Raw genomic sequence first — 288,358 nt, forward strand, 5'->3', positions numbered from 1 at the left:
AATTTTAAAGAGATTCTATCTTAAAGATTTCTCGATTTTAAAGATGTCTAGTTTCACTGATTCCTTTCGATTTATTCTGAGAGATTCACTTATTTTCTTTCTTTATTTCCCGAGCATACTTAATTATTCGCAGTAAAATGTATTATTTGCTATCATTCTTACGCACGTTTTCTTTACTTTTAAGAAGTACCTGCGCTGCATATTTTATCTATTCTATTCTACAGTCGTATCACTTAATCGTCGATGATTTAAGACGTTATACATACATATACACATGGTTGCTATCTTACCGGCGTATAACGATGTAGCATCCACGCTTCTGACAAAAAGTTCCTTCATAACGCCTCGAATTTTCATTTTCCTTATGAGAAGCGCGTCATTTGTGTGACACCGCATACCTTTGTACATATATATGAATCATATGTTTTGATCGTATATACTTAAGATTTTCGCGATGTGATTGTACGATTATACATCGCATCATTCGCGGGATAGTATCATGATTTCGCGAGCGCGAAAAGGACTCCGTCAAAAGTAATAATTTATCAGCAGCAATGTTGTGATTAATATATGTACATTAGAAAATGTGCATTAGAAATCGGCAAATAACATTTGTGTTTGTATTCCTTATTCCTTGTTCACGCAGTATTAGGCAGTAATTGCGAGATGCGAACGCAAGTTTTCAACTTTCTCATATTCACAATTATTTGTGGTAGGATATTTGTAAAAAAAAAGGATAAGAAAGCATCTAAACTTTTTTGTAAAAAAAAGAAGAAAAAAAGAAAACAAATATTCTGCAACATATTCTGCAAAAGGCGAAACTGTATTTAAATCCAAAGAATTCATTGTTCACGCAATGAGAATTAAATTAGCCATATGCACTGTAATTTTATTTATTGTTAGTCATGTGTTTCTACAAGAGTGAGAAAAATAATAGATTTAAGTACGAATTTAACTGATATATAATACATATAAGCATTTTATTATAATGCATTTAGCGTGTATGTTCGTCGGTGAATACTACGTTCTGATTCGAACATTCCGCGGAAATGTTTCCGACATTTGACATAAGAAAAAGAAAAACGAAAGTCATTTTATGTATATTAGTAAAAGTACATATATAAGTTAAAGAACCTCGTTCGTTCATTCAAGGATCGCGATACCTCGGATCTATATATTGTATCGATTCTTTTTTTTTTCAATGGAAAACGAGCGAGAAACGCAATTTTCACAGAGATAAACGAGACGTGGAAATGTGCAAAGCAATATAGCAAAGTTTGTCACTATATTAAATCATTTAAATATTCGCGTTCGATTAATTCTAAGGATCTTAATGTATATAAATAGTTCGATTATCCCTTCGCGGATACAATTATACCAAATTATTAATTTCATTATTGGCGTAGATAGATAGTTGGATTATATAATATTAGAGCGATCGGGATGAGTAGATGGCGGATTTGACTAGGCCAAAGGAAAACGATTTGTATTTCCTCCTTCTTCACCTTTTATCTTCATCCACTCTACTTTGTCATTCCTTTATGCTTTTACACGATCTTATTCCCCTCCTGTTTCTACTTACATCACATTTCTTTGATTAAACCTCTGTTCCTCTTCCTCCATCATATTCTTAAACATGTATTGTTTTATAGTAAAGACAATTATACACATGGTTATAATGCGGTTTTAGCCAGGTTCAAAATCGAGATTGAGAATAATTGTCTATCAACATCGTTCTTGATCTCGTCTTGCGACGCATTGTCTTTACGACGTCTCTGTCGCAGGATGTTTGCAAGTTCAATCCTTACATTAAAGAAATTCAGCCTTTTGATAAAACACTGTCTTTTTTATAGTGTTTATAAAAAAAGCTAATTTTTTTATATACATATAAAAGGACTAAATTTAGAAATATCCTGCGATAAACACATCAAGCGCGTCGATATATTAACTAAGATCCTAGGTATGCTGTAGGCGAACGAAGGAAAGCTATATTTATCGAAGCGGACGAATCAATTTTGAATCTTTTTGAGTGTAACTTTCCTTGACTATTAAAAAAAAAGCTCTAAGATATCAAGTAATCATTGTAGTGCACGTGTACATGGATAAGTTGTATTCTCTAATTTAAACGTAGAATAATAATAAACAGCATGCAATTAAACGATATGCGTAATTATTATTTATTTTTATCTGATCTGTTATTTGCCTTACATATATTAAAAAATTAGATAATTCATAGTTCGTCTAGTATAATCTAGAGACAAATATTTCTTTCTTGGTACGTAAAAACTCGGAATAAACATTTTGTAACTGAATTTATAGTTTAGCTATAAAGCAATTTAATTGAATTCTAAAAAAAATTATATTGTCCTAAATTATATTATTCTAAAAAAGAATTAATAACGTAATTTATATTAGACAATATATTTTCTAGATTTTTTTAGAAAACTTAATTATGTGTAAAATTTTCAATTATTTTCCAAAGAAATATCACGTCGGCAAAAATGGAAATAGAATTACTCAATCTAATGTCTAATAATAGATATTTAATTTATGATATCGTATATTTATATGGAAATAGTGTTACTAAATCTAATCTCTAGTAATAATAGATATTTAATTCATGATATCGTTTATTTAATCAATAGCATTTGGAAAACCAAATCATGACATTAAAAATAAAATTAATATTAGATACAGATAATGAATAAATATGATATCATAAATATCATTCTTATTTTATCCTATAGATAATCTTTTATCGTAGTACAAAAGAATTAAAAATCTTAAATTATCTTAAATAAAATAAATCTCTTTCTCGAATACAAAAAATAAAAGAAATTTTATATCGTATATTCGCTAAAAGAAATATAAAAGTTTACGAAGAAAGAAGTACAAAATTTTTTTTTATGTTAACGATAATTTTGAGAAAGAAGTGAATCGTCAATAAAAAAGGTGTTTGACTTTTTTTGAGTTAACAGCATATCTTCCATCTTCTTCAGATGCTTCTTTATGTATTCTTCGGTGAGATATGGCGCACTGTCTTTCTCGAGAATGAGAAACCAGTCCGTTACGTTCTTAAACAGATCGTTGTAGAAGATCTGTGGCGTATTGAACACCTTGCCCATATCTTTGACGATAAATTCCTCCAATTCGGGTTCAGAGGGTTGGCCCACTGCGAATACCAATTTGCCCAAGAAGCTCCACATATGTGTTTCGTCGGGTCGCGATATCATTCGCAGGCGTCCTATTATCAAATTCGGTGCTTTTCGCAGTGCGTCTAAATCGAAGCGATATCGTTTGCCCTTTTCTTCGAAGCCAAAAATTTCATCCCTGTTTACAGGTACTAAAAATTCCAGCGAAGTATTAATGTCTCTGTTTGTGAAAACCGTCATGTCCACGATTTGCTCCGGCGTTATCTTCTCAAATCTGTTGATCATATGCATATAAGATTTGAACAAGTAGATAAGACTGTACTGACAATACTCCTTGTCCACGGACAATAGTTGGGGAATGGAGATCTTGAGGCCCCCAGTCAAACGCGTCATGTGCTTGATTTGCACGAAACGATACATGCACTTTTTATCGGACGTTTTTCCATCTTCGTCTACTGCATTATTAACATATCTCAAAACTAGATCGTGAAATCCTCGGGCATCAACCACTTCCGTACCCAACCACCATTTACTTGCGTCTTTCTTGGACAACATCTTCCATGCGACCCATGTTAATACTTTTAATTGATATGTAATACCCCGTATTATCCCGTTTTTTAAGAATCCGGCTGTATATTGGTCTTTGTGCTCCGATTCTGCAATGTTAATATTATTTATAGTATCAGTAAAATAGAATATAACAATAAGAGAAAATAACACAAAAAATTTTATAACGATAAAGAAAGATTATAATCAATATAAATTTTAATCGTCATTTTCCAATCTTAAAAAAAAATTTTGTAATGTGTGTGTTCTATAAAGGATTCTCTAACACAATACTCATCAAATTATTTAATAATACATATATATTAATCATTGAAAAAGATGATGTAATTTTTGCTAAAGAGAGAGAATATCAACATTTTATAAAAGTTTTTTCCAGAGAAATACTATTTTATATTACGGCTAGAGAAGAAAAGAGAGAGACAAAAAATATAGAAAGAAGAAAAAAAAATATATATATATATATATAAAATGGAAAAAAGCCGAACAAACTTCAAGATTTATATCATTACGTATCTAAAATCAAATAAATTAAACATTAATATAATATTGCTTATTATATGTATGTGTTTATTGTGCACTGATATGCCAGCAAAAATCTTAACATCTAAGAGAAAATCGATAGACTTAGAGAGGTATATATGACAAATATGCCACAAAATGATCAATATGAGACCAAGCTATAAAAAATCTATACTATATCAGTAAAAACATTTTAAAAAAATTGATAGATATAACAAATAGGTGCTGACTACAAGGAGATTAATACAAGATCGAGCAAAAACCAAGTCTACAGAAAATAAATCTGATACCACATACGAAGAAGAAATGCGAGCTAGTTGTAAAATGATATATATATATATATATATATATATATATATATATATATATATGATTCTTAGAGATTAGATTAAGCTGTGTGAGCGGAACATATCCATAGTCAATTCGATTCACTCAGATGCTGTGCGTGTGTACTGTTTACATTATATATAAATAGGGATAAGATAAAAATAATTAAATTAATATTTATTGTATTAAAAAAAAAAAAAAAAAATAGATTACGTTAAATATATCGCTATTGAATATAGACGATTTGGTTTCTTTGAATCGTCAAAGTTGCGATCAGCAAGAAATAATGTAACTCTATCATATGATAACGCACTGAGTTCCAAGTACAAAATTTAACTCAATTCTCAAAATTATCCCCCCTCTCTCTCCCCCCCCCACAATCTTGTATAAAGCAATTATGATTTCTAGTTACTAATTATAATTTATGAGCAATAATTGACACATTATTAATTCGAAATAAATGTAACAAGCGCGTTTATGCATAAATTTTATCCGCAATGACGAATTTGCCTAACTACATTCTCTTACAGGAATCAAGGTGAAATGAAAAATCAATCGCATATATAAAATATAAAAGGTTTATCACAAATGCGCAAATGAATAATTCGCGATAACTGGAGACGCATGGGAAACGCAGTGTACGTTTGACGTGCCGGTCAGCGTTATCGTCAACATCATTTGATGTTTGGCCGACACACGCTAAAAATCTTTCAATTCCGCAGTAAAAGAAATATTACCATATCATCGTCGATTGCGAGGCTCGATGTAAAGCGAAGCTACTCCATTGCAACATTAATTTAGGAAAATATTCGTGGATGCGAAACTGAATCGATATAAGAATAATAAACTATAAAATTTTTTCTGCAGAATTGACAGAAAGAGAGAATGCGTCTTCCGAAAAATAAATTTTCGATTCTCCATTTCGCATGTCATAAAAGAGAATCATTTTACTTCACATCCCATTTCGATAAAATGTTTTCGATAAAGCAGATAAGAATTAAAATCTTCTTCTTTAGTGACACTTGATGAACGATATATATATATATGTCTATATCTATAATAATCCCTAATATCGAACGTACGCGATGAAAAAAATCAATTTGTTTTCACGTATAGTGCAAGAAAAAAAGCAGTTCACTTCCCATTGACGATGCCACAAAGATCATGATTTAACATACAAGACATCTGATGTATATTAAATTAGGTAATATTTTCTAAATAAATCTTTCACATACATACACATACAAAGTTTCTGACACATATGTACAAAGACAAAAAAAAAAAAAAAAAAACACTGAAATTTCTTGATACATTAAAACCACTGATCCCACGATTTGTACCAAATACAATGCACAACAAATACGAAGATACATATATATATTTATGATTAAAATTAATAAGCACGTTATTCATACGATATATGTGCAACATTATTAGATACCTTTTGCGACACTGCTGCTTTTATTCTCCATGCTAGATTCTCTGTATCGTGTATCCTCTCTCGATGCTTTTAATCTCCGAGAGTTATATACGCTTTTATGAAAATCGATTTATTGAGACAATAAAACGCCAATTTAACTGGATCCAACACGCTGGATGCGCGCACTATCTCTACAGCCGGCAGAAGGCAACGAGAGCTTACTCATACGTAGATATGCAACGATTGCCTCTTCACTACTACTACAAAGGGAGAGTCCCGAGGAGTACAAAGGAGCTTTCAGGCGTTTATAGCACGGCTGGGAGAGGGCAGGGATACTTCTCAAGAGAGTGATCATATGTTTTGTTTATCGGAAAAAAATATTTTTAGGAATGAAAGAGAGATAAAGAATTACGAAGGGCCTCCGAGACATATTAATTACGTTTCTTTCAACGATTTATTCTCTAACATCTTGTAGAAAAGATATATATAACTATTCGCTATATATGGTCACGATTTTAAAATTAAAATTGAAAATTAAGTAAAACGTAAACGTATAATGAGAGTTTTATGTTTAAATGACGATTATTTCATAAAATTATAATTAATATATTGTATAATCATATATATATATATTGTAATTAATGAGAAAATATTAATATCTATAATAAAGAAAAAAAAATATATATTTTAAATTTAAATGATTATATAATTATAATTATGTGAATTAGAAACTAAAATAATTATTTATTTTTGTATGGCAAATTAGCATTTTCTTGCAATGAAGACAATAAATCCAAATTTTTCCTGGAAAAGATAAGTAGAAAGTATCGATAGATGCCTTGCTAGAAAAGATAATCAATATTTATCAATTTGTTATCGGGATATTGCTATATTATCACCGTCAGTCACACACATATGACTATAATAAACTTTAGAATTATATGCATACAATTCATTTTCGAATCTAGAGACATTTTTAATTAAATACTAGGGAATTGTTAATTTTTATATAATTGGTACGCTCGCGTAATATTCTCATGTAGCATAAATATGAGTCTTCTTTTATTGTATATTACAAAAAAAAGTATAAATTATTATTCATCTTTTGGTATTAAATATCTTATGACATAATTTAATCATTTTTATATAATTTTTTTCATGTCATGTCGAAAAATGTGAAAAATTATATATTTGATTTTTATGGATGAATGCAGAGGGAGATTATATAGGGAATATATAATTGGACAATATATTGTGGGATATACATTACACAATCTTTTTCATAGATATGCTTTTTATTTCGAATATTATATCTGGCGAGTAATAATGATTACTTAAATAAAGTCATGTATTACGATGAGAATGAAGCAAACATCACTATGTACAATATAAATATTACACGATTCACTATGTTGCATTCTATCACGGAATGCATTCTATATACGTTGCAGCTTATATCATCTACACGCGAAAATCGTTTAGCGTACTAACTTGCGAGATATCGTTAAAACTTTTACTTTCAACATTCCCTTCAACACTGTATGGAAAAAGGCGCACTCTGTTAAAAATTCACCATTTGAATTTACCAGTTAATCTAACATCAGCTTGTAGCAATATAGTGCTATATTTTTTACCTTACTCACATAAACACGCGCGTTATAACACAATATGACGCGCATTCGTAAATCGGTCTCGTGTGCGTTGTCAATTTCTGTAAGGCGAACATATCTGAATATTAAGGACGATTAAACGCACACGGAGCACGAAATAATATATCTGTGTGTATTCATACAAGCAATATTTAGGAAAATTACACGGAGTGTATCGCCAGCAGAAACAAAATTTCATTATGATCTAATCACTTATGCATAATGCCAATTTATTACATTCTTATTTTAACGGATTTATTTTTTTTCAGCCACTTAAAACGTTCAAAATGATTTTGATGAAGATATATATTGTTATATATATATATATATCGTGATCGCTGAAAATTACTGTAATTAATGAAAAAAAAATCTAAGAGGGTATAAAAAGAGATTATATCTGAAGATTCCTAGTTTTTCAGCAAATAATGTAAAAATATAGTTAAAACACACACACACACATTATTTTTGATGATTAATGAGCATAAATTATTCACTTATTAAGCAGTTCATATATATCTGAAATATTTTCATTATTACATTTGGCAACTACTTCGAATACCTATTCTTAATAAAAAAAAAAGCTCACGGAAGTTCTTACTGACAAAATGTTATATAGGAAGATCTCTTTTATCCAATTATCTTATTAGTAATCTATAGTGGAAAAAGTATCATATTATGCACGAGAAATCTGGAACACGTTGCTCGTCGAGAGATCTAACTAATTCACGTTGAATCTCTCGCCGTAATGCATATCTAATATGCATCAATATGTAGGCGAGTTTTAAAAAGCAGATGCAGTACAAACGCAGCACTTTATGGATACTAATAAGAGTATATACAGTTATTGGAATATTTTCGATTTATCATAAATGACATGTTCTCTGTAAACAAAATTATGAACTTATATTCTCATTGCATATTTAACATTAAATGAATGTATTACATTTACGATCAGAATGCACTTGCAAAATTACACAAATTAGAATATTATTTTTGATACATAGATTTTTTTTGTTATTACTTCTTGAATACAAGTTTTAATATTGTGCAGATATAATTTTATTTTGAATATTGTCTATGAATAAATCTGTTTTTTATATATGTCTATATAAATAAAATTTTAAAGAAATCAAGAGAAAAGAAAAAGAAAGAAGATAGAGAGCGATAAAAAGAAAGAAGAATAAGAGAAAATTATATTAAATATATATATTATATTTAATGTTAAATATGCAACAAATATATTTCAAACGTCTATTGAATGTTGGCAAACCTATTCCATTTTTGGATATTTCTCACATACAATGAATGATTCGATATGCACTCATAAATAACTGTAGCGTACACTGAGAATAATTGAAACATTAGAATGGAAAATTATCACTCCATTACAACTTGCTACACTGTTTGGTTCATTTCCAGATCAGTGTTGTGTTCTGTTATGTCTTTCATCGAATATCCATATGTTTCAACGTCTTCTACGTTCTCTTCTATTTTAATAGGATTTTTAACCACGTGATCATTCTCGGTTTTGCATACTTCATTCGATGTACTTATTTTATCTTCTGATTTGATTTCTTGCTTAACTGCGAATGCTTGCTTTCTGACTTTAGTCTCCCTTATAGTATCTGTTCTTTCCCTCTCGTACATAAAAGTTTTCCGTTTTCTTCGCATCGGCTTGCACACTTTTTTATACAGCACATTCATTTCTTTTACTCTGCTAGTCGGAATTGTCCAGTCCATTTCTTTAGCCGTTGTGTCGGAATTTCGTGTCGGATCCATACTGCTTTCATGTTCTGGAATTTCCAATCCCAACTTTTTCATGACTGCGACCATTATTTCATCAACATTACCATTTATAATTAAGTCAGCCTTCTTATCCTGTAATCATGATTTATTTGAATTGTGTTTTCACAAAATTGCACAAAATATAGATATTTTTATAAGTTTAATGCCATATAATAATCTTACATGCTTTGTTGGTTGCAAATTGCATATAACAAGACGACCTCCATATTTTTTTGTGTACAAAGGTAGATTACCGCTTGGAATAATTTGTAAAGTTGTTCCCAAGCATATGCTTAGATCAGCAACACTAAAAGAATGCGAGCTTTTTAATATTATATATGTGATATTGATAAATAATACAATATTAGAGATAAGCATTGTGTGTGGCTAGAATTTTTATTACACAAAAAACCAAAGATATTCTATAAAAGTTAGGTAATTATATAATATTAATTAGATAATTATATAATATTAACTAACTGCTATTTATAATTTTTGATTACATATATATATAAATATAAATTTTTATTATTTTTTTATATATATACATGTATAATAAAAATAATATTAATAATATTTTTTTTGTGTAATAATTTCAAATATTCAACTATTTGTTGAATGTTGAATGATGTATGCAGAATATTATTATCACTTACCTGGAATGTAAATCAGACAATGTCAAATCGCTGTCTGGTAAATTATGCTCCCAATCGAGAATAGTATCATGCATTCGGCCGCGGCACGGACGACCGCCTATCTGCTCTGATCTGCATACGGTATCTAAAGATTTTTTTCCAACACTTTTGGTCGCAAAATTACGAATAAATTGCCTGTAAAATAATTTAAGAATTCTCAGTATTCTTATTGTAATAGAATATTTTATCATTTTAATTAAACCGCTTTCTATTTTTTATATTTACTAGTTTATATATTTCTCCTACATGCAAAATTAAGGAAGCATGTAATTACATATGTATATTCTTTTTTAATCATATATTTATATACAAACCTGCCACATTTATCACATTGTTCTGTAAACATATTTCCATGCAGTTCTGCTAGATATTGCCTCGATATTCCCGATCGTAAATGTAATCCATCTATATTCTGACTTATGATGAATTTTATTTTTTCTAAAAAACAAAAAAAAATTGTAACAAAGAAATATTAAGTAAAAAGAATTTTGAAACTCTTAAAGTTTTTATAGCTCTTTTCATTCACCAACACTTACTGACTTCTATCAATTTTTTCAATGCCATATGTGTTTTTGTAGGAATTGCTTCATCAAAGGAAATGTTCATCGAAGGTTTTAAGCCTTTCTGTTCCAATGTCCACACACCATTTGTACCCCTAATGTAAGAGAAGATATCGTTCAAAATAGGCAAACACTATACACTTTTATACTATATTCTAATTATTGAATTTTCTCTCAATCTACTGTCGCTGAATGTATAAATAATTTTATTAAGTTTTCCCGTGTTTAGATTTCTCATATTTATTTCTTCTAATTTCAATGTAAGAGCTACTAAAATTATCTGTAGTTTAGAGAAACTTTAAAAACATATGTATAAACATTTTAAAAATATATTACAATAGCGCGAAAAGATTGCGTTTCATAAAAATGCATTATTACAAGTCAATAGCTTAGCATTGTTATATGTTTTCATCTCATACTTGATCTTCATGCTTCAAGATTCTTCGTGTATCGCATCTGTTATACAATGTCAAATGCTATCCTCAGTAGAAGGGGGTGAATTCAGATGGAGAGAGAGGGGAAGAGGGCAAGGGACAGGGACTATCAAAAATTTTTGACAGTTCGACAGAAATCGGCAGGCGATAGTCACCGAAAATCGGGGATACCCGCGGCGGTGCTGATACCGGCGCCGGTGTGGACCACGACGTGACGGGCGCCCTGTATCCATTCGGCCAGGAGGCCGCATTTCAGCCGAAGAGTCTCGACGCTGTCGTATCTCTGTAAGCGAGGAGAATAAGAGAGTAAGAGGAAAAGAGAAGTAAAAAAAAAAAATAAATAAATAAATAAAAAAGAGCATCGCATTCGAAGCATTCAAAATCAAACGTCGTAGTCTCAAAAAGACGAAAAGAAAGAAAGAAAGAAAAAAAAAAAGATTTCATCCCGCCGAATATTTTTTCTTCCTTTTTTTCCCTCACCTCCTCCAGTCCCAACACTCCTTTGTTTTCGTACGGCGATAACCCGTCCGCGTAGCTAGATGACATTTTTACGCGGTCACTCGGTCTCGGGCGAGAGATCTCGTCGGATATTCTAGACGACGCCTGGGGGACGCCACGAACGGATATCCGGGCCCGTCTCTTACGATCGCCGTGGATGGATGAAGCTGACGCGATTTTAGCCGCGCTCCGGCCGCGCTCCCATGTGTCAGAACGGATACGTAAACACAATATGAATCGAGCTAATGACCGCGTGCTGTTATGTTTATACGCTACGAATGACGATAAGTGATAGGAAACTCGAGACCCGCGGGGAACGCATTCTGTTTTATAGACTGCACTGCATGCAACGAAATGGCACTTGAACAGAAAGAAGATAATAAACCGTCCGGGGCATGCGCCTTGCGGTTCGCGCGTCCCGTAGGAGCGGCGGTCCGGGACGCCATGGACGCTCGAGTTAGCCCGAGTTCCTCTCGCGTGCATTCAATTCATGCACGAGTCGCGCGACCGAGCCGCGCGTTTCGCGGCAATTTCGAATTCGATCTGTCATCGAGAATCGATTGTTCTTCCATTCTGAAAAAAATACCCTACAAGATCATTTTCTAACATTTTCGGAAATACATTTCACATTTTAATAAATAAATATATTCGCGTTTAAGATTATTAAAATATAGACGAGATAAAAATGAATCTCTCACACGTGTGTCAATTGTTTGCTTTTTTTTCTTTTTTAATTACAAAATTGAGCAATTATAATATAATTTAAAAAACACAATCGCGTAGCGTGTTATAATTTTCCGATCGAGCACAAGTACCAGTTTATTTGTTTTTTATTTCTTCCAACTTTATTTGTTTTTATTCATCGTCGATTCATTCATTGTCATCGTGAAAGGGACGGGGAACGGGGAACACGTGCTCGTTTAGTACACGTGCATGGTCTACAATATGAAGAAATTAATTTCCCAGAAAAATATCGCGCGCGCAAGAATATAATTTTAACGTATTTGAAGCGCGAGGCAACTTATCGGAGGAGCGTCTTGTATCGATAGATAATTAAAAAACCATGAAGATTGCTAGAAGGTTCCGCAAAATGGCGATGGACTTGGGTGGCGTTTCGCGCTTTCATCTCACAGTCATTTTTCCCTCCTTCTCGCGATTTCGCTACCGGTTCTCTTTCATCTTTCATCTCGCGATTACTTTGCTATAGCTATAGCGGACCTCTATTCGCGCATGCCGGGTGGAGTGACGTCCGCTACGGTCGCGTCAACTCGAGTGACACGGTCGCGACTAAGAAGGAACGCGCGCCGCATCGAGGAAGGAAGATGAAGGGTGTCAGGAAAAAAAAGAAAACGCACTTCTGAGTACGTATAGGTTTCTTTTTTCCCTTCTTCTTTCTTTTCCGGTCGCTTTTGCATATATATATATATATATAATAACCGACGCGTATTCACATACACGCACACATATATGCGAGAGCGCGCGCGCGCATGACAATGACAAGTGCCGCGTGGTTTTTTTCCCTCACGTTCGTCGATGTGCGTGCGCGACCAGGTGATTCCGCAAGAAAATACTCCCTCTCTGTCTCTCTCTCTCTCTCTCTCTTTTTTCCTCCCCAATCCCCTCACGCTCGCTTTCTCTCCCACTCTCCTCCCTCTCGTTCGGTTCAGAAACTCACACCCTCTCTGGTATATAACCTCAAACCGTCGGCGAGCTAGTATCGCGTCGCTCGAGTGTTTTCCGCGGCTAAACCGGGATTCCGAATGTGCGTGGCGCGATTTCTGCAGTCGCAGCGGGTGTTAGCGAGCTCCGGGGGTTTCTCACCACATGCGACTTGTAAGTACGGTATTTAGTTTTGCCTCTTTTCCAAATTGCCGCATATGGTGTAACGCGGTCGTACACCGCGTCCACAATTTTTTCCCGATCTGGCGCGTCCTCGATTGCCGGACGCGCGAAAATCGCCGTGATTCGTTCGCGTAGATACATATATCGAGAGAAGTTCGTAATCATCGAGATTGCTTGCGTTTTCTCTCTGTCGTTTCTCCGGTTTTTTTTCTCCACCCTCCCTTTTTTTTTTTTTTTTTTTGAGGGTTGTAGGAATTCGGAGATATTTTCGGGAAGCGACATCTCTCTCTCTCTCTCTCCTTTCGCGTGCGTGTATTTTCTCTTTGAATGTATTCTTAGATTTTATATATATATGCAAAGCGTTCAAATAAACAACGCAAAATTACAGACGCTCCTGTTTCGAAATCGAAGCGGCGATTAGCTTGGAGCGAACTCAAAAACAGTTTTGGGTGTTTCCGGCAGGAAACTTTTGACTAAAGTAAAAACGCTTTTTCATAATTTCTCGATTAAACGAAAATGCTCTATTTTTTATAATTTCGCTTAAATAAAAAATTGAGACCAATGTATATATCATTAATATCTGAAATATTCTGATAATACGGATATATAATATTATTACTCTTTATTTGGACAGATGGAAGAAAAGGTAAGATTAGGAATGATGAATTACATAGTCGGAAGTTTTATTGTGTCTGTAAACATATTTATCAGTTGAATTTATCATCAATTAAGTTAAGTGTTGAATTAATCAAAATCTTTGCAAGATAGGAAATCTCAATTAGATCTCAATTAATTTCCAATAATATATATATATATATATATTCTAAAAAACATTTATAAATATGTCATTATTTTATATATTAAAAAGCGCTTTTATGTTTTTTAAGAAAATCTACAAATATGATAATAATATCTCTATTTTAAATCTAAGTTTTATTATATATATATATATATATTTTTTTTTTTGAAACTAATTTATATATATATATATATATAAATGAGATTTAAAAAATTTTTATATTTTATATATATTCAAAAACGCGCTTCTGTTTCATATATATATATATATATATATATATATATATATGTGTGTGTGTAACTTAGGTATTTAAATACCCACCTCAGCATTTGCCCGAAACAGAAGCGCGTGTTTGAATAAAAATGAAATACAGAAATTTAAAAAATCTCAGTTTTCAAATTTCTTGTATCAATTTCATGCGAAGACGATCTTCTCAAATAAAAGCTCACTAAATAAATAAATAAATAATTAGGTCGGCGTCCGCGTTTAGTGCTAAAACACTACGCTAAATGGAGACGAGAATGAGGACCCTTGTGCACTTAATGAGAAAATACGTAACTTAATATCTGTATGTTACGCAAGATCGCAAACTACTTTGCACAAATTGCAAGATAGTTATTAAAGATGATAGTTATTAGATAACTCGGAGATCAATAATCGTACACGCCCGGCGTCCCCCCTCAATTGTTCGACCAAGAATTGTATATTCGAAACGTTGGAGACTCGCTCATCTTGTTACGGCACTGGCTCTGCCCTTTTCTCTTGAGATGTCGTAACAAGCAAACACACAGAAAGTTTATTTTATATATAGTATTATAGAGAGAGAGAGAGAGAGAGAGAGAGAGAGAGAGAGAGAGAACCACGCGTACAAATGTTGTTTCGGGACATACATTCTAATGAATTCGGCGCCAGCTTTTCTCGCTCTTTATAAAAGGAATCTCTTACAAATATATATATATATATATATATATATATATATATATATATATATATATAAATATTCAGATATTTACTCATTATTTTTTGGCATATTTTTTTCAGAGATTGTTAAACATAGTACATATTTAGGGATCGCAATATTTCGTTTGCTGCTCAGCAATTGCATGGGATGATAAAATTCTTCTCTTCGGAGCACGATTAAAAGATAATTATAAAGAGAGAATAAAATCTTATAACATTAAGTTTGAATTACCTTTGTCTTGAAAGTATTTCACTATTAATAATACTTCACAGAAAATTTAAAAAATTGATGAAAAATAAAGAGTTAAGTTATATCGTGATATAATTTGTGATTGCAACAATATTTTCTTCGATATATTGAATGTTGTAATAAAAATGGAATAAAACGTAAAAACAAATCTTGAATCGCGTTTGTAAAATAACTATAATTTTATAAAATGTACGAAGAATTTCGAAATTCCAAAAACACACGTTCTTATTGCTAGACGTGTTGAGGAAAAAGTCACGCATCGGTTCGACTCCTTTCATGTGTCAGCTGATTCGTCAGCGGGAGAATACATTCAGTGGACTTTCATAATGCACAACACGAAAACTTTGTACGCGATGAATAAATCATGGGTGCGGTCAGATGATTCTTGTTTCGAACTTTCCGATCAAAAATTCAGTTTTTCGAAGATCATCGTCGGGTGAAAATTTTATTTAATTTTGCGCATCCTAAATAACCGTCCTTTGAGGAATATGCTTTTATAAACCGCGCCTTGTCGTAAATGTACTCAAAGCCCTTTTACATGTAACACAAAATGAAATATTGACGGGGGAGTATTCTCGCGTGATATTGAAGCTTTTGTTACACGACTGGTCGAAGAATAAATCATTCTAATTATTTTGGTATAGGTAAATAATAACTGATATCTGTCAATGTTTTTATCAATGGTTTGATCATATAGAAAAGTTGAAAAAAAAAATTAGAATTAAAAAGAAAAGAATATATATTATATATATATATATATTCTGCGATAATTATTAATTATTATATTCTGTGGAGATAAATAAAATTTTAGCAAGGAGTGCGTTTGTTTTAAAATTTTTTCTTTTGACATTTGTGATTATTCTAAATCGTACAATATCCTTTTTGTCAATTTTTTAGCATACAGATATTTTTGTCAGCGATTTGCGTCTTGTTATTATACATTCTATATGTTTCTTCGAGACCTTCTTTATTTATGGTACAGCCAAGGACGTATTTATATAGAAACTAATAAAATTTATCGTCTACAGGTCTTTAATTATTCGCAAGAGAATCCGCGGCATTATTTCATTTAGAGGAAATAATGATCAATCTTTCAACGTTCTCTTATATTTAAAAAAAAAAAACAAAAAAAAACACGTGTCTCTTTTGAGACAACAAAATTACATAACTCAAAACTTTCTTTTCGATTGTATATCGAAATAAATAATATTCCTCCGGAAAGACAAACAAAATTTATTCGCATGAATTATGCATTTTTATAGGGTGGAGGAAAAATTATTCTTTCATAGCCAGCTTAGGTAACATAAGACCTTTCCGGATACTTTCCTCCAGAACCGCCACTGACGAACGCCGGTCTGGTATCATATTGTTTGGCGACGTGTGTTGGACCTAAGAGATGAAGGGTTTGCGTCATCACCCAGTTTCAGTCGTTCAGAGTGTGGCAAGCTCGTCGTCAGTCGATTTCCTCTTTTTTTCTTTTCTCGCGCGTGCGTGGAACATCCCGTAACAATTCTTCTCGACTCGATGTAGCGTACTACTGAGGGTCGGCAACCTAAGGGCGCGTGTTAAAGGGTGCCGCGAATAATCGCGCGTACGTGGATTCCGTCTTTTATACGCGCCATTTACGCGCGCAAATGCTTCTCTCCTCCTTCTGCCTATTCTTCGTGAATATTTTATACAACTCGAGCATGTACAATGAGAAATAGAGATAAAATTATTTGCAATATATATTGCACATATATAAATGCAAAGTAATAATATATAAAATAAATTAAAAGAGAAATTAAGTTTCTCCGAGATTTAGTTTAGATAACTCATCAATGTCATTTGTATTGTAAAATTTTTTAATCTCGTCAATATTTCATTTTGTCATCGTCTATGATAACATCAATTTAGTGCAAGTTAATTTTTCTCACGTGTTGCTTACGATCAAAAATTTTAATTTTTATTCTGATCTCTCTGAAAGTATTATATAATCAGAAAAAATAAGATAAAATCACACAAAAAGAAGATACGTTTCGTCGAGAAAATTATTTGTTAAAGTACTTTGGATACAAAATATTATTTCTGGACGTTAATCGATTAGCGATCTCGTTAACTAAAATTTAGAGTTAATATACAGTTTATAAGATGCACAAAAAAAAAGTATCCGGGCAAGTGTTTTTGTTTTTATGAATTAATGATTCTTAGGCTTGGGTACTTTTATAGAATACTGTTTTACATTTTTTAATTTTACCCCATGAAATTTCATAACAGTTCCTCAGTTCGATTTTCAAGTGTTAATATTGGTCTAACATGCGTTACAGTGCACGATGAAGTCTCCGGATCGATAATGTCAATCTTGAAAACCGATGATTCAAGGGTCAAAGCAATCGACCCTTGTATGCACAGTATTCCGTGCACTATGACGATGCGAATAGTTGTGTTACAGTAAAATCCTTTGGCGATTGTAACACTGTACACTCGATTCTCAGTTCCTGATTAATTTTTAAACCCGCGAAAATTGCTGCGACTCTTGATTACGATACGTTCACACAATTGTAGCAATAATGGGGCACGAAAATTAGCACTTGTTTCTCCGATCGTTTCGCATTGAAACCTTCGAATTACGCGAACTCGCTTCTTCTAATAAAATATTAAAAAAACGAATTGATTGTATTGATCCGAATAACGCGGTACTTTCGAATTAATTAAGAGAGTGCTTAATTATTCGTTGACATTTGTAAATCATATCGAGGTAGGAAGATGAAATTATTTCGAAATCACGTTATTGCAATCACGATTGATTACGATTGGTATTTTTGTAATTTAACACTTTCTGACAATGAATATACAGGGTGTTAAATAAAAATATTCAGTATTTATATGATAGATGGGACACATCATACTGAATAAAAGAACCTTAGTAAACAGTAGATCGAAAGCTCAATCATTTCTGAGATATAAACATTTTTGTATGTTAGTATCATGATTGACTACTGATTTCCTTCGTGTCGCATGCGATGTTTACATCAGTGTTAGAATTTCTATCCGTCCGATTTTGACCCGGACAATCAAGTTTTCAAGAGTCTTGTCCGGTATCCGGTTGATAAGTCAAACCGGACGTCATATGTCCGGTTTTTAGGTACACATAAATAATAAAATGAAATTTAAATGATAGATCTCTAAAAGATCAATTATCGACAATTGTTATGGCTCCTGTACACAGAATATGGCTTGGTGGAAATTGATGCGATAACCAATCAAATTTTCTGCTGCGCGGAATTTATTTTTCTTGCTGAAATACTTTTATTATTTTTCTTATTTTTGTTCAAAAAAATATATTTTATATTTTAATAAATGTTAAACGTTTTTATTTTAACGTGTTAAACGTGTCAAATGTTTTAACAAATGATAATTAGTATGTGTAAAATTTCAAATATTTAATTATATTCAATTTTAATTTTTCAAAAATAAAATGTCTTATATTAAATAATAGTAGCTTATTTTTTATTTTATAATTGTTTAGAAAACAATATCGTAAGTAATTTCTGATAAAATTTTGTATTTAATCTAGTTTTATGATTACTGTTCTTGTTCGGTTAGATTTTGTTTCCAAAGACGAGATGTCCAGTAATTTAGATTTCTGAATTTGACAATCCTACTCAGTGTTCATAAACCACGTTCTGAATGTCCTCATTCAATTTCCATACATAATTGATAACAGAAGATTTCACGGGCAATCAGTCAGTTGTCATCAACTAGTGATTGCGGATCTATTTGGTGATTACACAGTTACAAAGTATCGTGCTGAAAATGTCAGCGTATTACTCTAATGAAGCGGAACATTTTCTGTAAATATCGAGATAAAGATTTAGACAGATTATCTTCGTCGAATGCGACACGTGGAAGCCAGTATCAATCAATCATGACGCTAACATATAAAAATGTTTATATCTCAGAGACTGTTGAGCTTTCGATCTATGTTTACTAAGGTTTTTTTACTTAGTATGGTATGTTCTGTTTACCACACAATGGTTTTTTTTTTTTTTTTACACCCTGTATACCATTGGTAATGAAAATTTTCGTGAGAAACAAATTGTGAAAAAAATATCTGAAAGAGATTGACGTATCAGTCTATATGATTTTATTGATTTAAACAGAATCAGTAGAACAGAATCAATAGATAATAAAAAAACAAGATAATTATTTAATTTATTTGTTAGTATTTTACATACGTTCCATCTTAATATTCGACTTTAGCTTCGCATATGTGAGAAGACGGAGAGTGTTAGAAATATGTATACAGATATTTTAGTGTATATGGTATATTCCTACAATTCATTGATTGTGGCACAAATGACACGTGTTTATTAATCTGAAATTAATGTACCAAGGTAAGACTGTTCGATCGTTTAACGTAAATAAAATAGCTTTTTAATGATACGCCACTAATGTTATAGACATCAATCTAGAGCCAATATTAAAGAATGAATTCATCACGTGCTAACCAACCATCGCTATTCGTTCGTGAACTTCTCACGACCTTGACGTATGACTGAAAAATATATAGTACAAGTTGCTTGCCCCTCCCTCTCTCCCATCTTGCGTTCTTGGTAATTATAGTGGCAGCATAAAGTACGTTACTTGTCACAACTCACGGTTGCGCGTTTATCGTCAAGCTATTATACAAAAATAATTATAATCTTTCAACTCATATAATATATTCATATCATTTTCGTTGACTCTTAAAGTACTGTATTTAAAGCCGTTTTATAATATACACTCCTGTCAGTGAAAGTGATTCTTTTGTTGTTGAGAAAATCAGCAAATCATCAACAACGTGATATAAAAATTAGTGCGCATAAATTCTTTGATGCGATCGAATAAAATTATGAAAACTTTTTCCGATTTAAATTTTTAATTTGAAAATTATCATATGTGTGATATGTATTTCCATGAATAATGTTTAAAGCGATAATACTATCTGTCGCTACTTTAAATTCCGAATAATAATGCTACCTTGAATTCTCCAAACAATTTAGACATTGTTATGTTGAATACATTAAAAAAAAAAAAAAAACTTTTCGTTGGTTTTCGTATAAAATTATCTGTATGCGGCAGTTAAATATTATAATCGCAAAAATATTTCTAGACGTTATATGTAAATGTTGTAATTTTTATAAATATTTGAATTTTTCATTCGACTCGCGTAATATAATTTAGCGAAATATTTTACCATTTTGAACGTGAAAATTAATAAAAATATTTTATTATCACAGAGACAGAAAATATTTTCTCTTAATATTTACTCAATTAATTTTAATTCTTTTGTAAATAAAATGTAAATTAAATTGTTTTTGATGATCATAAATAGTTTTTGTTGTAGCTAAAGTTTTGCAAGTGTATCTGCAGACTATGTATATCAATAGAGGCATTTCATATCGTTATCTATCATAAGTAGCATGTAAATAGTGATTAGTAATCTCATTATCTATTACGTATACGAATGCTGATTTTATGTAATTGTTAGCTTTTTGATCGATGCTCATTTACTGCGCAGTAAAAAAATATCCGTTTTTTTTTTTTTTTTTTTTTACCGATGGAATCGTAGAATCAGACAGAATCATTATCAGCCTAGAGTTTTATCTTGATGTCGAAAGTTTGTCATATATCATATCTGGTAGGCGCGGTTGACCTCATTGATTTGTATGAGAAATTTCTTGCAAACGGCATCGCTTAATACTTTCAACTTCATTCGAGTTATAAAGCGAGCGAGATTATTATTGTTTATGAAACTTTTACAACTCGCTTTCTCCTTGAACATGCACGCGAGAAATTAATGTACGCAATATTTCCTCGTGCGTTGTTGCAAAAACGATTTCTGAGTTAACCTTTTCTTTCTTCGATGCTTGATATTTTTTATCGGTTTGAATTATGAATAAATAAATTGTGTATATATATATATATATATATATATATATATATATATATATATATATATGTATATAATTATATATAATTATATATAATTTAATATATAAGATATATTATATGTTTACGTTTACGTTTATATTTATATCGAGTTTTTGATTTTGATTCGAATTTTAATTTAACGGCTAATAATGCAAAGAGCAATGAGCAAAGAATTTAGAAATAAGAATCGAATGTAAACTGGAAGCCATCCTAATCCGAAAGGAAAGGATTAATAAATACATATAACATATATTATATAATTAAATATAGATATATAGAAAAAATTATTGTATTATTTATTATAATTAATTAATTTATATTGTTTAGAAAATACGTATATCTTTAATTCGTAATCAGCATTTTTATAACACGTCATGATAACACTGTGCGATAGTACACGGTATGAGTGGATAGAACACCGATTTTATATCTAGGATCAGTAAGCATGTGAACATTATCCGCGTGACTTGGTCTATAGATTGGCGATCGTTTAAACATAGCTTACAATTGACCAGCTTTATAAAGTACAATAAAAAGCTATCACTCGCTTCTTGGATAATTTTTCGACACAGTTTTTCGTAAGCTTTGACAAACTATGCACATAGTATCTACAGATGTTTTATAAAATCAAATTTTTTTTTTCGTCTAAAGTCAGATATAAATTTATAAAATTTTGATTATTTATATGTGACACAAAGTGTATTTTATAAGATTAATGGAGTTCACAGTCTCAGTAATAAAGTAGTCGTACGCGAGGCGTCTTCCGGAATACGCGAGATCGCGATAATCTACGAATTCTGAGATCCACGACTAATCCGAATCCATTTTTTTGTCTACTTTTTTCAGCAAGAATCCGACGTGTATGATGAAAGGGGCTTATTAGTATGCTGGATAAGCGACGGCTCCATGCCTCCGGTACGTCGCCATGCACCCTCATCTTCGTGGTCGTTCTGGCACTAACTGGATGCTTCTCGTTCTGGATTCACATCGATGGTTCAGGATCACCGATCCCTTACTCCAGCGGCGGTGCGGCCGCGCCAGGATATATCCTTATATTTCCCGGAAACGTTACGCCCTCCGTGCAGCCCTACTCGATAAACGAACTTCCGTCCGATGATAAATCCACGCTGATCAACATCACGGACTTCAGATTCACCATGAACCACAATCCCTGCAATCGCACGCAACCTTTGCTGCTAATGTTAGTTCACTCGGCGCCGGGAAATTTCCTGAAGAGACACGTCGTGCGAGAGACTTGGGGTCAACAAGCGCCGGACGTGACTTTATTGTTTCTCGTGGGATACTCGGAGGAATATCAATCTAAACTCGAAGAGGAGAACAAGAAATATCAAGATTTAATACAGGGAAACTTTCTTGATGCCTATAGAAACATGACCTACAAGCACGTTATGGGATTAAAGTGGGCTACCTATTATTGTCCAAGTAAGATGATATTGAAATTTTCTCATCTTAATTATATAGCCCGGTTATATTTTATTTGTCACACGTGTTTCAGTTATATCTTATATCTCGGATATTTATCGATTTATCTTAAATATATTTGTGTATTAAGATAAAATAACTCAAGAACGAGATAATTAAATATCGACATGATTACACACACTTTCTTACATTCCTCTAAAAAAAAAATACATAATAATTCTTTAAATATAACATCTTGTTCCTCTAATTTTCATTCATACGTGTGATATTCGATCATCGATTATTCTAATACATACGATATATTACGAATATATTATGCATACATAACTTTGACACATATTGTTTCAGGTGCCAAATATATTCTTAAATTAGACGATGACGTTTTTGTTCATTTACCGGCCATGGTGGACTTTTTAACGCGTGGCCTCTCGCCGTGGGGTGCAAGACGTCTGATTCTCTGTGATCTTCTGTCGGCTTCCACAGTGAAGAGATCCTGGCGCTCAAAGTGGCGCGTCTCTCCTCAGGAGTATCCCGGTAGACTTTATCCCGCGTACTGTGCCGGTTGGGCAATCTTATACTCCCCCGATAGTGTATTTATATTGTATCGCGAAGCCCAGAAGGAGCCGTACTTCTGGATCGATGACGTGCACATTACCGGGACACTGGCTAGGAAAGTAAATTTAACGCAAACCTCATTACACTCTTGGGTGCTTACGACCGAGAGTATGCGGGACCTGTTGTCGAACCCGAGTACTCGACGAGATTTTTTGTTTGGGCCTCCAGATTTAACGGAGAGCAGGATACGAGCCTTACATAGTCTGGTTACTAAACCACGGCCTAGTAGCGAAAGCCTATTGAATTAAATATGTCTAATAGAACAATTTCGGTTATATTTCGGGCGCGGTGTAACGTGAGGAAGAGAGGAGAGAGAAGAAATACGAGCAGTGAGTGTTCTTATACTTTCCACGTATCTTAATTCTATATACATGCGTATATCTGTACAATAGTCCAGTAAGTGTTCGATTATTTGCACAAACGCCATATTATGCATAATGCATATGTAATAGTGCGTTACATATATGTGCATATGTGTGTAACATATTGTTACATGGTGTGTAATATTATACATGTGTAACAGAATATTATGGAACTTACAATTGTCTTATTTAAGCAAGGATTGAAACCAGTATAATTTCATTGAATTCAGTTTTTTGCACTAAAATGCAATGTTACACCAATTGTCACATTTCTAGTGTCACAAATAACATAGGGATCAAACTTTGCTGATTTGTCGAGAATTAAAGTTCAAACTCAAACAGTTGAATAAAATACTGATTTCAATCCCTATACTCAAATATTTATACATTATAGAACAATACTCAGTGATGAACAGAAAATCATCTTACTTTTAAAGTTTAAGAAAAAGAACTCGTCTTTTTCTCTTCTAGACTGCTAATTTGTAATCAGGGCTTGTAATTGAACGTTGTTTCACGTCAAAAATAATTTTCAGGATATTATGTTCTTGATTGTATACATGCTTCAGATTTTTTAAAATTTCTGAATTATTTAAGTCATTATCGCATAAGATAAATAACAGTATCTAATAATTTGCAGCACAATTGCAATTGAAACCTGATTTTTTATGTATAGATTGTAGTATTTCAACCGTCTCTGGCTACTATATAGGACGTACGCACATCTGCACGCACATACATATATAGATCTCTATGTTAAACGAGGGAGAAAATCGACAAGAACGTTTTTCGTTATTCAAAACAAATTTAATAACATTTCTGTTTGCGAAATCTGTCACGCGAGATAGAAAATTCTTCGATTATATTGTATATTGAAATGAGAATCAATTAATTTTTAACAAATCTTTACGAGCCCTGATTATTGCACACACATATATTGAATTAAGTTGAATCTGGTATGAGAAATCACACAAATATTCTAATTTAAAGAAATGAAACACAGCACATATTTTTTTATTTATATTTATAAAAATGCCAACACATTATATGGGGAGAGTAATATTAATATATTTAAAGAGTTTTACGTATCTCGTGATGGAAGACATTCTCCTCTCGCAGTGATAGAAATTTGCGAGATACGAGTGTGTTATACTTTATTGTAAATTTATTAATCGGCGTCAAGAGATGAGGGAGTTCGTACATGGAGCCACACTTGTGAATGTACTTAAATGTAATGTAATTAACGAACAAATTTAAGATATTATATTGTTATGCAATTAACGAATCGAATTAATATTGTTATGTAGCAACAAGTACAACCCCAAAACAAGGGTCCACTCACAATTAGATACAGAGATCACAGGTATCTGTCTGTTTTTGAATGTCTATAAATTTTTTATGTGAATCCGTTTTCTTTTCTTTTCTTCTTTTGATCACGATTATATTCGGTACTATGAAAAGTACGTGTCTGCAAATTGTAATCTGTCAAGAAACGTAAAATTGTCCATTTGGCTTTTAGTTATGTTTAGTGATTTCTGTAGGATATCGATGATCGATGTGACAATTCAGATATTACTTCGCACTTTGCATTGTATTATCTCTCTTTCAATCTGAAAATACAACGAATATGTCTATGGAATAAAACACGCAGAATTCCATTTGCTTTATAATCGAAGCCGAATTTTTTCTTATGATATAACGGAAAGATGATTCGAGCTCTACCGTCAACTCAAGTATTTTCAAATTCCGAAACTAGGCAGCATATTCGTATCTCACAGTATAGGATAAAAAGATCTGATGATTATATTAATTATTTAAAGGTTTCATGCATCATATTCTTCTCGACGTGGATATTCTCAGACGTTTTTACTGATGTATCAAGTTTTTTCTCATATATCATCTTATTTATATATTGTTTTCGGAAAGAGCAAGTAATCTCTCTATCGCGATAATGTCAAGTCGCATAGTATAATTCTTGTGATGGAATAAATACTTATAATTTCAATAAATAATGGATTACTTAAAATACAGTGTATTTCTCCTTTTTATTCGCATTGACTTTATGTAACTTTTAATCAAGTCATCTTTGTGTATATGTATGTAAGTTATCAATCAAATATGATTTAATATGTAAAGAAACGTATACAAATAATTTCTCAGCAGCAGAAGTAATGTTTGAAATATATATTAATTTAAATACTACATTAAACATTAAATATACTGCATTATTGCTATGTAAAAAACTTGTATTTTAACTGTTAATTAATAATTACTCTGTCTAAATATTTAAATATACATAATAACATTACATCTGTGATAATATAAAAGATTTGGATATTATAGTTGCCAAAAAGGGCAACAGAGAACGGGAATAATCGTAACACATACAATCGGATATATATTTTATTGGTCCAGCTGTGTTTAACTACGTACAACTATTTATAAAACTTTACAAAATGTTCAACATGGGTAGGACAATAAGGGAACCTTGCTTAGGTATATTTACAAGGCAACGGGGTTACGCGATTTCTAAGAATCGATTGACGACAAGCATAACATTATATAACATTAAATATAATTATCGCAGAGATTCCTCCAATGTGTGAGGATTACGATATTCCGAATTGAGATATTTTCTTTATAAACGCAATTTCGTGATTGTGCGAATACCTTCAAGCTCGGATTTCGGTCTAATTAGAAAGATTCGTTAAGAGTATTTAATATTATTATTAAATAATTTGAGTATAATATTTAAAAGAATTTTAAATGCCATACAACATTGCGAGGCACGCGTTTAATCCTTTGTACATTTATATTTTACATAGATACAAACATAACTAACTTTCACAAATTACATACTGGAAATTTATAATATTTAATAACAACACAGAAATGATAAAATTTATCAATAACTAAAGTGAGATAAATATCAATCAGATTCCAGTCTACGTATGTCATTGGTTGCACGTAACGCAGTATGAATGGAAACAATAAAAAAAACAAATATTTTGAATAACGCGTGCAAATCTATTATGAGAGTCTTATAACGATGAATAATTAAATTCGTAATTTCTTGATATTATATCCAAATTACTATTACGATTTTATTAATTTTGATAATTCAAAAATGTATCTTTTTATTTTAAATTTCTTGAATGTAATCTATTAATCCTTGTTTTTAATTCTTTATATGTGTGCATTCTGTTACATAAAAATATATATTTACACATGTAAAGATCGAAAAAAATCGACCGTCCATCTTGCGTTTGTAAAATCTATTATCAATCAAGATGACGTACGTTTCATTAACTACAGCAGAAATAAGGAAATAAAATTAATATAAAAACGAGAACTGTACATAATTGCAAAGTCATATATGAACAGTAAACGAATCCATAGTTTCTATCGAGATTGTTTACAGTCCGAGATTAGCTAATCGTCTAATATAAATTCGTTAACAATCCCGATTTTCTGTGATTGAGAAAAATTCTCTAATTGGGAGAAAATATTTTATTATTTATAAAATATTATTAGTATATAGTCTCAACATGAAACATTAATCTCGTCTTTGATGGATTGGTAAAAGTACTCATGTAAATTCTTCATTGTGTGCATTGAACCATTGAAAATCGAATATTCGATTATATCCTATAAAAATTGGCAGTATACAAACAATTCATCACATCAAAAGTCAATATATATATATACAATATATATATTAAAAAAGTCTTCATAACGAACGTTAAGATTGGTGATGTTTATATGTTTGATCCTTATATATGTTGATTGAAAGAAATGTTTTTTATACGCGACTAAGAGAGTCTCTGCAACATTATAAACTACAACTTTTACAATCTAACAAATTCGCCGTCCGATGCTTGCCGATTAATTACATGTAATTTATATAAAAACAGTATTTTTCGCTTCAACGCAGGAGCACACGAAATTCTAACAAACTCTACGGAGCCAATGAAGGAGCCTGTACGAAATATATATAACGTCTTTATTCGCGCAATATTATTTTTAGATTATTTTAGATTGGATAAAGATCACACATATATATATAGTAATACAAATCTATAGCTATTTAGATGTGAAATGGTCGAAAGAGATTTTATTTCTCATTCATTTAATTGGAAAACGATTGCGCAAATTGTGACTGGATTCAGCTAATTTATAAAAAAAAATCACAATTTTTTTACATGAATGTACAGCTGAGAAGAAAATGCTGAAGGACATATTCTGATTGACTTTCTGATATTTTTCGAGCAAGACATGTGATACCGAAGATGTTGAAAATTGCTCATCTTATGAATCGAAGATTGTTCCACTTTTCAGAGATTGAATCAATACGGCGCCGCCGTATTAATTTAATTAAATTGTATAAGAAATTTCATATGTAGAATTCCTTAGCAATAATCCACTCTAATTCTCTCTATATATAAAATTCAATTGTCGTTGCGATATTTCCGATATTACACCGTATCGGAGAACGTGACAAATTCAACTACGGAGATCTCTAAATAATCTGCCTACATTTTACTTACTACTTTCTTTTAATCTCCGCAAACACCGTTGCGATACTTTCTACGTTTTATCGATTTTCATCAAATAAGGAAATGGTATGATTTGCATCGTGCATAATGTTTAGTTTCGATACGACGTTCAGTGTAGTGGTAGCAAAGTATGTCACACGAGAAAATAGAAATAATTAAATAACGAAGTGAGTGACATCACTCACTGTATATAGGTACCTAGAGCACTTAATATTCAGGTACTAATTACGTTATCGTGATTAATGTGATTCGAGATTATAATTAGTCTTACAGGCTGATAGGAATAGAGCCGATACTTCGTGATAATACATAGAATAAGAAGCACGACTGTTCGAAATGGCATCTCTTAATCCCGAATAAGGCGATAGAAACGTCTAGACAGGAATATAAATGAATCTAGCGCGATTGCAAATTCAATTGTCTAATTGAAGGAAATAAAAAAATTGACAACTTTACGAGATAGATATCCATCGATCCTTTCTCACGGATTTTTCGCATAGGTTTGATCTTAGGACTGTTCGCGTTCGAAACGTCCGTGTGCCTATGTATGTGTATATGTATGAGACGTGTATTATTATCCTTATTAATATATAACGATCTCTACGGCGATGCTTCCGGAGACCAGCTCCGCGCGCTATATATATATATATTTTCATCTATAAGGAAATTTAACGATGAGTGTGTGCTTTTGATCGGTTAATTTATATTTACATATACATATATACACACATATATATATATATATATATATATATATGTGTGTGTGTGTGTGTGTAAATACGCTATTTCTCGCACGAAACTCTGTATAGGGAAGATATCGGTCCGTCGATAATACTCGCGCTAATTATTATTCGCATCAGCTAATCGGATCAACGACAAAGTGGACGCTAATAGAAGCAGAATTTATCACGATTTTAGATCAAGCTCAGTATAGTATATTTATAAATGAAAGGAGGCCGTTTTTTTTATTCTCTCCCGACCCTATTTTCTTCGCAAGCTCTCTGTAATTATCATTTATTTTCCTGCGTTCAATTTATTTTAAGAAGAAACAGAAATAATATATTTCATCGAAGACTTTTTAAAGAGTAACTTTTTTTTTTAAAATTGAAAACCGTAATTTCCCTTTGCAATCCGCCCTGCCGTTCTGTATCCTGATGCTGTTGAACATACGTTTTAGTCTCGGCGGACAGAATTACTTCCCTGGCAGTAATATTTCAAAGTAGCGTATCAACACTAATGAGTATCTTCCTAATGCGCGTAATACAATAAATTTGATCTATTTATGATATATCAACTAATACAAACTTTATTTATATGCTAATTCAATTTAATAATCGATCTTATCTCAGCAATTAGTAGGAAAAAACAATAGAGATGCATCTCTAGAAAGAGAACTTCGACTCCTTCAGAGAGCTTCGCTTCATTCTTCCTTGATTCCACGATCGCATAAATATCTGATGTGCGCGAATACAATTATTTATTTATTTTTTTTACTTATAGCCACTATTTTACTTTCCGCTCATGCTTGTATCTGGGAACCAGCTTTTACCACTAATGATCCACAATCTTTTTTTTTTTTTTTTTTTTTCTCAAGAGCAACCCCAAATTGTCCGATAAGTTACATTTATGCGACGTAATGTAAAGGAACAATAGCGCAACATGAAAGCGATGTAAATTATGGAAAATGCGATATTGTTCTTTCTTTCAATTTATTTAGATTTCAATAAAAAGAACGCGATACCCGCTATCATAATGACATAATAAACTCCAAAGAGCGTATTTCTCGAATTATAAAAAAAAAAAAAAAAAAAAAAAAAAAAATCGTCGGGAGCCTAATAGTAATTTCGCGCGCGCGGTGGTCGATCGCACGCACTTCGCTCTTACACGCTGGTGGTGATCTGCTCTATGACGGTGATGTCGCGATGACGTCGCGGTCGGATTCGATACGGATCCTGATGGCCGAGTCCCTCCGGCACGCTCTTGCTGGGCCGCAACGGCGCGTGGAATTGCGGATGACAGTAGTGGTCGGTGGCCTCGTGCATCCGCTCGACGTAGTCCCGCTCGCGCATGCCGTCCTCGACGACGTCCAGCGGCACGTGGAGGGACTGCGACTTGGGCAGCCGGGGTCGCGGCGGTGGCGGGCACGCGCACGGCGGCGGCGGCGGAACGACCCCAAAGCCGAGGCTCGAGAGTCGCGGCCCCGGCAGGAGCGGTGACGCCGGCTGCCGTCCCCAGCCGACCAGGAAGAGCAACGCTGCGCCGCACAAGGAACTCAACGTGCACGCGTAGTAGCCCACCCGCGGGCTGTTCGCGTTCATGTAACCTGCGGGGGCGGTGGCGGGAGCGGGGTAGAGGGGAAGACGGCAGAAAACCGGGGTGCGATTAAATTCGTCGTAATTTATTTTCGCGCTTGGAAACGGCGAGATGATCAGGGATGCTGACAGTGAGAGAATCGCTCTTATATACGAGGGATATTTTCCGAAAGCTTGGACTTTTTTTTTTTTTTTTTTTATACTGAACCAGTATCAAAAAAAAGTACCAACTAGAGGAAAAAGAAGGCTCGCGATAATTGTGTATAATCCTGAAGGGAATTGATGCGAAGTGCGATTGTGATCTGTCGATTCAACAGTCCTCGCTTTTTTACATACAATAATGATTGAATTTTGAGGATTATCGTGCTATATAATGTTACTTTTCGTAAATAATCTATTCTTGCAAATAAAAGCTTTAGATGTGATGAGATTCCACATAATTTTTAAGTTATCCGTTTAAATATGAAACTTTGAAAAAATTTTTGAAATTAAAAATCTCTTGACAAATTATAGATTTATCACTCTGAATTTTATCTCTCTGAATTCTTCAAATCGATAAAGAATAATTAATATCCTTGATTAGTAAGTAAGGCCAATTAATCGTTATCATAATTGTTGAATATCGCACATAAGCTGTAATAAAATAATGCATTGACGGAAAAGCTTGTCATACATTTCAAATAACTTATAATAGATTATAAAGTTTCCTTCTCTCAGACATAAATTTAATTTTGCCATTTAATTTTTTATTTTTTTAGATCTTACATATTTCAGAGGATTTCAAAATATCCTGCAATATAGCAAAAGCAATGTACGAGTCGGTGATATTCCAGCAACTACATTAAACTGTTCAAAGTATCCAAAATTTGTAGTTGTAATAGCTCTTGAATATGCGTGACAGTTGCCATGTTTCCTTGAATATTCTCTCAGCGACACGGGTAGACGAAGCAGTATTTTCCAACATTACATTCCCCGTACATTATTATTAAAGATGTCGGCATTAAATTCATGCACAAGAACCACAAGAACTGTAAGACTATTAGTATAGGGATGGATTTAGCGAGAAAGCGGAGCGGATTTCGCCCACCTTGGTGCTTTAAAGCTCTAATACTATTGCGGGTCTTTGAAGAATTTGCGTTTAAAGAAAAAAATATCCGTACACGTTTTTAAAATAAACGGGGGGGATGCGGCGAGAATCTTTATGGAGAAATGCTACGGTAAGCAACGTGTAATGCGCCTTCTTACATCGTACAATATTCGTCATCACTTAAATGGAAAAATCGTATATACAAAAAGTAATATAAAAGTATATATAATCTTCTTTTTAAATATTTATTTCGCGATTTTTTAAATACACACATAAGAGAGACTGATGGAAAGATGGAAAGGAGCTTCTCGAAGCGTTTCTCGAAGAGAGATCCTAGTTGACGATTTCTACGCAAAGTGTCGTAGGGATTTTCAAATAAATAAGAAAAATTGAAAGATCGCTTCTTCGGCAACTGGCTCTCATAATTTTTGCGTACCTGTGAGAGGAACTCCGAGAAGGATCGGCAGAGCTTCCGCCGCCTGCACCAGGGCCCACGATCTGGCGAAATGTCTCGCCCGCAGCCTCTCGAGGGCCAACATCTTGAGGGAGTAGAGCGCGCCGCCGAGCGAGGCTCCGTAAAGCCCGGAGGCCAGTACGAGTCCATGATAACCTTGTACGCTGCCAAGAGCCACTTGAGCTACAGCTTTAAGCAAAGAGGAAATGTAATTCGGATCGATAACCCTTGAAACGGAGGGAAGGGAAGTCGAAGTTTCTTGAATCTACAAGCACCGCATTTTTCGATCTTTTCTTATCAATGAAAGCGCGAACGATGCTTTAAAAAAATTTATTTCAAGAGAAGCTTAAGATCTCATAACAAAGATATCTATTTAAACACGCGAATAATTTTAGAAACTTTTTTTCTTTCCGAAATTTTATTCAGAAAAAAAAAAAATTAAAGTAAAACATATTTAGTTAACGCTCAGGCATGAAGAAGCTAGAGAGTACGATATACGGAAGAAGGATAATCATTCCATTCCAAATTAAAAAAAAAAAAAAAAAAAAAAAAAAAAAAAAAAAAAAAAAAATGCCTTCTAGAAGCTTATGATAGATCTACAATGGCGATGATCGGTCGCCTTGTTTCCTAGTTAAACCCGTTGGCGTGTAAACGAAAATGATTACGGAGACTAGTTTACTGACCGACCCCGATGAGCGCCGCTTGGCAGAGATATTGCCTGGACACTAGGCACTGAGCGGATGGCCTGGCGGTGACCACCCCCCAGGCCGCGCATCCAAGTGCCGCCGCCAACCCAAGACAGGTCTGCAACAGTACCAGGGCGCTGGCCTCCAACCCGTCCTCCAATCCTTGCAGAGCCTGTAAGCGATGTTTCTCGTTAAAGGCTCGCGTCGAGAAGACGCGCTATATCGAATCGCCCCGATAACGCCGGTACAATACCGCCGGTAATGAGGCGCGTCTAATATCGATTATCGAAATTGGCTCGTCCAACTCTCCGAGATTAGCTTCGGGGGAGAGATCGCGAGATTAGGAAACTCAACGCTCTCGTTCGATTCGCATAAAATACCTCCTCGATGGACAATCGTTACTCTCTCTAGCAATTATCCTCTTCAAAATAACAGGCGCGATGTTGAGGAAAATCTATGTCGTTAATCCTTTGGTAAAGATATCGCATTAATAATTTCTTTCCATATCGAATCTAATAGATTTCGCGTGAATATATATACAATATATATCTTTTTTTACTTTAAACCTTGAAGAGAAGATGAATAAATTACGCGAGGAAAATTTTCGTAGCTTTTTATACTACATCAGATTTCTACGTGATTTTACGTGATGATCGTCGGTATTCTCAATGGAGAGAACGGATTGTCTCTCGATCGCACTTTAGATAGAATGCACTTACGATGTAGAAGGCGGGGGTGTAAAGACCGAAACCGGCGGCGCCGGCGGCCAGCATGAGCATCCTCACAGGACGCGATCCGAGAGGGCTCAGATCGACCAGCGGCTGCTTCGGCACCTTGTTCGCGGATTTCTTCTCCTTGAGCTTGCCGCGCTGACTCTTAAGATGTAATATGGCCCGACGTTGCGGATGGTAGAGCGAGGCGCTCCGGTATATCAGACCCAGAAAGAAGGCCAACGAGAGAACGCCCGTTACCGATTGAAGCCCCAGCCGCCAGCCAAGCTTCCTGGGAAGAAAGGAGACGCGATTATGACTATCCGCGCTATCCGGAGATCGTGTTGAATCACGCAGCTGAGCAGGCGCTTCTTACGTGCAACATCCGGAGTTCGCGCCCTCCGTACATCCCCTAGTTACGTTTCATATCGCGCGGCTAAAGCCACTGCATTTGCATTTCTAAGAGAAAATTTTCCCTCGCTTCCCGGCACGTTCCTTCGTCGCAGTTAGCTGTATTTATCCTCATTCGCGAATTTTTTCGAAAAATATTTAAAAAAAAGGTATTTGAAGATTTATTCAATATATTAATATAAAAACAGCAATTATGCGCATGTATCGTTAATATCGTTAAAAATTAATAATCTTTTTTTTTTTTTTTAATTATAGTAACGATAATGAATCACATTTTGATACGTTTATTATGAGTATTTAGTGTATAACGTAAAAATATTTAATGCTATAAAAGAATAGTTAAAGTTATAATAGATTACATCATAAAATGTAAGAGCGGGTGCTTAATTCGTTATATTGTTATAAAAGTGAAGAATTCTCGCGTCTAGAAGAGACAATCTTATCAAAGAATAACTTCGCAAAAATTTCTGTAACTAATTCGAAGAATATAATAAGAACGATGAAGTTTGACACGATTACGTAGATTTTTTTAAAGCTCGAATACAATATTATGCATTATTATTCGCGCGCGCGCATAACTTCCGCAATTTGTAATAAAAGTTGTATAATGGAATGGCTTTCGTTTGACGCTCTGATACAGCGATACCATTTTATGAAACGCAATGTTTCCGCATTTACGTTTTGTACAAGCAGCTATGCGAAATTCACGTGTATATATACAAATGCATCGTCAAGCGATGTTACGTTTAATTTGAGTGAAAAATTTATTCTTACCGTGTTTCTCTTTCGTTTTCGTGAAACTCTTAACAAGAAAATATTAGGCTTGTTTAAGGTTTAAGCTTCACAAACGATCTTTAATATTTTCACATCGTAATCTAAACATTCCGTGAGAGAATCTCATTTTCGTTTCAATATTTAGTCAAATAAAGTAAAAAGCGTGATACAGCTGAGATGAAAACTTAAGCAAAACGACTGTTTCAAAACATTATCCGAGCGTAGAGACGAACAATAGAACATGAATCTTTGACTAGCAAATTGTAAAGTCGAGCTCAAGAAATACCATAAATAGGAAAATTTAAAAAAGGAAATTTAACCCAAAGAATATTAATCTGCTAGAAAACAAAAATATAATAATTAAATTTTCATATAATTATAGTATCTCATTCTCGCGTAGTCTAGTTATTACAAAATGGAACGAATGCATATTTTTCAACAAGCACCACCACATCTCATATCTTCTGGATACTCCAAACAAACAAACAAACAAAAAAAAAAAGGTGAGAGATGTAACAATTTTTTAAGTCCCCTCATTTGCGCGCAAGGAGAGAATCTTGGCGAATACGCGCGTATAAAGAAATAAAAATCTCAAGTTTTCCTCGGAATGTATTCGACGTATCAGCAGGGAGCAAAAGTTGCGCTTTAATCCCTCGGCGTGAGGATAATGAGACCCGGCTCATGACTATTCATAGTACACATCCCGTACGTTCTTATCACGGACACGATCGTGTTATCTCCGCGAGCGGTTGAATCTATTTTCCCCGATCTGTGCGAGACGTACACCTTTTCTCATTCGCTCCCTATCGAATCCCTATGGAACGCGCGTTAAATGTTTATCGCGTATGCGCCCGGGTCAGAGATGAGATGATGGTTCGATAACGCATAGCGCGTGTATCAAACCGCCCCGTTGGTCGGCATACGTTTGTGAAAGAGAGAGAGAGAGACAGATAGACAGACAGACAAAGAGAGAGAGAGAGAGAGAAACGGAAAATTATCCGACAAAAAGCCCGCTCGTGGCACATACGCACAATTGGAGGGCGCGTTTTCACGCCCACGGGTTTCTCGTTACCACAGAATTATATCTATATCCACGATATCGTTTTTTTTTTGTTTCTTTTTTTGCGTGCGCGTGAAACGCACATTGGGCCGAATCGCGCATCGTGCGTGTGTACGCCGTATAATGGGGAAGAATAAAAAATTTACCACCCTTCGTTCCCTGTCTGATAGCGTAAATTGTAGTGCAAAAATATGACGCCCCTGAAATTTTTACATTAATGTTATATGATAGATATAGTAGATAGTATTTCGAGGATAAGATACTTTTATTTCGCGGCAATAAATTTTACGTAATGGTAAACGAAATATGGATGTATTTGAACATGTATATCAAATTAATTTATCTCTTTTCTTCTCCGTTTCTCTCTCTCTCTCTCTCTCTCTCTCTCCCTCTCTCTACAGGATTATCATATTATTTAAATAATTATTATTATATTCATTTATATAGTTTATATGTGAACATTATAAATTACATAAATTATAATGCTAAATAAAATATGGATAAATAATATGAAATATATTCCACGTTTTATTAATAATATTTGCACCAGGTATTAATATTCTCGTTATATCGATTTAATTCGATAGATTTAGTCAATGAAATAGCAAACGAGGACTGATCGTTAGAAGAATAATCTTTCTTAATGTACTTTAATGGGTATTTTCTTTGCAATTGCACTTTTCAAGTTCGAAAAAAAAGTGCCGTTTACTTCTTTGTAAAGAGAGATAAAGAAAAAGAAGAACGCGGGAATGTAGGAGAGACGCCGCTTAAAAGAACAAATCTGATATCACCGCCATAATCATAGAAGAAATTCGTAACATCTGGTAAACTGTATCCGCATTGCGGTGATTCTCACGCAAGATGAAACACGGGGATTGTTCGTGACTAACGATACAATAACGTTAATCCATTAACAAACGAGCAGTTTATCAAAAGCAAAAAGTTTTCACTTAAAGGATAATTGCAAAAGCACAGATTATACAAATCCATTGACATTTTAGATATGTATTTTATCGCCCTTTCGGGGAGAAACTTTTTAATTGATTTTCAAAATCGATATAATTGAATGGCGATTAAAAAATTCGATACAATTTTTTGAATCTAATGCATTGCGTGAATAAAAAAGGTATGACGTGAAATCATGGAAGAAAATATGATTTAAAAAGTTTTTTTTTTTTCCATCAACTTTTTGTGAGAGTTTTATATTGAGTGGCCATTTTATTGTTTCCTTTTTTAATTTTTCTTACAGCTCTATACCCGGCATATAGCTCTGATTATTTGGAAACTATCGTAAATTCTTATACTGCAACACGTAATCTGGTACGGTGGATATCGTTGACTCTCTACCGGAGAAACTTACCCGGGTTATTGAGTAAGCTGTATCGACTTAACGGGTTACTCCGCTAACCCAACGATATTATGCTCGTCGGTCCAGAAGAGGTCCGATCTCTAATTGGATCATGCCTTTGTACCTAACAGAAATTGCCGCATAGCAACGGCAATTAAGCGCACGTTTAATAACCCGCATATGCAACGATCTGACGTTTATCTACATGCAGGTTTGCATATGCAAAGATTAAAACACAGTACGATTTGCCTTGTTAATAAAAGATTCAAACAACGCATCTCAATATTATTAAATTCCCATAATACTCCTATAAAATAAACATTATTCTTTTGTGTTTTCTGAACGATAATAAATGCGTATAATCACCCGCATTTTGTATAAAACGTTACAAAACCGTTTGATGTTTATTTAATTATACAAACATTGGAGAAAATAAATTAAGAAAAAAACGAACGTTGTTTTAATATCAAGGCATTTCTCTTCCGTTTTTCTCTTTTTCTGTCTCTCAACTATTTAATATAAAATATTAAAAGTTTCAAGAATAATATTAGAAGCGCTCTTTTGGAAACTAGGTTGGAACAAGAAAAACCTTCAATTAATTTAAAAAATTGTCTTAAATAAAATTCTAATATAAACCATATATTAAGCTAAGATTTAAAGAAATTAAATACAAATAATAACTTTCCATACGTTTTATTAAAAATATTGTATAATTTATATTATAGAGTTCGTGGCAAATTTGAAAATAAAGATACATATACAAAATTATAGAAGTTTGTCAAACACAATTGAACTGCGAGCGAACGAATCAACGATACTAACAAACGTTCGTAACAAACATCAAACAAATTGTTCTGACGTCGGTGAAAGGTATAAATAAAAAAAAAGGGCGAGACGAAAAGGGAAAATAGAGAATTGAATCCGAATAGAATGTTCAATTATTTCACGTCGAATCTGCTCGCTGTTTTTGTCCGCGGAAACTGTCGCACCGCGTACCGTATACGGACATTGCGGTGCTACGGGGACACGCAGTCGCGCGAAAATCTACGATAAAAGGGTGGTACGCGTTGAAAACAGTTCGTCCTGCCTATATGTTGTACGCGGCCGTCCGATTTCACGGCTTGCCCGATTTGTTTCGGGAATCATTGTTATTCGGCGAGTAAATATCGTTATCACCATCAGCGAAATTCTCTTCAAAGATCATTTTTGACTACACGTTTCCACACAAGAAAAAAAAAAAAATGGCAGTGTATTTGTATATGTGACCGGTTTAGCTTAGAGAAATCCTAGAATTATTCATCTCAGCCGTAAACTATCGTATGCTATATCTTTTGTAAATATTTTAATATTTAATATATTGATAATTTTACATGTAAATTAAATTTTTTAATAAAAATATATTTGTAAAATTTCTCAGAACGTTTCATTGATATTATTTTATTTCTCAGCAGTAGAATTTTTTTATTAAAATTAAATAATACAATGTGCATAATTTTTATCTTGTCTTAACTCTAATAAAGTTATAAAAATTGTACACATACTCGTTGTATTATTTAATTTTAATACACATAATATGCAGTAAATATACATAAATTTAAAAACTTTTTACAATTGTAATATATATATATATATATATATATATATATGTAATAAAAAAAGTATCTGGAAGATAATTTTTCGATTAGAGTATCAAACTTTAAAACTATCAACTATGAAGATAAAAATTAAACACGTTATATTATTTAAGTTTGATCAAAAATTGAATTGCTGAGAGATATAAATACATAATCAAATATTATTTCAATAACAATATATATAATTTATTTTATCTCACATTACGTTTTTTTCGTAAAATACATATTTAACGGTGTGCATTGAAGATGATTGTGTGCAATGACTGCGACTAGTTTGCGATAGTTGCGCTAATAAAACGCGAATAATGCCGGAGACTTTGTAATTTTTTGCGTGGCATTGTTAATTAACGATATTCAAAGTGCATCACGTGCGTGAAGAAATAACGCGATTGAAGGTCGATCGGACCTTTCCCGCTCAGCTTGAGAGCAGAATGTCGGATGCGCGCGATATCCCTGGGATATTTAATGTACGATATACAGGGTTGGGAATGTTACTCTATAAAAGTAACGCGTTACCGTTACTTTTTGTAAAAAGCAACTCGTTACACCGTTACTCGTTACTGATTTTAAAAAGTAACGCGTTACCGTTACCGTTACTTGGAAAAAGTAACGATTCGTTACTTTTTCGTTACGTTTTTGTTTTTTGTTATGCTAAAATAAGCTATTAGATTATAAAATTATTACATTTAATAATCAATATTAAACGTAATAATCTATGTTACAATCAAAACTCTAAATTAGTCTCTATATAGCACAAGCGTTTTTTTATATTAAACTTATTTAATGATACTAATTTTTTTATGTTAATATCTTTATTTTTTAATACACTTATCTTTATACGAATTTAAATAGTAATTTACAAATTCCAATTCTGTGGAAAATTTTTATCAAACATTGTTTTTAAATATTGATAATATTATTAAGAGTGTATTCCAATATTCACTGCCAGTAAAATCTATAATTTACATTACTATAGTTTTTCAGTACTGGCGATGACTATCAGAATGCAGCCTATGATAGGAGAATACAAAATATTTTTCAAAAAATACACCTATCCGTTGAATAGATATAAGATAACGAAGAACCAAAAAGTAACGATAAAAGTAACGGCTAATTCGTTACCGTTACAGAAAAAAAAAAAAACAGAAAAAAGTAACGATCGTTACCGAAAAAAAGTAACTGTAACGACGTTGCAAGTAACGCGTTACCTCCCAATACCCTGACAATATATTCCCGCATGTTAAAGCCATGATAACATGTAACAACTCACCCGACGGCTTCCTTGTAAAAGACGCTGAAAAGTGCTATTCCCACGCCGGTGCCAGCTTGCACCACCATCTCGACGAACTCCCGCCGTTTTCTGAAGTAATTGCCCAATACCAGACCGGCGGTTTCCCTCACGAGACCGGCACCCGCACCCAGCACCAGCCCGTAACTGTTGCATTTTGTAAAAGTAAATCGTATGACTTTATATATACGCACACACACACACATACACACACACATCCGTCGAGTCTGCGCGAGAGGATAAGTTGTATGGGACGATTTTTATTGGAAAGAGCACAGCTATATCAGCGATGCTGACGTTTCGAAGAAACTTGGAAAAAGCTTGGTTTTTTTTCTTTTATGTTTAATTAACCTGATTTTTCTGAATGAAAAATAGGACGCTGTTAATTGTTAACATGTTGAAAGCTGTTCTTTGAAAGCAAAACTGAGTAAGTAATCATTACAGAGATGTAGCTTTGTGTATCGCTCTACATATGTAGAATGACATTTCTCATTCACGGTTAATATGTCGATAAAAATTTTTGCTGTGTAATAATATAGGTTTTGTAGAGTACAATATTCCTTTCTTTTCCCACAAACTGGCGATAGAATTCATGAATTCCGAAAAAATTTAAAACATGAGAAAGATTACGCGATTACACGTTCTCGCTGTAAAAATATAGCTTCATCGATACATGAATTTCGCTGTTATATTTTATATTTCGACGAAAAATGTGTGCGTAAAAATACAGATTTTGCCCAAAATACATCATTCCTTTTTTTTCCCCCAAACTAATAATAGAATTCATGACCGAAAAATTAAAAAAAGAACGTAATCATTCGTTTTCATCGTAACGATAGATTTTAACGAAATACACACATATATACACACGCGCGAATTATAATTATATGCAGAGTTGGGAACGTTACTCTATAAAAGTAACGCGTTATCGTTACCGTTATTTTTTATAAAAAGTAACTCGTTACCGTTACTCGTTACTAATTTTAAAAAGTAACGCGTTACCGTTACCGTTACTTGAAAAGTAACGACTCGTTACTTTTTCGTTATGTTTTCGTTTTTTGTTATGCTAAAATAAGCTATTAGATTATACACTTATTTAATAATCAATATTAAATGTAATAATCTATGTTACAATTAAAAACTCTAAAATTAGTCTCTATATAGCGAGCGTTTTTTTATATTAAACTTATTTAATGATTCTAATTTTTTATGTTAATATCTTTACTTTTCAATACGCTTATCTTTATAAGAATTTAAATTGTAATTTACAAATTTCAAATTTGTCGAAAATTTTTATGGAACATTGTTTTTAAATATTGATAAGAGAAATATTGATATTATTAAGAGTGTATTCCAATATTCACTATCGGTAATTGTAAAATCTATAATTTACGTTACTATAGATTTTCAGTAGACTGGCAGTGACTATCGGAATGCAGCCTATGATAGAAGGCTACAAAATATTTTTTAAAAAATACATCTATTGAATAGATATGAGATAATAAAGAATGAAAAAAATAACGATAAAAGTAACGACTAATCCGTTACCGTTACTGTAAAAATGTAACGACGTTACCGTTATCGTTACAAATAGAAAAAAGTAACGATCGTTACCGAAAAAAAGTAACTGTAACGGTAACGACGTTACAAGTAACGCGTTACTTCCCAACCCTGATTATATGTTATATCTATCTCTCGCGTATGTATTGTATATAAAATTAATGATAAGAAGATCGGCATTCTCTCTCGTATCTCTATCTATCGATAACTCTCAATATCGTTCGCCGTTACGCACCTAAGGAGCACTTGATGCATCTGGACGGCAAACGAGGTGAAGAGGGATGCCAGAGCCAGCACCAGGCCACCGATCACCGCCGTAAGCCTTGTATTGCCACGACGACACGCGCCGACGACCAGGGGTGCGGAACCGCGAGAAACCGCGGCGCTCAACGCCCCCGCCCACACTGAAACGTTTATCCGATAGTCACTTTGGACAATCATTAGAACGCGACTGTGACGAGGATCGAGGGAAGGCTCGAGAGGGGATGGGGGTGAAGGGGTGTCCGCGGTCCCCCAATTATACGCAGCTTCCGCAAAAGCGAGGGCTGTTTTATTCGGCTATCTCTCCCCCCCATCATATCACTTCCTCTCCCTCTCTCTCTTTTTCCTTTTCTCTTGCTCTGGACCAACAATGCTGGACCAGCGCAGTAGCGAGCTCGTTTGCTGATTGATTCGCGTCGTATTCGCTAACGAAAAATCCGTTCCTCTCTTGAATTTCGACGAAGCTCCGATGGCTCACTCTCTCTCTCTCTCTTTCTTTCTCTCAGAAATGAATGAGAATAATTTTTCATATGTTTTTTTTGTCTTTTTCCATTTCCGCCAATATTCGCATTTGTTTTTATTATACTCGAAACCACGTTGTATGCGGAACTCGAGTTCGTTTAATATTAAGAAAAACTTCGAAGACGCGAGTATTTTCGGAAAATGTTTTCTTTTTTCGTGCGGTTTAAAGAAACTGTAAAATTTTTGCAAGAATAATTTCTTTCATCTCTCGAGAAGATGAAAGTTTTGCCTCTCCTTACAAATAAGAGCTGATTGTCAGGAAAAATTTTCTCGCGATGAAAAGATCTTTCCCCCGGCATATATCTTTAAACTTCAAACAATTGGATAACTGCGACCTGCAACAATTCTTATTTAACTCTGATCATTTGTATCTTGTTATCGTGCAACAACGTGAATCACAAGAAGAGCGCACAAAGTTTCTCCTCTTTCTCCACGCTCTCTGGAGTACCATGTTTTCGACGAAGTCATCGCTGCACGGATTTATCGCGCGCGACTCTTCGTAATTACTCCCAAAGGAATGCTCAGATTTCGCAATCACGATGGAAATCTTCGTAACATGAGCCATGATGATTTTCTTTGATGAACGTTAAATTGCTGTTTATACATAAACATATGTAGCAACGATAATAGCGATACTAGCCCGAATTCCTTGTTTTAGAAAAAGAACAATAATAATAATAAATAAAAAAAGCTAATTTTCTATTTGTGAAAATGATATAAATCTCCAATAAAAAAATAAAAAAAAAACAACGAAATTAACTGCGTATATTAACATATACGCGTATATTTGTATATCTATACACATTTAAAAAGATAAGAAAATATAGCGAGGGAAGAGAGCACGGCAATTCGTAAGCTTCCTGAGATCGTAACTCGGAAACGCACGCATAGATTTATGTAATAATTTTACATCCTGTCGCAGCTGTGCGGATAAAAATGTTGACATCTGAAGATGTGCAACGCGCGTTGCAGACACGAGAAGACATCGCATCGCGAAATGTCAATATCGACCGAAATGGCAACGTGTCAAAGCGCACTATAGTTGATCTATCTTGTCTCTCTCTCTCTCTCTCTTTCTCTCTAGTAATGCTAAAATTGGACGGGACTACGTCAATCGTATCGACGTACGTCTCTTGTAATCCCGTAAAAGCATCACTTTTTACCCTTTTACTTGGCGAAACGCCTCTCTCTCTCTTTATAAATACACCGTGCCAACTTCGCAAACCATATAACAGAGCTCGCAAACGTCTCGCATAATCGCATCTTCGATCTCGAATGAGGTAGATATGAATGATCGAACATGAGATGCATTTATACGGAAGTTAAGCTCTCTTGTCTGTTCGTTCGATTCTGTCAACTTATCTCTCTGTCCGTCTATCTTGTCCATTTGCCTATCGATCTAGAAATTTTGAGCGTTTGGCAAATGTTTTGAGACGGACGTGAATAGTTCCAACGAGAAATTTCGGGGAAATGTATAGAAAAATATAATCCATTAAAGAATCGGTTTAATTTGTAAATTTGTTATTTACAAAAAATTCATATGACATTTATAAATAATGATATTTTAAATAGTAAATAAAATTAATATAGCAATTGAAATAATTAAAAAAAACAAGATTTTAATTATTAAAAATAATAATTTAAATTAAAAAACATTTTTTTTTTAAATTAATTATTAAACAATATTAGAATATTTTTAAATGTGTAGCTTTAAAAGTTTTTGCCATCGCGTTTACTTAAAAAATTGTAATTTTTTTAGTAGCTCAGCACGATTAAACAGCAATTAATAATAGGATTAAATAATTATTAAATTTATATATATATATATATATTAAAATAAAAATATTTATGTAGATTAAATGAGAAACAAATTTATTTGGATTGCACATTTACAAGTTTCAAACTTAAATCCGAATGTTTCAATTATAATGTAAAGTGGCTGACTAATTAAGCATAAAATTGAATTCTTAGAGAGAAAAAGGTCCGTATAATTAATTGAGGAACAAGATCCTGTCAGTTGTGCTTTCACTTCTTTCGACATTATGCGAGAGCCTTCGATGTGTATTTTCGATCTAACTGACTTAAATGTCAAACTAAATTTCTGTTTGCATAACAATCGAAATCTAGAAATAATATTCTACATTATTTTTGCATATGTAATTTTATGCATATTAAAAGTCCCCTTAAGATTTCTACGAGAAATTGTTACAGTCGAAAGTTACGAGAAAAAAAAAAAAAAAAAACAGGTTGTTGCAACTAAATACGTTCTCAGAGAGATACATTTGCAAATGAGCGCGTCAACTTTACTAAAGATATGTAAATGTATTCCTTGGTCGTATACTATATGTATATAGGAGAGGACTAGGAAAACGATGCAACAGAAAATATCACCCAAGGCGTGATATTACGTTCAAAACGAAAGAGCCAGGCAAACGTTACGTCACTACGTTCAGAAAGCCGTGTTACGAAAATTGTTACTTGTCACGCGGTGGATTCACACGTATAATTGTATGCATAACAAGAGGAGCACGCGATGTACGCTGCTTGGCTTGGTGTTTTATTTACGAATTTTTTTTTTTCGTGTCTCTTGTGAGAATCGCATGCACATCTCCGCATAAATCTAGGAACATTAACGTTCTGCATAACACGTGTCAAATAACGAGACAGAATATATGCGTATATTGCGGTGTCTCAGAGAGAACAGATTTTTTTTTCTTTTGCGCAGATAGACTTGTAATAATATTTTTCATCAGCGTCATTAAACGATTAATTTATATTGATTTATTAACCTTAAATTTATTATATATTTCTGGATTTAATGGGAATCATTCCAAGAGTAAGAGACATCGATTTTCCCCTTATATTTTTTCCCTTTATATTTTCATAGCGTGTGAAATTTATGCAATTTAGCTTTTAATCTTTGAGCAGAGTTTGTAATCTCGATATTAAAGATAAAACTGATAGATGGAGAAACGGAACGATGGATCCAAAATGAATATGCATCGTCCAGCTTCTCTGTGACTTAAAAAAAAAAAAAAAAAAAAAAAAACCTCGGAGAAACTTGGATATTGGTGCGCCGAAGCTTCAACAGGTAGCGACTTCGGCGACGTTCTCGTGCGAATAATTTATGAATCCTGGATGCTTTTAGCGCTATTTGTACAAGCGCAATCAAGTGGCGCGATAAACCCCCATATCAGAATTTGACGGGTTGAATTTCGCGATGCGTTTTCGAACTCATTGTCAGATTATATAAATTTATCCACGAGATTTGTTTTTTTTTTTTTTTTTTTTTTTTTCAAATATATACAATTGTTAATTTTATCTTCGTATATAAGCGGTATATATCATAATTTCCAAATTTCAACTAACTGAAAAGATATATGATACTATTGTATTATACTAGAAATAACACTAGAGTATAATATTTTCAATATTCCTTTTTTTTTTTTTTTTTTTTTTAAGGAAAAACATCTCTCTCTTTCTTTTTCAAAACATTTCTATTGTACGAGTACAAGTACCTGAAAGACAATATACGAGAGTTTATATTTTCTATTGCATCACCGTGATGATGTACGAGAACGCGACGCTAGACGAGGCGGAATAATTTTTCAAAGTATGACGAAAACACGCCGATGACATTACACTTTAAATACATTCTTGACGGATAAAAGACCCATTCATGGCGGTCTTAACATATAGTAGCGACAAAGAACTCGGGTGGACGATGGTGTACAAAGCCTTTGTTCATGCTTGTCTCTCGATGCTCGTTCGTCATTATTCCCTTGTAACGCTCAATGACATCTCTTTCTCTCTCTCTCTCTCTCTCTCTCTCTCTTTCTCTTCCTCTTTTCTTGCGAGAACGCGTCTTCTATATCCTCCACGTCGCTTTCATCCGAAGAATATTTTAGCGACGTTCTAGCTATGCCGAGTATAAGTTCCGCGATGTATTTTGACGTCGATAAAAGGCTGGTTTAACGCTACATAATTTCTCTCCGCACATTTCAAAGGATATTACGAATTACACTTTCCGCAATTGCTTCCGCTCGACTGCCAGCGGCGATTGTTGCTATTACAATGAGCAATTACCGTTATCTCTGTGTAAGTAATCGTCGGCACAATTCAGGAGGCAAGAAAAATATTTAGAAAGTTATTACCCGTAGAAGGATTTCTTCTCGTCTACGTCAAAGAATTTAGAATATCTTTCTTGTAATCTGTTGGAGATTAAAAAAGACAAAGCTTATATCGTAAAGTTATTTTAGTTTCTAATTAGAGTGCTTCGTTATAAATCAGTAAGATGTCGAAGGTTGCGGCGAACAATCGAATTTCCATTAACATAAAAAAAAAAAAAAAAAAAAAAAATTACTCGAGAAATTGCTCAATGAAAATTACTGCTGATTCAGAGTTTCATCTACGTTACGATCATTTAACGGGGGCTGATAAAAAATTGCTGCATTAAGAGTTTCACTACAAGTCGTGTTAGTACTTTTGTACCTCTGGGTAATGTCGTAAAGACATTGCGCCACAGTCGCTTTTTATCAAGTTTACGTTGCTTTTATGGCAAACTTCCTGTCCATATTTCAATTGTTCTCGCAAATCAATTTAAGTGTTCTCTACCAGAAAGAAAATATTAGAAAAGAAAGTTTCAAACAAAGAAACCACTATAGCGACATACCCCGAAATCATATACATATGTGAAATACGAGTATGTATGTGATCAGAACTGCTAGAACAATCGTGATGTAGAAATTGACGTTAGTTTTTTCTTAATGAAAATTTGATTTGACACATTTTCACGAAACTATATAACTTGCAACGATATATATCTCTCTCTTAATAATTGATTCTCTCGAATTAAAATCTTTATAAGAATAAGGAATTTGAATTTTACAGAAAATTATTGAAAATATGTTTTAATACAAGAGTATCAGTAAACTTTTAATTACAATATAAATTCTTTGTTTCGTTTCATTGGGTTTTATTTACCCTATCCAATTTGCATTTTAATTCAAAATAACGCAATTATAAATATTCAATCATGTCCCACTGGCTTATGTATTATAATCAATTGACGGTGTAATCCTTTATACAATAGTATAATAAAGAATATTGAGTGATTAGATAAAGATATTTATTTTTTAATGAAATATGAAATAAATATAATTTTATTTCATGTATTGTATAATTATGATATCGTGTATAGTTCATCACAATAATGACAGATACAACAAAGAATACAAAAGTATAACCAGATAAAAAATAATTATTTTATAAATTATAAATGAATGGGCGCGTCTGATTTACGGTAAATGAAAGATGCGGATATTTTTATTAAAGAAAACGGCGTGATAAATTTCACGCCCGCGATTCCGTAAAATAAGAAGTATGACGCCCCCGCCATCGATCATGCCATTCCCGCATATACACGTAATGCTACTTAATGCTAGTTAATCGAATCGGAAACTGCAGCGTTAAACTTTGAACGTAAATACAATTGTGGTACGTTATCTGACGTACATTTTCTCTCGTGGATCTAAAATATATCCGTCCAGTTACCGACGCATAATCATTTACGAAAGTTTTGAGAGAAAAAAATCTATTTCTCTCATTTAAACTTCATCGTATATTTCTCCATGACGTAATAAAATTCTAATTGAAAAGTAAAGCTAAGTCAAATTAACTACTTGATTTATTAACATTTAATTTTACCTCTGAAAATGCAATAAAAGGTAACTAATTAACTAATTAAAAAATAGGAGTTAAATTAAAAACAAAGCAGCGTACGATTTACAATTAAAGTCGTAATACGTGCGTGTGCAAAAGTTAGATTAAAACACAATCAATAATTCAAAGAATGGGAAAAACAAGTGTAGAGGAGTTACTGTGTAAGTTAAAAACCTATGATATTTTCACGATAAGTCAAGAAAAATTGAAATAGTTTTATCGAGGAAAATGAACACTCGTAGTATAATAATTTTGAAATTTTTAGTTCGAAAATATATACAGCGTGGTAACAGATGCTGTAAGAGCAAAAGAAAAAGGAGCAAGAAAAGTGGAAGAGTGGTTACCCAGTTTACTAACATATAAGTGGCTTTTCAATAGTCGATATTTATTTTCGATATATCGGTAATAACAATCTTGTAACACTTAAACATATACGTTAGAATTTATTGTCGGATAAAAGAAGATTTAAATCATTAAAATCATTCAATAAATGTAGAACAAAATGCCTCCCTATAGTTCGTCAGTTTTTAATCTTTTGTGAATATATCAACAGTTAAAAAATGATTTTTATTTCCTTATCAAAGTAATCAATATTTTTGTATTATAAATATTTAAAGCTAAGTTAATTGTGGCAAATTAATTTTTAACGATATTCTTTATCGGTGGAATTTTTTTATATCTATCAACAAGCTGCATTTAATCATCAAAAATTAAAAAATCGCGGTTTCAAAAATTGAAGTTGAGTCGAAAAATTCAATTAAAACATCATATGAAATAACTTTTCTAATTAATTTTAATTTAAAAACATGACCCGAATCGATTAATTCCTCGATATGATCTCAGAGCGAATCATTATTTGCAAATTTTCGCGTAGACAGGGTGAGTAGCTGTCATGCTCAGAAAGCTCTTCTCCCTAGACCAGCATTAAGCAGTAATATGAAGCTCTATCATGATAATTCGGCGTGAACTGAAGATATTGACAGCACATGCACGTCGTTCATATTTCGCCTTATGGCGGATATTATGGTTTGACGCTAATTACTGAAGTATTGTCAATACTTTGGCCGACAGTGCATCAATGATCCGAGATATTCTTGTTTACGACAAGCATCGTGCTTTCCGATACCAGGCATCAATTTGTAAGGACAAGGACAAAAAAACTGTATAACTTTTACGAAACTGGGTCTATCTCCCAAGGTAGGGACATATCCCAGGAGCAGGGCGGCTTTTCCTCTCTACGTGCATCAAGGCGACGCGATGCATCGCAATATATCACGCAAGAGGAAGAAATCCCCGAAGCTTCGGCCGCCTTTGCCAGCTTATATATCGACCTCGTTGCGTGTCCCAATCGGGAGGATGCTAAGAAGAACAGATCTCGACAACGGGAAAGCAACACGTCGCAAACTCTCATTCTCTATCTCTCTCTCTCTCGTCGTTTAGCCGAACGCATACGTTTTTCTCGACGGGAATATCCCGTACTTATTATCTCCTCCCCTCGGAGGATCGCTCGTTTGTATCGATCTCGACAACTAAGAGCGATTCTGTTCTAACGAAAACAATCGTAAAGTGGAAACAAGCTACCACCGCGTATTTTCATCGTATGTATATATATTTCTCGATATAATTGAAGATATGTATGTGGAAACATTTCTCTAACAAATAAAACTTTCTTTATATATTTTTCTTATTTAAAAATTATTTACGCATATAAGCTGTCTTAGAATAATAATAATTTTTTTTTTTCATCCGCCGATTATTAGTACAAATGAACGCTTGTCAATACACATACTATTACGATTTTAAGTTCCGTGCCATTATATTTTAAACATTGAAATGTTTGCCTCAGATTTTTTATAAATATCTTTCCAATTATGAATTTTATTGCTGTCTACAAGTTGTATGTTATGCAAAAAATTAGAAAGATCTCCTCTTCCTCATCATTCCTGAACAATAGATATTTGACAAAATCATAAAATAAGGATAGCTTTATTAAATCACCGCGGCGCAAAGAGAGCTTGAATTATTCACATTTATCACGAAACATCGCGTTAACAACCTTAAAGTGATAAAGTGCGTTATTAAATTGCATAATAAATTATATTCTCTATGGCACGATAAAATTGCCATGTGATCAAGATAAGATGAAATTTTCGATAGAGTAAACAGAATGGCAAATTTAAGCTTATATAAACAAGATACATGTATAAAAGGAATTTTTAATTCTTTACGGAATGTTATACAAGATTTATGAAGCTATCATCTTCCATTTTAGAGAGAAGACTTATTCAATATATGTACCACATGTGTATAAAATATAATTTCTTCATTATTCGCACGATAAATATATATATTTATTGTTATGACATATAGGATAAACTCATTATTATGCAGAGAATAAGATTAAAAAAAATATTTTTATATTTCAAAAAAAAAAAAAAAAAAAAAGTAAATCTATGCAGGATTAAATTAAAATAGCACTCTTTTTCTGACTCGTTCATCTGTTATGCGTTTATTGCGGCGATAATGAAGTAGTTTTTGCTAATAATTCAAAAATGTTTGTCTATTCCCATTTTCTCGCTTCTATCTTCGTATCTTCCCCCCCCCTCTCTCTCTCTTTTTATTCTCTCTATCTCATTCCGAGGCTCTCTCTCTAACTTGGCAACGATGTTGTTGGCGCAACTCGCTTCCAAACAGGAGATGAGCAATTTTCCACTCCTGAACGCGATGCTGTATCGCGCTTGTTCGGAGGAAGCTTGATATTGTCGTCTCAGAGAGTAGGTAAATCGACACAAAGTCCGATATCGTGACTCGTTAATCTCAAACTTGCGTGATACGTGATAACGGTACAGCAAAGAAACGAAACTTTGAACGATCCTCTGAATATCTCAAATTATTCATGTCAAATCTATCATATCGCAGTTAAAAATCTAAATACTTCCTACGTCGTTCTTATATATTTCCTATAAAATAAGATCTACATACCTAAAAACAGATATATTTATGATGTTATTTAATCTTTTTTCATTTTGAATATCTGCAAAAATTATTGTATTAGAGATATGATAATTTGTTCCCCTTACACAGTACATGATTAAAAATTAGAATATCAAGTAAATTAAAAATTTAACGCATACAATAGACAGAAAAGAATTATACAAGCAGCTAATCAAACTAGCTATGCGTTCTATTTTAATGAAAAACATAGTAAAAATCAACTTATATTTATTTGTCAAGTACGCAATAAAGCCTGGTTCTTTTACGTGCACCTTGCTTTAGTTGCTAGTAGTAAAGATAAGGAGAAAAGTGTGTTGGAGAAAGCAGAAAACATAGATGAAAAGAACAACGTTATTTTCGCGATAATGCGATTAGTAAGAGAGAAGTAACTTTATATGACAGATCTATAAAATAAAGATTATATAATGTGCCTCTCTCGTAAATTTCTTCTACTAGATTTTAAATTTCCAAATAAAGAAAAAAGAGAATTATTATCGAAATAATATTCTAATAAGAGATTAAAAATGAAGCTCTTGATAAACTGATCGATGGGCCACTTCATCAATTTTCTTAACATCCTTACGTTTGATTTACAATTCAACAATCATGAATGAACGTGGACAAGCTCAATCATCAGAAGCCATTAAAGACTTAACGGACGTCATTTGCTTGAAGGAAGATCGGTGAAACCAAGATCTCACTACGCTCGTAATATCCATTTTCCACGCCGGCTTACATAGATACAGTGCAAAGTCCATAATCCGAATTAATTAATGCAAGGATGTGTTCGGATTATCGAGACCTTCGGCATTTCCAGGATTCTAAGTAATCAACGTATGCATAAGAAATGTTCATTAAAGGGTAATAATTAATTGAGAAAACAAATTCGTGCAATGTCGAAGGAATTGTTTACTAATCTCTCCTCGTTATCGTTCAATTTCGTCATAGAATTGTTTCGTTAAACAGAGCGATTCTGCAATTCGGACGAGTACCTCGTCCTTATCATTTTTTCAACGTAATGCGATGTCCGTGAAAAATTGATCGGACTTTATGTTACATCCGTGCTTCTGTCAGACACAAGTTACGGGCGATAAATATACCTAAATCCAGCATCGGATATTTTCCAAGCAACTCCCTTCGACTCTTTTGTCTTATTTAGTCGGATCCACTCGAAAGGAAGCGCTTTTAGCGGGGCCGATCCGTCGAATGGCCTACTGTTTTATGTAAGTAACTGGAACGGGGAAGGACGAAATCACACACACAAACACACACACACACACAGACGATGCGACGACCGGCGCGTGCCACGGCACGTTAATCGTACTTTGGCGAAAAGCTCGAGGGACGTGGGACTCGCGGACAGCGGCCTGTATCCAGCGCAAGTTGAAATATACCACCGAGGATGTCTCCGGACGTACATAAGCTGGAGATTTCCTTTGCGGGGAGTACGCGAGGTCGATCGACAAATAACACGCCACGGTCGTATCGTACAAACATATACGGGAACGGATATGTTCGATCGTATATGCTCGAAGCTAGATTTAGTTAGGACTCTCCGTGTCTCTGAAAACATCACCTGAAGGAGCTCTAAAAGGAGCGATCAATACCCATTGTCATTATATACCCCGGCGATGTTATTGAACGTGGACAAATATCGAGGAATCGTCAATACGCAGAGAGAGAGAGAGAGAGAGAGAGAGAGAGAGAGGAGGGGGGGGGGAGGGTAAGGGAAAGAATATTTAATAAAACGACGTGTGATGCGAGGAAGAAAGGGAAGTGAGGTGTTAGAATATTTTTCATGTCGTCGGGCCATGTATCGGTTTATTGATGAGGCTTAAGCGAATTTCCCGAAACGACGTGTCACCTCGAATACCGAACACGGGATCCGGAAGATATTGACGATGGAATTCTTCATCGCCGAACTCTACTCACGCTTATATTGCATCTCGCATCGTAGTATAAGAGATTTTCCCGTTTCTCGAAAAATATGAAAGAATGAAATCCGGAATCGTGTTCTCCGGTTCTCTGAAAACGGGACGATCTTGTTCTCGCGATAGGAAACTTTCGCCTCTCGATGTCAACGAAATTGAGTGCTAAGTTTGACAAGTTTCGTTCCGCGATTTCGTCTTATATATAGCGTCACATAGTTCGATTCTTGCGCGCATTGTGTGGGAAATGTAAGCGATCGACGCGACTTCAGAGATAAGTAAAATTTTAAGTCTTTTTGCCAAACGTATTTTCTCTTTCGATATTTTCTCCTTTTCCAAGATACTCTTCAACGAAAAAACGTTATACGTGTCTCTCTTTAGCGGAAAGTTTCAAACTTTCACTTTCTCGAGAAATGTGATAAAAATAATGAGATATAATCACGGATATCCATTTCTTCACAGAAGGAATATTCAATATCTCTTTCTATATCACGAGCATTCCATGTTAATAGCATTTTATTATTAGCCCAAGATAAAGTGTATCTAATAACCGTACAATGTATCTATTTTTATATCAAAGATGTGACGATACTTGAAAGGGTTAATTTAAATATTGTGTGTGCTATTACGTCAATTTTCTTGATTGATTATTTTATACTTTACGTAATGACCTTTATTTGCTATTTTTATAATCCATACACTTTATCTTGTCTATATATTTTACCTTATTATTATAATATTTCAAATATATATATATATATATATGTATCTGTATGTAAAGTTTGTAAAAAATTAATCGAGACTAAATTAATAAAATACACGTGTATTTTACATTCATCTTTAATCGTAGCAATTGAATGTGTCTTCTCTTTAAGAGAGACAATATTATTTCTATAACCAATAACTAAGACAAAGATAACTTTGCGTAAACAATTAATAATACAACTGTGCGTTGTACATAGCACGTTCTTTCTTTATTTATATACTTCATAGAATTTATTCGTTTTGGAGCATAGACAGTCCCCTTTATTTTCAGCTTAAAAGGCAGGAAGAGGAAGCTCATCTCTTTAAGTACATTTTCGATCGATATATAAAACTCATCATTTTAATCACTTTAAGGTCGGGAAAATGTCATGTCAAGGGGAAAGACCTTTCACTTTTATCTTATATCTATGGTATATATACATATATATGTATATATAATATATACCATACCTCATCCCGTCAATCATGCCCGCGGTACAGTTTGCCGTTTAACCTTTAACCGAATAACGTAAAAATTAAGCGCTCCTTAACACTCCACTGGTTAGGAAAATAAGTCACAATAACAAGGTTGATCCTCCCGTTTTGCCTGCAGGGCTTCTTACTTGAGGCTGCGCGAAAACTCAATAAACAAGATCTATTTCTTCTATTTAGTTTTGGTACACGATACCTTGATTATTGCATAAAACGGAATATGATTATAAGTAAGAAAATGCATAATAGAGAATAAGAATAATCCAAGCAGAGCAAAAAGACTTTAACACAATTCTGTGTAGAATAAATTAGTGATAAATGGAAGAAATTATTTTAACATTTTGAGAGAGAGAGAGAGAGAGAGAGAGAGAGAGAGAGAGAGAAAGATTAATGTAAATTATAATTATAATATAATTACATTTTATCATATTATATGTATAATATCAAATTGTATTGTATTATATATAAAAATATTATTTATAAAAAAAAATAAAATTATTTTTCACTAATACAGTTTTTTATTCCGTTAGAACGACGTCAAAAAATATCTACGATATTTTGCTCTAAAATACATCATCCGATAAATTGGATGTAAACAGTAAACAAACTTAGTTATATATATTATACATTCAAGAGATAATGTATCTTTTTGAAAAATAAAAAAATTGATATAAAATTGATATGATGGTATTATATTGCGATACATTTTATATAATTTTCGAAGCAAATTTTTGTGAAGATGTATCTCTTTATCCACGTATAAATATTAATGCAGCAAATATGAATATCTTTACTAACTCTTCGTAAAAAAACCGATTATAATCAGAGAAGAGGTGTAAAATATCTGACGATTCATATTGAAATAATTTCTACTAATATTCCAATATGTTACACTCTAGAAATTTGTGTTTTTTTTTTTTTTGCTTAATAATAAATAGCGAATTGATAAGTTACTCAATTCTATTGAACTCCTTGATAAAATGAATTTTTATAATTTAACAGATAATTATTCATGAAAAAAGAGATTTTAAATTTTACATCACGGATTAATCCGCGATATCATTATCGGTACGATTTTTTATGATCGATAACGTGTCTATTAAATTATGATAGATAGTAGATTTTTTTAAAGGTAGATTTATATCGCGATAAATATATAAATTCACAAAAGCTCGAACGTTAGCACAGTGGAAATGCCGATATGATAAAGAGCAGTAATGCAATTCCTCCCGACGCAAATCGAAAAATGTAGAATAACTCAAAAAAGCATTATGAATAAAATAGGATTAAATTTCCGCCCAATGCACGCCGTGTCGCGTGCAGTGTATGACAACGTATGAATATAAATTGAAATGTATTGTTTCGTCGAAACACGCAAATTGTATCAACTTGCAATTAGGTAAATATTCATTTTCCGCAATAAATTGCTCTTTTCACGAATTGTTTTTGCAATTTCATTGCTTAATCGCCTTTATAACGGATATTATTAACGAAAGGTGCAAAAAGCGTAATCATGTTTAAAATAATTTTAATAAATGAAATGTCAAAAGTTACAAACACAAATGTGTAATAGGATTATTTAATTACCAATTAATCACTTGTAGTCCTCGGCTTAACAAAAGTTTCGTTTGAAATCCAATTTGTGACGTTGAAGACGGAAGACAAATGCTTCGAATTAACTTTTGTCCGGGAAATACGTCGACGTGAAATTACTCGAAAAGAGTGAAACATTACAAAGCTACGTCACGTCGTAATTTGTTGCTCTCACCTGCCGTAAAATGCGCGCTTCTAAGAAATAGAACTTTAATATACACGCTCAAGTTCGTTAAACTATTCGGAGGTATAACGTACATCCAGCAGAAAATATCAGGCGCATTTCGGGCGTGACGCGATATACGCGCGTATGTAAAGCAACTCGGCGAGAAGGTGGAATATTAATGAGTGCGAGAGCGGAATTGTCAACAGTACCGGAAAAACGTTAAGTTTTTCACGGAAGTATTTACATGGAAATGAAGTTGAATCCGCAGATTTAATCGTTTCGACAAACGACTTTCTTTTTTTTTTTTTTTTTTTTTTTTTTTACGAATACACGGAGAAATATTTACGAAGAACTTGTTGCCATTGTTGCTCACTGCGAGAATAATAGATACAGCGGCTTACGATATTTACATGGTTTATGATATATTTAGATATTTTTATTTATTTTTATTTAGATATCCTTATTTATTTTTTATATAGATATTTTCTCCTCGTTCTGACAACGAGTTAAAAATTATTTTAAAAAATATATATACCATCTTGATACGTTAGTTGGATAATATTATTTATCACATCAGATCCTACGCAAAGATTTATACTTATACGAGAAGATCTTATCAACAATTGATATTGCGGGCTTTATACAATACTTTTCAGAGACAAAAATACCACGTTCTATTTCATTTCTCGCGATTGTGAAAGAGATGATATTTTTCTTATAGCTAGCGACCCCCCACCATTGTAAAAGAATATATCAGCCATTCGTATTACTTTTATACGTGTTGAAAGAACAATATACATATATCGTGATCTATTAGTATAATTAAAATGCTTGACGTACCTATATCCATCTCGTAGACGTTACCAAGATGTCGCATGGCAGAAAGGTAGAGCATTCCGAAGGCGAGCTGCATCCCGGTAGTGAGCAACAGGGCGAGGAAACCGGCGGCGCAGACTAACCATCCCCAGCCGCCCTCCGGATAAAAATGCGTCCGCATACCGACGACGTCTATGCCTGAGATAGAAAAAATTATCCTCTTTATATAATTCGGAGATAAATCGCGTCCTCATCGATAATGGGATATTCGGAAACGGATTTGACACTTTGCGTGTATCTCTCGATATAGGAGAGTAAAAACGAATAAAAAACTTGGAGCAAGATAGATGAGTTTTATACCTTTCGATGTAAAAATCTTGGATCAGCAGTTAAATTTTGTATATCGTTTGCGTGTAATTTATCATCAGTAATATTAATAATCAGCATCTATTGTGTTGTTGATATAATTATTGTATATTATATATTAATATAATCATATTATATATTAATTATATTATATATAATTATATATTATATATTAATTTTAATTATATTACATTATATATATATATATATATATAGTTTTATTTAATAATCGTATTATTTAAATAATTTTTATTTATGTAACAATGCAAAAAGAATGTGCACAATAAAGAACAATATTGTAGATGATAATCATCTCTATTCGAAAATATGTATATAGTTATAAAAAAGGAAGAAGGAGATTATACCTGTACGACGAAGTGCGGGTACGCAGCGATGCAGACTGCGTAAATCGCCCAGAACCCAGTTTGTATTACCGCCCATGCTCTCGTCCCCGTCTACGTAGCGCAGACGAGTATCTGAAAGAAATCGTTAATTAGACGCGAAACAGAATTATTTAAGCAATTTTTTCGTGAGATTGATTAAGAGAAGGGCGACCCTCTGTAATAATTCTTGAAATACAATTTGCTCAAGGAAACCTCTCGGGTAGTCTTTATTAAATATTACCGCCGTCGCGCGAGCAGGGAGTTGAATTGAAACGTTTAATACTCGAGACAATACCTTTCTCATCGAATTTTTCTTCGCACAATGCGAGCGCTGTTAGACGCTCGTGGGGCGGCGACGACGGTCCCTGCGGTTGGCAACATCGTTTGCATGAGACAGGGCGCGAGATGGGTAAGAAACGAGTTGAAAGAAACTACGCGATGGTAGGAAGGATAGAGGCGAGGGTTACGTAAATGCACTTTTGAAAGGGCGAAGGTGGTGGGTTGAAAGGTAACGTCGAGCGCAAAGGGCAGGTAGCGAAAGGAAAGGAAGGGTTTGACGATCGCGACATAGAAAAGCGGCGTTTGCCTTGTTCCGTCTCGTAAAATAAAGATTACGGATTCGGTCGCTTTTTTTTTTTCATTTTTTTTGCAATAGGGGAAAAAATCTAACTGAATTATGGGCAACCCGTGTACCATATGTCGTCGTTGGTCGCGTCCCAGTTGGTATAAATTTTTCCATTAGCCGCGTTAAATGTAACGCCCATAGGTTTCATATTCCCACGCATCTTGGCGAAAATTAAATTTCAATCTATTTATATTGAATCATATTTAAATTTACGAGTTTGGTAATCGATCTTATCGAATAATTTTAATCGCTCTTTAATTAATGTTTTGGTCCATTTTAATTGAAAATATAAAGAAGAATTAATATTTTCTCCAGAGAGAGAAAGAGAGAGAGAGAGAGAGAGAGAATTTAAAATTAAAAAAATCGCCTTTTTTTCTTTGAATTTGTTTCTCAGCTATTCTCTATATACTAAACTTTTTTCATTTTATACTCTGTAAAATATACTTTGATACATGCGTATTATTAATTTTATCGCTTTGTTTCATCCACGCAATTACAAAACTGAATTTGCGAATGTATCTCATATATATTTAGTAGTTTTTCATTAATTCGCTTGTGTGGTTTGTTATATGACGGTTTGACATCAGTTGTAAATTATCGTGTCATTGTGTCAGCGATGTCACGCGAGTTAAATTGCAATGCAATTCAATCCCAATTATATCCATAAGTGGATAAGTTTCTACGCGAGCTCTGTTGCTTATTAACGTTCAACGCGTAAAACCATTTACGGGGGATTATTTGTACGGCGCTATATTATCATCGCTGATAACGAGAGGCGTCACGCGTCCGCTTTTAGAGAAGAAAATTAGCAATGAGAAGAAGAGATATTCTTCATTACCCGGTACATAATGAAAGTGAGGAACGAAAGGAAAGAGCACGCGTAATGCGAGGAACGCGCCTTTTAACGCGGCGAGAAGTGAAAAAGAATGGACGAGCGACACGAGGTATTTTGCTGAAAATGATGTGAGACACAGAAATTGTCGGGGATGGTCCCGGGTGCCGAGAGAGCAAAATTGCCGTGGGACGAGTTACGAGGATGCCCTCGTGATGCCGTAAAAGGTGCGGCACGTTCGCAAGAAATGCGAACGTGCCGCATCCTTAGTGGAATCACAGCCACACATTTTCGCAGTGTGCTCATTCAAACGAAATGTCTAAAATCCTGCGGCGAAGAGCCTGGAGAATGTGCGTTGATTGCAATAAATGTATAAATGTTCAAGAGGCTCGGATATAAAAGAATTCTCGAATGTGCGCGGATACGTATTGTATGTGAAGACAATAGTTTTAGCCTCGCGGATACTTTTCCAATTTTCTGTTATGGTATAAAAAAAAATTCCGTTTTTATTTGCGTACGAAATGTCGGTAAAACTGCATAAAAGATAATACACCTTCGATTTTATTGCCACTTAAATATGTTGTAGGGGAGGTTCTTCTGAGTAATACCCCGTAAGAAATTTGTGGGGAACGGCATTAGTTTAGGAGATAATAATAAATTAAAGTTTCATAATATTTCAATGCTTTTTATATTATAAAATGAGGAAAAATTAAGTTTGTTTACGTTGTATTATTAAAACCTATCTCTGATTTAAAACTAAAGTTTACTATTAACTTATTCCTATCTTCAACAAGACTTAGAAATTTGTATAGTCGCATGTTGATAGCTGTTAACGAACTGCGAGATATATAGGTGAAACACATTATTGACAAAATATTCATGATCGTGTGCCTATTTCGTAAATGTAAACAAACACTTTTTCGTCTGCTCTACAACAGATACAACGTGTACAAATTTCACTTTTCCTAATATTACTTTATAATACCTGAGAAAAAGCATTATAAAATTGTAAAACTTCAATTTGTTACATCTCCTAAATCTCCAATACCATCCCCCACTTATTTTTTGCGGGAAATTACTCAGAAAAATCTCCCCTTAAGTAGCGATTAAATCGGAGGTGCGTTACCTTTTGTGCAGTTTTACCGAAATGTCTCGCATTAAAATGATAATCAATGATGTTTTCGTTATTTCTTGTTACGTCATTTATATTACATCAAAATTGATGTAAAGTCGTATGCGCATCGATATTTTCTATATTCTTATATTAATCGATAAATAAAAAAATATTAAAATTTTTTCGCCTCTCGCAATAGGAATTGTTTATTCTTTCGAACAAAAGAAGTAAGGCAAAGTACGAGCGCACCACTCATTGTCAGATTCACCTCCGTCGGTCGAGATTGAAAACCAACGGTCGACCTACATTTTTGATAGACACTATTTTCGACGATACATCAAACTTGGCATTCCCAGGTATCGCTTTGGCACCGTTAAGTGGAATTGATTTTTATTTTACCGTATCTCTCATCGTACAACCTTTTCATCTTGTCCCATTTCTTTTGGCTTTTGCTTTTGTGTAGACACAAAAGAAATGATAACTGAACAATAGTTTTCGCTAACAGTTCTAAAGTTATCGATATGCTCTACGAGAAAATGACGTCCAATGTATACATGTGTATCTAGTACTTACAAAGTGCAGATATGAAAATATTCTATAAGAAAATTCTCTAAAAATTGTGCAATATATGATTTCTAGTGTCACCGTATCTTATATTTTTGCATACGCAACTACATACACAACTCGCGAAATTATTATAAACTCTTGGAGATATGTTGTATTAATTTAGATTAATTTAGATTTAGCATATTTACAATTAGAGAGTAAATTTCATTAATTATTTGAATATCAACGCGCGCAAGTTTGACAAACGAGATAATCTTGTTATACATTAAATTTAAATTTATAAATGTAATAATAATAATATAATATCCAAAATATATTTTAATATTAAATTATGTAAGCGCGCGCGCAAAAAAAAAAATAGACGGTAATATTGGAATCCTGTATAACAAAAACTCAGTATTTAAAGATGATCAATATTATTTGGAAAACCTTAATTATTAACTGAATAGTAAACTCACCGCCGTGATACGAACTTCCACGATGCGGCGTATACATGCCATTTTGACCCTCCATACAATGAGTCGGCGTATAATACTGCATAGGATGTTGCATGTAATTATTGGGGGTGCTGGGAACATGTACCGGATGACAATGTATGCATCTTCGCGGTGTCTCGGGCGGAGGCTGCAAGCAAGACCAATTTTCAAAGCGCTTGAGAAAGAGAGAGAGAGAGAGAGAGAGAGAGAGAGAGAAAACACGATGTCGAGAAATTCATATAGACATGCAATCATCCATGTTTATTATTATTATTATCACGAAATATTGCTCTGAGCGGATTAACGTTAAGATGAAACATAACACAAAGAGAAATTACTTATCACTACTAATTAAAAAATTAAAGAATTAATGTAATCTATCAGAATCGCGTTGAACTAAAAATTCATATATTATCCTCTCTGAAAAATGTTTGACATTTAAAAGTATCATATTATCTTTGATACTTTTCGATCAGATGAAAATAACAAGATTTATTTTTAATTAAAAATTTAATTAAATTACATCTATATACAAAGTAAAATCCTCCAAAAATTATAACATTCGCGTTTAATTAAATATTAGTTTAATTGAAAATGTTACAAATTCCCTATCTACAATTCTAATTTTATTTCCAAAAAATAAAATTGAAAAAAAAAAAGCTTTGACTGACTTCAACTAATAAATAATAATTGTAAGAAGATTAATTAGATTAATTAGAGATTGGACAATAGATTAATTAGAGATTAAAGAATATATTAATTAAAGATCTATCGCATTAATAATCGCGATAATAACGGACGGTGTCGGGTCCTTTATTCGCTCACCTGCATAGAATGTTGCGAGCGCAAAGATCTCATCGAGCCAGTCGGGTGCAAGGACGGCACGCTGCCGCCGAAGCTCATGGCTGAATTTCTGCATCCTGCCGGGGTGGACCATCCCCCGCGCACGCTAGCCGTAGTCCACCCCATCCCGTTTCCGCAGTCGTCCACCAGCATCTTCAGGGCGAATAGTCGCGCCGCGTTTTACGCTTCCGACATCGCTGTTGTCAACGATCGCTTCTATTCTCTTGCTCGATCTACCTTTATTCACGTCACGTTACCCCCGTTTCATCGAGGATCGGCGAAAGGTAAATTACATCCTTCTTGCTTACTGTCAAATTCGGCTCGAGTTCCTCCGGGCTAGACAACGGTTAGACGAGTCTCGGCGGATTATGGAGACAGTCATTTGATAGCATGCTCGAAATTAGGAAAATATTTTTCATCTCGGTCTGTAAGCAAAGAGGAGAAAACGTTTGTGCTGATTTGTAATTTTAATTATTTAATAATTATGTTATATAGGGTGGGGCATTTATATTGAGACACCTAAATATCTAAAAAATAAAGCAAGATAGAAAGAAATGTTTCAGACAAAAGTTGTTAGGTTCTAAGGGAGTCATAAGATGGTGCCATCAGTTTGACCTTTGGATGGAGGCGCTTCGGAGATTTCAATGTCAATCTTGGTTTATTTTCTTTACACCAATTGATGTCTCTCATTTTTTGAGCTTAAAATATTAAGATAACATCATTGCAAAATGAATAATTTTATGAGATATTTCATAGTTTATGTAAAATTATGTCGAAGTAAAGTAATAAAATAAAGTATAAAATATCTTGTAAACTATTAAACTTTTGGCCATCATACTCCTATAACTTTTTATGCAGAATATTGCAAGGAATCGATTTATGTAAAAAAATTGGGGTATTTCCATTTAAAGAAAACAAGATTGACATCGAAATCTCCGAAGCACCTTCACCCAAAGTCAAACTAATGGCACCATCTTACGACCGAACAACTTTTGTCTGAAACATTTCTTTTTATCTTGCTTTATTTTTTAGATATTTAGGTGTCTCAATATAAATGCCCCACCCTGTATACACGTTTACGCATAAATTCCTCTCGGATTTGTCTTCTATTCCAATCAGATGAGCATATAATTTCTCATTCGAAGAATAATTTTTTTTTAATTTTCCGAGTTCCAACAAAATTCCATGAGAATTCCCTGATTTTTCCAAGTACAAAGGAAATTCGTGAGAAATCCTATATTTCCAGAGAGTAGACACTCTGATTAAATATAAAATCAAATATATGTCAAATATATGCATTGCAGATGAAATTTATTGGGTTTATAGGGGAAGATTCATAGAATAAATGTTTTATCTACTCATCCAAGAAGAGAGTTGATGAGGATTAAATTGATACCGGATGCATATCGCACGGACACGTACGCGTAAGTTATGTTGCTTGAAGTTATTGCCATATACGCCGAAAACACATACCATTTCGCCGATCGAATTCAATTAATTTCCGATCGTTTCGCAATTTTAACTAACAATGAATCTTGCACTTTCAGTAAAAATCCTTTTGCGATTTATGAAAATCACGCGGCCTAAATTTAATATCTCATATATTATTTTCGAGAAAATACGCGACATAAATATCTCCCATCAAATATTTATTAATTAAAATTAATAAATAAAAAAATTATTGTAATTGAAAATTCGAGCTAAGACTCTAAGATAACTACAATAGTTGGATCGATAAAATATCCTGATATTTATATGTATGCTATACGATTCTGTTATTCCCCCTAAAAGTATATAATTCACGAAAAAGAATTTTTAATCAATTAATAAGATTAAAAGCATTCGTGTGTGTTCTTTCAATCGCATTGTACATCAAAATAATAGGTGCATTTTCATCAATCTAACTATATTAATATTTATGCATTACCGCATTACCACAAGTCTGTATCCCTTCTGGTTCTGAAATATTCATAGGATATATAGCCTATGATGATGACAATGATCTGGTTAATTATAAATTCTCTATAATCTCCCTTACGCATATGATCGTTATTATATTTAACAAACTTTTACAAATTTTTATACTCTATCTATGCCTTATGAATGAAAATTTTCAATATAAAATTTATTTACCCTTTGTTGCTCTCTGTCTTATTTATAGATATACATAGTAATGTAAAAATAAAAGAAAATTCAAGAAAATATAAAAATCTTTTATTAGTAATTTTTACTAATCACATTTGGATATATCGAAAAAAATATGATAAATAATAAATCGCGTTATTTTAATGTTTAGAATTAGACTACGTATCATTGGATCTTCTGCAATTTTTATCTCGCAAGATTTATGTCCACCATCGTGCACACCGTTGATTCTTCGCCTTGCTCTGTTGCAAGCTCGATATCATAACCGTATATATATATATATATATATATATATATAATGGTCTCTCACAAAAATAAGAATAATACAAATGTTAAAAACAAGCGGTAGATTTGTATTCGCCGCTCCAGCGTATATTTCAGCTCTCACGTCGACGACGAGCATCGTGCCGAGAAAGAGGAGAGTTTTCGCAACGGCCCCAAGAATACCGCGGTCATAAATCCTTTCACAAAGCGTTTTTTAATCGGCGCAGTTAAACGGATGAAAAAAGCTCCAGAAATACACGACATTGCGCCGACAACGCGTATGTTTCTCCCCTCCACCCTCCCCTAAAAAAAAAAAAAAAAAAAAAAACCATTCGCTTCGTTATTTCAAATATCCTTGAGAAATCTTTAATAAAAAAAATGTAATATTTATTGATGCAATATCAAAGTATTTTTTAATCCCGCATCATCCGGCGTAACTTTAATAAAAGGCCAAAAAGTAATACGAGAAAATAATTTTGATAAGTATTTAATCTTTCCTGAAAGGAATATTAATATAATATCTCTCGTCTTCCGGAGTTTTAAATACAAATCAAATTCAGTTGACGGGATAACTCGGTATTCATTTGAATAAATAACTTGAAATAGCTAGAATTCTATTATCGACCGGATATATACATCGTACTTAAGTATATCTTTAATGAGAGATGAATATATAGCATTTTATTTGCTCCTTTATTATTTTTATTACAAATATACCGCATATCGCTACATGTTTAATTATCCCTCGCAATTAAATTAAATTCACAGTGCAACATATGAGAAAGAATTGTATACGTGATCTAAAATTAAATTATATCTGGCAGATTAATATCACGTGCAGATTTTTATGCTAACAAAAAAAAAATGAAAAGATAAATAAATGGGTAGATATGCGTTGCGCATATATAACGAACTGAATATACAACAAATGAAAAGCGCATTTCATCATGCTCGACTCATTGTCAGTATAATTGCCGAGATACACTCGCATATAATAGGAGTTCTATTACAACTCCTTCGGAGAGTATAGGGAGGAGTATATCCTTGATAAATATGTTTTGGATTTGCTGGTGAACTAATGTCGAATAACATTGTAATTGGCGAGCATGCGCAAAAGCGTATCGTAAAACAAATCAGTATCCACGCAAAATAAAGCGACGCTATATAATTATCATTTATGCATGCGGGCACGAAATTAATTGGATACGCACAATCGCTTTATTGTATATGGTCTATGCTTACACATTGCTTTACTGCTTTTGCCAGGTTCTTCCATACGTGTAATGGACACAGTCGTGTATATTGATTGTACAAACATATAACCATACAATCTCTTTTTCAAACATTGTTAAAAGATATAATATGATTTCAAAGAGAAACATCAACATATATATAAAGATACTGCTTGAAAATTTTAAATTATCAATAAAATGGTATATGCAAATTAATCCATCAAATTTTTTAATTTTTTGCGTGTTAAAAAACAAGTAATTTTAAACAATATATTATTATAATAATTTAATATTATTGATATTACTGGTGGAAATTATTGTATTATCTTATATCTGTACAAATTGGCAAAAAAAAAAGACCAAATTAAAAAATATATTGTATAGTAAAAATAAAATATTAAAAATTCCAAAGAAATATATTAAACAGTTGAAGTATCCCAAAAATAGAATATTTAATATCGCTCTATTTCTCGAGCGAGATTATCGGCGCGCGAAGGATTAAGACACTCTGCGGCCGGGCTCGACGAAAAGATGCGTGTTGACACACGGGAAATTCCGGTCTGGCTCAGAAAACCAGACCGATAGAAGGGTACGTCGTTGCAGGCGGGGGAGGGGGAGGGGGGGGGGGTGGGGGCGGCGCGACAGCAGACGATAGAGGACGAGCCGTGGGTAATCCCACTAGATTGAATCCCATCCCCGAGCATCTCCGCGCGGCCACGGTAGATGATCGTGTAACCATCGTCATCTCTCGACGAGCCTCCTCCTCCCTTATCATCCCCCTCTAATTTTCTATGAAAATATCCCTCTCGCCCGAGGGGTGTGTTGGTGTGCGTGCAAAAGATACCGTCGACTCTCGAGCCTCTGTCGAGCAACTTGGAGCGCGAAATACCAGCCAGGCATTCTCGGATGACAGTTGACAGTTGAAACGGTGCCAAGAGCAATAGTTGTTTCGGAAACAAATGCGTTGCACGAATCATACAGGGATGCGCGATGACACCTGTCTTAATCATAGCAAAAGATCTCTCCCAACCGCGTGTATATAGCTCACTCTCATAAACATTAAGTTAAGATTAATCAAGAATTATGCGATTCTCTCAGATGCTCTCTAAAGACGAAATTAGTAGGAGGTAAAATCTGTGAAACCAGTTAACTTTAATTAATGTCTTACATAAATTAATTTATATAAGATAATGATTAAAGTAATATTTTATTACACGTTACTCATATTATAACGTATTATCCGTGCGATTTTGTATAATTAATATATTTTTAATTCGTTAAATAGAATCTTTCTCATAATTATATATATATATATAAATTTTATTTAATAAATATTATGTTTTTAAGCAGTATTATGTTGTATAAATTGGTTTAATAGAACATTATTAATTACTTCTATTATATTGATTTGATATAAAGCCATTAATTATTTCTATTAAATCAAACTAATTATCATTTTAGATTTGTACGAATTAATTATTATCACAGTGACAACCACATTGACTAAAAACTAAAGTAATAAAATATTTTTTAAGTGTTTTTTCATAATACGTGTTAATTAGAACGATAACAACCTATAATCTATGATAATAAATAAATCAAAATATTTTTTATTTATATCACTAGACTAATAATTCCAAGTCAGCCCCTCAAAAAAAAAAAAAAAAAAAAAAAAAAAAAACCCGCACATACACCCAAAAAAAAAACGCAAAAAAATTATTTGCCTCACATATGTAACAAAAACAAAATGTTTTATCAAGTATTCGAAATATGCACGTGACAAATTAAATAAATTTAAATCAATTTGTAGTCAAACTCAATGTTGAAAAAGTATCGTTTGAAATAAGATATCGTTGTGCTGTTAAACGAGATGCTTCCGTAATTGGGACAAAACGCTGGTCCGACGTGGCCGCAATGTGAAACTGACACCATGTCAGGTGAAACAGTTTAAATGCGAATACTGTTAACCGTAAAACATGCGGGAGTTCTTCCTGATTCAACCTACTCGCGGCGCATTAGATACAAGATATTTCGTAGTCGTAATCCTACTGTCACAGTTACGAAATATTTCGCAGCTACAAATCATAGGCTTTAGTTCAACAAAATACATCGGCTTAATCAACTCGTTTATTTTCCTAAATGATCCTTACTCAAATGAGCAAAGATATAATTAAGCTTTTCAGCAAATTCCTCTAATATTTTTTTCAGAATAGATTGAAAAATTGAAAATATCTCGATACGAAATTAAGGCAAAAGCCATTCTCGAAGGGCTCGGAAAAGTCCTTCAGATTTATGTTCGATCTAACAGGATGTGCGCTCGTGACGCGATACGAGAAAAATTCATGAGAAAAAAAGAAAGCCTGTAACCTGGATCATACTGTTTCGTTAAACGTCAAATACTTGAACAGACTATATTAGCGTCGTTTGATCGAATCGTTATCGTGGCTATTCCTATATGTTCGAAGAGATAACTGATGCCGAAATGTATCATTGACCGGTCAAAATAAAGTAGAGAGAGCTATTGTATCACGAGCTATCTATTTATCACAGATCACCGCACGATTCGACACATTTGTCGCTGATCGTTGCATTATGAATATCCTGTCGCTCGTGATTAAATATATGTCACTTGCGATTAAATATATACGCGAGCGATCGTACGTTTTCCGATTGATTGCTCACAATTTTGTAGATTAATTATTTGCTTGACGATCAATCTGTCGATTTAGCGAATAAATAGAAAGAGTAAAATTCAAAAAATAATGAATATTTGATACAAAGGCTGTGCGCTTGCAATCATATATCACATGTCACTAATCTAATAAAATACGGAAATTTCAATTTTTATAAATATATATTTATAAATTCAAAAATAAATAATTTTTAATTAATGTATATTTATTATGATTCAAGATGTACTTGTGAAAAATAGATTTGTAGTTTAGTACCAACGCGCATCTGTAAATAATAAATCTGTAATAAATAAATTACATAAAAATATTCGTATATTTCTTGAAAACAAAAAACAAACCTATAGAAATATTATAATATATGTACACGTACTAATATGAAATATATTTTTTCGTTAATCTATGAGAATAAACTAACATTTGCATCTCTGCGATATATATTAATATATTGTACAATTTACATCCCCTCACATGCGTGATCGATAGTTTATGATTTTAATAATTGCGTCTACTTTCGCGCATAATATAATGACGCAAAATTAATAAATCATCTTCTTAATTGATTATTAATTCATGGGAAATAATCCTCGTGTCGAGATTTGTTTAAGCTGCCGATATCGTTTTTCCTACTTCCTACACGCAAAAAAAAAAAAGCGTTTAAACAAAGGTAAAATGTGTATACCCGCGAAATTGATATTCAAACAGGGGAACGTGTCGTGTTCTCGATACTCATCTTTTTCAGAGGCGCTCCAATCGATAAAGTTCAATGACCCATATCTATTGCAAATGCTTTCTCTCTCTCTCTCTCTCTTTCTTGATATGGTTAAGACATAGATTTTAATTGTCGATACGCGCGCGCGTTCTATTCATCTTCATCGGATTGGTAGAGTGCGATTCATGAGTTCGGGAATAAATCGCGAGTGACGACGAACTGCAGCAACCGATATCGACTTGCAAATTCCACGCGAAGCCTCCTCTTCTCTCATTCCGAGTTACAGTTACTCGTGGAAAAGAAACCGACATGTACTTGGCAACTATTAAAAATTGCGGCGAGCTTTGCGCGGAAATTGAAAGAAGAATATCTGCGCTGCCGCTGATCTGCATGAATAAATACTTATCCTCATGTAAAACAGTTTCTCCGTATAATGTGACACGCGCATGAAATACAGCAAGTACAAAAGTATACGGTTAACAGTAAACTGCGATAAAATACAGAGATATTCAAAGTTCGCAGCGATTGCAAAAACTACAAATAAAAAATCATCCTCAGTCATCAAATTACTATACTCTTTAATTATTCTTTTTCTTTTCTACGCGAATTTAAATGTCCAAGTAAATATGCGTATGAAATATGAAAAAAGAGAAAAGTGTACGATTAATAAAAAAACTGCAATAATTTAGATTTAATAGTAGCAATTATGAGAGAGAGAGAGAGAGAACAATATATTATATAAATACCATCCTCAATAATCAAGTTATTTTTTATTTGATTATACGATTAAATATTAAAAGTAAATATGATACGAATCAATAAAAAAACGATTAATAAAAGTTTAGAACGTTTAAAATTGCAATAAAAAAACATAGATTTGATCGTAGTAATTGCGAACTACTGATAAACATTATCTTATAATCGCGAGCTATTATTTTTTAATTATTTCTTCATGCGACCGAACGATATCGAACTCGATATCTGCCGTTTTATTAATTTACCATTTTTAACATAACGGTCGTTAATCGTATTACTGGAGAATATTGCAATGACAAATTTATTTACCATCGTCCTAATTATTTCCCCACCGCTCCTAACGATTCATATAATCGATAACGGAATAACAAACAACCATATAAAGATCCCTACTCGATATTTCGCTCGCTCGAGAGAGAGAGAGAGAGAGAAATGAGGTATCTTCGATTTTATGATGCTACTGGCGAACTGATACCTGCCTCAAGAAAACTGATACTATGTTGGAGCGCGTATTGCATCGGACGGGAATGGCTCGCGGAAGATTGATGTACGCGCTCCTCAAGTATTCGTGTATCCCCCGGGCAAGGGTATCATTGCTAATTACACATCAGGCGCTTCTTCGAGATTGAAAGTGTTCCCGAAACACAGGTAATTAAGATGTTAAACGAGACGCGCGATACCGATCCCGGGGTACGTTCACCGTACGACCGTAAGGACATCGACGGCGGCTTTGAATGGAGGCGTATTATTGATTTCATCCCGCGAAACCCTCTACTCTCCCACGCTCCTTTCCGTACAGGATGTCCCAAAAGTCGCAAAAAACACCCACGCCGACCCAGGCCGTGATATCGATGCGGGTTAGGTCGGCTTACGTTTTACACGGCGAATGTAAACGCGAAGATATATTTGGGGATCTCGGATAATATACGAGAAGCGTGTAACAAACAGCTGTTAGATGGATATACGCGTGTACATCGAATACATGTGTAGCGGGGAACAAAAGCGTGAAACGATCGGCGATCTCTACGGAATTTATACCTTTCAAAATTGCCAATTTTTCAAATTTAATTAAATTGAGATTGCACTTCTTACAAACATAACGCGATCTCGCTTCTCCGTTGGATCATTTCAAATCTCCGTTATACGTTTCAAAACAATCCGCGAGACATTTCGATGTGAATATAAGGGCGGTGAGCTCATCGGTGGATATATATCACGGAAAAATTGATAAAGTTCTCGACACGGCGCGATTCAAATAGATACGAGGATGACGGAAAGGATGAAATGCGCGTGTTGATCCTGATGTTATTATGGCTGGCTTATCGCTTTTCTGCATGCTTCTTGGAAAAAAATCGCTTTTCTTTCCGTATGATTTAGAATTACCTTACGTATCGAACAAAGTTTTACGCACAAATATTTTTGATAGAACTTTTGTTTCTTTTTAAAAAATGAGTATATGTATTGGGTGGAACGGAAAGTTCGTGCCGTTTTTTGCTAACGGATGAAGACCGAAAAAATGATACGAACTTTCCGTTTAACCCATTATAATTACATAATATTCACATTTAATTTACTACAAGGTTTTCTCTCTTCATCTTTTTTTCTATGTTAATAGATTAAAATACTTGCAATGTTACGTATATACGAATATTGCTAAGATATTAAGATTAAAAACTTTATTCTGCAAGATTATAAATTTAAATTGCTGAGAGGACTTTAGTTTCTTCAGACTTCAAATATTTTTGATATTAAATTCAATTTGTTTTATAATAATCTCGAAAAATTTTCGACTATATTAAAAATGGATCTATCGAGATTGAATAGTAAATAAAATATTGCAGTTTAATAATAATAGAAAGCTATTCTTGCAAACATTAAAAGTGATTTAATAAAGATAACTGAAATAAAATCTTTTTTATTTTTGTTTGTTTCGGATTAGCAAAGAGAGAGAGAGAGAGAGAGAGAGAGAGCGAGAGAGAGACAGATTTACATAATTTTATAACAGGACAATAATAATTTAATGAGTTTTGTAATATGGCACGACTTTAGACATAAAAAAAAAAACAAATAATACATACGGTAGAAAGTTGTGATAGAAAGCAGCAAAATAAAAGATCTTAATTTAAATACGGAAACATTTATTCTCACACTTATTCTCTACAATTTCAAAATTAACGAGTTTCACAACTTTACAAATGCATGCAGCGACAACATGTAATTAATTGTCACTCTAATTGGACCAGTTAATTCGAATCATTTCTGTATTTCGTACAATGTTGGTAACAATGTAGCATACGAACATGTTTCTCGCGAAATAATTTAAGATAAATTATAAATTTCGACATATTCTATTTATATATATATATATATATAGATAAAACATCTATCTCTCTTTATCAAAAATTGTCTCTTCTTCTAAAGCTCTAATTGCATACGTCCTTTGTAAAAAACGTAATGTCACGCTTACATATTCTTCCTCATTTAAAATGAAGATTATTTTTGGAAAATTCTAGAAAATAAAAAATTAAAAGGATAACAAAAATAATTAATTTTATTAATTATTTCTGCAAATGCTCATATAATTTAAAATCGTTTATATGTAACTTCGTCTTTGAATATTTTTGATAATGGACAATTTTTCTTCTTCTTCTTCATGTATATGTGTATGAAAATGACATATAAAACAAGGCGTTACAAAAATATTTTTCATTTGACAAATACCGACTTTCATAAATATTTTTCAACTGATATTACATGCAATTCGATACATGCACAGACGGATTGTTGGAGACATTTATTCGAAACGTACGAAATTAGTTAAAAGTTAGACCATTGACTGAAGATTTCTCGCATACATAGTGAACAAGTCGCTATTTGTCTTCGGTCGTCGTTTGTGCTATTCGTTATCCTGTCTATTCGTGGCCACGGAAAACGAAAGAAAAAGTAGAGTAGGCGATCGACCACTCGGAATTAATCCGATTGCCCTTCAATCTTCGCGCGCAACTGAATGCGGCCGAATTATCGAGAGAATTCGGTCGAAAAAAAGCAGTCCTTTGTTGACACGAATGCAAAGTTCGCTAGTAGGAAAAAGCTAGAATTCTATTTTCATGCAATTTCAACGAGATACGAACAGAGTTTGAAAATAGTTCTCCTTTAAAACTCGTTTATGTATAAGAGAGATTATATCACGCGATGAGCTGCGCGTTTTCAAATTTAATTATATATAAATTTTAAATAAATATTCCTATAATAAATAGGCTGAGGCAAAATGTTCATACCTGTGAAAAGAGATTTAAAATTTTGCTCTTTTGCTCGTTTCATCTAAAATTTAATTAAATATTTAAAATCGGTTCTACATCATGATATAAAATTTGCAAATATAATATTATTTTTGGTTTATATCGATTTCAAACGATACATCATAAGAGATCGCTGGATATTTTTCTTAATTTAGAAAAGCTGAAATAAAGAGAAAGTCGAATCGAATTAGGTCAAATAAATCGGTAGATGTTATTAATCTTTAATGACAAGATCGAGTATGCTCTGTTCGTTTAGGTCTGAATTTCATTAACAAATCCTTAAAGCAATCGTAAACGGAAATCAGTTTTCAAAAGGCAATGCACACAAAGTTGAGCGAGAGCAGCAGATCGAATCGAATTCACTAACACATACACGCGCACATTAAGGCACTCTCACAAATTTCCCATTCCCTTTTTTTAATTCGATTTCCATTCCATCGTTGCCAACTTCCGTCTTATCCAACAGATAGATCGGAAAAGTAAGGAAACTTCGAACACCAAAGGCACCAAAGAGACTAGCAGGCCGAATTAATCCGATAATAGGTCGTTCGTCGCACATTACAGTTCGATCTTACGATCTATCGGTGCATCCGAGTTCTCTTGAACTTAATAAGCACCGATGTAAGGAGGTAACTAACTCCCCTATGTTTTTCGAAAAACTAACGAGACATTTTATCCCTTCGAGATATTATTCTTTTTCCAACGTGTATGTATTTTATGCAGTTTTACGTAAGCTTTTTGGACGCGGAGATCACACAATTTTTGTAACTAAATAATATTATGCAAACATGAGTTTAATTACAAAATAAAAAATAAAAAATGATATATGTATAAACGAGTTGGCAACCTAAAACTTTATCTCTTAAATTTTATTTATTCAAAACTGTTATATGCTTGGTTCGCTCATTTTCACATAATTTGCAATTGCTTTGCATATTCTAGCAGAAAAAGAGAAGAGTGTTTCAAGTATTAAATCATCTCATTACTGCGTGGTGCGTTCACCTAAGTATACATTATATTATACGCTGAAATATATTGTATTATATGATAATTACACACCAAAATATATTAAAGCGACATTTTGATCGGGAGCGATCTATCCAAATCAACCTCTACAACTGAATGTGAATGGCTAGTCTTTTAAATTAATAAGAACGAAAAATCGCAAGCGTCATTGAACATCGAAGGACTACGAAATGAGCTAATTGCAGCTATGCTAATGCACCAAGGGTCTCAATGCATGATTCGTGGACATGCTTGACGTATTCGCGTGTACAACGCGCGCGCTGAGTCGATTAATTAGGCTCGATCGATACTGGGACAAAGGGAATTTTTTTTTTTTTTTTTTTAAGACAAGCTCTGCATTTTTTTTCAGCTGCCTGTCAAAATCTTGGACACTCGGCTCTTTGCCCACATAGCAAAAAATAAGGTCGGTCGATTCCGTACTTCCATTTTTGCGCAAGTGCTATTTAATTCAATTATTATTGCGGGTGTTATGAAGTACCTGCGGTAATTGAGCAATTTAAGGGCTCTCCGCAAGAGAGTACGTAATATATATTCCAATCTAGTAATCTCCTAAATACAAGTGATGCGAATAAAAATGTAAATAATAAAAAAGAAAAGGAGACCATTTTACGCTTCTTTTATCGCTTTAATTCATAACTACGTTATAGAAAATTCACTTATTTTCGAATTCTCCTTTCCTAGACGGTAGGAATGTAATTAACAGACTCTTACTTTCCAGTTAGTTCCGCGCAGAATACACTCTGATAATTGATATAAAATTTAAACCCGCAAAGTTACATTAATATAAAAAAATATTAAAATAACACGCATGCAACAAAAAAACTTTTATTAGACATACGCGAGTTTGAGACTGAAATAAAGTACTATGGATTTGGAACACTTTGTACATAAATCTTTAGATAAGCTTTGAAATCTATCTCTTTCTCTTTCAGCGGGCATAATAAAGAGTTGTTTTATGCGATAAAAGCGTTCGGTGAGAGATAATCAATTCGTACCATAAATCATGATGGCTCGCAGACGCAAATAGAGATATGTATGAACGATGCGATACTTTACGCAGATTATACCTCCGTTAATACTCGTGCACGCTCGATTGCGAATTTCTGCTTGGGTACGGAGCATTCGATCGTTCATCGGCAAACAAGACGTAGATCGCATATCTGTTTCACGTTCGACGACATGGATGCTAATTGGTGCTTCTTGCTAATTATATCATTACAAAGGCGGAAACATGCAAATCCATGATAACAGCGATCCCAACAGAAGTGAGAGCACGCTCATGTTTTATTATATACATTAATCGATGAACACTCTCAATGACGCGATACGTTATTAGATTCAATATTAAAAAGTCCTCCAAGTTTAATTTTAATCGTACGATAATTTTTTTGCGTCGATTAAAAATAGTACTAAAATTTCACGATACTAAAATTTAATTTATTTTCAAGAGATTAATTTTATATAACGAGCGCCTAGGTGAGAAATTACCAGAATTAAAAATTGTCAATTTTTATGAGATAAAAATCGGCATATTTAATTATATTTAATTATAACCAAATGAAACTTTACGACGTGGTATACTGCTGCTACCGCACCAGTGCTATTTTTCTTTTAATCCAAAGGACCATGTGAGTTTTTTTTTCCTCGAAACTATGCGCACGATGCCATTTGTCTACCAGCATTATTGCAGCTCAAAGAATTAAGATAAAGATAGAGGACCATTAGTGGAGTGGCAACTAAACGGGGACACGCTGGAGACAGCACGAGAAGAAATGGACTGTCTGCCCTGTAACGCAGTATTTCTACTGCGATTTTAGAAGCACGATAGTTGGAGAGAATGTGTATAAAACAGTGTTGTGTTTTAGAACAAACATGCGCGCAATTATTTTCCCTCTATATTGAAATCAATTATTCAATTACGTAAAAGTAAAGTTTTATAAATTATTTTTTAAAAAATTTAACATGTCAACGATATTGTGTACTTTCAATTATCAATGCCGCCTAAATAATCCGGATTTATTTAAAAGTAATAAACTCACTCGCAGCTAAAAATATCGTTTGGAAAATTTATAACAAAAAATTGCCGGATTCGGCGAACCAGGTATATATCAGACGGACCGATCGCTGGCACTATTTTGCGGCTTTTGAACGCGGCTACACTAAAACGCAGTTATGCCAATCTCTGCGGCGTCGATCTGGCGTAAAAAATAGCTGTCGATACTTGTTGATGGACCATTAAAGGGGAGATGGTATCGCGATTTGCAAACTCAGCTTCGAGATAGGCGTATCTTTCGTCGCGCGCTTGCGTTCGTCATGCGTGTGTAAAACCCATTTTTCAGCCGTCATTACTGACAATGAGTCTCGCGCGCATACAGATACCGGGCGCACATTCGTGGGACTATAAAACACTGGATGAATCGTAAATAGTGCTGGAAAGAAGAGAACGATGTATTTCAGTATCAATCGCGCGTGCCCGTTTCATTTTTCGATCTCGCCCGCGTAATTCTGTTTCAGCTTGTATTTCAGAAGCTATAACAGGCATCGTAAATAAAGAAAAACGGCACGGCCTGGAGAAGGCACCGTCGATTCGTTAAGTACAAGACAATAAGAATCGCGTATCTAGAATGATGCCATTGTAAGCGCGCTCGAAAGCGCAGTTACATCGCGTCGCATTGTCAAACGGATAAATAGAAATTGTATCGTGAACAAGAAGCGACGAACACATCAGATTCTGATTTTAATTTCAATAAAAATCCGCGATTATTTGAGCGGATTATGTAATAGATTATATGTAATAATTATTAATTATATTGTATGAGAGGTGATTGCAAACGTTACTTCGATAATGCAAATAACCATTCGATATTTAAATTGAACAATAGCGATTAAATTAATTGCTAAGTAATATAATGTTGTAATTATGCGTATAATGACATTATTATTGTCGCAAAAAAGTTCTTATTCTTACGGATGTAAATCCTTTCTGCCCCTTTGGATATATATTTTAAAACAATAAAATAATAGAATTCATATCAATCGATCTGAAAAATACGATCTTTCTTATTAAGATTTTGGTACTTATTAATGCTTATGTAAACCCATCTATAACTTTCTCAATATGAAAAACAACGAAAAATTTGCACGATTGAAAAAAGTTCTGTTACACAAGAGAATGATATAGAAATAATATAATGAAAATATTCTTGGGGATTTTGATAGCATATTATACATATAATAATATAATATATTAGTATTATAAAATCTAATAAACAGGGTGTATCTAAAATGTTCATTTGCGGATCCATGTTCATAGGAAAAAAAAAGTCTTATTTTGACCTCTAGCTAGAATATGCTCCTAAAGTTCAGTGCGTCATTTCAGATACACCCTGTATATGTAAATAACATTTTACATATATCATATACTTTAATATAAAATAAAATAAAGTTTTTATCATAATGCTGTATTATTAATGTCATGCTTGAGAGAGTAAGAGAGAGAGAGAGAGAGAGAGGAAAAAAGGGGGAAAGAGCGAGTAATAATATGATTATATTAACGCTCAATCAATCTTTTCTCTATTTCTCATGCAATATTACCAAGATCACAGTTTCGGAAGCATGTTTAAGCTTTGCCTGTATATAAAACTTCTATCCATTCGACATCAGTGCTCAATTTGTCGACTAATTCGACAACTTCGAGGATAGACTTTGACCGTGAAGAGTCAGGTTAATTCGATCAAAAGATTAATCTGCATATCTAGGATCTCGAAATTAGAATGATGTACACATATATTGTATATGAACAAGTATTATTAAAGTAATAGAAATCTAATTATTGATTTTCAATCATCGCATATCAAGCCGCTTCTTATGAACTTGAAATGTAATATGTAAAATCAGCCTAAATGTCTACCTAATTATTGTTAAACAGAACTAAGCGCAAATAGTATACGAGTTCTTTCTTGTAAATACCTAGCGAAAGATAAACATTTCATTGTTCGAGATCATAAAAAAAAAAAAAAAAAAAATTTGTCTTTGATATTTATACAGATCTATATAATCCCATAATTAATTAAAAGTTCTTTAATAAAGCTCGCGCGTCGCCATTTGTAACGGATCAGTGAAACGCAACGTTTAAGTTCTTTGCGGCGGTGATAATTAAAGCAGCTCTTTCGTATCAAATCTCGATTATTAAACGAACGTGAGGAAAATATATTTGCCGTTTCATCGGATATTTTATTAGCGCGTCGCAATCCGAGTCTGAGCTTCATTCGAGATATATTTGCATATATATATATATATTCACTGCATATATCTATGCTCTTTTTTATTCTATTTTTTCCAGAATAAATTAATTAGGCGAATAGGAATGTGATATATACGCCACATTTTAAATTCAAACTAGATCGCGTATGAAGAAATAATTTTTCATCTCAATTGCAGGATCGTACGATTAAAAGATAGCGATCTCGCGCGTTAGAGTGAACAGGCCGAAACGTTTGGACGACATATATACATACTACGATTTAATCTCCGAGGAAACGCAACAAATGGGATTACTTGGAGTGCATTATATGCGACTGGTGCTAAATGCATCGACCGTGCAAGAGTGCCCGGTCGGAGAGAGTTACGGTGCACCGCGAGCACGCTCCCCGAATTCCCTCCCCTCCCCCCCCTCTCCGCAATCCTCTTCCACCCCCCCCCCCCTCTTTCTCTCTCTCTTGAAGCCGAAAGGGTTAATAGCAAATTGCGTCCATTGTCCAGCTACTCTGCTTAATGGCGAAAGACGACGCCCGTCGAGAAACGCGATGTCGCGCGCGGACAATACGGGGATTGAATTATGAGCGTGCACTGGAAGAGCTCTTTGTTCCCGCACGATTCAGAGGTCAGCCACGATGTTCGGGGCCTAAATCTTTTGTTTTAGGACAGTCAATTATTAATTACTTCCCTTGCGCGGGATAGCGATACGAAAAGTAACCGTGATATCCATGCAACCTGGATGCATAATTCTTCCCGAAAACGGAACGGCCGCGCGTCCGGGTCCTATCCATCTTCGAAGCGTTTTGAGACGGAGTCCCGTAGATTTTCTCTCGCTGTTGATTTATCTCGCTCTTGTGTATTAACAATTGTAAATTAAATATTCATAAAATAATCTTCTTGTTTCTTTCTCCTTCTCCTCGAAATTACCGTCATTTCCTTCATTCGCAGATTGTCTGGCGAAATTTGGCGTCGATTTTTCTCCTATATTATCGCATATTAATTTTATTATACAGCAAATATTCTTGGAATGCCAAAAATTCTGCTAAAAATACAAAACGTTCTCATTTATCTTTATACATCGAAGAACTTTGAAAATTTTCCATCTGCTTTTTTTCGATTGTTCACAAAAAAATAATTAATTTCTTATTCGCCGAATTATCTTTTGCAATATTTCTGCAATTCGTCACAATATGTCGCGGAAATAATTCTCTGCGCGAGAAAGAGTAACGCGTACTCTGCAATTCTTAGCGCGCGGGTGCGACTCGATGTCAAAGAGCTGCTATCTCATCGCCGCGGGTACCAAAATGGCGAAGGGACGTTATTCTCCCGGTGGATTAATTTCGAGGCAGGCTATGCCCCAGCTCCCGACGATTCTCGCCTAATTGTCCCGATCCCAAGTCACGGGAATGGGAGCGTCAGAATCCCGATGAAGGCGAAGCGAGAGGGGCCACCCAGATATGTATGTACGTTAAATAGGTGATACGTCAGGTACGTGCGCGCAAATTTCTTCGCCATTTCTCTCATTTAATTGGTTCATTGTTTTTTCTCCGCCATCTGATTCGAAAGCTACGCGTTTATTAATTCGCATCAAATTACAATTGCAGTATCAATTGTATTTCGATTCGCAGCTTCGATTCCGTCTCGCATGGTACGTATGTGCGTACGTACGTACACGTTAATCTCAATTTTGTTTAAACGCACAGTTGGCTCCGTTATCTCTAACTTGTTGCGCGCAATAAATAACCATGATGTCATCCAAACTGATTTTGTACGATTTTATTATTATCATCGCCGATCAGTTGGTCCCGTTGAATTCTACGAAACTCACTCTATGAAATATCTGTGTGATTATTTAAATGCACGCGTCCGTGACACGATCAAATATTTATCATTTGGCATATTTCTTTATAAATACAATAACTGGTATGAATATAGAATACAAATGTGATATATATTTGCAGAATGAACTATTGCTATGCGGCATAATATTAAAGAGTTCACAAATATTATTCCATCTACGATCTGTATATGTAATAATTATATATCTAGCTTTTAAAATTCTCTTTTGCACAATGCATAATTCTTTCGTTAAAATATATATTCGAAGGATATCCTTTTCAATTAAGAAAGAAAATTCAAACAACGGAGGAGTTCAACAAACGGTTAAAAGGCACGTTTTGAAAGAACAAGATGCCTTTTAAGCATTTTTACGATCTCTTCATCGAGATATTTTCGAGATATTTGCGCTGCTCACGGACCAAGTAATTCTCAATTTAAATCCGACAAACGACTAATGAGCGATCGGGGATGAATTATTCAAGCAACGGTTCTTTTTTTTATCGTTAAACATTTTTTTTACAGTACATCTAGACTCTTGTATAATATAAAATTGTCCATCGCATCGATTCGCGTGATAAAAAGATCTAGTTAGCGTGTTAGATAAAGCATCGTTAGATAAAATTATATGACGTTCGTTGTCTCGATTCCAGCCTTTCCTTCGTAATTGCCGCGATTCGCAGACATACTGTCATTGAAATCCATAGGGATTAAGAAGGAACGAAGAGATCTGGGCAAATTAAAGCATCTTGAGAAATACATTCACATTGATATCTAACATTGCGCGTTCAAGAACATGTGCGCCGATTTTTCAAGGGTCTTTACGTCTGAGGCTTGAGAACGCCGGTTAACCGATGCTTTCGCGATATTAAATCCCTTTTTACGCAACTTGAAGGCAAAACGATGGAAAAGAGGAGATACGAGAAATATAAAATACCCGCTCTTATAACGGTCCGCAAATCTATCGAGAAATAGACTGTTGATTGTATCAATTGTGCGATCAAAAACATGCCTTGTCTACTTGTAAATTTTGAATTTCGATCAAGTGACGGAAACAACGCAGTTTATATTGACTAAAATAACGCAATGTTCTATTTTTGTAAGAAAATATTTCATCTTTGAATTTTATTTAAAAAGCCTTTAAAATATTAAAAAAAAAAAAAATAAAAAAACGGTAGAGTATAAACAAGATTTAAGATATTATATGTGTTTTGCAAATTTCTAAGCTTGATGTTTCAAAAGATATTTTTTTTTTTTTTTTTTTTTTTTTTTAACGTCACGTTAATATCCGATTATATTATATTGTCATACCCTAAATAATTTTCAATTTGACACACGCTATTTATAATCTATATGAATAATTGCATAAATGTTCATTCAACGAATTGTCAATGAGCTCTCGCGCGCAGTCATCTTTTCTCCGTTCGTTAGAGATTCGTGCCGAAGGAAGAGAGAAAGGGATAGAAAGAGAGAGTACCTTTCCAGTCGATGGAGCAAAGATTTAGGTGAAGCGGAGTTGAAACCGTCAGTGTTGAAGATCTTTAAAAGCTTGCACTCACTCGGGAACTCCGCGAAAAAAAGCGTACGGAGTTAGCCTGAATTTATCCAGCATCCGTTAAGCTCCGCTTGAAAAATCATCCTCGCGTGTAATTTGCGAGAGAGGAAAATAATGCGATATTATCCATTTATCATGTAATTCTAAACTGTTCGAAGCTCATGTGACAAAAAGATGCTTTATATATCGCACACATACATATATATCTGTTCTTTCGAACATTTAACATGTAATACTTGAATGAAAACGGCGTACGCGCGCATTAAAAATGAGCGATGCATTGGGGGAAAAAAAAAATAGTAGAGCGAAAAGAATGTCGTGTAAATCATTAAAATACATACTTGAGATCCTGAAGATAATAATTAGATTGATTTAAAAATATATACATATATTTAATTTAGATAAAAACACAGATGTGCACTATTAATGTCTTAAAAATCGTCTAATCTCGAATAATTCCATTAACATCATAATTACGCGTCATCCCTTTAATTAAGATTATAGGATTCGAAATATAGACAGATAGGACCGCAATCATCTCATCGAGCTCGATCTCGGGTCACACGAAGTAAATGATATCGAATCAGTTCGTTCGCCGTGATGGGAACATGCGAATGACTATGCATTTGGAAAATTAATCTTTGGAGCCTTGTGTGTGTGTGTGTGTGAGAAAGTATTTCTTGTTTGTGCAGTAGTCGTTCTACTGAAGTATAAAAGCCGCTCTTTCCCGCCGCTGTTCCCTTTTCGCCGTTTTCAATCCCCTTTTTACATTGTTCCGCTCGATGAGATTCAATCGCGCTCGTGAACAAGAACTCGACCGTGATACCCGGGCCATTACGTTGAACTTGCATGCGACGACACGCCGGGAAATTGGTTGTTGCGATTCTAGTTTGACCTGAACGCCCCGTACTTCCGCGTAGGAAAAACATCGCTCGCAGAACGATACATATTTGTGTGTGTATGTATGTGTGTGTTATCAGTTTTAATATTATAGTGTACGCGCAATATGCGCGATGCAAAACATACGATAAATATTTAATTTTCCTTCGCATGTTGCTAGAAAAGTAACATCACTATGAATATATTATCCCTCTCCTAAAAGAAAAAATTCCTTAAAATTAATTAAAATTATTCTATACCACAGATATCTATCTTTTTACGTTAGCATGATTGCACACAAAGAGAATCATCTTTTTTAGAGAACCATTTGAAAAATAAGTCTAGAAAATATAGATAGGTTTTTATAAAAGAACGATTACACTTTTTCGAGATATTAAGCAGCGTAATGTCTTTTTATAAAGTAAATAACAAATGCTTCTTCTGTGTAACGTGGAACCGCTTCCTCTCTCTCTCTCTCTCTCTCTCTCTCTGTGTACTGCGAAGTAATGTCAAGTTTTTACCAGCAACAAAAAATAACGTTTCATATTTATACATATTTACTATGACATTTACCGCTAGGGATTTGAAATATGAGAGGAAAAATTACTTTAATCTTTTGTTATATAGCCCGCTTTGTTATATTCCCTTTTTATACGTGGATATCAATGGCCGAAAATTTATTTTATTTTATTTTATTTTTCACAAATATCCGAGAAAATCGCTCGTGGCTCGATTAAATTAATGAAGCTTCCGCATAAAATATAGAAAGAGTAAATCGATGCGCAGAGAGTCACGAGCCAAAATATTCATCGTGATATCGGGTAATCGGCAAATTTGAAAATAATCACGCTGGTTTTTCAAGGAGACACAAGGTATTAAGCAACACACGACAGATTTGTCCGACAACATGTATGCGAGATTACGCGTGCTGTTGCGACGAGATCGCGTTTGTTTTATCTCGCAGCGCAACATTTGTCGCCACCAGTTTTCTGGAAAAAAAAAAAAAAAAAAAAGCCCCGCTCCGCGATTTGCGAAGCAAATACGCCAGAAATATTTATCAAAATGCAGGACAATTTAAATTCGTCGGAGCAGGAGGAGGGGAGTGACGCGGGGTTTTGTGAAGTTTGTTGTGTGGAAAAACATTTGAACCGTTAGAAAAGTTGGTGGGCGGTCGCTCGGTGATTGTTTGAATAATGCAACTGTATCACGTATCTTGCGGAACGCGATTTTATAAAAATCAACGCGAAGCCAATCAATTCCGGTTTCGCAAATGAATGAATGAATGAATGAACGAATGAATGAACGAATGAATGAAAGGGAGAACGCCCGGGTGCGAATTACAATAAAGCTCAAGCGCTAATCCTAAAGAATTAATCTTTCTCTCCATAAGCCGCGATTGAGTAACATTTTCAAAATGTCACAAGTTTCAAAAATAAACTTCGCATTTTCTAAACGAGACGAAATAATAATAATTTTTACGGTCTTTTTTCTCATCGGAACTTTCTGAAAAGGATGAAATATGCCTGATCGAAGAGAAATTCGAGATTATAAAGTTTCGAACGTTAAATATTCCATGTATAACTAGAGATCTTTAACGGTTTACATCAATATTAAAATAAATAGTATATATATACTTAACTAACTTTTACCAAAGTCGTTATCTTAACAAGACTTTTATTAAATTGTAAAAAGAGAATATTCCATGTCAAAAACTTCGAGCGCACGATTTAAATTACATTTCTGTTAAAACGATATCCATCGCAACTTTGCGAATTATCTTTACACCAGTCACGCTTGTACTTCCCGTCCTGCATCGCCCTGTATATTACGTCCTGCATAACGTCGAGACGATGCGACGTCGCTCCGGTTGCCAATATCCCGAAAATTCGATAATTCGCTTCCATTTTCGGTGATTCCCGCGCCAACGGTACGCGCGCGTGTGTGTGTGTGTATGTTCGCGCAGAGCTGACGTTTGCATGTGAACCGAGATACCACCGAGACTTAACCACAGGTTACAAGCCTTAATCGTTCCCCGCTGCAAAACGCCTGTCCCGTCTCATTAATGAAATGTACGGCCGAATTCGGCTACCGCGAACGCGAATAACTCTTTGATACGACCATTTGTCCACAGCTTCAACATACGTTCCATATTATAACGATTGACTTTTCCTTAATTCGTCTCAAGCGAATAACGAATGAGCTAATAACGGAAAATATATAACAAGATGTTTGATGATTAATGTCAAAAAAAAATTTTTTTTTTTTTCAACAAATTAATAATTGATTCTTCCTTAGAATTTCTTTTATCTGATATTCATGCCATTAACACACGATGAAGCTATTTAAATTTTAGAATAAAAATATGCAGATATATATATATAAATAAATTAATGTAAAATTTTCTTTTGATAAAGAATCGATTTGAGAGATGCAAGGGTTAAATATATAATTGTGAGAAAATAATTTCGAAAATAGATGATTAAAATGCTCGTAACGGAACACAACGAATAATAGAATGAAAAGTCAGAGAAGCGTTATGTATATCTTGACGGTGAAAGATACACTGTACGCAAGTAATATGTTCTCATTTTTATTTCAGCGGGCGAGGCATTTTCACACGTTTTAATACTTTTCGACACCGCGTGTACGCGCATTCGTGCGAGAGATTCATGTGTATATAACTAACCGCGAACAAGTTTAGATTTATATGAACCCAGGGAACAATGGCTCGTATTTCCACCCTCAATATGGTCAGCGGAAAAATTCCGGTAATATACCTGTGCGCGCCGGTCGACATCGCGTATCTCCGGCGTTTCCTCCAGCCGGTCCATTAACGAGTGCTTCCGGTGTGACACTACCCCGAAATACTGACATGTCGATATCTCGGAAACGACCGTACACCCTGACAGGAGCAATCGTTAACTAATAATTTATTGATGCTAGCTATTTGGCTTGCATATATTTACGCTAAATTAATTAACGTTTTAGATAAGAGAATAGAGCTTTTAAATGCCACGTTTATCTTTGTTCTGTAAAATAAATATCAATTTGTATTAAATGAAATTTGTCATATACATATAAAGTACACTAATAATAATTGATGTATCTATGAGGAATAATAAATTAGATCAATAGGTATTATAAATTTTAAGCTTGAACAATAATCCAATACCGAAACCGTCTACATTATTTTAGACATTGATTTGTAAACACATATATTTGTTATAATAAAATATAATTTACACTGAATAATATGTAAGTTTGTTCATAAATCAATAAAAACATAATAATGTTATATACAATTCCAATACTAAAATTATTAATCAAGTTAATAATTCTCTCTCACGACGCACCAAAAAAAAAAAAAAAAGGCTGATTCTGTTCTTAAATATTGTTTCCTAATAGTCTCCATCTTTGTCCTTTTCTAGATCGCTGTCCTTTTTATAAGACGATTATTTGCGCGGACGATGTGATACCGGTCGCGTCTAACTAAAATCGATTGCAATGGCTCGCGGTGCATCGTTTCATTAACCCCATATCAGGAGTCAGGTCGACGATGAATAAAAAGGATCGGCTAGTGAAAACCCCGACGTCGGCTCGCGCTCGCTCGTAATGGTAATTTATGGCAGTAACTAATTGCCCTTACACACTCCCCGTCTCTCCCCATGAACATCTTCCCCGAGACGATATTTCAATGGCTAAGTTCCTAGTTTGCCACGAGCTTGGGCGCGTTTTTCCCGTATACGAGACGCGGACCCGCCCGCTCTTTTCCCCGGCCGACAAGAAGTCGACCTTTCTCCGTCACCGCCGGGTCCCAGAAATGAATCACCAGAGCGCGGCGGTGACGGAAATTTATTCGGTGGTGCACAGTGGAGCGCCGGATGTCGGAGACACGGATCCAGCTGCACGATGATAGCATGATCGAGTTTATATATTCGCGAGATGTGAGTAATAAATTAAAGTGATGAAAACAACGCCGAAAAATTTCAGCTTAATAATAAACTGAAATATTCGGCGAAATCATATTTATATTTTTATATAATGAGATTCTTTTTTTTTTTTGAGTCATCCGGTATGATTCGAAATTAAAATCTTTTTTTCAATTTTCTTACTTAGAATTATTTATAGATAATGGAAAATAATGTTCGATCTTAGGCTGTTCCTAAATAAAATTTTGATTCAATTGTGAAAGAGATTACGGCTAATTAATTTTCGATAAGAAAAATTATCACTGTATATTCCTTGTGGGTGAAGCACAGATATATTTCTCCGGTTACCCTCATATACGACAGTGGTATATATGATGAGAAGCGAAACCGCAAACAGGTCGCATATATCATTCAGATGTGACGTTGCTCATAAATGTTGTTGATCTTGCCTAACCGCGTTCATGAAGTTTAATGATTACATTTCCATTTGATCTTTTATGATTGATATGAGAGGGACTTTACAAATAATTCGTTTAATAATAAATAAGCTGATGATAGATGTTGCGAGAATTATATCACTCATAAGAATTTAAAAGATTTAAACGCACTAAGATTGCCCATCTCTCGTGATATGCATATTACAATGGCACCATTTATGATCATAATCTAGTAGACAAAGCGGTTCATATGCGGCAGCTATTACAACGTGCTAAGGCCTTGCCATTTGTATTTATTAACAAAGTGCCTGCGAACTTAATGTATGCCGCGAGTATCATTTGTATGAATTTATTCAGCATATATGGTGGCGTATGTTACTCGAAGAGTATAGCTTTTCCTTTTATAAAAGTAATCTTTTAATCACTTAAAAGGGAATTAATGACAAATTGGCAAGGGAGCTGTGAAAGACATTCATTGAATACGCCAAATGAGCAAAAATGCCTTCATCGTATCTTACGCTTGGCGTTTGCGCAAGAAAGGACACCCACAGAAAAGATTTCCGGATCTAACGCTATTACTCTTCAATCTATCATAAAATAGGATCGATATAGCGACAATCATATTTATTATTGAAAAAGGAATATTTTAATCTTAAATGGAAAATTCTTAAATCTAGAATAAAATGCCTAGTAACGCCACCGCATATCGTTTTCGCGCCGACTATTGTGGCGCTAACACCAAGTTATTCTAAATGCAAGAATATATAAGCTTGTATTTGTATATGTTACTCTTGTCTCAAGATAGTAAGACAATCTTATTTAATTCGAGAGAGAAGAAAAGGAATTATTGATTTAATTTTAAAATTGTTTTATTTTTATACCGCATAAGATTGCGATACGATTAAATATGTCAAGAATATTTTTTGTCTCGTTATCAGAAATCCTTTCTGAGAGTGTCGAGAGTCACAACGGCTAATAATTCATCGTATTCATTGCCATTCATGTATCATACATACATGCACAAAGATTAAAGGGTTGCTTGATGTGACGAAATATATTTCCGCTTTTGTGTAACGGTGATTGCAATTTCCAGAAATGTATTTATCTGCTTAATTAATTTTTGGTATATGTATAAATAGTAGTTATATTTAATTTTAATTAAAAAAAAAATATATATATATATATTTTTTTTTTTTTTTTTTTCGATTATAAAAGTATATTGAAAATGGAGAAGAAATTAACGCGGCAGATAATTATTATTAATTTATATCCCTAAAAAAAGAATCACAATTTTCGCACAAAGCTCCTTGTTAGCAAAATATTCAATATTAAAAATAAAAGAGACATAATAAAAATAATAACGTTTCATGTTTTAATTTGATCAATAAAAGAGTCTTTTCTTTCTCCACAAAGCATTGTTCATATAAAATATATGACGTTAATATAAAATATTACGTAAACGTTTGAACTGAATTTTATATTAGAAACTTGGATAAACGTGCAATCAGAATATAGGCCAATGCGAAATAATTTATCGCGTCTTTTAAAATAGCGAAATTTTCATTGTCGCGAACTGCGTTCCTGACGAAGCAGGGATATTGACGCGATTAATAAGAGAAGTCGTTTAACTAAAAATAACGCTCGACTTAGAATTGAAGATGCACGGAATCCAATGAAACGAAGTCTGCAAAATTCAAACATTTCGCTATTTTCGAGCAAAAGTCCGAAATTGGTTTTATGCTGTTTCCTTTTTGTCTTTTTATATAATATCGAAAATGTGTGTTTTTCTCTAACTTTCTTGCACAGTTATTGTCGCGAAGTATATACATTTATAACGCGTGTCCAATTGCATGGAACTTTAACATGCCGACTGTCCTTATTAAAATTTTCAAAAATGCAGAAGTGTTTATATAATTCGCATTTTTATAATTAAGGAAAGAAATTTTTTTCCCTTTGCGTCGTTTTAACGAGATGAGTAAAATCTAAAAATATTTAGCATCAATTATATATCACCTTGTATTGATTACATCATTATCACATACATTTAATGTGTGCGTTAAATATTGTTTTCTGCTACATTATAGGAGCAAGATATTATATAGGAGAAATAGTACACATGGTGTATACATGGTATGCACGAGATCTTTAGCTCGTATTCCTATCCTGAATTTAATATCAAACACGGTTACGTGGTATTCTGCCGAATGTAAACGAAGGTTTAGAGAATCGGGCAACCATATTTGGCGTTAAATATGTAAAGGAAACACAGAGATTATATATTTCATCGGCCTAAATGTGCTGTTCCTCGTGAAAATGGTAACGGGTTTAGGGGAAAATTTTGGCCAGAAAGTGCTTGTTTATTTATAGCACGATTACAGAGCGCGGAGAAGGTGCATTGTTTAAGCACAGTCGATTAAGCATAGCCCGTCGTCGGATTATCCCTTAATGAATCGATTCGGTGAACCGCAAGATTCTGCCCGCGGGTTTACAGTATTTATTGAGCGAACCAACGATACATTGCAACCATAAAATTGGTACATTCATGGAAATCAATGCGCGAAGATTGCTTTGATATGAGAATAAGATGCTCTCGTGTTAATTATCTCGATGGTCTTACTTGTTTTTTGTTTATGGAATCCTCTCGTAATTAGCGTAATGAACGTATTCCCTTGTTACACAATGAAATGAATACCATTCACGACCGAGAATATAATTTTCTTTTTAATAAGCATCTATTATATTTCGAAACGAGAGAGAATCGAAAATCATCTTCCTGCAACAATAACAGATTCCCTGTCTAGTTCATTCGATCCCGTTATTCATTATTTTACCTTTGATTATGTTCACGGAGAGTCTGTTGCTCGAATATAAAACTCGGTCAACCATTTAACAGTCGCGCGTGTGACACGAGAAAAATTACAGATAATAAAATATACGAGCCATAAAGCGCGCCGTGTCGCGAAAATTCTTGCGGACGATGTTACACGCGCGCATTTATCAGTGAGATATGTAACATAACGAAATCAGTAATTAAAATCGGTAATTCGTAGCGCGTACCTTCTGGAAAAAAAAGAAAAAAAAAAGATGTTGCTCCCTTTTATATTTTTGGAGAGTTAAAAAAAAGGGTTTCTCTCTTTCTCGAGTATAATTATTTATGACGGGGTACACTTTCGTAATATGCGCATTTTATTCGGTCGACATACTAATTATATTGTATGATACCGTTGTGCAGGTAATAATTTTAATGTAATTTCATAGTAGGCCCTTTTCTCCCTGTCTTTACCTCTCTTTCATCTCGATCTCTGAAAGATTAATAACGAGGATATTATCGTTTTTATTATAGTCCCATAATATAACGGTGTAAACTCTGTCGTTTCACGTTATGCTAATATTTTATGGAACGGTAAGTACAATATATTACCATCACGTAAAAATCGTATAATATCCATAATATCCAATATAAATATATAGCTGTTCTTTCTGATATATTTCAATTATAATAAATAATTTTTTTTTTGCGCACATATGCTTGTATTTGAATAAAATTTTTTTATATTTTGAGAGAGAGACAATATTGTTTTTTAAACATGTCTTTGTATTTGAGATAACTCAAAATAATTGATTAGCTTTTGTAAGGTAAAAGACAATAAATTCTTATTTTATAATATAACAAATTGCGATAATAGTAATAAATAACATAATACTGATTTTTAAATATTATATTATAAAATAAAAATATTCATATTGTACGTCTTTTAACTTATGAACGATAATCGAGTTACACTCTTATCACTTCAGATTTCTTAAAAATATTCTATATTTTTGTTTCAGATTCTAACAATATGTTTATAACAATATTGATTTTATTCTTAAATATCAAAGATATTTTATAATATTAGACAATTTATATGTTGCCAATATGAACACTGGTGGCCTTAAATCCGAATGAAGAAAAGAAATAGAGTTTCTGAGCGTATGCGGATGCAAGACGGTATAAATCTACTAATCCCGGCTCTGTGTAATATAATTGCGATAAATTTATTTTATCGGCCAAAACATGTATTATCAGTATTTGTAATCGAATATATACGTGTTTGCAGAAAACCCGCTACAAATCACATACATGAGACATCCACGAGAAAACGATTTTCCACCGTTTCTGATAGATAAATATAACAGACAAATACTCCGACGGTGAAATCGTACAAAATCTGAGTTTTCTCTCATAATATCGAGAAATTTATTTTTACAAAGATAACAATAGAAGATTTATTTTGTAAATAAATTTGTTTCAAAATGAGCTGTGAGAGGGAAAGAGAGCAAAAAGTTTCATCTTTCGAATTGATTAAAATTAATTTTTTTTTTTCTTTTCAGAAAGATGAAAATTTTTAAGGAAAATGCATCCCGTATGATTACATATTTATCGCGTTTTATTGAATTTAAATTGGAATATAAATTGAATCGTTTATCATTATTTAACATAAATTTAAATTAGTGTTACAATTAAAATTGATAAGAAATTTTAATAAAATCTCCAATTTTGTTTCATACAACGCTCAAATATTCAAAATCAAGTCCAATTAGATTGAAATGCATAATACGGATTTTCAAATGAAACGTTTCAATATCAGGCTGATTGAGTGATTTCGCGAACGGTAGGCAGGCTGAACGGGTTAAGGTTACGTTCAACTATGAACTATGAATTATGGTTGTCAGACAGCGAGGAAGGAATTTCGCTATCAGCCCGGCAAGATATGCGCATGGAGATGGAGACTGTGTTCGCTAATTCATGCAGCAGTAATCGTCGCTCCATATTTTCCATTCCATGAAAATGTATTTGTCTGTTTGGGCACATCTACTCGCGGCGCGGGTGCTTTGAGGCCGTTTCCCATACACGCGACAGAGTACGCAATGTAAGCACGCAACCGTACGCTTTGTACGCGTGGAGTAGGTAGGGTTGGTAGGTACACTTAGGTTGAGGTTTCGCCTACGCCGGCATTTGTGTGGGGCTTTTCAACTAGTTCTCCATCTACCTATCTACCGTGTACGCGATCAAACGTCGTACGCGCTTTATCGAGCTCTCGCCAATCCGTACGCGCAAATTGATCGTGCACACAAATCGCCGTGATAAACGCGCCAGATATTTTCTGACAAGAGAATTCCCGCCGCGATACGTTACGGATGTTACGATCCCTCATCGCCTCTCCCCTTTTTTTGCCTCTTGCACGAGATACGAGCGTTACGTTGATCCATTGCTTGGCTGGAGGAAAAAAGATCGTGCGCGCACGAAAGCAATTACTACGTACATATATAGGAACAATCTCAATGTTTTTGAGAGAAATTCAACATACGTATTTTTTAGAGAAACTTCTGCAAGAAATCTATTCGAAAATTGTGATCCGTGTGTATCTCCCGACATTTGCATATTTATTAAAACAATATTTTCATATATCGTATGAGTAATCCTGAACCATAAAACTTGATATTAACTGTCGAATGTTTGACAAAAGTATTGATTTGTGAGCTAACTTTCCGCTGTAATACCGTAAGTTATGAATTGGCGAATGGCTACAATAATATATATATATATATATCCTTCGTACACATCACTAATTAATAAATTGTAATAAAAAACATAGAAAAAGAAAAAATGCTTTAAAAATATAAGTAAATACAATTGTTTAATAATGATTAATTAAAAAGTGGAGAACTATATTGCTTTTTCTCTCTCTCTCTCTCTCAAAAAGTTTTTTTCTAAAAATAATGGAAAGAAAATGAGATTGTGTATTAAAATAAGTCCTTGGTATATTAATTACTTTATATTGGAATACGAGCTAAGCGAGAGACACGTGTTTGCTTTAAAAGACACACGTGTGATGGATCGACATTTTATGAGTCAATATTAACTATAGCGTTCTCGAAAAAAGAAACACTTTTCACAAAAATAATCGGTTCTCGCGCGAATCTCAATTAAAATTTCACAAATTGGGCACGTCAATCAGAAAGCCGTCAAATATTTACACTCGCTAATCGCAAAGCTGAGTGTGAATCGTAAATACGATTCCCTCATACTCTGTTCCGGGCAAATGATATTGATTATAACGTTGATAAGATTGACGGTAAAAAAGAATGATACAAATATTTCGCGATACAATTTTCTTGCCACGAAATAATCAATTATAAAAAAGCGCGAAATTATTACGATTAATAATTATTTCGCTTGTGCTATAAATAAATAAATAAATAAATAAATAAACAATCAATATGTGTTAATTGCAAGTCACAATTAAACAAAATTAGTCTGACAAAATTGTTCAAGACAGCGAGACAGCATATTTATTTCATAAAAATATTTTGATCAGATAATTTTTGACATTTTCTCCCTTCCGTATGTATCGCTTATAATCCGTTATACACTGTATCGGTTTTCAATGCTATTTATTATTATTATCGAGCAATTTAAATTTCCATGTACTACCGGGAAAGTATTCCGATATCATGTAAAATTTAAAGAATACGTCAAGACATAATTATCGTATAATGTATAGTATACAATTCAGTAATAATAATCTTGCGCGTATTAAACTGAAGTGCGCGATGAATCAACACGAGCGTATTGAACATAATATTATATATGTACGTATTGTATGTATACGTACATACAGATATATTAATTAGCGGCATCGAGATCAAAAACAGCTATATTCAATTCTTACCTTAATGTGAACTCGCATTAAGGATCAGCGCGCGCATTTACGGTTTTCTCAAACTTGATAATTTCGACTGACAATGAAACTAGACGCCGAATCGCCGCGTAACAAAAAACGGCATTTGTTAGGCAAATTGCCGCGGGAGAATTTCTCTCTCTCTCTCTCTCTCTCTCTCTCTCTCTCTCTCTCTCTCTCTCTCTCTCTCTCTCTCTCTCTCTCTCGTGCGAGATCCATGTTCCTGTTGCACGCAAATCAACACATTTCGCGGCAAACGAAGAGAAAGAAAAACACGAGAAACAAATCTTGGCGCGCGCGATTTTTTTTTCTCCAGTGTAACGTGCGCAGAAAATAATACCTCTTACCTTCATCGAGAAGATCCTCCCCTCGTATCCGCGATGATCCGCGTACTCGGCACAGGCCCGTCGAATTTCCAACGCCCTCGAGCTGTCGCGGGAAGGGAGTGCAAGAGGGAGAAAATAGTGGCTGCACTGATGGACGACCTTGACTCCGGAATTACTTCCCACGACGAGCTTACACGGCCGCGTTTTTCCGCGCGGAACGGCCGCGTCCCGAATGCTGCGAATGCGCGCGTTTACGAGACGCGCGCCATCCGTTCGCGATATGTACGCGCCCGCGTCACGCCGTCTATCGGTATCCGAAGGATGCGATAACGATGACGATTGCGACGACACGACACAGGTGGTTGGCGCGCGGGACGACCGTTTGATCTTCCTTGTACTCGAGAGAGAAAAAAAAAGACAGAGGAAGAGCGCGAGAACGGAGGCTAGGATTGAGGCCGCGGGAAAAAATTAGAGGCGGTAGAAGCGCCTCTCGTGTCACGGTTATTTCCCGCTACTACCACTGACGTAACCGATCAGCTGTATCGACTGGCCGGGGCGAAAGCCGTCGCGCGACTGAAACACCTCTCTCTGTACTCACTCGCAGCATCCCTATTCCGCGTTCTGCCTGCCCCCGCGGTACATCCGCACCCTCTGCCGTCCCCCGGCGCGAGACTCTCTTTCAGCCTCTCTTTCCACCCCTCTGTTCGTGCGGTGGCATCTCTTCCTCCTCATCCCCACCCCATCGCCGCATCCTCTTTCCATTGCTTCGCATCCTTCCACTTCCATATCCTCTTTCGCGCGTGTCACATGTTCTGCAATTTTAGTATGTACATGTAGATTGGCTATAATTTTCTCTCTCTCTCTCTCTGCCGCTCTCTCTCCCTCTTAGCACTTAGAAAACTTTAAGTATTCTAACATTATTGAGAAATAGGACATTCCTTTTTTTCATATTCATCGTTTCGATGGCATCTCAATAATGATTGATTATGTTATGTACTTGTGACATTATCTAGGTTTGATATTTCGAATATAAGATATATCGCATTCAAAATACCGTTATACCATAAAAATATATAAAAATATTTTCTTAATTTGAACTTCAGTTTTTTTTTTTTATCTGTATATTTTATATGAGGTACATAATACATTATGTACATACTGATATTGTGTCATTAATTCATTACCGCAAAAAATATTTTTTTATTATTTGAAATTATAATACGTATCACGAAGTACGGTATCGATTTTATTTAGGTACCGATATTATCATTGATTAAACAATTATTTAAATATCGATAGCACTTATCTCAGAGTTGAAACATGATGCACGCATAATCTACATCATACGTATATCTTCCCATTTATTAAATTATAAAGAGGATATATAGTTATAGTAAAGGCGGGGAAATTGGATTTGGAGGAGGAATTGGAGCAGGTTTGAAAACTCGCGTCTCAAAGGAAGTACGATTATTAGGTATAACACTAACTATTCCCCAGCGGGTTTGGGAGTTAAATCGAATAGCACACCAACAGTAAGGAATTAGTTCACAACGCGACTTAACAATTTCGCTATCCCTTTCTATAAACTGTGATTCTACCTATGATATAGACGAAGAAGGAAAACTGGATTAGGGATTATCGACGTTAGTTCAAGCGGTCCTTGTAAGTTGAGTGTAAGTCTGTGTGTGTGTGTGTGTGTGTGTGTGTGTGTGTGTGTGAGAGAGAGAGAGAGAGAGAGAGAGTTAGGAGACTTTTTAACTTAAAATAGGATTCATCTATTCCGCAATTCCATTCACCCCGCGTACCATCCGTCTTTCTATCTGTCTAATAATAACTAAATTACTTCATCAATTTATGCAAAACTATTTTTCTTCTAAATTGGAATTTGAAAATAAACCTTGTCCAAGTTTTATATTGACGAGCAGAATTTTTTCGGAATAATGATAAAATTTTGACGCTCACTTTCATTGTAACTGGTCCGGATTCTTTCTTCCGCTATCTCTAGTGCATTATAAAATTTAATTTCCATATTAACGAACCAAATATATAATCCATTAAAGTAGCACGAGTAGCTTTTACGAAACGATACTTTTCATTCGATTCTTTTTCTTGGTAAAAACTCAGAGAAACGCAAGTGCACTTTCTTGCGCTCTCACTCCACAGTGTCAATCCAGCTGCCGATTTATATTCTGCGATACGATAAATTTATGCTTCTCACGGAGATCTGTCTGCAAATAGCAATTTTGATACCGATATAGTATACGAAAGGTGAAGATTATATCATCCTTGTAGAAAAAGACCTGAAAGTGTAGACAGGTACTTTATTCGTCATATATATATATATATTTCGCGTAGTATAATTCTTCTATAAATTCCTTTTCTTTTTTCTTTTTGTGCAAAGAACTGATAAGTTAATTGCATTTATCTATTTGTCAATTTCTCTCAATACCTTTTTTTAATAGTTTTCTTAGTAGATTTTCTTATTTTATCGAGTCTACTGATAAAACTGTTGTACACTCAAGCAGCTACCAAACTTCTCGTATCTCGCTATATGTGACTAACATTCTTTTATCGGTAAAGTATTTACAACGTAACCACGCTCATAATACAAAACAACTTTTTTCGCCCCATGTGTACGTACTTTTACCTATATGCAATTCTATCTCGATCGTGTCAAAAGAGCGGAGACGCGATCAATTCTGCAGAATAATGCCACTCTTTTTCTTGCAACGCGATGCGTTATTTGATCATCGTGTATAACGTATTTCGTGTTTCGGTCCATAATATGTAAGAGTAGATACCAATATATTTCTACACATTATATCGTTTTACAAATATCACATTCTACTCTATTATATTTTTTATAATTAAAAAACTGTAATTACTTTTTTTTGGCATATAATCGACTTGATTAGAAGAAATAAATTCTAGTTAAAAAATATATACATATACAATATATAAAATCTTCTGCTCTTTATATATAGAAGAAATCCTCAATCTTACAGAAAATTGTTGTTCACTTCCTTTTATTTTGTTTTTAGAAAATTATTTAGAAAAGATTTTCTTATAATACACATGTATCAATTTTTAAAAAACCAACTTCATTTAATTACATTCTGGTAGATATGGATCTAAAGGAGATTTGTGTTACCTATGCTTTAAATTTTCCGAGGAAATCACGAACTATATATCGCTGTTTGCACTTTATCTCCGCTACAGAAGCGCGTGCTTCGCACAGTACATGCCGACATTATGTCGGTGAACTATTTTAATGGTAGACAGACGCGAGAAAAGAAGTAAAGTCCTTCCCGCTGTATAGAATTTTAATTTTCAATATCGGTCTGCGACCTCGCGGTATTGGTTTTCAAATACACCGCACGCTCCTAAGAACGGGGCTTTATCGCGGACACGTTCTTAGAGGAGGTATTTTTTCTCTCGTCAGCTGACTCCCGGGAGAGTTAGTGTATCATTACACGACGAAGAGAGCATTTTCGTAATGCGACGTGTCCCACTTTGTAAAAAAAAAAAAAAAAAAGTTTCAATGATTTCGCGTATAAATCGAAATGTATCATTAAATACTCATAAATCGCCGATTTCACCCGTGACGAAATAGCGTAACGAGCGAACGGTCACGTATTCAGGTCGTTAAGTATTGAAGCGGCTGCGATCTTGCTTAAAATATGCTCCCGAGCTTTTTGCGCAATTTGCCGCATGCTATGTGACTATCCGAGGACAGGTGGAAAGAAGATATACACGGGAAGGAGGTGGCACGATCAAGCGATTTAGATCCAACAGGCGCCGCGCCGCCTGTATGACATAATTTTCTTCGCCATCGCCGACATCGAAAGACATTCATCTTGCTGTCCGCCTGTGTGATGTAGTTACGTCATATCTCGCGGGGAAGAACTTGCCACGATCAATAGGCACTTCTGTATATACGACGCCGGAAAATTAAGCCGGCCTCGACAAAGTTTTGCATTATGGAAAGTTCTCTTATCGGTCGAGCGATCGGCGGGGCCCCTTTTGTGTAAACCGTTCGCTGGTGATGAGTGACGGTGGGGAGGGCGGGGGCGTTATTACGTTCTCTCGCTTCTTCTTCGTCTTCTTCTGGGTTGCCTAGATAAATCCAGTGTGCATTATTGGGGGTGGCGGAGCATCTCGGGGAGATTGAAGGTGAAAATTTACATCTTCATTATATCCACCCGATGCACTCTCGAGATACTTCTTGCAGTTTTTCAATTTAAGAAATTTAGCAGAGGCAAGAGCCGAATATATTTCCTCGATTTTTGTAGCACTCTCTAATGTAGACGCAGAATATGTAGAAGACGAGGAAGGAAAATAAAAAAAATTTTAGTCCTCGTGTGTCGCAAAGTTTTTCGACTGTACAGAGATGAAGGCATTATGTCAAGAGCAAAATACGAAGGCGCGCATCGCATCTGCAAATGAAATAAAAAAATGTTATCAAAGTGCAAATTAAATTTCAAAAAAGTAAAATTATTATTTAATGAGTAATAATTGGTACTAGTTTATTTTAATTATCAAATTACATAATATTGAGTTATAATTAGGCAGATTTAATTAAAATTAATCACAAAGAAAAACTTTTTAAGATATAGCTTACAAAAATAATGGCGTGTTCATATTTTATGAAAACACGAGCGATTTTGCAGCAGATTTATTCTCAATCAATATTAATATCTCAATTAATTGGCGTATATACTTATAGTATATACATACATATATAACTGCACAGCATTTTTACATAACATCTTTTTCAAAGAATATATAATTATTTAATCTTAATTATATATATATTTACATAAATAAAACACCAACGATACGTATTAACAATAAATAATACGTATTAATAAAATCACTCATCTTATGTAAAAGAGAAATATACAAAATTCTATAATTATAATCAAAGAATAAATTCCGCATAAAATTACTCTCATTGCATTTTTATCCGCTTATTTAATTATGCATTATATAATGGGTGTTTAAAAACCCTCATAGAAAAGATGTGCATATAATATATGTAGTTCAATAGGTAATATAAAATTAAAATTAGTACCTTTACTGTTATGTGCTAATTAGCATGAAAAAACTTCATCATACCGCCATCAGTCATACCAGAACGAAATAACAACCATATTATAGTATGTATCAATGTTCAACACATATTTTTGAAATGCGTTTTTATATGCAAAAAATAAAATATATGTTAAGAAAACTGAGTTAAAAGAGTCAAAATTATCATTTGATTTCTTGGCAAATATTCATTTTAATAAGGATAATCTTTTTAACGAAACATTTTCTCTGCAACAGATACAAAACAATAATTTTAAAAATCATAATAAAATTATATAAAAGAGATCTTTTACCTAAATTGCATAACAATCTATCTCTATTTCCTGATTGCAATACAATTGCAAAATTACATAAATGTAAATCTACTTTACAGACAGTGTGTATATTATAATCTTTTATAGCTAATAATGTACTGTTATGGGCGGAGACGGGAGTAAAAGTGCTTAGAAATCTTCATTTCAGAAAAATACACCTTAGTTATAGACACATTATAGTCCACATGGCTATCACCAGAACATCTGTACTAACATTTGACTAAATGTGATTCAACAGGTACAGGAGTATCTCTTTTTATTAGGCCTCTAGAAAAAAAGGAAACACATATTCTCGGCACGTATACTTTCAATGCAGACGATTAATCGTCGAATTCATATGTTTGATGAGGTTTCCAACCAAGTCTCTGAATACACCTAAAACATATGATGATATATTAATATATTAATCAATATGATATATTAATCAAGAAAATTAATTGGCAAAGCGTTGAAAATAAGAATTAATATTCATCAATAATTAAGAATAGTCATATATATTTAAAAATTATACTTTTTTATAATAAAAATTGATATTTATTTATGAAAATTTAATAAGAATAATAATAAAAAATAATTTCTTTATATGTTCTTTATACTTCTTTATAAGTTTAATAAATAAAAATTTCCATATACTTTTTTGCAGATAGCATAAATCCTTTTGGTCCACATGTAAATACACATCCCTCCGATGAACACTCGCCAACCAATTCCTTCAATAATTCATCTGATACAGTACCGCATCTACCCTCCCACTTATCTCCTGCTTGTGAAAGGATATGCGTAACTTTAAATCTAATAAAAAGTACCAAATATAATGAAAATTGCAAATAGTTTGACATAAAAAATTTTTTTATTTTTATGGAAATAATTAAGCATAGTTACATAAGGCAATGCGTCTACAAATAGATACAGTTTCTTTCTATTAAAATTTGAAGCGTACACCCACAATTTCATTCTATGTACATACTTACTTCTTCTCTGCAGACACTTTGTCAAGTTGTGCCACATAAAACATATTGTCTTCGTTCTTATTAAAGTTTAGAAGATTGATTAATGTTCTGGAAAAGTGTTAGATTAATTAGGGATAAACATACAGAAACGAATATTATATTCTTATTAATTGGATTTATCTATACTGTTATTGATATGATTAATATCATGTTTTTTACTATATTTTGTTGTTATATTATATTATTTTAGAAATCTAAGATTGAGAGAAATTAACATTCACAAGCAGTTTCAGATAATCAAGAATCTATCTACTTATACTTACATGCTGCGTCTTGCTAATGCTCGCTGAATTATTCCTAACATTACAGTTAAACCCGTTCCACCTGCTAGCATATGAATGACAGAATATTGATCGAAAGATTCGGTTACAAAGACACCTAAACTATTGCTCATTGTGAGGGTTTGGCCAGGTTGTAATTTAGTGATGGACGGACTGAGTGCGCCATTTGGATATCGCTTTATCATTAAGCAAATACAATCTGGTTTGTAATTTGGCGCCATATCTTCAGGATGAAGGCACGGTGGGACAGGCGTATATGACCTTGATACTTCCATTCCTATAACAAACATAGCAGAATATATCAGTATATTTTTGATAATACTTTCATAAGTATATATAAATATAAAACGTCGAAAGAGCAAATATCTATACTTACCCATTACATTCATTTTAACTTCTATGTATCTACCAATGGGAATTACTTCTAGAAAATCTGTCGCACGCAAGACTAAAAAATTAACTAGTTTGCAAAGAGGTGTATTACTGAGTACTTTGTACTCTCTGTACGTGCGTTTGTTCGTGATTGATTCTTGCAATAATGTATGATTTCCCTGAGATTTCCAAATATCTTTAATCTTTTTTGTGAACGTAAAATCTATCTGCAACATTTAAATCATAAATTTATTTAATTTATTGCGATAAAGATAAATATGTAACTAGTTTTTATATATTTTATATTAATTTATTTTAAATATTTAAAATATAATTTACCTGCATTATATCAAAATCCCTTTTACAAATTGGTGGCCATTCCACTTCTGCAATTAATTCGAGCTCATCGATAATAATGAGCTTTTCAAAAATAAGCTTGAAAATGAGCTTTGAATCACTTAACTTTTGCAATTGATAACATACTCCAGGGTAGTCGCGTATAGTTTGATAAAAGAGTGTAATAGAGTTAGATGTTTGCTGCCAATCCATATTTACATTAAATGAATCTATAAAGTTTTCTTCAGCTGTCTTTTGTGCTAAAACAATTAAATATTTTTCTATAATAATTGTCTTACAATTTATTTAATGAATAATTGTATAAAACTCGATATATTTCATTAATTCTATCTATCGCTTTATTTACAATGTATTGTAGTTATAAATCATTAATTTAATGTACAAATATGATAGTATAAATCCAATAGAGGCATTTAATATAAATTAAATAAAAGCATCTTAATACTTAATATATATATAAATTAAACAAATAAAAATAATTTGTAAAAATTGATCGTACTTTGAAAAATAATATAATTTCAATGTTTATCGATCTTTATAGAAAAAGAGAGTCATTCGATTAATTTTGAACAATTGTATGCACAAACATATACGAAGACAATAAATGTAATAAACCAATACGATCTACCGATTCAGCAATGCTACTCTAAATATAGGTGACCTAGAAAACGAGACACGATGCAACAGCTACAATAGATACTCACCAGTGGAACTTTTGCTTAGACCTAACGTCACGGACGAACGGTTGTTCGCACTCGAAACCGACTTTTCTGTTATGGAAGAAGTGCTCGACGTGGAAGAAGCAACGCGGCTTAATCTGCCAACGACACATTTTTGTAGAATGCTCTGATAATTCACCCAAGCGTGAACCTGGAATTAACGATCTACGGGTACATAAAAATAATTACCACTTAGCGAGATTATACAGCAATACAATAAAATAATACGATTGCGATTGAAGGATCTTACGTTTTCGAATAATTTCGTAGCGTCCTTCCCAACGCCTCTCATCAATTCGTCGACTCCTCCCGGATGGAAATCTATATAACGCGTAACATTGAATACCACTCCTGCGAACGAAATCAAATGTTAATTCAATGTTTAAGTTACTTCGAATTTTGACCGACGTTGAAATCGTCGATTTATGTGTATATAAGTCAATAAGTAAAAATTTTATTACAGTCAAATAGATTTTAATTATCATGTACGTAATTACATAATTTAATGCTACAATTTTTTTAATGTGTATAACGTATTAAACATGTTTACAGATAGTTGACGATGACAAAGAGATTCTTCTCCTAATAAGACATCGTGAAGTACAAAAATAAACAAACCACGTATCGCGATCCAAGCGTCAGTTTGCTTATTATGATTAGCAAGCTCAGATAATGTTACAACCCGTGGTACACCACCGACTCCGGTTAAATCAACTCCCGAGTTACCCAAACGGATCCAATCCATCAGACTATGCCCCGGTGCTAAGGCTGTCTTATTTCGTGGGTTTCCTGTAAAACAAATAATAAAAGTCAAAATTTAGCATTCATTACATTTGCTCTAAATTGCACATTAGATACGCGATAAACTTGTTTAAGAATTCACATATAAGTGAATTAGTATCACGCATATTCTTACATTCCAAATTTCAAACTTTTAGTAGCTGTAATCCATTTAATTTTTATATCTAATTTACAATTAAATATCACAATTAAAATTAACATTATAAATTAAAATTGTTTTTATTACTTCAATTTTATCTTGTGAATTTTTAATTTAAATTGAGACTTTTTAAACTGATAATTTATAAACATTATCACTTTGCCTTATCGTATTTTTATTATTTCAAAAATTGTTCTATCCACTTTTTTACACACGCAATACAAATTATCCATTTGCTAAATAAATTAATGCTTGAGAGCATAGAGGCGCCATTTACCCACAACGATGAGCACTTGCACGTACACATAAACGTGATCGCGAAAATAGATTAATTGGTAATTACATTAATTACTAACCATCTTGAATTTGTAGACCAAGACTCTGCGGAGAGCCATCGCCATCCGCGGCGGAAACCAAAGAAGCGCCGCAGCATCGTGGCATTTTTTCATGGGAACGATAAAAATCGCGGAGACACGATCATTTTCATAATTACTTTGTAAAAAAAAGAAGAAAGTGAAAGCCACAAAAAATTCTCAGATTATTTTATTTTTTTAAATATTGTCTTGATACCATTTGAAAATTAAATTTTCTCGACACATACGAAATAAAACAGAAAAGATAAACAGAGTTTGTCTCTTTGAAAAAAAACGATAAAAAAATATATTATCAATATCGAACGTTAGAGATGTAATAATGCCACAGGTCATATGTGCGCATCAATAGAAGCTATGAATAAATAAATAAATAAATAAATAATATATATATATATGTTAAGAAAAAACAATTTAAAAAAAATTGATTAGAGAATATTCTTTTGAAATTGATGTTTCCTTAACGAGAATGTCGAGAGAAATCATTTTTTGCAGTTTCCAATTTTTTCCATCATATATACTATATACCTTTGTAATGATATTAAAATTCTATAAAAACAAACTTCATCTAAAATTAACTGTGTAGTTTTAACTTTTTAACTCTATTAAAAGTATAGTATAGTTTGCAAAAGCCCTTCCTTTTCAATCGTTTGTAATTCGAAAACTATTGATATCTCGGTTGGGGCTATTATATAACAATTAAAACCAATTAACTAATTAAAGTGCATGTAATTCCGAACGTTTAGTTAAATCAAGAGGCGGAAATATCATGTGAATTTAACTTCAAACAGACCCTTCACGAGTTCGCAAATATCGTTCGCCACATCATCGATCGCAAATTTTTAATCCAATATCAATAATATTCCGATAATTCGCTACCTGTCTGATATTCGATACCTCTTTTTTTTTCTTTAATTGTCAACTCAAAATAATATAATGCTCTGTACTCTTAAAACTTTGTTTTTTAATTTTTATTATTATATTATATGCTCTTTCCCTATTTTTCTAAATATATTCCATATTTTTATCGTTCTTTTTTTTAATGCAATATATTCTTTGATAAATTTATAGTATGAGTTTCTCATTTGTAAAAATGTATACGTGTGTGTGTGTGTGTGTGTGTGTGTGTGTGTGTATGGCATAATGTTAAAGAAATTTATTATACATTATAAAATTTTATTTCTTTTTCTAGTAAATTTTAAATAAAATGCATAACTTTTCTATTTCAAACTATAATTAATAACAAGCACATCCTAAAAAATCAAACAATTATTGGGTTAATAATTAAAGAGGTGTTTCAAACGCTTCGAAGAGATATACTTGATTGTTATAAAATCTGATTTGATGAAACTTTTAATAGAGAAGTAAACTTGAAGTAAACGTCCTATGCTATTTCAATAATGCTACTGGAATTAAATAGTTTCGACTAAATGTAGTTATAGCAGAAAATGGTTTCGACCGCTTGTGTGCTTTAGGTCATGATCGATCCAACCTACTAATAATAAAGATACGAGAAGAACCAATTATTATGCATCGTGACGAGATGATGCATACGTCTAAAGATCTCACTTAATACGGTATACCCAAAAAAGGGATGACTTAACGTCGTCTACATTAACGAGAGAAGCAACGCGCGACGATTAACTGCAATGATTCTGAAAACGCGAGATGAAAATCGAATACGAATCGAACGACGAGAAACGAGATCTCGGTGATCTCGTGATGAAGGACCGGAGGGTACTGCGCTGAAACACGCGGCCGAATATAGCCCTGAGACAGGTAGATCAATATAGTAGCGATGGACGACGCTCAGCTCAACACGCAGGATCTCTTTCCAGTCTCGGAGCGCGCTTTTCCGTGTACCAAGATCAACGGCAGGGAAGTCAATAACGCGGAAGACTTGATCCAATTCCGATTCAATAATAGAACACACGTATTGTTTGAATGAAACAATAAGACTCACATGTTCTTATGACGGCCGCGTCATAAATCGTGAAACAAATTTAAAAAATGGATAAAAACAAGATGTTCTCTCTCTTTCGTTTATACATTTTTTTTCGCATCAAAACGCACAAGATATAAAATTTTAAGAATTTTATTCTTTGCGAAAATATAAGAAAGTGTTACGATGAAAAATAATTTATGTTCTCTTTTACGTTTTTTCTTACACTTTTATAAAGAATTTTCTATAAAATGAGAAAAGGATACGACCTACTATTTCTCCCATTCTAATTGACTGGAAGAATCAATATTTATAAAAAAAATCGAACGTTCTTACCGGTAGCGGATCCAGACGAGGGCATTGTTTCAGTTTTTACTCGCTCGGGTCTAATGACTCCAGTAGGTAACATCATAGTGTTTTTGGCCAATAGACTGGTAGGTGAAGACGTTATCACGTCCACTTTCTTCATTTTTTCTTGAATATCACCGGTATCACAACTCTGACATTTGCCTTTTCCATTCTGTTCTTTCAGTTGACTTCCCGAAGAAACGTTCTTTTTCGTCGATTCCATCAGTTTCCTTTTGAATACAAGAAGTTCGGAAAAATCAAAGAGTTATGCTTCGTCAGATATATTCCAATAAAAACCGCATAGTTTAACTCGTAGAAATCTGCCACACATAAAAAATAATATATATGTAAATAGTGAATAATATTATTTCTAAGATAACCAAATAAACAATTATTTTTATTTAAAAAATTGATATATAATTATATCTAATCATATCGTTCTCTCTCAATATTATCATAAAATTATTTATTAAGATCGGTATTGTAGCAATATGCATTATTACACGCACACTGATTACAGAGGAATCATCATCGTCTGAGTATATTATATGCTTTGAAATTTAGAAAGCGAGACATACATCAAGACACGACTAACATTCGTTCTCGATTCGCTTTCTCCGTACAGTTTCTCTGTGCAATTTTAATTATATCTCGATAAACGCAACTTAGTTTACTTATAGTCCATCCATATGCATCGATGTGCACGATTACGACTTTAATTGGTAGAGAAATAAAAAGAAAACTCCAATTGAATCTGACGTTTAATATAGCCATAAAGATATTTTGCCCCCCTTATCTGTATTAAATTCTTAAAGATTAAATATACAATGGATTAGCGAATAAAAATGGTAATCTTAAATTCAATATATATATCTCTATATATAAAATATTTTAATAAACAATATTTCTTCTATCAAACATTTTTTTGTTTTGTTTTTATTTATTATATGTTTTTAAAAAATTTGAGATTAAAATTGAAATTCTTGATATTTTTCCTATAAAAAACAATTAGAAAAATAAAATCTATAAACACTATGTTATTATCGAAGATAAAAAAAAAATTAATAAGAATTAAATAGAAGAGAGAGAGAGAGCCTGATAAATTTGATGATAAAGTTAAATTAAATATATATTTATTTTTATTTTTATTCTATGTAATTCTATTTAAAATAAATAAGAAAGAAAATGAAAAAAATAAATAAATAAATAAGAAATCTTAAAACTGTTAAATTAAAAATAGAATATTTAATTTTCTAATATCAAAAAGATATGATAAAAATATATCAATATATTATAATAATAATGTTAAGGATTAAAGGATTGAATGATGTTCGAGAAATGCTTTAGCATGTAAAATTGACTTCGACTCGGCCCTATTTTTCGTTCACGACTTACAAAAGATCTCGACGACATTCTTACTGATAAAAGAGTAGAGTAATAATAAAATTACGCAGAGCGTTAAATATTCTTTGTCGAGCGATTAGGAAGTAATTGGTTGCAATAAGAGACATTCGTCGGTCTGTTATACATCAATGAATGTACGCAGCCTGGCTCCTGCTACCTTTCAAATATTTGGGCTTTAGATAAAATATTATACGAGATAGAAGCGCGTTTTATGTGCGTTTTATTTATATTGCAAAATATAAAACGTTAAATTTTAATACAAAAATTAATTCTATGATTTATGTAAGTTTATAATGTTTAGAATAATGATAAAAGGGAATATTAGATTCATATTGTATGACTCATAATATTGATTCAGTTCTCTATTGTTACATTTATAGACTTCTCAATAGGCGATTCATAAACCATGCATTTAGTTTACCTCGACATTAAAAAGGCAAGTGCTGTCCATAGTGAAGCTAGTTTTTCAAAACAACTTTAATCATGCAAAGTTTCTAGCACACGAAATATTCATAAAGCAAAGTAATTATTTAGCGATAAATAAATAAAATATGTGCACATACATACAAAATATGTAAAAAAACACAGGGTTTCGTCAAAACGAGAATGTTTTCGAAAATATATGCTCATCCAGATTAGATAAAATCTAAAAATAAATACCTGCTAGATTATACAATCTTATTTATCTATAAGTATGTGACAAATAACTTTACTGTCAGAGAACTATTTTAGATCTCAGTTTTGTCTGTGTGATAAAGTAATTGCATACAAAATAAATATTACGTAGCTCGAACATCACGAGTTCAACTTCTTCGTGTGTTTATATTAATTATATGTTTTTCGCGCCAATTTTAGGTCATAATTTCCGTTGCCGCGACACACAAGCAAATTATCTTCGAAGATCCTTGAACTTACCAAAATCACGCTCATATTTCAACCTTTTTTCGACATACTCGCGTATATACGCGAGCTATCTGTTCGCAGATTAGGTTATCTTGTTCAGCTATCGGACAATATTTACATATATCAATCGTGTCGCAATAGAGGAATAAACGCTCGAGAGAGCCGAATATCACGTTAGTTTACAATCGCATGAATACACGCGTGCGCCTCACCGGAAGAACTTAAACAACCTCGAATAATCGTTGGGATAATCGCGGCTACGTTTTGGAGAGGCAAGAGGTTAGGACGTTCAGTTCTATCCGTCTGTTTCGTCCTGCCAACTGGTGGAAGGTGGAACGTGGAACATCTCGTGGGTAAGGTAAAGGCCGTATCTTATGTCTAGTTGATATCGCGACACACGATGCTGTCGCTACTTTTTCAATTTTTTTTTTTTTAATATTTATATTTATCCGTCTGTAAAAATAGAAAAAAAATATCATCGATATGAAATGATAATTAATATATACTTATTATTGAAAAGAAAAATGTATTAATCGAAATGTAAAACATTTTGACGATATCGCAACGATTATTTATCTTTATCAAAAGGATCTGTTATTGAGATTTAAATTGCAATCCGATGTGATATTCTATATTATATATGCGTATGAGAATATATGTATGTCTCGCACATCAAATAAGACAGCGGGTCCGACGGATTTTCAAGGCCGCTCCTGCGATTCACGTCCGCTCGTCTCGTACCTATATTCGCGTCGCGCGCAGCTGTCAGACTCGTGACAGTTCGGAAGAGTTCGGAACGTGTCGAGCCTGAGAGATCGGAGTAAATCGCGCGGCGTACTACATATTACATTGGTGGCACATCCATATACGTATATATATATATATATATATATATATATATATATTATATATATTCATATAGTGAGCGGTGGGTGGGTGACGGTTTGTCGATGTCAGTGTGCTCGTCGCTCCTTGAAAGAAGCGAGTCACGAACAGAGAGGCAGTCGCCCTCAGGTGCTCGAAAATAAAAAAGATCGTGGTATCTCGTTGACACGGTCGAGGAAGACGAATATTATAGCGGATTGCACGAGATCATATAAAGATCATCCTGTCGATGACTCCTGGTTCGAACCGTTCGCCCCATCGGTGAGTTCTTGTCGGCTCTCTATATCCGCCCGACCGGATCCACGATGAATAAATCTCTCTTTCTCTCTCTCTCTCTATCTATCTATCTGCTTTTCCTTTCTCTTTCGCTAACACGGCACGTCAATCGCGTAATCCTAACAACACACACGTTCAAAAGTGTCAAACGTTTTACATGCAAAATATCCTCTGGACGTCATTTGAACATGTGCGTTGTTAGGGAAGCGTCCTGTAAGTAAGTATAGATCAGGTAACTTATTCCTGCAAGAAAGCTTATAACGGAGAGAAATCGTCGTGAGGACGGTAAGATTCTTTCAAGGATCGATACATCAGTGAACGGCTTCTCGTTGATATCTCGGATTAGGAGGAAAAGATAGTCGTCTCGTAAGAATTGCGAGTGTGTCACGCGAACAATCCCGGATTATAAATAACATCATTAGGCGAGACGATCGGTTTCCGTTTCATGGAATCTCTTAATCATCCGCGGCATTATTTGAAAATCAGGTAAAAAAATTCATCCCTTCTTCACAGGCCCTGCGACAGTTGCGAGAATCGCGCGAGAAGAGAGAAAGCGAATTTTCTAAACTAGATGAGTGTCAACGACTGACATATGACTATGAGCTAAATAACTCTTCCGGTCGGTCGCAATCGATTAAATCACCGGCATGTCGCGACATAACATATATAGTCCAGTAAAATAGTATCAAAAAAATCGAATATCTACAAAACGGATAGACAAGGCAATTTTTTGAGGGTGAGTAGAAGGTCATAAAAGATGCCCGAGTTTATAAAGTTCCAACAAAATTTCCCTGGGCGATCATCTTCAAAATAGGGATAACTTTGGATATCTCGGCTCCTATTGGTCGAATTTTTTTCCTTTTTTTTTTAGTTTTTTAGGAAAAATATTTGCTACAACTTTTGTTTGAAAATTTTTTTAATAGCTGTCAAGGAAAAAAAGTTACAACTAAAAAAATGTCGTCAATTAGGGGTTGAACATATTTATTGACAATTATATTGTCCCCTATTGGTTTTATCAAAAAAATGTTTAAATAAAACTTGTAGAGGACTCAATTCTCTACAATTTTTGTATATCCGCTTTCGCGGTGACTCAAAAAATAGCAGAGATAGAGGGCGCCAAAGTTGACTGTGTCTAGTAAATGCTATTTTTCGTGGGGAAAATTCGCGGCTTTATTGCGAATTGTCGTACATTAAAACTCTTTTCCGCATTTACCACTGAGGTAGAATTTCAAACACATTTTTTTTTATTTGAAAAAAAGGAAGAAATTCGACCAATAGGAGCCGAGATATTCAAAATCACCTCTATTTTGAAGATGGCCGCCAACGCACAGGGAAATTTTGTTGAAACTTTGTGAATTCGGACATCTCCTATGACCTTCTACTCACCCTCAAAAAATTGGCTTCTCTCTCCGTTTTGCCATTTTCAGATACTATTTTACTGGACTAATAAATATTTCTGAGAATTGATCGCGAGTAAAAAAAAAAAAAATAATATTATCGTTGGCGCGTTAATATATTGAACGCATGAAACGTGACACTCGTGTCATGTAGCCTCGAAGTGTTTCTTTTGTATTTTTTTTTTGTAGTTTTAACATCTTTCTCTCTCTCTCTCTCTCTCTCTCTCTCTCTCTCTCGACCTGCGTATATTCGATAATCTCGATTAATTAATTCCGACTAATTATTGATTTACTATCCCGCCGTTCTCCCTCCTTCCCTTCGCGCATTACAATTCCCACATGTAAGGGAAGGAGAAATGAGTTATTAATCGCGGATGTAATTTATATATATGTTGATTATATAATTATAATAATAAAGAGATGGCTATTTATGTGAAGAAAGATTTTTGTTATGTTTACATATATTGTTTCATATTTTGCTCGTTGTATAGGAGTCTATATAATATTTTTATATCCTTATGTAATCAAGTATTAATAATTCATGGTTGTAGCAATAATATGCATCTCGTTCCAATGAATTTGACGTAAACAGGTCTGTCAATTATAAAAATATTGAAATGATTTTCTTTTATATAGGTGTGACGTAAATTATACAACGATATGAATAAACATCGAAGTTGCAATCGCGAAATTCGTCCTCAAAACAGGAAGTTTACATTATTTTATAATGATTGGCTTAATTAACAATATAACACACGGTTTGTAATGACGATGAATTAATACGTGCGTACATCATATTTTCCCACCACACAATTCTATTAATGACAATAAAATACAGAATACTCTGATCGTATCGTTCGAAATGTGTAGCTTCAATAATATGCTATCGAATTTTCTGCTCCCGCTTGCCCTATACTACTGCATTTCAATCATATTATCTTTATTCGTGGATGTGGTAATACTTTAATCGTCTATTTCAAGTGATTGCACAAAATAACCTTGCACCGACAAGAAGCATTTTGTGTCAAGCACTGTTGGCGTTTAAAGTACATATAACGATCAACCAGATATGCGAGCAACGTACAATTTGCAAAGATAATTTAAAATACACACGAGGAAATAAATCTAATTTGTCGTTTAATTTTATCCCAAAACATGAAAAATACATTTATATAAATAAAGTTTATATTCATATAATATTAAACACATATTTTGATCGCATTAATAAAGTAATAAATTTATGTAATATTAAATTATTTTTCGGTCTAATTTATTATATATATTATGTGATATTAAATATTAATTTAATATATTAATATTACATACATAAGAATGATATATTAAAAATAATCAATTCGCAATTTGATCTCTTAAAAGAGAATAATTAAGAATTTATTGTAATTTTCTATTGATATGACACAAAATTATGTTAAATTTTTAATCTTGTTTGAGCTTTATATTAAATTGCTATTAAAATGCTACGTGAAAGTTCGCACTTTTAAAGTTTGAGATTGTCTTTCAATATTAAGCGTTAAAACGTTATATATAACTAAAACCTTAATGATTGTGCGCAGACACAATTGTGTGCGGAAAATTTAACGGTAGACACAAAAATACATACATCCTGTTCACTTTATTATTTGTAAAGCTGATCAAACTTAAGCGTATTGTTCTGTCAGCCTTGATACGTAATTTCACGATTACATCATTAAAATGTTTGTTCACTATGTCAAGTGCGTAAGCGTGTATCATTGTAGAATACTCATTCTCGAATCGGTCTGGTTAAGAATATTAATGCGATTTTTCTAGCGATGATTATTTGCGAGATTTGCGTCTCGTCACTTATCTATTATACTGATGTTTATTTATTGTCAACGTGTCGATTAAGTCATTATATTATAATGTGACGAGAAAACGCAATCGCACATAATATTAATCGTGTAATTTATCAGGTACTGTATCGTGTTCTTTATTATGGAATTATAAACTTATCTAGCAAAGTTTTACTAAATCGATTAACTTTGTATCTCGATCTAAAACTTTATTTTTTATAATGGTTTTTTTTTTTATGATAAGAAGGTATTAAAGAATATTATTTATTATTTTTATATTTTATTTTTAGTTATTTTTCTTTAATATAATAATACGTTCTATATATTAAATATAGAAATAGAAAATAAATTAAAATATAGAACTTATTATATAAGGTATTATAATAACATTATACTTTTTCATAAATTTTTATAATTTTTATCTTTCTTTTTCTTTTGTGATAAATTCATTAATAGAATTGAAAACATCGTGCTGATAATATTGGATGATGTGAAAATATGGATCATATTATGTAATTTATACGAATGTAATATATGTGTATAGAAATATAAAATAAAAACAAGTACGATATAAAAATGTTACATTATGTCGCAATAAGTTATCAAATATGCTCACGTACTACGCATATGCTTAACATAATCTCAACCTAAATTCATACCGATAAATTAATAATAATAAAATATGATTTATAATGAATTTTACTATTTGCGAAATTAAATTTAACGAAAAAAACAATTCTTTTTAATGGATTTAAAAATTGCTTTTTAAAATCTTTAAATGCATTTTAAGAGCCGTCCTTTTAAAATGCATTTAAAAATTGCTCTTAAAGAATGCAGTTAAATTGTTTTTAAAAAAAGTAGTTAAATTGCATTTTAATTAAAGTTAGCGTGTATTTCGCCTATCTTATATTTAATATGCGTTTAAAAAATATATACATCTCTAAATATATAATCTTATCGTTAGTGAGAGACATGCTACGCAATGTGAATACGTTAGAATAATGAGACGCATAGATTAAATTTTTTTTTCAATAGGTGAATATCAATTGAAAAGCAAACGTGTGGCAAGATGCAAATTTGGCAAGTCCTGAACGTGGTGCATCGTCTCGTGGAATTGATCGTGAGAGGGACATTACTGTTAATCGCTTACATCAGCGGACCGGCAGAATCTCAACCACCTATCAAAGATTTAACTCTCCTACACAGCGCGACTACTTTAGCGTTAAAAATTCGAAACAAACAAGTAAGTCTCTTTTTATTCTCAAACCCTTTGCCGAATTCCTTGAATGTTTGATAAGTTTCGATAGTTTATTTCTGGTAAGTTTCAAGCTATTTGCTTTTATCGATTTTGTACTCTATATCTCATTTCGAATCATTCAATATCTAATGACAAAATAAAGTTTTATTTTTATATTGTATGACTAATAGCATTATATATAATGTTTCAATTTAAATATAATAAATTGCAAATCATATAATAATTTTTATAGAAATATGTTTTCTATCTTCTTGTTTCGTTAATTATTTTATATGTATAAAAAAGATAAGAGATCTTTTCTTTTTCTCTCCTTCTATCTCTTCGCTTCTCGTAATAATAAAAGTGTCCGGGATGCGTAAGCCTTATCATCTACCATACATGTACGATACATCCACTTATGGTATATGGATTAGGTTGACCATGTAACTGCTTATTATTCACAGTTAACTTCCGAGGAAGTGATATCTTCGTATATAGAAAGAATAAAAGAGATTCAACCGATACTCAACTGTACAGTTGCGGAACGTTTTACGGAGGCTCTTGAAGAAGCGAGAAAATGCGATGAACTATTGAAATCTCAGGACGCCCCGTCCGCAGATTTGTTAGCCAAAGAGAAACCATTGTTTGGTGTACCTTTTACTACCAAGGTAACCTTTATCACTTTCATTAGCTAATAGATATAATAAATTAATGATAACGAGAGATTAGGTTTTTGCTTTTCATATCATCTGTGTTAATATCATAAAATTAAGTGATTCTAATCTATAGAAGAAGGAAAATAGCTTTTCAATTATTATATTGCAGGACTGTATAAGAGTAGCGAATATGCAACAAACAGCTGGTCTAGTTAAACGAAAGGACATTAGAGCTGATAGAGATGCAGACGCGATAAAATTAATGAGGTCAGCTGGAGCTATACCTCTAGCATTGACAAATGTCTCGGAGCTGGCTATGTGGTGGGAAAGCAATAACTGTCTGTTTGGTACCACTAAGAATCCCTATAATACAAGGTATGATATATAACATTATCAGCATGATATAGTGTATATCATTGAAAATACAATTATTTGTCGAGACTCTTTAATTATCGAAAAAATATAATCGTTAGAATAAATTAATCTTTTCGAGTATAGAATATAATGAGCAGAGCCGTTATAATGATTGATAGTATAAAATATAATTATTACATTTCTAATTTAATATTCAATATGTATATTAATGTACAAATAGCAGGATATAACCCAATTTCTTCAATATCTTAATTTGGATTTAAGTGTATGACAAAATTTTTTATTCCCTTATAATTTTTTATTTTATTGTAATTCACTTTCAGACACATTGTAGGCGGTTCTTCAGGTGGCGAAGGCTGTATACAAGCAGCAGCTGGATCGCCAATTGGAATTGGTTCGGATATTGGCGGTTCTATTCGTATGCCAGCATTCTTCAATGGGATTTTTGGCCATAAGCCATCTAAGGGTGAGGAAGATTGAAAATTTGACTAACGCGCATGTTTCTTATTATCGATTTTTCGCAAAAGTTATATTTTTATTATAGGAATAATCTCGAATGATGGTCAATACCCTAGTGCACACAGTGATGATCAAGATCAGTTACTCGCCATTGGACCAATGTGTAGATACGCTCAAGATATTACATTAATTCTTAAGATACTCGCAGACAAGAATGCCGACCTGTTAAAGCTGAATCAAAAAGTTGACATCTCACAAATCAAGGCAAATTGATTTAACATTTCATAAAAGACAATTAACTTCTCTTTAACTTAATGTTACTTTATACATGCATGCTTTTGCAGCGGGAAAGCAAGGTTAATAAGTTTATCGTGTAATAAGCATGAAACGATGTTTCTATACGAATTTAGATCTATTATATGGAGGACGACGGCGGTCAATATTTAATTTCTCCCGTGGATCCAGAAATAAAGGACGCAATGAGAAGAATACTGAACTATTTCGAGAAGGCGCACAAGATTAAGGCCACAAAATTGAGCGTAAAGAAATTAAAAAAGGGTATAGCTCTCTGGTTGGCAAATATGACGGCCAAGGATGAGAAGGACTTTTCATACGAGTTAACCAATAGGAATGGCCATATTAATCTTTTTGGGGAATTCGTTAAGTGGATATTATGTATGAGCGATCACACTTTGATTGCTCTTATCACTGCCGCATTCGAAAAATGTGGCATGAAGCATGGAAGTGAGGAACATGTTCGTCTTATACAACAAAGTAAAGATCTTTGTCAGGAATTTAAGGTATGATTAAAAATCCTTGAAAAGAAATTTATATATATATATAATCAAGATAAATTTTTTTAATGTTCTACTATGTTATTTGCGATTTCTTAACACTTTTCATATCTTTTAGGATATTTTGGGAGAAGATGGTGTGTTCTTATACCCGACCCATCCAACTGCAGCTCCCATGCACCATGAACCATTGTTCAAGCCGTTCAATTTTTCTTACACTGCAGTAATTAATGTATTAGGCCTACCGGCTACGGCTTGTCCGTTAGGCTTAAATAAACAAGGGCTTCCTATTGGGATACAGGTGCGTGTTGATACACTGCACAATATTCTTACTTAGAATTATGAAGGTATGGTACTTTAAATAACATATTTTTCTAACCGCACATAGGTCGTAGCAGGACTTTACCAAGATCGTTTGACGCTTGCCGTTGCAGAAGAATTGGAACGAGGTTTCGGAGGTTGGGTACCTCCGGCAATAATAGCTTAACGTCAGTACTATTATGGACAATAATTCAATGAATGAATGGCATACATATAACGTCTCATCTTACCAAACCCTGCCATCTTTCTCTTGCAAAGTATTATACTCTATATCAAAGATTTTCATATGTATGCAAACACATTATCAAGATCAAGTACAAACTTATATATAAAAGTTATATATACATATATATATATATATATATATAACATGCATTTAATATGAAATATATAATTTGGTACATTATTTGATATTCTGTAAGTTTCATGATACAGAGTACACAATACGTTATTACTACTTGCATTTATGAAGATCCAAGAAAATATTTGTATTACAATATCACTAAATACGAGAATATGATCTTTCTCAATTTTGTAATCAGTTGTTAATTGGGATTCCTTGATATAATATAACAATTAATGTTGCAATCAATATTGATGTGGCTGATTGTATTGATATTGAGACAGTATTTTACCCGATTTGATATAAAATTGGAATGTCATTGCATATGCGTACTCTTACATGACAAAAGAAAAGAACCTGAAACTTCTTTCAAACCGGATATACATAAAAAAATAGAGTTGTATATAATATAACATAATATACACAATTGTATATGTAAAATTTCAGTACATATTTATGTATATATACCTCATAAATTTCTATATAGAATTTTCTATTTTCATACGTGATATATGTAAACTCAGATGGTAGCAGGGTGTTTTTGGTATTATATGATGATAAGACGCGCGTTCAATGTTATTTAAAATATGTATTGATGTTGAGAATTTATACACATATATTTTATCTACCAAGAAATAAATTTTTATTATATTATTTCATTTCGCAATTATCTTCTTATCTATATCCATTGATTCCTTTTTCCAGCATTACTCTGTCATATATTTAACCAACACAAACTATTTTATTAATGAATAATTTCCACAAAACTGTACAAAAATCGAAATACTTTTCAAAATTAATTAAATATTTTTATAATTTGTCGATATAATATAAAAGAAAAATGTGCAAATTACCGTGCATTCAAAATATAATTTAAGTGCTTATCTAATGTCACGTCAAAAATTTATAATACTCTCATTCTATGAATGTTTTTAATTTACTCTAATTCTAATAAATACTTTATTGTGAAATGTATTACACGCATATATATATATATATATATATATATAAAATGCAAACATTAAAAAAAATTTATTGATGAGATATATAATTATTGGAAGAACAAGTTTCAATAGTTTTTTAAAAATAGCTCGAATTTTATGAGCTAAATAGTAAGAAAATTATATTTTAATTTATAAATTTCATTTAATTCATAAATATGTTATCTAAAAGTATCTCTTTACATAAAAAATTTCTTGAGAATATAGATAATATTGTATCAAAGATATTTATCTTGCTGATAAATTTCAAGTATGGTTTCAATAGGATTGTGAAATTACATTTGTTAATATGTACGATGACATGTGAATCATAAAATTACGTTAAATTCTCATCCATTTTTCAACTCTCAACCAAGTTAAAAAGATAATTAATTTTCGAAACACATTTCTTATTCTTATATCTCAAAATACGTAGAAATAATTAAGAATAAATATAGCTATTGTTCTTATGTTGTAGCCTCTCTGATACCAATTAAATTATTTCAGTAAAGTCTGTTCTTATATGATCTGTAAAACAGATTCGACAGTTTCAACAATTGTCATAATTAAACATGTTTAACGCAAGAATCATAGTAAATTGAAAGCTGAATATGCTACATTCTTTTTCTTATTTTATTCTTCATTCTAACTTCTAAAAAAATGTATTTAATATTTTTAAATATATAATAAAAAAAAGTTCTCAAAATGTATGAAAATACTAGAAGACTTCACAGCGCGCTCTTAATTAATATTCATTCTGAATAATGTGTCAAAATCAATATAAAAATTTTATATATCGATCTTATCGCTGTTCCAGCAAAATGGAACAAGAAAAGCACCGTACCAAATTACATTCTAAGAAATAGTAAATAAGGAAATCCATTGCTATTACCGATAAAATTACGCTACCCCGAGACTATTCGAGACCGTTATCTATAGATTCACATCGTTTATAAAAAAAAAGGAAACGATAGAGTCGTATCATTAAGCAATACCTGGATATACAAGAGATCAGCGTTACGTTATGAGATTTGTTTTTTCCGAGGGTGCCTCGCTGTTGCCAACGATAATGAGGGCCTTCCCTTCTAATCTATTATCCAATAAATTATCCTTGCTGCTATCGCTGCCCGATCTGCTGGGAATCATTTCGAACTCGTTCGAGTTGACCTCCGCGTCGAGAAACACCAGGTCATTCCTGAACTGATCCGTTCTCTCATCGGAATCATGTCTCTCGTTTCCGTTATTGTCTCGTTTGAATACCTCAGCACTATTCTCGCAGTTTTTCGTCGCAAGCTCCGTCATTTCTCTTTGTTCATCCGATCGTTTATTTATCACATTTAATTCTATGTCCATTTGCGCCTTTTCGGGAGAAAGCTTCGCGAGATTGTTGAAGAATGTTTTATCCGCGCTCATCAAGACAGTCGAGTCGTCGCTCCTTAGATGGTTTCCGTTTGCGGTTTTCGACCCGTTGGTCGGTTTTTGTAGACGCGTACTCTGGTCGACGAGCTCTTTTTTCTTTTTGGCGGCCGCGGCGATCTCGGCCTCTTTCATCGCCAAGTGGATGACCGGCTCGGCCCATAATCCCGGGCTGAAGGCTGGTCCCGTTCCACCGAGCTCCGCCGGCAAGATATCCGTTGGCAGATGCTCGTGGAGCGTGCTGAGATTGTTGCCGTGCAGATAGATCTGTAAATAAAAAGATGAACGTTAGCGGGTTTTCGCACTTGACAGTTATCTGATGTGCCTGAGCGGTGATAATTTATATAGCATCTTACACACCCGCGAAGACATCGGTTTTTACGAAGAGATTCTTATTATTTATGACGTTTGTTTCAGATTACGTTATACATTAACGCAAGCAATAAAGATTAATTTTTATTATATTCTCTAAATATCTCCTAGATTGGATAAGAATTGTGAATAATGAATTTTTTAAGTTAAATTTTCAAGTGCGGTTGTTACTGTATGCAATTGTGGTGATAAATTTTTGTTACCATTAGATACCATTCAAACATAAAATTTTATCTACAATTGTAATTACGCTTCATGCATGTTGAAATATGATTATAATCACAGAATATACCGTTGAAGATAACCCAAAAAAGGATCAACGTACGCCGTTTATAGTTTTATAATTATTATTTTAATCAATAAATATTTTTGCGAAATACTGTGCGTGGCTCTTTATGCTTATGTTTATTTCCTTATTCTTAATAATATATGTAAGTATATACAATATGTATCTTGGAAATTTATTCGTGCTTGTAATGCCGTGAATCGCCTGCACATGTCTCACCTTATTTCGCGTCTTCTCATCCAGAAATGGCTTCACCAGAGCCAGAGTCGCCTGAACGTACAGGGGCGCTGAAAGGAAATGTATCGCTTTGAATCGGGCAGGAAATCGCCCACGTAGAGCAGCTATTAGGTTTCGCAAAGCCGCTGCGCCCAGCGCGCTACCCTGCCGTAACGAGAATCCGCTCCAGTCCACCACAATAACAAAACCAGATTGCTGAAAAAAAAAGTACAAATCATCGTTAGAGGCATGTGATAGTTTCAGTTTGGAAATAAACATTTAGTCGAGACTGAATGTAGAGTTTTAGCTAAATGAAACACCACCAATTACAGTTTTAAATATTTTTTTTTATATATATATATATATATTTTTTTTTATATTAATATATTTTATAAAATATATATTTTTCTAGTTCAGTTCATGTAATTTTTATACTTTCGCTATAAACAGAGTATACAAAAAATATCTTTATATAAATTATTTCGTAAACCGCAAGTCTTTCATAAACGTTAACTCTTTCATAAAAGCTATAAAAGTCTTTAATAAGTGATAAAAATACTAAAGATTAGAGTAATATAATTAACTTTGTGAAATAATAGTCAATTAATAATGATGGATTTGCACCTGATTTCGAGGATCCTGAATAAGTATTTCCAAAACTAAAAAGATAGCTCGTTGAACGGACAATGCGGGTACGGCTATGGGATCCCATTGCGATGCTAAAATAACCAGCACGCATCTGCCTTTTCTACATTGTTTCATAGAATAAAATAAAAAGTAATGAATAAAATTAGAAGAGAGATAAGCATCACAAATAAACAGCTATTTATCCGAATCATTGTAATAATAATTTAAAAAAATAAGATTTTGTTTCTCCCATGGCTATCGTCCTAAATCTCAATTTATCAACTTTATCTCAAGCATTAAATAAATCATTCATCGAGCGTTCGTATCGTTGAAAAAAATACACTTTACAAATTATGCGCAGGATGAAGCTGCGATAATCGCGCATTTGCAGTACCAGTAGTGTTGATTACATAGCGAAAAATATAAGAATAAATATAACGGTTGCTGTACATCACGAATTTATGCCTCATTATTTCTTGATCCGCAAACGCTTGCTTATTATGTATAATAGATTCACGCATACACATCCGTACCTATCTCGCGCAGGCAGAACCCCCGGTATGGCCGCGCGAAGCGCGCGTTGCAAGGCGGGATCCCGAGCGGTGAGGTTGCCGAAGATATCCTGGCGGTGCGTTATTTGCGCCTGATAAGCGGCTATCAGTGCCGCCGTCTGCTCGGTACGATACTTCCGGGCCAGCAGGAAGCGCGTAATATATTCATCCGTGCAACACTCCATGTCTAGGGACAACAAAGACGAAGATCGATCGTCATTGTAATGCTATCCGCAAAAACGTACGACCGGAAGCAATCCGTATGCGGATATTACCCGGAAAGTACGCATGGAACATTTCAATATTCTTCGCGCTTGATCATTAACGATGACCGACTCTCCTTAAGTCGCCTTTTTAATTAGATAAAGAATTATTAACTTTTGTTCGGCCGACCATAAAAGCAGCTGCATATATATGTATTTCCGCCTTTCAATTTCTAATAAAATTATTAGATTTTTTTCTTTGCTATATATAAATATATGTGTGTGTGTGTGTATATCTCTTTTATTCACATATTTCCGAAATTATTTAATATTCATACTTTACATAATTATTCTACATTAATCCCAATTTATATATCTGTTAAATATATATTTTCATTAAATGAGGTAAGAAGACAATTTTTTTTTTCAAGTGAAGAATCAAAATTAAACTTTTTCCGTTAAACTGCAAATTTGATATTAAAATGATAATAGACACTTTCGTTTCTGATATATTTGATAACCTTACATGCATCACAAGATGATCTGATTTCGACAATTATACTTTATACGATTTTATTTTTACGTACCTACATCCGGCATCTGCCGAAGTATAGCTCTGACAGTTTTAATGGCTAGCTTCTTGTCACGCTTATCGAACCTGCCCCCCTCCTCGTAAATGCTACGTGCCAAGGCGACGCTATTGTGACCACGTGCGGGATCACACCACATATATTCGCAGTACTCGGACATTTTTTTTTTGTTTTTTTTTTTTACATACACGTCAATGATCTGAAACATTGGAATAAATAAGATATTTTTTGTTATACAATTTTTTATTTTAGTATATAAAAAATGTAAAATGATAGTTCTTGAACATCGATTTATGTGTATTCTTGAAGTTTTATTATACATATGTATATGTGATTATATAATACAGAGAGAGAGAGAGAGAGAGAGAGAGAGAGAGAGAGAGAGAGAGAGAATACATATATATTATAAAACTCTTTTGTGAAGGAAGCGAATACAAGAATAATTCAAACATTTTTGTTAAATTATTTTGCTTGACATATTTGTAGAGAGATTTTATATATATATATATTTGAAGCATCTTGAATTATATATTTTTTACAATTAATTTAATAAAAAATTTTTAATACAGGAACATCGCCCATTTTATATACAAGATATTTAATTTATTATTACTATAACTGATAGAAAAAAGATAAACACAAAGACGCAATTATTATTCTCACATTCGACAAAGATATAATAAAAAATTTTATAAAAATTTAGAAATATAAATTATATGTATCTATACATTTCGGCAAAATGATAAGAGAATTTATTTCAGATATTTTTCGATCAACTTTAAAGAATAGAGAAGAATAAACTTGAAATAAAAACTAGATCAAGAATATCATAAAATGAAAAATGCAGTTTATTCTTCTTAAGAGTAGAGAAACATGCGTAGAAAATCATATTTATCTCGATATATTTTAGATTAAATAGTTTTCAATTACTAATGATATAAAATTGCGAAAAATGACATGCAATTTATTGCACACCAGTGATACGTAAGAAGAAACGTCACACACACACAAAGCGCGCGTATGTAACGTTCGATGATTGATTCGCAAAGTGGCCTAATCCTGTTGGAAGCCACTCCCGCTGAATAAATAAAAAATAATGCCCGCTTAACCGCGATTTATATCATAAATTACGATAAAAGATGCGACTCAATTGCACTTGCTAAAACTTTCATTTCTCATTTTACTTCCTTCGCGCGAATCCAACAACATTCAGCGCACATTGCACCGGAGAATGATTCATGGGCAACCGTCCTTGTAAGAAGCGCGTGTTGCGCAAGCGGTTCTTTCGACCGGTTCAGGTAATTATTTCGCGAAAGTTTCGCACGACCTTGCAACGACCGGCGAACGATCGATTTGCGATCCCTTACACTTTCCCAGTCGCTAACTCGTCGGCACAATCGAGTTGATTATTTCGAGAAACTGGAAACATATATAGCATTGACAATGAGACATTAAACAAAACAAAAAAAACAAAAAAAAATTGAATATGAAAAAATCCAATTCCCTCATTTAAACTTTTAAACGATAAAACTACAAACTTTTATGTTACTTCCGAGAGGAATAAAGTAGGAAATTAGCCTTCCGAATGCATATATGTTACCAGGGTTGGGAAAGTTACTTTATAAAAGTAACTCGTTACCGTTACCGTTATTTTTTCTAAAAAGTAACTCGTTACTGTTACAGTTACTAAAAAGTAACGAGTCGTTACAATTTCCGTTACTTTTTTACAATACAAACTAATAAATTATTTTGCATAAGAAAAACTTTTAAAAAATTGTAAGCAAGATTTCATTCAAGGTTTATTACAAAATAAATGATTAAATTTTATCGAAATTCTTTATTAATTTTTAATAAAATTTGTTGCTCCATAGTATCATCATTTAAATGCCCTCTTTGTGGTGTTAATACAGAGCCACCGATGCTAAATATTCTTTCTACAGATGCACTGCTTGGTAGAGCTGTATTATATTTAATAAAAAGTTTTTTAAGTTTTGGATAGTCGTTTAACATTTCTATATTACAATTATTTGATTTTAAAAACCGTTGCAATTCTTCTTGTTCAGATTCATTTTGCACCGTTTTTTGCTCAAAAATTAAAAAATCATCGTGATCGTCAGATTTTCCAACTTTTGAAGAATTTTCAGTTGATCGGATTCCCAATAAATCCTCCAAGTAATTTTCAGCACGTTTTCTTTTTTCTCCGGTTAACCAGTTTAACTTAAATTTTGGATGTAAACATGCTGCTATTATTAATTCTTTTATTTCAAATATTGTAAGAAATCTAAAATCAAATATAGTAAATTAAGCGACATTGTTTGTTTTATTGAAATTAATACTTTTGAATCAATAGTTTAAAATAAAGTAATATTTTTCAATTAAATCCTTATTTAAAATTAAATAACATATGTATTAATCAAATTAATAAGTTACCTTTTATTTAAACCTTGCTGAATAGCTTCAACTAATGAATGGCAATCTATAAGGTCAGATTTATTGAGATTTTCTAATTTTTGTTGCAAGGTACTTAGAACTGGTAGTAAATGAGAACTCTGCTTTTCCGAAAAGATAAAACTCTCATTGGATATCGCGCGTCGCGTCATCGCACTGATCTGCAAGAGCCATAAGTTGATCAATCACATTCAAGCATTTTTACAACATAATAAGAATGCTAATTGGTCGATTTGTTTACGGCTTTACGGTTAACATAAAAATTTTATCACGCACAATAGCAAGAATAATATCTTAAATAAATCAAGAAATTTGAAAAAAAGTAACGATAAAAGTAACTGTTAAATTCGTTACTCGTTATCGAAAAATGTAACGAACTTACTTTTTCCGTTACAAATAAAATTTGTAACGCCATTACCGTTACAGTTATCGAAAAAAAGTAACTGTAACGGTAACGGCGTTACAAGTAACGCGTTACTTCCCAACTCTGTATGTTACCTCAAGAAATAAACTGTTAATTTCTGTTTATTTATTATTAACGCGAAAAGACGATAAGTATGCAAGCTTACAGCATACAAGATAACAAGAATAGAAATATATGTACAATATAGCTAATGCTATTACGTCAGATTTATTTCTATCTCACAATTTTGCCGAACCGATAGTCTTATTACCTTGGCAATGCAGTGTATACCCCGACACACGCATCGATACGCGGATTAAAATCCTATCTAATTACAACGGCAAAGAGATCAGAGAGATTGCATACGATGCAATGAACAATGTAAACGAACGTGAAGTATATCGATGTAAAGTAAATAAAAAAGGAAAAAGACACGCAATATACACTATATTTACGCGAGAGCGCAATATAATCCCGGACAAAGAAATCCTTTCTCTCTTTCCCTCTTTCATTCTCTCCGTCGCTCCTAATTAGAAACAAGTTGCAATGGAGAAAACGCAAGAGGATGGGATGCACCTGCGTGTCCGAACAAACCGTGAGCGGTTCAGAGGAATTACTCGAACCCGTATAGATTTGTTGGAAAGTGTCAGAGCGTTGAGAAACATGAAGAGACGCGGAGCGTGGGGAATCACCGGCAGATCATTACGGTACGAGAAAGGAAAAAAGGAAACGGAGCGGGGAAAGGGTATGCCGAACAAAAGAAAGAGAGAGATAGATAGCAAAGAGAGAGGAGAGTTCGTGAAGCCGGTTATCGACTCGCCCGCTGACTCACCGCATCGCGATCTCCTCTTGCACTCCCTATTGTGATCCTACGCGTCCGAAAAATCGCCCCGCGAAAAATCGTCCGCCATCATGGGATATGCGGGCGGATCCGGTTATCAATCGAGGAAGACAGAGTCCGTATGTAAGCGTGCATGTACTACATAACTGATTTCGCGCTCCGGCACGCGAATAGCGCCTCGAGTTTTCGGCGAATCTATCTTTGCGATTACAGAATCGATAAAATTTCTCAGCGAATCTCTTACGATATTATAAAGATATTTGAGAAAAAGATTCATGTGTGTGTGTGTGTGTGGGGGGATTTCTTTCTTCGAAAATTTCGATCATGGAATCGAGATAATTTTATTCCAATTTTCACACGAATAAGTGTGTCAGACATAACAGATAGATTTTGTACGAATAATTTCATGTAAATAATAATCTCGATAATTAATTGAATGATTACCGATACTTTTTGAATAATGATGGACACGTTGAAAAATTAACTCGATGATCTCATATGTAACTATTTAAATAGTGTATAGAAGATGCGCGGATAAAATTTCATTCCAAATTCATTCTATATCGCGGATAAAGTATTTGAATGATGTTCGTCGAGCTACAAAATATGTCTTTAGCAGTCTCCGATCGATCCACAAGACGTAGAAAATTATCAGTCCATCCGGTTTATTATCAGCGAACAATTGCAGCGCGGAAGCCATCGTCTCAGTAACTCTAAGGACACAAAAGCTTGATGCGACTTTTCGCAAGTCTGCGATGCGCGCATTCCTTTGCATACGTCGTCGCAAGCCAAGCGACGCGAATAAAGAAAGAACAGACGCGGAACAGCTGATGTTAGAAACGTCGCAAATAAAATGTACCAATGTTCGTAAATCTATATACCTGTTTTGCGCTATCGAGACAAAACGTATTTTGTACTTTGACTTTTGGCAAACAGTTAGACGATCGCGCTGTATAATCTATGTTATTAATCAATAATATTATGTAATCTATATTATTGTAATCTATATTCTGCAGGAATTTTTACAAATATTAATTGCTACGCGCACACACGACATCTGAAAATTAATTAACGACTATCATCTACTCCTCTTTTATTTTTTTATTTTGTTTCTTTTGAAGAAAGAAACTAAAATTGCGTGAAAATGAATAGAATTAAAGCGACAAAAGGTGCGACCAAAAATCGCTTCCAGTCTTGCTGCAAGAATAGAATTTGTTCATTAGCATTTATTTTCTTATCGCATTCCAACAGCTAATATGTACAATTCAATTGCACGCCAATCTATGCGAGTCATCGGTTGCATTAAAGTTGAAAATGAAAATGCGTAAATTAGAGATAAATGCAACGACCTTCTCGATGATACGTAAACCATTTTGAAACGTGCGAATCGAATTTTTTACTCAGAATATGCATAATGGCGGCGGTTAATATCCTTCAAAATTCCGACAATATAATTTTGTTTTTGAAAATAATTTCGAAAACAATTTTCTTCTCTTGCATATAATACGCAACATTGTTTGAAACGCGCTTTCGTTTGTGACTCCTGACGATGCAAGAGTACATACATATATACATATATATGCATATATATACGATACATACATACGTGTGTTAAGCGTCCAAGGAAGAAGTTGCGTAATGTAACGGTAGAAACGCGATGTATGGCAGCAATAAAAGAGACCTTACCACCCGTTTCCTCAACATGTACAGTGAGAGTCTATTGTAATACTCGTCCTTAAAAGGAGTCTAATAATTGACCTATAAAAAAATATTCTACGATCCATTGATCATATTTGTCTGCTAATGAGTACAATATATATAAAATGTTAGATACTTTGAACGTTTTAGATATGGAATTTTATATGCGCACATACAAAGTTGGAAATAAAATTAAAAATCTAAATTTAAATACAATACGAGCCATAGTATTTATGAAACATGAGAAACAAACATTATAATTTAATTATATTTAATATTTATTTAATATTATAATTATATTTTAATACAAATATTATTAAAATACCACCAAATGGAAGATGCATCGCAAAATATTAAATGTACAAAATAAATCTAATACAAAAAATTGTTAGAGAAATTAAGTGTTAAGAAGTGTCAGATACAAAAATATTCGTAAAAAGAAATAAATATGAAAAAATGTTTAAATGATAACTTTCTCTCTCTATATATATCTATTTAATAATTTTATATATATATATCTGTATTTAATAATTTTTTTTAAACAGGATTGGATATATTTATTATTTATCTCTGTGACTCAATAATTAATCAAACGATATAATCAAACAATATAAATAATATTGTCAATGTGTGAATCGGATATGCTTGAGATCTTTCTTCTTAAATCTGGGATACATTTCTGCGAAATGTTCAAGGCAATCTATGTTAAACAAACTGTGCTTTGTTTCGTACACAAAGCAGATATCATCTAAAAAATTACAAGTACTACTACAGTTCGCGATCGCTATTGAATTAACACCGATAAAACGACGATATTACTCATCGCCGATCGATTTTCGTGTCGCGTCACTTATGGCATCGCGTCCACTGTTCTTTCTCGAATTTCTTTCGAGAATTTCTGACCACTCTATATAAAAGTGCTATTAGATCCGAGAAAGGAGGACATCTAAAAAGGGACGAGAAATAAAAACATCTAGATAAAATGGAATATCTTCTCTCTTTCGGACTCTCGTACGCACATCCTACGTCAATACATACGCAGTTGCTTGTTTGTGAAAAAGATGATAATAGTAGACGCACCTTTTGTCCTCATAATTGCAAATCTTTCGCAAGTATCAATACGTTTATTAAGCAATATTCTTGTAACTATAGACGTCTTTGCGGTACTTTCACTAATCTTACCTAATTACAATTCTCGCAACCACGCGCAATATAATGTAATAATAAATTCTACATCGCGCTATTATATGCAAAGAGCGTTTCGAAAGTACTGGTGCTCAAATTTCACGATGGATTTTTATTAAACGCTAATCAAATCAAATAAATAAAGTAAAAAGTTGCGTCCTAAAACGTTCGCTAATGAAAATAAATGACTCTAAATATCCTCGAGAAGTCGTCGACATATTTGCGAAAAGTACAAATATCTTGTATACTTTTATCGAGCAGAAATTTATGCACATTTATTCAAATAAGTTTAGACGAAGGAGTCGTTAGAGAATTGCGTGAATTATAATTAAAAAAAAAAAATTATTACAAAATTCAGTCGCAGAACTTGACAGTTCTTATCTCAATACGCTAATACAAATGACAGATCTTACCTCTCGTATTCAGCTCGTACGAACGGGCTTAGGAAACGGTTTTGGAGACGCGAGAGGACCACAGAGAGAACGAGTCCCGCGATAAGATCTCCGAAACGGTGCGCGATCGATCGCGGGAATCGATTTTCCACGATTATCGGCGACGCATCGCCGTTCGGGAGCCGCGGATTTTGCGCGCGAGCCGGATTTAATCGTTAAACGCGCGCGTCGATTGCGAAGGATCGAAACGACGCTCGAAACGTCCGGCGCGAAACTGACGGATTCGAAATATGGCGAGGGCACACGACGAGTGAACGTGACGTACAGCCAGCCGGCACCGACGAGCGAGCGTTAGGCACCGCTCGATGAATACGGCGACCAACTGACCGTCCGTCCATCCAGGGCCGTGACTAGATCGGTGAATGGCGAGGCGCGAAATGGCCAAAGTGAAATAATCATCCTCGGCGAATCGGTGAAAGAATATTACGTCACGCGTTCGATAACATTAAATTTTTCACGTCAACATTGTGAGTAAATCGCGTTAATCACGCGAGATATTCGCTATGTTGATTTACGGTACGAGAAAGAAAAATGGAGATGCGTTTTAAATTTATACCGCGTTCGCCTTTTTCTTTGATAAATATAATACCACGTTAATAAATTTTATTTTGAGCGTCGCGCGGTGAAGAGAGATAAATCAGAGAAATATTGAAACACTGATAAAAAAAAAAAGGATACTGCTAAAAAAGAAAATCTCTCATTTTCGATATTGAACAACAATACGCATATAAATATTATGTATAAAAAGAATGTTTAATTTAACTAAAATTTTTCATAAAAGACGAGTAAAGCGAATTACGTGCTTATTGTAGTAGAGATATCTTTGGCATTTAAATATATATTGCAATATTATTCAAAATTAATGATAAAATATTAGCAATGTATAATTTATATAATTTATTAAAAAGAAAAGAGTAATAATTTTGCAAAAAAAATTCAGATATATGTGCATATAATTATATATACAAATCTTTGTGATTAATTTCGGACAGTTACAAATAAGTTTGATTTTAGTAAAATCATTTTATTTCACTTGTGATTTACTAAAATATAACTAAAAGTCACGCTTTTATAATTATGCACATATATATATCTAACTTTTTTGTAAAATTATGTTTTAAACATTTTAATGAATCGAATTTTATATACATATATAAATTGCTAATATACTTGATCATTATTCTTAAATAATATATTGTAAAATATTGAAATGCTAAAGATAGCTATGCAATAGAAATACGAATGTAAGATTTGCTTTATTAGTCTTTTATGGAAAATTTCGTTAAGTTAAATCTTTCTTTATTCACAATATTCTCATATTGTTGTTTACCAAAAATGAAACATCTGTTCAATGTGCTTCTCTAACTTTTGATGAAATAATCAATAAAGCATGAAGATAATTAAAGAACGCTGACATTACCGACTAAAGATAAAATGTTTCAACTTAACAAATTTCTGTTTTATCATCTGTAATTTACATTTACAGCATATATTATATACTCAATATATTGTATGTATATTAAGATGTTATTATTATATTAATATATTGTATATGTAATACAATAAAAGAATTAAACAATAATTAGTTTATACTATGAAAGAAGAAATGTTCGAATTTAATCGAGAAAAAATTTAAAAAAGACATATATTATATATATTTCATTCATATATTTATCATATATTAAAATACCAATTATATTAATCTAATTACCTCAGAAAATAATAGAATACTACATAATAGAAAGATAATAAGAAAGCTGCTAAAAGTTTAAACTCTATGTAAAAAAGCATATATTATGGCATATTAATATTGTTTCTTACAATATTTAATTTGTAAATAAAAATTTGATAATAATAATTTATGGTCTAGTATATTCATTGTCAGCGATGGTTTGAGTTTCTGAATCTACTTCGCTTAAACCATTGTATCATTAATTTTGTAATTGTATCTTCATTAATTTTGATATTAACTTTAACTTATGACTTTAGAAAGATATTCTAAAAAATCATATGTTCCGAGAAAAGATATAAACAAATAGATTTTTTCTATTTATTTAGTTATTTCATGCTCGTCTTTTAAGTTCTTCAAAACACACTTAATTATATAAATAATTGTTTAACATATTCGAAGACTTTTTATCAAAGAGAACGAAGTATTTTGTCTCAATGTCTATTATAATATTATATATATGTCTATTATATACAATATATATATTATATATATATATATTATGTAGCAATATACATATATATTCCTGAATATATAATACATTCCTAAAGTATTAATTTGCATATTGCTATAATTGCTCACATTGCTATAATAAATCTTTATAGAGAAAAATGCAAAGAATTACGTCCATCACATACACACAAAATTATTTTTGTATTTTCATATATTGTGCTAAATTTCAGTTCATTAAAGAATCTTCAGACTACGTAAAATGCCTTTTTTCGTGAAAAAATTATCTCTGCCGTCCGGGAGCAAAAGATATTGAGAATCACGCAATCTATGATAATACCGACCTTTCATATCATATATCAAAAATTTCAGAATTATTCATATTTTCATTATCATATCAGTCTCGTTAGTATCATTATGACGGCAGTTGAGATCATTTTAGAGAAAAAAAATTGTTGATTTGCAAATACTCAAAGATTATATTTTACAGTGTTAAATTATTTCTTTTGTATTTTAATTATTTTATATAATGTATTCTAGAATCAATTATTCTCTCTCCAAAGTTATTCTTTATCTTTTCTAACACACGTCTGTCTTTTTTCTAATTGTGTACTTTTATTTCCGCAGAAGCTCAAAAATTGTTCCGATGATATTTTGTTGATGATTGTCATGTCTACCCGAGAAAAAATCGTATAATATGTAGTCGGATGTAAATATACATAATTAATTTTTGAAAAAGTAGTCATATTGGCTGGTTTTTTTTTTCAAGTTCCTACATACTTGAATTCATGTTCTCCCATCAATGTACGCTACACTCCTCCCACTCAAACTTAAAAGTACGATAGAAACAAGATGATTCTCGTTAGTCTTGATTCGTGTTCGTTAGCGTGGCAATGATATAAGCGCCATAGTACTCGGCGACCGTCATACTCGATCCACATTCGTGTATCGTCGATTGCGTCGACATCATCCTTTATCATCATCGCTGCGCTGATAAAACCGTTACGGTCATCGCAATCGTCGTTGTAATCGAGCAAAACGTTTCGCGCGACCTATGTCTCGACCCGATTAACAAATAACGCTTAGACATATCATTAATGCGAAATCATCTCGATAAACATACATATGTATGTATATATATATATATATATATATATATATATATGTACATGTATATAGTTGACGTGCCGTTAACACTATCAAACTTTTAATATGTGTCAGTATAGCAATTGAATGTGCGAACGATCAGTGCTGAATTGTGATCGGTGCAAATGCCAATCCAAAGCCATTTCCTCTCAGTCGTTACGTGACTTGGCAATAATCATCAACAGCGGAGAAACAAGGTAAATCAAATCATGTTTAAAAACAAATTAAAAAAAGATCTGTGTTCTTATTTTTTCGTTTCGGTATGAAATTATATTTATATATATATATATATATATATATATATCCACATATCTATAATAATCTTTTTTTATATAAAATTTTTAATATTAATGATTATAATCACTTGATCATTTTATTTAATCTTATATTGCTTGGTCAATCGGACAGAATAAGGCTGAGATTAGAAAATATATATGAAAAATAATAGAAATATTTTAATTTTTGCAAACATGAAATTATACATAAATTTAAAGATAATTTTATATATAATTATATATAATTATTATTTTATATATAATTTATTGTATTATTGTATTTATTATATTTATACAAAATTTTACGATACGAAATGTATAAAAAAGTGATTCAACGTATTTTTTTTAATAAAATGAACGATAAATCGTTAAAAAAAACCATAAACAATAAATCGGCATATTAGGTTACTAATATGTATATTTACTTAATGCTTTATGATAAGATAATAACATGCTCTCTCGATTATTTAGATATTAATACAATATTAGGACCTTGACATATGTTGTCAAGGACATGACCCTGAGTAACTTTTCCTTATAACTTAACCAGCGGTCTCTTATAGTGTTTTCGAGTTATTTAAAGTTAACATTTGGGTAATAATATAAAGACAAAAGATATAACCTAAACCTTTTTGGTAATTGTGCAGAATAGGAGAGGCAAAGTCCGCCCCACAATTGTTGCATAGATGAGAAAGTATATGTGTGGACGCAGTGGGTTCCGCACCCCCTTACAGGGGGGGGAGGGGGGCTCCACTTTCAGAAGATATAACCTAATCCAAACTTATTTCTGAAAATTTGGTTTGAATTATACAACGTAACCCAAACCAAAGAAATAGGTTTGGATTAAGTTATATCTTCCGAAAATGGAGCCCCACCGTAGAAGGGGGGTGGGGGGCGGAACCCACTGTGTCCATGCATATACATTACAACGCGAAGCGAAGTTCACCCTACAATTGTTGTGTGGAAAGTAAAAAACCCAAAGGGAATGTTAAGAAACACTTTTTTCACGTCTGCGTAATACAATGTAAACTACCTTTATTTTTCTTTATTTTATAAAAATTTTATTTTAGAAAAATCATTAAAATTGTGAAATCATAACTTTAAATATCTCAGAAACTATAAGAGACCGGCGGTTAAGTAATAAGGAAAAGTTACTCGTGTTCTTGACAACATATCAAGGACAAAGTCATCAGTCAGGTGTAATATGCATATTTTCCAAGCATTATTAGAATAATCCATATTTGTCTTGCGGCAAGTTTTTGTCATTTACGTAAACAGCCCGTAGATCTTATCATTTATATAATTATCAAGTGATTAAAATGCACGTCCAATTAATCGTATTATTACAGGTAAAGCTTCCAACAGGAAACTGTATTTTTGCTGCGCTGTTAAATAAAATACTTTATTTAACTTCAGCCATATAGCCAAGAAAAGCAGACTTGGTTTACAAATTCTCTTTATCCACACATACCTCGCGCATACACTTTCATACCTCTTACGATTCTAAGACTAGCTAGGAGTAGCTTATTTATTTTATTTTATTTTATTTTATTTTCACATCTCTACTTTCTTTTCCTATTTTTTATTATTAATTCCTTTTCCAACCACAATTTCCGTAATATTCTACCTTTTATATTACATAGTGACTCATACAATCTTTACCATCGCCGCAAAATAAACACAATGTCTCCTCTTCCTCCAACCAATATTTATTTCCCTCTTCCATATTTCCACACCTTAACCTTAACAATGCCCTTATCATATCCCCTGTATTGCCATTATCTACACTACTTTTCCTCAGATAACTTGGTCCTTCATCACCTATTTCCAATTCCTTATATTTTTTGTTGTACCTGGCCTTTCTAATTTTGCCTTCCTCTGCTTGCCTTTGCACCACCCAATCTCTCTCCCCTAGCTCCTTCCTTAAATCAATCCCCCCTCCCTTTTTTTAAGTCTTCTAGTGCTTCTATATCCCATCCTATTATAATATCTCTCTCTCTCCCCGTACTGTACATATCTTTCCATCCATTCTTTTCTTTTTCAATCCAGCATCTTTTTATCCATCTATTTTCATCCAGCTGTCCTATCTTTTCCTCATATTTAACTGCCCTTAATCCCCATTCAATTCTTAATTTATTCAAGTCTTAATTCTCTTGTCATTAGATACCTTGGTGTACAAAAATCTAACCTGAAAATCTATCTTACATAATCCGGCATTATTCTCTCTAAATCTTTTTTCTCTTCCCATCCCCATATTTCCACCCCGTAAGACATTACACTTTGTACCAAATACTAAACAACTCCCACCTTCTAGTAAAATCATCCCTGCATATCCGCTCTCCCAGCCCCATGTTTTATTAGCTGCCAATCTTCCCTTATTACTTATATCCCTTATATAATCCTCATAATTACCTTTATTGTTAAACACGAAGCCTAAATATTTGAAAAAAAAAAAAAAAAACATTTACCTCTTCTATTTCGTTTCCTCTCCATTTCCAACTTTTCTTCCTTTCTCTGTTTCCTCTATTGAAAACACTTTCGTCTTCTCTGCACATAAAGTCAAATTCCTTTTATTTAGGAATCTCTTCACTGTCTGTGCTACGCTGTTAATTGTGAATGTGATAGAAAAAGATTTTATACAAATTGTTTTTTTCCGACGTTTAGATGTTACGTTCAATCTATAGGATTGCCTTTTAAAAGACGCATTTCACAATGGCAGATATATATATGTTAATTTATTATATTATGAAAAAAATATCGTTGAAGTAGTTCATTAAAATAAAATGTTATATATCATGAAAAAATTATTGTGTGCAAGAAGTTATATTAATTACTTGAAAACAAATTTCTCATCATCATCTCTCATAAAAAATATAGAATAGTAAAACAACATTATACAATAATAATTTGACTATTTGCAATTAGTATTACATTAATTATATTCGAGTGTATATATAAATAATTTATTTCATAATACATAGATATAAATTTGGTGCTCTGAAATTAGTTTCAAAATCTAATCTGTACAGTGTTATATTAAATAGACTTTCGAAAACAAAAGAGCAACGCAAGTTTGTTCTTCTTCTTGATCTTCTTGCGAATAAATTATATATGAATAAATTACACAGAAAAAAATCGTTAATATTATTATACATATAACATTAATATTATTTTGTTAGCGTGAACGAATTACATACACAGGATTATACAAATAATATCAATTTCTGCATTAAAATATGACGATTGACTTATGCAAGTGTGCAAATAATTTTTCTAGTTTTTTTGAAATATCTGCACCGCATTTATACAATCAATTATTGCTTTAATACAAACTTTTTCCAAAGCTTATTTGCGTATAGAAATTTTAAATATCAAACACTCAAGAAAATATTTTGCCGATGTAAATTTGATTTCTAGATGTTACAATATACGTTCATAACTTTTCTCAACGCTTAGAATTACGTTAGAATTTTAAGTATCAAACACTCAAGAGAATGTTTTGCTGATGCAGATAAATTTCTAGATGCCTAACAAAAATGTATCACTATTTTTTCTATATCTGCTAGAACATAATTTGTAACATATAGAATTTATAACAACAAATTCTAATAACACATCTACTAACAAATTTAGGTCCCATTGGCAAATATTAATCATTTGAATAAATATGAGTTTTGATACTATAGTTAGAACGATCTTTGAGAAAAACAATTTTTCTCTATACCACAGTCAAATTTTATAACAAGTAAGATTAATGATTAGTATTAACACACATGGATAGATGCCACAGAAAAACCTTAGTTTTAAATTTCACTAACAGATAAATTAGATATAAATTTTAAAAATAAGACTACGCTCATTCACGATACTGATATACTGTTGCTATCGAAATTAATCTGATACATATATTTTGTCCTTGTATTTAAATATATAATTAGCTTTTTATCGCGCGATATTTTGTAATAATAATACACCATCGCTACTATATTTTACTAATTCTGTGTATTTATTGAATTTGACAGAAAATTATTAAGATGGCGCTCGTTTTAAACACTCTAGTCCATTTGGTCAGTCTGATGATGTACGGTTTCACTCTATTCTATGCCTTCACTATTTTACACATTCCTATGATCGGAAAAAGATTTGAAAAGTTTGATCCTGGTCAATTCAAGTACTTAACAATGTGGGATGTGGTAAGTTGTATATCTTTTTTTAATTGTAAAAGATTAATCTTTCTGTCTCCTCGTGTGAATAAAAAAATACTATATGTATAAAATATAAATACAAGTGTAAAATTAATAGGCCAATACGAGCAAGAAAAGTGGTTGGTAAATAAATACATCGATTATATATTATGGATGCTTAGATAATAATCTAAGAATTTTTTGTTTTATGTGGAATATAACATTTTTTGTTTCTACACTAACTTGCGTTTCTTTAATCACAATTAAAATGATGCATACATGAATTATAAATATTTAGGTCGATAGTATGAGTTATCTAAATCTGATTAAATTGATAAATATAACGAAGTTTAGTAAGACCATACGTAAGGCTCAAATTATATTTTTTTATTTTTAATATAATATAATGCTAATCCCCGATTTGCGCGATAACAAAAATCTTTCTCTTCTTCTTATCAATATTATTAACTCACCTATGTAACCGTGAAGGAGAGTGTGAGAGTTGAAAGATTAATATAAAAAAATAATTAAAAATCAAATGTCAACGTATTTTTAAATAAAATTGTACAACGACAGCTATTGGACAAGAACTAGCAGAAAAAATTCTTGCCGTAAAACAATTAATTATTATCACTGAACACTCACTATTATATAATGAAGTTATAATGAATCTAGTCAAAAAATCAAAAGCACAAGAAAAAATAAAACTTTTTCTGATTGTAATCTCTTATGTTCTCATGTTCTCGCACATTATGTTCAATGAGCGAGATAAGTTTTGACTGGTAGCTGACTTTACGACAAGTAAGCTTTTATAAATATTGGATTAACACCAAGTGCGCATGTGCCGAAGTTTATCGTCGCGAATTATTTAAAAAAATCTCGAGCAATGAAAAATGCAGCTTGTCTAATAAATCAGCGTTCTGTATCACATTTAGAATATTTTGTTGTTGTTTAATCTTCTGTAATAATTAGGCTTATAATCCAAAATTTCTACGTTATTCCAATCTATAACGTGGTGTGTAAAAGAATGTGCTAACTGATTGTTTGAACAGATGCTGTTTTATATTATACACATGTTCGTTGAGTCTGGTTTTCAAAATAATCTCTTGGTTTATCCGACATAAATGCATTGATTTTACCATTTAAGTTTATAAATGACGTTGTTATTGTTTGTTGAAAATGTAATGTTTTTATGTACTTTTATTATATACGGTTTAGATAGTTGAAACATTTAAAATCATTGGCCAGGTCGTCTGAAAAGCGCTGCCCACGTATTCCGATGGTTCTTTGATATACAGAAATATAATAAATATTTTGTTATTTTTTTTCTCATCTTAGACAGATTTAATTTCGTGGCAAAAAGTTCTTTTAATTTGATGTTGATGTATCTATATATGAGAGATAGAGATAATAATTCTCTAATAGACAAGACATTTCCCTAAACTTCTGAAAGAAGTCTTCTGAAATCACTTCACTTCAAAAGCATATTTTTAATTTGATTGGGAAAACATTTTTTTTTTTTTTTTTTTTCGAGATATGAAAATCTTATCTCTATGGCAGAGATTTGCAAGAGATTTACCTAGCAAGGTTAAAGCTCAATTTCTACTCAAATTGATCGATTGGAATATGAAATGGAAATTGAATTCAAACGATTCTGAATAGGCTCCCATATCAATTCTACCAAATGTTGTTTAATTAATTCTTGAATCGATCATCCTCGGGTTCTGCACATGACATACATACACGCGCAGGCGAGATCATATGTGTGTGTATGTAAAATTTTATACAATCTTTAGTGATCTATTAGTTTAAGATCATAAAAAATAATTTAACATTGACCAATACGATCAGCAATTATAATCAAAATTGTTGTAAAATAAAAAGTATATTTAAATTATATTACATGCATAAAAAAGTCAAAGAAAAAAATTAATACTTGAGAAATTAATTATTACAGATTATAACATTTTGCTTTATTTGTTCCTTGCTTTTTTAATTGTTTCAGATTTTTAATAAAATAGATTATATAATTATCAAAAACATTTTTTTTCAGATATAATAATTATAAATAATTATAAATCTTAAATGTAGAAATACCTATATATATTTTATATACATATCTATATACAAATATTAATTAATACAATTATTTTATTATAGATATTTTAAGATTTTGTATGGTAAAATATAATAAAATCTGAAAAAATATTTTATATATACGACAAAATTTAAAATGTAAATAATTATCGCGCAGATAAACAAGGAATTAATTTTACAACTAATAAATAAATAATTTATAAATTGCTTACCTTATGGTTGTACCGATATCGTTCAAGGCAGACTATCTTCTTTTTTTCTTTGTTTTTTTCTTCGTGGCACTGACATGACACTCACTTGCAAAAACGCGGTTGATTATGATTGCGTTCGCAACGATCACTAGAATCGCGATGATTGCACGGCATTTTACATGGTATTTCCGATGTTAATCACATGGAACTCACACTTTATTATATTGCAATATATCGGCGAAAATTATGATCCGCACGCAAAAGCTACGTCTACTTGAAAATTGCATATTTTATACGCCACTCGTCATTTTTGCTATTTCAATTATCGATTATACTGATACTAAATGGTTAACAAGAATGGTGACAAGCAAGATTAAAAAATACAGGTAATTATAAGTATGGTTTATCAATTAAATATATCATAATGTCATTTAAGTGGAGTTGATCCATTTATACGAGAAATTCGAGAATAACCTGGCAACTATTACGTGATACTAGACGAATCGAATTAGTAGCTGATTAATACGCGATAATCATTGAGAATTAATTAATCGCGCAGATTTATAACAAATATTGTAATGATTGTAGAGAATAATCGCTCGAAATATGTTGCTAGCTACTTGTTGCGATCGCGTCTCAAGATATACAATAATATGACGATATACATAGCGTCCTTCCCATTCGAGCCTCGCTATATGAATGACAACTAGGCAACTAGACTTTCGATCGCGTAACTTTTTTCCTAAAACGAAAACGTGAAAGGAAAAAAGTGTTGTCATTAATTTTAATAATAAAATAACGTTTACCCCTTTTCAAGGATGTTCCCGGTCTAAAAAAAAAAAAGTTACATGATCAAAAGCCGAGTAAGGCGAGCACGCTATAGCTGTAAAAACATCGTGATCGTGTCCTTGACATAATAAAACACAATACGAGATACGTAGATGTATACGTTATATTCTGTTCCTTAAATTTTTAGTGAATGATTGATAAACGGATAATTTTCTCATGAAAGACGTCGCGCAGATTGAATTATTTGTTACCAACCAGTTAATAAATTTCAAATTATCATCAAACGCATTCAAATGACACACTTGAATAAATTGTGAATTAAACTTATCTGAAACGATATCGATAAATTAGCGGAAATATGATAGTGCGACGTTGACAATGTGTAATAAAAGTGTAATAAATTTCAGTCAGCTATTGATGGAAAAAAAAGAACTTTTATTAATTCTCATCAAACGTATTAATCGCTTTTTTTATATTATGTTTTAACGTTAATTCGACGAAATTGGAAATATATCTTTATAGCCGTGTTAGCAATTTTATAATTCCAAGTTATTATAGAAAATCGAGATGTAGACTTTGCCCAGAATAATAAATTGATCTCCTTCTCTCTCTCTCTCTCTCTCTCTCTCTCTCTCTCTCTCTCTCTCTCTCTGTTTCTCCCCTTTTAAGTCTCTCAGAAACCGATTTATTAGAAGATGATCTAATGACAAATAACTTTCCACATGCTATATAAAGAAAAAAAATAATATTTTTGTTTATTTTTAAATATTAAAACTAAAGAGATATCGAAGAAATATAAGAACCATTAAAAAAGGGGGAAGAAATTGCAGAATTCCAAACTGCAGATTGAAAAGACACGCCTACATTCGAAGGAGATATACACACTTAAGGTCTGTAAATAGCAGTGGAGACGGACAAAATCAATATTTGATCATGAGTCTATATCAATGAGCCTATATAATCGCACAGACCGCTTCTTATTTCACTTTACGACATATATCTCTTTAAAAAAAAAAAAAAATTATTTTTAACTGATTGTGAGCTGACTTAGATCATAAATATGCTCAAAATAGACTCCAGCCCCGGTAAAAGACGATGAGTGTAGGGTACCCGGAACAACTAAATCCATTACTGGGGATGTTCTCCCTTCCATCATTTTCTCGTGAACGTGACCGTATGAACTAGTGCCAAACGCACGCACGCTGCGGTCTTTTCTCCCTTCCCTCTCCTGCCGTTTTACTCCGTCAGATCCAGGTCCAGGTCCGTCAGTAAGTCGCGAACCGCCGACACGAGTGTTTTAGGGAGTGTTTTCGTGCGACCACGTGAAATCTGACAGAATCTCACGCTTCGAAAGAAAAAAAAAACACACAGATAGACAACTACGTATTGGTCGCTCTAAGAATCGAAGCGCGCGTTTTCCGTACCAAGTAAGGGTAGATCGATCGACATCCCGAGGTCGTCGAGACGGCCGTAGGCCGATTAAAAATAGGGCTCTCTTATTCTCTCTCTCTCTCTCTCTCTCTCTTTCTTCTTTCTTCTTTCTTCTCTTTCTCGCGAGACGCGGTCGTGTCGATGGACGACGATAAATGCGAAAAATTCGGTCGTTTTTCCCTACGTTTGGCTAAAGCGTTGTACAAGAATCTCACGCGATGAATTCAGATCCCGGCGATACATTGCCGTGTCTACGCACAAGGATAATATATCTCCACGTTTGTCATTCGCACGAACAATTTTATTTTTTTGACACATGGAAAATTCAGCCACGTTGAGACTTCCGGTCTCGAAACGTGGGGTGGGGTGGAGGTTATGTATCCGCGGACACGCCGCATCCGGTGGCATCGTCCGAATTCACCCGCTCGATTGTCGAGCACGGATTATGCGGCGTGGCGTCGCGAAGTCGTAGCGCGTGGGCGCGGGTGTCGCCGGGAGCCGGGACTCGGCCGCCCGCGCTACGATGCGACATAGGGCGCGTTCCACTTAACGGACCGCAACGCTCACGGTATAATTTTATCCTTGTCGTTCACTGAAAGCTAAAGAAAAGACAGATGATACTCGCGAGCGTCGCGGTCGTTAAGTGGAACGCGCCTGTAGTCGGACGTAGTAGCACGATACGTGACGCATAGCCGAGAAATTGGCGCGCGAAGATTCTTTTTCTCTCGAGACAGGTGACCTCTGGACAAAATACGAATTTACCTCGCGATGTTTAGATCGGAGGGAAAAGAAACATTGGAGAATCTGTTCCGTTCCCCGGTTATTTTGTGTTTCATTCCACTCTAAAATTCGATTCGATTGTTTATAATTACATTACGGAGTGCGATTTCTTTCTTATTTCATATTCAGCATTCTCTCAATTAAATCTATATCTCTAAAAAAAAAAATATATATATATATATATTTTTTTTTTCCAAAAAATGTATAATTATAGAAGTAATTTATTTTATCATTTGTGAGGTAATGTGTGTGAGATGCCACTAAATGTATTGATATGTAGAAAAAAGAGAGGTGGAACAAAAATTCAAATATCATTCGTTACATCGTGAAAATACCAAAAATGATAAATTACAATATTATATATTATTATTATGTTGTGCTTGGCACTGTAAATTTCATAAATCTTTAGGATGCTTAAAAAGATTCCTTACACTAGGAAGAAAAATTAAATAAAAGTAACGCAAAAAGATATATATATTTTTTAGTTAATTAAAACTGAAAAGAAGAATAAAAAAATACACAATTTATTATATTGAATAGTATTTATCTGAGAAAAAATAAAAAATATATACCGTGATCAATGTGTTTGCAACGTTTGCACATTATCTTTTGATGATTCATGTTTTAACTGTTGTTGCGTTGTTAACGCTCGCAGTTCAATTTCATCGTAAAATAAAAATATAATAGTTCGAGTTATAATAAGTTTTTCATCTTTATGAAAAGAAAAACAAATAAAATTGACTAAATGACTTAAATCGTATTCTCTGCATATGTAGTATAACAGAAAAAATTCTTTTCATTAATGCACTTTTATGCAAATACAGATTAAAAATAAAAAAAAAGGAACGCGATGGTTAATAATAATATTCATACGTTTGTAATTTTTCATATTTTTTATATTATTTTTGTAAATAATATTCATACATTATATACTTATATTTCCAGCTATTAACTATTTCTCCGCTATTTTTATTTGCACTTTTATTTTATGTAAACGTAACATTTCTTTAATCATATATATATGGAAATTTTTTCCGTTTATTTGAAAGCTTTTTTTAATATTTTTTTACGTCATTTTACTTTTTCAACCTACAATTTATTCGCAATTATTTGCGACACTCTCTTTAGCTGATATACGACTCCTCTGATAGACGGCAACACCACAAGTTGACAACTTTTGAGATCGACGGCACGCGCATCCGCAAAGGTATAACAGAAATAAAACAAGTATCGGATAACAATGTATCGACGATCACAGAGTAAATGCCATTCTCGAGAGGGTAATCGTGTTGTTCCAGATTCGCGATCCGTGAACTAAAAAATCTCTATCGCGCAAACTGAATTATGTAACTTATTAATAGGTAGGAACGGGTCACCTAATATTTCTTTTAAGCGCTCCACATTCCATATTAAACTTATGAAAGGGAAATGCTCTATTAATTTCACGCTTCGACAGCACGGTTAAAAGAAAGACCTACAAATGGGTGAGAGCCCCGATGACCCGATGTAAAAATATAAGGCGAATATTAGGTGTAAGTTGAATTTATCGGAGACTTTACACAACTGCGTAAAATCGCTTTTGTAAATGAGATTTCAGCTAATATGCGCGAGAATTTAATTTTCAACGAGTTTCTCCGAATTCCGAGCTATTTTTCTGTTTTTTTTTTTATCTTTATAATTTAATACACTGGCATTTAAATTTACTTTTAATTACTTCCTGCTATTACATTTCCTTTAAATTTTTTACTCTCTTTCTCTCGCTTAATTTTCGATATACTTTCAATAGTCGCACATAGTCTCTTTATGTTTATTTGATCATTAAATATTCACAAATATATTTTATATACTTTTTTATAATCGCGTTCCGTCAGAAAGTTTCGCCGAATTAAGGTTAATGCTAGTCTATTGTAATATACTTTGCGCTTGCTCAAAGTGCTTTTACATTGTGTAATGCGATTAACAGCAGAATTTTAACTACAGCAAGCGAAAGACAAAATGTTTCTTGGTTCTCGTCCAAGGTATTGTTTTACGAGTATATTTAGTTTACAATGTTTCATTCCCATTTCATTCATGGTGTATCGAAAATAAACTTTCCACTTATCTTTTTTTTTCCATGGAAAAGAGTAGAAGATAGAAATCAGTTGAAAAAAGAAGTACGATGGTAAGAAAGTAAAAAATATCATATTTTCTTGAGCTCATTAAAAAGACAGGTTTATACAAAAGCATATCAATTTTGTCTATGTAATATAAAATAAATTTCAATATCGGTGTATTTTTATGTATTTTAAAATCTTATTTAAATGAGATTGTCGAGATTGAAGCACGTGTAAGAATCAAATTGGGAAAAAGAAATTCACCAAATGATTTATGGAAATTATGCGAAATTATATGAAGAGAGAAATCGCGTTTGATACATTATAAACGAAAGCCGCAGTTGTTAGCTTTTCGGATTAATTGACACGTTTACAAAATTTCACCTTCACTTAATTCTTCCGGATTGCGAATGATGTTTATTCGCGATATAAATCAACCGTTATTTAAATCATCAAAAATCACGGACGGTTACGAAATTTTCTCTGCAATCTTTTCTTGATGATTCATTCCTTCCTTCCTTCCTGTAGCTGTGAAAAAAAGATCGCAATGAGTTGCTTAGTTATATATACAGAATAAATTTGCATATAAGTAGCGTGAATAAGATAGTAATAAATACGAAAAAGAGGAAGGATGTGAATCATAGAATGGAAAACAAGTTTAGATCTGTTTACTCATATATAGAGCCTTTTTTACAACCGGGTAATTAGTTACGTATAAATTATGTAACTCGACTATATATGGTACACTCGCTTGCATAATATATGCACGTGTTGGGAAATTATCAACTGAAACTTTCCATCTCTCCGAACTACTTTTCCTTTACATATTCGTCACTTTGATAAGATTAACATCCACTTTTGATGACATTGTAACAAATTCTTACGATAATTGAATTAAATAACAAATCGCGTCCATCGATCTCGATATCAACTTCGATAAGTCACCTGCGAAAAGTATAAGAGTTTCGAAGCTAAAACTAGAGCAAGTAAGAAAAGATTGTGTGCAACCAATACGAGAAATAAAATATATAAACTAATTATCTTTCTTCATTGCATTTTTTTTTCTTTTTTCAATTTTTCCGTGTACATTAATATTTCAATCAGAGATTAAATTTCGAGAGCACAAAATAAGATCACATATAAATATACAGTGAATATATACTTACGAACGTAATTGTGTCTGCAAAATTATTTTATTATTTATCCCAATCTTAAATTTTTACATAATCAGAAATTCGAAATACTATGTTTAATGAATAATTGCTTAAATCCTTGCTCTCTCAACTGCATTTTTCATTATTGCAGCAATTTCTTGGCGTATATTAATTTTCTAAAGAGAAGGTGTGTTAAAATAAGACAACTCCTCTTTGGAGGACTTTAAATATACGTCCAGGAATTGCTGCAATGTTAGCTGGCCACAGTAATGGAAAATGCGGTTGAAAGAATAAGAATTTGCAAATACCGTCTAGACAATCGTTTATTCAATATATTATTTAAAATCGTGCTATTTAATATGTGCGATAAATTAATGCGTTCGTAAATATATGTCTTTACTTCGTTACATATTTACATATAAATCTATATCTTAATAACATTTTAATTATTAACGAATATGCGTATTATGTCAGTCTCTCCTTATTGCTATCAGGCATAAAGATTTCTCGCGACTTATTATCGTTGAATCTGAAAGTTTCAATCCGAATGAATCTAACATTACGAAATGGGATGATATCGCAAAAAAAAAAAAAAAAAAAAAAAATGTATGTACACGCGAACACTCGTATCTGCTTCCTGCACTCTTGTTTGACGATTGATGACATCGTCGAGTATCGTCGAAAGAGACAATTACACGTTTCAGACTAAGTCGCGAACAGCCGTGAGATGCGAGAGGGCCTAGCAATCGGATTCCATGCGGTTACTTTCCTGCAGTTCGCTTTCGCGGTTTTTTACGATTACATGTATACGATTGTGCCGTACAATGTCACGAGGGTGCACGGCGCTTTCGGTGGGAAGTTCAAGTTTCTAACGTTCTGGGATGCGGTTAGTATCGATGTTACAAGTTACACAAGCTTAGTGCGCCGTTTTAATTGATGAAGTTATCCTTTGGTGTCGATACATGTGCACGTTACACACAGAGATAATCACATACACACACTCATTCGCACGGATACAAATGTGTTTTGACATTTATTTTTCGCATTGATCTTTTTGCTGCTGCGGACAATGAAATTTCGTTGTGACGATTGTCGAGAGAAAGAAATGTTTCCCGTAATGGAATTTTCATGAAATTGTTATTAGGATTGTTGATAGGATTCAATCGCGATATGTATCGCGATATGTGTATCGATATACAATACGTAACGAGATCTCGACGCAATAATCCGAATTTAATTAAAAATCTGATCAAGTTTGTCGAAACGAGATTTCATTGCAACGAGATTTTATTCTCTCATCGTTATAGCTTGGTCTTTAAACTTTATTTCACTTTGGATCGTGTGTGTTTTGTTTATATCTGCACTCTTATGTACTTTATCTCCTATATATTATAATATATATTTAATATATAAGGCAAATAACGTAAGGTATAATTCTAGAAAATATTAGTACATGTATAGCTTCCAGCGACAACTACATCTTTAGATTTTTTTTTTTTTTTTTTAAGAGAACAAACTTGCTCGTTTGTATTTTCGTAAAAAAAAAAAAAAAAAAAAAAATCTGCGTCTTTTATGAGGTAACATCATACATTGATAAGAAACTCTACTATTCCTGGCAAAAACTGATTCTCTGCGATCGTATATCCAGTAACCATGTGCAATGTATCTTTATTACCATGTTATGCAATAGTGAAAACCGACACGTCTATCTAGTATACCTGGCGCGTTCATAAAAATCACAAACACGGTGATATAATATTCTTCAAGTCGGACAAACGAAGAAAATGGGATACACTCATCTATGATTATCGGTGAAATCGAGGGAATTATGTACAGAAGAGTTTCTCTTTAAAAAAAAAATATATATATATATATATATATATATATATATATGGCCCTCCTATTCTATAACAGTTTTTTTAACAAGAAAATTTTATACTTAGTTATCCTTAGCTTGAAAAAAGCATGCAAATCTCATTTATTACATCTTATGCGAGAAAAGGTTTCCGTCCAGAAGGAAGAAAAAAATATTAAAAAATAATTATCGTTAAAACGGCAAAAAAATTCTCTAAAAATTTGTAAGGATGCGATACGTCTGAATGAAGGAATGTACAAAGTTTTCATTTATTACAGATATATTGGAATTATTAATTTTTTTTAAATCAATAACACATCTCGAATATTTAAAAAAATGTATTGTCGGAAAAGTGAAATGAGCAGCTCTTATTCCACTCAATTTGTTCTGTTGAACGAAAAGCGTGACATAGCGTCTACATTCGACGAGATTACGTTCAAGCATTTTGTCACTTATTGTCGCGTGAGATGACATACTCTCAACCATTTCACGCTTAAATTGTCCCTATCACGCCGCTCGTAAAGAGCAAAATTCAATTGTTTAAGCACCGCTTGATATTTTGCAGTTAACAGGAGGCACGCGTCACACAAGACTGCTTTTTGTGCAACGTCAATCGATTGATAATTACGCTCAAATGCTCGCTTTAACTCGAATTAATCTTTTCACTTAGCAAAATGAGAAAAAGCAATTTCCGTATCGTCAGATCTAAGATTTTTAGATTAATGAGTTTTCTCCGTTTGTTTTGCAATTATTAATAAGTATGTGTATGTGTGTGCAATAAAAGTATTCAAATAAGACATTATAATAATTAAAAAACATTTTCTGTAAAATTTTTGCTCTTTACTCTCAAAGAACCTCAATTTCATTAGATGCTAATTAGTACAAGTAGTTTAATTGATATCAAGGACAGCGTAGATAACGATGTCACTTCCTCTTGTGCTATCGACAAGTTAAAGCCTCACTTGATGGAACTGCACACGATGCACGTCATGTATTTGTGATTGACACGTAATGGATTTGAATAAAATAAGTTTTCGGAACAATATTTGGTTCAAACCATCAATACTAGATGTTTAAACTCACTTGTCTAAACGTCTAAAAATCGTATACATGATAAAATAATACATGAAAGGATAAGGCACGTGATATTTTATATCGTATTATCGCTCATATGATATTTTACGCAATATAATCAATATAAAGGAATTATTATCTATTAAAAATAAGGAAATAAATATAATATCTATTATACAGATATTAAAAATTAAAAAATATCTAGAATGAAGAAAAGAGATAAAGAATTCAGTCACGTACAATGTACAATATATATAATGTACGTAATATATGTAATTAATATTTATGTTAATTATAATATGTGACTACTAATTACAAATTTGTATTATCCATGTGAAATATTTTTAATCATATGACTCACGTATCAAGTATACATTCAAATATATGCTAAACTATGCAAATAATATGCTAATATTGTAAGTTGTACGTGATAAAATATATATTTACAGTGACAGCTTGTTTAAATTTATTGTGAGCAAATAATTATTCATGCATGCTTATTTCAAGTACAAAAAAGTAAAAAAAGAAAACCGTTTGCACGTATTCATTTTTTTCGCAATCTGTTTGACTTGTATTTGATCAATCACACGCTCAATTTTCAGCTCGGTTTATTAACATATCCAAACCGATCTTAACGACGAAAACATTGTCGCTTATATATAGTTGCCTCAACAATATTAATTGGACCAGATAATTAGCTTTAAATGATATTTTCATGCGCGACTTCAACTATACAGGGTGGGGCATTTATATTGAGACACCTAAATATCTAAAAAATAAAGCAGAGATTTCAATGTCAATCTTGTTTTATTTTTTTTACATCAATTGATGTCTCTTATTTTTTGAGCTTAAAATATTAAGGTAACATTATTGCAAAATAAATAATTTTATGAGATATTTCAAAGTTTATGTAAAATTATGTCGAAGTAAAGTAATAAAATAAAGTCTAAAATATCCCGTTAACTATTAAACTTTTGGCCATCAAACTCCTATAATTTTTTATGCAGAATATTGCAAGGAATCGATTTATGTAAAAAAATGGAGCGTTTCCATTCAAAAAAAAAAAAAACAAGATTGACATCGAAATATCTGAAGCGTCTCCACCCAAAGTCAAACTAATGGCACCATCTTACGACCTCCTTAGAATCGAACAACTTTTGTCTGAAACATTTCTTTCTATCTTGCTTTATCTTTTAGATATTTAGGTGTCTCAATATAAATGTCCCACTCTGTATATTGCGTAGGGATTGTTAAAAATATTTATTGACTCATTAATTGGAGCACCTTGAAATGTCAATTGTGTTCTAGATTTTACAAGCCGTATTCTTCTTAATATGTCTCTTGAACGATTTCTACGGTACGAATGCCGTAAACCCCAAGAAACCACCTTTCGTACGAAAGTTGAAAGATTACTTCCATGCGAGTCTCGGATTTCCCGTCGCCATGGTAAGTAATAGTTAATCCTTTTTTTTTCCATATTTTTTTCCATAATGTTATATGTACGTCAAAATTTGAGAATGGAAAATCAATAGTTCAACTCCAATGAAGAAGAAAAGAAAAATATCATCTTATAAAATAAATAAACCTATTAATAAACCTATTGTTAGTAAATCTACTACAATCGCAATTTAAATATATCAATAATATTACTTTTGTTATTTAATTTGTAGTTTCCGTTAAAAGTATTCTCGTAATTCTATGAATGAACGTGCGTATGCGCTGCGATAATGCAAATATAATCCATCTTTAATGCATTTAAACAAAAACGCATAGTTGTAACATATAGATATATTTTTTCAATTAAAAAAAAAAAAAAAAAAATTTTATCAAAAATTGCATTAATTTAATTATTTTAAAAGGTGTAGAAAAAATATTCGAAATTTTGACATTTTTTAAATAGGGAATAATTTTACTCTGTCTTCTCTATATAAGTATAATTAATTATGCATTTATCTGCATTTAAAGTAAATAAATCATTCGTATTTATATTTTATCATTTATATTTAATTTTATATGAATATAATTTGCTATTAAATGTCGTTTTTGCTATTAAACGTCATTTATCAAAATGACGTTTCGATAAAACGTAATATCAATTCTATGTCACGTCTCGCAGTTCGTTGGCGTGACCTTCTGGGCATTGATGTTTGTGGACCGTGAATTAGTATTACCAAAAGCATTGGACCCGTACTTTCCATGGTGGTTGAATCATTTAATGCACACGATGATTATGGTGACGACCGTGTTCGAAATGATGGTCGCGCCACGACGATATCCCAAGCGATCTCGCGGCCTCGGAATACTCGTGGGCTTCATGCTCGTATACTTAATCTGGTAAGTGAAACGAATCCGTATATCTGGCCTGTAATAACGCGTTACGCGTGTATAAGTATGTCGGAATACTTTAATAACTTTATACATTTAAATAAACTAATAAAGGCTCTTATTAATATATGTATTATACGAAGGAGACAAAAGGCCAGCTCGGTAGCCAGCGCGGTAATTTGTGTGCATATGTTTTATTATAATCAAATTACATTGATATTTTAACTAATGATAATAGACAGATAGACAATCATAAAAAGCGAATGTTTCGATCTTTTTGTGAACCATCTTCAGCTGAATTTCAAAGTATATGGAATATATTATATCAAAAATGTAATAGTAATAATATGCAGAACAAAAGTGAGTCACCTATGTTGTCAGAAGGTAAATGTGTTATATAATGAAATTTCAAGACAAAAGGAGACTGTCCGATAAAATATATTATATTAAAAAAAAGTAGTATATTTTGTAATATATTTTATCGAACAGTCTCTTCCTGTCTTGAAATTCTACAATATATATATATTTATCTTTGACAACATGGATGACTCACTCTTGTTCTGCGTATTATTACTATTACATTTTTGACATAATATATTCCATATATTTTATAATTACGCTGAAGATGATCCAAAAAAGGACCGAAACGTACATTTTTTTGTGATTGTGTCTATCACTTAATTAAAATATCAATGTAATTTGGTTATGGGAAGAAAGTAATCCGGATCACAGTTAAATGACAATACAACGTAATAATTTTTGTTAACAATTTTTATTTTGTTTTTTGAGATTGCCAATCCTACATTAAAACTGTAAAACAAGCCTTCTTGTCTTGCAGTCATATATGTATGTTTATTTCGATTCGACAAGATGCCAGATAAAGTGCATATTCGCCACTGTCTGTTTTTCAATTTGAAAAAAAAAAAAAAAAAAAACGTAGACGAAACCGAACTGAGGTATTTGAGAGACGGTTTAAACTCTTCAGAAATGGAAATTTTGACCTTGAAGACAAACTGCGTCTTTGGCGGCATTGATTTTATCGGCGCGGAAATTTCTGGCTAAAAAATGACAGAAAGTAATAGGTTCAAATGACAATTATTTTAATTGAAAAAAAAAAAAAAAGTTCTAACCATTTCTTCTCTTAATACATATTTTTCACCAAAAAATACGGATTATACTTTCTTCCCAGCCTGATATATACAGAGTATCCTCTATAGATAAGACGAGTTGTATTTATCGAACAATTCTAAAAGTCTCGACAAATTAAATGTCCACGTAATCTGAATATGTTGTATTATCTTTCAGGATGCACGTAATTTATTACAAAAGCGGCATCTGGGTATATCCCGTGATGGAAGTGTTAACACAGCCGCTGCGGATCCTGTTCTTCGCGGTGCTGCTAACGTTTTGCACGATTTTATACTTCGTCGGGGAGACGCTGAACAACATCGTCTGGGGTAACGAACACACTAAGCATAAAAAATCTCATGCCAAATCCAAGTAGCCTCGCCCAAGCGGGTGATTCCTAACTGGGTGACGAACCGTATTTGCGTTTTTGCCTGCCGTTTCTGCGGTGGTGGTGAATAAACCAGAATGAAATCTTTCTTTTTTTTTTCTATACACCTCCGTTGCAGCATGCACGTATATATTATATTATTTATCGATATTAAACGTGTCATTTAGAATGTTAGCGTTGTGTATGTATGTGCATGCGAATAGCGCGTATTTATTTAGAGTGTAACAGGATGAGGATAGCGCGTTAACCCGGCACGGTGGAAATAACATATGTAAGTGAGCAAACGCATGTGCAAGATGCAATGCATTTCTATGTGTGATCACGGATAAGGGAGACTAATTTCCTGTAGGGGTGTTTTTTTCTTTTTCTTTTTGCGCGCGTCAATCGAATCAAAACGATACATGCACCTCTCACATATCAATATTCCCCCGTCTCCCACGACAATACTTATTTTTGTACTTTCGTAGAGCGAGCGATCTATTATATTATTGTGTTTATCTGCTAAATAAAGTTAATGTGGTGCACGGAGAATACTATGTGTATAATATATGCATATAATGTGTACAATATAGCGCGTACAACGCAACACAAACTTGCCCGATCTAAAGTCCGGATATATTTGTGATCGAGTGTAGGAAAAAAATACGTAGCGGAGAACTTGGAACCGGATTTGAAAACGTAGAAACACCCGAGAAACGGACACAAGAGGAGTCTTAAATATCTCTCTCTCTCTTTCTCTCTATCTGTCTGTCTGTCATAATATATCGGTCACATCCGAAGATAACATCGTCGAAGACATTTTCTTGCTACAAGTGAGAAAAGTGCATCGGCGAGACCTACTATTAATTTATGAGACGAAGATTCAACCTTCCGATATTGACATAAATATATTCCATATATGATTATTGGTTTAATTCAGTGACGTATTTAGCGATATATGGCCTAAATATTAATATTGAGTATCAATATTTTTTTAGAAGTTTTATTAAATTGATTCAGTGGATAAGTCTTTCTCGATATTAATTTCTTTGTGCCAAAATATAGTATTTAAATCAGACGTACGTTATTACGCGCGATAGCTGCATTGTTCTTTGTGATTGGATATCTTATAATAAAAATGTTAAACAATGATAATTTTATTCCAAATTTTGTTCCTCTCGAAAAGACGGAAAAGTAAGATGTATTTAATGTAGCAATTAATTTGAACACATACACATTGGAAGAAAGCAATATACATTTTAGAATTATATATACATATATATACATAATAATAGAGAGTTTTGAATAAAAACACACATATACACACACAGAGATATACTTAAGAAAATATAAGAATAATAAAACTAAATTTAAAAAATGCGACATGTACATACACTTACATATACAGATATTCCATATCTGTAAATATGTTGATAAGAATTACGAAATATATATGAAAACCAATGATAAAAAAAATACAGTTTATAATTAAGTAGCAAGTTTCATTAGAGACATTTGTTATAAATATTCAGCAGAATGCGGTTTCTAGATTTTTGTATTAGCAAAAAATAATCCACTGAATCCTACTCTTCCGCAATTGTGAAAAATATGATTATTGCAAAAGTACATGACAAATAATATCTAATGGTTATATTAAAATATGAAGAGAGCGTTTATTGTGCGTCCTATAAACGTTTAATTTTAGATAATATAATTATATATCGAGAAATAGATTTTCTCTCTTTTCAGATTAACGTCATAATTTACAAATATTAGATTAATGATGTAATAGAATTATATAAAAAATGTATTTTATTTAACTACCTGTTAAAAAAATATACGTATAAACAAGGAATATCTTACTGTCATAGAGAGCGTTCGATATACACATTGTTATATATAAACGTCTAAACATACACAATATTGGAATTATAATAGTTTTTCATTTTTGCGGGAAAATTACGACGTGTTACATTTTAAGAATTCTCTAGTATCATAGATTAAATTATATTATTTTAGAACACTTGCGCGATGTGCAAATTGTCGATCGTACTGAAATTTGGTTACTATTTTAGCAATAATAAAATGTAAAAAAATATCGATATGTTCTATTGATCTATTGTACCTACATATCTTCTCGAGTGATATTATTTCATTCGACTGTTTCCTTTATTTTCTTCCCCTTCTCTTTCATATATAGGTATAGTTCACAATAGTAAAGACAACTGTCAAGAATCATCACATGATCTCACTCTTGTTCAGAAAATACTATAATCATTACAGGTAAGAGCGGTAAGAAGAAATACGAAGATAGTACATAAATAGTCCGAATGTCTGTAGCGATGCAATAGTTGTTATTTAGATAAACAATTACACTATTTAGCACATACCTTAATATACACTTGCAAAAAAGAGAAGGCCACTTCAGTCTTATGTCACAATATTTTTGCCTTTTTTCAATTGCGGTGATATCTGAGTCCCTTTAGAACTACAATGTCTGCTATTGATTATTTCGTCGATACTTTGCTTTAACTCCTCCATTTCCAGTATATCGAGTGGCAACGAGGTCTGCGTTGCCATCTCTCTGGCGTTGGTAGGCCCGTCGTTTTGCAGTAATCTCGTTAATTCTGGATAACACGAGGCGTGACTAGAGTCCATGTCGTCCATCATAGTTTTTCTATACACTTCCTTCTTTTCGTTTTCGTTCTTCATCTTGATATCGCCGGTCTCTTGAAGCAAATGTTTCAAGATAGCTTCGTCTTGCAAGACATACTTGCTCCTATGACTACCTTCGCGATTTCTCCGATCATCCTCGTAAGTCTTCTTATTGCTATTTTTATTTTTATTACGCTCGTGCACTTCCTCTGGGTCTAGCATCTTTACTTCTTCTTCCAGTTGACTGTCTTCGCTATCGCTATCCTGCTCATCCTCCTTTTCCATGTTACCCGTCTCTATGTCGACGTCTTTATCAGCCATATCTTGATGTCTCTTTTCTTCACTACTTAAATTTTCGTCGCTGCCACTCTGCCCTCGCAACAAAAAGGGCAACAACATGCCCGTGTCTTTGGTGTCGATGACTTTCAAGCTCAAAGGTCGCTCGTCCAATCCAGCGTTTCCCAATCTTCTACCCATATTGGGCATTTGTATTGGAAATACCATAGGTATTTGAGTCATCAGTTGACTATCTTGGGAAGTGGTGCTGCCCCTTCTGGAGAGCGGATCGATTTTACTCGATCGGGATTTCCCGAAATCTCTTCTGTTCTTCCCGCGGCGGCCACGCGATCGACTAGCGACCTTCCGCGTAGTCTTCACCTGTGCAATCTGCACGGATATCTGCGAATCTAACGAGTTTCGTCTGGATTCCATAGAGACGCATCGAAAACTATAACTGATCTCAGAGTCAGCTGAATTTCGTCTATTACTAGACACAGATCCTGTAGTACCACCGACTAGGGCACCTCTTCGCGTCACTAATTTAGGCAAAGCAGCTGCCCAAGTTGTGCTAAAGTCTTGCGATGCCGCGGAGTTGAGATCGAAATTTAATCCGACCGGATCCTCGTGAGTATTGTGAAAACTTATGGACAGACGTCCGGCCTTGTTAAACGTTTTACGGTTCGCGAATAAATGCGCGATAAGCTTATGCTTGCTCAGTCTTATAGGAGGCTCTTCAGACTCGCGATTAAAGATTCTGCAAACGAAGAGAAAACACACACTATTCAGAATCGCATTGATGACAACAATAAGTTGTTAACACAAGAAGTACTTAACGTGTATCGAAATTTACCTCCTCAAAAATCTACACCATGTATCGACCGTCGAATTAGTCCAAACCCACGAGGACATAAGAATGCCAGTGGAAAATAGTGCAAGCAAATGCAATTGCAATTTACCTGTGCTAGGTCTCATGTCTATTTTGCAGTCGGACACGTCTGCATACATCGTCGTTATTGCGCATCTTTAAATATACGCAATGGAATATCAATATAATAGATAATACATAGTAAAATATCCATCTATGACTACCATTGAAAACCTTACATCATATAATTTCTAAAGCTTTGTCGCCATTCCCAAGAGTGTTGAATCTCATAAATTTGACAATAAAATGTTACAACAACTGCTGCAAGAGTAGCTATAGAAAAGAGCCCCATCCTGACAATGGTTTGTTTTATCTTTGAGCTTGCCCTTTCGGATATGATTTCTTGACTACTTATCTTTAAGCGTATAAGTGTATAGAGTCCTAAAATAGATATAGCATTATAGAAATAAACGATAATCCTTTAATACATTTAAAAAAATATTGTATCAATATACTCACAATTTATTTTAATACAGAGAGCATAAAGAAAAAGATATGGGAACTTTTAATATGATTATTTTACTGTCCTATATATTATACAAATATACATGATAAGAATCCTACCTCTACATAGAAAATATCCTCCTACTAGCACAACAATGGACACCGGACCTAATACAAAAGCTTTCGCTGCATGATCGGCGTAACCCACGAAACATATTCCCGTCATGCTGTTACCGTCGATTCGGCCTAACGCCATGATCGCGACTGTCAAAACGAGTGGTACACACCAGGCGATGAGATGGAAATAAGCGCTCTTCTTGTTTATTCGATCTTGTATCGTGCCAAGTGCTCGGAAGCTCATATGCCAAGCGTATGTTAATATGACAAACCATACCATAGCCGCCATTAGAAAATAATAGACAAGAACAAAGACAACGACGCAAGACAAGTTCTCCCCGCTGTAAATACATAAATGTTTTACAAAATTATATCTTGAGGGACAAAACCCATTATTAAAATACTTGCAAAACGTACCTCGGTTCTCTCATTCTTAATGTTCCATCTTTGCGGCATATAATTACCTCTCTACCGCTGGGTGTAAATTGAACTAACCAGCCAATGCAAGAAACAAGAAAACAACCATTAATATAAAATATCACTAAAGCTGGATATTTATTTGCGCTTCTCCAATCTATCAAAAATGTTATCTGGAATATAATATATAATTATATATATATATATGTATGTATACACATATATAGTTATAAATGTATTTTCTATAGCACACTTACAACGGTGAACAAATTAAAACTGCAACAGATACCTGCAGCCCATACAATAAATGAATGTATTTGATTATGCTCATCAGATGTGTATAATGGGTTATAACATTCTGTTCCACAGCCTTCCACCCCATCGAAAATCGAGAGGGCATTGTCAGTAGGCACAAGAGGCTTCAAACATTTACCAGTAATATTAAATTTCAATTCTCTAATGTCATTTTTGCATAAACGCGGAAACAATTTTGTATTGTCGCACTTCGCGAAATTCGGCCATATCGTGTGATTAATCAACATTCTGCAGGGTCCTGACACCATTTTGCACATCTCTTGAGATGGCAGTTCGACTGTACTATTGATGCATTTTGGCATAAATATCGAGCACAGAAATGGTTGAACAACGGCCCAGCATTTTGGTACATGTCTCAAAGCTTGTAACAAGTGCAATCTTTCCTGAAAATAGGAAGATGTGTACAAAAACATATAAAAATGCTTGCATTACACAATACAATGACATATAATGCAATATTTAATATATTAAACAATATGTAATAATGTGTTATTAATAACTATGCTAAAAGAGTAAAAATATATCCAGATACAACAAAATTTATGAGCCTTATACCTTGAATGTTCCATTCTATTATAGAAAGATAAGCTTATGTGTATAATGAAAGAAGAAATACCTGAGACAATTTCAGATATAAATCTTGATACTTAAACTTCCAGATCTACAGATACAAGAAGCAAGTTTATTCCATAGAATGCTTTACAATGCTAAGTTTTTAACTTGCATGCGTGTTTTTTTTAAAGTCATACCATGCGCTTTATCGAAGGAAAGAATAGGAAAATATTACTACTGCAAAGAATATATAAAAAATAATCCTATCTACCTCAATAATGTCTTGAGTAATACGCTCTGGTATAAGGTCCAATGTTGTAAAGGAGTAAGGTAATTTTGTACCCATGCAGGTACCTTTATTTAGCGGAACACATTTGGCAGGTCTGCGACAAGTCGACACATCCAGTGGCAGTTCTCCTAAGGGATATCTCTCCAGCAGATAAGTAGAATCTTTAATTCTATGCCGAGGACTCAGGTCCATGTCCTTCCATGTAATATTTTCGCCATCGTTGTTAAGCTCATTCTCCAGTGCCGATGACAATCCGTGAAATAGCAAGCAGTAGAGAACCAGCGAAAATATCATCTGTAAGAGTAGAAAACAATATTTTCGTCCAGAAATCAATACATATAAAATTTAAGTAAAAGGAGTACAAATGTCTATTTATTTAAAAAAACGAGAAAAGAGATTTTATTTTTCTACAAATATATACGCGATATCTAATTGATGATTAATATTTTTCAGAAAAAGATAGTCACGTGGAGCGCGTGTATAAACAATAGAACAGGGCGAGAGAGATGTGCGTACTTTTGTGATTCGTCGCGCTCACTATAGTCGAGGCCGTTGTTCTTATGTATGATTTCGATTAACCACGGGACAAGGTCTTGATTTCGTCCGGCCGGGGCGTCTCGCATCTTCCACAATCTCGCCGCGACAGCGTCTGCACTCAAAGCGCGCACAAACCAGCCGGACCACACACGCGCCCGCTCCACGGACCACCCACGATGCGATTCCCTTAATATACCCTCGCAAGCCTATCTCAAGTTTGAATACACGCTATAATTGATTCTGCGCATTGCTCACCAGTGGCAGCACTATATTATGCGGAGAGGGATGAGGGATCAAGGGCGAATAAGGCCCTTGTGGATCTGCGAGTTTCTTCTTGGGAAAGAATTGATTTGTATGTATATATTTTAAAAACAACTATATTGAAAATAGTTTTTTATTTTGTTTACTATATATATATATAATTATTTCTCTCTCATCTTATTCTATATATTTGTGAGATACTGCTATCAAAATATTTCAGAGATGTAACAATTAAAAATTTCATAAAATTGTTTGTTTTTCTAAATATTTATAAGCTATAATTAAAACATCAGGGAGAGAATTATTTACAGCTTTATATATGAATACAAAGAATATGAAATTTTAATATAGAGAAAAATTTATTTTATTTTTTACATGTAATGAAATTATAATTAAGTGGATTATATACAGTGTTTATAGAGTTATTATGAAAACTACTTACAAGTTTGTGATGATAAAATACGAGAGACACATTAATGGGAAACAGTTTATTATTTTCTTATTCTCTCCAGTAAGATTTTATTTCAATAATGAATATTTTATATTCACATCACTCCTGACTAAATACACATGTTCATGGGCCATAACCATATAAATCAATTAACTGATATTTATTCAAGCAGAACAATCCTATACAGTTTCTAGTTTTCACATTAAATTTTATTATAAAAAAATTTCTTGTCTCGAAATAATTCCATAAATTAAATTAATAAAAAAAAATTAGTAAAAGATGAAATATTCAGTCTTTAATTATGTTGAATCTAAGTAAATGTGCTAGCATGTGATTCTAGATAATCGTATCTTTTAAAAATTTATTACAGTAGAATTTGGCCAGCTACCTGTCTTATATAAACAATATAGTCTTACATATATTCTATAGTTCTATTCTTCATATCGTTTTAATATGTGATCTATTTATTATGTGTATTGCATGAACATCACGATTTCTGTTCATTTTTTATAAGAATAACATTTTAGCATATTAAGCATACTTGTAGAAGAAAAAAAAACCTATAAATAGCATGAACCAATTAGGAAGAATTATGTTTAACATTCTTTTGAGAATTATATATATACACATAATATACACATGCACACAGATATAAACTTCCAAAAATTACATATTCTTATCAAAAATGTTAGGAGAGCTTTGACTCAATTTATGAACAGTTTGTGTATAACATTATAGTATCATATTCTACCAGGAGTAATTAACCAGTTATACTAAGAGAATCTATATTGGCCAATAAATCTTTTACATCATCCTGAACTTGATCCGAGGTGCTGGATAAAGAGAGACGCGAGCAGAAATTGCTCAATGTTTCTACCTGTTCTTGCATATTTTTTTGCTTTAGCAAATACGCCAATAACATGTTAACTATATCGTGCATCTCCTGCTTGACTTTATCCATATCCTTATTACTATAATTTCGTCGTAACATTCTCAATTTCGCTTTCGCTAATTGCAACGGATTGTAGCCATATTTATCTAATGCAAGAACATTAGTACCAGCTGTTAAAAGTAGCGTTACTACCGATATTTTGCTGGTAACTGCTGCTAAATGCAACGGAGTATTGCCTATACAATCACGCTGATTCGGATCCGCACCATTTTCCAACAATAATTGAACCATCTTTGTATAACCCCTATGACAGAAAAAATAAATCCTGATGTATGTCATAATAGTAAGTTAATTTTATATTACAAAATATATATTAGCAACTTTACGAATAGATTCAGATAGTCTCACAAAAAACTTTGTTCTTAGCCTAATTGATAACAAAAAGCATACTCTATGAAAGCATCTTAATACAATTCTAAAATATTTGAAATTTAACTTCTTTTTATATTCTGATTTCATTCTATAGTAAATATGTGTCTTTTGCAAAAGATATAAGCCTGAGAAGCTATGTCAAAGTTTAAATTAAATTTATATTAAATTCTGCTTAAATTTTTTACAAACTAGGATGCAGCTAAGGAATAGCTTTAAAGATATATAGAAAAATGATTATTGCGATCACTTAAATATACAAATTACCTGCAAGCTGCATGATGAAGTGGTGTTCGCCCATCACTATCAGGACTGTTAGGCAATACGCCAGTCTGTAAGAGCGAGCTCATCAACATGGTATTATTTACAGTAGCAGCCAGTCGCATCTTTCGTCCAATATGATAAACATGCCAATATTGCCAATCTTTCAAACTGTTGGTCGAACTTTTGTACCAAGTACGTGATTTCATCTTAGCACGATAAACAGATCCTGGATTAAAATTATTATTACATTTAAATTTAATATAAACGTTTTCAATACATTTTTTATCAAGGAATTATATATAAATTAATCTTTATTTTAACTAAAACAAAAAGATAATTGTATATGAAGAAGAGTACACAGAAATATATATAAAATGGATACAAAAAAATGCTTTTTTTCAAATAAACGTATATTACTGCAAGAAAATATTTTTCTCTCTAAAACAATCTGATTAAAATTGTAAGAACACTTACTATTTTTCAATAATTCCGCATCAGTTCCATTTCCATCATATATTCCGCATGTTCCTGATGTTTTCATTTCCTGCTAAAATAATATTAATACTTTTTTATTTCCATATTTATAATTGCTTACTATACTTAATTATATATTGTAAATCATTTATTTGCAGTAATTAAAGCTAATTAAAGATCATGTACAATATTAAAGCAGTGCAGCATGTAGCAAAAAAGTGAAAAGAGATCTTAATATCTATATAATCGTGATTGTAGGATTTTTTTCCTGAACGCTCTTATCTATCAAATTTTAATTTGCATTTGAATAAAGAAATAATTATTCTGGCATTAGCAAAAAAGAAAGTCAGTTCCGTCATTTCGTATTTCATGTTCACAAACAGCTGTTTACCTTAGCTTTGCCGATTTCTATATCCGACAGCAGTCTGTCATCTTGCAACAGAGTATTGTCCTTCAAGATCTTCCGTTTGTAAGCAGCTGTGAAGTGACTGACACCGTAATCGGCGAAAATGATACTGTTGCTAGTGACCTGGCTGGCAGCGACATGCTGTTGTTGGCTCTCGTGCTGAACGCTCGAACTGTCATTCGAGTCGTTCCCGGTTTCTACTCCCGAGTCAACCGACGTCATGTTAAATAAATCCAAGCAACGTGAACTCTCTCCTTCGTAACACAATGCTTTCGTTCGTGAGAGCCTCTTTTCCAGAGAGAGTATACTATTACAGTTATATAGGTGATGTTCAGATATAAATATTATTCCTTTTCGATTTCCATCCGTGTAAATACTCCACGCCGAAATATGTGTATATAAACTACTAATAATCAAAATATCGTACTGTATTAGTACATATGTTATTACTATATGTACGCAGTTTGGCACAGTTCTCCCACTTCATCCTTCACACGTGACCTCGCATGCGCGTAATGAAAATTTCATTGTGCGCATGGATATTTCATGCATAAGGTGTCTAATAATAATCGCCCCATTCGTAATATCCGCAGGTACAGCGGATTAAACCGAGTAAGAAAATCCTCTATCTTTTTGTGATTTTCGCAATAATTAGTGAGAAATTAATTTTAAAAAATTGGCTTATACTCGCGTGAATTGATCGATCTTTTTTAATTAATTTCTCAATAATTATTACGAAAATGGTAAAGGACATTCCTGCTCGGTTTAACCGGTTCTATCTGCACATTACAGATGGGATGATTATTATCAGACACTCTATATATGTCATATGATGAATGCTGACATGAGATGGTATGGGACGAATTGGAGTGAGTTCGAAAATTTTACCTGTGGAGTATAAAGAATCGTTTAATCGGCCAATAAGATTTCTGTCTCTTGATTGGTCGATTAAATGTTACTTGGCGAACGGATAAAGAATTTCTTGCAATAACAGCCAATCAATACGGGTGTAATAAATCTGTTCGTGTTATTCGCATTTTCTACACTTGAATTCTTCGCTATCTCTCTCCCTCTCTTGAACGTCTAAAAAATTTGTGCCCTTTTAAATATATAAATTTCTGAAAATCGTAAACAACACGAACCAATACGCATCGCGAATAGGTTTTTCATTTCGCTCGCAATTTTTAAAAATTTTTACGTTTGAAATGAGAAAAATATTCAACTATCGGAAAGAAAGTGAATAATCTGAATAAGAAGTGCAAGTAGAACGAACAAACCTAATCTTCGCATTGAATATCTCTGCATCGATTGAGATTTATGTATCGAAAATTTCAGACATTTAACTCGAAATAAAACGCGGGATAAAACGGATATTAACTGAAATTGTAGATTGATATTTATATAGAATTTGTAACGTGTTCCGTAAAGATACGCATAATTTCACCATTACAGGTTCTGTCGTAATCGGTGCGTGACGCATCTTTAGCGCAGCCTGTGTTCCTTAACATATGGCCATTGTGTTTAATCGTTATTGAAAATATAGTCAAGATTCTTGTTTGTTAAAATTATTCGAAAGTAAAACAAACTTTGAGACATTCTTTTCGATCTGTTTATTAAAATGGGAGTCCCATCATCTGCAATTACAGAAACCAAGAGATTAAATGAAATTTATTATCCTAAAGGTAAGTTTGCAACTTTTTCGATCGAAATAAATGTTTTTCAAAATATCTTTCTTGTTTTAAATAAAAACGCCCTCGAAGCATATTATAACAAGCTATGTTTAATCAAATTTCTGTTAAATTGTTAAGATAAAGCACTATTTCCAGCCTCATTTATGAGGTTAACCGTTTTATATAATTCTAGGTCAGATAAAGGAATATGGACAAAGTATACATCTAAATTCACAATACAATCAAAATATTAATTGTTCCAACAGAATTTTTGAATTTGTAAAGTCTAAAGTTCATCCAGATATAAAGAACCCAGTTTATAATTCTTTTTCGAATCCTGAAACAGTATCCGAGAAATCAATCAAAAATACACATGCGAAGCCTCAATTACTTCCCACAAATGTTTATGTTAATCCAAACTTTAAACTACAAAACCCAACCATACATATCAATCCAAATATTTATGCTAAATCGTTAATACATATTAATCCAAAAATAATGCACAATATTGCTAGTTCAAATCAGAATCTGCAAAATAATGTAAGCACAATAAATGCCAGTACAACAAAAGCAAATATGGATAACAATACTAAGCCAGCAAATATCAAGAGAGCTATATATGTTAATCCAACATTGCTGAATAAATTATCATCAAAAGAGAAATCTGAAGAATCTAAAGAATCAGTTTTTAAAGAATCAATCACAACAGAACGATCTGTTTGTTCAAGACTAAAAGCTATGAAAAATACCGACAATCAAAAAGTTTCTCCAAAGAGGGTTAATAACTCTAGTATTGTGCTTTTATCACACAGAAAGCTTGTGAGAGTAGCTCGTTCTACAAAAGTCATGTCAAAAACTTTTCTAGTATCTCGATATAAGTTATCAAAATCTGCAGAGTTAACGGGCAAAAAGATTGATAAAACAGTATTGCAAACAAAAAATAAATCTTTAGCAAATAATCCATTACAATCTACAAGTAAATCTAATTTATCAAAATTACGTATCAATAAATCTAATAATAATTCTAAAGTGACCAAATATAAGATCGACAGGACTGTATTAAAAGTTAAAAAAACCGGCCTTTCAGAAAAGAGAAAAGTTATGTACGTATCACATTTACTATCATATCTAATAAATCGTAAAATAAAAAATTTCATGAAAGTTTTTATATTATAGAGGAGGTGCAGAGAAACTTGTTACTATTGGTGGTATTATTTACAAAGCTTCTAAAAATAAATTAATACGAAAGAATTCTTTATTGAAACGTATGTGTATCATATTATTTTGCATTTTATTATTGTATTAGGTATATATAGATTTTTGATTTATAAATGTATGTATTATAAAATTTTCTATGAAATTTCAGGAAAACGATCATTTAATGGAAAAAATGATAAACCTAGCGTTGCTATTTATGACAAGAAACAACGATTCAGTAAAGAAACTTTAAATTGTACATCAGGAATAAATACCAATAGTAAACCACGATTTACCATCAACATGTTGTTGAAAACCAAATATAGTATTAAATACAAAAATAGTATCAGGTACAGTAATATTTATTTATTTAATATTGTACAGTTAATTTCATGTATCCTAAACTCATTGTAAGGTCAAGTATTTCCTCTATTTTTAATTTTTCTCAATTTCCACTCCTATTCTAATAACTAAATAAAAATGTTGTGCTTTATCTTCACTTTCTCAGTTTAACATGATCTTGTGACAAGCTTGAATATAATTAATTCGTATTGTGATCTTATTCATCATATGAATTAATATGTTTTTAAAGTTATGTTCTCCAAAACTACTCTTAGCTATTTGCTAGATGATCACATGTCTAACTATATTAGAATGATAATTAAAAATAAATAATATTTGGTTCTCCACTGACTTTATATGAGCAATTAACTTAATAAAAAAAATAGCTTAGAAAGAAAAGACTTAGTTTAAAGAAATAATTAATTTGAAATAAAAGATGATTAAAAAAGAGAAAATCGAGTTTATATGAGGGAAGTTATTATATAGAATAGTTTATATAAATTTATACAAATTTGTATAAATTTATTAGAGTTTATTTTTTTGTAGCAACAAAGCAAAACAAAGAAGCATACGAATTTTGCGAAATAAAATGCACAAAAATAATCAGCCTTGTTTAATTTATCAACGATTTGGATCTTGTCCAAACTATGAAAATGGAAAGTGTCTCAAACGACATGATAAAAAGCAGGTGTCACTCTGCAAAAAGTAAGTAAATATTTAAAAATGTTATATATATAATTATATTAATCCTCTTAATGTCAGCAACTTAGACATTTAATATAGATAGCTCATGTTATAGGCCATAGGCTACAACTCTATCTTGTATCATAACTATACTACAATAGGAACAAAATTAAAATTTTTGATTTCTGATAAAGAAAATAAAAATATTAATATAACAAGAAAAATTAATTGTGAATATTTTTCAGTTTTCTGCAAGGAAAGTGTTTCTTAGACAAATGTTCTCTATCACATGACGTTGGACCTGAAAAGATGCCTACATGCAAGTACTTCCTCGATGGCTGCTGCACAAGAGATGATTGTCCTTACCTTCATGTTAAAGTGTCTTCAAACACTTCAATCTGCATAGATTTTCTACAAGGATATTGTGTTAAAGGAACTAAGGTAACTACATTAATTTTTTTAGTTCATTTGTTTGTTAACCTATTAGTTGCTTAATAAATGTAACAATAAATGTGTAACAATTTGTTATAAACGAACTCCCCTTAATAAGACAGAGATCTCAGACACGCGGCTTATGAGTTGTAGATGGTCAGTTACATTACGGCCCATAGATTTTTAAGTTAAAGGTAAGTAAAAGCGATGATTCCAATCATCGATACAAAGGAAATGTGTGGCTGTACCAATATATAGAAGATTTTTCATTCTATTCTATGTGGTGATGTTGACTTTCTGCCGTGTGGCTGCGTAAAAATACGAGTCTGAGACCACTGGCATAAGAGGAGAAAAAAAATACATTAAATTTAAGATTTATAAGATGAAGATAATATTTTAATCATAACACAGACAGGCCTTATGTGTGAATGACATAACGGCTCATAATAATATTTTGTAAAGTATAGAAAGAGTACTGATTTGTTCTCCTACAGTGCCAACGGCGTCACGAGTACCTTTGTCCTGAATTTAACAAATCGAGGAACTGCAGCAAAGGTGAGTGTTGTCCTTATCCTCATAAATCGCATTTCTCTGATTCCGAAAAAAGCACTAAATATTCGAGCAAAATGCGCGATGTGCAAAAAACTACATTCACGACAAAAAATGATTCTGAGATGTCAAATACGGAAAACAGATTAAGGTATTATGAAATAAATAATAGTTTTACTGAACATCTCGAAAAAAAGAAAAAAACTCCAATTATTGATCGTACAAAACAAATTAAAATTAACGAGATGAAAGAGTCTTTAGTCAAAGAAAGCGAACATATATTAGATAAGACAGCTTGCCATTCTAATAATAAAAAAAAGCGGGTTTCTACAGGCAGTTATATCCCTATTGATATATTTTAATTAATATTTATATACATTATTTTTAGAGTAAATAATCTTTTTAAGTTAATTCGATCGTGTTAATACAATCGCGATTATTGAATTAAATTAACGTTTGAATGAAAGTATATATATTTAGAGGTTTTCTTTTTTAGCTATCGTTATATTCTCAAAGATATTTCATGATACAATTATTGTAAAGACTAAATTAAATTTTTTATCGTTTTTTAATGGAATTATTCAATAGCGCTGAAATAAATAAATCTTTGTATATATAATGATACTGTCCATATATAAGTATTTGATATGCTGTGATATATCAAACATGTTATAAAATTAATTCGGATATATATTATATAAAAATATATATTACGAATTTTATATATATATATATATATATATATATATATATATATATATATATATATATATATATATGTAATATATGATCGTATATTGTACGTAATATTGTATAAATTATAATTATAATAAAAAAAACATTTCATATATAATAATTTTGACAAAGAAATTTTTTATTATATACATTTATATATATTTTATATAAATTCTTTAAATTATTTGACACATATGAAATAGTGGGAAAATAATGCAACAAACAAATTCAACATATAGGATGGAGGTTTGATCATATTTAGTTTATGACTGACTAGATCATTTTTAAAAAATGCAAAAAACTTAGCAACTCCATTGTCTTGAGATCCAAACAAATAAAATGACTATCGATTAATAACTTTTTGCAATAGAGTTGATGTTGGCTATGAAATGGGTAGGCACTCTAAACTTAATTCTGCATAAATGGTACCATACATGAATTCTTTACCGGAAATATATTTGTTATTCTATTATTATTATAATATATATCTTTTTTAGAGTTTTAAATAATCGAGTTTTACTTTTTCTCCTAACATAATAATGGAATAATGAACATGTATTGTATAATTTTAATATATACAAGGTGGTTAGATTTTGTACATTGTCATATAAATAAAATACAATATTATATAAAAGAAAACACATTTATATTTCCCAAAAATATATATTTTAATAAATAGAAAAATTCAGAATATATATATAAATAATTTATCTTTTTGCATAAACACATGTTATTTAGTAGATTATACAACAATATTAACAAACTAAAGATTAAAGTTACACTCCGTTTATACTGAAGTAGAAAAATATAAATTTGCACTCTTATTTTTTGCATGTATATGTTAAATTTTCTTCAGTATATTAAGTAACAATTTATAAATGTAAATAGAAATATAGCAAGTTCTTATCATATATTATATATAGAAAATAATTTATTACATTTATTTATACAATTATTTGTTTGATATATTGCACAAAAATTGTGTGTGTGTGTGTGTATATATATATATAAAGAGATATTGATTGACAAGATAGATACTAAAGCATTTACAAAAAACGATGTTTATCTGTGTACTCATAAGAGAAAGAGCAACATATTATCTTTTTAATAGTTTAGTAATATACGAAAAATATTTTTTAAACAAAAAATAATTGCTAAATTAATTAGAAATTTCAAAGTAAATTTTTGTGAAAATTAATATTAAAATAAATAGTCCAAGATCTCGCAAAAACGAAGAAATCTTTTTTTATTTTTTTAATTATATATAAGGATCCAATTTGTTGTATGGTTATAAGCTAATAAAATTGGGCTATGTAATATCAAAGATATATTATTTTTATCGACAGACGCTGATACTGTTAACCATTGCTCAAGCCAGCTTCTCATATTTTCTACAGACATATTTGCAGGATTTACACCTCTAAAGGATAGAGCCTGAAAAATAAATTAATTATAGAGTAACTAATTTTTTGCATAGTGTACTAAAACAAAGATTTTAATTGAAATTATAAATTACAATATTCTTGAACAAACAGTAAATTTCCAAAGATAAAAAAATAGAAACAATAATAACAGTATATGTATAACATAACAATATGGCTTCTTCGATTTGAGATAATAAAATAAATAATTATATTCTTTCACCCTAGGTATATATATTTTGCATCATTCTAGAAGCATAAGTTAATAAAAGGCATCTACCCATCGCATTGCTTCATTAGACATTGCTTTTACTCCTCCTTCTCTTACAATAGCACGATCCATTCGCAAAATTAATATACCCCTCTCCATCAATCTTTTTCTCTTGAAAGGCCTCCATATAGACATACCATGTATTGCTAATAATTCTTTCTAAAAAAAAAAAAAGAAGAAAACATCTATGTGAAAACAAGGTTCAGAGAAACAAGAATTCAGAAGTGATGAGTGCACCACTTATGAGCTTACCAGGTGTCTCCTTTTTAGAGAATTAAGGGAATATGGTGGACCTGAGAAAAGTTTAGAACAGGCTATAATATCCTTGGTGGTTGGATGTGTACCACTTCCCAGACAGGCTATAACATCTTGCCACTTTATCCTGAGCATTTGATCTTTGATGATCTTGAGCTCCGCCTGCATGCATCTAAATAACGGCCTATTGTGCTTGAGCCGGTTTTTGTGATCGGACAGCATGAAGTCTAATTTCTGCTGCAGTGTCCAATAGTGCGACGTCAACAGATAGCGCGGAAAATAAAGGGCTAGGGGAAAAATAATGTAATTCGTAAACGGAACAGCCGACAGCAGGAACAACGGTGATAGTTTTCGCAGGTCTCTCGGCATCGTGTACATCAGCTGCAGCTCCTCCCGCGTCAAGCTATCTATACCGTTCGACCCTTGTTTCTTTATAGCGAAGACGAACCTTTTCACGTCCGTGTATACGTCTTTGCTGCCGACACTGAACACGCGATACACCTGCATCGTACGCGGAAACTTCTGTTCAAGCGTGCGCTCATAGTTCTTGATGTAATTCATGTACTTGTCGAACCAATACTTTTTCAGGTTAGCTATTTTGCCTGGCTCGTCGGCTCTCTTCACCACTTTCACGAGGCCCCGTTGTATCGGAGTGCGTTTCAAAGGCTCCAATGCATTCATGCTCTCTCGTACAAGTATCCTGGATATGATTTTGTACATTTTTGAAACTGAATCACCGCTAGAGAAAATTAAATGAGCGCTGCACTACAGTCGGTTCCGGTATCAGCTGATCCGAAAGGATTTCTCGTTTTTAGCGGTTATTTCAGGAAAATTCTTGAAACTGTTTTTTTTTCGTAATAATAATCTTTGCGTTTTATGTTGCTTATTATTATTATAATGTTGTTTTGATTTTAAATTATATCGTGATTAAAAATCTTACGCATCGAATACGTAGTTATCTTTCTTGATTGGTAAGTACTCTGTTTTTTTAGTATATTTACTTTTTTTACTCTGCTCTCTCTCTCTCTCTCTCTCTCTCTCTATATATATATATATATATATATATATATATATATATATTTGTTTAATTTAATAATAATTATTTAGTAATTTATTTAATATTTTTAACAATTTAATAATTTATATAATACCTATTTAATAATATCAAAGATTTGAACGTTCTCGTTCGATATCAATTTTTTATCCCGTTGCATTTGTAAGTTTTTTTTATTTGCGCAACATAGGCGCGATATCGCATGATTAAACGTAAATGTTTTCTCATATAGGTGCGTTTAGCAGAGAAAATCGCTCAGTAGCGATCGAACGTGATTGGCTCTTACTTTTAGAACCAACAAATCAACGTCGAATGTTGATAAGACGATAATTGACAACTGAGTGCTTTCTCTGCCGAACGCGGCCATCTTCTCAAAGACGTTCCTAACCTGAGGAAGAGAGAGAGAGAGAGAGAGAGAGAGAGTTGCATTTATGTCGATTGTCGATTAATGCTTATTCACGCGACAATTAATGCTAATTACTAAGTGCTACTGAAAGTTGTTAAAGTAAAGCGAAGACGAAGAATCATCAATAAACCGACCATGACGGAATGGTATCAAGCAAGAATTTTACGTCTGTGCGAATCGAACAATATCGAGGAAAGGAAGGATATTTTGATGGACATCAAGATCAAATTTAATAGCTTAAACAACTACTTGGATCGCCAACAGATCGCTCGGAGTTTAGACTATGAACCACTTTTTTCACAATTAACCTCTAGTAACAAATACGATAACGATAGGTGAGTTTTCTATAAGTTAATCAATCTCTTAAGTTTAACATGAAACATGCAATACGAATATTATGAGAAAATTTTATTATAAATGTTTAAAAAATAAGATAATTAATATATTTTATATTAGTCTTGGACATTTATATTTGCAAATAGTGCAAACGTAGAATGTTCAAATGTTTGAAAATTGTCAGAATATGTTAAAATTAAATATTGATATATAAACAATGATAGTCTGAAGATATGATTAGATACATTTAAATTATTATTTTGTATGTATGACTATTATTCTTATAAAGTATAATATGGAATGTTACTTCTTTTTTGTATGTAATTATGTACAATATATAATATTTTCAAAAACTTATATTGTTAAAAACAAGAAAGTTTAACAATTTCTTTTTATTGCAGAGAAGTTCAGCAAATACTTGGAAATATTCTGTATGTTATGTCCTGTGTGCTAGAACCTGGAGAAATTTATCTGAAATATTCAGTTGAAGTATCTGCTCTGATAACTAATCCAAATAGTATTGTAAGAGAGCATGTACTATCAGAATTGCTGCGAGCAGCTTGTCATCGCCAAAAGATATTTCAATTGCTCGATGATACTACTCTTCTGATCTGTATTGTAAACAGAATTGGCGATGACAATATTTATATTGCTGAACGCGCGATGAAAATAGTGAAGAATGTTGGAATGGCTCCGAATGATTTGCATATGTATAAGGGTGAATTCGTAAGGGCATTCACCAAATTATTGCAAAAAAATGATACTATCAGCTTTCGCGTTTACGAAGTTATAGTGGACATAGCCAAGACATCCAGAAGGGCTTTGGAAATGTGGGCTCAATCAGGCTTACTAAACGGTTTAATCAATTTTCTGGATAACGAAGATATACTGCTTCAGTTAAACGCTTTGAAAATATTATCTGGATTAACGATACTTGAAGAGGGTGTAAGTTACCTAGAACAGCAAGGGCTGTTGAATAAACTAGCTCAAAAGATAGCGCAGGCTAACGAGAATCCTTTGTCAAATCTTTTGATTTCTGGTTTGATGAAGTTCTTTAGTAATATCGCGTGTCATTGGCCCAATGAGTTGTTTTCCAAATATCCTATGGTAATTTCTGCGCTATTCGAGATATTCGATAGGGAGGTGGTAGAGAATCAGGATATCCTAGATTCTGCATTGGATACTTTGGGATTAGTGTCCGCGAGTATCGAGGGCAAGTACGCATTACAAGCGCTAGGAGACGCGATGCCCACTGCTCTTAAAAAGATCGCCGAGATAGTGCAGAGAATGCCGACTTCTATGAGAATTCGCGGCCTCAACAATCTTGCCCTTATACTCGAGGTCAAGACGGGCGAACAGGACAACAGAATCTTGTCTCTGACGAAACTATGGTTCGATTCGTTGTGCGATGATCCGTTAGATATGATTGTATCGATATGCAGACAACCGTTCCACGATATCAGAGAGGCCGGTTTGGAGGTTTTGAAGGTGATCAGTTCTCAAATATGGGGACAAGAGTATATATCCACTCATCCGGGTCTGGTGGAGTTCCTATTAGATAGAAATATCGAATCGTTCAGAAACTGCAAGAATGCCAAGTACGTAATCGTGAAATATTTGTCTCAAGCGGGGCCAGACGTATTCGACTGGGATACTATACAAAAATTCAAGCAATTTGTTGATGAAGGTCCGTACTTTGTCAATATTAATAGAGAAGTCGCGGTAGAGGATGCTTTATAAAGAGGAGAAGGAACAAATCTTTACATCATTACTTGTTAAATGTTAATGTTAAAGATATATGTTGTATGCAATACATAATGTAAGCAACTTCTAAAAGACGCGGCGTAATATTTATTTTTTATTTATATTGTTTTTTTTTAAAACATTGGTTACCATGAAAAAATTAAGCTTCTACATTTATTACAAAATCGATTTTACTAAAGCGCGTAATGTGCGCTTATTCTTTTTCTCACACAGTAAGAATATTGATTGTATCAGAATTTACATCGGAACTTATATATACAAAGAGAAATAATTTATTTTACATTTAGCAATACACAGAAAAATCCACGCTGTTACATGTTTGAGACAGATGAAACAAGTGGTGTTAATACAATGTATAATAACATTTACGATATTTTGCCATTGTTTCGCAGATCTTTACAAAACTCATATATAATATGTGTAAATAAAATTGTATAAATAATCGTACGAGCGGTGTATGTGTGTTAAATATGTTTTAATCTTTCTATATATTATATATGCCTTCGCTTTTTCGGTGAAAGAATCTTTAGCATACTGACTACCGGTGCTTCGAAGGTGATCGACACTATGAAGGAGAACACATAAGACAGCACTAATTGTCCCAGGAATGTTATAGCCTGAAAAATGATATTTTATACAATACTCCATTATATTCACTCGTCTTTTCCTCGACATAAACTTACCACAATATCCTTGCCTAAATGAAACGGCGAATCTAGATTCATAGCGGTCAAACGAATTACAAGCGGATGAACTAAGTAAGCACAATAAGTCACTCGGCTGAACGGATACAAAAGTGGCCATGACAGTATTTTATTTACATATCCTGAAAATATAATCTGTTTAATGCAACGATTGACTAATTGTTACAATTAGTCTAATGATTTTTTTTTTATTATTATTATTATTATTATTAAATAAGTTTATATTTTCACCTCCGTAGCCGGTGCTACATGCTATTACGATCCATGCTAGACCGAGTGCCCACGCGCTATGGCTTAATGAAGAATACGCAGCGGATGTAGCGGGTGTAAGTTCTGCTTCGTATAGACCGTAAAGCAAACTTAAGAGACACGCGGAAGACAGGAGCCATCCTACGACGATGGTAGTCTAGAAATGATGATGTCAAAAATCATTTTCAAATTTAATTTGTATATCGAAGAAGAATTAATATCGTATAAATATTGCAAAGACATCTAAGAGAGCTTCCGATCTTCCAAATAGAGATTTTTAAATATATTTTTTGAACTTAACTATAGCTGATCGTACCTTGGACATTTTCACTTTACAATCAGTTTTAAAGAGAAAGTAACCGACGGACATCCCGATCAAGTAAGGACCTAATCTCGTCCACGGCTTGTCGTAGATCTTGTCGAAGAGGGCCAATGGGTCGTCCGAGCTCGGCATGTGATTATTGACTAAAGCAACATAGCCGGTAGTTATCCACGAGCTTACCAATAGACTGACTAATGCGAAAGCTGCGATTTTGAAATGAGTCGTAGCTAATACTAGTATGACACCACCCACTATGTAGAACTGTGTATCGTCTGCTAGGTACCAGCTCCAAAGCATGCACTGCAATGCCACAATATGAATTCATATAACTTTATCTACGGTGATGGTGGAGAAAGAATAAAATTTGTAAATTATTAAAACAAAATAAAAGAAAAATTAAAAAAGATCAATATACAGATTAAAAGTATTAAATTGAATCCTTATTTTATAAAAATAATGGATGATTAAAAATCAACATAAAATTAAAAGGAAGAGCTTAAAAAGTCATTCATTTAATCTTTATCATGAATGTATCAGGAATATAAAATGTTATTCTATTACCAAAAAAAAAAAAAAAAAAATTAATTAATTAGAAATCATTAATCAAAGATTTAGAAAACAAGATCTTATCACGTTAATAGATCTCTGTTAATTATAATTTTTTAAATCCTTTGCGAAGTAAAACAAGGCGCACCATTTGCTCGACGGGAAACCAAGTGTTAATATAGAGCACGTTTCTCCACCAGTAATTAGGACAATTATAATGATCTGCCGTGGGAGGTTCGAAGACGGAGTTTGCGTGGAAGTACTTCATCGAGATCTCAACCAGACCCAGGACGAACATGTACGGCGCGGTAAGTCTGCTGAATCTGTACATAAGAAGCCCGATAAACTTCAGAGTGCCCGCGACGAAGCCTCGCGTGCCCTGTGTGAGCCTCTTCAGGTCACCCTTTGCGTTGGTCCTGAAGTATAGGAAGCTCACGAGCAGACCGCCCATGAAGAAGAAGGTGTCGACGCTGAAAGCTCCGTTCGTGATGGTCTGAAAGAGAAATCTCTTCTCCACCACCTTGCGATACTCCATGTTGTCCGAGTATTTGAAGAGAACGATGCATGTGTGCCCGAGGATAACCCAGGCCATCGATATCGCTCTGAGCCCATGCACGGTGCTGATGGTGTCCCCACCCACATTACGGTCGCAGATGATCTTCATATTGGCGCGAACGGAAAACGAAAGCAAAAGCTCCTCGGTGACATCTATAAAAGCAATAGAAACATCAAGGAAAGTTTATTGTTCCGCCAATCATAAAAAGAATTTTTATTTATATTATAAAAATCATGCGATTTTAATTTTCTAAATCAGACACTTTTGTTAGATCTTTTAATTTATTGAGTTTCTTTTTACCTTTTATTTCATTTGTTTTTTTCAATTCGTACAAAAGACAGAGGAGAGTAGGAATTAAAAAGAATCCTTTTTTTCTAATTTAATTATATTGCTAAATTAGAGTGCGTTAAAAATATAAGAGGATGAGAAAGAAAATATCTAATCACTGATTTCGATGATTCAAATTCACAGATGGTTCTTGGATTCTTGCGATTTATTATAATATTTGCTAATTTTTTTTACGACTCTAGGAATATGGATAAGACAGAAAAATTTAACGTACTAAGCTGTCGTCCTTCCGTGGTAGACGTAGGTTGCAAGCCATTCTCACGATCGTTGTTATTATTAATCGGCTGTGTGCTATTGCTGCTAGAATCTGCTACTGGAACAGGAAGGTAGACCTTACCTTGTACAGCTACGGAATATAATAATAAATCGTGTCACTACTTCTGGTACCGTCCTTGTCTTGTCATGATAGTCTGTGAGTGGTAGTCGGGGTTTATATTAATCCGTACTTTACTTCTCGCGAGAGACGCACAAGGTAATTGCGTTTCGCGCGATTACAGCATCTTCCTTTAGAGTTACCGCGAGATGAATTAGTATAGCGAGCTATAGCGTTTTTCTTTGTAAAGCAGTTATTATGCTATGATGAAATGCGCCTTGCTTTTTGTCATTTAGTATTATTTATATAAGTCTCAGCTTTTTTAATTTCGTACAAAGCGGTTCAGATCCCTCGCATCTTTTCTTGTCTACTAATTCATCTTCGTTTGGAATAAAATTTTTCCTCTTTAACAAAAATATTCATTTAGGACATTGATTTATAAAAGCTTTGGTAATTAAAACGGTGAGATTTTCACATGAGTCAAGCTCTATAAAAATAGACAAATTCGTATTTTTTTATTTGATTTTTATTTGTTATTTTAAATTTAATATTTATAATCTGAGATTCAAGTACAAAAAAATGTTCAATGTCGAGAAATTGAGGTAAAGGATGCTACTCGTATTTTCATATTTTTAATAAGAAAACGTAGACTTTGAAACGATTAAAAAACGTATGCAAGAATTGAATGAATATGCGAGGAATCTGCGATATCGTTTTGTGAAGAGCAAAAAATAACCATGATATAAAATTATCTTAATGCATTGATGTTGCATTGATTTTTGCAATAACAGCAGAGATGAGCAACAAAATTCTTGAACGCTAAGTTATTTACCATTTAACACTTTCCCATTGCTATTGGCGAGATTATCGAGTTTCCCATGCTTCTCCAAATCGTAGATTACGTTTTTCTTGCAGGCTACTTTTTCCGATAGATAATAATCGTATCCGGTGCCGAGAATCATCAGTATCAAGACAATCGTGCTGACACCGCTAAAATATATTGAACATCTCCGTCATTCGCGTGCGTTTAATCACAATCCTTCAAAGAGTTTCAGTTTTCAACATTTTAAACGAATGAATAAAAAATAAAACTATTAAAGCAATACACATACATTCACGTATTATTAAATCTCATATCGAGTAATATCTATCTTATTTTTGGACAAAATGCGACGCCTAGTTTTGTGTAGTTTAACTTTAATCGCTATCCTTTTTCTTTACCACAAACTTACAATAGAACCCAGAAGACCGGATCTGTGTACATGTCATATAAATTGTGCTGATCTCTGACTTTTTCGATCAACGAATACTTGGCCGCGAATTCGCCCGCGGCGAGTTTCCCGATCACGGCCACGTCGGATGCGGAGCACGAGAATGGCAGACAAACACCCAGGTGAATCAATCTTGTCTGAGAAATAAAAGAATAGACTTTCTTTAAATTAAACATAAAATAATATACAATAAAAAAGTGAGTACTAGTTTATAGGAATTTATTGAAAAAGATATTATATATATATATATATATATATATATATATCCTCCTTTATAAAACTAAATACATTTCGCATTAAGATCTTGATTTTAGTACATTTGCATTTTTGAAAATAATACAATTAACATACTAAAAGCATAAACATTGATGGGATTGGTTTTTCTAGACTCTAAAAAAACGTAATATTTATAAAAAGAAAGGTATCTCATTTTCTTTTTTTAATTTTTTTTTTTTTTTAAACTGAAGCAAATATATTACTCTTATAAGCATTTCTTTTTTACATTTTATAAAATTCATTATATTTTTAATATGATTAATATTATATATAATTTGTAATATTGAAGGATACATTTTTATCGCGTGAAACATTTCGTAGAAATAAATGTACTTTGTTAATATGAATTTTTTTTCATATTTTAATAAAATAGAAAAACAAGTAGAAAAACATCGAATAATATTTTAATGAATAAGTTATATAATATCGATGCTACTTACTGTTGTGTATCGAGACGCGTTTATAGAAAGTCTCATCATGTAGAATCCTAGACGATAAGGAAGCTCGTTGACAGAGTCTGTTCGAGCCCACATACTACTTCCGCTGAGGCCCGCGTTAATTACTTTTCGTGGCTCGGCATTAAATTCTCGTACCTCCTCGATCGACGACTCCGTACCAATTTTGAGATTCTTTCGGCTATAATCTTGACCGATGTATTCACATTCAGTGGCTGATCCGATAAAGTATGAGTTTCCCCAAAAGAATCCATTGGTAAATCTGCCCGAAGCGTCGTCCACTGAAACGAGATGACAATAATTATTTTCGTATACTTTTCTATATTTTACGTATATTTCGAGTTTATTCGAAATATATGATACGGTAGAGACATAAAAAAAAATATATATATATAAAATTTATTACTAAATATTTATACACATCGCGCAGAAGAGAAAAATAGTAACGGTGTTTTCTTATTCTTTTATTATTCCATTATTCATGTTGCATCATTTTTTATGCAGTTTTGATCGAGCTATGTATATTAAACGTGTTTTAGGAAGGAGAAATTAACCGCGTGTTGGTCGAACGAGTCATCGACATGAGTGGTGGTAAGGTTACGAGTTCTGGAACACCTTGTAAATGACGAATGCGATCGCTGGAGAACACTTTCATCGCAGAGCTGTGACGATCGAGCCGGAAGTGGTCAGTCAGGTGAATGCGGCGAAAGTACTTTTATACAAAGTAGGTCGACGAGAGACTCGTGAGAGAGTGAAAACGAGAATCTAGCCTCCGATTGCGAGTCTGTGATGACGATGCATTAAGAGAATCTTACACCGAGAAAAAAAAATTGTTAACTTGACTAAATTCTTCCAACTAATTACTATTTCTTTAATTGAAATATTTTAATATTTTAAGTCACAAATACGATATATTAAATAATTAAATCTAACATGAGGTATATTTAAGATTTAAATAGTTAAATATTTCAATTAAAGAAATACAAAGAAATAGTAATTAGTTGGACGAATTTAGTCAAATTAACAACTTTTTTTTTCTCAGTGTAGATTTTTGGAACTGACTCCACTTATTGATACGATATTTTTAATCGAATCGCTGAAAATTTCATGTTCCGTCGACTTATGTTGTTCTTATTACTAGAAAAAAAAAAATGTATGCATGTATGCTTAAAAAATAATATATTTTTTTATAACTTGCGTGAGAGATACATATTTTGAAACGATCGGTCAATTTTACAATTTTCTAATTTCTTCATCAAACAGATTAAATCAATTAGAAGTTCACAATTTTCCTAATTTTGTTTAATCTTTATAAACTTCAACAATTTAATTCGGTTTTTAGTTTATAAATTTATTGCAATCCTACACACGTAGATACGCACACACTGTACTTTTTTCATTTAATTGCAGTAAAAAGTTAGCTCATAATTATTTGTATAATTTTATTATAATTTATTTGCCTTTAGTAGTGTAAATCGTTCACAAATTAACCAACAGTGTTGGCTATTATCTAACATGATATCAGTAAACTTCGCTTAAATGTCAAGATTTCTATTTGATTAAATAATCGTATTACGTAACTCTCATACGTACGCGTTTAAAGAGAGCACGCAAGTGCGTTTTTTGCGTAAAGATAGTATGATATCTTCTCGTTATCGTAACGTAGGCAATTTAACGCAAGGGTTGGCGTGTCAGATCGTCATCATCGGGAAGGCGTCACGACTGTTAAGCTTACGTCGGGAGGGCTTGTCTTCGACCAAGTATGCACTTTCTATTCGGGAGGTAAAAGATATTATTTAATCACGTCAGCATATGACGAAGGATTTAAGAATGTATTACATAGGCCTAGGCTTGACCGCGGATTCGTTACGTCACTTGCGATTACGCACTTGAGGCTGCAGTCGACGTCATTGTTTTCATGCTCGTCCGTTTTTTGAGAATTTTTTAAGTTTTCGCCTGCTCCCGGTCCTAATTTTAATTTACAGAAAAAGTTTCCATAAAATTTGGCTTAAGTTACTTAAGTTAGTTGGAATGATTTTTTTGGAATATCGAAGCTACAGGATAAACTATTTGGATAATGATCGATCGAATTTGCAAAACAAGGAATAATAATAAGAAATAACTACAAAAATTGTTGATTTAAGTTTAAAATTAATACGTTTCTTAATAATTTATTAACTGTATTATTTTCATTTTTATATGACAATTCTATTACAATTTTATTACTATTATCTCTTTTAGAATCAAAAAAATTTTTTCGGATAATCTCTTTATATATTATTTGATAGAAAGATTTCATCATTTGATAAAAATTCTTTTTTGAAAATTACTCAAATATTATTTTTATATTATGCGATTTTTTTGTATTATGTATTAATAGAATGATCTTGTAAGTGTTCTACTAATCGATACTTCAACATTGAACTCCGTAGAATTTTTATAAATATTCTATTATAATTGGAATTTCAAATTTATGGAGATAAATGCAAGTTAGGTTTTTTATCTTTATGATTGCATTATAGTTTCATATAAAAACTATTATCATTTACTTTAATTCAACAAGCTTTGATTGCATCATCGTGATTTGTCGGTTTTAATATTTTCTTAAACATTTCACAACGCATATAAATAGCATTTTTATTTATGTTTTTGTTATCCTCGCTGTTATTTAAAGAAACACTGCTGCAATCTACTTTCTGCTACATTAATTTTTATTTATCTTTTACTAGCTTACTTTCCAGAAGGATTGCATGTCTGTTAATTATGGTATATGCCGATTGTAAAACTAAATCAATACGAATAATTTACAGGAAAGAATGATTACGGGAAGCAACATAAGAATTATGTAATTGCCATCAATGATTATGAAGTCGTAATTGTAGTATTTACAGTATATGTGTAATGCGTAATAGGCGACAGATTTGTGTGAAAAGATTTAATGAGATTTCCGTATTCAAATTGATTAGATATGCCTATATAAAGATGACAATGAGATGATATATCTATCTTTTTCTCTTCTCTCCCTTTTCTCACTTTCTTCTATTTTCTCTTCACTCTTCTTCTCTCTCTTATATCACGATATTCATTAGTTTGCATTTTAAATTATTAATTTTAAATACATTTTTTTCTAATTTCAAAAAAAAGAATATTTTATTTCGTAAAAACTCTATCGAGAAAAAATTTATTTATAAAGATTAGTGTTGTAACTCTCTTCAAATTAAAAAAAAAAAATCAAAGAAAAAGTAAAAAAGAAACTAATAGGTTTGAAAAATTTCATATTTCTTTCACAAAGAAAGACTTTTACTTGTCGATCATTGACATTTACTATTGTTGAGGACTCCTACTCAGATTAGGATGATTTTTAAATTGTAATTCAGTTACAGTTCTATATTGTAAGATTTTAAAGTCAAGTTCATGATCGACACGACTCCGGTTGCTAGAAAATAAAAATAGTCAACGCAACACTCGATCTCATTGAACTTTGGAATCTTAATAGCACTATTTTATATTCCATTCATTCACATGCTGTAACATTATTTCGCGGTTAAAATCTTGTCGTAACATAATTCTAGAGAACAAGTAATCGTAAACAATACTTAATCTCAATTTAGCATAAAACTTTTTTTTTAGTTAAAAATTTAATGTGTGTGCGTGTGTGTGTGTTATATTTTATTATTAAACATCTTGAGAATATAATCTTTGTATTATAATTTTTTACATTTTTGATTACTCATCAATATAGATAAAATATATTGTATATTGTTGCATTGCTCGGTAAATAAAGAACAATTGATAATTGCTAAAAACTTAAAGAAGATCAAGAATTTGGCGATATGTGCTATTTAAAAAGAGAATACGTGTATATAATAAATAATCCGAAAGTGTTTGTTTCATATATAATTCTCTTGTCTTACTTTTTGAAACTTTATCGCGATGTTGATGAACGATAAATTTATGTCAGATTAACAATAAACAAAATTTTATTATTTAATATAATTATCTATTAATAGAATTAGAATTGCGAGAGATATTTTACAGATGAGAAAATAAAGACAGTTTTTTTATTTTGAAAGTTTGAAAATAATGTAACAGGTTATTCGATGCATGAAGTAATGAAATAATTTAGCAATTGCAAGATTGGCTTTACGGTTGTCTGCTAGAGAAATATTGTAGCTATTTTATTCATTATATTCATTATTTGCACGAAATGTTTCACGATGATATCTTAATTGGCTGTTTTCAAACTCTAAATATTAACTATACACGGACACGGTTGAGAAATTCTCGATATTTACTTATAATCATATTTTGATTTGACAGTTTTATGTATAATACATTCGTTGAAACTGTTCGACAGCAATTTTCTGTCGTGATTGCAGTAAATTTCACGTACATTTGAGAGAAAAAGTCCAAACAGAAAATGCGCTGTAACACTCGACGACATTGAAGGCTAAAAAAAATAGTGATCTTACGAAGAAGGTAATATTATTTTGCACTTTTTACGCAGCGTTATTTTTTCAAGACGAGTCTTGAGAAACTTTAGGATTGCATTACTATTGTTTCGAATTTATAATAATCAATAACGATTAATAATTAGGTACAGAGTACGCGTAAAATATATATCTTTTGTTCATAATTTTAGATATAACCAGCTTCTTGCGTCAGCGTATTTTTTCAATTATGCAAACTTATTGTTTATTTTGTTACGTAGATCTATTTGTATGCGTAGCGCATATATAAGTGGGAGAAAGTGTGAATCCGAGGATAGAGAGAAACGCGTTTGCATACTGATTGAAGCTAATGTTGCAATACGACTATCTAACCATCTGGCATTGGCGATATTAATGTCCGTCTGACATTGGTTTGCTCTTTTCAATTGACGGAGGTCGCGTTAACGAGAGTATAAACGTCCTTGACTAACAATATAAAAGTGGAGTGTATACGAATTTCTTTCCCGCGCGATATGCTGGTGAAAGCGCCTGGTCTATATAGATCGGAATTCATAAATTTGTCCAGTAATCTGAACTTCTGACATTTGGATTTGGAATAATTCGGCTATTTTCTTAATTTAGTCTCTTCTCTCGATCTTTTCGTATGAGAATATATCTCTCTTAAATATGACATATAGAGGACAAATTCATGGTTGCTTTAATTACATGTATAATAACTCATTTTTACGTTGTCAAATAAAATCTTTCGCGATTTATTTACGAAATATCGCAACTGACTTTTTATACAATCATAGACCACTTTGTCACATGTCTGATAAAATTAGCTTAACGGTTTACTGACTTAATCGTCATTGACGTAGCAATAATATTCTCTTCTTAAACTCCCAATTACAAGACATCATTTGACTTATTTCTATTGTAAAATACTAATCTGGATAGGAACGTTATTGAAAAATATTGTAAAGTAATATAAAATCAAAAGATCGACATTTCTTTAACTAGTATTACTGATTACTAAAAAATAAATTTTCAATAAATTTTGAATTAATTAGATTAAAATATATTTAGCTGGAATTTTTCTAAGAGTCGTCTTATACCTAACAAGATATCAATCGCGGTCTACGGATTTTACAAGTGATTCAGATAGCAAATTAGAAAAAAGTTAAGAGATTAGAGAAAAGTTAGTATACAGAGACACATGTATTATTAAAACAGGGCAAATATTGTAAAAATTTCGTATGTGTGCAAATATTTTATTTCTTACTTATTTTTCGTTTATACAACAAGATACTGGATTGACATTTAACAACATTCGTGTACACGAATGAAAACGAACACGTGAATTTTAAAACATATGTCCTCCCGAAAGAGAGACGCAGTAATTTACTTTTTCCGACATGCACGAAAATGTGTAACAATCTCGATACACGAAAGTGAAACGCACCCCGTTTCTAACGCAGCTGTCATTTATAGTCATGTTGCGACAATAAATTGATACGTTTCAAAACGAACCCATAATTGGTCGCTAGTGAAACAGTCATAGTGTGATTGATCTTTTTATTTATTTGCAATTGAGCAACGCGAATCCAATCGAATCAAAATTCTGCCGATGACGACATACACACAACTGGTCAACGTATTTGCATGCATTGATCATATAAAAAAAAATGCATCCGGCTCGCTCTAATTCAATCAGGTTGCAATGTAACTATTTCTTGCGGGCTATGTTATTATTGTAATAAACAAAAATAAATTGTCTTTCTTGACATCATTCGAAATTTAATTATTCATCTAAAAATGTATTTTGGATGCAAAAAATTTAAACACGATCATTCAATATTTGTAATTTAACACAGAATTTTTCTCAGGTTGCTCCAACATATTGCGATTAACGAATGCAACTACAAAAGTGTTTAACGGTGATTGCAAAATATTACAGATAGGAACGTGGCTGAAGAGTAAGCGAACACATTTGTCAATTTTTGGGATCGTTAACGTATACTTTCTATCCTGTTTTTTTTTTTTTTTTTTTTACTTCATTAGCATTTGGAACCACTTGCGGAATCGTCACTTCTCTGATAAATTGGGAGACCGAAAAAATTTGGAAGTTTTTTTTCACATTTCAAAAATCCGCGAAGAGAAATGTTAATAAATTTTTTTTAGACAAAAACACACGCGTACATAACTTTAGAATTTATTCTTCTTCGAAAGACATACGTGACAAGTAGATTAAATTATTTTATATCAACGCATTTGAAATATTATTATAGTTATTAGTCATACTTGTTACTGCAGATAAATTGGTTATTAAGCATGGTTTATCAACTTTATATAACGTGTAATTGTCTTTGCGTTAATTTCATTTCTTCGGAATCCTGCAATAATTAACAGCGTTCCGTTATTAGTATTGCGATTGGGAATTTCTCTGATTAAATAAATGATATTTATTCAATAGAAATGACTGAAAAGCGAGATCTTTAATTTCCTTTTTCTTTCTATGCGTAACCCTTTATAGCTTTCTTTACAGTTCATTGGAAACATATCTTTGTAGCAATTGAAATGACGTAATATATCAGAGTGATATATAGGAAAATTGCGGCCGCGACAATCGACAGTTTAATGATATTATCGATATGCCGTTTAACTAGTAGCGGCTAATTTTACTTAATTTTATTGCCAATCGCCGTCGAATGTCAATCTTTGCGATTAATACTCGCTACACACGTAGATGACGTAAGTTTGTATAACATAGAAATTACTTAATCAATGGGTCGGACATTCGCACGCTACATAATCACGTGGATACGCCTTTACATGTGAAATATGCGTGAAAAATCTAACATTATAGATATATATATCAGATGATATATCTTATCGCTTTTCACAATTTTAACGCTCCAAGAAAATAGAATCAATTAAGTTTTACAAATGTAAGGTATTTAGGTAATTATCGATAGGTAAGAGCATGCAATATTTTTAAACGCTTTAGGATTAACAAAATATTTTCATGTGTTGTTTTATGTGTTTCAATTTTGTGTGTTTCATTGAACGCAATCGTTAATATTCGCAAGAACGCGAATCGTCATGGATCGAATGAGCGTAATCCTACGACCGATATTATCGTCTAAAGCAAATCGTTTAGAAACAGAAATTCGCGTTTCCGCGAAAGCGAAAGCTTGCGATTTCATCCCCACCTGCCACGTAACTCTTCCTTCTCGAATAGTATAATCTCGCTAATCGCAATCGTCGATTTGGACTCGCGTCGCTTTCTAATGCCAATCGAGTCCCTGCACGTCTTTGTCTTCACAATGCAATTGTAAAACAAAAATTATACGCGCGCATGCTTCATGCTGTATGTGTATTTTAACATATACATAATCCTGATATATGTGTGCGTTTACGCATCGCAAAGTCTCTCGGAGAGATTTATTTATGTAACTTTTGGATAAGGATTGCAGGATGCTTTATCCTCCGACCAGCACTTTCCAAGAGTAATGAAATGTGGAAGGATCAAGAAATTGTATAACTTTCTTCCCGCTATATTACAATTTGCCTCTTAATTTTATAATTAAATAATCGTATTAATGAAACACGAATAATTATAATTTCTGTCAGATCATAGGGTGAAATAAAATAGTGCAAGTTAATGATAATGAGTCATACATTTTAGAGAAGATATAATGCTTAAATTATTTTGATGTGAAATAAGAAATAATATTCGAATTTTTATCTTTATAGCTTTAGAAAAAATAAATTCTAATAAAATGGCTGAATTAAATATACACAAAAAAGAAAACGCTTCTCTCTACGAAAAAGTTTTCTATCTCTTTAAATAAATTAGATGTGATTTTTACGCTTTCGCATGCATCTCATTTTACGCATATATTATAATTGAGCAATTTTATATTCAGCATAATAATTCAGCAATTTTCTTCCTAGCAATTTGTAACGATAGAAACTAGGAAATGATCTTTTCTATTTGCGAGGACAGTGGAATATACAATGCGTGAGAAAATAAGCGCCCCCGAAAGTCGAAAGAGCAGCGGTCATGTTCGAGATAAACGATTCTTTTTAAAGTGTCATAATGTCCTCTCTAATGATAATTCTTTTCGAGCACGAGATGCATCTTTAACCTTTGCTTGGGCATAAAGTTCGTGAGATTCAGGAATGAATACCGCGACCGATGATGCATATCGCGGACTCACGAAGAGTGAAAGCGGCCGATTAAGTTTGTTTTCTTTGCGATTAGGACCCGGGTTTACGTGCGTAATGATCATTTGATGAAAGGAACGAATCGAAAACAATAAAACTCGACCGGAAAAATCGGCTCACGAATATTTTTCCTCGATAAATTGCATCAATATTTTTTCGATGAATTTTTCTTAAATTTCCGATCTCTGAGAATGAAAGAGACAGTGAGAGAGAGAGTGAGTGAGTGAGTGAGAAAGAGAGATAGAGAGAAGGCGAACCCTGGCCCACTTAAAACTTTTACCTGAACGCCTTCAGACGCCAGGTAAAAGTTTTAGGTCCCTTCCCAAGTTTCTTCCGGAACAAGAAATTCGGAGAAAAAGAAAGAATATTTGTTCGTGGTTTGAAGTTGTCTGGGTAATTTCGAGTAAAGAGATCAAATAAGCCGCATAATATCGAGAAATGTACGAATGTATATAATGTATATAAAAATATTCTAGCATATATTATCTCTATTTATGTACAGATATCGTAATATCGTCAATATATATGTAACTCTTAATTATATAAACTATTTCTCTCTTTTACTACGATATCGAGTACTTTTGAACGATATGATATTCTGAGAGAAAAATAATTTATATAAGAATTAACACATTCTGTATCTCTTTTTCTCGTATTACGAGAAACACGATATACAACTAGATTATATTTTGAAGTTGGTTTCTAGTTACGTTATAGGCTTTTTCAAACGAGAATAGAATTCGTAAAGTCGTGAAATTTTTTAACGCGATCTAAAATAATAAAATTGTTTATGTTTGAAGGAAATAAAAGAAGATTTCTTTCATGATAGTCGCATGAAAGTCGTAAACAAACTTTTTTTACTCAAAAAATAACAAATTATTACACATGCGTACACAAACTTTATATTGCCAATTTCTAATTGATAATTTTTTATTATTACACTATGATTACTGTGTCTCTAGATTTTTTTTTTTTCGTTTTATTGATATTTATCATTCGAGCCTCTTTTATTTTATTTTTAAATTTTAATTTGTTATATCTCCTAAACCAATATCGTCTCCTACTTGATTTTGGTGGGAAATTACTTAAGACACACGTATATCTCTCTGCCTACACATATTTAACAAGCGGCGAAAAAATTGACGAGATGAACTAATTATGTATATTTATCAAATATTTCTCGCTCTCTTTCGGATAGAAATTAGATTTTTTCCAAAATAAAACAGAAGAAAAGACATTATCTTGTTTGCAAAAAAACGATTGCATGTTGCATAGGCGCTCGGCGCGCGTTTAACGGATATGTAAGAAGTGGTATTGACCGAGAAAAGTGAAACGAGGGCGCGACTCGTTAACCGGCGCGGCGCCACGTTTCTCGTGAAGCCGGCACGTTTGATGCTCTTCGTCTTGTAAAAAAGTGAAATCTCGTGAAACCACGAAAGTAGACAAATCAGGAAGAGGTAACGGAAGAGGAGACCGAGAAGCAATTGTTTGTAAGAATATTCCCGACCGGTTCATTAACGCGTTTCCTTTTTTTTCTACGACCGAAGTGTGAACCGGATGACATCAACAGAATATCTTCGAATCCATCGTTAATCGTAAAAACGTCAACGTTTTTGACAAATTCAAAATCGATATTCACTCGAGGAAAGTTACGAAGTTAAACGTTATCATTTGATGACTTTATATACAATATACATTTTTAATTAAATCTCCAACTAGAATTACGCAAAATTAAAGTCCACCTGACAATTAATGATATCTCGTTGATTCGATCTTATTAGCAAAAATATTGATTGTAACTTGATTTCAAGAGATCAAGTCTCGACTCAGATGTCATTAAAATAACGACAGACGATTCCGAGACACTGACAGCATATCCTTACGGATGCATTTCGTTTCTGCGATCGTGATGCAATTGAAAGAGATCATTCGAATAACTTGCATCTCACTCAAATGATTTAGCATGATTATCTTGCGATGCAATGTAACTTAGAAAGCTGCACGAGGGAGAAAGTTTGCAATACATAGGAAGTGACATGCATACGTAGAGGATATAAAAATGTTCCGTACAAAATATAGAATAGGATGTATAATCAGATCAAGAAATGAATCTTTATACCTATGTAACGTTATTGATTATATAAAGGAATATTGTAGATGTGTTATAAGAGATATTTATAATGATATAAAAAAATGAAACATAATAATCATGTAATCATTGTCTCTCGAGAGAAATTATTTCAATTATATTGAATTACAATTTTTAGATCTGTTTATATAACTTACTTAAACTATATGTGTGTGTGTGTGTGTGTGGTAAATCTTGTTTTATATTATTTAATCAAAAGTACAACTTTTTTGATTGCAAATGTTTTGCATTTTTAGTTGTTTAATCGTGTTGCCGTGCAACGTGTTGCAATTTCTGCTTTATCTTTATTCTTCTCTTAGTCATTACGAATAAAAATACAGATAATTGTAATCGTGTTACTATACAATGACTTTGCAATCTCTGCTTTATCTTTATATGTTTCTCTTGGGCATTACGAATAAAAATAAAGATATTTGTAATCGTGTCGCTGTACAATTACTTTACGATCTCTGCTTTATCTTTAGGCTGCTTTATGTTGGTCATTACTAATAAAAATATAGAACAAAAACATAGAATATGGTACAAGAATCTTCGTGAAAAAAAATATTGATGATGTAATTATTATTTTGTTTTCTAATGTTTTTTACTGGAATAAGAAATTAAATGCACATTAAAATCACTTTTTGCACACTTTTACACAATTTGTTTCAAGTTTAAAGGAAATTCTAGTTATTGCAGTGAAACGAGGATTTCCTTCATAAAACAGGTGAAACAGGTTCGCTTACCTTGTACGGAAAATTTTTCTCCTATATACAGTAGCTTTATACATTATGATAAAAAGATTATAATAAAAAAGATAATGAAAATAACCACGAAGGTTCTTGCGCTGAGGTCATTATTTCTCTTCCGTATATTTATATTCTTAATGAGACCCAAGAAGATAAAGCAGAAATTGCATAAAGTTATTATACGACAATATGATTGAATACGCGAAAGACTTTAAATTAAATGACTTCGAACAATCTCTAAAATGAAGCCTATTACATAAACAGAGACCTAGAAAGTATATAATTCAATATAATCAATGTCTCTTTCTTCGAGACGCTCATTAGCTATGATCGTATTCTATTAGCAGGCAAACTGTCGAGACCGTTTCGTTCGGAACATCGAAACTTTGATGTTATAAACGTGATGTTTAAATTAAAAGATACATAATATATTATATATTATAACTTTATCGAGATAGCCTAGCAAAGCTAACAGTTCGTTAAAGTTGTAATATAATTTATATTAATTATTAATCACAAAGAAAAAAAATTATTTTTTTTTTTAAATGTGATTAAGATGATTAGGGAAATTTATTAATAAGGGATATTATTATTTTCGAAATTCGCGAAATGAACTGCTATAAATCAACCGATAAAAATTTTGTCAAGATCTCACAAGTGCTCTGAAAAATTTAATAAGAAGTTTTGAAAACAATTATGATACATTACTGCTGCTGCTAATGTTGCGGTTGTTGTGGCTAAACTTTCTATTGACATAATAACTTTTGCTCATTTACAATGTTTGTAATAATTTCATAATACAGATATAAGAAGAAAAAAAGAAACATGAGCGATGACGATTGACCTGCCACTATATAAATAACAGTTTCATTCGTCTTTCATAATAAAGACTCTAATAGTATAGATAGACTTGCATAAATTATTATGTTAGGTTGATGGAAAAGTTTTTTCGTTTTTAACATATTAAAGTTATATGCAAAAAAAACAGAAACAAAAAAAAACAAAAGGAAATTACTATCTCACCAAAATATTATAGAAATAATTTATAATTTACTTACACGATATTAATATTTTTCTTAATATCTAACTGATAACTTTTAGACATATTCTAATTTATTATTTGTTTTTGAACCTTCGTATTTTTAGTTTAATGATTTATTGACAAAGAAAATATATTTTTTAATTTATAAATAGAGGAGACACTAATAGAACTTTACATAAATTTAAAATTTTCGTTTAATTTAATTTAGAATTTTGAGCTTGAATTAAAATACACAATTGAATAGCGTAATGAATAGCAAAGCTTACCTTTAAGAGCCCATAATTCTTCGTTCTTCAAAGCTTCGACGTACGTCGTAATATCTTTGCTGCATTGCGCCCCAACGGCGTATTTTCCTTCGGCCCAATTTCTTATTAAATTACGCGCACTGAAAACGTCCAGCGTGTCTGACAGGCTGGTCCAGTTTTTTTCGATCACATGAGTCGTTGCTGGCAAGCTTCTTACTCGGAGGATCGATTCCTCTGCATTATCATTTGGTACACCGGTAGATATCTCTTCGGTATAAATCGCGGATATAAGCAAAGTTAGCACAATTAGCAAACGCATCGTAATTCTAATCTTACGTTTATCTCATAAATGTTCACAAAAATCGATCGACGAGGCGCGTTTTAGAAGAAAATTCGCGCGCAAACACTAATCGCGAATCTTTAGCATCGTCGTCGATTCGCAGCAGGCTCTTCGTGATCGATCGTCGAGAAAAAAATCCTCTTCCAATGTCGATCTTCCCGGTCCCGCTAAACAGACGAACGTATATTACCGGATACCTGAAAAGTCTACGAGCAAATAAAATATCGATCCTCTGTCAGGATGCTCGTGACATTGTCACGGAGGGTTGTCACAGAATTGGCCTCGCTTGTTACCGCACTTGAATAATTGGATCTTGATTGATCGCCTCGATCCGCGATTTACCGAAATTATCTCAATCTTTGAAATTCCATTTCTGTATCTGTCAGAAGATCTTGATAATGCGATCTTTTAAGCTCATGGTAATGTCGATATGTCGAGTTTATCGCATCTGTTCTCAATAAAAAAGAAAAAAACGGATAAAAAAGGAAAAGATATGATAGGATCTTCTCGGATGAACCTTTCTTTCTCGCTGAATGATCACGGATCAACTGTACGAATAGATTGTAGTCCGGCCAATGGTTCTTGAATGTTTCGCGGCATCATAATGAGAGACTGGTGGGGTCGAGTCTTCCTGTGGAGTGAAAACTGACAACCTTTAGACTGCGCGCAAGGCAACTCGAATTCATTGACGGCACATGCGTTCGGGATCTTTCGGATGTCTAATAATCAGAGAAAGAGAGAGATGTTCTTTTTTTTTTAGTTAATTCAATGTAATTCTATAATTTTTTCTTTCTTGGAACAATTTAACGAAGTATAGCTACTACTGTATATAAAAATTACTCGAGTGTATAATTTTTTTTTTAAAAGTCAACATTTGTTAAAGAATCTGGAATTCAAATTCATATAGTCTTATAGTCGAGACGTTCACATGTACATAGGATTTAATCCAAACTTATGAATTGAAATTGTGAGGAAGTTGACAATTTCCTAGGATAATTTACTCTATTCCTCATACATCTTAAACGAGACGTTTAAAAATCAATCGTCCGAAACTTTCGCTCTGAAAGGAATAAATTAATAATATTCGAGAGTGTAAACATTAATAATATTCTTAGAATTGCGCATCATTATTCTGTCATGTTTAAATACGTTACATAACAATACCGGTTTCGCATTTAGCATCGTATAGCGTAGAAAAAAAATGTCCGTCTTTCTTCGGTCCACACAGTGGATTGATATTGTATACATCGGCGAGATAAAAAATTTTACGGAAAAGATGTCTCCTTTCGACGACGATCTTTTTAAGCTTTGTAGCGATATAACAATGGAGAAACAAAAATTCCATTCTTTTAATATACTTAAATGAGCGAAACAACCTGCAGCAGAATGTAACGCGGACCATGCTGTTTCGGGTAATGAATTGCAAAAGTTACAGCGTTGCTTCGCATGAGTTCGTGCCAGATTAACGACAGAGTCTAAAAGAAGTTTCACTATGAAATTTTATACTATTAGAGAAACGTTTCTATCTTTCTCTCCTTCTCTCTTTTTCTCTTTCTTACCAATCCTTCGACAAACTGTCATTAGTTGTTCGGTCATGCTGAAAATTCGTCTCTTACGCGAGGCTCTTCGACAATGACTTGCTCGCAACGTCGTATAAGCAGACGATAAAGCACTGTCGATGATCCTGCGTCAAAATAATCGTTGACAGAAAGGATTTCATAAATGTTGATGAGTAGAACGCGCGTTGCCTCTTCCGCAAGAAATGACGGTAAGTTTTATGCAAACCAGAGTATATTGCTCCATTAACATAATTATTATTACGTAAACTAAACCGTAAACATCTCGATAGTATAATCCTTTATTTTTTCGGTTTTACTTTTTATATGCGGAATTAAATTTTTTTCACATATCGACAGGTAATATGTAAATATTTCGAAACTTTCTTCCAAAGGACGGAATGATTTACGGAAAGATATACTATATTCTTTTTCTATATTCAGATTTTCATTGATAATACATTTTTACATCAAAGCATAAGTTGAAAGAAAGATTGTAAGTTTTACAAATACATAACTTGTTAACTTGTCATCGTGTAATGAAATTAAAATAATCTTACTCGATTATCGAATACCCATCAGCAATCATGTAATGATACGGTATTTCCGCATAACAGAAAGTTCCGCATAATAGAATCTGTGAAATGGTTTCTACGGTTTCTGAATCTTTGATTAACACTAATCGTAAATTGTTAGAATTACTCGATGACAAGAACAAAAAATGTTTACACTACTTTGTTACAAAATAATGTATGATTTTTCACATCGATTAAATTACACATCCCTTGCATTTAATTTAAATTCTATCAAAATAATTTGCACATTTACAATATTATCATAAAAAGCTTATACTTGAAATATTGGAATACAAATAATGCAAAAAGCATTTCTCGCATCTTTAGAAACAAACAAATATTTTTTATTTTACACAAACGCTATCTCTGTTACATTAAATATATTATAGTAAAAAATATATATTTGAAGTACTGCAATATAAATCGTACAAAGCATTTCTCACAGCTTTAGAAACATATAAATATTTCTTTATCTTATACGCAAAGTTCCATCTCTTTTAGTGTGATTTCCAGTCTCTCATGGGATGAACTATCCTCAACAAGGACACTACTGGTGCTTCGAAAAACAAGCACAGGAATAGCGATGCAGCGTATGATGCCACCACAACTCCGAAAAATAGAAATGCCTGTAAAATAACACCGATATTAGCTAAAAGAATCTACAAGCAATAAAAATCGTTAATATATATATATATATTATTTATGTTTTAAATTATATCAAGTTTATCTTCATTATTTTAGATAAAATTAATTTACATTTTATTCGGTTTTTTGTACAAAATTTATGTTAATAAAAAACATAATTCCCGAAAAAATTAAATTATATCGAGTTATATGCAAAAATATAAATTTTTATTTTTGAAAAATTATTTTGGATTAAAAAAATGACAACGATGAGACATTACACGGAATAAGCTAACAATAAGCTAACTCTGAAAAGAGAATATCATACTTTTTTCGTTACTTTCATCAACGCGTGTGAGTCGGGATCTAGCGGCACGTGTAGCAATACGCTGATTTGGCATAGATCGATAATGAAAAATCGGCTGTATTTTATATATACAAAAATATTTAAATTTTTTAACTTATTTTCAACTAATTTTTTTAAATGATTTATTTACTTCATTTCTCGCAAAATATTTCGACAGTTTGCATTAAATACAAGATTTCATATTCGAAAATAGCGGTTCTGGATATATTTACATATCATTTGTTGCGTTAAAAATAATATTTATTATTTAATTGTCATATTTTACAATTTTATTTCTGTAAGAATCATATATTCTCTTTTATATATCAAAATTTGTATATCTAATTTGTTGATATTAGAGATCCCTTGCATATCGGGATGAAATATGTTTTATAACTAAGCAGGTAAGATACCAATCGAGCATTATTTTGACAACAATAACTTTTTTGTAAAATATTATTTTGGTAAAAAAGTACATAAATATTTTATCAAGAAAAATTTTCTTTATCAGGCATACATATAATTTTGACTTTGTAGTCCGTCGACTATATTAAGGGGATCGTGTCTTAGACTACCGACCAAGCGCAATTTTTTGAATTTACCAGTTTTTGTAATAGTTATACAGAATTACAAATGCTTATACACGATTAAAGTACATATATCAATGCTCTATCTCTATGGGACAGTCGAGATTTTATGCTGAAAACGAAAAAAAATTTAAAAATTTTTTAATAATCGATAAAATCGACTGTCCCATAGAGCATTGATGTATGTACTTTAATCGTGTAAAAGCATTTGTAATTCTGTATAGCCATTACAAAAACTGGCAAATTCAAAAAATTGCGTTCAGTCGGCAATCCAGGATCCCCTTAACAGATAGGTATCACAATTTTTTTTTTTTTTTAAGGTGATTATGAAGATATTAAATATGGAAAGACGGAGTTAACTTTTTTCAAAGTATTTAAAAATATTAAAAAGGTAAAAAAAAAAAACGATGAAAGCGGTATTTTGAGAATTGTTCCAATGAAAAATTTTCTTTCTTATATAAAAAGCTTATAAATAGTAAATATTTTATTACATTAAAAAATTCTAAATTAAAAAATTAAGATTTTATCGTAATAATATAATCGATAGTATTTGTATAATAAAAGAGAAATTACCACAAAGCCATATGAAAGATGCCACGAACTTTCAGTATGCAGAATCATAGCGCGCAAAAGTGCAGGATGCATTAAATAAGCACAATACGTTAATCTGGAAATAGGATACAGGTACTTCCATGATAATAAATGGGTCACTATACCTGAAAAAGCCGAATTAACTTTTATAAAATTTTTTATATCTAAAATAAAAGCTTTTAAAAAAATATTTATATACAAAATATAAATTTTCTACATACAATATAATATAATATTTACCCCCATATCCACTGACACAGGCAATCAAAATCCATGCCAAGCATATTGCCCATCCGGAATGTGACAATGCCGTATATAACGCGGACAATACCGGCCCGAACGAAGTTCCGTATAATCCATATACTATACTGGTCATCGTGATCAGAGAAATAGACCAACCTATTGCAACCACAGCCTGCAATTACGAGTGCCAGTCATATGCGTTTTGTTACTATTATAACGAAATAAGTCTATGATTGCACGTGTCAATCGTAATGCGGTAATACATTCCGTATACACCTTTCTATCGTACATGTAATCGATTATGTAAAAATTTTTTGTGTGTACACATGTGTTTACATCTTATCCAATTATATTTTTATATTATTTAAATTATGAATTTTGATAACATATAAATATGAGATTAGATTTAAAACGTATGTATGAGCTAAATTAGTAAAGTCATTGATCTTGGCTAACAATAAGCTAATATATGCAAAAAACATATTTGTATATAAGACATAATTATCATGAGAAGAAAAGAAAATTTAGAAAAATCTTTGATTTACGTTAGAAGCGATCGACGAGAACGGATTTATTTAGACTTACTTATGGACTTACTTTATTCATATTCGCCTTGCAGTCAATCTTGAAGAGATACCAACCAGTAGCCATTCCTATGAGATACGGTCCTATTCGTGTCCATGGCTTGTCGTAGAGATTCTCATAATGCGCGAATGGTTCCTGGATACTGAAAATACGTTTACTTATTTTTTGAGGGACTTTTTCCATACTCGATACACTTGCGGACAAGCATAATTGACGCGCGAAACATGTTTGAAATATAGAGATCCGTATGTATACTTCCTGTACCTTGGTACGTGTTTGGTGTTCAAAGTGATTATCGCTGTCGTGACCCACGAGGCGATTAAAAAGAAAGCTCCCATGAATGCTGCTGCCGGTAGAAAGCTGCGAAGAAAAATCGATTATGTAACGTCGTGAATAACAATCGCATTTGTATCATTCGTTTTTCTTTTATATCGGCTACTCTCTCTTACCTCGCTCCGATTATCAAAATAATTATTCCCACAGTGTAGAATTGCGTGTCGTTTGCCAGATACCAACTCCAAACTATACACTATGGATTAAGCGATTAATATTTGATTAATAGATAGGATATTAATTCTAAAAAAAATACATGGCGCAGTTTCACGTAATACGTATGCGCGAATGCATAATGTTAATCATATTTACAAATTAAATCTAATATGTAACTTATGATTACATATTAATGACCTGCAGGATGACTCGGATGAAAACAATTTAAGCGAAAAAATAATAAATTATCTATATGTTATAAATTTACAACTCTCAAAAATTATTTAATATTAATTTTATATATATATATATATATATATATATATATATATATATATATATTGTTTCATGTTTATATATATATTAAGTTTAATATTTTATATATTTAATATTTATTTTAATTTAAAAAAAAAATGAAATTGATAAGTTGCAATATAATTTTGTGATAAATTCACAATGTGCGTTCATGCGCTTGTATCCAATATTTGTCACAAACTTTGCTATGTTAAGACACTGTGTTATAAGCGTTACATTTTTTTTCTCCTTTTCTATTTAAATAATTATTTTAAATAAGTATTTAAATAACTCTCGTCTCATTCAAAAGTTATATGTATAATCAGTAGAGAATTTATTGTTAAATTAACTATTGTTAAATTAACCGAGATAAATTGATAACATTGTGCATTCGATGATTTATAAGTGATGCGAAGATGCGCTTACTCGATCATCCATATCGAAATAAGTATTTATATACAAGGCGTTCCGCCACCAGAATTTCTCGCACGTTTTATAATCCAGTGCAGATAATTCAATCATGGAGTGATCATGATACCATTTCATCGACACTTGAATCAAACCGATCACCAAGAGATAAACCGGGGTCAAGCGGAAGTATCTGTACCATATCATTGCCAAAAATTGCACGACTTGACCGTAACATCCCTTTATTATCGTTTTCTCTTGTATCCTTTTATTCGCCATTGTACGATAATAGAGGAATGCTACCAAGCATCCGCTGAAACAGAGATTCATCATCTTTTTCCATTCTTATTTCAATATTTTATATATTACATGCGTGATCTATATGTATGTGTATGTGCGTGATGCGTTACATTATTTAAAAAAAAAAAAATATATATATATATATGTATATATTTTTTTTTTAACTATAAAATTATGCATCAATCCCAAATTTCTGTCTTTCTTTGATTAATCGTACCTGATAAAGAAAAATGTGTCCACAGAATATGTACCATTACCGATGGGCTGATAAAAGAAGTCATTCTCCGCTATACTTCGAAACATATTGGAGTCTACGATAAAAAAAAAAAAGATATTTTACGATGAACACACGTAACATGAACTGATTATCTTCCGCATACCCGAAACTGCGTTAGCTAACAAGCACGTGTGTACGAGAATTATCCAGAGCATCGTGTAAAATTTTAATCCGTGTATTGGCGCTAACGTATCCTCACCGACATTCAGACTACAGAGTTTAGATATATTTACAAGTAGACTGAAAGACAGCAATGCTTCCGATAAAGGTTTCGGTACGACTTTCGGATTGCGGACATCTAAAAATATTTGGACATATTATCATCATTTACTATAGATTTTCTATCATGAATTGCATATCCAATTGATTCATTCTCGACTAACTATTAATACTTATAACGTGACAAGATTTTGTAAAATTTATGATTTTGCGATTTACATAAATTTGTGCTATTTTTACAAAAAATGAAAAAATTATCACGAAAGAACAATATTATTATTTTTTTTTTTTTTTTTGACAGGATACCCAAGGAACCGTTGTGCTTCGTCATAGTCCACAATTTCGAGATTGTAATTTGGCGATCAAAATTTCCGTTAGATCTCAGAGATTTCGACTCCTTTATGATTGTAATATTGTTGTTATCTTCTTTATATGCCTTGCGCAAGGTTTTATATCGCAATATAACATCATAAAATGTGCCCATAAGTATAAGTACGCATACAATGACGAAAGAAACTCTGCAACACATATGTATGTATTTCTATAATTATAAAGACTACTCGAAAACTTTTTACTATATCTTTTCCGGTATGGTCTATACGTATACAATATTACAATAAAATATAGAATGTTGTATCTTCCCAAAATGTATATCCTTTTGAAAGATTTCGTATGTAATTGATGGTAATCCTTGACGGTAAACTTATACTAGATTGATTTTGTACGAAATACAAAAGTCTCTCGATATCCTTTGTGTCGCATACAATTGGCATACATAATCCAAGCGTAACATTGTGAGTCTGGAAAATAAGAGTACCTTACAATTATTGTACATACTCAACATACAATAGAGAGATATATATCTTTTAACTTACACGAAACAAATTTAAAAAAATACTTAACGGTTCCTAATTTAATCTGTCTTTTTAATTTATTCTTATTTAAACAATAATTTAACTTTTTACTCTTACGAATGCAATCATGAGAGTAGTACATTTATAAATTTCTTTCATGAAAAACAAAAAGTGATATAATATCATATATATCAAAATATATAAGTCCATTATATAAAAAAATGTATTAACATAACATTAATTTAGTTACTTAATACTGTGTTACATTAATGTAACACGATATTAAGTAATAAAATGCGTAGCTTTTACTTCTGGAAAATGCATTATTATTATCGGTGAAAGTGCGATACCGAAAAAATATTATATAATTTTATTTTATTGTATAACATCATTATTGTTGCGTCATATTTTTTTTAGAGAATTATGAGAATTATGAGGATTATTTGATAATAAATATTGAATTCTGAATTATTTGTTTTATTTACATTTATACTCACATCGTACAACAGATAATATGAATAAAATACCAAAAATTTTTTTATGTGGTTTTCAAAGAAAGTAATTTTAATAAACAAAATATTATATATATATATATATATATAATATTTCGTTTATTAAAATTACTAAAGTAATTCAGATCATATCAAATTATCGAAACTGTTAGACTCTTATACCGATTACCTCATTTAGTCCAGCCTTCAGGATTTCAAACATAAGATTGATAGAGTTCACGCTGACGCGGAAGGGCGGTAATTCTTTGCTTCGTTGGAGTCTTTCATTCTTTTGCCATTCCATGAATTCGTTTTCCATTTTGCGACATTGATTTGGATCTCCAAACCAATATTTATTAGCAGAAAATACGCCCCATGTGTATTTACCGTCCGCATCCATCACTGAAAACAATAAATTCAAATCTCGATACAAAAAGTTAGCGATGTGTTAAAAAAAAAAAAAAAAAAAGATGACAAAAACATGCAAATTAAATATATTTTTAGAAATTATATATTATATAAAGTACTTAATAAATATATTTGTGAGTGTGTGTGTGTGTGTGTGTGTGTGTGTGTGACACGTTAAATGAGTAGTTCACTAAAACAACTGTTTTATATTATGAGTCGGGTATCGCATAATTTATTGTACTTTTTTTATATCGCAATCATATACTTTAGCCAATGACATGTTTATGTAATTGTTTATTGCACTATTAAATTTTCAAATTTTTATTCTGTTTTGTCAAAATATATATAACATCTCTGCTCGAGAGTCACTACCCAAGCTATAGAACATAATCAGGTATGCTTATTACAGCACATTCAAGCGTGAGTTGATCTTATTATGCCTGTCCCGCCCGACTACTTTCACCCTTTCTACAGGAAATATCAGATCGCATCTTTCATTTCACTTAGACATGGTTGTTATATGTTTCGAGAGCATCATTAATATCAATGTTCCGGAACAAGTAACTATGCTAAGAATAAGCTTTCGCACTTTATTACAAATTGATTTATTTTACATTTCTTATAAATATCTCTCGACTCTTACAAGTACGTTGCATAAAAGTATAGAGAGATTTTTATTTATTCTTTATATATCAATTTGATAACTGAGAGATTTAGCACAATTTGTTATATTTGCAATAGAAATTGAGCCCACATCAAGGTGCTAAAAACTTAACAAGTGTTTGTGAACAATACAAAATAACACTGATTTTTTTTTTATATAATAATACTCATCGAAAAGAAGAATTAAACCGTGATATGTATGCATAATAACAGATTCTAATCTTGCGATACGGTTGAAGACGCCAGATACGCTTCGGAAGAAAGCGCTTTTATATAATAATAATCTATTATATGTATGATACATAATATCCGGATAAACAAGTTATCTGGATTATATCATAAAATATTTAATATTTTGATACATTATATAGCATGTGACTGTCTAATAATTTTATTTTAGTATTAACAATCTCTCTTCCTCATTTTTTTATAAAAATATATGATATTATGAACTTATTAACAACTTTGTGATATAAGTCATAGTCTATTAGAATAATAAAAAATTAAATAATAATTATAAATAATTTAGGGAAAAAAATTTATCAACAATTGAACTTATGTTATTAATTATTTTTTTAAATATATTTATAGATGATTCTATCGAATATTTTCTTCATTTCTTTATAGCATTCAAAGAGCATTGGAAAATACTCGAGTATTAATACAGCACATTGAAATAAAAGTGATATTTATTTAAAAAAATGATGCGTACATTTAAAATAAATATATTAATAACTATCTGAACTTAAATAGTAATCACTTCCCGAAGTATTAATGGTTGACAATAATGACATGTGACTAAAATACCAATTAGCATTTTCAGCATATTGGAAAGTATAAGAATGCATTGTGTGTTACATGACATAAATAGAACAAATATCTTCTCTTAATATAGTAGATAATCTTATATCCCTCAGAGAAAGTAATTATATACAGCAGATAATTGAAAGAGATCTTTAACGAATCTGTTTAATGATGCCACATTATATCAATAACACAAATTCTCGTATATAACTGTAATTTTCTCTAATTTTGCAATCGTCTTTAATGTGCACATAAATTATCGAATATAACTGCAATTTTCTTCATTGTTGCAATATTTTTTTAATATGCAATCTTTTTCAAATTTTTGATTTGCAGTTTGTGATTCTTAATAACAGTGTTGATAGAATAAAACTATCCGTCTGTCTTATTATTTAATGCAAATGTATTTTTTAGCAGAAGTATCAGAAATTTATAATTCTCTCATTTTTTTCATAAACTGATTTATATCATTATAAATCAAATATCTATATATTAACAATTTTTTTTATCATGCCATCTGTATATTACAACTCTGTTTTTTTAAATTTATTGTTTAGAATTTAATTAATCTTTTGCGGCACATAACATGAAAACTTATTATATATATAACTATGACAATGTTATTTAAAACTTTGCAAATCACGTTATTGATTGTTTATGTACCTTACGTGAAATTTGATTTATGTACATAAGATATATATGATAAATATTATAAAATTTATTTTATATATAGATTTACTTTTTTAACATGTACTTGTTCTATAAAAATAAAAAGAAAAAGAATTTTAACACACAAATTTATTTTAAGAACTTTAATTACAAATTGTTGTCGCATATATCCATGCATATTATGTCATACTTTTTAAAAATTGCACTTACTTTTTAAAGCCCAATTTGTTTTCCTCGATACCCCCATCATGTAACGAGTAAGATCTTCACCGCATGGTAACGAAATATCTGCATCTCGGTACGTCTCATTCTTCCAGATTCGCGAGATGACAATTGGATTCCAGACTTCCAAAAATTGATCACCATCCCAAAGTTCGTTCTCGGCATTTCTGTCACTTGGTGCAGTCGTGTTGTTCGATGAAAGCTTGGATTCGTCCTTATCACGAATAAACTGCTCCGTAAAATTCTCCCAGATATTCTCATTAGCAATAGATTCCTCTACCGACAGCTGATGTTGCGAGGATAATATGGTTTCAGTCACATTTGAACACATTACCAATCGATGCAATAATGTTAGATACAGTATAATTCCGTAATGTAACATTCTCACAAAAATATGTTGCAGAAAAAAAATGTTAAAATTTATCGCGTTAAACAATCATCACAATGATTTCAAATTCTATCACAAATCTTCCTAAATATTTAAAATAAACTTCAGAAAACAAATGTATTGGATTACGGTGTAGAAATAAAACAAAATAAAAACTAAAACGATTTGTAAAATTGATGGGGGCCGACTGGATGTCGATGATGTCAAAATCCTTGGAAAATTTTATGTTTTATTCCTCGAGATTTATATATTGTATGCGTAAATGTCGGTAGCGTTAGTTACACTGTGCTTATACCTTCAAATGCATGTTCAGATATATATTCTAGCCGTCAACTCCCACCCTTAGGCGTCTATCAATTTCACGTTTATTTAGATGGTAACAAATTGTTATCGCGTTAATGCACGCATGTGCACAGAAGATGAATTCAAAGTTATTCAACTTCGCAATTTATATTCGTCGACGATGTTTCTTCCGTGACGAGCAATATTTTTTTTTTTTTTTGAAAAAGATGTATTTCTTTTGGATAAAAAGAAATGAGAAAAAAATTAAAATTGAACTTTTAAGTGTTTCCGAATAAGAGTTTAGAAATTTTTCGATTCTTCTCTTTCCTTTCTCTCGAATTTGTCGCTATATATGTGTATGTGTAACGTATCTCTTAATTTTTATTAACGAATTAATCACCTTTATTTTATTTTTTTACATAATTTTAATAAATAAAAATTTACTTCGATAATACATTTATCTTTTAAAGAAAAGTTTTTTCGGTAACGCTGGATAATCCGATCAATCGCGTAAATTTGAAAAGAAAGTGTTTTAAAAATTTACATTAGTAAGTAAAGTTATGAATTCTGATATTTAAATGGAATCGAGTTAACAATTTTTTTAATTTTGTATATAATTTTTTCTATTTATTTTAATTTATCTAAAAAATACTACAATATCTCAAATGTACCTGTTTTATTTTAATTTATCTGAAAAATACTACAATATCTTAAATATATTTTTTTAGATAAATTAAAGTAAATAGAAAATTGTGAAAATACTAAAAAAACTTTTTAATCCTACTTCAAAAATTTGTATTCATAATTTTTTATGATTTTGCAGAACAATTTTTTTTAATTTATCTATCTTTACACGATTCATTCTCGTTTCACTACTTTTATGGAAAAGTCCGATATTAGTCCGATAAACGTACATCGGCAGACACGTGAGTTTCCCTTTTTGTCGCAACGCACGTTACATCTTGAGAGCGTAACAGATTGAAAAAGTCGATTTACTAGAGTAGGAATTGGTAGTTGCTGCGTAGATAAATATATAGGTAGCAATTTGTGTCTTCTATTGAATAGGTCGTCATTGACTTTCACATAGCTCTCACATACATATACAATAATATATGAAATTATATACTATATGAATATAACGTAAAATGCGCGAATATTTAAAAACTTTGACGAATCGAATGGGTACCTCGATATCAGAGAAAGATCGACGAATTAATTTATTTAAATGCTACTAAAAAAAAATAGCTTAGAATTAATTACTTGAAATTATGTCGATTTATTTTATCTTGCAAAGAGTATTTGAATTGAAATATTCTAAATTTTGCTGTTATTGGTTTGATTCGTCTCGAACTGTTGGTACCCGAGAATTATTTGTACTCGCATATTTAACACTAGCTATAATAACGATGTATATATTTTATTATCCATAAATATAATCGTTCGTAACCGCATTTTCATAAAAAATTATTATATCCATTTATCTTTCAATAAAGAGATATATTTCTTAATAATAGAAGAACATGTTTTCTACGAATTTTTATACAAAATTCGTATTGGAAAATAAATCGAGCGGATGGATGCTATATATTACAAATCTCGAATGTCTGTCGAAATATTTTTGCATAAAATAATAGTAATTATATCACGCGCGCGTACGTATGTGAGCTTCGATTATTATAAAAATTACGCTTGTCGAATATTACGAATGTCGTCGATTTATATATTCGTCGCGTTTGCACGCGAATTTTAAATCGCGATTTAGTTTATAATTTATAATCGTTAATTTATATCGAAGCTTTGCCTATCTTTTCGCGTCTTGAATATTTTCTTTGAAAGTCTGCACAAATGCGCTAGTATAGTGCAAGTTTTTTTTTCTTCTACAATTAAAAGACGATTGATAATTTTATTAACGACTTTTTGATCGCGATTATTCACATTTTATAAAACTCTATTAAGAAAATTTATTTTATTTTACGCGCGCATATACATAAAAATATTTCAATTATAATTTATTATTGCTGTAATATATATTAGAATGACAAAACGTCACGCGCAGTTAATAAAACATTAATGAATCCATAATATTTCTCCGCATTTCTGATCTACAATGTGTTTAGCACGGACATGCACCAAATAGTCGTTTTACCATGGCATCAAAAAATGAATCTGCCAAGTAGTTCCGCCGGCTCTAAAATAGTTACAGTTAGCGCCACTGTATCAGCTAATCAGCTAGGAGAACGGTTTCACGAAAAACGATGGCGTGAATTCAATTGTACGTTCATTAGATGTAATCTCATGTAATTCTTTTCTCTTATTTTTCCAATATGGAATTTGTATATTTTGACGACAAAGCTGAGGAAATTAATACTAATGGTAATTATCTCTGCTTGCTTTTTGTTCATCTCCACGAAATATATTTATGTTAGATTAGGATTTACATATTAGGTTAGGATTCGATATGGAACATGTCGATTAATTAAATCTCTACCATTGATTGTCAAGATTAATTAAAAATTTGAAGTGACTCGCTGAGCATTTTCAGATTATCTATAATATAAACGGAAATCTATAATATTATCTATAATATTATCTATAATATTATCTATAATTATCTATAATATAATAGGAAATCTAAATCATAGAGATTAGATTATAAAACTGTCTCAACCAATCTTACCTTATCAGCTTTGTTGTATATATATATATGTAATTGTTTTTTATGCTTTGTACTTGTAATCAAACAAATACAGGACCACATTTATGCGGCGTCTACAATAGAGATTTTAAGCCCTAAACCTTAAGAAATTGACCGATAACAATCGGGTATGAGGAGAATACTTGACTGCGATTAGTCAATTTCTTAAGGCGTAGGGCTTAAATCACCTATTGTAGATCAGCACTTAGAGAAAGAGTAAAAATGAAACATGAAAACTTTAGCTAAAAAAAAACATTTAGCAATTAATGCATAATAGATTTCGTTTAGCAATTATTTGCATAATAAATTTAATGCTTATAAATATTAATATTTTCTTCTATTAGATATTGATCTAACAAGGATATATGATGCAGATTATCTCGGCATCGAGGTCAAGACAAAGAAAAAGAATTTTTCTTCCTCGAGCAAAGACTTTGATCTTGAGAAATTTGAAACTGACATGGGTTGGAAGTCTTCAAAAAAAATGTTCGAACTAACGGAAGAACTAATGCAAATAAGAAAAGAGGTAAATCCATTGGACAAAATTTTGAAAAAGAGCGTTATAACCCCCGATTTCGAGAAATTGCATGTTGTACCGCCGTATGAGTTGAGCAAACATCAATTGGAAGTGCGCAAACGACGTGAGAAACAAAAGATGGGTACAGGTTCAGGATGGTTTAACATGCGAAAACCTAAAATAACGCCTGAGATTAGACATGATCTTGAAATATTACGAATGAGATCCGCATTGGATCCTAAACACTTTTACAAGAAGAACGACATGAAAGTATTGCCAAAACACTTCCACATTGGCAAGGTTCTCGATTCTCCAATGGACTTCTATTCCTCACGTCTTACAAAGAAGGAACGTAAGAAAACGATCGTTGACGAACTTATGGCAGATGCAGAATTCACAAAATACAATAAGCGTAAATATAAAGAGATTATTGAAGAGAAGAAAAAGACGCACTATAAAGCACACAAACACGCGAGAAGGCTCAAGGGAAAAAGGAAGTAATTTATCGCAATTATATAGGATATTTTATACACTTAAGGTAAAAAATTTTTGTAAAGATATTTACAAAATTTGTAATTTATATCTTTAATGTTGCAAAAATATAACAACAAAGATATATACATATATACTAATCGTATATTTCTTTAAAAAATATAGATTAATATGAGTACCTATATTCAAATACTACTGTAGACGATCTTTTGATCTTTGAATTCACAACAAAATTCGAAGTAGAATTTTATTTATATATGTTATGATATCGTGATAATTTCATCTATAATATAGAAAACATTTAATGAAATAAAATATGGATATATATAAAATATATATCGAGACACATACATTAAGATATGCGGAATATAAAATTATAAATGAAATTATATCTCGAATTTTATCGCGAATCGAATAGATTATTATAAAAAGCGAGCTTTACATATATATATATATATATATGTGTGTGTGTGTGTGTATGTGTGTAAGGTATAGTACTTGATCAATAGCCTATCTATAAGGCACATCTTATGTGTATATATGAATTGTGTATAAAACTTAAGTCATTCCTCCAGTAACTTCAATAGAAGCTCCATTTATGTAAGAACTCTTGTCAGAAGCTAAAAACAAGATAACCTCTGCTACTTCTTGTGGCTTCCCCAATCTTTGCGATGATATTCTTTTTACAAATTTTTCCTTAATTTTGTCAGGTACAAATGCAACCATAGGAGTGTCTATAAAACCAGGCAGTACTGCATTTACTCGGATTCCAAATCTGTAAAATATACATAATACAGTTAATTTTCATATTAGCAAACTAAATAAATCAATTAAAATGTATATCTGGTACATACTGTCCAAACTCCATCGAAGCGCTCTTTGTCATAGCTATCACTCCAGCTTTTGATGCACTGTAGCTACTTTGTCCAATATTACCACGTGTAGCAATAATCGAACTCACATTGATAATTGAAGAATCTCTGGTTGTATTTCCCTCTATCATCGCTTTGACAGCAGTTTGCATAATTAGAAAAGTACCCTTTAAATTGACATCAATGACATCATCAAAATCATTGTCGCTGAGTTTCACCAAAAAGTTATCTCGCGCGATGCCTGCTGAATTAACAATGATCGTGGGTGGCTTTGAAAATTGCTTTGTAACATCTTTAAACGCTGTTTCGACACTGTTACGGTCATTGACATGAACATTCAATGCAATATGTTCAGCACCTGCAATTGAAAACTGTGTAGCAAAACAAATATAATAATTATAAAATAAAATAAATTATTGGAGATTAAGAGACTAGAGAAATAAATATGATTTCAATAAACTATAAAATTTCTGCTGTAAAAACATGAAGATAAACTGTATCAGTTTCAAAAATTTTCTTTCTCTCTCTCTCTCTCTCTCTCTGATATAAGAATATTAATAAAGATATATATAAACCTTCCAAAGTGGCAACAGTTTCTTGAGCAGTTTTGATATTCTGATCGGCCGCCACAATATTTGCGCCTTCACGAGCCAATACTCGACATACCTCCCTTCCGATGCCACTTCCAGCACCTGCGACATGATCGAGAAAAAAAACAGATAAGATTTCGCGCTATTTATACGTGTATTCTAATGTAACGCATTTTTGCTGAGTAATAATCACTCGAGACAAATTTTTGCTATTTATTTCTCCAGAATTAATGAAATCGATTAGATTGTTTAAATAAAAAAGAAAAATTTCCACAAACCGGTAACAAATGCCAGTTTCTCAGCTACGAGCCTCGACATTTTTTCGAAAAAAAAAAAAGATACGGCTTAAATGATTGGAATGCAACTCGCCTCATAAAAAAAGCGCCTTATTGACGCTCTGACACTGCTGAATCGATCGATAAGCGGTAAGCGCTCGATTATGATGCGGGGAGGGAAACGCGCTGGAAGATTTTCTGATGGTTCGAAAATACGCTTTCTCGATGACTCGAGTACATCACAGTCACCGATCCCGTAGCGCGAATAACGTAAGCGCGCCCGGCCAATGGGAATCGACTTTCCATTGCCCTGGCGACGATGCCACATGCCGCTGACGTCAAAGCGTACCCGCAGTGACGTCAGTGAACGCGCAACGTAAGTGGTCGTGTTTATGGAAAAATTGAACTTGAATTATCGGCGTTCGCGATACGATGGCCATGCACGGATCGTTGGATACGGGTCGGCCTGGACGATGACAATAGACGTTGCGCGTCGTAAATCAAGTACACCCGGCCGGCACACTTGGGGGATCGAAAGCGGCGGGAGTTGAATTTAAACGCACCGTTTGATGACGGTTCGCAATTAAAATTCGCACCGCTGATTCCTTCGCGGAAAAACACTTGCCGCGTAAATCTCGCGTCGAAAATTGATCGTCGCTTGCAGAACCTATGCATCTTTAACGCTATTCGATAGGATTCTATCAAAAGTGTCTTATATATAGGGAGGCGTGCTACATGTAAACGGAGCTTAATATCGATCTTGATCGCCGATCGACATTCGCGGAACATGCGATGCAAAATTGACTCCGAGGACGATTATCTCGCGCTATCTCGATTGGAACAATTTCGAACGACTGTGGCGGAAGAGGAGGAGGAGGAGGAGGAGGAGGAGGAGGGGGAGGGGGAGGAGGAGGAGGAGGAGGAGGAGGGGGAGGAGGAGGAGGAGGAGAAGCGGCCGGCACGCGCGCGACACGGTCAGGGAAGCGAGGGGCGAGGGGGTGGCGTCGTATCCGTAGACGACGCTGGCAGCACCGGCACCGCACCGCGGTCCGTGGCTGTTCGTAGCATAGCCCCGCGCCTCCTCGCAGTCCTCGCACTCCTCGCTCCTCGCTCGTGCCAGTTTTGCGTCGAGACGGCTCGAGACCGGGTCGTATACAACGGATCGTTGAATTGGATCGGGTGCGCGACGTCAGGAACGGGGTGATCAGCCCTTCGTGGCGAGAGAGGAGGAGCGAGTGAGAAAAAGGAAAGATCAAGGAGAAGAGATTGTGACACGTCGGTGACAAGTGCGCGCGGGCCAGGAACGGGTACGTCGCGGCATGCCGTGTACTCGCGGCGTATCATCACGGCGATTCGATTCGATAGGCACGAGTAACGTCAAGAAACGCGGCAGAGGAGAGTGGCGACGTGCGACGACGACAACAACGAGGACGAGGACGACGACGACGACGAGGACGAGGACGACGACAACGACGACAACGACAACGACAACGACAACGACGAGGACGAGAAGGACGCTGCGTGCTTGGTCGCGCGGCGAGACAACGGCGTGGTGAGAAGCGAGACAAAGAGCAGAGAGAAAGAGAGATAGGGAGAGAGAGTGCGAGAAAGAAAGAGAGGGCGATCGAGTGGCATTGGCGAGAGATCGTCGTAGCGCGCTCTCTCTCTCTCTCTCTCTCTGTCTCGCGTGCGAGCGCACCGCACTCCGCTTCTCAGTTACGGTTAGCGCGTCGATACGAGCTACCGCGGTATTTCGAAGCGAGGCAGCGGCGGCCCAGGATGCTGCCCGACGTAGCAAGAAGATGGCCGTGATCGGCGATTGCAGGTATCACGCGGCGGTCCGTGCGAACCGGTACACGGAGTTGTTCTCGTGTTATAGGGCCGAGGGTCAGCCCGAGACAGCGGTAACGTCGCCGTTACCGTCACCCTCGTCCTCGTCGTCGTCGTCGTCGTCGTCCTCGGCGTCGTCCTCGGCGTTGGCGCGCCGTCGACGGCACAGGAAGAAAGGTATAGCGGGTCACTCGCCGCCGCCGCCGCAACTTGCGATGACGTCCTCGCGCGGAAGCGGCCTGGAATCCGGCGAGTTTAGCGATCCCGATGACGATTACTTGGACACGGATCCGCTCTGGTACGAGCTGCGCAACATAAAGAGCATCATTAATGTCACGCGGCAGAATATCGACACTCTGAACAATCGCTTCGCCGGCTTGAAACATCCGCCTTCGATTTATCTGAATGAGTATCAGGAACTAACGAGTAAGTTGCACAAGCTTGAATCCGAGGAGCAGAAGCTTAACGAGCTGCTGAATGCCAGGAGAATTTCTAGTAGTGTTTCCATATCGGAAAGTGACAACAGTACAGCTAGAGGCCCGAGAACACCGGTAAAATCCTTTAATACACTGAGGGCGTATCTACCTAATCAGCAACGTACCAGCGTGCAAGTGAGAGAGGGACTTTCCTTGAGAGATGCGCTGGCCAAAGCGATGAAGCTTCGAAATCTCACTACTGAGATGTGCGCAGTCTACGTTATGGGCATGGATAGCTCCAAGTATTTGATACGTTGGGACGTGGACATTTCATCGTTGGAATGTGACGAAATACTGGTGGAGATTTTGGATAAGTTTCCTATAACCACTTCCATTTCGCACAATTTTGTGCGTAAGACATTTTTCTCGCTAGCCTTTTGCGAATGCTGCAGAAAACTGCTCTTTCAAGGATTTTATTGCAGAACATGTAATTACAGATTTCATCAGAGGTGCGCTGGTGGTGTGCCTGCTCTATGTCATCAGGTACGCATGCAGGATGCTTACTATCAAGCGTTACTCGCGCATAATCCAGAGACTACCGCTGGAATCTTGCAACTTCCCTCTGGTTATGGATTGGGTAGTAGTATGTCACCCTCTCTGGCTCCATCGAGAAATCAAAGGCATCCACGTTCCTTGGGCCAGCAAGATCGATCTAGCTCAGCACCTAATGTCTGCTTTAATATGGTCAAGCCAGGTGGTGAACCTATCAACCTAGATGAGTATAGTAGATCCCAGAGTTTAGGTAGACCTGTCAGTACTATTCAAAGTCCTGTGTCACCTGGCAGTAGTCCAACGAAACATAGTCAGTCCACACAGGCTAGTCCCACAAATACTTTAAGACCGAAACGACCAAGAGCAAAATCAGCCGACGAATCTTCAAAGAATCTCTTAGCGCCAAGGGAGTCTATTGAGGATTGGGAAATTCCAGCGGATGAGATTCTAGTAGGGCCACGTATCGGATCAGGATCATTTGGAACTGTATACAAGGCTCATTGGCACGGGCCTGTTGCAGTGAAAACACTCAATGTTAAAATTCCCACATCTGCACAGTTACAAGCATTCAAAAATGAAGTGGCCGTTTTACGTAAAACTCGACACGTGAATATTTTGCTGTTTATGGGTTGCGTCAGTAAACCACAGCTTGCGATTGTGACACAATGGTGCGAAGGCTCATCTCTGTATAAACACTTGCATGTATTTGAGTCCAAGTTTGAATTGTTGACATTGATAGAGATTGGAAGACAAACTGCGCAAGGCATGGACTATTTGCATGCAAAGAATATCATTCATCGAGACTTGAAGAGCAACAATATATTCCTACACGACGATCTCACTGTTAAGATCGGTGATTTTGGTCTAGCAACAGCAAAAACTCGATGGTCCGGTTCTCAACAGTTTCACCAGCCGACTGGCTCCATTCTATGGATGGCACCAGAGGTGATCAGAATGCAAGAAGAAAATCCATATAGTTTCCAGTCTGACGTTTATGCGTTTGGTGTAGTGTTGTTCGAGTTACTAGCTGGTCAATTACCATACTCGCATATAAATAACAAAGATCAGATATTGTTTATGGTAGGACGTGGCTATTTGCGTCCTGACTTAGATAAATTGCGTTCTGATACGCCGAAAGCACTCAAGAGACTTACAGAGGACTGCATTAAGTTTTCACGGGACGAGCGACCAGTATTTCGTCAGATCCTGGTCAGTTTAGAGAGTCTTCTACGTGGTTTACCGAAAATAACAAGATCGGCTTCCGAACCAAATCTCAACAGAACGCAGCTGCAGTCTGATGATTTTCTATACACCTGTGCTTCACCAAAAACTCCGGTGAACTTTCAATTTGGACCATTTTCCTTTTATCCTTCCGGTGGGAATATATAAATGTATCGGCTGACACATTATAAGTCTGATGCACTTTGCATAAAAGAAGTATTTAAAATATTGAACATAACGATATAAGCTTAACTCTATGAACAAATTACATAATTCTTTCACACTTCACTTTCATTGTATTGCAAATGTTTGCTCGATGTGGAATGTGATAACATCCTTTTTCGTATACGACAAAGGTCAAGAAAAATAGGCTTTACATACATACATATATATATATATATATATATATAAAAGCAGAACGCATGTGTAGCTTTTATCTTTAGACATTTGACGTTTACAGAAATAAATTTTCATTTCATTAAGTACGATCATTCATGTATTATAAATACATACTCGTATACACATATACAGCAGTGTACATATATACATAAATATATATATATATATTATACGTGCATGCACGTCAATGTAGCGATCTGTTGATTTTGTGCGATCCTTATGAAGGATGTAAAACTAAATTAAGTCATAAGAGTAAAACGACAGTTAAGTCGTGCGGGCCGTCGCTTATCTGTGAGATAGTTTTCCAAAGGCCGAAGTGATTTTGTACTACTTCCTTGATTTTGTCTCGAGTATGCTCACACACACAAACACATTTCACACATAGTCATTCATGATTATTATACATATATCGACATTGGTGCACAGGTTGCTTTGTATATGTAAATATATTATAACAACGTATAGATCTCCATTTAAGCAAAAAATTATATTTACAAGAGTAACACACATGCATACATATACACACATATACTTATTAATGAAACTACTTTAAATAAGCCTGCTAAATTAGAGATGTTGATTTAAAATGAACAGAAGTTCTTTAACTAAAATATTTATATCTTATTTGACGAATCGTTTCTGAGAGGATACTCTTAATTATTCATTTTACGATTAAACGTTTTAAGTAATATTAAAAATATGCACACAGAGAGAGAATAGTAATTTTATGTGTGTATATCCTTTGAATTGTTTTTATAAAAAAAAACATGAAAAACCTATTTTTTATATGTTAAAAGAATTTACTTATTTGGTTGTAATTCATTTATCTGATATATTTGTTTCTTTGAATTTAACAAGAAAAAGACATGTTTGGCAAACATATTTCAGAAAATCTGATTTGTAGTTGACAGAAAAAAAAATATAAAGTTAAATAATCTTGCTATTTAATAAAAAGCAAACGCATTATAAACATTATAAGCCTCAAAATATATGAATGGGAGGGGAAAAAATTTTTCGAGAGATTTTTGACCTACTTGTTCTTTTATTTCGTAAAATGTTATACTACATATCTATTGTCCAAGCAGAGTATAGTTGAGCTGAAAATGCTAGTATAACAACTAGTTTTTCGATCAACATCCTCTTCTGTAAAATATTTCCGCATATTGGTACGGAGATGATATATCGTGGCCTAAGAGATAGATATATAATCGATGCTGGTAACACAAGCGTAATAGGATACATGTATTAAAATTTAACGAGAAGGCGATTAATCGTATGCGCTTCGAAAAATTCTTTTATGGAACTTTTACCGTAGATTTCGCTTCTCTTAACTTTCTAACTAACTCAAATATCTCGCGCGCTCCGCGCACACACCAGTAAATTTAAGTTTTACAGTTAATTATTCGAATACGATAAGGAGGGAAAAAGAGTGGCAATCTTATAATTGATATATTGTACAATCGAATATACAATTGCATGGGCTTTCATATTACGATTTACGTTTAGTTGACATTAAATAGTATCTTAGAATATACGTGCTTTTTCCTACGAATATACAATCTTCCAAGGCTATCGTGATGCAGGAAGTAGCGCGAATTTCACTTCGAATTAATCCAAGATACAATGTAATTTTTAGTTAGCGTTGCAGAATTTCAATTTTGTAATATCGTATGTCACTTTAAATCTTTATCACGATCAAACGTGCATCATGAACAGTATACTTACATGCGTGGAAGGAAAATGCATTACCACGAATGCTCTCTTATCAAGTTAGAATGTAATATATTTTATTGAAAATACATTTAATTAAATAAGTTGTACTATGATACATACATCTCTGAAATCTGAACTAAAATCTTGAGCAGATATTCATAAAGTAACATATCCATATTTTGTCCTATACAATGTCCTATGATATGTACATAATTACTTTAACTTTGTATGGTTGATAATTCTAAAAAATCATGATATATATATTTTCTTATAATATTTGATATTATACCAAGAAACATAATATATGAAACAATTCATATATTACCACTCTTGTAAACATTTGGTATAATTATTTTTTCTTATTATATAATAATATTTATAAATTTTTATATGTTACTTTGTGCGTTTGATCGTACGTGTTTGTTGGAAAATTTTTGTCTCGAGAGCTCTTGTCGTATGCACCTTCCTTCTTGCGCACAAGGCCTAAGAACGAACCTTCGAAATCGAGTTGTAATTAGAGCGTTTGAGTTTTTTAATCCCATCTTTATTCCCATGACACCCCGATTTCTTATTTATTTATTTATACATAATTCACAATGTGGCAACTTACGCGACCGTAGACAAGTGCCGAATTCAGAAGCGTGAAAGGAATTTGATTGCAAGTGAAAGAGGAAGGGGATGTGAAGGGAGAATGCGTGCTTAAATACGCGGAACGTGAATATATAATAAGCGAAGCGAGCCAGAGACTGAAATTGTATATCACAAACGCGTAATGTAAATTAAAGCAGAGCTTACGTCGTTGATAACGCTTTCTCATAACGGGAGAAAACGCAATGGACTGTGACAATGATATCGAAATCTATCTGAAAGATTAAAAGGAGGAGGAGGACATGCGTGTGAGAAAACCGACTTATGTCTTCCGTTAAAAATTTCGCGCATCGATCTTAGATTAATAAGGAACTTATTAATAATAAATCTTCCGTTTAAATCTCGGAACGAGAGAAAGAGAATTGTTCATCCAATAGCATCTTTATAGTTTGTACGTTGCGTTACAATTTTCTCTGTCTCTCGTTGTAAGAGGAGTATAGATCGTGTATTTTCCTGAATTTTATCTCGCTAAATCTTAACGTTTGTCGTCTTCCTCCACTTTTGAAGATTTTACGTGCGCATTACTGTTAAATTTTACACTATCGCACTCTTTGTCGGGATACAACTTCTCCCAAAACGCGCTTCAATATGCATGCGATGCCGAGAATTCGTACGAGAATACGATATCAAAACACATCTCTTTCTCATTGAAAAATCGCAGACAACGCGGGAAAGTAGATCCAACGTATTGCGGTTGCTTACACGCGTTTCGAATATAAACGACATCGTATTGAGGACATTGCTTCTTTGCTTAATCGCGATCGTAGAACATAAAACTTGGTCTTCGTAAGAGGAGAGAATAGTCGGGACACGATATCGAAATTTAAGCGAACGCTTAAACGACGTCTTGGATCTCGATTCATGCGGATGTGCTTTCCTCGGAGTCTGTCATCGGTTCGAATTTGACGTATACTGAATAGAATAAAATTTTTCCAGCGATAGGTCCTGTCACGTGTAGCGATACGATAGGACTTCGGCTTCTTTTCGCTGAGTTGACAATCTGCGTTAATCGACACAGTCGGTTGCCGATACATTCGCGCTTTGTTCCTTTTTCTATAATTCTTTCCTTATGGCGTATACGGAGATAAGAGATTTAGTTAACGGGACTTGACGCTAGTGAAACCGGCTCCAAGTTGTGCCGACATAGTTTGAATTAAGTGACTCTGACTCATGCGCTATAGTAAGAAAAAGGTACGAATTGAATGGAATTAAAGGATGGTCGTTTTATGATTCATTCAATTTCGTGCAGAATAAATTTCTATTAATTTTTATCGATGCGTCTTCTTACGGGAGAACGGTGTGCGCGGTGTTCTTTCTCTTAGAACGCATCTCCGTCTGCGATATATAGACGGTGCGAGAAACAAACAAATATTTAACTGAAGTCGGCGCGCTATATATTATACAGACGAGTGAACACGTTTTTGTCAAAATATTGCTTCTTTATAACAGATATACAGACTATAACAGATTCCTCGATCGCGCGCGCGACTCTATCGGATACTCGATTATAATCCGCTGTATCCAATCGAAAGAGAGACGAAAAAAAAAAATATATATATATATACACATACACACACACATACAAGAAAAAGGACAAAAAATAAATTTACTTTATCTTCGCGTATGATGTATGCGAAGTTTATTTCTCCAAAAATGACTTCTCCCCCCGATCCTCCTCCGCTTCGGTAGACTTCGTTTGCCGGATGGTAATTTAATGGTTGAACAAATTCTCGCGTACGAAATGTATACGGGTTTCTTTCTCTTTTTCTCTCTCTCTCTATATATATATATATGTATCATCAATTTGTAAATTAAGAGAAGCAAGAAAAGGAGAGAAATATTTTCATCGTGTTACCGAGTTGTCTTTCATTACTAATCGAAAGCGCGAGTACCTTTCTGTTTTCTTTCTTTAGAGATACGAGACGTAGGAGTTTGCGACTGTTATTTCGATTAATTTCGATTAATTAATCTAACGGGGAAATGCGCGCGAGTTCTGAGAATCTCTCGTCCCGTGACGGATAATCGTCGATCGCGGACGCGAAGGGGGAGCGAGATGCGTGTCCACGCGACGAAGAGTCTGCGTTCGAAATTACAGGCGTGAAATATGCAAATTGTTGCTTGATTTTTCCCACATATGTCGACTTTAATTATCGTCCGTTTTCAAAAACATGTCGCAAAAAAAAAGATGAAAAAACGCACGATCGTTTTCTTGTTGAATGTTGATTCCTATATATTTTTTTTTTTTTTACGTTGGATATTATCTTATTTTAATCTTTTCGTGTAATTCTAATGTAAAATTAAATCTCCCGTCGCGTCGCTATTGTAAAATAAGACTTATTATTAAAAATGCATCAAATGTTTTTGTTATTCAATAATAATCACGCTTGAAGTCATATTTTTCTCGGTTAAATTTTGTTGATACACTGCTGCTCAAGTGAAGAGAAGATAAAATTGCATAAATTTATAATTCCTTTTAAGATAGCTTTTGAGAGGAGCAAAATATTCCTCTTTAGAAATATAATATACTAATTATTTTTCCGATAATTGAATTTTCAGAGACATTGTTTCCGAGAAATTTACTCGTGAAAGACGGAGGACAAAATTCAAGAGTTAGCATCTGCATTTAGCACCGCATGCACGATGAAAATTGTATTGAGAATTCGCGGTCACTGTCTAAATGTGGTTCTCAATCTTCATCGTACTTTATTTCGAGATTGTCTTCAATATATCAAGAGAGGGACTGGATATGTATATATCTACGGTCACAAATTTAGCGTTAAATGTGAACGAGAACCACGCGGCGTTATACATGTGCGCGCTTGAAAGTCCTATAAAATGCGAAATACGCGTTACGCGATCCTTCGGCATCTCGACGGACGGAAGTGAATCAATAATCCAATACAAAAGAACGCGAACGTATAAATAGTCTGCGTAATATATAAAAGGCTAGTGTTTACGCGTTTCTAAGAAATTACGTTCTACGCAGATATATGTGTGAACGCTATCGCGCGTCATCGATAATTCTGAATAAATCATTGAATACTTAATTGATCCTTTCACACGAGCATATGTATATATATATATATATATATATATATATATATATATATATATATATATATATATAATGGACTGTTGTCATCATATACAGTCATCCATTTGCTGTTTAATTTGAGCTGTGTCGTAACAAAAAGATACGATGATTTATTTTGATTTGTATATAATTTTAACTTGTCAATCAAATATAATTAGAAATAGATAAATTGTACTTATAATGTGTACTTGATCTGTATACTTTAAACTAATTTGAGTTTTGGTATATATACGCGTCAATTCCTTTTTTTTTAGCATTTTAGCATATCTTTCATTCTCAGCGATATTAGATTATTTTTAATCAGTTAAAAAGATTTATTATTTTTTTATATAAATAAAATCTATCTCCGGAATAAAAATGGATATTTTACGGATTTTATAATCATTGAATGTGCGCTAAAAGATAATGAAAAACTGTCATCTCTGCTCAATTTTGTATCATTGTTTCGCGGATATTTTTTACGTCAATTTTAAAGGATATTTTTAAATGCAAAATACACTTATGGATATATATCAAGATGCAAAATTATTTCCCGTTGTAGATACCTATCATACCATTTTAAATGTTTGATCGGTAATAAAAATACGCTAAAAGGTTCGCAGATATGTTCATAGATGGCGGTTTTAGAACATTCTGGAACGCCGCATTTCTCGCAATTTCAATTAACTTCACACAGATAAGAAAGACATGTATGTATATGTATAAATATTGATTTAAATTTTAAATTATTTATTATATATATCGTAAGTTACCGAGTATTAAAATATATATCTTTTTAAGCTATCTTATGTTAATCTTTATCCAAATACTGTATATTTCTCGCAGCATATCACATATAGATTTAGCAATATATTCACATATTAGATTCATCAATTCAATCATATTTAGATATAGATATAGATACCCAATATACTGACATATATATAACAATGATTTTCAAATTGTGCTGTGTGTGAGAACTTGGAGCTCGGAAACCATCAGAAATTAAATTTGTATGCAAAAAGGATTATGTAAAAGGAGCAAAGTAACTTTGATATTCCGGGGTAATTGTTCCTTAAAAACGTTTCGTTTATTTAAAATATTAAACCGTAAATATAAGAAATATATAAAAACGAATCTCCGAAAGTTGCTCTCTTAAAAAGAAAAACAGCAAAATGCGCGTATTATTATCCCATACATATATTAATTAGATTTTTTATTCATTTTTAGTTTGCAAGTTTAATTAAAACTTGTTTATTTAGAGAAGTTATAGTAAATTAAAACGCTTCATGCATTTCGTAATGTTATGTAAGATACACACACACACACACACACACACACAGCCGTTTTTGTACAAAAGTATTTTATTTGAAATTATATTTACGATTTATTCAAAATTATATTTATTTTATAAGAATTACACACACATTGTAAATTTTACAAAATCAAAACTTATTTAAAAAGAAAAAGTATATGTGAAATATATTAGTTTAATAGCCCTGCTTTCAACCCCGTGTTGAATGTTTATGCTGAATGTGCGCCGCAGCGCGCATGCGCGGCTCCAGCTGGCGTCTCAGCCGGCCTGACGTTAGTCGATGTCGGAGTCTCGGAAAGGTGGGATCGTTCGCGTGCTCGCTGCCCTATCACACCCCGTCTCATTGTGTTCACTTGTCGTACGTGTGTGAAAAGGACAGTTGTGCAGCAATCACAAGTGAGATCATCCGCAAGTGGCAACGACGATAAGCAGCGAACGTTCGTCCGAAGGTACGCGAGATTAATTTACTTACTTGGAGTAAGAAAATTCGGCGCGGTCGACGACGCGATAGTGTCTCTCTCCTTCTCTCATCTCTTTCTCTCTCTTTCGCTCTCGAGGGGAACGACATCGCGCGCGCTCGATGATATCGCTATCACTAGCATAGCCGGTGAACCGCCTTCCTCTCCCCTGCGGTTGACCGAAATATCCAGACTCGATAGCGCCTACGGGATCTCGCGAATGAAATTTCGCCGAGTGTGTTCGCCGTTACCTTATTAAGCGGCGTTAGCATGCTTGGAAAGTCGCACGTTTATAGTCGAGAGTGACGGAACTGGATATCGAAGCAGAAGGGCCCGACAATGAACAGATATTGCCCGCTTTTGCAGCCGGGCATCTCCCTTTCTCTCTCTTCCTGTCTACGAGCGACGAGAAATAGTAGCGTTTTTTAGCTTATTTTCGGTATCGTAATATCGTAGCGTTTTTTTCTCTTCGCCCTAACGATTCTATGAAGTTTTTCTTTTCGGCGAAATCGATCCGTGTTTGATGTCAGTTTATTTTTTATTGACGTGACGCCGATACGATTCGATAAAAATGGAAAAGATAACGTCATCATGATTTCGACAAATCCTTGTAGAAATTTTCTTTTTTTCTTTTTGGAAAAAAATCGTACGATTAACTCTCAAAAGTAATCTGACACCAGAGAGGATCGATACATTCCAAAACACGAAGCGGAAGCGTTAAAGCGGGTCACATTCTTATCGGAACGATAAAAAAATCATAATGGTTGGGGAAGAAAGTTGACAAAGTTAATTCGGCTGTTGGAAAAATACGGTTTCTTTAGAAAGTGGAATTCGAAGAGTTGACGTTTCATCCACTTTATGATATGAATCCGATTTCGATTGGATGACTAAAATCTATTAGTCGATAGCCTGTTTGTAACACTAACTCAATTTCGCATTAAACGCCGAAAAAGTCGATAATCTTTTGTTGTCAGTTGTCAGTTCACAACGCAAAAGTGACATTCCAGTTCACGTGATTTAATGTCAAGAAATAAATATTTTTTATATATAATAGATTTTATTAAAATTCTTATATAGATAATTCTTTGAATCTCTACATAAAATTTCAAATAACACAGTGGATTTACAAATAATAATGAAACTTAGAATTAATTTTATGTTTAACAAATCTTGCGAAACAAATTTAAAATTGTATTATAATTGAATAGAATAAAGGAAAAGTTAGATAAAAATTAGAAAATTAGATGAACTTATATGTATATGTAACAAAAGATACAAAATCTTTAATTTACATAACACATTTTCTCGAATACACTGTTTACATAAATAAAACGATCACGATGAGATATTAAAAATGTTTAAAAAATATTACATATGCACAAATCATAAGTATAATAAAATAGACTTTAACAGATTTATGTATACATATGAATTATGAATGTAATAAGATACATTAAAAAAAAATCATTTACACGTAAAAATCATGAATATAATAAATATAATAGATAAAAAGATAAATTATAAATTTAAATATAAATATATATATATATATATATACAAATATTTTAAGAGATTAAAAGTGAAGGTAATAAAAAAAAAAAAAAAAAAAATGAATGCATAAAAAGGCAACATCGAATAAAGGGTTGTGAATGGCAGAAGAATTTAACCTTCCGTCGCGAACGCTTTCAGTATTTACAGTAACTTTCAATATTTACGATGTGCGTTGCATTAAACATCGATACATTCCCGCGCAAATAATAGATTAATCAAATACGACGGCGTGCATTTCATCGTTAGACGAGAAGCGAAGACAAATATACGACGACAATGAAAAACACGAATACAATTTACACTCGTTTTTCGTTCGAAATGCCGCGGGCCGTTATTGAGATATCTCCGTATTGTCGCGATGTGTGTATTTGTTTGTCTGTTTAATTTAAATGCGAAACGACGAAAGAGAGAGAGAGAGAGAGAGAGAGAGAGGTGGGGGGGGGGGAGTAGAAAGCGCGTTAGGGGAAACGGAGGAACACCGTTGCTAATTTGACATTTTGTTTAATTCAACTTTTTACTCTTTTTATTCTGCACACGTTGATGACACATATATGATATTTTTGTTATCGAAAAATGTCACTGGCAATAACGAGCAGCAAAAGTTGTAATAATATAATGATCCATTTGTATATCTGTATTTTGCTTCAAACCATCTGTATTAAATTTTTTTATTATTCACTATCCATAGATTCTTTGACGAATTTTTGATAAAAATCTTTTTTATTAAAAAATTGATGAAAAATGTGATCTTTTGGAAAATTTTATCTCTTAACTTTGAATATTAAAGAAATATAGGATTAAATTTCTGCAAAAGTGTGTATATGTGTATATTCATTGTTATATATATTTGTTATACATACATACATATATATATATATATATGTAATAAAGTCTATCTCTCTTAAATTATAGTATATCTGTGGGTTATATGCGTGTGTAAGATCTTATATTGAAAAATTTATATTTGAATTTTATTTTGCGAAAATAAATTTTCCACGGCTTGTAACTTTATAATTTTATAACTACAAACCTATCAACTAAAAAATTTAATAATTTTTATATATGCTTTTTATAATATATTCTGGAGTAATTGAAACTGGAATACAAAATTTCGCTGATGTTGTACGTTTTATTGGATATGATTTCTTTAAATAATTAAGCCGCAAACAAATGTTGCTAACGACGTTGATACAAAATACCGTTATTGATGCTTGTGAGTTTTTACGAAACTTTTTTTACGAAACCAAGATATCGGTACCGATAATAATGATAATGTTTACGATTTATCGATAAATGTCTCTGCATGCTCGCGATCTCGTTTTTCGATATTTTATCTTGCATTCCTATATATTTTTAAAAGAACTCGTGGTTCATGTACTATTATCAATTCCATGAATTTTCAAGAAAATCACATTTCGCGCATTGACACATTTAAGAATATGTTTTGTTCAATTTTTACGAGATATTAAAGAATTAGCGAAATATTAAAGAATTCAAGAATATATTGAAATCTTAAAAATGAATTTTGTACGTTTAGGAATGAAATAAATGTAGTAAAGGATGTTCATTAACTATATGTTATTGTTCCTTATCTCAATCTTTATCTTATCTCAATTTTTACAGAATATTGCTGTTGAACGTAATCAATGTCTATATATCAAATTATGGCTATCATTCGTTTTAATATATGGAGTCTTAAAATAAGTTATAATTAAAATATGAGATATCTCTTGTTTCTGTAATAATTCCTTAAATATAATTTATTTTTTGTTTCTGTATTTGTGCCATTTTATCAAAAGTTTGGTAGATATTCCCGAAGGTAAAAAATGTTTCAAATATCCTTGTGTAATCTTTATAAATGTTTTATCAAGAGATCTATGCGAGTGCGCGAAGTAAAATATAAAAAAATCTTTCTTTTTCATTTCTCTTTTTGTTCTGCCAAAATTAACATTATAGAGAAGTAATGTATGATACTAGATCTATATATATATATATAGTAAAATCGACTGTTCAGTCATGTTTTATTTATTATTAACCATCGTGCATGTAGGCGTATAATATTCCTAAAATATTGCGAAGATGATAAAAAATGACAGTCATCTGATTATGAGTAATAAAACTGAAAATACGAAGACATGACACTTATTTTGAACGCATAGCAAGAATTACAAATGGAGTTTTCCGCCTCCTCCCTCTTTCTCTTCATCTCTCTCCCTCTTAATTAAACGTTGATCCTCGCACGTTCTCCCGTAAAGAAAAGCATTTCCTTTTCCCTTTTCAAATTCCCTCGCAGCTGTTGCCCGTTGCAGCTGTGACAGTATGTGCATGTGCACGTATGCAGACATCTTGTTACTATCCGCTATGTACCTGTGGCTTGGCTCAGATCGATGACATAACAAGACTATTTTCCTTTGCAGCGCCGAATACGATAGTCGGGCCTGACTATTATCGGACTGGAGAACGTTCGTCGAGACAATCAAGCTAGTACGATTTCGTCTGTCTGGATCATCGTGTCTAAGGCTACTTTTCACTCCTTGTTGCCACCTACGTCGCGATCTCGCCATCGACGATTTATCTTCCACGGCTTCCGACAGGATCGTAAACTCACCCGGAAGAGAAACGTTTGTCGGGAAATCCGGCGAGCCTTAATGATAATAGCGACCGTTATATCCGCCGAGGGTTTTATCGACGAAGAATCTAGACGCGCGTTGGTACTATCGTTTCTGTCCGAAGTCTCTTGGGGAGTTCCTTAAATTGCGAAAAATGGAGGAATCTTCTCGAATCGTCGATCTCGAGCTCGGCTTTCCGTAAAGACTAATTTAACGCGTGTATTTTTGGAAATAGCTCAAGATTTATCCTCGACACCGCTATCATCAGCCGTGCGACGGGTCGAATGCGCAGGAAATCAGAGAGAGAGAATGCTCGGTTGGTTGTCCTGGACATGGGATAGATGATGATATCTCGCGCACCGGCAACGATGGGGCGATAGATCGAGATCGATAAATGCAAAATGGATTGGACACCTCGGATCAGGTAGCCAGAAAACGACAAGAACAGTCATGCGGCCAACAATCAATCGTCAAGGAGAATCATCCTAATAAGGCTTCGTTCTCGCTCTGCTCCGTGAATAGCATATCCGCACTCTCCGATTGGATTCTCGTGTTTCCGTAAGACTGTCTCATATTTTCTGAATAAGTCATTTTTTTTTCTATTCCTTTCATTTTCCTTCATAGGAAAAGATTGACTCGACTCTCTCTTGTGATCTTTAAAACTGTTCTATATTATTTATTTCCTACCGTGTCACTTGTCGCCCTTTATCACAATAAAGACTGAAGTTTAAGTTAATCCGTTCATCGGGAAATTCGCGTGGCCGACCTTTGGTCTCTCCATCTATTCTTCTCTCTCCTTTTGAGAAGCGAGAAATAGTTGGAAAAATTATATTGTCAAAGTTCAAGAGATCACGCGATCCATTGCAGAGCTTCTTCACAAACGCGCATTCGATCAATCTCATTTTGAAAGACTGATCAAAATCAAAGACTGATTTGCTATTGCCCCGCGTTAATTTTGATCCAAAAAAGAAGAATAGATCACATATCTTTACGCGTACATATCCTGCGTGATCTTCTTAATCCGATAGTCGTCAAATTGTTTATGGGGGAAATTATCGGAGACTAAATATCGTACGTGCTTCGCGAAACGGATTGTATGTATATACAGATACAAAAAGGATATATACATGTGTGTGTATAAATGAAGAAGATTCCGGATGTCGCCTAATGTACACGAAGGAAGTGGCGTATAACGGAAGTCGCTCGGTAAACGGACGTATAAATTGAAACGCGTCGATTTTCTCTCAGGATCAACGATGACGATGACGCGAATACTGGACGAGCCGTCGCGATAAAGTGATCAATCCGTGATATATTACGGACGCGTGATATTCAGTGACGCAAAGTGAGATTAGTGTTACTGCTGCATGAGGACGTAAAGGTACAGGATGGGTTGTGGACAGAGCAAAATCGGCAATATCTATCCGAAGAACAAGAAGAATAAAAACAACAGCGCGAAGAAGAACGGCGACTCCATCCGTGAGTAGAGAATATTTTAAAATTTAATAAAAATTTAGAAAGAAGAAATTTTTTCATTTCTGGAATCGAAATTTTATTTAGTAACAATTTATATTTCAACTTATTATAGTTTTCTTGCGGATAAAGTTATATCGTTATTATTGCTATTATCATTTCGTGAAATTAGAATAATGTAAAGTGTAAAGTAAAACAGGATAGCGATTTTCTTTGTTTCATCAGGATCTTAATATCTGACAACAAAGTAATTTCAAAATTTCCATTAATACGGTAAAATTTGAAATATAAATAAATTTGAAATAAAAATTTTGAAATATAAATAAATATATCTTTTGTGATCTAATTTTTTAAATTCAATATTATACTTTTACAATTTAAGATTGATTAAGACGAAATTATATTACAAATTACATACGTAACTATACAAGTTCTCTGGTTGATACTCGATAATTCGGATACTTCATTATCGGATAGTGATTTATTTAATAAGGAAAAATTTTAGTCGGAAAATAGAACGCTATTATAATTCAGAAGTTCATTAAAATTTCAACTCTTTGGAGTGCAAAGCTCCTATATAATTCCGTTCACCGTGAAATATCTATCTAACGGAATCTTTTGAAGCGCTTTATACTCCCACATTCGCTTTGCGTACTTATGCGATACTATGTAACAAAGGACCATCGGTTTTTCATTTTGCTCGCTGATGCAAAATTTCACAAATATAAAAAATTGCACGATGCAAAAAAATTAATTATTACATATTTATATTTATTTCTACATATCTATAAATATATGTATATATTTATTTATTTTTTAAAATATTAATAGCTCTGTGTGTTTAATATTTAAATTAATTTCTATTAATTCGTAAGCGCGAAATGTGTAAATTTAAAAGAGACTCGAATCTCATTCTACTCAACATATTTGAGTTTTTAATAATCTTCAGTTTTATAAGACGCTGCAAACGGTATGTCTTTTATGAAGAAATAAATTACATTCGTATGAAGTAATTTGCGAGGGAATGTTAAAATTTAGAGATAACAAATAATACACATTATATGACATATGTTTTCAACATATGTTTTACTCGAGCAGGCAATCAATAAATTAAAAATATCTGTCAAAAAAGCCATTACATGATTATAGTCGCGTATTGCTTTACGCTTATCAATTTATCAATTATCATAATATCATTATCTCGAATATATACTGCAAAATTTTCAAAAAGAAATTCAACTTGGACAGCATAAGTTAAATACGATGGTTTGATTATAAACGAAGTGCTTCTGATAAGCCGGTCATGCTATCAGGTTAGATTCATTCCACGAGATCTAGATATAGGTCGGCATGCGTTTTGTTAATATGGTTTTCTCGCGAACGTGTCAACGAACACGTACGCACGCGTGTCCTCGATCGATTCGCAACGCGTTGACGTATTTGAGGTAGATTAGGGGCTGGGTTAAGTTGCTTTAGGTCAAGCCGAGGGGCGTATTACCTTTTGACGTCAGATTGACATTTGGGGTAGGTAGTGATTAATTGTCTAACAATGAATGTTTTCTCTCTTTTTCTCTACTGAAGCTATATTTTTCTCGATATGATTGTACATGAAAATAATATATATGATATAAAATAATATAATTATAGAATATTTTTCTTCAAAAATAAAGAGATGCATATGATAAAATTTATTACAAAAAATTTTTAATCTTCCTACAGTTATAAATTTACTATAGCCATAGTAATCATCTACATATTTTTTGCATTAATTTTATGTAATGCGTTTTACGTTGAATTTTTTAAAAACATTAAGATATTTAAATGACATGTAAAATAATGTCTCTTTATTTTTTATTTATCAAAAGTCGAATCATCTAACAATTTCTTAAATAATAATACGATAATATCACATATATATGCGTGTGTGTGTGTGTGTGTATGCTCATAATTCCGTTTTTATTTTACAGCACATTTCTCCGTTTAATTCGCATATGCCATTAAAAATAATATCATAATCGACTTTCACAGACTTTCTCATATACGTTTCTCGGAAGCCAATGATTACCTCTCTATTAATGATCAATCTTGCTCTAATTTCTATCTCTCGATATTATTCGAATAATCTTGAAATATCTAAAAGGGGTTCACGAGCAAAATATAAATTTTTGATTATGGGAGTACGTGACTCTCGACATGACTGCTACTTCCGTTCGAAAAAAATAATTCTGTTCGGAGTTTAATATTTATGAGAGACACGAGTGATAATTCATTCTAAAAATATCGATTTGAATTTTTTTTCGCGTTAAAAGATGAATATTTTCAATCGAACAGAGTGAGCGTATTTATATAGGTAAAAATTTAATTCTGTACTTTCTTCATGTTTCTGCTCTTTCGCGATCTCTAGCAATCGCGTATAGAAGGAATTTCTTTATTCCTTACATTTGAACAACGATGGATAACATTCGTACACATTGTTCGTATATTGTCGAAGAGGGCAGATTACGAACAGATAAGATCTGCATACAAGATCTCGTTCGTCGTGGTATCATTGCGTTGATATCAGTTGGGATATGACTTGTCGAACATCGTCAGCACATCTCGAGTCATGAAATAATCCGATGCCGTTCGCGGTAACTCGAGATAGTAACAATCACAGTGGTGGATTTAGATACAGAGGTATAATACTTGATATAATCTCCTCCTCTCTAAGAACTTGCAAGTCGAAAAGAGATATTTTATATATATATGTGTGTGCAAAGTTTATTAATAAGTAATATTTTTTTGCTATTCACATACTTTACTTAATATAATATAAATATTATTTGATTATTATTTAATTATTTAATATATAATAAAAGATTACGTATACAATTATATATAATTGAATCATAAAACGAGAAATATTATTGAGAGAGTTTTTTTTTAGAATATTATTAATATGTAATTTTTCATTTTTTTTTTTTTTTTTCCTTTTACAATAGATAACACGGTGCAAAATATTTGTATCTTTTGTTATTCAACTACATGCAATATACATACATACATACATACGATTGATGAAACATTGGAAAAGCCGCAATGTTTAGGCTTGAATAGGTACATCACTGATGATAACGCGCGGCGCGGACAGACTTATCGCGTGATGCGTAGAAATCTTTATTGCAGCGACGCATTTTGCGATCCTCTTTAAGCTCGATAAATTTATTTGCCTAATGTTTATCAAATAATATACGAGTGATCGAGTGTTGAGGAACACGTGGCGAGGAATACATGTCGCACCATTATTCGGAAGCGCGTCTTCTCGATGCAACCAGTTGCAGTCTCGAACACTTGTGGACTAAGATTTCTCGAGATGGGAAACGTGTCTGAAAAGGATAACAGAATAATACCAAGTTAATTAATCGAAGAAAAGGCAATCAAACGACATGAAAATAATTAAAAAGATAATAATTATAAAAGAAAATACATGATAATAACGGGTCGACAGAATCGAAAAAATTAATCGAACATGATATTCGATAATGTCACATTATACACTGAATAATGAATACAATAATTCGTATGAATGGCAAAAAATTTTTGACAATTACATACATGATTTAAGAGCTGTTTACTTCGATTTATATATTTGTTATATTATTTATGCAGAAAAAAAATTATTTTTTAATTATTAAATAATACGCAATCAAATGACATGAAAATAATTAAAAAGATAATAATTATAAAAGAAAATACATGATAATAACGGGTCGACAGAATCGAAAAAATTAATCAAACATGATATTCGATAATGTCACATTATACACTGAATAATGAATACAATAATTCGTATGAATGGCAAAAAATTGTTGACAATTACATACATGATTTAAGAGCTGTTTACTTCGATTTATATATTTGTTATATTATTTATACAGAAAAAAAAATTATTTTTTAATTATTAAATAATACGCTTGTAAGGCCCGTTCTACAATAAGTCGTTAGTCGTAAACAAATTGACTAACCAAAGTCGATTATTTGAAGAATATTCTCGGAATAATCGATTATGTCGATTGTTCAGAAAATACGTCAATAAAAATTGTTCTTATCTGTTCGGCCCGTTCTACAATAAGTCGTTTATCATTAAATATAAACAAATTGACCAATCATAATCGATTATTCCAAGAATATTCTCGAAATAATCGACTATGCTTGGTCAATTTGCTTATATTTAATGATTAACGAAAACAGATAATAACAATTTTTATTGACGTATTTTCCAAACAAAAACCTTTATCGTCGCATTATATACATTTGGGATTTATCTGTGAGCAAACGAGGACTAAACAGACATATGTCCTTTAATCGCATACCAGAACATGACTGATTGTTTACCGGGGCTACGGGCTAAATATACATTGCGATAATATACTCATATTCATGGATGTATCTCTCATGAAATGTTTTCGCTTATACATATTCTACGAGAGTTTCTTTTTGACCCATAAGTTACGTGCTCGTTAGCGTTTTCTAATCTCTCGTATTTTTGAGGAAGAGAGTATTTTTTAGGGAGGGGGGAAAAAAACGACAAAGATTAATAAACTCGTCGATTTGATTTACTTCTTACTTATTTCGAATCCTGATAAATATTTGTTCGTGAGAATTTTATTAAATCTTTAAAGATAGATAGCGCGCGTACACAACCACTTATACGACTATCTTTAGCCATATTAGAAATATTTACGATAAACATTGTTTTCGTGTAAAATGTTACGTTGGTTATGCGTAGCAGAGAACTTTATTATGTAATGTTTATTTATTTTAGAAGACGAGGCAGAAAATGTATTGCTGTATTTAGCTGAAGTTATTTAATATTAATTTGTGTCTGCTACGAGATGTAATATACTTACTCGATTTTGGAAAAAATAGAAAAATAGATATTTTTTACAAGAATATTATTTATTATACGTGAGTTTCAAATAGCTCTGAAATTATATATGTAATTATTAAACATTTTGTCACATTGATACGGAAGTTATCGGATTTATTGCTCGGTATATAAGATGAAATTATCGAATGTCGCGTTCGATTAATTTTTCCGATTCCATCGGCCCGTTATTATCATATAATGTTTCCTTTTTTTCAATTATTTTAGCTGACTTTTCTTCGAACAATCAACTTGATCATTCCGTTATCCCTTTTGGACGCGTTTCGCAAATTTTTTTCGCCGTTTCTTGTTAGAAGAAAGATCCAACGGGTCTTTCAACCCTTAGAAGGGGACGTGTTCCCTTTTCCCATCGCCCTTCGTCCCTCTCGCACCATAGGTGCAGCGACACAATGGATGACGCATCCCCTTGCTTCGTGACGCGCGCGAGAAATTACCGATATACGACGCTCGTGAATAGGCGCGCGTGAGCGTGTGCCCTCTCCGGTATCCTACGTGCGCGCGATCCCGACTGGGTAAACAAGACGAGCCTCTCAAGGACCCGAGAGCGATATTATCGCGCTCGTTAGTAGAGCTCTCGCAGGCTGCGTATAATAACGCGCTCGTGGGCGCCGGTATATAAAAGCGGCGCTACGCCCCGCCATCGACGCTTGTCTCGCGCGGCGATTTCAAGAGCGAACGTCTCGCGCGACGCATCACCGGTGCCTCCGAAATCGCGATCGGGCAAAATCGATTTTTCCGCGATACGTCGGGGCGGGAGCGACGATATCGTTGCGCGTGTATAACGCGCGCGAGATCTATGATCGGGTGGAACAGTGAGAGGAGCGTGTTGCGGAAACGTAGTCACGGTCCGAGAACGGTGCTCCCTCGGAGCGCGAGTTTCCCCGCCGGCGGTACGTCGGATTTCCAAAACAAGCAGAGAGGGGCGAGGATGTGGCTGAAGGTGCTCAGGCAGAATATAACGCATCTGGCTCGCAGGGCGAAAGGTGAGATGGCGCGCGCGCGCGCGCGCGCTCATCGTGCTTCCGTTATTCGTTTACTTACGCGAAAGCTCGATTAAAATAACGTTAACGATCGCGCGTATCGGGGAGTTTTCGCTCGAAAAAATAATCAATCACAATTTAGCGCGGCAGAATATATAGATACGCGCCTGCCATTTTTGTCGATGCCGCAAACTGCAGGTATGCATCTGTGAGACGAAAACACGCGTGGATAAAAAAAAAAAAAAAGAAAGGAGGAAAGTACGATTTAATGTGAGAATTTTTTAATGGGAAACAAACTTGATTTATATGCATTCTGTCGTTGAAGTAATAATAACAAGACGATCTTTCTACGGCTCAGCTCTTGCGCTCGATCTTCATAAATCTATATAATATATTTTTCAAAACATGTATGTGTATAATATTTTGAAAATTTTTATATCGTCTACCGTTTTAATTTTTTCTTTCTTATTTTTATTTATCGCGTTTACCAGCTCTTTAAGTATATCTAAAAAAAATTTTTTTTTTTTCTTTAAAATTTAGTACGCGCATTTCTAAGCCTACTATATCGTAGACATATATTTATTGCGCAAAAGTACAACTTTATCTCGACATAAAAAAAATAGCCATGATTAAAGGTTAAGGTTGTGCACGCGCCTGCGGAGAGGTGTACTTCATCGAAAGAGTGAGAGAGAGAGAGAGAGAGAGAGAAAGCGCGCGCGAAATAAAAGCTGCTTATTTTATCACGCTCGCCTTTGATCGATAATCGAACGAGCTATTTATCCGCCTCTTCGCTTTTGCTTCGAGCTAACGCGAAATTATTACTCTCTTTTAGAGAGGAGAGCAATTTTGTCGCCTCCCTTGCGAATAGTCATCTGAGCACGCAATTTCGTACACGGCTTCTTAATTTCGTTAAGGTATCTCTTCTTTTCTCGCACATATGTTTCGATACGTTTCAACGAGCATTTAAATGACCAATTGTATATTTTTCTATAAAAGCTCTCAGATTCGTTACGTTGATAATATTTTTAATAAATATTTTTTTATCATTTATATCCCGTTATACGTTGTTAGAACAATTTATTTCACACGTCAAAATCGCACAAATTGAAGTATACATAATGACATTCTTCCCTTGAAATCAAAATGAACTGCTTTATTTCTTTCTCCACTTAACATTTATCCTCTAACGCGAATTGCATTATACGTCTAATTTAAGGAAAATGATCGAATGACATTCATGGATTTGTCCATACATGACGTATGTATATTTCGTTGAGTTTTGTCAGCGAAAAAAGGGAAGATATTATTTCGATAAACACTACCCCTGCAATAAATGATAATATCATTTTATTTTACGTATTTTATATTACGTTAAAAACATCAATTTCGTTCTCTGCCAAATTTAACGATGTTTGAGGGAACTGTTGCGTTATTTAAACTTTACTATACAGGAATCAAACGTGAATTAAAACTTCACAAAATGCAAGGAAATATTTACTGCTGCTCTTTAATCACAAATTACTCGTGAAGAATTACATCGATGAAACCGTACGACCTATACTCATACTTACGTTATTCTTACAAAGATACCTAGATACTTATTGCAAGAAGTGGATCGAAGAAGGTGCTCGACCTCAGTCCAGGGACGCCTTAAGATATTTAAGTGCTTGTGGATAACACAATGTGTATTTTAAGTATAATGAAACCACGTAATAACCGAATGAAATAATTACTCTGTTTGAAAAAATAATCTATAAATAAGTAAAGAGTCTCTCTCTCTCTCTCTCTCTCTCTCTCTCTCTCTCTCTCTCTCGAATAATCATATATTCTAAAGATCGTTATATTCGAGGGTATTAAATGGAAATATACATATTACAATTTTCATTTACTGTAGAAAAGAGAATATTTCTCGTTCGTAGAAATCGGATTTTATGTAAAACAAAGCTACTATATAATTTTTATCAAAATTATTAACATCGTTCTATAGCTAAAACTAATTAAGCTCGATAATTTAAGAAGTTTAGTGTAATAAAAATGAAAGAAATTTTTTTATTGATTTCGAACGAAATGTTCGATTGAATCTTGAACTTGAAAAAAAAAAAGGTATATATCCCATTGAATTTTTCTCGGATTATATAAGCTTGAAAAGTCGGTTGCCTACTTTTGCCGGGATAAAATTGCGAGGGAATAACAACGTAAGTACGAGATTGGCTGGCGCCTATAATTCGAGAGAGGGCGTTTCTTGCAAAACTTGCTCTCTCTCGGGGAAAGGAATCGCTTACGGAGGAATGTCGTGTACGTCTATCGTCGATCGACGATGAGTCATACACCCCCGCGTATATCCGGTGCTTTTAAAGACGGTTTGTTAACCTCGTTTTATACGTAGAAGCCGCATAATCGGGTATTACGCGCGATTATACGCACGTGCGAACATAGCTAAATTCGCCGATCGTGATCAACGAGCCGCTCGGACATTTGAGATTGCGACAGAAATCGCGAAATTTCTTCGCGTATTCTGCTATGCAAGTCGACGATATCTAAAAATCTTTCGCAAATTTTTTCAATCGAATAAATCGATATAAAAAGATTTTCCATTTATTTTAACATTTTTAAATTAAATTATTAAAAAGGATTAGTTTTTGTCTTTCCCCCCCCCCCCCCCCCCCCGAAAAATACCGGTTTAAAATCCATACCACTGGTATGGATTTTATCTAATGACTGTGGAATTTTGACAGCCCTGGTATTTTTCGAAAGCGATCCTTTTTTAATGCCCTAAAAATAAATAAAAATGAATACATTGAGAGTTACTCTGTATTTATATATTTACATATTTTTCTATCTATCCGAGAAAAAACGATATAATAAATATAATCTGATACGAATATAATAATTAGTTAAAAAAGGATCTGATCACTTATATATGTTATATGCGGTCTTACGTAAAATTATATGTTATCAGATAATCATGTATATTTATATCCGACTAGGTTGTACCATTTTTTCTCGAGTATTTATAATTTTAATGTAAATATATGTACAACACAATATGCAAACGCTTATCGATGCAAGAAATTGATACGTTATTTGCATTTTGTGCATCTTTTCGGAAGAAAATGTATGCGCGAGCGGTTTCTCCACGAGGAGGGCACGCTCGTGCGTCTTTCTAGGTCGCTTCTTCTCTTGCCCTAATAATGAAAATCCTTGACGTATCGGTCACGTCGTACGCGCTTGCGCAGCGTTTGCTTTTTCGTCGCCCGGGTGCATTTACCCGAGTAAACTCGATCTACTGCACCGGTGGGGCAGGTGGGACAGGTGAATAATTTGTTGTTCGACTTTGTTACGTAATTCCGTGATGAATATGTGCGTGACGAGGCGCGGATGGTCACGCGATGGGTATTATTTTAAGAACCGACCCGCGTCACATTTTAAGTTTGTCAACCTCTTTCCTAACGTTGTTTCTTACAAACGTGTTTCTTTTTCTCTCTCTCTCTCTCTCTCTCTCTCTCTCTCTCTCTCTCTCTGTCTGTCTTTCCTTTTTGGCTACAAAATACACGTGCGTCTCTCTAGCTCGCGGGTCATTCGATGGGACGTGACGATAGTCACGAAGGCGAGTTTTCAGGTCGACCTTGATATGGCGAGATACAAAAGTACGACGTACTTATTTGAGCGTACTGATGTATGGCAGGAAACGTTATGTCAAAATATGGCACGTGGATCAGATGCTTTGAGCTTTAAGGTTAAACTAAAAACCTTAGGGATTACGAGGAAGAGAGATTATCGACATTTCAACATTACTGGAACGCAAAGAAATACATTTATATTGACAGCGAACGTCACATTAGAAAAAAACGAGTTGGCGCGTAAAAAAAGTGATGATGAAAAATTTAACGTGACACAATCAACTGCGTTCTAGAAAAATCGCAACTAAGTTTAATGCACCTTAAACTTATCCTTAATTCGACGCAATAATTAACCATGCTTATCGCATCGCAGGCTATTTCCTGAGATACGCGTCTATTTTTCGATGTACGACTTTGATGTACAATATGATGTAGTAATTAAATAATAATTAAATAATAATTTAGTTAGAGTTTATTAATATAATTGATATGTATTATATATGTGTAAGTGTAATTTCACGAAGGATGGGATAAAAAGGTTTACAATTTTATTAATCAAATATTATATTATATATATTATACGTTCGTGTTGGATTTTTATATAGACTGATTTATTAATTATATAGTTACGTTGCCGCATTAAATGATAAAATGTAATGCCGTGCATTTCATTGACGATAAAAGTATTAATATTGCTCTTTTTGCTTTATCTGATTAAAAAAATTTTAAATATAATGACGAATGATAGATTAATAAATTTCCATATGCGGCTCTTACGCGCACACAGTTCAAACAACAAATATATATATATTTGAATATATTAATAATAAAAGCGTATTAACTATAATAGATATTCATATGTATATATTTACATGTTATAATTTTTTTATCAGTGAATTCAATATTAAAGAATTTTATCGAATTTTCTCCTATCTTTTATATATGTATATTATTAATATATTACGTTAACGTGTAAAAAGATTTTTACTGCAGAATCGATTACGAGTTAATCAAAGGATGTCAATATAATTTTGTAACCACACACACACACACATATATATATATATACGTATCATTCAAATGTAGTTATTATTGCGCCATTAACTTGCATCATTTAGCGATTTCAAATACTTAATACAATATTCTCTTATTATTCGTAATCAAATAGAATATATATTAATCATACGGATCGTTAAAAGTTCTCTTTCCGCCGAGATTTGAGTCATTTCCGCGGACGATCAAATTTTCATGTTCACTTTGGCATTGCCGGATATATAAATATTTTTAAATACTTCCCCGTGTCCGAGCGGCCACGTTATTCGTGCATTATTGACATGCATTCTTTACCGAGTGGAATGCAGCCTCGACGATCCGAACGTTCGTCGCTACGTGACGACAGTCACGGACAGTCGGTTTCCACGGCTTCTCGATGACTAAACCAGCTGGGGAAAGGGGAGTAAAGGGGAATAGATATTGTGCCTTTCTTGTAACTTCAACCCTTTCGCTACCGATGACGAATACACGTCCGCTCGGAAGCACCGCGCGTTCCTCGCGTGGCGAGACAAAAACAAGAGTGTTTCCACCCACGCGATTAAGTAGGAACTGAATGGATTACTTATGTCAAAAATTAATAAATCTAATTTCTAGTAATCTATATATTTTGCGAATGAATTTGAGAATTCATGAATTTAACATTATAATAATAAAATTAATAACTAACTTATGCGAGTTAAAGTAAAGCTCTGCCCTGTAGAATTAAAATTTTTATTTTCATGAATTTATTTGTATAATTACTAGAAAATTTTCGTGGTCGTTATAAAAAAGTTAGTTCGATATTTTGAGATTAAATTCTATTCTACAGGGAAAATCTTTTTTTTTTTTTTTAACTCATAAATTAATTATCAATTTTATAGCTTAAAAGTGCTTTGCGCAATCACATTTCACGAATCTCGAAATGGTATTAGATTTATTAACTTTTGACGTAACTGATCTGTCCAATTCCTCCTTAAAGTAACATCTTCGCAATATGACCAGTTCTCAAATGTCGTTCTCGATAATATCCTGTTGCGATAACAAATTACGAAATTATTAGATGAGTCTCTTTATACTTTCTTTTTATCCAATCTTACAAAATGCCCATAAAAATGCATTTGAGATAAAGAAAACGATAGAGTTGAAAAATATTTATTATTTAAAAGAGGGTATTAATAATCGTGGAAATTTTATGCTATCTTTTAGTTTCTTCGAGCAATTAAGTAATTTACGACAAACAAATATGATATTCGATCGACAATTTGGTTCTTATCAATTAATAAAAGATCATCATTGCGTAAAAAAACACTTATCTTTTCGAAAGGACTATCACGGTCGGCTTACGCAATGTTTATTATGCAACGAACATACAAGACTAGCTTTGGTAGTACAAACCGCTCGACAATATTATTACTAACCAATGTATTATAATACCGGTTCTCCGAAACGTGGGAATAGATTGTCAATGCCAGACGCGAATATGATAAATATGTTGCTTTTAGAAAAGATATTTCGCTATTCTCATTTTATTTTAAAAAATATTTTGTACTTGGAAATATTTTAAATATCCTTTGGAAATATATATAACGTTAAAACATATTAAAAGATAAAAGTTTTTGAACGATACATTAGAAATTAATATAATATCTCTTTTTTCTTAGACGATTTTCTTAGAAGATTAAATTGTACACATACATTCATTTATTTTATCGATGTATATTTTTTATTTATGATTGATACACGTTGTGCGTTTTTATTCAGTTTTTTTGTCAAAGTCTGGATATTCTATAACGATGCATTATATTTCTCAACATGATCAAAGATCGTACGAAGCTCCGTTGCGAAAATACACGGACGCGAAACATGTCGCTATTTGCGAAACTTGTTCTTGTATCAAGCGAAACGTCTCAAGACTCCGCTAACTGCTATTAGCCTGCACTTTATAACAGTTTCAGACTGTTCGGTTTCAAGTACAAACGCAAAAATAGTCTTACACGAGAGCGATGATTAATTGTTTATCGCAATCGTAGTACAAAAGCTGTGTACACAAAATGCATCGACTAACAATGTATATTTGCAGATACAATTTGAAATTTTCATAGTATAAACATATCTCTGTATTTACTTTCAATCGTAAAAGTTTTAATCAAATTTCGAACTGAAATCATATATCAGGATACATTCATTGAACGTAACAAGAATGTTAATATTTTATTGGCAGATTTCGTGTCACATAATTACAACGGATTTGATTCTGATCTTAATATAATTAGCTAAAATTATCGTAATCGTTATAATCCTCGTTAAAATTAAATCACTATAAAGTAAGTGGAAATAAACGCGTACATAATATGAACTGATGCATACGTACATTTAATATTATGAAAGTTGTCACGTTCTTTGCAAATTGTGTTGGTTCATAATTTTTAAGGCAGACATTTGGCGACAGTTGGCGATGCTGCGTCTCTCGCAAATTTGTTCGAAACTTCTTAAACAGACATCGTCGAAAGAGATGCGTATTAGCGCCCGCCAAGGACGCCGCATCCTTGGAGCCATCTGCGTCTTGTAGGAAAAATATCCAGCGAAATAGTTCGCGCGACGATGCGCTGTCGTTTAAGGATATTTTTTTTCTATTGCAAAAAAAAAATCATCTTTCCCTCGAAATTCTCTTTTTAGCGCCGTCAGCCGGTGGTTGAGACTTGGAAACTCGATTTCATCTAACTTTTGTACAATCGGGATTTCTTTCATTTCTTTTTTTTTTATGTAACGAAGATGAAAGTGTCAATTATGTTTACCCTTTTGGGACAAAAAATATATTTGGACAGAAATATACGTTTTAAAATTTGTTGTTTGCATCCTTTTTTTTATGTGGTTACATTTTTAGCCTTATGGAGAAAAATAAACATCGATAAACGATAAACGTCAGCTATGTCGCTAATGTCAGTTATTTATTACATATAAACCGAGTTAATAGCTTAATGTTTAATTGAATTTTTCGAGAAAATGTAAAAGGAGAAACTATTATGTTGAAAATTATTATCTGCGAAATTATTATGGAATTAATTTTTCATTTAAATAATTAAATCTCTAATTTATACTATTTTTCTCTCACCTTCCCTTTCCTCGCGATTATTTAATTTTGTAATATGTAATATATTAAACGGAGCAATAAATAAACAAACGTCAATATAATCCTCGTGAACTAACTCCGGACGATTATCAGACATCGCTGCCAAGATTTTTTACGCTAAATTCAATTAAGCAAACAAACGACTGTAGATATTTTACTTAAGAAATTTCGCAGTTCGAATGAAAATATATCGAATAGAGAGAAAAAAAAATTCTATATTGAAAAGTTTTGTCTAGGTAATTGGTACTCGTTGACAAACGTTGATGTTAATGCCTGCTTCCGATGCAATTAGCGAAACATGTCTCGCGTCTAAGGACAATTTTCCTCGGTTATGTTAGTAGGTCAAGCGTTCTTCACAAGCTCGAACGTTCATTTTGCTGGCACGTCGAGGGTACATTTGCGCATTTTCATCGAGGAGAGGCTCTTTCGTATAGCGAAGGATTTCTCCCTTTGTTCCTTGCGCATCCTTGGCGCGCTCCTCTATCGCGCCTCGCCGTCTCGACTATTACGTTTTCCAGACGAGAATTATCCTTGGGCTTTAATGGAGGCCACAGGAATCATGGTGTGATCGTCGTCCTTTATTTTACTTACTCTCGTGCATATATATATATATAGATGAATACAATGGGGGGAGCGCGCTTCTGGGGTACGCTATCAATCGTAGGTCGCGGCGGTATTGATTTCAGGGGGAAATTGTGGGGGGGGGGAGGGAGGGAGAAAGGGTCGCCCGCCGACCGTAATTCGAGACTTTACTGCCGTGGCTCCTCGTATCTGTTCGCGACGAACCTCCTTTCTCTCTCTCTCTCTCTCTCACTCTCTTTTCCTCGAGATATCGACATAGCGAGAGTATCACGGAAGAAGGAGAAGCGCCTTTTCTTCGGCCGAAAAGTTCGATACTCCTATCTCGGTGTCACGTGGAATAAGACTCGATCCTTTTGCGCGGGGACTCTCTCCTACGCTCATCCATCCGGCACAAATTTAAATGAGTTCCCTCTCGCAGAGTACGGTCATGCATTTTAATTCACGGCTTGGTGCACATGCACTCGAATCCCGTCCGCTTGGTTCGCTTGCACCGGTCGGTCGAGCGATTCGAATACGAGAATATTGCGGCGCTCGTTGGATTGCGCATCATCTGCTTTACATACAATTCATATATTTTACGAGACCTATCGTCTTTATATGAACGCGAAAGGCGAAATATTAATATACGAGATATATTGTATAAAAGATAATGTTTATAGGAATTAAAAGAGAATGTCAAGAAAGGATTTGATTTCTTAAATTGTAACTTGTTTCTCACTTTTAATTTTAACATCATCTCATTTAACACACATTACACATTTATTTTGAATTTTATTCGCTTAATGTGGAAGTTAACGCGAGAAGGATAATTTAATACACACTGGACATGAGAGTACGCGGAATTTGCTTTTTTATTATCATAGTAAGATAAATTATTATTCTCTCGGATATAGTTGATCTCAATATTCCACACAACGCGCGATAACATTTCACTGCACATCATAATAAAGTAGCTCTTTTTAGGGCGGGTCAGGATAACAATATGATTTATGGGCCTATTAAGAAAGCAATGTATTATCTCTTAAAATAGATTATCCCATTTCAAAAATACCATCGCGATAAATCGGCAACGTTCTGCAAATCGTTGCCCACTCTCCGTGCTGAGCACTCTTACATATTTTATTGCATAATCATCGTTTACGATTATAAATATATAGCTGCAGGTATTTAATACGTAATATTTTTCTTACGGCACGATTCCAATAATGAATCGAAATGATTGGACGAAAAGATGATGCGAAGAAACTTTTTATCTAAGTGAAGATTCAATTTCCGATGAGCGATAATTTTTGCGGGGTAGGGGGAGGCAGTTTTTGATTAGTATCTGTCAGTGAATTGATATCGTAAGGATCTGTCTTAGACCTATATCTTGTCTGGCGACGTTGACGTTGACGCCTCTTATCGTACTTGTAGTGCTCTAGTTAATCTTCTAGATAATCCTCCTTTCTATCAGATTCATCGATAATCAGTACACAGCCCGTTGTAATTAACAATTACAACATCGTGATTTATGAAAAGAAAATATCACCAATTTGACATAAATCGATCCTTTTAAATCCCGTGTCATTCTCGGACGATGAATGTAATTGTTATTCAAACGTGATATGTATTTGAAAACAATCTATTGGTTATTTTTTTAAATGGATATATACACATTTTTAATTATTATAACTTTTTTAAACATACACGATATTAAAATTTATATACATATTTCTTGCACACTTAAAAAATGGTGAAACTTATATGCACAGAAGGTATAAAATTAGAAAACAAAAATCATAATTATTTAGTTACGCATAATTAGAAATATTATAATTATCTAATTACATAACTATTCAATGACAATAATTGAAATGTGTGGAAATGTACTTGAGAATTCATAGAAACACACAAAAACAAAATTTATTTCAATGTTACATTAATAATTTTTCTCGGATGAGTTTGTGTATGCGATAATATTGTATATATATATATATATACTTTATTATACAAAATATATTATATACTTAATGATAAATAATACGGGGGGAGGGGGAAGGGCTTGCTGATGTCGACATCCTTGTTTTACGCGGGAACGAATTCGCTTTGGGATTACGCTGCGACGAGGCATCTGATGCATACGAATTTTCCGGAGCCTCAGAGAGAATGTATGGTATATAAATTAAAAGCGGAATGGGGTAGGGGATGAAGGGAGGGGTCTCGTCGACCCCGTTCCAGATTCCAGTTGAATATTTCCATCGGCCGCGTCGTTGTTATTTATCGCTTTATCTCGCGGGATTTATGCGCGTCGTTTCGCAGAATATCTTTCGGCATGTGATTCAGTGATTCCGCGGACGAGGCGTGCGGTGGGTTTTTTTTTTTTTTTTTTCTCGAAATGGATAAAGAAAGTCCCGTTCGACCGTTCGATTCCCTATTAAGCGATCGGATGACGGTTTTCATTCAGACTCGAATTTCGTGGTGGCTAAGTTTAAACACCGAAATATATATAAATACGACGGCGCGGCCGACGTCGTCTTTTACACACGTTGGCGCCTTTCGTTAAAAAAAAAAAAAAAAAAATAAAAATAAAGAAAAATATTTCTTAATTTATCACCGCGTAGTGTGCCTCTCTTTTCTTCTTGTTACATCAATACTTGCGTCGGGAGAAACGGTACGTTTCTGACCGAGTGTATACTCTAAGCGTTGTAACATGTATTGAAAATATGTATATAAATATGTGAAACAAAATATAAAAGAGGTGTATTTTAGATAATAGATGAGTTTCGAATGTTTTCATGCATATAAGAGAAAGAATGATTATGTAATTTATATGTATTAGATATTTTTTTACGAAATATTGTAAGACAAAGATTTGATATGGATATTTAAAGGAAAAAACCTTTGAGAGAATTACTTTAAAATAATAAATAGCGACGCATATTTACATATATATATATACAATATTTTTTGGACGTAGAAATTTTAAATATACCTATTATTCTATTACAAATTTTGCAATAAAATTATGTATATAGTGATATTATAATATATTTATTATAATTATATATACAATATTATACTCAATCATCCCGAAAGGAGTAACTTTAAACGATAATTCGCAACGCGAATATACTTTGGACTTACTTCTCTTCGGAGAAACGCTCAATCGGTGACACATTATACTGCAGACAATGACTGACTCATGCATTTATATTTACGTCTTGTTGTTCGGCTATGAACTATCAGGCATCGATAACTCACTGGCACGAGTCGCGCGAGCGTCAGTCAATGCTAATAATCGAGAGAGAGACGCGATTTACGAGCTGTCGACGACGTACGTACGCGACGTCAATAATTTACGAGGTGCGTAATAGACTTCCTTGTCAGCCAAGCACTTCATTGTTGCAAGCGAATTCTCTCTCTCTCTCTCTCTCTCTCTCTCTCTCTCTTTCATTCCGGGAGCAAAACTTCGACAAAGGATGACTTGGACTCGTACCCGGGAATAATCGCTCTTCCTAGCGTGCGTTACTACTTGGACGGCTACCACTTAGCTATTAAGTTTCTATGTATCAATGCTCGCTTTCAATATTATACGGATGCATTGTTGTGCGAACGGCACGCGAAGTTGAACGCTCGTACAATCGTGTAAAAAGCCCGATAAAGTATTCTCGCTTTTAGATCGCCCTCTTGTCGAGTGACAATCGACCGTGTGGTTACGGTAAATAACGGTGACTAATTGCGACGAATGAGCTTACATTTGACGCTTATTGCATTTGGCGCTGTTGCATTCACAATGGTGTTCCCGCGTACTTTAATCGCGTTATTGATGACATCGGGAAATTATTCACTCTTTAATGTGGAAAAATATGAAATTCACGCGGCCGCCGCGCGAAAATTAAATCCTGATGCGCGCGCGATCCTCATCAAGTACACGTTATAATTCTGAATAATCATCGATATTAATAATTAACGTATATACGCGAATGACAAAATTTTTTACAATAATTTTTTTCACAATAACTCTAATAATCCTTTAAGTTATGATTAATCGTCTTTACATACTAATCTGTTCAAATAAAAAAATATCTGCTAGACGTCGACGTATGAAATTATGTCTATTTAATTCTAAATTAACGACTTCCTGTTTTTTTTTTCCTTTTTATATAGATTATAATACTGTCAGTAGATGGATTTAAAAAGTTGATTTAATCGCGATTACCCCCCCCCCCCCGCCCTGCTCCGCCACCCCTCCCCTTCCATCCTCTCCTCTTCCCTGATGATAGATGTAATATCGCCGCGATTACACGTCGCTTATTTTAATGTCATTAAGAAAATGACATTAAAAGTTCGCACAAAGTTAATCTTCGGTATCGCTTTACACGAGACTTTACGCGTCGCCTATTAATCCTCTGTCTATTATATAATTTCTTTCAGAGGTGAATTTGTTCCCGTAGAATATTCTTGTATGACAAAAAAAAAATTATCTTATCGTATAACTTTATAATATTTGACATATACAATACATATACAGTTGACATTTGCGGTACGTAAATATCGTAAATGAATTATAAAATTCTCTATCGCGTGAAAAAAAAATTCTTTCGGAAAGAGAGATACGAGTTTAGCGGACTGTGTGATCAGATGGACGGATTAATGCATTAAGGATTAAATGGAAATTCGCGGCAGACGATTAATCCGCGCTACAAGTGAGTCCGCGAGATCTCGCCGAATGTGGGAATTCGAGTGGGGAAAACTCGTCCCGGGACTTTGACTCGTTGCGATATATGCGGGTTGAGTAATCGCGCGTAAGCGCCGCGCTATTATTAACGTACAAGCGCGCGCGCGCGGGGGGGGGGGTGGGAGGGTAGGGGCAGAAACATAATCGGCCGTTTCATTAAATATAATAAGCCGTTTTTGCGGCCGCGAATCACGCACCTCGACTTCTCGACGCAATTAGAGCAATCGTGCGTGCCTCTATGCGCGTACGTATCATACATACGTGCGTTGACTGACCGTGTGCAACACGTGCGCGACGACGCGATTGTAACAATGACACGTGCATTGGCGCGAGCCTATCTTGATTACCGAGCGACGAAAAACTCGGACTTTCGTCGACGAACTTTAATCCGTTCGCGCATCTGCAATTCGATTATTTCGCATATTGATAAGAAGAAAAAAAATGTTTGCTGGCGCGTAAAACAAATCGATTAAGGCATTAAGATAATTAAATTGTGTTTAATATATTTCCGATATTTTCCCGCCACGATCTAAAAGATAATTCACCTATATATATAGCTGCGAATACAATTTTCGTTTAATTTGTGATTTATTATAGTAATTAATCGTGCTTAATTATTGAGAAAATTTTCATAGATCAACAACGAGATCTGTCTATTTTTTTTTTTTTTTTTTTTTTAATACATCAGAATATGCTCAAATATATACATTAACAACGAATTTTTTATTAATACATAGTATTAAAAAATTGATATAATTCGGAGAATGTATAAACTAAAGAAAGATATAAATATTATCTTAAGCAGTATAGAATTTTCTAAAATACAAAATATAAAATGATACATTCATGATATATATTCATTTATACGAAATTTTTGAGATTGGATTCACATCATTCTTAAAAAGAGATTCATATGTATGTATACGCAACGTACAATACGCATAGATCAATCCGTGCGTGACGCGCACATGTACACGCTCGCATCTACACACCCAGTATAAACGTATCGAGCACAGGTCGATCCCATGAAAATTATTACGCGTGACGCCCACATCCTCGTGAATAATGCACGTGCCGATGGCGCGCGGGGACCGGAAGCTTCTACCACCGACGGAAATATACGCTTGAAACGTATGATGTTGCTCCACGGCCGCTACACGATGGGAATATCGTAACGGCTCCCGTATTTATAGCTCGCGGTCTGGTTCGCATACCAGTCTGGTTGCGCGAATTTCGCCCTTCAATTGTATTTTCCTATGTCATCGATGTACGCGACATAGACTTTGGGTATGGGTATGTGTGTGTGTGTGTGCATGAACCGAAGAAATAATTTAATTTTGCGAGACGAGTTATTGACAGATTCGCGCGCGTTTGTCTAAACGATTTAATCGCATCCGTTGTGTAAAGCGTTTTACGTTAAATTAACGGAAGCCACTCCGCTTTGTATCAACTGCTACTTTATAGTTACATTTAACACTCTCGATTGTTCAATAACCGCATACACTTTTTTTTATTATTATATTTTTTATTTATTGATTATATATTTATTTTTATTCTATTCATTATTATTTATTATTATATATTTATTTTTATTTTATTCATTATTATTTATTATTATATTTTTCAAAGTCGTACACTATTACATTGATACTGAACCCTTTAACCCTATTAAACAACTTCCCATAGTCTAATTATAAATGACAAAGTAAAGGAACTGTGTTACTCGATACTTTGCTGAGAAACAAAAGGGTTCACCTGCTGCTTTTAATGTATATTTTCCAAATATGAATTATATGATTATATCGTCGCTTTTGACAGTCTTTCTTTCTTCTTAAATACTGATAAGTAATGAAAGAAAAAAGACATTTATATGTATTGTATATTTGTGAAGTAATATTTTTCGTTAAACAAAATTAAGATGATCGAGCTATATAATCGTTATAGGATATCATTTAAGAAGTGATATGAAAAATAATATAAATTTATGGACAATAAAATTTTCGTTAATCCCGATATTTCTTAGCACCATGTCGATGTAAGAAATCCGTGACGTCCATTTCGCAAATCCTACGGCAGCGGTGACATATTTTTTTTTTCCTCATTGTGTTATTAAGGTCGTCACATGGTGCTATTATTATTATGCGCACTCTCTCTCTCTCTCTCTCTCTCTCTCTCTCTCTGTATGAAGCATTAGCATAACGTCCTATACTCTCATTTACATTAAATGGCTTACAATGACGTCATACGTGTGCATTATAAATAAATCATACTGAATCGAGGCACATACCGAGTTCTAATAGAATACTCCTTGTTTAAATAACATCGTTAGACATTATAACGGATGTATTAACCTGATACGTGATACATTCAGAAATCGGCTTTGGTGAGAATTGAAAACAAAGAATATAAGTGAGAATGTATACAGGAGATAAATTTTCAATTTAATAATTAATATTAAATTTTTAATAACATTTGAAATTTTATTATTATAATTTTATTAACATTTTGTTATCGATTTGTTGTCCATTCTTCTATTGTATTAAAATATCGAATAATTATATACGTATATATAAAGAATTTTTAGCATAAACATAAAGAGTAAAGAATTCTAACAATTGTCATTCAAATTGAAATTGAGAGTTCAGGAATACTTTTGAGAGAATAAATTATCAAATCCAGCGGCGATCTCTCCTTCCTTTTTAACAGCGTTCTTGATGGTTTCATACTCCCTTTGCCCTTCGGTACAAGGCAAACGAGCTTCTTGTTGCTTTTACAATTCCATACTCGTTCCGCATTATGATGCTTATTTCTACAATCGCTCTACCATGAAATACAATATATTGTATATATATATATACATTTTTTTTTCTTTCTTCTTTAATTATACTTTTCTCTCTATATGTATATTTTCTATATATAATTATATTCTCTCTAATTATACTTTTCTCTATATATTCTTTTATATGTTATCGCCAGCATTCTTATCGTTTTATATCATATTAATTTTATGCATTTTGTTCTTACAGTAATGAAGATATTTCATGAAATATAAAAAAAATTTATATAAAAATGCCCATCTTTATATATTGATCTTAATTAATAAATTCTTAGAATTTAAAGTCAATTTTGTGATTAAAAAGTTGCTCCTATATTTTTTTATTACTATATTATTATTACTATATTACCTTTTATAAGACATTGATATCTTAATATTTGTAAAACACATCTTATAATTTTTGCGAATATATCGAAAAAACAATTTATTAAGCGGGAAATTATTTATTATATCGCGACGTTTTATTAACTATTTAATATTGTTCGAAGCATCAGACTAGGCGAAATAATTTTTCGAATGTTACGCGTGTGAAAGAATTTGAAAAGTCCTCTCAAAAAGTGCTCTAGGTACTTTATATGTATATTTACTTGATGCATAGTATTTCCAATTCATGAATATAATGCTTTCTCATTGATATGTCTTAGACCGACGTGTTTGCTCGATGTAACATGTGACATTATCGTGAAGTTACCGGCGCGCTTTAACTTCTGTTAGTATCTACACAACACACTTATGGATGTATCGTTGAGAGAGCGAGCAAATTGCGTCAAAGTTAATTACACCTTCCTCGTTACGTGCACATTAATAATGCACCAATGAGTCTCGGTTCTTGGAATATACTCGAAGAGACATCTTTCATGGTTACGTTATTAATTAATAACGTTTAGATAATAAATATGTCGACGCGTGATGGCATAATTAATTTGTTTTTACCTTTTTTTTTTGCCTTTTATAAGAAAAATGTTCTCTTTTCATCATTATATAAAAAGATATAAGTAATTATATTTTTTTAATTATTGTATTTTTTATTATTATCTATGATTAGAGTGCGTATGACGCGGAACAAAATAATTGCTTCATCACACAAATGTTACATTCAGCTGTTTTCGTAATGTTCAATTAAAACTTAATATCTTTCTTCGATACATTTTATTATATTTTTTATCGTGTAATTATTTCTATGTACAGTGAAATTCTCGCATCTAATAATCCATACAATTTGAGTGAAAATATTATTTCTCTTATCGGTAATCACTTAATTCAATTCAATATCTGAATGGAGTAATTAATTACAAAGATAGGGTAAAATTATATCCCGATTGTTGTGGCGATACGGTTACATGCAATTTATATGGTAATCGACGTCGTCGATTCGCCACGCATACGCATTAATGTATTGCACTTTGCGTTATCTTACTTTGTCGCGTAAAGAGAATTGAGTGTAGTCGAGTTTTCAAAAAAAAAAAAAAAAAAAAAAAAAAAAAAAAAAAAAAAAAATGTCATCGATGTCTGTCGTCCCGCGTTTTCGATTCCTCCAACTCCATGATAATATCAATCTGTCCCGCATCTGCGGCTTTTGAAGCGTGATGATTAATTAATTTCAGGTAGGAACGATTGCGGTCAATTATCGGGGTCGCGCCTCTAATGCCATTTTACTTCGACCACGTGTAATTGATGATTTCGCCACCATCGAAACGATTTCACGCTTCAATCCGTTGATAAATGGCAAAGTTATATCCGTCGTTTTGCGACGAAGGATAATTTTCTTGCCGAGCGCGCACGAAGATTTAACGATTTATATGTTAATGGGAAATTGCTACGAGATACATTGAAATCATTCCTATATAATATGTCACGCGATCTTATTACTTATGTCTACGTCATGCAATCTTCACCGCAACACAGCGATATCACGTTACAAGTGAATCTTCTTTTATATCGTATAATAAAGCACCTTCTATTACAAGATATACAACAATAATTAAGCGAGAGTCAGCTAAAATCTGTTAATGAGACAAATGATTTAATTACATGCGCAGCTCTCATATCTGGTAACATGTTATTATGTAACATGATACTAGACAGCAAAAATTCCCACATTTATATAAAATACAATAATCTTTATGTATATACTGGGTGGCCCATTTTAATCCATCCAATCGAATATCTCAAAAACCAAGCCCGGAAGAGAAAAATGTTTTGGACAAAAGTTGTGTGGCTTCAAGGGGGCCATAAGATGGTGACAATGATTTGACCTTGGAAAATCATTTGAAGGTCATGTAAAGGTCAACTTTAAAATCTTAAATGGAAAACCCTATTTTTTATTTAGTGTTCTTGTAGCTGACATCGAGAGCTTTCCAAAATATAATCCAAACTATAATAAAGTATTTTTTCATTAAGTACTTTTTGAGTTATTTTATATTTTAATCTGACATATTTTGATATAAAAAATAAAATACAATATTTCGTAAAATATTCAGTTTTCGATAATTTTACCGTAATACTTCTATGTACAGAATAATAAGACAAATTAATTAGTGCCAAAAAAAACAAATAATTGTTTAAAAAAATACATTGTAAATAATTTTCTTAAAAACAATTTTTTTTTTTATATACTAATTGATTTGTCTCATTATTCTGTACATAGAAGTATTACGGTAAGATTATCAAAAACTAAATATTTTACGAGATATTTAATTTTTTATATCAAAATATGTTAGATTAAAATATAAAATAACTCAAAAAGTACTTGATAAAAAAATACTTTATTATAGTGTTTTGGAAAGCTCTCGACGTCAGCTACAAGAATACTAAATAAAAAATGGGGGTTTCTATTTAAGATTTTAAAGTTAACCTTCACATGACCTTCAAATGATTTTCCAAGGTCAAATCATTGTTACCATCTTATGGTCCCCTTGAAGCCACACAACTTTTGTCTGAAACATTTTTCTCTTCCGGGCTTGGTTTTTGAGATATTCGACTGGATGGATTAAAATGGGCCACCCAGTATTTGCATAAATCGTGATATAAATTAAACGTATAATACATATAAATTATACACACATTTTATATGGAAAACGTGAAGGATTAATTTTAACTTGTTCTTTTATGTAAATGTAAATATATATATATTTATATCAATTCTATTATTAAAATTCTTGTATATTAATCTATCAATAATATTTTTGAAAACTGATTAATATTAAATTAATATTATTTATGACGTTTCTGTTCAAATTCATATAAGAAATATATGATATAACTTTGGTATTAGAGAACCATTCTTTAATAAACGCATAATGTAGTATGGTATTTATAGCGGACTGTGTCTTCGATTCCGTCCTGTGTCCGTCAATCGTAACTTTCGAGGTTACTATAATAAAGTAAACGGGCATAGATTTACGTTAATCTATAGACGTCATTTCACAGAGTTTTATATTTAATGTACTCGAGCATTCCGGTATTCAGCCCGTTCTCATGGTGTCGCCCACGTCCAGCAGTACCTCGTCGCGTGTCACCTCAATTAAGCGACTTAGAGAGCACGCACACGACAATTCTATATGTAAAGTAGCCGCTATGTATCTCTTACCGTTGTACACACTGCCGCATTCTATCCTATTTCGAATAAACGTGGCTGCAGCTACACGTTGGGATATTAATAATTATTTGATTTTCGCGGTTTTTTTTTTTTTTTTTTTTTTTTTTTTTTTTTTTTTTTTTTTTTTTTTTTAATGTATATATTAATTATATGAGGAGAGAGAAGTATTTTTCTTTTAAATTCAGAAGACACATAGAGATATTATTATCTCAATTGTTAGATTTTTAAACTGATGCGATCATTTTGCAATTATACGCGCATTTGCATTTATATTTTTTATATAAATATAATGATTATGAGATATACATTTTATACAATTTATATAATACAAATAATTTTGTGTAAAACTATATTTAAGTTAATCCTCCAAGTAAAGGTTATTTAATTTTTCTATAATGTACGACAGGTGGCAACTTGGGAGGGGGAGGGGGGTGGGGGACGCGCTTCTTGATATATAATTAATTCTTAGTGAACATTTGTCAAATTTCATGTAATAATTTCTAGTAATTTCACGTTTCGCATGGATCAATAGATGGAAGAGTAATATACGTATGAAAAAGCGAATAATAAATTTCGACGTTATAGTCGTTGAAAAATTGAGTGGAATTAACTTTTGTGATTTCGCCCGACCAGATTGACCTAAATTTACATCGCAACCAACGATTCTTTTTAAAGCGCCCCGAGCTGTTAAAATTGTCGACAATCTCTGCGATTACATTTAATATTTTTCACATACATTGTCGTTGATTAATGTTTTGTAGAAAGAATTTTTAGTCGACAGTTAGTCTTATCTCGCCCTTATACAAGCATATTACGTGTGAATTAGATTAGTGGATAACTCGGGTTTTATATATATATATAAGAAAAAGGAAAACTGGATTTACTTTGTCTGATTGAGCTTTCCATTTGTTTTATTAATCGTGTTAGCGATACAGCTCGTGTTACTCGTATATCTTTGTCAGATTTATATTATTAATCCAGCTCGCCTTGTAATTTCATTTTGTCCGCTATTTTCACATAAGGGATAAACTTTTCTTGTTTCTCTTTACATACTTAGGACAGGATAGCACAAGATATAATTCGAAAGATAAATACAACAAAATAAATATCTCATAAAGTAGAGAAATTATATATTTGTTTGGAAAAAAATAAGAGAAAATACAGAAGAGAGAAAGGAGGACGAAATCATAAAGAAAGTATTTATTCATAAACAGATTACAAAAGAGAGAACATTATTCTTACACAATTATTTTACGCTTTTGCGATATACTTTTATACGTACATTTATTTTGCACCCAAGTATATCCTATATCTATTATATGTACGCTTATTAAAATAAGTAAAAAAAAAAATATCAATCATTGGTAAGAATTATTTCTTTTATATTTATGTAGCAAATTTTTTTGCACTATCGTCAAATGTCAAATGTCTATCGTCAAATTCATGATGATTAAGTCGCGAAATTCCTCCAGAATTTCCGAAGGCAGAGTTTGCAAGCTCACTGTGTCGTATGCGTTCACACATCCTACGCAGGAACACGAAAACGATTCTCTTATCAGGCCGTTTCTTCTCCTCTTCGTCCAATGCCAATCACCATCGGTCAACTTAACGATGCCATCACGAATGCGTATCCTCGACATACATTTAACGCGCGTCTAATACATACATATGACGTACATATGGTGCTCCCTCGTTCGTCGTTGAACGTAGTCGTGACGTTGTCCGTTTATTATGCACGGTGATAAGACTTTGCCCACTATATCGCACGTGTAATCATCCGGACTTATAAAACTTACAATGCGGCATTATTTATGAAGTACGATCTAGTGTTTGCGAGGCTATACTGATTAAATATGGTTATTAATGCGGGATATTACACACCTATCGCGTTTTGCTTTTTACTAACAGTTCTTTGAGATATTTAAAATCGATTATTTGAAGAAATGTTTTGACGCAAAAAATTTGAGGGAATCATTTTCCATTTTCGTAAATATTTTAAATCTTTATTATTAAATATCTCAACAATTAAATGCTTAACTTTCCGCAAAGCAAAATTCACACTTGAAGTACGCAAAATAATAATTTTTCGTTCACTTCTATTTGCCTAAATGATATATTTTTTTGTAATTACATATGTTATATCTCGTTAATTGCTATCGCGATGCCAAATTATTTACATATCTATTTTAATATTAATGCGTTGCATTTGTCGTACGAATGTTATAAATATGTGCCGAAAATTCTCATAAAATTTGTGAGAGCTTGTTGGCACTATATCGAGGGTTTAAGGAATTTACGAATTTTGCTTATGGTCGATGTACGTCGACCTTCGGCATTACGCCAGATTCAAGATCGACTACAGCCGGCTAGAATTGAATGAAGCATGAAATGATATATCTCTTTATCTTTACTCTACAATCGATTAAAGCGATTATTGATAAACAAAAAAAAAAAATGTGATAGAAGATCAGATTTTTGTTTAATGCACGCGCTCTCTTTCTCTTGGAGAGGTTTTCTCCAAATAAATTAAGAAATCTATCGATGAATAATCATATACATATTTTTGCTATCGGAAATATGGAGAAAATATATTTTTAGTACGATTAAGAGTTAAGACGCAAAGAAGATTGAAATTTAATTATGGATGAGAAAATATTTCGTTCGCCAATCTCTTCGAGATCGAATGTCTCGAATATTTAAATGAAATCATCTTATATATTCAAGATCTTACAGGATCTTACATCAAGGTCTTATATTTAAATAAAGATTTAATTACCGTAATTTTTTTTTATAAATTATACTTTTCACGCACACAATAGCAACAATTTATCATTTTCACATAAATAATTATCATAAAAATCTTTTTTCATACCAAGAAGATCGCGTCGATAAGGCGGAAGGCGTTAAACAGTTTCGTTACATTCATTTGATTTCGTTACTTTATTTGATTTCTAAATTTATTGGCAACTTTATGCAAGCGTGTAAACCATTGGAAGCTTATATTGGAATTCTCGATTGAAGCGTTCTCTGTTTGCGAAGCACTCTCGACCAATTCGTTGCGGCATTCGTACTCGCCGGCCGTTAGCTCGTAAATAAAATCGTCCGTGGAAAATGAAAGCGCGTTCTAATTAAAGGGCGTTCGTCTCAATTTAACTTCACTGCCGCCGTGCGTTAAACACGCTCGACGGACCACCAAGGTCGGTCTTAAGAAAAATCACTCCCCGTATCACTCCTCGTTTATTTTCGTTCTCGAATGTGTGTTTGTAATCGATGTTCCTTCTCTATTATCTTACAATCTCAGTATACAATCAAGCATTTTGCAATTCTACCTTAATGGTGAGATGGATTCGAAATGGCCTTATATCGTGTGATTGTCGAGAAATTTTCTAATTGTTATCGAATGTTTGAAAAAATATCTGGACAACATATCTGCCACAGAAACGTACAATCCACGTGAATTGCATCTCACGCGTGATTGGATGAATCGACATGAATAGAGAGGAAATTTTCTTATTTCTGATAACCTTATGAATATTTCTCTAAACGCTTGAAACAATCAATGTGTGCGATGACAAGCAAATAAATTACACAATATTATTCGAATTATTGTAAAATATCTCAAGTGCAATGTAAATTGATTATTATATTGAATAATTTCGATAGTTTTTTAATTAAAAATAAAATATTTCATAATATTAATCCGTTTATTGACATTAATAATTTGAGGAAAATACATACACATGTTATCGTTATTATATCCATGATATTTTATTTTTTGATAGTATGTTTTTCTATTAAAAAATATGAATTATTCTATTAATATTTCAATTCCATCTCTCGAAAGATCTTATTATGAAAAAAATTAAAAAAATGTATGAAAACCTGGAAATCTAATAATCAATCGTTTTTTGCAATTGAAAAATTTAATGTCAGATTAATTGTAAGATTGAAATGCTCGTGAAAATAAAATGCGATGACAAATTTGTTTTAATTGAAAAAGATTAAAATACTCGTAAAAATAAAATGGGGTAAATAAATACAATGGTTTCGATCGAACAAAAAAAAAAAAAAAATTGCATATAATATAAACATCATTTAAATTAATCTCATTCATAACTATTACTAGAATTTAAATGTAGCAATTTTTTTACAAATGTTTTTGAAACCTGAGATTCTTTTTTCATTTTCATTATTATATTTTATAAAATTTATCTTATACAAGTGTATTATATACATATAATAACAATATATTAACAACTATTCCAAATTTGATATTTGACGTTTCTTTTTTTTATTATCGGTAGCGTATTTATTTTAAGAATATTATTATGTAATAAAAGATCCCGTATTAACAACAAACTATTCTATTATCTAAGTAGGCGGTAATGGACAAATTAATTAAAAAATGCCGGTTCGTAGGCGGCGAAACGACATTTTTTAATTAATTTGTCCATTATCTTCATTGAAATTCCAGAAAGACGTATTTCCTTGCACGGCTCGGATCCATAAGCGTGCGAATCAGTTTATTTGTGACTATGATACGAATGGGCGAGATTCTTCCTTCGGCACGGCTACACGTTATCGATTGATACGCGAAACGCAATATAATCCCGTGGGTGCGAGTATCGTTAAAAATATCTCCGTTTGTGCAACATGACTGTTGCATTACATAACTTTGATGTACATTTGTTACGTCGCACTATATATTTTATCATTTCTGTGTACGAAATGTCTCCGAAAGCACGTATGCATTTTCATGAAAGCGTAGATAGATTTTCGAAAGGAAATAGCTAACATAAATGTGCAAATGTTTTTTGAAATATAAATGCGAAGGAAAAATTGGTGAAAATCAATGTCATAATTTTTTTAGCAAATTAAATTTAAATTCTTTTAATATAAATAATAAAATCTTATTCTTTCGAGTTAAAAGTAATAGAGTATAATTTTTTCTTTCAATATATTACGAGATTAGAATAGTCATATTTGGATAATACGATCGAGAACAGATTTTGCTCATCGAATGATTTCATTGGGTCGTTCGAGAAGAAGAACTTTTCCAAATGCAAACACTCCGTATATGAGACTATCGCAGCGAGGCGTAAATTTCGCATTGTACGGGGGATAAGCGTAATTCGAGATGACAGCTATCTCACGCCCGTGCTTTTGTCGCACCCACCTAACGGCCCCGCCGCACACGTGCATCTCTCACGACGACGCATCTTGTTGTCATTCGCGCGCGCGTCCCGGTCCTCCCGGTCCCGAGTAGAGAGAAAGAGAGTTATTTGTGTTCCATTGTGATGCGAGTTCATTCTCCTTTTGCCGCGGCATCGCGTGCCAATGAATGGGGAACTGCTACTTGCTACGTGTTACGGCGATATATCGCGCCGTGAGTGTCATCGTCGTAAAAAAAGATCGTTATCTCGGATCGAGTGTCGACGTTCTAGAATTACTTGGCGGATAATAAGCGTCACGATTTTAATCTCGCGTTAATTTATATTGTTATCGATTTTATTATTTCGATGTTATATCGATATATATAATACAAATTATATCTATTATTATCGCGTTACGAAACAAATTTAATAATTACCAAGCTTATACTATTAATCGTAATTACACCGCGATAATGCGATTGGCCCTCTTAGAGCATTAAACTCATCAGTCGCGAACAATGCACTCTGCCAATTACGCTGTTCCATAGAAATTAAGTGCGTTTCAATGGAGATGCATGTGGGCGTCTCGATTATCGTGGTTGGCGATAGCATTTTTCGCGTCGCTCCGAGAGTTGAAGCGCGCTCTAATTCGATTTGCTACAAAAGGCTGCATCACATACGCGGCATGCACGTATAAATTACAGAATAATTTCCTAACCGAGAGCGGAGGCAGAGCGCGACATGACCAGCTAAAGAACTTTTTAGGTTCGTTCCAACGCACGAAATCGCTCGTGAACGCGCGAGCGTGAAAGTGTATATTATGTCTCCGCTGCGATTATCAAAGTATGATTCTGACGCGTCATCATCCGCGGGATAAATTTAATGACGAAATAATAACCAACTCGTTATTTCTGCGCAGTAAATTAATTTTTACGAATGTAATAAACGCTCTACATATATTTAAAAATATTATTTAATTTATATACAAACTGCAATTAGTTCGACATAATAATTAATATTTTTTAATAATCTTTTTATTTCGATTTAGAATAGCGTTGGCACACACACAATCGACTAGCAATTTTTAATTAATTGGCCAAGTGCCACAGGTGATCCCAGTCTTCGCTTTATAATGTCTGGCTCGTAGCCATTACTTGTGCCGAATTGCAACTTGTGTCACTTCCTCGTTTGAAATAAATTATCGAAATTCGTACGCGCGTTGAACACCTGTGACACTTACTTAGCGCGTTCGATTGTACCGAAACTATTACATCGCGTCTTTACTTCATCCACGTACCCAATCGGCGTACTAATTTTAATTCTAGACCGGCGATTATACGATTATCGTGCTCCAGATGCTTCGCGTTTATCCTATTTCAGGCGCACGTCGCAGTCGATATCGCTGAAAATTGTATACGCGCGCGTTACTCTCTATTTCCAACACCTCCAACCGCTGGCGCAATTTATTTTTAGTTAACTCCCTAAACGCGGTTCGTTCTCTCGCTAAGCTAACGACAGGTCTATTTCGGTACACGATATTCTACTCGTGTTCGTGATGAACGCCGGTGGCACCGACGGGGTCCTTTAAAGTGTCAAGTTGCTCGTTTGTCGTCGATAAGATTAAACGTGTTTATGAGATCGTAACGGTTGAACGGTTGAACTCTGCCATCTCCGCCTCCGTATCTTACACGCCTTTCTTTTTTTCCAGCGAAATATTTTTCACACGAACAATAACGAACAATAATGCGAGAAGAAGTGAACGCGAGGAAGCTAATAATGGCGCTTGTTGCGATTACGCGAGAGATCAAACAATAATTTTGTAATTGGATTATAACTTATATACATGATCTTTATCGGGGATAGAAAATTACTCTGATAAAACTAATTAAATTGATAAAACTAAATAATTGATAAAACTTATACTTAATATTTTTTTGACATTTTACTTGATATTGTTTTTTTTATGAAAAGAACTTGTTTTTATTTTATTTTTATTTTTGATTTTATTTTCATTAAAAAAAAAAAATACACATTTAAATATACATATTCTCGAATCAGAGAATATATTTCTGTTTTGCCAAAGTTAATTTTCAATTGTTTGTATGAAAAGAGCGGTTCGTATTAATACGCTGTTCCATAATGATATATGCCAGTTAAATACATCGTTACAGGTCATAATTTCGCTGTTTACCCGCATCTTAATAAAGGAATTCGTGATCTCTTCGAGAATTCCTCGCGTGACAAAGCGCCGTATAATGTCGCGTTAACTCCCATAATTTTTCCGACATTATGTCACATTTACCGTCGCAATCTACGATAAAAATGCGGGCGGGAAATTGCCGAGTCGCTGACGGTGGACGATGTTATTGAACGTATAAGACGAAGGACTTTATATATTCAAGTCAGGATATTTACGGTCCTTAATCTCGGATGATAATCTTTTAAATGGCGTATTCCTTCGTCGCGCCGCCGCTGACGTCTCTTTTTTTCTTCGTGATTCAGGTAACGCGTCGTCTGTGGAGCAGAAGAACGGAAATGGCAACGTCAAGGGCAACAAGACGAACAACAACGGTGTCGAGGTGAACAGAAACGAGGATCAAAACGGCGGCGTCGAGGGACAAGCGAAGAAGAAACCGACCGCGCCTGGGGGCGGGCCTTTGTTGCAACAGGCGTAAGAATTATTTAAAAAAATTACTTCGCAGAGCTTAACATTTAATCCGAAACTATAGTAGATTTTTCCACGATTAAACGTTTTGAATTTATTTCAATTTATTTATGAAACATATGTTACATTCCGATTTTTTTATAGCAGAGTGACTACAGGTTGAAGATCAATAATTCGTATCGTTGCATTTGTCTCAACGGAACGCGATATTGGGAGAACCTTGTTTAGAACTTAACACTTAATTCAGATGAATTGACGTTAGCACGGAGAAGTTTAAACCGTTCGCTATAATTATATAACTATAATCATTTGTGCAAGACTTGCACATATTTGCGTACGGAAAGCTTATTTTGAGAGAGCGCGTATGTAATTCGAGTTTCGAAAGTTTTGTGTCAAAAATATAGTATTAATATGTATCCTTGTTTAAACTTCTTACAATTTAAAGTTTTCCTAGAGAAACTGTTAATCGTCCACTAAAGTACAATACATGTTGTTACGTAAGTAATAGCTATATATATGACAGCAGTTGTCAAAACAACATGCACTGAAAGTTATATGTACACTTGTTGTTGATATTTCAAATTGCTTCTTCTGCAAAAAGCTTGAGCAGGCGCGTCAATTATTGCAGTTTAGCTTTCGCCCCAAGCGTGTGCGTAATTAGTAATTTATTAAAGGAATTATAGGGGAACCTAGTGAATCGAAAATTAGGATACTTTTTAACAATATACAATATATATTTTTTTAAGCAAATAAACACACGCTTTTTTGTTAAAAATTATACATTTTTCATAAGAAAATTAAAAATTGTGCAAAAAAAAAGATATTAAAGCGGAAGATGAAAAAATAAGTATTTTTTTATTTTTCCAAAAATATCTTATATTTTCCGCTACACACCTATAGTATAATTTTGAATATAATTTACATACGTCTACTTGATAATACATCGCGATAAGTAGCCTTATAGCTATAGTATATAGCTTACGCTTGTTTATTATCGCCAAGATTATACTTGGTATAAATAATTTATCGCATATGATTGATCTTTCTGCGTATTGTGAATTTTTCAGAGAGATATCCACCAGCCAGCTTGATTTCTTCAAGATGCTCGACGAGAAAATTGAGAACGTAAGTCGCAATACTTGAACTTGATCAATCTCATCCGGATAGAAATGGTTTCTATTTACGGAAATGCTAGTAATTTCCTGTTTTCTTCTTCAATCTCTTCTCTCGAAGAACAATATAAGCCGATTTTGTAGGAAATCTAGAGATAACTATTGTATCTCCGCGATATTATATGTCTCGTATAGAAGAATACGTCCGTTGCAATATTTTTATATTACTTTCCTATCTTCATAATGCAATATGAAAAAAAAAAATGTTAAATATAAAATATATATTACAATTACACGCGTAATTTATTTAATTACAACAATTATACTAAATATCGAGAAATATTAAATTTCGCATTTTAAAGATCGCTTGTTGATTGAATCGAGCAAAATTGTGGAAGCTCTATTCAAGTATTATATCATTTATAATATAATTATTTCAAAAATATGATGATATGGAATTGAAAAAGGCGAAAACGTAAAAGGTTGTGTTAAAATAAATTATTCGCTTTATTTAATTACTCAATTATTCAGAACTTTGAAAGCTTGCTAAAACGCGTTTAATTGACTACTATTTGCAAGAAATCATTCGAGTCATACATTTTGTGGTAAAAAGATATTACATTAATATTAATATTTATTTAGCACAATTAACGTACTCGAATATCTGCTCGATTTTGATTAAATAATCGCTGGAGTTCCTTTTCTTTGTCGCTTTTGTATAAAGAATCTTTTATAAGCCACGCTGGATCGATGAGCAAATAAATTCTGAGTAAGACAAAAGAATTTTAATCGAAAAGTCGCGTCATATCAAAGATACGAGTAGATTAGAAAGATTTCAAATATACTAGAGAACGATTCCCGCATAATTATTAGCACGGATATCTTTTCGATGCGGAGTGACGAGCACGTGATGGAAGTTTAATCAGAGAAGCACCCGATCGCGAATTAGCACTCGCCAAAGTTACACGCGGTTGATGAAAAAAGTTCACGCTATTCATCGTGCAGCCTTTCATCTTTTTGGAAATTTAATTAGACTATCGCGTTACTTGCTTCTCGGAGCTTCGCGCGCGCTCCGGCCTATTTTCTTTCTCGGCAAAATATAATGTCAGCCATCTCGTAAAATGTCAGTTCCTTTTTCTCTTCTCTCCCCAACCCCCCCCCTCTCTCTCTCTCTCTGTTTCTTTGCAACCTCTTTGTCAAATTTCAGGGTCCGGATTACGACGAGAGCCTCGATACGGCTAATCGAGCTGAGCGAGTGTCCAGTTTGCTTCGCCGCTGGGAGCTGGCCAGCGTGACCTGGTCCAGCGTCTCCGATTTGGACAGTACCTCCTTGCCGTCTAATCAAAAGAGCCGCGCGTCCGCGCTGAACAGTCCCCGTCAGAACCTGAGCGCCAAGGATCGCGAGGGTATGAGAAACATAGTGGGCGGCAGGCCGGAGAGCGCCCCGATCTTCGTACGTAACGCGAATCGCGTGGACGGGCTGCAGGACAGCGGCCACTATTGTCCGTCGCCGAATATGCCGCGGCACGTGCTCGAGTCCATTACCCAGAGCCCTACCCAGAGCGTGAAGACGTCCACTTCGCCGGGTAGCTGCGCGTCGCCAATCGGGTCGCGCTACGTTCAGGACAGCTACGGTAAGGAGTGTTGCTCGATCGTGAGCACTACCGAGCAACAACAGCCGAAGAAGATCCATTACGTCGGCCAGAATCCGGTGAACGGTGAATACGTGACGCAGCAAGCGCTCTATCGCGAACAATATCTGCAGCAGACCGGTATAATTACCGTCGCGCCTCAGTACTCGGCCGGCTCGCCTGGCGGCAACGTCCTCAGGAACAATCCGTACGTTCAGCACTTTCAGATCGCCGCGAATCCCCAGCACTTCGCCGCGCCCGCGAGGAGACGGGGCTTTAACGCCGCGCAGATGACGTGACCGGGATGGGAGCAGCGATCGACGAGATAAGACTGAATTCTGCAGAGAGAATCGAGAGGTATCCCCGATGAGAATGATCGTTAAAGAGAGTCATAGAACGAAGAGACGCCTTTTTCGTGTGGTGATCAATATAAGAAGAAGGAAGAGGGAAAGAGGATGAGAAGGAGAGTAAAAACAAGAACAATGAACTAGACAATGGGAATGCGAATCGTACTCTGTGTTCGTTAAAGCTTTCGCGCTTCGAATCTTTTTCTCGATAATGATTTCTACAAGACTCTGAAAAGTATGCGACGGCATCGACGGTGGCCTAAATCATCCGATTTGAATATCATCTGAGGAAGGGAACGAGAAGAAGAAAGTATCGTTTCGCGTGAGTTCGCGCGCACGGGGAATAGAATATTCTTCGCTACAAGTGCCAAAATGTTATACAAGCGAATGTGAATGCAAACGGAAGGGCTCCACGCGTTCTGTCCGCCCGAGAAACAGTACTTTGTCCTTCTAACTTCTGTATTGACGCGAGGACTCGGAATGTGCGTACGCGATATATCTTACTCGTCTACTCTGTTTCTGATTTTCTCTTTTTCTAACCGGTAGCGTCTCCACGTACTTACGTGAATATTTCACGAGTGGAAGTACACGCGATCCGAGCGTTTTGTATATTACATTTGTATTATATATACGGCGAGTATATATACGTGTACGAATGTATGAAAGTATGTATGTGCATGAGGATACATGCGTGTGTGTATAAAGGTACATAAGCGCATCTAAAAAATGAACAAAAGAAGAAATCGAAATTAAAAAAGATTCTTATAATCTAACGCTATGTATAGATTCGCTGTACGTATATATTGTATGGATACGTTTAACTTAATGTGATGACTATATTTATATGTTGACCATGTTTAAAGTTAACTATATATAATATAGTTGATGATGAGAATTTTATATTTCATGTTACGCGCGCGCGATTACGCTCTATACAATACATATAGAATATACACATAATCAAACTTGCTGCATCACTCTCGAACTGTCGATCTTATACTTTTTGTTCTGTCGAACAATCCTCCTTTTTTACAAATAAATTCACAATTTCTCCCTATACATATACAATTGCGGTCTCTTTCGCGCTTTTATCACTGGCTTTACAGATGAATAATAACAAGAGACTGGAGGAAGTTGTCGTTGCAACAAGAATAAGTTGCAACGGTCGTCGCAAATACGTCGCAACCCGAGTGTACAGCGCGTGATCGTATGACATCCTAACTTCGTAGTTAGATTTATCTATATATCTATCTACGTAGCTACTACTAGTGCTGACGATGTAATTAATAACAATATGTTGCAATCGTACATGAAGGATGCAAGATTTATAACGACTGCAATTGTCACAGTTACAATTTATCGCATCGAGCGTGTTTACCGACATGTTCTACCTAAGAAGTCAACTGAAGTATGTATTTCTCTTTATATAGAGTGTTATATATGTATATATACACAGGGTGGGGCATTTATATTGAGACACCTAAATATCTAAAAAATAAAGCAAGATAGAAAGAAATGTTTTAGACAAAAGTTGTTCGGTTTTAAGGAGGTCATAAGATAGTGCCATTAGTTTGATCTTGGGTGGAGGCGCTTCGGAGATTTCAATGTGTCAATCTTGTTTTTTTAAATGGAAACATCCCATTTTTTTTACATAAATCGATTCCTTCCATAATTCTGTATAAAAAGTTGTAGAGGTATGATGGCCAAAAGATTAATAGTTTACGAGATATTTTATACTTTATTTTATTATTTTACTTTGACATAATTGTACATAAACTATGAAATATTTTATAAAATTATTTATTTTGCAATAATGTTACCTTAATATTTTAAGCTCAAAAAATGAGAGACATCAATTGGTGTAAAGAAAATAAAACAAGATTGACATTAAAACCTCCGAAGCGCTTCCAACCAAGGTCAAACTAATGGCACCATCTTATGACCCCCTTAGAACCGAACAACTTTTGTCTGAAACATTTCTTTCTATCTTGCTTTATTTTTTAGATATTTAGGTGTCTCAATATAAATGCCCCAACTTGTATATATAAAATACACACTAATATAGAATAATATTATATAATTTCGTATATAGAAACTCGCTCGAATTCTTTAAGAGTTTGACGATAAGTTTCAGACTAGATTTCTTTCAAAGTCCAGTTCAAATTAAGCATAAAGTTCGATTACCTATCTACATTGTAAGAATTCAATCTTAATTGTATAACTAGTGATCTTTCATCATCTCAAAATTTTTCTTTTATCATTTTTTTTTTATAAGAAGTATAAAACATTTCAAATATATTTTAATAGTCAAAAAAGTATAAATTTTAATCAAACTTGCTTATGAATATAATCTGATACAATACATGACTGATTATGTTTCAAATGCAACGTATACTAATGAATTAATTGCATTTTTCCTTTCGTCATATAGAAAAGACAATAACTAGCTTATTAAAATATTATTTTTTACAGCACTTTTGAAGATTCCACATTGACGGCAAAATTTAATATTACCGATCGGTTTACAAATCATTTGGTACTTACGGAGTTGTGTTGTGATCGTCCATCAGTACGAATAACAAGCACCGAACAGAGTTCGCATGTAATCCGATTTGACACTTAATAAGATTTAGGCATCCCGGAACCCGTACGATATAGATGTAATCGCATTTAGTTTCCAAAGAAGAAGGCGCACTCTCCTGCTAGTGGGAAACTTCTTTCAAATCAAAGCGAATCAGCGTTTTCTCAAAACACGTGTACGACGTCGCATTGAACGAAATAAGTTTATTATCGTAATTTGTCAAGAAATGCATTTATCAAAGCCGCTTTTTGAGAGATTTCCTAACGACGCGAAGAATTATTTATCCATGAACATATATGTTTTTCTCGTTACTTTATAAATCAACTTTTTCCTAAAGTGAAAACGTTGCAATTTAGTAGCGAAAAAGAGCTTAATGACAACTTTTAATGCATTGATATGATTGCAAAATTTACTGGAATTATATATTTTGTTACATCGCATATTACATATGCTAATTTCTGAAATTTTATCGACTCGAGATACTTATCGATTTTTTAAACTGCCATTTGAAATCAAAGCGATATTGCTCATGAATCAAATGCATGACTTTCTGATTTCAGTGACGGAACATTTGTTTATATTTTCGAACCAAATCGCTAATGTTTATGTCGAATATTACGATTAGACAAGATAAGGTTCTCTCGACCTTTCGAACAGGTGCGCGATGCACGTGGAGTCGAGGCAAGAGAGATAGAGAGCAGCAGCATCATCTGTCGGCGATTATTTGCAAGACGGCAGCGTCTGTCAAAAGTACACTGTTGCACTGACAGCTGACAGGAGTGAACAGTCGCGGGCTATGTGTATCGCGTAAAGTACGTGTCAGAGGCAAGTTCCGCATACGCGTCGTTTGTCCGGTGATCGACATAACTGAGATTCTGGCGTGTCTCGAGGAATAATATAAAAGCGGCTCTCGTTCCGGGCGTGGCACGGTATGATTCGCTTCGAATTTCGGTTTTTCGTATCGTTCTCTCAAATTCTCCCTTTGTCGTAAATTTTGTGCGAGAGTACGCGTCGCTTGTTTTAATATAATCTCGTTGCTCGTTGGTTGACATTGTTTCGTCGTTGTATTATCTCGCGCATTGCGAATTTTGTGAGGTTATGTCTCGCGGAGATTTTCAAGTCTCGGAACGTAGGAAAACGCATAAATTTCATTGCTTATATTTTTATTCATTTGTGCTTGAATTTAATAAATAAATTCTCTGTCTGATTTAATATTCAGATAGTACATCTTTTTTTTTGTTATTTTGATTAATTTAATATTCATGAAATTGCTCAGTTTATAAGAAATTAGCATCGTTAACTATTAATGGTTTATTTTTATTATATTCTAAAATATAATTTATTATGTACAGGTGAAAATAGATTGTACAATCCTACGGATAGTTGTAAATGAAACTATAAATATAAGAATGTTGCAACGAAAGTAGAAAACTCTGGAGCTATCTTTGATGCAAGTATGGAAAAGAGAGGCAGCGCAGAACTTCTCAGTGCGGAACAAAGTAACTCAAAGAATGCCAGTTCAGATTCCCTCAACTCAGACAGCAAGAGCAGCTCGCTTAATTCGAAAATGGGCCAAGAATCGGTATGAGTGTTAATTGTGATTAAAATTAAGGCCAATTTTATATAGATACATCATTCTATTTATTGAATTCTGAAATGGATTCACAATTTCTTTAGGAGAGTTGGGAAAAAGCATCGCATTCAAAAAGTTTTTCCTCAAGCTCTACTTCAACAGATAATAATATAGTCTCTGCTCTGGAGGCTAAAAAAGATAATCTAGTAAAAGTGAGTTTTGCGTAGCGAATTTTCAAGCACAGTTTTCGTTTTTCTTTGCTCAATTATGGCGTTTTTAATTTGTATGTGGTACTTATTTTGATAAAGATTATTTGTGTTAGGATGCGATATGTTCTGTCGTGTAAAAAATATTTTCCTATCATTTCACTTTTACTTTGCGATATATTTATTTGTATTATTGATTCTGTTGAAGTTATGCTAGAAAATCTATTTTACTCTCATTGCATGATGTCTTTGTGATTGGTTAATTACTTCGTTATTCTATTAGAATTTGTCTGGAGGGGACACGGGACCACCACTCCTGAATGGAGAGCGGATGCAAGGCATTCCGCACGAAGTCACATATTTGTGTCCTTACTCGGGACCTGCCAGGGGGATTCTTAGTGTTACAAACTACAAGCTCCATTTTCGTAGTATAGATCGAGAAACGCCTTACATTGTTGAAGTGCCGTTGGGCGTCATTAGTCGAATTGAAAAAGTTGGCGGTGCGTCGAGTAGAGGAGAGAATTCTTACGGAATCGAAGTATTTTGCAAAGACATGAGGAATCTCAGATTTGCACATAAGCAGGAGAATCATTCTAGACGAGATGTGTTTGAAAAGCTACAACAGTATTCTTTTCCTTTATCTCACAAGCTACCTTTGTTCGCCTTTGAATACTCTGAGACGTTCTCTGAAAATGGTTGGAATGTTTACGAGCCTATTGCAGAGCTGAAGAGAATGGTATGTAATATTACATATCGAGAAATGTATCGACGCTCAATCTAAAATTCGAAGCTACCTCAAAAGTACATAAGTTTTGTAAATACAAAATATTAATTTAATCCGACATTATTAATAAACAATGTATTTAACATTTGTTCTCGTCGAATTTCAGGGTGTAAATAATGATATGTGGAAAATATCCAAAATTAACGACACATATTCGCTGTGCGATAGTTATCCAGCTGTTTGGGCAGTGCCTGCCGCAGCAACTGATGAGGATCTTCAAGCATCCACATCTTTTAGAAGTAGAGGAAGATTGCCGGTCCTCTCGTGGATCCATCCGGAAAGCCAAGCGACGATAACTCGTTGCGCGCAGCCACTGGTAGGCGTCGGTGCCAAACGGAGTCGCGAAGACGAGAGGTACGTCCAGCTGATAATGGACGCTAACGCACAAAGTCACAAACTCTTCATTATGGACGCGCGGCCGATGCCGAACGCGATAGCGAACAAGGCGAAAGGCGGCGGATACGAAAACGAAGACGCTTATCAGAACGCGGAATTGGTCTTTCTTGATATTCATAATATACATGTCATGAGAGAAAGTCTCAGAAAATTAAAAGGTATCCATCAAGACTTAGCTAATAATGTAACATTGTCTTTATTTTTGTACATATATATACTCTGTTTCAGAATTATGTTTCCCCACAATTGATGAAGCTCGATGGTTATGGGGCATAGAATCAACAATGTGGCTCAAACATATCAAATGTGTTCTTGCTGGAGCTGTAAGAATTGTGGATAAAGTTGAGAATCATAAGACTTCTGTTTTGGTTCACTGTTCCGACGGTTGGGATCGAACAGCACAGGTAAATTTTCTTTAATTCAAAGCAATGTTATTTTCTAAATTTGTATTTATTACATAATATTGTAATTATCTGTTTTTTTGTTTTTTTTTAGCTTACAGCTCTCGCAATGCTAATGTTAGATCCATATTATAGAACAGTCAAGGGATTCGAGGTTCTAATAGAAAAGGAGTGGCTTAGTTTCGGGCACAAATTTCAACAGGTACCATGATATCAAACTTTTTTAAAGTTTTCTGTAGAAGTTGCAACGATCTATAAACATTTCTACGACATCTTATGTTACTGTTATGTTCATAATTAATAATGATTAAAATCTTTTTAGAGGATAGGCCATGGAGATGAACATCACAGCGATGCAGATAGATCACCAGTATTTCTACAATTTATTGATTGTGTCTGGCAAATAACGCGGCGATTTCCCAACGCTTTCGAATTCAACGAACATTTCCTAATTACCATTATCGATCACCTCTATTCTTGCAGATTCGGCACGTTCTTATTCAGCAGGTATACTATATAGATTTGTCTCACATTTTTTCGGGAGTCACATCATTAACAATTTACAGTGAACGCGAAAGAGTACAAGAGCAAGTAAAGCAAAGAACAGTTTCTCTTTGGTCGTATACCAACAGTCAATTACCTCTCTATCTGAATCCTCTTTATCGGTCTGGCACGAATTATCAGCTTGTCCTAATGCCAGTCGCCAGTATGCGGTACATCAAACCGTGGAAGAGTTTATACTGCAGATGGAACCCCAGCATGCGGCAGCAAGTACGTTAAATTCTATCTGTCTAAGATTATTTTGATAAATAGTTTATGAATTAGACAAATATTTTTGTCAAAACACCTGTACACCTGTCTCCGTTTCAAGGATCCGGTCTATCAAAGAACAAGAGAACTTCTAGTCTTAAAAGAGCAACTCGAAAAACAGTTGGAAGAAGGCAGGCGCGAACAAGCTTCTCGAGCGAATCGGTCTGTGACTTCGCCGGCGCCACCCAGGATACATTCCCCGGTTCACACATAGCGCCGATGAGAACTTGGATCGTCTGATAATATTTGTAGTTTTGTAAATGAGCTGTAAACTCTTGATTTACTTTGATTCTACTTATACTTGAGCCAGTATAAGATATTTTGACTGATTCCGTTTGTGGATGCTATGTACAATATGCCCACACTCCATAAAGATAAATCTAGACTCGTATGCGTATTTGCCTACAGTTCAATGAATTCATCGCAACCGTATAAAGTGCAACGCTCCTTCTAATTTGAACACCAATGTAAATTATATACCCAGCTTCATCGATATCGAAATTTCCCATAGCAGAATACTACTGCATGTCGTCTAAAAGACGAATTGATTTTTTTATCCGGGATATAATTTTCAGAGATGTGCGACATTAATTGAACTACTTACGCTAATTATGTATTAATGATATTACAGTATTTCTCACAATTTCGTATGCGAAATTATAATCTCATTCTTCCTACATTTTCTTTTACTACGAGATTGGACTAGCATTCGCATTAGCATGATGAATGGCGCTTCTGCCATTAAGGATAATGCATAAGCGCAGAAGTAAGTAATTACAACTTGTCCCATAAACATGGTTCCCTGAAAACAAAAACTGCGATAAACTCCGTTGATGTCGAACGTTCCTTTTTTTTTTTTTTTTTTTTTTTTTTACCATGGATAGAAACTCCAAGTGAATGGATGATTCTTCGTGCAAACGAATCGAATGTATTATGAAAGGATTCAAAAGGTAAGCGCAATATGTCAGTCTGCTAAGAGGTATCCAGACTTTGAACGATAGCACTTGCCCGATGATACCTGCAAATAAAGTTGTAAGATTATTTGAGATAATCGAAGAATAACATTTTTCTCAATTATTGAATTATGTATCATTATAACAATGCTCATTGAAGCGTGAATTAAAACTGAAATTAAATGGGAATTGCAAGTTACACATAAATAATATATATTATGATAAATTTGTTCATGTGGATTCGACAAAATTTAATTATTATTAAATGAACCAACCTCCATGCTTAGTGGAGCATACTATGACAATCCACGCTATACCTACGGCCCAAACTGTTCTGCTTAACCCGACATAGATAGCACTTGACAAAATAGATATGCGTCGATTGTAAAGACCGAATAATACGAAAATGTTGCAAGCGCTGCCTATGCACCAACATAAAATTAAGGTTGTCTGAAATTTACGTTTAAAATATTATTGCATAATGATAGTAATATCTGAAAGCTAAGCTAAATAACACAGTTTTTTTTTTACATATTTTTTATAATAATCAGTTTATAAATAATTGATTAATAAGTTCTCATTGAGTATGTATTTAACTCTATTTCAATTACTTTTTTTTTTAAATGTCAAAAGCTTACATTAATACAAAAATTTGTACAACTAGTATAAATCATACTTTACCCTTTTTAAGGTCTTCCTTTTGTTTAATCTTATTAAAATGTAAGCTGCGATTATTCCAATAATATATGGACCTATTCTTACCCACGGCGGATAGTATAAGACATCTATAAGTCTGTATAGTTCGCTTAATCTATAATAAAAAGAGCATTTATTTAATTAATTACTCTCGTAAAAATGATTAACAGAATTTTTCTAACTCACATCGGAACGTATTCGTAGATGTATGAAATGTAACTGCTAAGTACAATCGAGCCTATTAAAAGTCCGACCAATATAAGAGCAGCTGTGTAAAAGTATCTGAAATTCGTAAATCATATTTATTCAAATATATCTCGTAATCGTATAATATACGGTCGAAGCGGTCAATTAACTTACGTGGTAGATAAAATCAGTAGCGCCATAGCAATTATAAAGAATTGCATATCATTAGCTAGATACCAACTCCAACTCATACACTGCAAGAAAAGAGATATAAGAGAATTTATGCTTGGATAAGATTTTTTATGACCCTTCCGAGAATAATATTAGATTGATCTTAATTAAACGCGTTTGCGTACCAATTCTCTGCGACTGAACAGATTATTTATGTACAAAAGATTCCTCCACCAGTATTTTACGCAAGTTTCATGCGGTCTCTCGTCCATGTAAAATTGTGAAGTTTCACTGTACCAACCCGAGTTTAATTGTAGTATTCCCACCGTTATCATGAAAGCCGGTGTCAACCTTAAAATGAGAATTTCCACATATGAATCCGTAAGGAATTTTACATTATCTAATCCATATGTAGCGATATGATTTTTAAATTGTTTTCTTGTTGCGTTCTCTTATTTTCCTCATTACAGTGTCACTTATTATTATTTTATCACATTTATTGTCTTTGTTTATTGTGCAATTCATAAGATAACGAAAAGAGAACATACCGCATATATCTTCTTATTATGGAGATAAAGAACCCATTTAGCTTCGTTCTATAATTAATCGGTTCAATTCGTTCTTTGCCCATTATGTTCTTTAGATATAAATAGGCCACCAAGAAGCCGCTTATAAAAAAAAAGGTATCAACCGATATATGTGCATTGTTCAATATCTGAACGGGCAAGCCTTTGCTAATTCTCAAACCCCATACTTTATTATCTACGTAATAATGGGATACCCTCGTTATTTTTGTTATATACGTTATAAAGAAATAATAAGAGTCACGGAAGAAACGATAACATATCGATTCTTTTTCCAAATTACTTGCCCAGATAATCCATCGAGTATAATGAGGTGTGGGCCATGATTATCCAAACCATACTTAAAAATTTTAAGCCATGAATGAGAGGCATTGTTTCACTGTCTATCTTCGTGTTAAATATTGCTCTCGAATTTGTGTAAACGGAGAAACATATTAGCACTTCTCCGATTCTATTTCTTCTATGTGAAGACACTGCCATTTCCATCTCCTCGAGTGTGTTTTCGCCAACTGAATTATAATTCGGAATATGTTTAATATACATTAATATAAAAATCACGATTTAATTAAATGATGAAATGTCAGAAAATTAATATCTATTTTCCATTATTGTTATTCATTTACATTTATATATTATACATATATATTAGTATATTCTCATATTTACATTATATTTATACACCCAAACATTATTTTGCTGATTTTTATTAAAATAATATAAAAACAAAATAGACCTTTGAAAAAGATAAAAAATTTTTCGATGTGTGATACTCACTAGCTTCAGTAGTTTTATTCTTTGTATTTAAATATTTTTGATACACGAATATATCGTATGCCGTTCCGATTATCAGCATGGAAATATTAACTGCTAAAACAATACTGCAATCATAAAATTAGTATATGCTAAAATTAGTATATTGAAATAAGCTGCTCTCGCTTGTCTCTTTTTCTTTCTCCTTATTTTTTTAGGTTTTTTTTTTTCAAAATTAAGTGAAAATTTATCTTGTTGTTATGTACTCGTAATTATTAGCTTTAAATTTTTTTTTTAACGTACCAGATGAGAAGCATCGCGCCACTAAATAACCATTGATGATCGTCCCTTACATCTTTAACTCCGATCAGCTTGAAGTCCATGGAATAGAGATCATTGATTAAGAAAGTTCTGTCGCGAAATATCTTTTCCAAAATGAAGCTTAACTCGCTTATAGAGCACGATGCTGGTAAACAGAGACCGAGCGTAATCAAATCCTATAAAGGAAAATTTCTTTTATATAATATATTTTAATATCAAATATATACACAGAATGTATGCATTCTTACATGGCCTATCTACTTTGTACGCGTATATGTTGTATTAGTATCTGGATTTTATATTTAAAAAATTGAATTTTGAGCGATATATGTATATTAAACACCGAAGAATACTTGCTATAAATCCATTGTTAATTCGTCTTTTGTTTTCAATTATTTTATTAAACATTTATATACAGGGTGTTCCAGAATTACTGCACCATCTGCTAATGATAGATTCTTGAGATTATTTGGAGACGATTTTTCCTCAGCGAAAATGTCGAGAGAGGTACTTTCGGGAGTTTCCAATTTTTTCCATCATACATCTTCGTAACCAATTGTAAATTAAATTAAAATTCTCTCTCTCTATTAAAGTAAATTCTATCTGAAATTAACTAAAGAATATAGTTCTAACTCTCTATAAAGTTTAGTTTGCAGAAAGCCCTTCTTTTTGAATCGCTTATAACACGGAAATTATTGATGCCTCGATATTTTTATTGAGGAAAAATCGTCTCTAAATGATCTCAAGAATCTATCATTAGCGAGTGTAATTCTGGGACATCCTATATATACGCAAAATTTTCAAAAAAATTTATGTATATATATATATATATATATATATTTCTTTCATTAGTATATGAACAAGAGAGAGAAAAATGTGAGTAAATTTATTAATTTATTTTATAAAAATTTTTTCTTTTTGAAAGAATTTATTCAAACTTCTATATTATTAATTTTCGTAAATATACGTTTGTCATATAATTAGTCACTAAGTTTAATTCGTGTTTATTTTATTATTACGTTATATTTATACAATGTTACGTAAAGTAACGTAATATTATTTGTGTAAAGTTAAATACGTCAAATATTGAATGTATTAATGTTAAGCAAATATGACACATAATTCCCGTTTGATTTTTAAGAATTAAACCTCTTCTGGGAAAGACATAGACTTATGTATGATGCATTATTTGTTCAACAGAAAGATTTGTTTAATCCTTTGAAAGATAACAAATGTGTTTATGAATAATATTATAGTGCACTATTTCTAACTTTCTCTTTTTAAGATTTGTGGTATTGCATCAAACAACTATTTTAAAGTTGCATTCAGCCTATTCAAATGTTGCCGTTTGCAGCAACATTGGTTAATGACAACTTAAATTTCTTTAATTCTCTCGCGTTGATTTAAGCCTATGCCTGTAATCCAGAAAGGCGCAAAGAAACGAGAAATTTAGGATTGGCTAACCACAGAATGCGTTATTGCAACTCGACGATAAAATAAAAATTTAAAAATCTGTATAAATTCTCTTTCACTCTGGTTTCAATAAATTAATCTATAATAATATATTTTTTAGCTAGTTTCTTTTTCTCTCGTCTCTATGAGATTCGTCTATGAGATTATGAAGATTTGTAAACTTACTTCATTGGGTAAATTCACATGGTACTGAAGAGTACTGTTGTGTCTAAAATAAGCAACGAAGTAAGTCACTTCGAAAGGCGGAAATTCCTTATGCGGATCACGGTATAGCGTATTATTCAATAAATCCTTGTCTAAAAGATCTAGACGATCCGTGTTCATTGTATCGAAGCATTGGGTACTGGTGCCCAACCAATAATTATTTCCGTAAAGGAATCCTGATTTAATTCCGCCACTAGAGTCCAACACTTGAAAATAAAAAAATTAATAAATAATCGTTATATTTACGGAAACATATATCGAATACTATTATTTATTTAGTTAATTAATCAAATATTTTCATTGTGAAAAATATTCAATTTAAGTATTTCACATTATTCAAAATTTTTAGATACTCGTTAATATTGTCGTTATTTGTTGCTGTATTATAGAATTGTATTTCATATAAGATAATGATTATGAATAATCATTACGAAAAGATAGCATTATTCTACACCGCAGGGAGAAATCCCTGCATCTTAAAAAGTCAAGATGATACTAATAATACTAATAAGAAATCATAGTGATAACTCTCTTTATTTATTACGAAATAATATCATTAACTAAAGTAATACTGACGACGAAAAACTATGTATTTAGCGATGATTTATTTATATTGTACTTTCGCTTAGAATATTTTTCACATGAGCAAACAACGACAGTGTTAAAAGATATTATAGACACAGGCTCTCGGGACACACACACGCGGGAGTACATTTATCGGATATATAACTTTGTGTACTTAGAAAAGAGCATGTGTAGCTCTCTCGACTAATGTACTCGATGTCTGAACATTAATAGGCGCATGTGTTTCAACTGGCTGGAGATATTTGATCTTCGAAATGAAATGAGAGAAAATCATACGGTATGCATGCGTAACGAACAGTTTTCCCTGGCAGGTGACTAAGAAACATGTTCCTTGTGTAACACACGAAGAAAGTTGATTCGGCTAGTTGCTCTTATGAAAAATCACGCGCCCTGACATAATCGCGGTAATAATGTCTTTATGTATTATAGAACGCGTTGCATAATAATTGAACTATTTATCTTATTGAAATGCAGCTGCATAAGGATTGAACTAATTATCTGATCGTAATGCAGCTCGGGTACACTTCAAATAAACGGAACATTCTTTAATAATAGATGATTTTATATAATTTGCTCTTTTAAATCTAATATAGATATTACTTTATTTATAGGTCAATTTATATCCTAGTTATAGAGAGAGGGAGAGTATGTCATTTATATTTATTATATATTAACTTTTTTTCTCCAAGGGTTTTTAAATCACTAGTTCTCTACAGATATGAGAGATATCCGAAATGCTGAAATAATATTTTTTTTTTTTTTTTTCATGACAGATATTATATTGTATATATAATTTATCGATAATTATATAAAAAAAAATAGAAATTAGTTGAAATTATAACTGTGATTTGATTCTCCGTTTTTCTTTAAAGAATTAAAAGTAAAAAAGGGCACAAGATAAATCCAATTTTAATTAACTTTAACTATTTCAGTTGAACGATTCAACGATTTATAATATACGAGTAATTGTTTTTCCGACTTTGTATTCTAGTATCCTGATCGATAACGATTACCATAAAATATTTTACTAACTCTTCAAACTCCACAGTATCCGTTGCTCGACGGCATGTCGGAAGTCTTGCAATTCCTTCTCGCAACTCGTCGAATTGAGAAGATCGGCTCTTAAAGCGACGGCATAAGCGGGTATCGTACGGCTATTAATATCATTGTCCTTTGATACATCAATTTGTGCGGAGACACGATATAACGTAGCAAAATTTGCACAGAGAATACACGATAAAAATAACCGATACGACATGATGTGGCTTTAGCATATGAAGTTTTACCAAGTCACTTTTATATCTTCGATCACACTGCAAACTGTCAAACACCGATACCAGTCATGAAATCAATCTCGAGGCGCGAAGGAGTAGAGTTGTTTTATTCGCGTAGCAAATTTAGTTATTACGCGACTTTAGGATTTTGCTAAGAGAGTAACTCTTTTCGCGAGATAAGCTTTTCCCGATTAATCGAATGAGAGAAGCGTTCCATCAATGAAATAATGAAAAAGTGGGATAAAGCGGAGACACTTCTCCGAATCGTTATCCCTTAGCCGATGAATGCCGTTTGTTCGAGATGTTTGCGTTACATTCGGAGTTTCATTTGCGAACTCTCCCCCTTAGCTTGCACAATGATAGCGCGCGTAACGATCAGCGAGATTCGCCGACCAAGAGAGAACTGGTCTATATAGAGAGAAGTAAATGTAAATTTGTAATATAGAAAGCGAGACGTTCCTGTCGTCAATCTTTTCGCGACGAGACCCCACTACACGTCATTTATATTATTTATGTGTATGCTAATCCTTAGTGGCTGTAACAATCTTACAAAATATATTGCAAAAAAGTCGCGTTAAAAGGGCAACAGTTTATAAATTTTTACGTATTTTTTAATATTAAAAGTTTTCAAACATTTCTTCTAGTTTTATTCATTTATTTCTACATCTATAATGTCAATCCACAATAATCAATAAGTGCTAAGCTAAATTTGAAAAAAAAAATTAATGCGATATTTACGGAATGATAAGACATTAAAATAAATCTTTGTTTTCTATCTTATAATAGAAATTATATTACAAAAAAAAATTAGAATTAAAAGAAATTTAAATTTATAAATTGTTATATAACTTTTGAAATTAATAATTGGCTTTAAAATAATTTCTTCTTGTTTTATTTATCATTCACGAGTAACAAATTTAATATAAAAGAAGATAAATATCGTATTCACAGACTGACGATATAACTTGACAATAACAATAATAATATATCAAATTGAATTTCTTTGATTTGAAATGTAGTTACGTCACGTTTATGTCACGAATATGTCGAGAACAAAAAAATTTGTGATTTAAGAAAAAAAGTGATTAATAAATTTAAGAAGAAGTATTATAAAACATCACTTTTTTTATTGCTGTGAGAGATAATAAACTGACTCGCGAAATGAGATTAATATTAAAATATTTTTTTCTAAGTGCCTAATATATCATATTTATATATAAAAAGATTCGATATTTATTACTAAAAAATAAATATATGTTGATTAGAAATGAATAATGTTATTGCGCAATATGTTAAGAAGTAAAGATAGATTTTATTTCAGTTCTTTAAAAAAAAAAAAAAAAAAGGAACATTAAATTTACTTACGTTCGCATGTAAACTGTCCGCATGATGGATTTTAGAGCCGCGATGTATCCTTTGAAGAGTAAGTGACTTGCAGTCTAATATAATCAGAATTAACAGGAAGGGTTGAATAAATACAATACATTCGTTATCGCACGGAAATTGTTTTACGCACGAAGAATTGTCGTAAATACTTACAAATACAATATCGAAGCTAAACTCTATTTAAGAAAGACGATATCGCCCACATCGTATACATATAACGAGAGAGGGAATATACTATATGTATTATATATTTATATCTTTTATTTATTATTTAGATATATATTTGAATTTTCACCTCTAGACGAAACGTGGTTCGAATATTATAGAATTTATTTATAATATCTTACTGTTTTTGTAATATAACACCCGTTAGATAGTTGTACGAATTATTTCTAATTTCCTCGATACTTATTTGTAATTAGGGTCCGGAAATTCCTGAGATTTCACGGTACGCTTTCCTAGTCGGACGATGCTGAGAATGCGCGTTGATGCGATCCACGTGCAATTGTTTCCGCGTGCATCGTTTCGTTCCATTTAAACAAAACCTTCCGTCCGCTCTTTATTACGTCGTCAGGAAAATAGTTTCGCATACACGTATTTCGAGCATACACAAATCACAGAAACTTTAAGAACTTCTACATTCTATTTATAATTGATAATAATAAATATTTCTTTCCCGCCATCTTCTCCACTTACAATTAGCCTCATAAAAATATATATTAAACTCTGAATATAATTCCTGCATAATTTTTTTGTTATAGTATCACATACATAAAATATTTGTTCGACAAGATGATAGGCAATATTGTAAGCCCGGAGGCGAAGTTTAGAAACGACATTGATAAAGTCTGACGTGAACGTCTTCGTCACTTATGTTTTATGCATTTATTTCAGAAAATATCCTTGGAATTACATCCATGAACTGCGTTTAATATCAACGATAGAATAAATTGCAATGAACTTTGATCTTTTTTTTTTTTTTTTTTTTTTGGAAATTACTTGTCAATACGATATACAGGGTGTCCCATTTTAAAAATTCCACCCTTATAACTTTTCAGGATCAACGTTTGAAGGAAAACGAGTCGGATAAAAGTTGTATGGAACAAAGGGAGCTATCTAATAGTGACCTTGGATTTGAAGAAAATTATTTACAATGTATTTTTTTAAACAATTATTATTATTTTTTTTTTTTGCTCTAATTGATTTGTCTCATTATTCTGTACATAAAAGTATTACGGAAAGATTATCGAAAACTAAATATTTTACAGGATATTTAATTTTTTATATCAAAATATATCAGATAAAAATATAAAATAACTCAAAAACTACTTAATGAAAAAAAAAACTTTATTATAATGTTTTGGAAAGCTCTCGAGGTAAGCTGTAAGAATATGAAGTTGACCTTCAAATGACCTTGAAAATGACCTTTTATGTCAAATCCAAGGTCACTATTAGATAGCCCCCTCTGTTCCCTACAACTTTTATCCGAGTCGTTTTCTCATAACTTTTAAAATGGGCCACCCTGTATTGCGTATCATTAATGTGATAAGCCATTAATATTGATGCGATTGTAATGACGAATTATGTAAAAAAATAGATGTAACATTCATTATTACGTAAAGACTCGCGTAAATATGAGTCTTTAAATGTACGACCATAATTTACAAAATATATATGTGCAATGTCAAATTAATAAGGACACAATAATAATAATGGACATTATACACCGCGTGAGAATTTTTGAGAGATGTTTCTGCGTCTGTAATAAGTGACTTTCATCGAAAATCTTAAGCAAGCTCGCGTTCCTTCAAGATAATTAAATCTGTTTTCGTACGGGTATAAATGCAACCGCGAAAAATTACATTGTGAAAGCGCGCTCGCATAACATGGCGCATGATGTAACGCGCGTACAGTGGTGTCTTTAAAGGATGTATTACGTCAATGTATATAGATCTGTGTCTATACAACAGAGAAAGTGTAATGACTCTTTTTTAGTTGTATGCCATCATTCTTCCGTTTGATCGCGTATTCGCGTAAAAATAATGTATAAGCTCGTTCAACAAGAAAAATTTTTCCCCAACCGACATCAATTTACAGTTCTGGAAAAAAAAAAAGTTTTTTTCTTTAATTTTAGCCCATATATAGTAAACTTAATGGCCAGAATTTTTCTTTCGACCAGACCTGATTTTTACATCGAGAAATGTTTTAAATACAAGTTGTTCGATCTTGATTATAAAATCATGCAATAATAAAAAAAACTTCTCTCTCCTCGATCAATTTTTAAAATTATATATATATAATGTAAAATTATCGGTATTGTATAGTTATCAGGATATTTATTAATCATCAATTGTTCATAAGCGCGTTAGAAAAGCGAAGAGCGCGGGGCACGTTATATACATAAAAAAAGAGAGAACAGTAATTTGAAACATTTGTAATTTGTTTAAATATAATCTTTATTTCGCGTTAAATGCGCTATATTTCGAGAAAATTAAATAAAATTTATTACAAACGCGAAGGATTTATTCCGTTTAGAAAATGAAGCGCACGCGAATATAAGCACCAAATTATCATTTTTATACGAGTGAACAGAGATAGACGTGTCCCGGATCCCGGCAACGCACATTATATAGTTGTTTCCTTTCTTGTCATCTTCTTGCGATAATTTAATTGTAAATTGCAAATTTGATTTCTCGGGGAGTGACCACCTGACGCCGCGGATTATTTGCATACAATCGACAGTGTTACGAGCAAATTACGAGCGTTTGATTAAAAATCGTATTGCGTGCGAACCGTCGAATCGTTTGCGATGCGAAATATTAATGCAATTTCGAATATTATTTTTTTATTCGCACATTTACATACATGCTCCTCATTCATAAGAATAAGAATCACATAAAAAGATCGCGGTCAATCGTTTTATGTTAGAGAGACATCCTCTTGTAATTAGCAACTTTATTACTTGTGCAATTTGCATTATACATATATAAACATTAATTTAATAAAAGTGAAATACACATAAAATTGCTTATTAATTGTAAAATTTATCTTTGAACTTTATCGAGAGAGAGGGAGACACGTGCCAACAAAGAATTAAAAATAAAAAGATTCGATTGAATAACGATAAACATCAATATCTGCTTTTTTCATGTAAAAAATAAAATAAAAAATGTTTAATGTAAATTTTACATATACAATATGTGTGTATGTGTGCGTGTGTGTGTGTATATCCTCAAGTGTGAAAGAGAAGAAGGTTCTTCAATAACTGAGACAAGTATGGTTTTCAGAATGTTATTATCAGCACATGGAAGTTTCGTATTCATCTCATAAAGTAAAGATTAGATGAAATATTAACAATTGTAAATCAGGGAAGACGGCCTCGCACGCGATCCGCGGAAGCACAACCGCTGATTTGTGTGTGTGTGTGTGTGTTGTGTGTATGATGCGGCCGTCTCTAAAATCAAAAGTAAAATCAAAGTAAATTATTTTTGTTATAATACAATATATATCGATAATAATACAGATAATAACGGTATCTATTATTACAGTATCATGTAAAATATCACAACATTAATATCTGCCGAGCGAATGAAATAAACGGTCTCCGATCAGTTATTTCTGCAAATCATAGTTTACGGCGAACACAAGAGCGGGATACAAATTTTTCGCACATCGCCATTCTATTTACGTCCGCGTAATTGTCGTCGCGACGATCTTCGTTACCAAAGTGGCAATATCAAAAAAAAGATACCCTATTTATGCTCCTTGTCTTAACGTAATGACGTACAAAAATGAGGAACATAGCGTCTCTCACTCAGGAGGAAAATTTGCACGCGAAGTCGCCCCTTCGTGAGAGAAACTCTGCTCGATAAATTAATTAACGTCAATCGGCGAATGCAATGCGCACGGAGAAACCGTAAACCCCTAGTATCGCGTATATCTTATAAATAAAAGGCTCTATACGGCATATATCGAATGAAAAAGTAGCGCGTCCATAAGGAAGCTTACGAATCGATTCGGATTTTAACTCACAATCACTATGATTGAATACGAATAATGCAATTACTACATGGTGGAATCAATCTTTATCTAATAATGAGAGTGACTCTATACTTCAAGTTAACGAATTGACAATTTCAATCATATGCGAATTATCTCTATGAAAAAGAAATACATAAAAATATATTCATTAATAAAAAAATGTAAGATAATAATAATTAAATTAAAATATAATAAGTTTAAGCTATGTTAATAATAAAGAAAAATTATATTATGTTTTTTCATTCCCATATTTTTTAAAGATAAAAAATTTTTCTATTATTTTACGAAATATATGAGATTGGACTAGATCCCACCATAGCAGTAAAAACTTGAAAGTCACTTTTATGATGGAATTTGCAAGTAACATGATATAGTCGTGATCATATAGAATTGAAAGTGGTATCGAACGACACTCGGATATTATTTATAAGAAGAAACGTACACACGTAAAAAGAAAAAAAAACGCAGCAGCGGAAAGGAACGTATCGATCTATCTATAAAAACAACACCATTACAGCAACATTACGGCATGTAATGGCTGCTCATTTTATCAAATATGTGACTTACGATCGGATACACAAATCTGTCACCGGGTAATTCAACAAATATCATTGCTTCTACAGTCTCTTCGAGACTGGTGCAATTTACGGACTTGATCTTGAAAGCTAAACCCGACGAGAGATACTTTGGAAATTCTCGAGGGGAAGTCGCTCGCCGATCGTTCAAATATATTCAAGATCAGTATTGAGAAACCGTATTGGCAAATGGCTTCGAAGCATTCCGAAGAAGCGTTTGTGCACACAATTTCATCCTCGCATTACTTTCTCTCTCTCTTTCTGCGACGAACTGCAAGGACCAAAACGCTCGGACTAATTTGCGAAAAGGATTTTGCGGGCGCTGGAAGTACTCGCTATTTTACCAAACCAATTCAGACACACGCTTTTCATAATAACCCTTTCTTTCTCGTAAGACATACGAAAAAAGAACACATTTAAACACGCACGCACGCACGCACGCACGCACACACAACACACGTGTTTTAGCATACTTTTTGATACATCAGCACAATATACAGTAGCACTTATAGATTATTCGAGAGAGAATGCATGTATACAACACCAGCGATTTAGCTACATAACAATTATTCTACGATTATATACAGGTTACTCTACCGGGTGGAACCGGTCACGTGCCAATCGAAAAATTCACCGGGCGTTTGGAGAAGGTACGACGAAACGAAGATCCACATCCTTTGTTAAGCATGATAATAAAATAATGGTACGTAAATTATATTCAGTCGTGAAACATTTACATCACACAAAAAAATATCTCCAAGTTTATATTTGCATCAAAAAATCACGCCTAGAGTTTAGAAATCTATTAAAATCCACGAATTGCTCAGGAAGAATAATACTGTGCCTTATTTTCTCAAAACAAAAATATTTGAAAGCAATATATCATACAGAGAGATTGTAGATTTACACTTTTGTAATTCCACAAATATATATACAATGCATATCTGAAAAATTTTAAATTTACATTATTCTCTTTATATAACTGACTGATTTGTTTATTTCAGCTCAGTTAGCTTCATCTTTCAGCTCGTCACTCGAATACTCTTTTAATTAATTAATTACACGCAATAATTTTGTAAATGATAAAAGCGCAGCGCAAAAATTTAATCAGAAAAGATAAAAAATATGTGCTATACATTGTAAAGTAAAAATAAGTTTTTAATACATAGAAATTGTAAAATATTAATCCTAAAAAAAAAAAAAAAAAAAAAAAAACTAACCAAACCATCTTCACTTGGCTAATATTATTGGAAATGCTGTTAAAAATACTTTTACACATAATGATGTAATTCCATATGATATAGATATAGATAATATCTCTCAATTTAATATTTCTTTATGCTTATCTGTCTAACTTTACATCGCATACGTTACACATGTGACAAGGTATCGTTGTCGTATAGCTATAGACAGATAAATAAAGTTGGCGCTTAAGTTTTGTCTATAGATGTTACTTTGCATTGCAAAGTTTCGTCGGACCTTGACCGTGTTTAGCCTGTTATTACTTTTTTTTTGTAACTATAGTCCTTTATATTACACTGTAACTCCCTCTCGGTTAAATTTCATTGACTAACGCTCTCGTCAAGCATAAAGCACGCTTGACGAGGATCATTGTGCTTTGTTTCACAAGGAAGAAAATATGTATATGTATATGTATTTGTCTTTGAGTTAGTTTCGAAAACGCGTATCTATTTCACTCGATATTACAAACAGCCATTATCTGTCATCGTCTTTAACTGCTCCACACGCACGGCTGACATTACGGATTGTTCGCTGCAAGCGCTATGCATACAGGTTTCGTTCATTACACGGGATTCTGAAAAATTCGAAACCCTTGTATAAATCTTTTATTTTTGAATCGGTCGAATATTGAGACGATGTACGCATGTAACAATATCTCGTAAGTTGCTCAATTATTGTTCACGTTTCGCGCAATTCACGTGCACTCACGAGATGATTAATCTCGGTCCTGTGAAATCATCTAATGAATTTCATACGAAGTAATCAAACAACTATCGCTAGGGACAGATATCAATTCGATTCGCACAAATTCGTCGAGGTATATTTTTTTCTTTTTTCTTTTGCAATAATTTCAAATGATCTAATAAAAGAATAATCCGGCACTATCTCGAGAATACGATCATCACGTTTTGGTTGTTTCTTCCGAGTCGATTTCCTGTCCGTCGTCGACATCGTCATCCTCTTCCTTATGACTACCGCGGCTCGTAGGCCTCGTAGACGAGCTCCGGCACCAGGGCCAAAGAGAATGTGGTGCTGGTCTGTCTTGGATATTGCCGTCTTGTGGTGATGGCTTCGTGTTACCTGTTATTCTCCTCCATTACTACCTGCTTGAACACACCGGCAGGCATTTGACTCTTTACTTCGTGGCTGCCAAGTGCGGTCGTCCCGTCTTTCGCGATAAAGAGTTGAAGACCAGTTGCTGTAATACGTAAATTTTTTTAAATTAATTACAACATTTATAATCTCGGAAATCTCTGGAATCCTATGCATAAAACTAAAGTATCGTCTACTGAAACACATGTGATGTATAAATTATCAATTAAATTATTATTTCAGTGATATTACCTTACTTTACAATATAAATTTATAAGTGTCATTCAAATTATGTAACGAATCGGCAGAAAAATATGACAAAGAAAATGCATACTCTCGGAACTTTCAAGATCCGTTTGCTCCAGATTCGTTGCTTTAAGCAGCTCGTCGATGAGAGAGTCAGGATTCGGCCTGGTGACTTCAACTCTACATAGTATAGGATTACCAGTACCGTCCTCCGCTTTTTTCCTACGTTCCATCGCGGCTTTAGCACGGTCCAGGGATCCAGTTTCACTGAGACCCGAACCGCCGGAAGGATTTCTGCGAATTATTCCAACAAATTATATCCACATTTTGTATTCACGACATTTTCTGTCATATTAAATCGCAAGCACTTTGACATGGGAAACAGAAATAAAATATCAACATTATCATTCGATGAAATCATAACGCAATCGTTACGAAAAAAACTAGAATCTGAGAGAGAAATGATTTATAACAATTAATTTTATTTTCCTCGCATTGCTGCTCATATAGATTGCAGATTATAAAAAAATTGACGTGTACATTCAGGAAAAAGCTTGAATCTTCAGCTACAATAAAATTAATCTGTTTCTTTACGATTTTATAGATATAACTTGTAATTATATACTCGCTACACACTTAATAAAATCATCCATCAAATCTTGTGCGAAGGCAAGGTTCGAGTGATCGTTTCTTTCCTCGATAAGTTTCTAGTTTTAATTTGACGAATAAATTCGTTTAAAACATACATGCAACAATATAAAAATAATAAAATATATTTCTAACAATAAAATATAAAGTTTTAATCTAATGCGTTTTTTCGATTTCATCGTGCTGATTTCTCCGTAATAAAGTAATATTCTAGTTATATTTATACAGACGATAAATATAAAATGTCAGAGACATGATTAACAAATAATTGAGTTTAAACATATTTTAAAACTAAAAATTGTTTATACGAAATGTGATAGATTACATGCCAATGTGCTTGAATCTGTCTGATTAAAGAGGTGAATGTTCGCCGAGAGTGCATATCACATACATAACGCGTTTATTCGATAAGGTCGAATGAAAAACATCACGGTGTAAGAGTGTAATGAGTATCCGATAAACGTACAAAAAGATAAATACGTCTTTATCGAGTGAGGGAATAATCAAAGTACATATTTATATATAAGGGAGACATTCAGCGCGGGTGACAATCGAGACGATTAAATGTACGTGTCGGAAGAAACAATGTTACTAAGGCGAGAGAAAGAGATTGCAAAGAGAAGAAGAGAGAAAGAGGAAGAGCAAAAGAGACGATTATCATAAATGCATTAACTCGATATAATTAAAGCAAGAGATAGAACTAATAGAATTATTTTCTTAGCGAAAGAAAAAGAAGAAGATTATCGATCCGAAAAGGAAAAGGTCTCTCTGAAGATAAAAGCATACAACAATTATCAGATTATAATAATTTCAGATTAATTTAATCAGTTTAAATGTAATATGTAATTTAAAATAATTTATATTTATATATATATATATATATTTGAAGTATGTACAGTGTGTATAAACATTATACACAAAAATTATTCCGAAGAATGGAATAATTACTTGCTACAATTTCTTAAATTATGTGTCAAAAAATGTCTTATTAAAGAAAATCGATTTCCAAACTGATTTCAAAAATTCTATCCTCGAGATTATTTAGCACAAATGGAAATAAGAAACCATCTACATAAATGTGAAGTAAATCCGAATAATACAATAAAATATTGTATTATTATCGTGAAATATACGAAGCTGGAGGAGTGCGTGTGTGTTGCATAAAAATATTGTTTAATGAGTTTCGATAGAAAAATCGAGCGTTTCACGTGCGATAAGCATGCGTTTCGTGCGTGGATCCCTAACATGCGATAAATCATGCAGACAGAAGTTTTTCCAATGATTGCGATAACGAGCAAGAAATTCGCAGACCCCGCTGCAAAACATCAATAATCGTCTCTGCCGGGAAGACCATGTCCGGCTCGCGGCTCGGCTGGACCGACGTCTTTTCAAAGAAAGCGTAAGCAAATTTTAACAACGAGCCCCAATTGACGTGCACACAATTTTCATCACCAAACGATGATATGATGCTGACTGTCTCCTCCCCCCTCTATTCCGTAAAATGTAAATCATCTCGTTTTAAGCGCGATGAAATTAAATTTCGTTCATTAGAGCTCACTCGCAGCGAGCGCGGAGAGCACTTAAGCCTCATTAAGATCTGTCCGTTCTCGGAAATTTCGAGTGGTCAGTTCAAGGCTCATTTCATCACACTTTCATTTCCAAGCGCGATTAAAACAAACAATCCGACTTTGGTCTCTTTCGCGCGAAATATTTTACACGGTAATCCAGAAGAGGGAAAAACTCGCTCGTTACGTTTTCATAGACAGTCTATATAATACGAATGTCTAAAGTTACAAGTACAACATGTGTGAAACTGGTGAAAGTGAATTCCATAAATTATTCATAAGGTCTTTAATGTTTCTCTTTGCAGATTTGATCTTTACCCTCACAATTTCTTATTAAAATAAATAAATATGCATATATATGTTAATAATTTGGTAATAGTTGCCTTGACCTTAATCAATCGCGTTTAAACATTGATCATGTTAAACTTATCATCAGTACCATATAATAAACTACAATATATAAGCTATAGTTTGAAGCTAGTCTTATAATCTTGGGGGGAGAGAAAGTAAAAATTATCTTTACATACATCAACCATTAAGATTAAGCAATGTTTATAAACCGGGACAGATGCTAAGCATCGTTTATACGACGAGTGTGAGAGCTTTTATATTTCTGCGATGAGAGATAAAAAGCGATATATGTGTATATATGTGCATGAGGGAAAGGTATACGTAAGACGAAAGCATGGACTGACGGTGGGGTAATGCTGTTTCGATGCTGCGAACTCGGTGGAGCGACTTCCGGTACCCCTAATGAGGACTCTTCGGAGTCCGCTGGACTGGTGGCGACCGTAGCTAGTTTGCCCCCCGCCCCGTCCAACAACTTCCGATGACCTCCGCCAATACCCCTGCAAGGATTCACAAAGCCATCCAAACTGGAAGCATAGCCGCCGCGTACGCCTTTTTTCAGCACTCCTTTATTTGCACGCGCATAGACAATCATTCTTTAACTACGACGATTAAATTTTGATAACACGATTGAAAACAGCGACCCGTTGTTTCGGATTCCAATTAAATAAGTTATATAACACTCTACGTTCATTTTCTGAAATGTATTCTCAATTCTATGTTTGCATTATTTCCATAATAACTTTTGAAAAGAATTATCGTATATACGAAAGATCCTAAAAAAATTAAAAATTTATTATCGTTTCTTTAATTATTAACTTCTCAAATTTTTTTCTCTGGCTATTTTTCTTATTTTTAGAAAATATCTATTTATATTTAGATTTTTGATTCCACCATAATAATTAAGGATTTGCATGAATGAGTCTCGTTATTCGAAATTTCGAAAACGTGATAATAGATGAGACAATATAAATTAATAATATTAAAAATTATTATAAGCGAAAATTTTTATAAAACGAAGAAATATAGGAGAGCAAATATACAGAACTGATATTTATATTAATAAGAATATTTATATTAATAATTAATTTTTTCAACGGCACTCATCCTTTGATCTCTGATTTTTTGTCTATGCGCTGCATATGCATTT

General features: G+C 33.1%; 22 protein-coding genes across 55 annotated transcripts in view; 9 read left to right on the forward strand and 13 right to left on the reverse strand.

Annotated features, from left to right (window-relative positions):
- Window positions 1-2,866: 2,866 nt before the first annotated feature.
- Window positions 2,867-6,233, reverse strand: LOC138935383 (uncharacterized). The gene is made up of 2 exons (XM_070299891.1): window positions 6,007-6,233; window positions 2,867-3,808 (listed from the first exon to the last, which is right to left on the reverse strand). The coding sequence occupies exons 1-2, from the start codon at window positions 6,035-6,037 to the stop codon at window positions 2,910-2,912; spliced, it is 930 nt and encodes a 309-aa protein (XP_070155992.1). The 5' UTR covers window positions 6,038-6,233; the 3' UTR covers window positions 2,867-2,909.
- A 1,071-nt stretch (window positions 6,234-7,304) lies between these two features.
- Window positions 7,305-12,015, reverse strand: Sirt6 (sirtuin 6). Of its 2 annotated transcripts, XM_070305596.1 has the most exons (7): window positions 11,589-12,015; window positions 11,264-11,391; window positions 10,651-10,769; window positions 10,429-10,552; window positions 10,076-10,249; window positions 9,603-9,726; window positions 7,305-9,512 (listed from the first exon to the last, which is right to left on the reverse strand). In XM_070305596.1, exons 1-7 carry the CDS (start codon window positions 11,652-11,654, stop codon window positions 9,030-9,032), a joined length of 1,218 nt encoding a protein of 405 aa, XP_070161697.1. In that variant the 5' UTR covers window positions 11,655-12,015; the 3' UTR covers window positions 7,305-9,029. The 2 variants fall into 2 exon arrangements, with proteins under 2 accessions (XP_070161697.1, XP_070161706.1); XM_070305605.1 differs by lacking the exons at window positions 11,264-11,391; window positions 11,589-12,015 and adding an exon at window positions 11,094-11,251.
- A 777-nt stretch (window positions 12,016-12,792) lies between these two features.
- LOC138935394 (beta-1,3-galactosyltransferase 5) lies at window positions 12,793-25,848 on the forward strand. 3 transcript variants are annotated; one of them, XM_070299927.1, is made up of 3 exons: window positions 12,793-12,967; window positions 22,259-22,855; window positions 23,204-25,848. In XM_070299927.1, the coding sequence occupies exons 2-3, from the start codon at window positions 22,297-22,299 to the stop codon at window positions 23,716-23,718; spliced, it is 1,074 nt and encodes a 357-aa protein (XP_070156028.1). In that variant the 5' UTR covers window positions 12,793-12,967; window positions 22,259-22,296; the 3' UTR covers window positions 23,719-25,848. The 3 variants fall into 3 exon arrangements, with proteins under 3 accessions (XP_070156028.1, XP_070156018.1, XP_070156039.1); XM_070299917.1 differs by lacking the exon at window positions 12,793-12,967 and adding an exon at window positions 13,032-13,439; XM_070299938.1 differs by lacking the exon at window positions 12,793-12,967 and adding an exon at window positions 21,777-21,990.
- A 4,323-nt stretch (window positions 25,849-30,171) lies between these two features.
- LOC138935434 (monocarboxylate transporter 4) lies at window positions 30,172-99,535 on the reverse strand. The gene is made up of 14 exons (XM_070300009.1): window positions 99,295-99,535; window positions 98,406-98,656; window positions 97,372-98,336; window positions 94,242-95,032; window positions 62,135-62,577; window positions 61,292-61,457; window positions 57,678-57,788; window positions 56,971-57,144; window positions 41,945-42,113; window positions 40,132-40,296; window positions 33,644-33,926; window positions 32,922-33,096; window positions 32,221-32,427; window positions 30,172-30,708 (listed from the first exon to the last, which is right to left on the reverse strand). Exons 5-14 carry the CDS (start codon window positions 62,303-62,305, stop codon window positions 30,266-30,268), a joined length of 2,064 nt encoding a protein of 687 aa, XP_070156110.1. The 5' UTR covers window positions 62,306-62,577; window positions 94,242-95,032; window positions 97,372-98,336; window positions 98,406-98,656; window positions 99,295-99,535; the 3' UTR covers window positions 30,172-30,265.
- Window positions 99,536-99,672: 137 nt separating this feature from the next.
- Window positions 99,673-108,601, reverse strand: LOC138935443 (cytochrome b5 reductase 4). 2 transcript variants are annotated; one of them, XM_070300022.1, is made up of 11 exons: window positions 108,285-108,600; window positions 105,954-106,285; window positions 102,983-103,153; window positions 102,615-102,715; window positions 102,350-102,515; window positions 101,628-101,884; window positions 101,293-101,515; window positions 100,899-101,193; window positions 100,597-100,683; window positions 100,259-100,417; window positions 99,673-100,000 (listed from the first exon to the last, which is right to left on the reverse strand). In XM_070300022.1, the coding sequence occupies exons 2-11, from the start codon at window positions 106,186-106,188 to the stop codon at window positions 99,946-99,948; spliced, it is 1,749 nt and encodes a 582-aa protein (XP_070156123.1). In that variant the 5' UTR covers window positions 106,189-106,285; window positions 108,285-108,600; the 3' UTR covers window positions 99,673-99,945. The 2 variants fall into 2 exon arrangements, with proteins under 2 accessions (XP_070156123.1, XP_070156131.1); XM_070300030.1 differs by lacking the exon at window positions 99,673-100,000 and having other exon boundaries at window positions 100,307-100,385; window positions 108,285-108,601.
- Window positions 108,602-109,207: 606 nt separating this feature from the next.
- On the forward strand, window positions 109,208-117,479 carry LOC138935404 (fatty-acid amide hydrolase 2). The gene is made up of 9 exons (XM_070299950.1): window positions 109,208-109,418; window positions 113,698-113,905; window positions 114,364-114,567; window positions 114,725-114,930; window positions 115,254-115,396; window positions 115,475-115,653; window positions 115,800-116,189; window positions 116,302-116,484; window positions 116,572-117,479. The coding sequence occupies exons 2-9, from the start codon at window positions 113,732-113,734 to the stop codon at window positions 116,668-116,670; spliced, it is 1,578 nt and encodes a 525-aa protein (XP_070156051.1). The 5' UTR covers window positions 109,208-109,418; window positions 113,698-113,731; the 3' UTR covers window positions 116,671-117,479.
- Window positions 117,480-118,080: 601 nt separating this feature from the next.
- Window positions 118,081-129,425, reverse strand: LOC138935457 (clavesin-2). Of its 4 annotated transcripts, none has more exons than XM_070300051.1 (7): window positions 129,077-129,425; window positions 122,086-122,287; window positions 121,278-121,482; window positions 120,742-120,865; window positions 120,121-120,333; window positions 118,823-119,510; window positions 118,081-118,355 (listed from the first exon to the last, which is right to left on the reverse strand). In XM_070300051.1, the coding sequence occupies exons 2-6, from the start codon at window positions 122,246-122,248 to the stop codon at window positions 118,845-118,847; spliced, it is 1,371 nt and encodes a 456-aa protein (XP_070156152.1). In that variant the 5' UTR covers window positions 122,249-122,287; window positions 129,077-129,425; the 3' UTR covers window positions 118,081-118,355; window positions 118,823-118,844. The 4 variants fall into 4 exon arrangements, with proteins under 4 accessions (XP_070156152.1, XP_070156161.1, XP_070156170.1 ...); XM_070300060.1 differs by lacking the exon at window positions 118,081-118,355 and adding an exon at window positions 124,519-124,697 and having other exon boundaries at window positions 118,369-119,510; window positions 129,077-129,424; XM_070300069.1 differs by lacking the exon at window positions 118,081-118,355 and adding an exon at window positions 125,772-125,979 and having other exon boundaries at window positions 118,369-119,510; window positions 129,077-129,424.
- A 2,747-nt stretch (window positions 129,426-132,172) lies between these two features.
- Window positions 132,173-154,281, forward strand: LOC138935475 (androgen-induced gene 1 protein). 8 transcript variants are annotated; one of them, XM_070300081.1, is made up of 6 exons: window positions 132,173-132,421; window positions 132,516-132,637; window positions 136,738-136,908; window positions 149,672-149,809; window positions 150,480-150,697; window positions 151,994-154,281. In XM_070300081.1, exons 3-6 carry the CDS (start codon window positions 136,750-136,752, stop codon window positions 152,190-152,192), a joined length of 714 nt encoding a protein of 237 aa, XP_070156182.1. In that variant the 5' UTR covers window positions 132,173-132,421; window positions 132,516-132,637; window positions 136,738-136,749; the 3' UTR covers window positions 152,193-154,281. The 8 variants fall into 8 exon arrangements, with proteins under 8 accessions (XP_070156182.1, XP_070156192.1, XP_070156202.1 ...); XM_070300091.1 differs by having other exon boundaries at window positions 132,521-132,637; XM_070300101.1 differs by having other exon boundaries at window positions 132,173-132,319.
- Smo (smoothened, frizzled class receptor) lies at window positions 154,011-158,900 on the reverse strand. 5 transcript variants are annotated; one of them, XM_070299973.1, is made up of 9 exons: window positions 158,693-158,900; window positions 158,159-158,470; window positions 157,278-157,718; window positions 157,021-157,193; window positions 156,607-156,944; window positions 156,222-156,423; window positions 155,968-156,138; window positions 154,574-155,895; window positions 154,011-154,451 (listed from the first exon to the last, which is right to left on the reverse strand). In XM_070299973.1, exons 2-8 carry the CDS (start codon window positions 158,468-158,470, stop codon window positions 154,614-154,616), a joined length of 2,919 nt encoding a protein of 972 aa, XP_070156074.1. In that variant the 5' UTR covers window positions 158,693-158,900; the 3' UTR covers window positions 154,011-154,451; window positions 154,574-154,613. The 5 variants fall into 5 exon arrangements, with proteins under 5 accessions (XP_070156074.1, XP_070156064.1, XP_070156090.1 ...); XM_070299963.1 differs by having other exon boundaries at window positions 154,011-155,895; XM_070299980.1 differs by having other exon boundaries at window positions 154,012-155,871.
- A 464-nt stretch (window positions 158,901-159,364) lies between these two features.
- On the reverse strand, window positions 159,365-162,353 carry LOC138938551 (ankyrin repeat domain-containing protein 54). Of its 2 annotated transcripts, none has more exons than XM_070305625.1 (4): window positions 161,876-162,353; window positions 161,485-161,557; window positions 161,014-161,236; window positions 159,365-160,621 (listed from the first exon to the last, which is right to left on the reverse strand). In XM_070305625.1, the coding sequence occupies exons 1-4, from the start codon at window positions 162,110-162,112 to the stop codon at window positions 160,186-160,188; spliced, it is 969 nt and encodes a 322-aa protein (XP_070161726.1). In that variant the 5' UTR covers window positions 162,113-162,353; the 3' UTR covers window positions 159,365-160,185. The 2 variants fall into 2 exon arrangements, with proteins under 2 accessions (XP_070161726.1, XP_070161719.1); XM_070305618.1 differs by having other exon boundaries at window positions 161,485-161,554; window positions 161,876-162,206.
- A 712-nt stretch (window positions 162,354-163,065) lies between these two features.
- On the forward strand, window positions 163,066-167,397 carry Zc3h3 (zinc finger CCCH domain-containing protein 3). 3 transcript variants are annotated; one of them, XM_070305642.1, is made up of 8 exons: window positions 163,071-163,275; window positions 163,343-163,572; window positions 163,754-164,663; window positions 164,737-164,825; window positions 164,927-165,107; window positions 165,646-165,804; window positions 166,029-166,224; window positions 166,710-167,397. In XM_070305642.1, the coding sequence occupies exons 2-8, from the start codon at window positions 163,509-163,511 to the stop codon at window positions 167,124-167,126; spliced, it is 2,016 nt and encodes a 671-aa protein (XP_070161743.1). In that variant the 5' UTR covers window positions 163,071-163,275; window positions 163,343-163,508; the 3' UTR covers window positions 167,127-167,397. The 3 variants fall into 3 exon arrangements, with proteins under 3 accessions (XP_070161753.1, XP_070161743.1, XP_070161737.1); XM_070305652.1 differs by having other exon boundaries at window positions 163,066-163,572; window positions 166,334-166,777; XM_070305636.1 differs by having other exon boundaries at window positions 163,071-163,572.
- A 1,324-nt stretch (window positions 167,398-168,721) lies between these two features.
- Window positions 168,722-170,430, reverse strand: LOC138935541 (LETM1 domain-containing protein 1). Its single transcript, XM_070300195.1, has 3 exons — window positions 169,444-170,430; window positions 169,201-169,350; window positions 168,722-168,933 (listed from the first exon to the last, which is right to left on the reverse strand). Exons 1-3 carry the CDS (start codon window positions 170,164-170,166, stop codon window positions 168,754-168,756), a joined length of 1,053 nt encoding a protein of 350 aa, XP_070156296.1. The 5' UTR covers window positions 170,167-170,430; the 3' UTR covers window positions 168,722-168,753.
- Window positions 170,431-170,730: 300 nt separating this feature from the next.
- LOC138935531 (26S proteasome non-ATPase regulatory subunit 5) lies at window positions 170,731-173,453 on the forward strand. The gene is made up of 2 exons (XM_070300183.1): window positions 170,731-171,241; window positions 171,644-173,453. The coding sequence occupies exons 1-2, from the start codon at window positions 171,042-171,044 to the stop codon at window positions 172,980-172,982; spliced, it is 1,539 nt and encodes a 512-aa protein (XP_070156284.1). The 5' UTR covers window positions 170,731-171,041; the 3' UTR covers window positions 172,983-173,453.
- LOC138935511 (O-acyltransferase like protein) lies at window positions 173,323-191,748 on the reverse strand. 3 transcript variants are annotated; one of them, XM_070300171.1, is made up of 10 exons: window positions 190,895-191,748; window positions 178,032-178,327; window positions 177,277-177,452; window positions 176,877-177,034; window positions 175,946-176,041; window positions 174,976-175,535; window positions 174,276-174,581; window positions 173,942-174,116; window positions 173,690-173,832; window positions 173,323-173,623 (listed from the first exon to the last, which is right to left on the reverse strand). In XM_070300171.1, exons 1-10 carry the CDS (start codon window positions 191,190-191,192, stop codon window positions 173,498-173,500), a joined length of 2,334 nt encoding a protein of 777 aa, XP_070156272.1. In that variant the 5' UTR covers window positions 191,193-191,748; the 3' UTR covers window positions 173,323-173,497. The 3 variants fall into 3 exon arrangements, with proteins under 3 accessions (XP_070156272.1, XP_070156265.1, XP_070156257.1); XM_070300164.1 differs by having other exon boundaries at window positions 175,946-176,044; XM_070300156.1 differs by having other exon boundaries at window positions 175,946-176,077.
- Window positions 191,749-193,841: 2,093 nt separating this feature from the next.
- Window positions 193,842-198,666, reverse strand: LOC138940596 (nose resistant to fluoxetine protein 6-like). The gene is made up of 10 exons (XM_070310019.1): window positions 198,614-198,666; window positions 198,192-198,386; window positions 198,029-198,122; window positions 197,530-197,824; window positions 196,770-196,849; window positions 196,585-196,680; window positions 196,333-196,462; window positions 195,733-195,907; window positions 195,475-195,617; window positions 193,842-193,970 (listed from the first exon to the last, which is right to left on the reverse strand). The coding sequence occupies exons 1-10, from the start codon at window positions 198,636-198,638 to the stop codon at window positions 193,842-193,844; spliced, it is 1,362 nt and encodes a 453-aa protein (XP_070166120.1). The 5' UTR covers window positions 198,639-198,666.
- Window positions 198,667-205,333: 6,667 nt separating this feature from the next.
- On the forward strand, window positions 205,334-207,002 carry LOC138935558 (deoxynucleotidyltransferase terminal-interacting protein 2). The gene is made up of 2 exons (XM_070300219.1): window positions 205,334-205,461; window positions 206,128-207,002. Exons 1-2 carry the CDS (start codon window positions 205,413-205,415, stop codon window positions 206,799-206,801), a joined length of 723 nt encoding a protein of 240 aa, XP_070156320.1. The 5' UTR covers window positions 205,334-205,412; the 3' UTR covers window positions 206,802-207,002.
- Window positions 206,977-209,363, reverse strand: LOC138935547 ((3R)-3-hydroxyacyl-CoA dehydrogenase). Its single transcript, XM_070300207.1, has 4 exons — window positions 208,533-209,363; window positions 208,240-208,356; window positions 207,647-208,022; window positions 206,977-207,567 (listed from the first exon to the last, which is right to left on the reverse strand). The coding sequence occupies exons 1-4, from the start codon at window positions 208,570-208,572 to the stop codon at window positions 207,351-207,353; spliced, it is 750 nt and encodes a 249-aa protein (XP_070156308.1). The 5' UTR covers window positions 208,573-209,363; the 3' UTR covers window positions 206,977-207,350.
- Window positions 209,364-209,593: 230 nt separating this feature from the next.
- On the forward strand, window positions 209,594-215,602 carry Raf (Raf oncogene). The gene has a single exon (XM_070300233.1). It carries the CDS (start codon window positions 210,332-210,334, stop codon window positions 212,714-212,716), a length of 2,385 nt encoding a protein of 794 aa, XP_070156334.1. The 5' UTR covers window positions 209,594-210,331; the 3' UTR covers window positions 212,717-215,602.
- A 4,325-nt stretch (window positions 215,603-219,927) lies between these two features.
- Window positions 219,928-264,977, forward strand: Tow (target of wingless). 5 transcript variants are annotated; one of them, XM_070300307.1, is made up of 7 exons: window positions 219,928-220,145; window positions 224,123-224,872; window positions 225,182-225,793; window positions 258,865-259,033; window positions 260,095-260,152; window positions 261,347-263,525; window positions 264,590-264,806. In XM_070300307.1, exons 3-6 carry the CDS (start codon window positions 225,703-225,705, stop codon window positions 262,067-262,069), a joined length of 1,041 nt encoding a protein of 346 aa, XP_070156408.1. In that variant the 5' UTR covers window positions 219,928-220,145; window positions 224,123-224,872; window positions 225,182-225,702; the 3' UTR covers window positions 262,070-263,525; window positions 264,590-264,806. The 5 variants fall into 5 exon arrangements, with proteins under 5 accessions (XP_070156408.1, XP_070156415.1, XP_070156398.1 ...); XM_070300314.1 differs by having other exon boundaries at window positions 224,123-224,189; window positions 224,550-225,793; XM_070300297.1 differs by having other exon boundaries at window positions 224,123-225,793.
- Window positions 264,978-265,277: 300 nt separating this feature from the next.
- On the forward strand, window positions 265,278-270,589 carry Mtm (phosphatidylinositol-3-phosphate phosphatase). Of its 4 annotated transcripts, none has more exons than XM_070300246.1 (10): window positions 265,278-265,627; window positions 266,051-266,280; window positions 266,376-266,483; window positions 266,761-267,213; window positions 267,368-267,815; window positions 267,886-268,061; window positions 268,153-268,260; window positions 268,381-268,565; window positions 268,625-268,829; window positions 268,930-270,589. In XM_070300246.1, exons 2-10 carry the CDS (start codon window positions 266,155-266,157, stop codon window positions 269,080-269,082), a joined length of 1,962 nt encoding a protein of 653 aa, XP_070156347.1. In that variant the 5' UTR covers window positions 265,278-265,627; window positions 266,051-266,154; the 3' UTR covers window positions 269,083-270,589. The 4 variants fall into 4 exon arrangements, with proteins under 4 accessions (XP_070156347.1, XP_070156355.1, XP_070156364.1 ...); XM_070300254.1 differs by having other exon boundaries at window positions 265,278-265,523; XM_070300263.1 differs by having other exon boundaries at window positions 265,278-265,510.
- LOC138935621 (nose resistant to fluoxetine protein 6) lies at window positions 269,506-276,351 on the reverse strand. The gene is made up of 13 exons (XM_070300328.1): window positions 275,824-276,351; window positions 274,168-274,412; window positions 272,512-272,705; window positions 272,233-272,336; window positions 271,746-271,967; window positions 271,423-271,636; window positions 271,060-271,225; window positions 270,878-270,957; window positions 270,704-270,799; window positions 270,503-270,632; window positions 270,097-270,271; window positions 269,744-269,886; window positions 269,506-269,670 (listed from the first exon to the last, which is right to left on the reverse strand). Exons 1-13 carry the CDS (start codon window positions 276,047-276,049, stop codon window positions 269,506-269,508), a joined length of 2,160 nt encoding a protein of 719 aa, XP_070156429.1. The 5' UTR covers window positions 276,050-276,351.
- Window positions 276,352-280,924: 4,573 nt separating this feature from the next.
- Window positions 280,925-288,358, reverse strand: part of LOC138935628 (uncharacterized) — a 61,274-nt gene continuing 53,840 nt past the window's right edge. For 2 of the 4 annotated variants that reach the window (XM_070300348.1, XM_070300340.1), the window contains 3 exons: window positions 287,556-287,708; window positions 284,736-284,941; window positions 280,925-284,507 (listed from right to left, as the gene is read on the reverse strand). In XM_070300348.1, the coding sequence (XP_070156449.1) occupies window positions 284,386-284,507; window positions 284,736-284,941; window positions 287,556-287,708 (481 nt within the window). In that variant the 3' untranslated portion in view covers window positions 280,925-284,385. The remainder of the gene's footprint in view (window positions 284,508-284,735; window positions 284,942-287,555; window positions 287,709-288,358) is intronic. The other 2 variants (XM_070300367.1, XM_070300358.1) reach the window with 1 other exon arrangement.

Source organism: Polyergus mexicanus, unplaced genomic scaffold, assembly GCF_030449975.1.
Source record: "Polyergus mexicanus isolate NDT 795.1 unplaced genomic scaffold, iyPolMexi1.0 SCAF_1, whole genome shotgun sequence".
Classification (NCBI taxonomy): Eukaryota; Metazoa; Arthropoda; class Insecta; order Hymenoptera; family Formicidae; genus Polyergus; species Polyergus mexicanus.

Bases quoted from the DNA above. Each gene is read 5' to 3' on its own strand.
- LOC138935383 (XM_070299891.1), bottom strand. From the start codon at position 6,037: ATGGAGAATAAAAGCAGCAGTGTCGCAAAAG. The intron at 3,809-6,006 runs GTATCTAATAAT...TTAACATTGCAG, and splicing joins AAGCAGCAGTGTCGCAAAAG to AATCGGAGCACAAAGACCAA.
- Tow (XM_070300280.1), top strand. From the start codon at position 231,511: ATGATCGGGTGGAACAGTGAGAGGAGCGTGTTGCGGAAACGTAGTCAC. The intron at 231,698-258,864 runs GTGAGATGGCGC...TTCGTGATTCAG, and splicing joins TCTGGCTCGCAGGGCGAAAG to GTAACGCGTCGTCTGTGGAG. The intron at 260,153-261,346 runs GTAAGTCGCAAT...GTCAAATTTCAG, and splicing joins TCGACGAGAAAATTGAGAAC to GGTCCGGATTACGACGAGAG.
- LOC138935531 (XM_070300183.1), top strand. From the start codon at position 171,042: ATGACGGAATGGTATCAAGCAAGAATTTTACGTCTGTGCGAATCGAAC. The intron at 171,242-171,643 runs GTGAGTTTTCTA...TTTTTATTGCAG, and splicing joins AACAAATACGATAACGATAG to AGAAGTTCAGCAAATACTTG.
- LOC138935475 (XM_070300081.1), top strand. From the start codon at position 136,750: ATGGCGCTCGTTTTAAACACTCTAGTCCATTTGGTCAGTCTGATGATG. The intron at 136,909-149,671 runs GTAAGTTGTATA...ATTGTGTTCTAG, and splicing joins ACTTAACAATGTGGGATGTG to ATTTTACAAGCCGTATTCTT. The intron at 150,698-151,993 runs GTAAGTGAAACG...ATTATCTTTCAG, and splicing joins ATGCTCGTATACTTAATCTG to GATGCACGTAATTTATTACA.
- LOC138935457 (XM_070300051.1), bottom strand. From the start codon at position 122,248: ATGTCCGAGTACTGCGAATATATGTGGTGTGATCCCGCACGTGGTCAC. The intron at 120,866-121,277 runs GTACGGATGTGT...GAAACAATGTAG, and splicing joins GTTCTGCCTGCGCGAGATAG to AAAAGGCAGATGCGTGCTGG. The intron at 120,334-120,741 runs GTGCAAATCCAT...TTTTTTTTTCAG, and splicing joins TTCAGGATCCTCGAAATCAG to CAATCTGGTTTTGTTATTGT.
- LOC138935558 (XM_070300219.1), top strand. From the start codon at position 205,413: ATGGAATTTGTATATTTTGACGACAAAGCTGAGGAAATTAATACTAAT. The intron at 205,462-206,127 runs GTAATTATCTCT...TTCTTCTATTAG, and splicing joins TGAGGAAATTAATACTAATG to ATATTGATCTAACAAGGATA.
- LOC138935394 (XM_070299927.1), top strand. From the start codon at position 22,297: ATGCTGGATAAGCGACGGCTCCATGCCTCCGGTACGTCGCCATGCACC. The intron at 22,856-23,203 runs GTAAGATGATAT...ATATTGTTTCAG, and splicing joins GGCTACCTATTATTGTCCAA to GTGCCAAATATATTCTTAAA.
- Raf (XM_070300233.1), top strand. From the start codon at position 210,332: ATGGCCGTGATCGGCGATTGCAGGTATCACGCGGCGGTCCGTGCGAAC.
- LOC138938551 (XM_070305625.1), bottom strand. From the start codon at position 162,112: ATGACGTCGGTTGACTCGGGAGTAGAAACCGGGAACGACTCGAATGAC. The intron at 161,558-161,875 runs GTAAACAGCTGT...ATATTATTTTAG, and splicing joins TAGAAATCGGCAAAGCTAAG to CAGGAAATGAAAACATCAGG. The intron at 161,237-161,484 runs GTAAGTGTTCTT...ATTTTAATCCAG, and splicing joins TGCGGAATTATTGAAAAATA to GATCTGTTTATCGTGCTAAG.
- LOC138935547 (XM_070300207.1), bottom strand. From the start codon at position 208,572: ATGTCGAGGCTCGTAGCTGAGAAACTGGCATTTGTTACCG. The intron at 208,357-208,532 runs GTTTGTGGAAAT...ATCATGTCGCAG, and splicing joins GAAACTGGCATTTGTTACCG to GTGCTGGAAGTGGCATCGGA. The intron at 207,568-207,646 runs GTATGTACCAGA...TATATTTTACAG, and splicing joins GCTTCGATGGAGTTTGGACA to ATTTGGAATCCGAGTAAATG.
- LOC138935443 (XM_070300022.1), bottom strand. From the start codon at position 106,188: ATGGAATCGACGAAAAAGAACGTTTCTTCGGGAAGTCAACTGAAAGAA. The intron at 101,516-101,627 runs GTAAATTATATT...TAAATGTTGCAG, and splicing joins GGGATTTTGATATAATGCAG to ATAGATTTTACGTTCACAAA. The intron at 100,418-100,596 runs GTAAGTATGTAC...ACTTTTTATTAG, and splicing joins AAAGTGTCTGCAGAGAAGAA to ATTTAAAGTTACGCATATCC.
- Smo (XM_070299973.1), bottom strand. From the start codon at position 158,470: ATGATATTTTCGCTGGTTCTCTACTGCTTGCTATTTCACGGATTGTCA. The intron at 157,194-157,277 runs GTAAGTGTGCTA...ATTATATTCCAG, and splicing joins GTTTTAATTTGTTCACCGTT to ATAACATTTTTGATAGATTG. The intron at 156,424-156,606 runs GTAGGATTCTTA...TATCTATTTTAG, and splicing joins AGGATATTTTCTATGTAGAG to GACTCTATACACTTATACGC.
- Zc3h3 (XM_070305636.1), top strand. From the start codon at position 163,509: ATGGGAGTCCCATCATCTGCAATTACAGAAACCAAGAGATTAAATGAA. The intron at 163,573-163,753 runs GTAAGTTTGCAA...ATATAATTCTAG, and splicing joins TGAAATTTATTATCCTAAAG to GTCAGATAAAGGAATATGGA. The intron at 165,108-165,645 runs GTACAGTAATAT...ATTTTTTTGTAG, and splicing joins AAATACAAAAATAGTATCAG to CAACAAAGCAAAACAAAGAA.
- Sirt6 (XM_070305596.1), bottom strand. From the start codon at position 11,654: ATGTCATCTAGCTACGCGGACGGGTTATCGCCGTACGAAAACAAAGGA. The intron at 10,553-10,650 runs GTAAGTGTTGGT...TTTGTTTTTTAG, and splicing joins GAAAAAATTGATAGAAGTCA to AAAAAATAAAATTCATCATA. The intron at 9,513-9,602 runs GTAAGATTATTA...TCATGATTACAG, and splicing joins ATTTGCAACCAACAAAGCAT to GATAAGAAGGCTGACTTAAT.
- LOC138935404 (XM_070299950.1), top strand. From the start codon at position 113,732: ATGCAAATTTGGCAAGTCCTGAACGTGGTGCATCGTCTCGTGGAATTG. The intron at 113,906-114,363 runs GTAAGTCTCTTT...TATTATTCACAG, and splicing joins TAAAAATTCGAAACAAACAA to TTAACTTCCGAGGAAGTGAT. The intron at 116,485-116,571 runs GTGCGTGTTGAT...AACCGCACATAG, and splicing joins GGCTTCCTATTGGGATACAG to GTCGTAGCAGGACTTTACCA.
- LOC138935511 (XM_070300156.1), bottom strand. From the start codon at position 191,192: ATGCGTTTGCTAATTGTGCTAACTTTGCTTATATCCGCGATTTATACC. The intron at 176,078-176,876 runs GTAAATAACTTA...TATATTCCGTAG, and splicing joins CAATGGGAAAGTGTTAAATG to CTGTACAAGGTAAGGTCTAC. The intron at 173,624-173,689 runs GTAAGTTTATGT...ATCATTTTTCAG, and splicing joins ATTTAGGCAAGGATATTGTG to GCTATAACATTCCTGGGACA.
- LOC138935621 (XM_070300328.1), bottom strand. From the start codon at position 276,049: ATGTCGTATCGGTTATTTTTATCGTGTATTCTCTGTGCAAATTTTGCT. The intron at 272,337-272,511 runs GTACGTTAAAAA...TTATGATTGCAG, and splicing joins GGCGCGATGCTTCTCATCTG to TATTGTTTTAGCAGTTAATA. The intron at 271,968-272,232 runs GTGAGTATCACA...ATTATAATTCAG, and splicing joins GAATAAAACTACTGAAGCTA to TTGGCGAAAACACACTCGAG.
- LOC138935541 (XM_070300195.1), bottom strand. From the start codon at position 170,166: ATGTACAAAATCATATCCAGGATACTTGTACGAGAGAGCATGAATGCA. The intron at 169,351-169,443 runs GTAAGCTCATAA...TTTTTTTTTTAG, and splicing joins CTCTAAAAAGGAGACACCTG to AAAGAATTATTAGCAATACA. The intron at 168,934-169,200 runs GTAGATGCCTTT...TTTATTTTTCAG, and splicing joins CTAATGAAGCAATGCGATGG to GCTCTATCCTTTAGAGGTGT.
- LOC138940596 (XM_070310019.1), bottom strand. From the start codon at position 198,638: ATGACGAAGCACAACGGTTCCTTGG. The intron at 198,123-198,191 runs GTATGCGGAAGA...TTTTTATCGTAG, and splicing joins GTTAGCTAACGCAGTTTCGG to ACTCCAATATGTTTCGAAGT. The intron at 195,618-195,732 runs GTAAATATTATA...CGGCTTTTTCAG, and splicing joins CTGTGTCAGTGGATATGGGG to GTATAGTGACCCATTTATTA.
- Mtm (XM_070300246.1), top strand. From the start codon at position 266,155: ATGGAAAAGAGAGGCAGCGCAGAACTTCTCAGTGCGGAACAAAGTAAC. The intron at 268,261-268,380 runs GTACCATGATAT...AAATCTTTTTAG, and splicing joins TCGGGCACAAATTTCAACAG to AGGATAGGCCATGGAGATGA. The intron at 268,830-268,929 runs GTACGTTAAATT...CTCCGTTTCAAG, and splicing joins ACCCCAGCATGCGGCAGCAA to GATCCGGTCTATCAAAGAAC.
- LOC138935434 (XM_070300009.1), bottom strand. From the start codon at position 62,305: ATGCTGGTGGACGACTGCGGAAACGGGATGGGGTGGACTACGGCTAGC. The intron at 33,927-40,131 runs GTGAGTTGTTAC...CTTTCTTCCCAG, and splicing joins TTTTACAAGGAAGCCGTCGG to GAAGCTTGGCTGGCGGCTGG. The intron at 32,428-32,921 runs GTCAGTAAACTA...CTTTGCTTAAAG, and splicing joins AGCGGCGCTCATCGGGGTCG to CTGTAGCTCAAGTGGCTCTT.